Source organism: Anomalospiza imberbis, chromosome 1 (genome assembly GCF_031753505.1).
Source record: "Anomalospiza imberbis isolate Cuckoo-Finch-1a 21T00152 chromosome 1, ASM3175350v1, whole genome shotgun sequence".
Classification (NCBI taxonomy): domain Eukaryota; kingdom Metazoa; phylum Chordata; class Aves; order Passeriformes; family Viduidae; genus Anomalospiza; species Anomalospiza imberbis.
Window position 1 is genome coordinate 43,594,963 of NC_089681.1, and position 288,358 is coordinate 43,883,320.

A 288,358-nucleotide genomic window follows, 5' to 3' on the forward strand; every position below is an offset into this window, starting at 1 on the left:
ATCATGAGACTGTTATGATGTGACGAGATGTCATTTCCCAGGAATACGTGTTGGGCTCCACTTCAGTGATTGTAAACCCAGGCCTGAGTAGGTACACAAGATATTCTACTGGGGGGCAGCCATCACTGAGGTAGCATTGCATAACTCATGGTGGTGGACAAGTGTCTCTTGATAAATGCTCTGTGGAAATACGTGGGGCATCTGGGTGGTGAGGGGAAACCTTCAGCGGGTAGGTGGGTAAGGAGGGAGTAATAAAACAAGAAAAATTGTCACTTTGAACCTTTCCACAGGACCATGCATTACATCCTCCACTCCAAAGTTGTGCCAAGATTTTTGGTGTATTCACTTACATGAGCTTCTTGGACCTGCATCGGCAGCTCAGCTCCACAGAGTCATTCCCATGGGGAAGGCAGCAGGGGAGCACAACAGACTGTGCATAGGTTTTCTGTGCACTTCATGGGGAAGATCGTGTCAGGTTTTTGATACAGGAATATCAGTTTTTAAGGTGAGAGTGCAGAATTTATCTACCTTATTTAAACACTGTTGATCCAAGTAGACAGTATTATTCAAATGAAATCCAAATGGGTGCTTGCAGCTTTGAAAATGTATGGATAAAATTTATTCATGTAAGCAGCCAAATCTATATGTTGCTGAAAACCCAACAGAACATTCTCCCATAGGAGGAATTTCACCTGCAGAAACAGACAGGTCTATACTCAGAACTTGCATCCAAGTAACTTTACAGCAGTTTATTTCAGGAGGGAGCTGAGCATACCAGCTATTCCTGATGTTATGTTTGCCTGACCTGTTGTGTCAGCACGAATTTAAGTGTCTTATTTCAGATGCTCACATATGAAAATTTTAGCTCACTAAAACAACTAAACCAAGGAACTCCCTGACCTCTGGAAAATCCTGGCTGGTGTTAAAAAACCTGTCTGAATGTATAAAATAATAACTCTTGACATTTGAATGAAAAAAAAAAATGTTAAGAAGTATCTTCGCAATGAGAAATACCGTTATTGACATGAACTATCATTCTCTGTGTTGTGAATGGTCTTTGATCTGCTCAGATAACTCTTTCTTGGTGCTTATGTTATCCTTAGTCTCAGTAGAAGTATGGATTGTATCCTAGATGAACTCAGCAGCTCGGTGCCCATCCTACTTGTGATGGCTTGAATGAAGTTGCCATAAAGCTGGCATGGGAAGGAAGAGGTGGTGAGGTTTCCAGCTGAGATGATGATGCTCTCAGTGGTGTAGCTGGACCAGAGCTGTATCAGTTATATTCCCTCAAAGGTGACTTTGAGGCACAGTGCTTCATCATAAGACTTTCTGCTTCTGGTAACTGCTGTTGGATGGTCCCAGCCTTCCCTCAATGAGTTGAGCTCAGACTCAAGGCTGGCATTGGTACGTTACTCGAAAAAACATTTTGCATGTTATTTCCTTGAATTTGAGGTGACAGAATGCAGTTTGGCCAGGAATACTAACAGGGGTATTTTCATCTATGTTGATCATTCTCTTAACTTTCTTTCCATTATCTTTTGAGAAAATACCAGTGGATGAATATCTGATGCCTTTAAAGCCAGTGCACAACTACCACCACGATCACCAAGGCTAGAATTTCATACTTGTTGTGGTCAGTCTTTCCCCACAGTTATTAAATAACAAACAATTGGAGAGAACAATTCACAGAGGAATTGTAGTGTTTATTTATATAACCTCCTTGGTGAGAAATAACAAGTAATAAATGTGTAGTCTTTCTGCAAATGATGTATGAAATACAGAAGGGTTAACAGTATCTGATATTTTGTTCTCAGGCAATAATTGGACCAGCTGTGGTCTGCCCAGCATTTTGCTGATACGGTTGGGAATGAAATGAATATTGTGCCTCTGCATGAATATTGTGCCTCTGCCATGAGCAAATCATGATCTCCTAAATTAGTCTGTAGGTGCCTTCTGTATTGGAAAGAGACATCTCTCATTGCACTGCCCTCTTCAGAGCTGTAGAAATAACCAGTTTTCAAGAAGCTGTAGTTGAATATTATGTTGTCAATATGATAGGCTGTTAATATTTTGGAAGGTCATTATTGAATCCATATGTCCTCTGATAATGACATCTTTGTTCTGGAAACACTCTCTTCTCTTGCATCATCTGCACATGTCATTAGAGATGCTGATCATGACTTCTTGGTGTGTACTGAGTCTTGAAGGGGCTATGCTCAAGCTGTGCAGCAGTTGAGGAAGAGATTTCTTGGCTTTCCTTGCAGTACTTCCTGTATCTCAAGCAGCTGACTGCTTCAGAGTAGTGTGTTCTTTTGTTGTGGTTTGGTTTTGGGGATTTTTGGTTGGTTTGGGATTGGGTTGTGGTTTTTTTGTGGTTTTTTTTTTTTTGGGTGTTTTTTTTTTTGTTTGTTTGTTTGGTTTGTTTTTTTTTTTTTTTTTGAGTAGGGGAATTGAGTAGAATTTCTGGAAGGAGTTTTTAGCAGAGCCCGGGAATGGGTATAGCCTTATCACAGATTTCAGATGTCCTGGGACTCGAGCTCATTTTCCTTCTGCCTTCCAGTTTTCCCTTCTTCCCTGGTAGTTAGTGTTGAAGCGACAATAGAGAGGGGAAGGTGTAAGGAGGAGGAGGAACTGATGACCCTTTGATTAATTTATGGAGAACAACCAGATGCTGTTTCCTAAATGTGCAATAATTGGCAGAAACTAAGCAAAACTGGATAAGACAAGGAGCACATATTGTTGCTTGTTAGGTGCATGAGGTGTATCATGGAGGTGCCTTTGAAAGCATCATTGCATCTGGTTGACCTCACAAGCTTCATAGTTGAGAGTGTTTAATTTCATGAGCATTTGGCTATAACCTGTAGTCTCTGATTTTGACAGTAGGTCCCAGAACATTGTCTGGTACTTTTTGATAGATGAGCTTTGGCATATGTGAGGAATTTCTTCTTGGGATGTCTGTCCTGATATGCAGTGCTGCTGTGTCTTCCATCTCATCTGTATCTGAAGAACAGCTGAGTGTCGCCTCCTGCACAATGCCACTGATGTTTGCGTAGTGAAGTATTTCTTAGCGAACACCACTGCAGTCTTGGACTCCACTGCCTTCCAGATCATTCTCAAGTATAAATCTTCCATTTGGTTTTGACCTAGACAGCTTTGCATGTTACATATCTGTACCTGAGAAATTTCCTCCCACCTTACCAAGCATCTCCTACTTACCATACATCAAATGCATTGGAAGGAGGCTGGTGGGAGTGCTGTCTTCAGCAGGGCTGTTTGCACTTGCTTGTGCTCTTGGTGCAGGAAAGCATGGGCATCCTGAGCTTTGGGAAGTGTGTGTGAGGGGCAGGGACTTAGGAGAGGTGGTTTCTGTCCACTCCAGCTACTCTATTTGTATCTTCTGTCTCACATATTTCTCTGGCACCTATCACCTTGGCATGTTTCTCAGATGACCATGGCTTTTTTTATCTTCTCCTCTTTTTAATAGTGTTTTTGCCTTCTTTTTAAATCAGTCTTTAATAAAGTTAAGATTTTTTTGCACAGGGTTTTATAAACATGTGTTATTAAATTTTAAATCAGTTTTGAAAGTGCCTCTATCCTACTCCCTCCTAGTAAAGTGACCTTTTTAAATGGAGGGAAGTGGGTTTAGATGACAGTCATGATAAATGCGGTCATGTTCACTCAATAAAATAAGGCCCAGTGCATTTGAGGATAAATCAGTGAAATGTACAGCCCCACCTGTCTGTCTCCATCATTCATTTCCACTGTCACTTTCACAGTGGCTGATGGATCACAGTTGCTGTAAAATTAGACAGCCTTTAATCTCATTTCATCCTGATTAGCTTCTCCTTACCCTTTCCCTCTAACTCACTGACTGACACGCTAAAAACTCATGCAGGGCTGTGTTTGAGCGTGGCGTACAAACTTCTCTTCAAATACCCTTTTTGTGGGGCAGGCAGGTGTTCCAATGAGTTGAGATAAAAAAATGAGAAGATAGGATTTTCACACTATTAAAACCAAACAGCAGACAAAGACTCATGTAAAATTAATAAAAGCAGCAGTCTGGCCAGACTGTGTGATGGGCCAAATTCTTCCAGTTACACCCTGGCAAGCCCAGTGAGTTTGAGAAGATTGCTTCTCCCAGATACTGAATTTAGCATGCTCATTGCCATGTAATTTTGACTGTTGTCTATGAAAAGCTAGGTCCTATCTGGCTGTATGTTCACAAGAATCATGGTTTTTAGTCCAAGTTTTCTGTGCTCTCAAGGGATATTTTATAACAGGAAAAAAAAAAGTTCATTCACATAGTTCTGATTTCTGTGTATAACTCCCAATTCTGAGGGGTCAAGGAGAAAGACTGAGTTGGTTGATTTCTCAGTTAGAGTCTCTTCCCTCTTAGATGTTCACAGTGTTGCTCCATCCTCCCTGTTTTTTCCAGCTCCCTTCAGTCCCATGGGTAGATTCATGAGACTAAGAACAGTTTTCCCCAAAGCTCTGAGAGAAACAAAGGTCACAATAAAGGTCTGCAGTGTTTTATTGCAGTCACCTTTCCTTCTGAAGGCCAAACACTACCCTCCTTTCTGAGGCAAGCTTCCTTTTAGCTTTCCCATGAGTTATGGACAGTAGTTTGGGTCATTTGGGCCCAATCCTGTATCAGTGGGAATGTTGCCATTAATTTCAGTCGGAGCCAGGATTAAGCCATTCGTTTTCAAGGTTTAATTATCATAATAATTACGGGAGTCTTACTGCATACCTTATATGCACGGTAACAGCAGAAAAGCTTAAAGCAGAATTTCTTCCTCTACTGACCCTGTTTGTGTCAATATGCTGGGTAAATAAACACAAATTTCTGCAAAAGTGAAAACACAATGTGAAAAATATGCATGTGTGCTGCCTGCAGACAGTTTTTTCTGTAAATGCTGGAGTTCTCAGACTGACTAATATAAGAGGTTGAACATGCAACCAGCAGCTTGGACCTAATTGGAAACCGTAACAGAGCATTGTATTACTTAAAATTTGAAGCCCTTATAGACTGATCCTGGGCAGTCTCTTCTTGAGAGGAAGGGTGTCAAAAAGCATCTAAGGAAGACAGCAAATTTCTTGAGAGACCAAATGCTTTATTTACTGCAAGCATCCATAAAATCAAGAAAAGTTCTATGGTTTTGAGACAGAAGGTTTTAAAATAAGAAAATATCTAAGACTAAAGAGTGAGATAATGATGATATGTTGTCTCAAAAGATAGCAAAAACAGACTTCATCCTTTCATCCTACTGTAGGAATCTCTTGGTAGTATGAAATCTTTTGCATTGTCTAGTATAAGATTAGTTCCCAGTTAATATAAATTGAATCAGTAACAAATAACCTTAATTAATGAACTTTCACTGTACCTGGCTGCCTAATTTAAGAACTGCTTCACTTACATGACTTGTAAGAGCACAGACTATGAAAAAGATATTCGACCTTTATTAGAAACTAAAAACATACCTTATTTATTCATCATTGCCTAGGCAAAAACTTCAGTAAGAAGCTTAAATGAGCCCACTTGATCTTTAAGAAAATGTATCCTAAATAGCAAAGCGGTGCGTATTTCTTCGTATTATTATTTGCATATGCTATACTGCACAACTGCATTCTGAGAAAAATAAAAGATAATAAAACAAATTAAATGAGAGATATATCACCCAAAATAATCCAAGTGTGAGATAGGCTGCCTCTTTTTTTTTTTTTGGCATTGGCAAAAGAGCACAAAGTAAGAGCTGGCCCTGAGTCATATTGATTTCCCACTGCACTGGTTTCCTAAGTGCTCTGTTGATCCGTGTCAAGCAATAAGTTCCCTGCCTGTACATGCACATCACCTCCCCATTTGTCCTCACCTAGATTTAAGGTGCCCATATGATGAGCTGAACAAGGACATAATTTTTCCTACTGGTGTCACTGGGCCAAAACTACTTTATGTGGTATAGTAACTAATGCTGTATAAGTTTACATTTTCCATATGATATCATTAAAGTGGGTATGGCATACTGCAGTAATATGTGTGTATTATGTACATGTAATCCTTGTTTTTGCATTTTACCATTTGCAGTGGAAAAAGTAAATATTAAGAAATAGACGTTTGCATCTGTAGCTGATCCATAGTAATCATGATACCTCCCCCCATAAAAAAGGGATATTGCAAACCTAATGCCACAGTTTTGATCTTTGTTAACAAAGGGCTTCCTGATTAGATGAATAGAAGATGTGTGATCGTGCTGCTAATGACATTGTACAGGAAATTAAGCGTATACATTTGGAAAAGGCATTAAATCAGCAGGACCTTAATTTAAAAACTTAAAACTGTATGGAAATGCAGCTTGTTCATTGCTGTGTAATAGAAAGCTACTGAACATACTGACTCTTCTTGTGGAAACATTACCAGAAGAACAAAGCATAGCTGAGGTTTTTTTAATGTTTTCTAGCATACTGGGATTCCTAGCATCTGCTTATTTTCAGGGAAATATCATGCAACTTCACCCCTTTTTACAAGTTCTTTTTAGATCAGCATGTACAGTATTTGGGCAGGTGAGGGGGCAGTGAGGGACCAGAATTCCTGATTTTTTCCTTAATTATTTGCAAAATTGAATTGCATAAGTTTACTAATAAGTGGCTTTTTCTGCTGCTAAGTCAGTGTTCATACATGCCTGGGGTGACTCATATTATTTCATACAGACGGTAAAGAGGAAATATTTGATAAAATCAGTGTCCTGAGCTGACAAAGAATTCTTGCTTTGTTTGCAGTTATGCCATACAACAGTGCCCATCACTGCGTCGTGGAAGTGGAAAACTTCTTGTTCGTGCTGGGAGGAGAAGACCAGTGGAACCCTAATGGTATGTGTAGAATACTAAAAGGCAAAGGGAGCATCTGCCTTCCTGTGCCTTCCTGTCTGTGAGGTCAGCTGATGTAGTGATTAGCAATGGATTTTGAGGACTTTCAGCCTAATTGTTGAACCTAGTAGAGGCTACTCTTCAGTATTGATGTAATAAATATTTGGTACTTTAGCATTAGCATCTCTGTCATTCATCAGTTCCCACATCCCTTGAGAAATGCCACAGGCAGCAGAACAGACTCTTTCAAGTGCATGCACCAGGCAGCAGCTGTTAAGAATTTAACCTTCATTTCCAGGCTCCTTCCAGTCATAATATAATAATGCAATTGCAGTAGATGAATGCTTATTTTCTATTGTCAAACAAGATACTTGCAGCTCAAATTGTTAATGGGTTAATTATCTATACTTTGGGATTCTTAAACTGATCCTTTTTTCAGTCTTGTGCAAGAGCTTCTCATATAGATTATCTGCTGCTACCTTCTTTCATTTGATTACTTCATAAATTTACTGCAAAGAGAAATTAAACAATTTAACAGGCTTCTGAGCAAAGCAAAAGGAGAATACCATGCCTTGCAAAATTCACAGAATTGTCAAGACATTGTTAAAAAGCTTGCACACGAAGAAAGAGTTGCAATTGTAGCAGTCTGTGTAACAGAGATAATTATGACTGAGAAACCATAAAACAGCTTGCAGGTACACATTTTTACTTTAAAACACCAGAGGATCCAGCTGAAATTACATATACTGCATATATTTTATTGTGAATGCCCCATTTCAGCATCTGCACTAAACCAAATTATAGAAAATTGTTACATCTGTTCACTCCCTAAAACCTGAGACAAACAATCCAGGCCACCCTATAAGCATGTTTCTGGTGTAGTTAAGAATATCACTATATGTCTTAGGAGAAGGGCCCCTTAGTTCTATTGTTGAATATTGTTGAGTGTCTTTTATTTGGAACAGGAGACAATGCAATATCACTAATGACAATTTCTTTTAGGATCGTTGGCCACATCCATGCAGTGAGGGCTCCTGTTGTTGGTGGTAGGCATATGGACAGCCAGACCTTGTTCCAGACAGTTTATAATTAAATGGCCATGTCACATGAAGGGTAAAAGAAAAGAAGTATAATTACCCACACTTTAAAGATGTGGAAAATGACTTGCAAGATGATGGAGAGATGGTAGAAGGGGTACACATCTTGCATCTGAGATACGAGTCAAACACAGTTGTTTGTGAGATGAATAGTACCTAAGGCCTGGGATTGCCTAGATCTGGGTCAACCTCTGGGCTGAGGATGTTGCTGAAGACATTAACCAATTTCCCTGGCCTGTGAATACCAGTGCTGGGATTTTTTCCATAGAGAAGATAGCAATAAAAAAGGTATGAGCATTGCTATATTGATCACTTTATCAAATGGATCTTACTTGTCATTGAAAGTGGACCTGAAATCATAAACTACATCCTGTGCTGGGCATATTCTTTCTTGAAACCACTTTGCTCTAAATGTGCAGCTACATGGGGGCAGCTCACACATGCCCACTTGAATTTATGTAAAGGCCCTTGACTTCTATCCTCAGAGCAGAGGAGGGACTTCAGATGGAACCATCTTGCTAAGGCTTTACAGAGCTTCTGCTTCAAATGAGGATGTTCCAGATGTTTTTCCCAATGTAAAGAATTATCTTAGAGGTGGTGGCAATGGTAAGACGTTGCTTTAGTCATCAGACTGTCTAGTTCTTGAGAAACTGCATGGAGTGCTCATGCCTCCTTCATGCTCCACTGACTTCCTGACAACCCAGAAAGTATGGGAGACATTTTTTCTCACTTTTTTACATCCTCCAGTAGCTATGCCTTTCCAGTCACAAGGGCTTCTTGCATGAGTAAACACTGATGAAAGCAGGGTGCACAACATAGGCATGAATTTAAGATCAACCTTCATAACCTTCAGAGCCCATCACCTTCTAGCATGGCTGCAGAGCAGAGAACAGTACCTGCCTCCTTTTGTGCCATCATCCTCATTTGCTAATCCTGATTTTTGTTCACTTGTCCCAAGTTTTGTGTTATGAGTGAACAGATGCATCCTAACATGTGCAATCTCCTGGCTGATGAGCAAAGCAAAACATAGGTAGAGTTCTCTTTCAGACTGAACTCCTGACTTAAACTGCAGTCAAACCAGTTACACCAGGTAGATTAAGTAGGTCACCAAGTCCTTTTCCTGCAGTCACAGGCATCATATAATCCCATTTTGTAAATTTTCTAAGCTACATTTGAAAAGCAGTTGGATTTCCAGCCCCCACTACTCCTCTTGGAAAGCTGTTACAGAATCCAATTGCTCTAAATGACTAGGAGCCTTATTCTGATAGCAAATAAAAAGTATTCTTTGACTGTCTGAATCACCTTGTTCTCATGCCAAGGCTGGCCTTTATTTTAACAGTTTTTCCCCTGTTGGAGATTTGTTCCTCTAAAGTATTACAGACCTTACTGCCTATCCCCTTTCAGCTTTTGTATTTCTAGGTGCAACAGGCCAAGTTCTTTGTTTCCTGCCATAAGGTAAACTTTCTGTTCTTCCTGTTGCCACAATAGCTCTTCTCTGTGACTTTTCTAGTTTGATTTCATCTCCCTTCCTGTGAAGGACCCAGATTTGTATGCTGCACTCCCAGTCTAGGCTTACTAAACCCTTTTTCTACCCTGCACTTTACAATCTTCTACGTACATGGTGTTTGTATTATGTGTATGACGTGTTAGGCAGCCAAATTATAGATTTGTATGACAACAATGTATAACTAATGAGCACTGAAGTTCCAGTAACTCTGAAAGATGTAGTGAATACAGCAGCATTAAAACCTAGAAAAAAAAATAGAAGCTTAAACTTAGGATCAATATTTATATTCTTTTGAATTCTTGTTTTTTGAAATGCAAATAGATTAGTAAATGTCTTAGACAGTGAAACCTAGAACCTGTTCGAGCTTGCTATTACTATTTTGCTGCTTATTGAATCTATAGCTCTCGATGCCTCTTTTTCCAAATTGTCTTTGTAGACTAAAGGAATCCAAATAAGGACCAAAAGCAAAGGCTCACTTCACTAAGCCCAGTGGCAGAATGACCAGTTGCCCTTACAGTATGGGAATCTCACCCTGTGTCTTGAGGCTGTGCTGAGATGGTCATGTCTTTGAGTGGCACTCAGCGTGGTCCTCATTAGGCACCATGCTAGATTTGAAGGGAAATGCTGCATTATTCATCAGTCTTCTGCTTTACCCTCCTCATATAGAACATGCTTATAACATGGCGAGGAAATCAGTTTACTTCCAAAGCGGTCAGTGTGGTTTCTTTCTCTGTTTTCTTGTAGAACATGAACTTAAATTATTACGAATATAAATTCTAGCTGTATTGTTATTCTTCTCTACTGTCTTGATGGTCTATTTACCCATGCTGAAGTAAGTGTGGAATGAAGCAGGCAAAGTGAGCCAATCCTGCAGAGGCTTGTCTGATGCAAAAATATTCACCTTGTAGAATGCCCAGTGACCATTTATAGAACTGTGACATACACAGTTAGGTTATTCTGCTGGCCTGTGAAGCCTCTAATTCAATTTTTTAGTCACACATACATAAACAAAGGTTTCTGTTTTCAAAATGCTCATCTATTGAAGTCTCAGGTGTTACAGGAAATTGCCATGCACTCTCTTGCTTCAGTTTTCTTGCTTTGGTGTCAATCTGCATGTAAAATAAGGTGAAATCTTAATATCGTGAAGACATGAACACAGTTCTTGGGCTTGACAGCAGGGAGAAGCTAGTTAGCTGGTGTATGTTGCTCATGCTTCATATTTTAGCTAACAGAGTTAGAATAAAACTCTTAAGAGTGTATTCCCCCTTCGATGCACATCTGTAATTCCTTCTAACTTACACTGAAAGTACATGGTAAAATAAACTATCTAGTGCAAACACTGCATACCCCATGCTGATGGCTTATGCAGCTCCTGGTTATTTGCACAACGGGTTTTTGCCATGTTCCACACAGAGAGAATGTAAGGAGAAAGAAAAGAACATGTTCTCCCTTTAATTTTTCTACCTGACAAAATTCTAGTCATAAAAATACCATGGGGATGCCCTCTTTGGGTAGTAATTTTGTTTAGTGTGATTTATTATGGCTGTAAAAATACCACAGCTCGTATAAGTAAATTTAAATACACGTTTTCAAGATCTTATTACAAAGACCAACAATAATCGCTATCTGCTTTTACTACTAGTGACTGCTAATTCAAGCCTTGCAGTGCCCCATTTGTTGAATTATTACTGTACACACAGTGTAATCATACATTGTTGTAAAAGGGGGAACCCTTCATAAAAGGTATCAACTTGTGAAGTATATGTAATATATATTACAATCATGATGTTAAATACATGAAACAAACAGCTGAGTGTCAAAATAATCTATCTTTACAGGGAAACACAGTACAAACTTTGTTAGCCGATACGATCCCAGGTTTAACAGCTGGATACAACTTCCACCCATGCAAGAGAGGTAAAAACTTGCTATGTGTTTTACAATTTCTGTTTTCTCATTTAGGAGCAGCTGAGTTTTGGCTTAGTTCTGGGAGTAAGAAGGCCTATAGAAACGTTGAAAACACAGATAAAACTGCAGCATGCAGTTGTGTCCCATTTGCTTCTTAATTTTTAAAACTTTCCAAATTTGGAACTCCAGATGCCAAGTCCTGCAGTGCTAACTCATGCAAAATAGCCATGGACTTTATGCAATTACTGGTTGCCTCAGTATGGTCTGAAGGATTTTCCTGAAGTCTCCATAGTGTCCTGTCATGTTCCCTGACTGAAGTGTCATGATGAGCTTGCAGTAAACAAGCCGTAATTATAGTCAGATATCTTAGAGGGAACTGAAACCTTCACATGTTGACTCCATCCTGTTTCACCACACCAGCTATGAAAAGCTCTCCTGAACATGTCTCCACTTGTCAGAGAACTCTTAATCCTAGGTGGTCTTTGAGTGAAGTTGCTGTCAGTAAATGCATATTAGAGTAGCTCGTGATTTAATCTTGCTGTGTACCAAAGAGCAAAGGTGGATGTGGACTTGAGCAATGACTCGTAAAGATGACGTAAACTTAACTGTGGATCCCAAATCCTACCCTCACATGAAAAAATCCCGTAAACCTGAACAGAACTGTGCATGTTTTGTAAGAAGAATCTCAAAGGCAGAAGATCCAAAGTTACAATGTTATTTGAAGAAAATATTCAGTGTCCTTCCTTCAGTTAAACACCCATCTTCTCATGGATCCCATTTACAAAAGATCTCACAGTGTCTCCCTCAAGGCTTTCTCCCTCAAATGCTTTCTTTATTCCATGCCAGTATTACAGTTCTTTTTTTCTTGACTGCCTACAATATTCAGGTGTCTGGCAGTCATAAATATATTGAATTCAGTGCACTGTTGTGATTCAAGGTGTGTCTCATGAGCTGCTTGGAAATATGGCTGTTTTTTAAAATTTCCAGGGGTAGAATGTCAGTCTGAAGGACCTTTGTTCAAGATGCAGTTTGATTGACCTAAGTCCCTGCTTTGGCAGCACCTAGCCTTCTCCCTTTTTCCCACCAGCACTGTGGGATACCCTTCCCAGCTGTGATTGTTTACTTTAAAACAGAGGGACACCTTCCCCTCTGGTTCAGCTTCCTAGAGTGAGTCACCACCAGTTTAGGTGTTGACATGGGGGAGACAGGAGGTGAGCATCAGAGTGGGCATCCTTGCTGAACTGGGAGACTGGCTAGGAGACCAACTGATATTTGTATGGAGCCTGGAGCTCTTCTGTGGAGCCTAATATGAGTTCTAATTAGGCTCTCTGGGTATCTCCAAGCCAAATTCCCGAGGGGTGTTGGCAGCTGGCTGAGCAGTTGGGTTTATTTGGCTGACAAACTACAGAAAGCAGAAGGAGGCAGCTGAGGGCTGGAGAAAGGAGGCTGTAGGAATTTTCTCACCTCCACACTGGCCAGTTGTGTTGCCCTGGGACACCGTACGGCAGGTGACTGGCCCTGTGCTCTGGTGCTGCCTTCAGCCAAGAGGCCGAAACTCAGCTGTGCCCCGCGCCCCTGCCCGTAATAAACTGTAATGTGTGAACACCACAGCTCCTTTCAGAGGGACTGAAATACAATGATCCACTCATACATAGTTCCTTCTGCAAGAGGCTTTGCTATGACAACTTTAATTGTCACCTTTTTTGTTCAGGACACATAGCTCATGGGCTTGCCTGTTGTTTTTCTTTAAAGGCTCCTAAGCATTAGGGCTATTGTTGGAAAACCTAGATTTTACACTCACTTTCTAAAATGTTTTTGATGGTTTGTTTGCTCAGTCTTAATGACTTCCTCAGAGTTATTGCAGCTTGCAGAGGTATGGACTGGCCTTGTTTGTAGAAGATCTCGCAAATAAGAGAGAGCTTTTATGCAGTTTTCCTTCCAACCTCCTTTAGTGAGATAAAGTTCCCATTAAAGTCAACAGGCTATTTTCCCCTTGCTAGGAGTACAGGGTCATGCCCTGTCTCTGCTGCCATAATGCAGCACCATTGACAAGACAGACTGTTAAGTGGGTTTTTCTGAGTCATTATGGTCCATCAAGTCAAAACCTATTTAGGAATTTTAGTCTCAGAATAATTGGCTGGATAGACTATAATAGCTCCTTTGAAATGACTGCCAGGTAAATGTGTGACTCATTCATAGGCAGTATATTCTCAAGCCAAAAATCTGTATTAAATATTTTATAAGTAAACTTTTATCTCACATGCCAAAATCCATATCTGATTGATTTTACTGTGTGAGCTATAAAGAAAAGTCTAATCCCATTATGGATTCAGTGTCACCAGTGTATTTTCTTTAAAGCTAAGTTTGGTTTCTTTTCCCTTGAAGAACATCTCAAATATAAATGCTTTTGAAAAATATGTGCTATTTTCAGGAGTTTGTTGTTTAGAGAACCAGCAAGTGACTCATAAGCTTTGGAAATGCACATCTACCTGATGATGCCATAACAACAGGAAGGTTTTTGAAGAACAGTTCAGTTAGGCTATGACGGCTACTGAAGGAGCAGTCTTTGTAGCAGTTGTATCTGAACTTGAGGTGCAAGCCTCGGCTGGACACTTCAGTCAGAACTATTGCACCTTGCCAGCTCAACACAGAGCTTTAAAAGGTGTGTGGAGCAAAACAACATTTAAGACAACTTGTTTTTTCCTATATTCTGAATTAAATTTTTTTTTGTTTGAAGACCAGCAAAAAGCATGGCATTGTACCAGGTTCTGAAGAAGCACAAGTGGAAAGTGAGCAGGCTTGTGTACACTCAGGCTGAGTGAACTAAGAAAAGGCACAGAAAAAGAGATTTAAAAAATTCACACTTTATTTTTGTCTTTGACTTTAATAATAGTAATGCCAACCCCTATTAAGATAATTTATTTTTTAAAAAGCAAAGCATGCACTCTATAAGTGACTCTGAAATCAGGTCCAGATATGTCCAGTAAGAGCACTGGTAAATTTAAACCTCACACTGGTAGCTCTATTTGGTGTTTCAGGACATAAATTCATTGTGTGTGAAAATCATGAGGAAAATCTTCCCTTTTATATGTGTATACTTGAAAGAAGAGATGGTTGGGTGAAGGGGTGTGAAGAAGAAGCATTTAGGAGACCAGTGAACATTGAGTACTTCCAAGTCCTGAAAAAAATCACAAAATAATTGTCTTATTGTCCATACCCAGATCCTGAGGTACATTCTAGTTACCTGGTTAGAATGGATAGTGTCTTCTCAGTATGGAGGGGAACGTTGTCATGCAAAGATTGCTGTATTACAGTTTAATCTGAATCATATTTTACAGCATTTTAAAAGTCATCACTTGACAGCATGCCTTTGCATGCTGTAACAGCATGCCTTTACACACTGTATCATTGAAAACTAAAAAAACCCAAAAAGCTTAAAATATTTGTGACAGAAGCTACTGAGTGGATGTTCACATCCAAGCAGAAGAGTGAAGTATGCTGATGTTTTCATTTTTGCTCCTTATAGTGACACTGTGTGGATGAAACCAGGAGTACACGTACAGAATATCGTCAGTGAAACCCTAGTTAAGAGAACAATGCATGCAAGTTGTGTCTACCTCTGTTTATTAAACCTGAACTAAAAAAAAAAAAAACAAAACAAAAAAAAACCCACCAAAAAAAACCAAACAAACCTGCCGCGAGCAGTTTGCTAATGGGTTCACCAGAGAAGGTGCACAAGGAGAGACGAGTGGATGTGGGAGCACTGATAACAGGCACACTCTGGTTTTGTGCCTTGTGGTTGCTAGACAGAGGAGGGTTGAAAAATGTGTACCTTCCTATGCAGGCTCTTTCATATCTAATAGGAGGTGACCTCTGCAGCTTTTCCTACTTTTGGGGCAACTGTGGGCTGGGTTGCCTCAGGCCCATCACATATTCTCAGAAAGCTTATAGACACTTGATTGCCTGCAACACCTATAGCCTCTGTCAAATTAGATTGAAATCAGTCAGCAGGGTTTTTTTTAAGAGACAACAGTAGGCAGACATGGGTACATGTACAGTGTAATCGAATTAGCTTTGTTTCCATAGAATATCAGGCTAAAAACATAGATGCACAATTTGCTGCCCGACCACACGGAGCAAAACATGCCATCAGCTTCTATCTGCCCACTGACAGATAAATTAAATGGTCTTTTTTAATTCATCAGTCGATCTGGAGACACTTGCCAGTATTCCTGTCTTCCTATTTCCACTTTTTTTTTCAGAAGTCTTCCCTGTGGTGGAACTTTCAGCCACATTCAGAAAGGTATTCTGTCGCACACCATCCAAGCTGTCCATGTGCAGGCAGGGTGAAAGCAAAGAAGTGAACAGGAGGTGTTCAGTGACCCTGGTTGGTGAGGAGCCATGTCAGGTGTGCACCAAATCCAAAAAGTAAGGTCAGAAACTGGCAGTGATCTGTTCCCTGGATGCCCAGCAAGCCCTGCTGTTTCCATGGCTGTATCCCTTGGTGTCTGCCTGACTTCTCTTCCAGCTTATAAACCACCAGCCAGTCTCAGGCACTCGTAACTAAGAGGGAAATTTCTCCAAAATGTTAAAGGATGCTGCAAATTTTGTGATAAAAAGGTAGCTGAGCAAAGAGCAAGATCTTATTCCTGCCTTCACTGAAGGAAATGCTCCTGAACATGCCTGGCTGGATGTCAAGTTAGGGACAGGGCACACCAGGCTTTGGTAGCTCACCTGGTCACGGGATGGCTCTCGGGAAGCCCGAGAAGGAGTTGGACGCGCCGAAGCTGTTCACTGAGGATGCTGTGCTCTGTGGGTACCACTGCTCATCCAAGTGCTTTGCAGTCATCTGTAGGTTCAAGTCCTTGATGGTGCAGCTGACCATCCAGGCCTCAAGATTTAGTGCATGATTCAGGAGTGAAATATGCAGCTACTCCCAGATTCAAATTAAGGCATCTGGGCAGGAACCAGAATGCACTGAATCAGCCACAGAGCAGGGTTTGGCAAGCTACAGCCACACTCCAGAGTGCCTGCTTTGCAGGAGCTGTCAGACCTATCTTTGCTGTACCTGGCCTGCCTGCTCATTTCTGGTCTCCCATGTCATCCTGGTTTCACCCAGGAGAAAATTTTATGTTGGGCACTGATGACTCTTATAATTCAATATTTTGTTCAGCTCTTCATCCTAGCCCAGCTGTGCTCTTTTGCAATTTTCTTTCTCATGTTATTGCAGCTTGAAATTAAAGGTCTCTACTCTAGTAAACCTTCCTGTTGCTGAATGATCCAGGGAGATTTCCCTGGAGTGGATTACACCAACCAAGGACTCCCAAAATCATCTACTGCTCAATTTTTACTTAAGCAACAAACACTCAGCATTGATTTTGGAGGCACGAGGAAGACAAACTAATATTTGCCCAACAGTCCTGGCCAGAAAACTTAATTGTTTTCCTACACACCTGAGTTGCATGTAAAAGCAGACAGGTAGCTAAAACTTTTCTCAGGGTTAGTTGGATGGATACAGACCTCATTTGAGTTAAAGGGTGGAAATGTAGTGTTGTGGCTAGCATAAGGAAAGTTGTTCTTTTTGCAGTGCTGCAGAAGGAAAAAAAATTATAATTGAAGAAAAATTTTGATGATGTGGTTCTCTTCGTAAATTGGGAACAATGACCCTTGAAGGACCATAAAGAAAGTGAATGTCAAGATAATTTATTATTGTTACATTATCTACCTCATTTTTCACTTTGTCTTACTGAGTTGTTATATCCCTTACAAGGTAATGCCCCATACATTAATGAGCACCTTTTTATCGTTCAGAGTGTGAAAAAGAAACAAACAGATTTGAAAAGGGGCTATTTCTGGCAGTTTTATGTGTGCCTAATTGTTTTGACACAAAAAAATGAAGTATTTTTTCATGTGGAGTATTGTGTATTTGATCAGCAAAGCAGCCACAGTCTCTATGATAGCTGTAAGCATGTGAAGCTTCCTGGAAGCTACTTCTCTCTGATGTAGCATTTGAAGGAGCAGCTCTTTTAGTTCAGGGAGTCAGCTGGAGAGGGAAAAGAAATGTTTGACATGGCTAATTGGTTTGTTGTTGGCTTGTTTGTTCTGCCCTGCCCTGTCCTCCAGGAGAGCCAGTTTCTACGCCTGTCGCCTTGACAAGAACTTGTATGTTATCGGTGGAAGAAACGAAACTGGCTACTTGTCCAGCGTTGAGTGCTACAACCTGGAGACAAACGAGTGGCGTTACGTGTCTTCGCTACCACAACCCCTGGCAGCCCATGCAGGAGCCGTTCACAATGGCAAGATCTATATTTCAGGCCAGTGTCTTGAATAATTCCTGCTGTATGACAAGAAAACCAACCCAAAACCACCATAAAAATAAATAAACCGCAGAACCCCAAAACCAGAGAGCTAAATTCCTGCTGCAGCACAATGTCTTTATTTATTTGAATGAACTGATGTGCATTTACTTTGCAGGAGGTGTTCACAATGGAGAATATGTCCCCTGGCTGTACTGCTATGACCCTGTGATGGACGTCTGGGCCCGAAAACAGGACATGAACACCAAACGAGCAATCCACACTCTGGCTGTAATGAATGATCGACTGTATGCAATTGGAGGAAACCATTTGAAAGGTCACATTTTTAATAGCGAAAAAGTATCTCAGTGTCCCACATCTCTGATAAAAAATATTTTTGTTAGACAGTCACTGTTAAATACATTGAAAGCCAAGCAACACAATTTAACAGGACACTTGAGCCAGCAATTTTAAAAACATTTTATGCAAATTATTTAAAAATTATAACAGTACATTAAATATATGAGTAATGAATGCTTTAGATAATAAAAATGGGAGCTTCCATTACTCAAAAGCATGGACAATTTGTCATTAACAAGAATTCAATGAAACAAACAGATTATTCTTTGACCTGAAAGTACCAGCAATATTTTCCTCTGTAAATCATTTTCCAAAATGTGCTGTTAAAGAGAGCTTTATTCAGAGCAACACACAAAAAACAAGCTTCTGATTTAATGAAGAGAAAAAATAAGCAAACTTCCAGCCATTAAATATTAGGACTAAGCTCTTTAATTCCCTTTTTAGTATTAAATACAGCTTGTTTATTATAATTCCTTTTTAGAGGTCTCTTGTTTTCATCTTTTGAAAAGGTCTCATATTAAAATAACTGTTGCTTAGGCATCTGGTACTTTTATCTTAATACCTGTATGTCATTGCTGTTAAAGATGCTTCTTAATCCAGCCACTTAGACAAAAAGCACACCTCCTGCTCCTTTCTCCTGTGATAATATTTGATAGTTTATATGCACTTTTTTCTTCTTTCTCCTTTAATGTTTAAAACTAAAAAAAAAAAAAAAAAAAAGACTCCCAACAACAAAAGACAAAATCATACTATAGAAGAAAAAGTAAAATAATGTGTTAACTGCCAGTAAGACCAGGTCATGTCTGACTCCAGTCCCCAGGTCCTCATGACACTGTAAAGCCACATGATGCTTTTGGAGATCTGAGTGTCTGTGGAGCATGCAAGGGACAAAGTCCCAGATGTAATTTTTCCCTGGTAAATAGTACTGGTGCATAAACCCCTGCAGGCAGGTTCTGTGCTGCTGTGCCTCCACTCCCCACCCCCAGCTGGGATGGGTGTTTATGGACTGGACCTTATAAGATGAAGAGGGCAAAAGCTGCTTGCACATGAATAACTACCAGGTTTCAGTGCTTTGCAGTGTTGGCTTTTCCTCCTACAAAAGTAAAACGTGTCAGAGCTCTCCTCAAGCTAAAGCACATACTTTGATTTGCAGAGGCTTGAATTGGTTCTATTCTGCCACCTTCTTTTTATTTTTCCACACAGTTTCACCTACGTCTAATAAGCCTTGCATTTTTGCCTCTACAACTTTTGTCCTGGGCTCCTTTGATATGCTTGAACTGCTCCAGGCTTCTGGAAAGATGTGGCTGACTGGTAAAAGGACTTTTTAGAAAAAAAAAATGGTTTCTCCTATACAGAGAAACAAAAGGAAGAACTGCAAGGACAGGGAGGAGGGAGGGGACTGAAGTGTGGATGAAATGCTACAAATTCTCCACTGTCAGGGAATAGCAGGGCTCCATGGCAAAGCCCTCCTTTGTGAAGCTGAACTGTGTAGTGTTAGCTGTGCATTTACCACATCACAGCTAATCATGTGCATACTGCAGTTTGTTACAGAGCTTTTGACAGGTTCTGGGTGCACAGCAGTGGCCTTTTTATGATGCCTTGAAAACCTTAAAGCAGCAAATAATTATTTCATATCATCATGAATTATTTCATATTATTTCATACTCATTCCAGACATAAATAATATTTGAGCAAGCAGCTCTCTTGTGAAGTGCCAACATCACCAAATACCCTTTTAACAGAAAATCTTACTTCTCTTTGCTATCATATCTTGAAGAGAAAACCGAAGGGTTAAGAAAAGCACTTCAGCATATTAAGACAGCCATACTTTTACTGCAGTGCTCTGATAAAGAAGGTAGTTTGAAATAGGGAATTGCCTAAATATTAGAGCAGGAACCAGTACTCCTGTGTTCAGTGTCTGTGTTCGGCTCACTTAATTCATATTAACTGATACAGCTTGAGAATCTTGAGCTGAGACCCCTCTGCCCTTTGGTGATCGAACAGCAGCAGTCGCTGGGAGCAATTTTTGGCCTACCAGGGAAAGATGGGACCACCATTTTTGTGGTTACATTTTGTTGTTGCCTTAAAGACTTTACCTTCAGAGTATACCTTAAATCAGCTGGAAATTGAAACTGGTCCTGCACATCATGTCCATCATGCTAAGCACTTCGTCCCTCTAGAACCAAGTGACTTCAGTTGTCTAAGCTCTCTCTGGACTTGTTAGGCATTGATTTCTGAGCAAAATTCAATCTGTTAAATTTTGAATAGATTGAATCTGCTGAATTTTGGGAAAGACTGCCAGGACAATATTTTCCTACATGTTCAAACTTGTATTACCACTGATAGACAAGGAAGAATTTAGTTTGAATCTGTTTGTGTCACTAATAAGTTATTACTGAGTGTTTCCTGATGTGGTCAGGTTTTATACAGACTTGTGATTTGTAGAAGATTGTAGAACTAATGGTAAGAACCTTCAACAGATTTATTTGAACTGAAATAATGAAGCATTAATGTTTTCCAAAAAAACATTTAACAATTATGTTATAATTGTAATAATATAATTGTAACTGTAATAAATGTAACAGTAAAATAAGTAATAAAACAGAATGTCATAACACATGATCTCTTTTCTTAATGCCCTCATCCAGGTTTCTCCCATCTCGACGTAATGCTTGTGGAATGCTACGATCCAAAAGGTGACCAGTGGAATATCCTCCAGACTCCTATTCTGGAGGGTCGCAGTGGCCCTGGCTGCGCAGTCCTTGATGACAGTATTTACCTTGTAGGAGGCTACAGCTGGAGTATGGTGTGTACCTGCTTTCTACAATCACCTTTCTATTCCTTCTGTGTTCTTGTGGCCAGTCCATATGGTATGCAGATGGGATGGAGAGGAGAGGGGAATTAGCTACTGGGGCAGGTTCAGATTGGTTTTTAGCTTATAAAGAACATGGAGTGTTTTTTCACCTTTGTGCTTCTCTATATGTTATTATTACACTCTATTCACCTATACAGAGTAATTTAAAAACCAGAAGGAATTTTGAAAAAGTGATTGATGGGACTATATGCTTACAGCTCTGCTTATGAGGTGCTTGTAAAGGAGACTGATTTTCAGAGGCTGGGTGCTGAAAAAACTAAAACCTCTTGAAGAGCTTCTAAGTTAGAGTGACCCTGAGTCACTTTCAAACACTGTTAGAGCTGATGTGTGACTTGGATTTTACCAAAGCCACATTTAATGTGACATTTTGTTCTACTACCAGGGAGCCTACAAATCTTCTACTATTTGCTACAGTCCTGAGAAAGGGACTTGGACAGAACTGGAAGGTGACGTTGCGGAGCCCCTAGCAGGACCTGCCTGTTCGACTGTGGTATTGCCGGCCTGCGTTCCGTACAACAAGTGATGGGCCAGGAGCACTGACATGAACACTGAGTGCATTTGGGAAAATAATGACGGGTGACGTAAATATTTTATTAGAACAGAATTCCTGTTAAAACAGAGCTATCATAATTGACCCCTCATTCCATGTTTATGCTTTAGGAGCAAACTAAAAGACAAGAGAAACCAAGCATTGTCCCATCTCAGATAGGTACCGGTGTCTTATGAAGCAAGAAGCTAAAACACACCGAACATTACATGCTGACAGACTGCCATTTCAGACTGATTTAAACTTTTCCTGCTGCAGAGACATTCCTCACATCAAATTTAACTTAAAGAAAAAAAAAAAAAAAGATGGCTAACTGTTCAAATAGAGCCTGAAGAGACAAGATCAGTATTGTGCATTGTATCTACCTGCATGTAATCTGTGTTGAAGTCATGAGGATGTTGTTTTCATGAATGTTTCAGAATTCAGATAGTGAAAAGCTCACACTGCATTGCAGAATTGTCTCCTCCTCTGTAATCCTAACCTACAACTACTTCATATGCTCTGCAAGCAACACAGCATCAGAAGATTATAAAAGGTAAAGAAACATCATTCAGTTTTTGCACAGCTTGGCAACTAATACACTCTGCCTTCAAAGTCCCCATGTGCAAGTGCAGCAGAAAGCAGACTACAATGAAAGCTATGCTTTACAGAGCACTTCTTGCAATAACAGCTTAGGGATTAGGATCAAATTCTTCTAATCACACTTGTGTTAAGTCAGAACCATTTCACTGAAATCACATGGAATGACTGGTTCTACATTAGTAAAACAGAATTTGGATCCTACAGCTTAAAATCTGGCTTTGTAAAGTAAGTTATTTCTATGACCACTTAGCAAAGCACCAGAAACCTTACTTCCTTTTCACTAACCTGTTAGATATCATCATCTGTGCAAGTTCTATCCAAAGACAAGCAAACTGCATTTAATCATAAATTTATTGCTTTGGACTCTGAAATGCTTATGCACATTTTTGGAGAGACACTGGTAAGTAGTTAAAGTAGTCCTGTGTGGTTGATCTTAAGATGCACTCTAAGAGAGTTTTACTGTTGATCCAAAGTAATGCAAGGCTAGACTTTCCACTGCCTTATAGCCTGTGTAATTATTTACACATTGCAAAGCGAGTTCAGAATGCTCCCACACGGGATCAGCAGCATTTAGGACTTGCTTCATGAAGACATAGCTGCTTGCACAAATCAGACTGTCTGTGTGTTAAGCTTATGTCTTTCTGTCCTGGCTTTGCAAAAGCAGTGACAAAATCTGAGCCTGATTCTTCACCACCCTGCACCTCACTAAAGTATGTGCATAATTCTTCCACTGTGGTTTCCTAGTGCTGCATCCATTACTCTCAGGACCATCCTCTTTACTAGTGTAAAGTGACATTGTGCCATCGAAGCCAATGGATGTACTTTATGTCAGCTAAATATCTGACCTTTAATTTGCCTAGTTGTAGCTGGCTGCACCAGATAAAAGGCAAAGGACACTCTGATCCTGCATTTTCAGCCCTGCACATATCTTTCACGACAGCACTTAATGCTAGTGCATTAAGCAAGGAGTGGGCAGCTACTGGAGGTTGGTTTCAGCTGCAGAGGCAATAAATGGGAAAAAGACTTCATTATTTGCTTTGCAAAATAGAAAAAGGGTGAATGTACACAGAAATTACACTATATATTGATGCTTGAGAGCAAATATCATGGGACTGTTTCTCTCTGACATCAGTCCAGTTTTATTGCAACTCCCTTGCCTGCATCAGAATTACACAACTTGTAAAATTGGAGTAATGCAGTAAGGACTGGTACCACACAAATGCAATAATCCAATTGATGAGGTAGCTGCATTCCTAGAAAAAATGTTTAAACAAAATAATTATCTGAAGATGCTAATATTTGAATATGCCCTTGGGGAGTTTTCCAGTGAGCATCACTAAGGAACTCATAAAGGTGAAGTGTATATCCTGAAATCTCAATCCATTTCTCCTACATAGTGCAATCTTAGTTGGTTTTGTATTTATTTATATTATTCAGATCCAAGGGATCCCTTGTAAAATATATTTGGTGCAATCATGACTTTTTTTTCCTTTCCTGTTGAAAGTATATAAATATAAATATATATAAAAAAGGAAACTGTTAAGATACTAAATGAGGAAACCTTGTATGACATTTAAAAGGTCTGCCACTGAACATTGACTGTCACCTGTCTCTACTAAAATGTACCATTTTTAAAGGATACTTCTTGTCCTTTTAAATGGTTCCTTTTTTTTACCAAAATAATTTAAAAATTTATGAGGACTGTATCTAAATCTTTCTATCGATCAGGAAGGCATGACCAAGGAAACAATGCTAACTAAATAAGTCACACAAAGAATGTAAATTTTGTACAGTATTAGACTGTGTAAATGAAGCTTGCTGTAGGGGGGAAACTTTAAATAAAACTTTATGTACTAATTCAACTGTCTGCCATATTCCTACTTATAAAGTGTATGTATAAATAATATCTACATTAAATTCTTTGGAACTTTTTTTATCATGTAGATGTGTGAACTTCGTTTATTTTCTGGTGTTACATAACAGCCTCATTGTTTTCCAAGTGTCATTACTCAGTGCTTGTCAGTGCTGTGACCGCTGTAAAACGTGGGTCTGTAGTGAGTTAGTCTTCCCCAGAGCATAGCACTTTTTTCCAGCAGGGAAAGCTCCACCCCTGTGCCTGGTCTTACTGGCGAAGCCACTGCATGCCTGTGAAATGCCTCTGCCTTGCACTGCTCCCTCTGTTCCTCTGTCCCACAGTAAGTGAAAAGGATCCTGCTTTGTTAAGCCCAGTCTTGCTTTGGGGAATTTAGTGCTTGTTGTGGCAACTTCATACCTCTTCAAAATGTTCCTCCCGTGGCAACTGACCATTCTAACTATGGGTATTTCAGTTCTTGGAGGGCATGGGAATGGTTATGCTGTAGAGGAGTTGGGACAATAGGTATTGCCAGGCTGAGAAGGTAAAAGCAGGAGGTTCTACCAGGAAGCGGAAGCATCATCAGTGACAGTTACTATTCATGCATTGTTCATTCGTGCCTACAAACCTGTGTCAGGGACCAGAATCTGCCTATGCAAACCAGAGAGGTGCACTGAGCAAAGTGGCCCCCGTATTTAAAGCAGGTGTGGGCTGTACTGGATAGCACTAAGATAGCACAATGAATAGAATTTTTTCTGTTTCATTAATGAGTTTATTGCAGCAGAGGAAGGAAGGGAGATTTATGCATCTTTTTTAAAGTAATGTGGAAGAAGAATGAAGAGGAAAAACTGGAAGCAATGGGCAGAGATATGATTTAGAAAGGAAGAGGACAAAGAAAATGAAAGGAAAGAACCAAAAATGAGACTGTAAGAGGAGAAGGTGGGAAGTTTTTGAGGATCAAGAGCACAGAAAAAATCAGGATTGATGAGGAAAGCAAAGATGGCTTTTTAGAAGCACATATCAGAGCAAAGCTGGAAAAAAAATTAGAGGAAAGGCAATACAAAGGGCAGAAGAAAAACATAAGAAAATTCAGTAGAAGACAACAGGAGATAAACATGAAATTAACTAAAAAAAGCCCTTGGGTGATAGTATTCCGCTAATCATTTTCAGTGGTCTAGCTAACATGCAGAAGGGCTTAGGTGTTGCAGTGCTCAAGCTTTAATGCACAGACTTCAGCACAACAAAACCTATCAGAGATGCCCAGTGACACCTCTCTGCCTGGACTGGGCTGTGGCAAGCACCCAACCACAGCCAGCACCTGTGACAAGGGAGGGGAGCTGATGCTGGTGGAGGGAAGCACAAGAAGAGCAGATGAGCTACAATTCCTGGTCCCAGCTGCATTGGAGGGAAGAGCTCTTTCCATTTCTGATTCTCGGATAAGAGTCATCTTTGGGAGCTGGACACTTGGACTGTTCCATAGTTCTCTTTCTCTGCTGTCCTTCCTTCCAAACCTTAATCTTCTCCATTTCATCCTCAGCACGACAAATTTGTCTAGGTACTTTTGCAGAGTGGGACCTGGAAAACAACAGATTGGTGACTGAAGGTATTTCCCTATCTTGAGCTATGGTCCCATCCACTGGCCGAGAAGTGTGAGAAGATTGATTTGCTGGTGACTTGCAACCTGTACCCATGCCTTTAAGAATGACAAAGAGGGCATTTGAAAAATATGCTTTTCAGTAATTACAGTGCTGTCTTTGAAGGTACTCTGCACCCACCTCCCAAAAGCTGGCATTGCTTTCCCTCATGTTTTTGTCCCCCTTTCTGCTTTTAATACAATGATTTCCTATGCTAGCTGCATCTGTGAGCCAATTTCTGAGAAAAAAATCCATGCCAAACCTCATTATATATACTGGTTTCTATTGTATTATAATCACTCATCAATAAAGTACTCTGCTTCCCTTGCTTTTAAGGGAGAGGACGTATTTCAATTTAAATTGAGCTTTCAGGTACAGACAAAGGAGAAAGAAATCCCAAGCAGTGCTAAAAGGCCCAAGGTAAGTGCCAATGCACACACTCCAGGGCAGTTTTAAGATACACATTTAATTTCTGTTATTAGTGCAGTAGTGGAAAGGAGTCAGTGTTTTAGCCTCTCGGGTCCAGTCCAAGGAAGCAGTGACGGCAGCACTGGAGGTCAGAGTGGTTTGCAGGAAGGGAAAGCACACTAATGAATTCTGGAGGGCTTGTAATGCCATAAAAGATTCAGTTAATCTGCAGCATAGATGTTGATCAGCAAAACTGAACCTAACTCTCTGGACCTTGTCAGATGTATTCTATGCATGTCAGTGTTCCACACCAATTACAGATTTTAGAAGATGCTCTCATGCAAAACTATGTGCCCTAATATATAAGCCAGCTCAGATGTAACTAAAATTAAAATCTGGCTGTGGCAAATCTCTGTGATCCTGATATATGAAAATCCAAATAAATGATTTGTTCCCAGAAATGAAAAATAACTTCAGCAGGAAATTTCAAAATTACTTATGCAGGATTAATCCAGTTCAATGAATGCATCTTGCGTTGATTAATAAAGCAATCCTGAATTGCAAACTAAAACGAAAGGAGACTTCTGGTGCTGATATATTTGTGTATTTCTGAAGCTGGAGAGAAATGCGCACTTGCGAGAGATGTGGTCAACCAGTGTAAACAGAGATTGAATACAAATAGTGATTTTTAATTGTCTGTCTTCTCCCTGCAGCAGAAAACTACCTTTTTGTCATTGATCTTTTCTTGAAGAACATAGGTACTGTGTTACTTGCCACATGTTGAATGAGAACAGGGCATCTAACATGATTGTACAATGACTCCAATTAGTATCTAAATGACAACTGCAGTTTTATATGGCAAAGAAAAAAAAAGAAAAAAAAACTTGAGCTAATTTCTGCTGATTTTCTTGCCACATTGAGTAGAATTTTTGGTCTAGTAGCATTAGCTTTTGTGATCTGCTGCCCTTGAATTTAATTGGGCTTAGAGGTGAACAGATACAGGCAACCTATTTGCAAAGTGAAAACAAGGGAAGAAGATTTAAATGAATGTAACATTTTCCCAAATTTTTCATCAGCATCTACACAGACAAAAAACAATTGTTTTATTTATTTAAAGGGGTCTCATCATTAAATCTAAAAACCTGTTCTTCAGTTTGGAGAACTACCTTCAATCATTTCAGTGTTTTAAAAAGGAGTAGTTACAAATGGTTGAGGTCTTTTGCAAAATATCATAAAAATCCTTTTGGTTTTATCTTTTTAAAAATGGTTTCTCATGTCACCCTTAAACATCTTCCAGAAAAATCACACTTGCAGGATTTGTAAAGATTTGTAGAGCTTCCTTAATGTCTTGGTATATTGTGTGGTATTCAGTTCATGAACTTTGAAAACTGATTTCTATTTTTGTTTCCATTTGTGCAAAATAATTCAGTTTTCAAAAAACTTTGACTGACCAAAACTGTTTTCTATGAATGGAGGCTGAACTTAAAATGTACTTCACTGTGAATAGTGAATACCAAGACTGATGATCCTTTTCATAAACACTAACAGAAAAAAAAATTGTTGCTTCCTGTGTATGTAGGGGTTTTGCAAAATGTATACAAATATAAGTGTACACCCAAAAAATGACAAGTTCATAGGCCATAGCAAGGACTGCTGTGACATTGTTTTTGCTAAAACTGTTAACTCAGTAACAGCACTGAAACTTGGATGTTTTTCTTTAAAAACCACCTCTTTAACTGCGAAGATGCCATTAGTCACAGCAGGGAGCATAACCAGAAGGAGGATGTCTGTAACCATAGCAAGAGAGCACATTAAACTGTAGGTCAAAATCACGACTGACTGATTACCTTCAGGGTGAAAGTAAATCTTCAGACTTGCCAGAGTGAGAGGGAACAGGACTGGCTGGGGCTTGCCAAGGTCATCCCCAGCCTCCCCCACAGCACAGCGGGCCGGCGATGTCCGGCGCGCTCCCAGCAGACATTTGCTGACTCGCCTAACCTTCGTAGCCATGTGTGACGGGATGGAGTCACCGTCATCATCAGAAAATGCCTCCTAATGTCTAGCTTAAATGTCTCATTAGTTTAAAGAGGTGATTCCTGGAAAAACCTAAAATAGAAAACAAATATTTTCCAAAAGTGTTAGTCCATAGTTAAATAATCTAAAACATAACACAATGGAGAGAATCTTTAAAGCTGCTTTTTCTTCTCCTGCTTTCAGTGGAATAAACAGGAGAACTGTTTATTCCCACTTTGCAACAGCTTTTCTCGCAAACCCAAAGATTACCAATCTTCACTTTTCTCTAAGCCTGTGATGCAATCTCTCCTTGACTATGGAATTTATATCCAAGAGCAGTTTTGGCTTTCCCTTTTTAGCTGATCACCCGTCCCACATCTTCACCTGCACAGTGACCAGGAGGTTTCTGTCTAGCTTATAGTAATGCAGCCCAGGATCGCAATGGACTGAAGTTTTGCAATGAGGTCTTTCCATCCCTAGGAAACCTTGCCCAGGTCCCAGCAGATCAGACTGATATTTTGGCACAAGACAAAACATCCCACTCTTACTAGTGCTTCCACTGAAGATAAGGATGAAAGCTGTCATCTGACTGTGCAAGATTCAGGTAGGGAATCCAATAAACTTTAGTGAATGGAGTGTACATACAGGACTGGGATTAATTAACCTGCTGTTAGAAAGTGCGGCGCTTAATCAGTGGGCATTCAGAACAAAATTACTGGTGTCTTTTAAATGCTTTTGCCTCTTCTAGTGGAATAAAATGAAAGATATTGGTGAAGAATTATGTCTGGCATATCATCACCTCTTGTGAATTATTCTGCAAGCATTTACTTTTGCCATGATATATTCTAGTGTTTTCAAGAGCTGCTGAGCACTTCCAGTACCTAAACTGAAAAGATATATTTCTCCAACAATGGTCTATTTTGACTAGCACAAGGGTCTTGTGCTCTGGATAGCCTGCTCTTGTTTTTAGGCAGTTGGTCAGGGCAATTAGTTTCATAGACAGATGTATTTATGCTTCTGAAAAACACCAGCTCTCCTGCTTGTCCTGTAAAAAATGTCATTGGACATTAACTTTAGTTGATTCCAATGTGGATACTTACTCCATCCCTGGCCCTGTAGTTCAGAGTTTAATCAAAAAAGCTTTTGCTGCAATCCTTAGTGATACTGGATCTAGTAACTAAGTCTTTGCATTCAGGGTTGCAGTAACACTGGCCATTCCTCTTACAGTGGAGGAAAAAAACCCCAAAGAGCTGTAGCCTTGGTCTGCAAAGTGAGCTGTGTATTCAACTCCATGACTAGTCCAACCCAAAACATCAATGCATGAAGCCTTGGAGTAGCCCACACCCCAGTCACTACAAACACCACATTTCCATGCCAGCCCATCGGGCAGGCCACAGGCTGTGTGGCTTCACTCCCTCCTCTCTCCTCCATTCCCCAGAGATAAGCGACAGCTCTTCCAAATGCTCCCTCCCTGCTGTCACTCCTGGTATTCCCCAGGCTGTGCCCAGCCCTGGCCTTCCCCAGGGCCCACTGTCACTCATGGATGGGCAGCAGGGCTGGCATTGGCCATGTGTCAGGGTCTGCCACTGTACCCTGACCATGTCCCTGTTTCAGATGAAGTAATTAAACTATGTTGCTCTGGGGAATTAACTGTGCAAACATTTTAGGACCCAGCTGCAGAACAGAATTGACACTCTCATATTTTACCAGAGGGCACATATTGGTAGCTATGGAGAGAACTCAAAAAGTAATTTTTAAGACCTGAACAACACTTAACAGATGAGAAAAAGAGTTGTCATTCTGTACTTATTGGTTCCAATTAGAGGATGAACTGTCCTCTATTTTCCAAAGCATGTTTAATTTTGAATAGGTTTCTCATGAGCAGTGGGCTACCATAGGCAAATCTCATTTTGACAAGTACTAATTATGGACAACGCAGTGGCAGACTGTAATCTCTGTCATGAGAGCTATCAATAGGGATGCAGCGAAGGCTTTAACAGTGGGTGGCAGTACTCTGGGTCAAATTAATCACCACCATAATGACAATGAAATCAGTAGAGCTTTGGGATGTAAAGTTTGATAAAAGAAGCCATTCTGTTCTCTGTCTGGCTATTTACATTAAAGCCTGGCCTCAGCTTGAGCTAATCCTTTGTCACAGTGTTCAGGGCTGGATTTTTTTGGCATGGGGGAGAGAGAACAAAGAGCAGTCCTCCTTGCAGAAGAAATGTTTTCATGTCCAGGTCTGAGTGGCTGAAAATGGATTACCTAAGTGTGAAGGAGACAGCCCCACAGGCTGCTGTTTTGAGGCACGTGAAAGGACTCAAAAATATAAGTGGGATTTTTGGGGGCACTGCATTGGAAGTGTTGATGTGCTTGAAGTCAGCACCATTTGGCTTTGGATTCTTGTGAACGAGCTTTAGGAGGGTCTGTTTTCCTCCTTTGCCTCCCTTTGCCACAGCCACAGGTTGAGGTCTGAACAAGTACCCCCCCAGAGCAAGATGTAGGCAAATGTCAGACAAAGAGAGATGCAGTGAGTGCAGACACAGATGAAAAAAAAAAGAAAAAAAAAAGAAAAAAAAAAAAAGAAAAAAAAAGAAGAATCTAGGAATAACCAGGTGAGACAATTCTGCATGTAATGATGCTACACTAAACTCTGTCAAATCTGAACCCAAGTCAGCCTTGCCCTACAGCTATGGACTTGCTCACCACGAGTGCTTCATAGTGCTTAATTCTGCTTTAGATACATGTTTCATGCTCTGCTGCTAATGGCAGTTTCTATAATACCGAGCCTTGGAACATTCCCTAGCTACATTCCATGTACCAATGTGTACCAATGCACAGGCTCCCTCCAGACCCACAGGAAGGGCATGTGCAGAGGTTGGACAGGAGCTGCTGCCTTCCCTGACAGCTCTTAAGGCTTCACATCCCAGGCAGTGGGGCCCAAAGCGCTGTTCAGTGCATACCAGCAGGTCCATGTGGACACAGGCACAGCAATGGGCTGTGCTGCTTGTGTTCTGCTGTGGCACAAACATGGAACACCTCCTGGTTTAGCCACACAGGAATCCCCAATCCCCTGTCCTGCCCCCCTCAGGGTTATTGTTCCATGTTCTCTGCATCTTCTGGCAACTTAACAAATACTGCTTTGATGACGGTGTGGTAGCCCAGCATTTTCTTTGGGGCTACAACAGAGAATTTTCATTCCAACATCCACAGTCTCATAAAAATGGCAGAATCAAATGTAAAACAGTGTCTTTCCATTCATCTATTTAGTACCAGACTGGTTACAAAAATATATAAGTACCCTAAAACCCAAATAAACTGCCAACCATCCGTTTTGGATCCATTTTGTAACTGTGCAGAATAATCTGTTCTTTTATTAGAGTGGTTAAAGGAGATTTAGAGGGAGGAAAGAGCATGGTGACTTCCAAGGGAAGAGTGAGTGATTCAGTGCAAAAAAGGGTAAATTTCATCTGCACATTCTTAACTGCGAGGACATTCTGCACATCTCAGGAGTGCACTAAGTGGTGCAGTAAACCAGTAAATTAGAAGAATGTAAATTCTTTAGTAGGAATTGCACACAAGGGAAAAATGCTTCCTCATGCTCATATTTGTTTTCATGAAAATAATGTACACTCTTCCTAAAATCATACTGGTACAGAGCTGAGTAAGACATCAAAACCAGTAATAGATATTACACTGGACTAAGAAATGGCAATGACATAATTATCTTCTATGTTTCTGATGATCACTATGATAAAGCCAGGAGCTGGAGTACTTAGAGCCAGCTCGCAGCATTGTAGCTCCCTTTCCCTCTCACTCTGTCTGTCTTATTTATCTCTCATTAAACTAAATTGTATTCTTATTGGCTGACTGACCTCTGATACTGTTATTAATTGATTTATATAGTGCCTTTTGCAAGCCTCAAGGCACTTCAGAGACTTGAAAATATATATAAGGATCACTTCACCAATCATCTCAGTGCAGCCACCTCTGGGCAGGAAACTGGTGGCCACTGCAGTGGCACTGGGAAGAGTTTAGATTAGAAAAGAAGGCAGGGTTGTGGAACCAACACTTCTAACAGTCCTACTGCCAAGCTGCTGCCTTGCTATCAGACTGAAAGAGTCAAAAAACTTTAAGAAAAATGACTATTTCTGGCCAATAATGAGTCAACAGAATATGCTCAAAAGCAAGCCTGAGGCAAAATATTGTCATGGTGAATTCAGCGCCCAAGGGCTGTGGCAAGGCCTGTGTTCTGGGCATCATTCTGTCAGAACTTCTGCCCAGCATCAGCCTCCTTGCAGCACTGACCAACTTCCCCACTGGCTCCCATGTGCACGTGCAGCATGTCCCCACAAGCCTCATGGTGCCCAAAGGGTGGGTAGGTGCTGCCATGAATAAATGCCATGGACAGGCTGGATCACTGAACAGCTACTGGGAGCCAGGACTGGTGCTTCCTCCTCTCACCATGTCAGGCACTTGGGAAGCTGACAGGGATTTCAGAGCAGAAACTGGAGTTTCCTGGCTCTCTGAGCCCTGTTTAGCTCAGGACCTAAAGCATCCCACACAGTGTGGGATGGCTTCTAGCACCACTGCTACACTTCCTCGATGCCTGCAGGGTTATGAGTAATGAAGAAAAAAAAGTAAAAATAGGCAAACACACATAGTGGGTGGCTGTCGGGGTTGGGTTGGCAAGACAACAGTGTGAAAGTCCTTTCTCCCTAGCCCGGCAGCCAAAGAAAAGGTCTGGAAGGTGTGAAGCTGAGTTTTCAAGGTTGTTTATTTCTTCTTATCTAAAATATTTTCTCTCTGACCTGCTGAGGTCCACCTAGTACAGAATCCATGGCAGTCTGCCCCGAGCCCTGGGCGTCTCCCACATTATACACTCAAAATTACATGTACCATGTTTACAGTTCCCATACCAATACCTAAAATCTATGTTGGACAGTGTGTCCTTATCCTAGACCAATAGAAAAGTGTCACTATCACACTGAGACATGGAGGACAAGAAGAAGGAAAAAAAGGCTAGGGCACACTCAGATTCCTCCATATTGTATCCCTGAATTACATTCTAAAAAAACCCAAAATTCTGCTTTTTCACCCTGTGTCAATTCCCTTATTACACTACTCGAGCCCTCTTGGCTTGTAATTCCTCATATAAGATTGGCAGCCTCTCCCATGGGCTAAAATCAAAGCCACAGGTGTTTTTGACTTGTTGCCAAGGTCCCTGAGCCCCCTGCCAGGGTCTCAAGACATGCAGAGCAGCCAAAGGGATGTTCTGGACTCCAACATGTGGCCACCCTGACAGGAAGGGATTGCACACACAAAAAAAGGATGCAGATCTTCTCCACTGAAGGGCACCCCAGCCCTCTTTCCCTTATCCTCAGTGGTGACTTCCAACACCACAGCAGAACTACACCTGCAGTCCCTGTCAGCATTGATGCCAGCTTCTCAAATGTGGCAAGGCTGTAGTTTTTCTGTATAATAGCTTGAGTATTCACAATAAACATTTTTTTCTATTTTCCCATCAATCACAGATGAGAGGGCCTTATGTTTTTTTCAGAATATTATAGTTTTGTCTTCATTTGAAACATCTGAATGCCTTTAATAAAAAAAAATTAAAAAGAATAAAGAAATCTTTCTGAAGGTGTAAACATAGCAGAGAATATCAGAAATCTCCTTGATTATGTTTGGTCATTAAAGCCACTTAGCAAAATACTTTATATAGATCTGAAGGTTTTGAACCCTTCCCCATTAAAATGAACCCTGAACATGAAAATGTGCACCCCTTTCCAGAGCAGAATTAATTTCACTAACTCCATTAACAAGCAGGTCTGCTCTCATCTTATCTTTCAAGAATTCTCTACCTGATTGCATTTATGTTCTCATTTAGCATCTCAAAATGGGCACTTTCTCTCAAGAAGGGTTAGTGCATGACTCACCCGCTTAGTTAATCTGACTAATTAGCATACAGTCACCCATTAACAGCATTAAAACAACAACTGTAGCTCTCACTACCTCACTGTCTGGAAAACAGACCTCTTTTAGTTTGCAAGGACATTGGTTGCTCCCTGTCTTTTGACAAGTGTGGGGTTATTTATCACACCAGCACAGGATTTGCAGATAGCTCTGGAAGGGGTAATATAATTCTTAATATCCTGCAAAACCCCTCAGCCCATAATCTTTCCTAGCAACTTATTGAAAATTATTCTAAAATTAAGTCCTTAAGCCTGCAAAAACCTCTCTGACATCCAAGCTGCTCCCATGCACCTCTTCCAACTTCATTGAAAGAAATCAATGGTGGAAATTAAATAAGTTTTTCTGATGTGCGATAAGTCACAATAAATGTATCAATATTAAAATATTTCATACTTCAACCATTCACACTGGTCTTGGACTTATTTCCCACACCTATTCTAGATGTATCAAGACAGAAGTAAGATTTATCAGTGCTTACAAGAGTAATTTTCTTGGAAGCATGCCTTGCAAACCAGGAACATTTTTATTCATGGAGGTGATGCTGGGAACAGCAGGTTAAAAGACTGAACTAGGGAGGCAAAGCCAACAACTGCCAGAGCTCCTTAAGACAACTGCAGAGTGCCCAAAGTACTCAAGGAGATTTACACACCCAATTTCAGCCTGCCCCAAATAGTCTGAAAAGCTGTAGGCTCCTGATAGGTGTGAATTTCTATTATTTATTTCAAAGGGTTGTTCACTGGAAGCCTAATTTTGGTCACTTAAATGCCAGGACAGTTAATCTTTCCACTGCTGCTCACCACACCAGAAATCCCTATAATATAACAGACTTTCCCTGTGCCACCAGCACACAAGTGAAACCCACCAATGCCCTCACATCTTCACACCCAAGGAATAAACCTGCAGCATGACTGTGCCTGCCTGCACAGTCCTCAGATGGTCCTCAAAGCACGAGGGGAACTATTTAAAGTCCCTTGCTGTTAGCATGAAGCTGTTGGATGCTTGTGTTTGCCCAGGTTTTTGAAGTGAGGCTGCCTTTGCTGGGTGCCTTAGAGCCAGTTCTGGTGCCTGCAAGACCTTGAGGTTTTGTAACCTCTGTACCTCACCTCCTCCTTAGCCAGCAGTGAGAAGCAGCAGACATAATAGTTGAAAACATGGGTATTCAACACAGCATCACAAACTTTAGAAATCTGAAATGCTTAGTGGACCTGCAGGTTTTACCTGATGGCAATGTCACTGTTCACTGTCAAGAGCAAATCCAATCTTTGGGCAGGCTCAGGCTGGTCAGTGCCAGAAGTCGTGCTGAGTGAAGTTTCTAGCCGAAAAATCTGATTTGATCTGATTTTCTATCTTTTGAGCAAAAGCTGAGCCACAGATCCCCTGACCTAAGATCCCTCACAGGAGATGATGCTGCTTGTACCCCCCTCCTGCTGCGCAGCCGTGCCGTGCCACTCGTAATGACTGTGCCTCCACAGCTGGGACTGAAGAGCAAAGGCTCCTAGCACAGATGGGACAACACCAATGCCCCAGGAATCTGAGTCAAATTCTGGTTTCAAAGTGCCCCTGATGGCACCAACAACGATTTTGTCCAACTCACATTAGCAGTTAAACTAGTTTCAGGACCAGTGGAGGGCAATATTGCTTTGGCTTCCTTGAATAAAGGGACTGAGGCACTAGCTAGGGCACAGACCTGCTGTTTGCAAGGCAAAGCCATTACTTTGGGCACAGGATGACACTTTTTTGCTCCAAAAGAACCAGCCCCCAGTGTGTACAGCCTCTGGAGTACCAGCACCGCCTTGTGGAACGCCTCACTCACTGAACACCAGCTTGCTGTAGAAATTGATGCTTTTGAATAGACACCATTTCCCCAGATTTAAACACAGGGAAAAACAGAGGGGGAAGCAGCTCCAGGGTGAAAGATATTCTCTGTACATATCAGTTCTCTTACGGCTTCTGTTGTTTTCCTCATTAGGATCTTGACTTGGCATTCAAAAATTTCACAGTTCTGCATTTACCACAAATTCATGTCTAAGTAAATATATGAAGGAAGTCAAAAAACAGTACTTAGGCTGTATTTTGTGGAAATGCAGGACATTAAGTACTTCTGGATTTGAGCAAAGCATTCAGAAGTTGAAGTCAGCAAGTCTGCAAAAGTAGCATGTGACTTAAAATATTTGACCTTTTTAAAAGTCCCTTAGACCCCTTTCATAATTTCAGATTGCTTATTTTAACTTTAAGAGGGAATGTCTATATTTTGTGTTGCTTCTCTTAGCACTTCTGAATCAATCTTGCAGTTGTATGGCTTGTTCTGCTATAATTTCACTCTCTGGAAAGCAATGCTTTGTACTTGAACTCAGTGAAGAGCTGTGGCATTCCTCCTTTTCCATCTTTGGTGTCTGTGGCAAGTGATGGCTGCTTGTTGGCAATGATGAAGCAGGTGGCTGCTGGATGGCTGCTGGATGACTGCTGCTGCTGGGGTGGTGAGTGGTCTTTCTGGAAAGATGCGACAAGAGCAAGAGGGCAGAAGCCTGGTTGGATAGAGATGGCAGGACATTGTCCAAATAAGGGACAAAGCTGGGACACCTGAGGGGTTTTCAGGGATAGATACATGGTTTTAGGGACAAGTATGAGGTTTTTCCTTCTATCTCATCATTCACTGGCTGCTGCCACATCCCTGCCTTGTTCTGCTTCCACTGTATTGGGAGGACCACAGTCCCCATTAAGGGTTCCACAGCAGATGCCAGCACAGTCCCAGCATAGACCACCAGCAAGCACTGACAAGTTCTGCTGCCCAGGCTGCAGTGGGGAAATCTGTCAGAAGAAATTATATTCTTGGTTACTTGGTTGTAAAACCACAGAAAAGCTTCCTAGCTTTTTTTACCTGCTGAGAAATTTGTGCCTGAAAATGTGTTTCTTCCCAGCTATATCAGTTGCTCCAAGAAAAAAAAAAAAGTGTAATTTCTTAATGCAATCTGTATCTGTTATATCTGTAGATATGTATCACAGCTACATCACAATTCGGAATTTAGCACATGCCATTCAGTGTGAGCTGCAGATTCGTGCCTGCTGAAATGCTGTCCAAGAGACACAAGTGCACGTTAAACCGTTTTTTAATTGCAACCTGTATATGTTCAGCCTGACCTTTACAGACACCAGAATTTATTTACACAGCATGGAAAGTGGTAGAAGATTGGAACTGAAGCCTGGAGTGTCTTAACGTGCTATTGGGATTCCTTTTTGCATGAGAGAAGCACCTATATTTTTTACATATAACTATTACATATAACATATAACTAATGAGAGGATAGCAGCAAAGATAAGTGACTTAGTGGAGGCTAGGTACTTCAAAAGCCATGGATTGACAGAAAATATCTGTATTTCACCTTTAACATGTGACTGCAAAGAACAGGTCAGCAATACACAAATCGTTCCTCTCACTGATGTTATATATCCATGTTTCTGAGAGAGTTTTGATGTTAAAACTATTTCAAAAGCTTTAGTGAAGACCTGAAATAATCACCAAATAGATTCTTCAAAAACTTTAAATCAGTTTGGGGTTTGAACTTGTGTCTGTCTTGTGATTCCATCAGGGATACAGTGGAACCACAAAGGTTCAGCTGTTTTTTTCTTCCTTGTTGTGGTACTACATATTATTGTATTATATGTAGAGTGTTTCTGGCTCCAGAAGACAGGAAAGAAACCAGTTGATAAGCCTCTACTTTTAATGACAATAGGCGCTCAATGTTCAGTGGTCTTAGACTTCAAGAAAGAAATACACTGTATGTATGAAGACTTGCACCATTGCCTATATGCAACTCTGATCATAATGAGAGAATCCAAAGAGACTGTGCAGTTAAAAGAGTGCTGGCACATCACATGGCACAGGAATGTATTGGTTTTACTCTACTGATACCGTTTAGTGCCTCTTGTAAATCCGTGCTTGTCCATCCCCTTTAATTTGCATACTTGCCAACAGCCTTGCTGATGTCAAGCAAAGCACGCAGGCAGGGTTAGTCTAACTCACCTGTGAAAACTTGAGAAAGAAAATATTCTTTTATTCTATTGCATTTAGTGTTCCATTACCAAAAATATTGAATTAGACCTTTACTTAATTAGAATTAGTAATTGTCACGCGTGTCTTTAGCTCATTTGTGCATACAGTTATCTTCAATTCACAATCCTGTTGGCTTTTAACACATGATCACAGGGAAGGACACCATACATCTTCAGGCTGTCCTTTGACATGTCTGTATTCCTCAGACAAAGGTGATTCCAACAAAAGAATCACTAAACTTTTGGCAGCTGAGAAATTCACAGAGAAAAAAGAATTTATCATTTATCAGGAACGTCATCTCTCTCTTCTGCAAAACTGGCAAAATCTTCTCAAAGAAGTAAGCTTTAGATCAAAAAAGCCTTGTTCCCTTAATCTTGTTTAGAGGAAAATAAAGAAAATTTCCAGATCCACCTTACTTCCATCACCTTCATCTTTCTTTAAGTACTAAAAGTGTTCAAAACTGGACATCATTCTCCAGCTGAACACCACACCTGCACTGAGCAGAGGAAGAAAACTTCATCTACATTGCAGACAAAGGGCATTTTTAAATATACATTTCAGTACAATATTTGCCTTTTTGCCATATCATTAACTCAGATTCACGGTAACTTCCAGATCTTCCCCATGGCTTTTATGGCATTGCAGCTATTTCCAGGTTTGTGGGGTTTGAAATGCAGGTTCTCATTTCTGAGTGTAGGGTTTTTCTTTGTGAACTCACCCAGTGTTTTTTTCTTATCTCCTTCTCCAAGACACCAAGAATAATCTAGATCCTAGCTCTGTCCTGAAAACTGTGTGCAGCTCTCTCAGCTTGGTGTTTTCTGCAAATTTAATAAATGTGCTATTTACTTCATCAGCCAGGTTTCACTGAAATTTACTCTGAATGAATATTCAACACTAATACCAGGTCCATGACAGATCTCTGGGACATTCTCTTTTGAAACATGCTTCAGTGTGACAGTGATCTACTAATTATTCCCCTTAGTTTTTGAAGTAGCTTAGGACTGATGCACCCAGAGTGTATTTTTCTTGTGTGCTTATGAGAATTCTATGTGTAGCCATGAAAAAAATCTCCCTGAAGTTGTGATTTACAGACTCTTATTCCTTCTTCCCTAATCCACAAGGCCTGTTATCCTGTCACAGAAAGAAATTAGGCTAGTTTAATACAATTTGTACTTGACAAATCCCATTTGTCCTTGAGGCATGTTTGATTATTTGTTCCTTTAGTCTCTGGCTCTTCCTTTCCCTGCTTTCTAAAGATAAGCTTTACATTTATCATTTTCCAGGTTTATCCTGTGTAACTTATCTGGCACACATTTCATTACTTGTTTTCATCTCCAGGTTCCTCTGAAGGTGAGATTTGGTCAACTTCACCGGTCATCAAGCAGCACTCTTTTAAGCTGACACACTCCTGTGCACTTTGTAATGTGCATGATCAATGGCTCCAGAAGAGCTTTGGAGCACTCCCTCAGTGCTAACTATCCTTATTTCACAGAAGGTATCAGTGCTCACGCTTGTGGATAAACTACAGCCACAGCTGTCTTAGTCTCCACAACCACAGCACCACTTGTCTGCTCTCCTTTGCTTAGCCACAGCCTGCAGTAGCCTATGGTAATTTTGTTCCTCCACCTTAAAAACCACAAACTCCAAATTTCAAAGTCATCTTTGAGGCAGGTCACTTCTTAGATTTTGATTTAATTTAAGAAACACATGCCACCAGTATAGCCAGAAGGGTCAGGTTTCACAATCTGCTTCAATCTTCTAACAACTCACCAGACCCTGTCTCTTCCATCCTGGCTCCTCTCACCCTTTTGGTCTTTCCATTTCACCAGGCGTCACCTATGCCTTGTAAAGCACAATGTTGGAGAAATATGCAAGGTGGAAAACCCAGGAGGGTGTGGAAGATGATAGATGAGGCAGCTGTGAAAAGAGAAGGGTTGTATGCAACATCTGTGGTGGTGCATTCAACCCACAGCCCACCTCCACCTGCCCCCCATCCTCCCTATTCAATTTCTGTTGCAGCATGAAGCAGAATTTAGGAAGTTATAGTTGATTTGAAAAAATGACAGACTGTCTCCAGAACCATTGTTTTCATCAGTTCAAAAATAAGACGGGAGATGATGACTTTCTATGGATTATTGGTGCTTAAATACCAACACAACCCCACTAAAAGCTACAGTACCCAATGCCGCAAACCCAGCAGCCACACTACAAGTAGCCACACATCCATGGATGCCAGCACTGGATAGAAAAAATATGGTATTTGTGGTCTCCTTACAGGAAGACAATAAAGAGAAATTTGCTTTTACTTGGGAAGGTGCCCGATGTACCTTTAGCAGACTCCCATGGGGGTACAAACATTCACCCACGACTGCTCATGCTGTGCTTGCTGAACTTGCTGAACTTTTACAGACAGTCTCACTTCCTCAAATGCAAAATTATGTTAATATAGATGATATTGTAATTTCAGGAGATTCGCCTGAAAAGATGGGGAAGCATCAGTAACAGTGCAAGCACTGCATAAAGAAGGTGAGACCTCACCAGAAACATATGTCAAGGGCCAAGGGAAGAAGAAAAGAATCTGGGTACTTGGTGGATAGCAGGCAGTAAGATAGATGGCAGTAAGAAAACACCTTAAGAAAAACAAAACAGCTGCAGTCATCCCAATCTAGGAAAGAGTTACAAAAGTTAATGAGAACTCTAGGATAGGGGAGAAAACAAGTATCTGGATTTTCTACCACCGCTTGCACATTATATTCGCTTTTATGAATGGAGATGGAATTTGGAACATGAAGAGGCAGCCAAAACCTTAATACAGGAATTAAAACCATCAATCACTGGGACCAGTATACCCCCGTGACCCTGTCATAACAGAGTGGGGATTTGCTGAACAGGGTACTTTCACTAACCTATTTCAAAGTGTTTCGATGATGCTTCAGCAAAAAGATAAATGGTAAATGGCAATTTAAGGCTGCTGCACTAAACATTAACACTGGCAAAAAAATAATAGAAGAAGGTGAAGGTAGTACACAAGTAGGAAAATTAAGGGCAGTTATTTTGGAAGCACAAAATGGAGGAAAAATTATATATGTGGAGTCTATGCTGTGTAGATAGGCACCACACAATCATTCAGTCAATGGAACTATCTGAACTGGGAAGTAGGCAGATCTTCAGTTTGGAGAACTCAAGACTGGAAATTACTTCTTGATACAGACAGGAAAACATCATTCAAAATGGGACGGGTGAAAGCTCATGCCAAGGCTAAGAAGCCAGGCACAAACTGTTATGCAAAGGTAGATGAATTGACTAAAATTAGGGAGATAAAAATAGGGAACTCTTTAAATCCTGAGTGGTATCAATTGTGAGAATAGTCACATCAGAAATTAGGTCACAATGGCAAATCAGCACATCATTTTGCTGCACAAAGCAAAGGTTGGAAAACTTGTCGAGCTACTCTTCTAGAATGTCATCAATGCAGCTTAAAATACAACCAGATCACCCTGCTAAAGCATCAATCAGGGGAAAACTTTATGGTCTACATGGCAAATTGATTGGATCAGGCCATTCAAATCCTCTGTAGGTTTCCAACCTGTCCTCACAGAGTGTAGCAATAGTCTTCCAGCTTGCCTACAGTGACTAAGTGCTGAAAGGCTGATGGATAAAAGTGCAGGGGTTATGATCTTGGTTCTTGAGTCTACTTACCTCCCATAATGTGATGCTGGCTCACACTTCTCATGTACAAAGGTGGAATGATGGGCCAAACAAGAAGAAGTGCAATGGGTATTACACACTCCAAATTCCCCCAAATAAAATGAGATGGTAGAAAGACCTAAGGGATTATTGTAAGGAACCTTAAGACACACAATGTTCAGTGGGATACTTGACTTTCCAAAGTGCTTCATCAATTGAATAACTGGCAATCTGTGAGTCAAGCATTCTCTGGAAAAGCTGAACTTGATGCTTTACCTTCCAATGAAAGAAAATATCAGATAGCATTACCAGAACAACCCAATATGGTAAATTGACCACAAATGGGAACTGTGCCTATGACTCTGACTAAACCCTATGGCTTACTTGCTTAGGAAGCTACTGATAGGAGTGTTGAAAAATACAGAATCAATGCACAGTGGATTTATCCTGCATCACAAAAGGGATAACCAATTCCACTTTCCCCATCTAAACTTTTCATTTATTTTCTTTTACAGCAGAAAAAAGAATCTATATTGATAGCAAGGAAAACAGCTGTATAGCCCTAACACAGTCTTGGTTTTCCTCTTGATTGAGAAAATATAATCCCTCCAGATCAAACACAAAAGCCTTGGGATCATGCACTGCATTGTACTGGAACATTGGGGGATCCTGCCAAAAGGTAAGGCAAGTTTAAGCCTTGCTACTTTGTTTATACATTGAAATGAGGTATATCTAGAAGATAAGTGAAGAAGGAAGACGTTTCATGGGAAAATAATTAGAATAATATTAATAATTTTAATATTAGGATAGGAGATAAAAAATAAAAAAGGGTACTGGGCAATCGACTGCTCTATCCCAGAAAGTCCCATCAAGATTAATAAACACTACACTGATTTTTTCAAACCAAGAAATAATAAGAAATCTTTCTATAAATTGTCAGAACCAGACCATTGGTTCAATTTTACTTTTATATGACTCATACTCACATTTTGCCTCTGGATAAACATAGTGTAGAACTATTATTTGATTTCATTATTGTTAAGCACAAAATGTGAAATTTGTGTACAAGAGGGTGTCTATGGGTTGATGCATATGTAATTCTAAATGTAGCTACGCCTGATCTAAATATATCAGCAGTAGCACTACACAATAACATCTCCTTTTGTAGGCAGGAATGGATTCACACAGATGAAAATGATAACCAACAAATTCCATCTTTAAATGGACGTAAAGGAGACATCATTTTGACAATACTTTGGGATACACCATAAAGCTAATTATTGTGATGGGATTAAATCGGCATGAAACTGTATCTGATAGAACATAGACTATGGGGCCAACAAAACAGACACAAAGCTGTTGCTGTTGGTGCATGTGTTGTTCAGAAACAACAGGGATTTATTTGTGAAAGTAATACCCTTAGGACCCAAGACATTTGTTTGACACTGAACCAATTGTTTTTCATTTTGAAATGTATCCTGATGAAACCCCAAAATTGTATGTGTCGGAATTGGATTTCAGGTATTTTGAGAACTCTTTGTGATTCTGTACTTACAGATGACACCACTGTAGAGACAAGCAATGAGTCAAATATCTGTGTCTGTAATTTTACCAAATTGGGATGCAATTTTGACCACTCAGCTCCTGTCACAACCCACCAGTTGTTGTAAATTAACTGCATCTCACATCAAGATTTACCACCTACTCCCACTGGCATGAATTTTACCTTGGCGAAGAAACTACTAGAAAATGATGACCTGAGTCAAAACCCACAACATACATGTCTAAAAACATGGTCATAGAGCTCTAAGCACTGTTCATTAAGATATTAATATAGAAGATATACACCCTGTCCTAGAAAGAGCAAGGACAGAGAGCATCACTAGTGGGATACTTTATTTGAGTGGTTCTCATCACCAACAGGAGCTCTAAATTGAATCTCATTGTAATTTTATTTATGTCATATTATGCTTGTTATTTAACAGTGTGGAAAATAGCTAGATGGGTGGCACAGTTACAAAGTCTTCCTTACATATGTAATACCAATCAATCATGTTTAATAAAACCTAAATAATTATGTAACAACCAAAAATTTCCCACAAATTAGTACTGGAATATTAATCTGTTTGTATGCTCAGAGGCACAAGGTGACCCCATCACCACTCTGTGGAGCAAGACAAATCGACTTTAAGTCATGGGGTGGGTTGTGGTGGTGCATTTCCCACACCCTCAGGGTCCCCTTGGACCTGCTCTGTGACTTCAGCAATTCCCATTAAGCCTTGACCATACCAGTTGGGCAGTGAAGTGTCCCCTGACTGTATGAGTTGGGCAACGAAGCATTCCTTGACCATACCAGGAACTCCTGAATTGCTCAGCTGGGAGCGGCACTGTTCATACACAGTACATCTATTTCCTGACCAAGGTGGAGAACAAGGGACAATCAATTATGCCCTGACAGCCTTGGAACATTACTTAGCTGAATTGTAGCTAAAGTGGAATGGCACCATTGTTGTCAGACTTTTCAAAAACTTCAGCAGTTACCGACTTGGGTTGTGGCCAGGATTATGGCCGTATTGATTAAAGTCAGTCATTTTGTGACCCTATGAACAGGGGACCTAAGTGAGGTCCTTTGAACTCTGATGGACTATGGTGACAGTACCTCTCTCTGAGGGGCATGTCTCTCAGAGCCCACAAACTCTCAAGTTTGTGATACTTGAAGGACCATCACCAAAAGCTGATGGGGCATGGGCTGATACCCTCCACTCTTCCGATGCTCAGCTCTCACCCTTTGAGAAGTGCATAGACATTCAACAGGAGTATTTCACTGAACTCAAGGGGATTTTTAACAAGTACCTATATACATACATATATATTTTTAAATATATTCACACCTCTGCATCTGTGTGTATGCATTTGTGAATTGATCCAAATGCCCACTAACATGCATAGTATGAATGTTGCTATCCTCAATCTACAATTTAGTTGTTGTGAGTGTAGTAAATCCTGTTGGATCACTTTACAAATACTAATTAATAATTATGTGTCGCTAAGCCCTTTAGAATTGTTGGTCAAATATGGGACTCAGACTGGACTTAGCTACATCTAGGATCGCTCAGGAGTTTAAAAAGCAAAGGGGTCCTCTTTGAACTTTGTGACTTAACAGAAGGGTCTCCCTTATCCTATTGCTCTCTTACCCTTTTGCATCCTTAGTCTCAGTGTAAATTCTTCTAAATTGATTCTAAACTGACTACTTTTCTGTAGTGAGTAACAGAGTGAACCTTACCATTGAACTCTATTACGCCACACTTTTGCAAATCAATACTAAAACCTGCTTTTGCTAATATCTTTGGTGAGGATTTTTTTTAAGTGGCCTAAACTACCCATTTTCAAGAGTAGCGTATGGGGAAAATGCGCTGTGTGTAGCACACTGGGCACAACATCACCTTCCTCAGCCATGCTCCTTTAAAAAGTCCTAGCAGTGACTTCAAAAAATTTGGTGTACAAATAACCACAGAAGGTTAGCAATAATAATAATAATATTGAGCAGAATGGTGCTGCCCAAGAAAGCACCAATTTCACTGGATTGTTCTGCATCAATATTAAAGGTTTCCAGGCAAACCTGGTAATATTACAGAAGCACAAAACTGATAATGTGCTTTCTGTTGGAATGGAAGAGAGCTCAAGAGCTTGCCTTGCTGGTCTACAACCTGCATGTCTCACTGCAAGAGTCCCACTGCAAGTTTTGCTAAACGAGGCACATGTGGCCTTTCTCGGCAGTTTTTTACTCTCTCTCCAAGTAACTCTGTCTTTCAAATGTTTGATCAATATTTCAAATTATGTGCACAATCACTCCTTCAGATTTGTGTGTGTGTGGGGACCTGGATGAAAGTTTGGGGGTTTTTAAACTCTAAATCAAATAAAATGTTCTTGATTTAAACATCGCTTTTACTTAAGGGAGGCATGCCTTTAAGGTTAGACTGAGTTAGAAGTGAGCATTATTTCATACCTTTGTGGCAAAACTGCTGCACCTTATGTTTTTTTCTCTCTTCAATGGGTATTAAGCATTCATGTTTCATATAGCTTCCCTCCCTTGCATACCACCCTCAAGGCATTTTTAATATTTTTTAGACAAGGGGAAGGGGAAGATACCATCCCTGTTGCTTAGGAAGCTGTAGAGACCAAAAGGCAATTTATTTATTCTTTCTTGTTTTACAGTTATTGTTCTAACAATTCATCAGAGGGTGTGATTACATTAATTACATTTTACTTTCACCAAGTGTTTTATCAAAGAACAGCACAAGAATGCTAATCCCCAAAGTAAGGCTTGTGCAGCAATGTCATCAAAAAATAAAACACGAGATAAATCATCTAATTTTCTCAGATATCTTCTACCCTAAAGGTGCATTTCACCCTGCTTCCAGAATCCCAAGGAGCAGTGCCAATTACAAACTGATACTGGGTATCAGTGGTCAGCCTGTCAGCACTGCTGGCTAGACCTCTTGTGCAAAGTCTCCTCGGCTCATACTAAACATTTTTAACTGTATCCAAATTTTCTTGGAAAAACAACCAAAATGTAAATGTTTTATATGGCTTCATGTAGGCAAAAATACTTTTTTTCACTAGGACAACATGGAAGCCATCTACTCCAGCAACAAGGAACTGCAACTGCATAAGTGGCAGCAAGCAGAAAAGGTGGTGTGGCCATAGCGAGCCTCTGAGCCTTTAAAGGAGCACCATAGGGCTCATCAGTCTGTGACCAGATCTGGGCCCCAAAGCCTTGGATCCTGACAAAAGTTCCAAGCATAAGGAAACCCACTACACTTGTGTTCCTCACTTGAGATAATACATTACTATGAAAGATACAGAAAGCTACATTAATTTTTTTAAACTCTCAACATATTTAAGATACTGTTAAGAACTTGTAACATTAAGTTGCACCATAAATTAAAAAAAAATCTAAGGCAATAGTTTAATATTTTGAAGTTATCATTAAACAGTTTACAATTTTCAAACACTGCAATTTACTGAATAGTTTTATCTGCTTTCAAAATATAACTAATGTTTCCCTGACAAATACTTATGACTCAAAGTTGTTTCAGTCAAAATATATAAAAAATAAATAGGCTGCATTTGTTAATAGTAAGAAAACATTGTATCAGAAACACTATTCATCCAAATGGTGCAGGCAGTGATACCAGGGAAAAGGAGACCTTCCAACAGTCAGACTACAAGGGAAACTAGACAGAAAGAAAGACAATAGTGAAATCAACAAGTTGAGAAAGAGATAAGGAATTAAATATGCCCCACAAAAATCCTCTGTTTCAAAGGCTGAGGTTCTCATATTTAGAATCACTGCTTCAAAGCTGTGAGGAACAAGTGAGGCATATAAGAGGGGGCTGCAGCAGTTAGTTTCTGTCTGTCTAGCATATTATAATTTCATTTTTACAGAACTGTCAGGTTCCTCAGCTTCTTTTGTGTTGACCAAATATACTTCCCTTCAGCTGAATCATGCAGTACAATCCCAATATGTCTTCTTTCCAAGGCTGTTTTCTTCAGCCAGTACTTTTATGGGACTTAGATGAGGTTTTGGTGATTCATAGTACTTAAAATACTCAAGAGCACTTTTTCAATTGGAAAATTCACTTGAAGTAAATGCATCATCAGCATGATTGTTCATGCATGAAAGAACTACAAGTGAAACAATGAGCACCATTTTTTAAAACCTACACTTAAGCCAAGAAAAGCAGTTATCATGAAAGATATTAAAAGACCTAATTTTTCAGTTTCCATGAATCTCTCATTGAAAACATGGATTATCCTTGTCTCTGCACCTCCTATTCTGAGAATCCCAAACTGCAAATGAAAAACAAATATAATGTGCACATTGGTTTAGAGTCATTAACGTGATACATAGCAACATAAATTAAATTATCTACAACAGATTAGGGTACTACTAATTTAGCCTTATTCTTCTACCAGACTTTTCCAGGGAAAAAAAAAGCCTATAGGATCTGGACAACAAATAATCTTATTATTCCTAACTTTGCTTTCAGAAGGCTAAATATAAATAAAAAGCAATTTAAATCATTTTACGATTAGTGGAAGATGCTGTGGTATCTGCCAAGTACTGCGGATTTGAAGAGTATGTCAGATACTTAAATGAAAATGGATGCCTGAATTTTTGACATTTATCCCAAGGAAAACATATTCTCTGGGCGTTATGTATATGCATGTGCCTATGTGGCATTTTCACAGATGATTTGATAGTGGTACTTCCAAAATATTTCTACTCCCAATAGCATCAACGCAATCTTTCACTCTTATTCCATTCTGGAACTGTTTATTTATTTATTCACTTAAATAGATTTATATGATAAATAAAAAGGTCTATCTGCAACTCTGCATGCTTTTGATATATAGGAAGATATAGTCAGACTAGTGACAACAAGTATAAACGCGGCAACCTCCATTAAATCAGAAAACAGTCACTGAAAAATAAATTTAAAACCATTGCCTGCTCCAGACAGTCATTCAGAAAACCTCCACTAACCAAAACCATGAGGCCAACTGGAGAGGGTGCCTTCAAATCTTAAGAGCCTTTAAAAAATGCCAAGCTCTGAGTACACCAGTCCTGGCTTTTTGCTCCATCAGATCTGAAGGTCAAAGGAATTAGGCGATTTCAAAGGGGAATGGTGCCGTCCAGATGACAGAGCTCCTCACCAGGATGAAAAGGAGAGGATACCAGTTAAAGCTGCCCTTTGTGTATAGTTTTGGGATAGATGAGTGCTTTTGGACATGTATGGAGACTCCTGCCATAGAAAGTTGAATTGTCTAGAGAGCTGCCAGCTACCTTACAGTTTGCTAATCAAGGTTCAAAGGATTAAACACCACCATGAGCAACTACCAACACGTCTTCTCCAAAAACACTGCTCCACCAAAGGCAGCAGGGCTGCGGCCTCAACTGTCTGTGATGGGCTGACAGACACTTCCTAGATGGAATAGCAAGTCTGGACAAAGAAGAGGAGCATGTGGCATGGGAGTTAGCAGGACCAGCTGTGGCCCATCACATGGAGACAAGAGCAAGCCAGTGAGTGACAGCCGGGGAAATGAGCTAATGTCTACAGCACAGATGAAGCATTTTCACTGGTTTACTCCTCCAGCAACTTCGCTTGGTGAACTTGAACTGAAATATGGATATTTCTACTGAAGGTGATACAGATGGAGCCTGTGTATTCTCAGGCTCATCTATAAGCAGTCTGATTGCATGGTCTCCCATTTGTTTCCATTACTGGGTAAAAAAATAATCGGAAGAGTATGTCAAAGCTTACCTTCAAAGATGACTGTCACAGCTGCTTGGCCTTTAGTTTGTGACCTCTTTAAGCCACATACTCCATTTAGATCCTCTAAAACTGCTGTAGGAAATAATTCCCATAAATTGTACCTAAAGGCCCCTGCAAGGATGAATTCAGTCCTTCACCTCTACATCTGCTTTAATTTTCTACTCTCCATCCCTCTGATTTGGAGATCAATCATCTCCCTCAGTCCACACTGCTCCTGACATTACAGGTGCTAAGAAAAATCAGAATAAGCACATGTACTAAGAGTCTTCCTCCTATATCTTGATCATAACATTTCTTTTCACTCCTCTTCCTGTGACAGGGCTCTTTTTGTGATGCTTCTTAAGTTTTTTTTTTTTGTTTGTTTTTGTTTTTGTTTTGTTTTGTTTTTTTTTTTCAAATAATAGATTCCTGTGGTTCTGTTTACCAAGATATCTTCTATATTGTTTTTGTAAAGCCAGGTTTTTGTAGGTGGGGCGAGCCACATGGGTGGCTTCTGTAAGAAGCTGCTAAAAGCTTCTCCCATATCCAACAGAGTCAATGCCAGCTTGTTCCAAAATGGACCTGCAGCTGGCAAAAGCTGAGCCCATCAGCAATGGTGGTAGCACACCTGGGACAACAGCGTTAATCACAGAACCACAGAATGGTTTGTGTTGGAAGGGGCCTTAAGGATCATCTTGTTCCAAGCCCTGCCCTGGCAGGGCTGCAATTCATTGGACCAGGTTGCTCCTGGCAATAATCCAACCTGGTCCTGAACACTTTCAGACATGGGCCATCCACATCTTCTCTGGACAACCTGTTTCAATGCTTCACTATTCTCTTTTTTTTTCGTAACATCTAAACTAAACCAGCCTTCTATCAGTTTAAAACCATTGCCCCTTGTCCTATCACTATCTGCCCATACGAAAAGTCCCTGTCTCTCCTTTTTATGAAGCCTCTTGAGGTACTGGATGGTCTACTGGAAGCCTTCTTTTCTCCTGACTGAACAATCACAATTCTCCCAAATTTGTCCAGGTCAAGAAGGCAGGGGGACAGAGGGAGCAACCACAGCCAGAGAGAGAAGTGAGAATATGTGAGAGCAACAACTCTGTAGACACCAAGGTCAGTGCAGAAGAAGGGGGAGAAGGTGCTCCAGGCACCAGAGAGAGATTCCCCTGCAGCCCGTGGTTCAGATCATGGTGAGGCAGCTGTGTCCCTGCAGCCCATGGAGATCCATGGTAGAGCAGAAACACACCTACAGCCTGTGGAGGAAGCCACGATGGAGCAGGTGGATGCCTGAAGGAGGCCGTGACCCTGCGGGAAGCCTGCTCTGGAGCAATCTTCTGGCAGGACTTGTGACCCTACTTCTTTCTCTGTGATGTATCAGAATCCTTCTTACTTGTCTTTGTAACTAAAATATTTCTCTTAGCCTCAATTACCTCTCCCTCTGATTACAGAAATCCTCACATCTTTCATTTATTCTCCTTGCTGCTCTTGAATCAGCTGAAATTGCTTGTTACTGTGACCACTGCACTGCCTCTTTCAAATATATTGAGAAACATGGCTTTGAATCCAGAGATATCAAGGGATACACGAACTGAAGATAATAAGCCAAGGCAGAATGTAGTGACGAATTCTGCCATTGAATAAAGAAAAATTAAAACCTATTGCAAATCCCAAGTGGATAATGAGCTGCTACAAAAAATGGGTAACTCATCGCAATCACTTTTCAGCAGTTTTTATCAATAACCACACATTTGAGTCATTCTGATGTGTAGAGAGAGATGTCCTCTTCTCTGATGAAATCTTAAAAATTATATACTGGTTTGACAGAGAATCCTGCCTCTTAAATAACTAAAATACTTTACAGCTGGTCCAGAAATTTCATTTAAGGATTAGTGAACCCTGTTTTGCCCATCATGAGTAATTTACCTCAATTTTGTCCACTCAGAAGTGGTTTTATCTTAACAGAAATAAAAGAAAAAAGTTCCACTTTGGTCACTTAAGAGAATCTATTCAGTGAGTAATCTTGACATGAGCAGTAACTTAGTACTGAGCAGTTTAAATCCAAATTAAGCCTCATTCTTTCTTCTCATTATCATTTTTTGCTTATATTTCCAGCTCAGGAAAACATTCATGAATATGCTGCTAATATTTGTAATTGCATTAGTATTCTAATATTCCATAAAAATAATTTCAGATGGAATACATTGAACCACTTTGCAATATTTTGTAAGCTTTACTTCATTAAGGAGGAAACTTCATTTATTAAGGAGGCTGTGGCATCTGTAACAATACCATTATGTTTCAAAAGAATGTTTCATCATCTTTGGTTCATATTTATGTTCTTCTCCTTAACTTTTTTTTTTTTTTTAATGATGGTTGCTTGCAAGTAAGTGCAAAGCAGGCTTAGTGACAAGATTATGCTGCATGGTTTGCATGAAATATTTTGCTGAAGAATATTGCTGGTTTCTTCCTGCATTCAGAGCACTTGGCAGTACTTTCTGGAACTGCAGTGAGGAATTGGCCCACTTTTGTGGGGGTTTGGCTCTATGAAAAAATGGCTTCTTTATCAACTTATCAGGAGAGATTGGGGCCATATGCCACACTAATGAAAACTAGGAGGTGTGAGCAGTTTGAAAATTTAAAATTATGGCATTATCTGCTTTGCCCAAAGTATTCTATACTCAGAGTAAATTAAGCAGTTATTTCTAAACCAAAGGTTTCAGGTAAGAAGTAAAAATGTAAGAATCACATCTATGAGACCAACTGGAACATTTACAAATATTGAAAAAAAATGAATGTGATGTTTTCATAATCTAAAGGTTTATAACATTATATTATAATAAATCTAGTAATTTTTCTGTATGAAAATTCAAAGATGTCCCACTAAAACCCCTTTTAAAATTATGTCTTTATTACTAGTACTATTAATCATGTTTTTGGATGGAGTCAAGAAATGTAAGTGAACAATCAAAAAAGCTGAATGAGAAGAGAAGAAAATACATTCTTTTCCAAAGATATCTCAATAAGCATAATGGAAACTTCATTTTGTGCTTTGCACTGATTATTTTGTAGCCACAGTCATTATTTTCAAGTCATTAGCTTCATTAAACTAACTTCGCTTACGATTAGCCCTGTAAGTACAGTAATATCATATATACAAAGTTCTGGAACTTTTTTCTAAAGCATGAAACATGTATTTTAAAAAAATACATTTCATTCACTGAATAGTAGTTTTTCAATGAGCTAACTTTTAAATTATTTTAGTCGGTGGTAAGAGATGGAAAGACTGTCCCCTTGTGGATAGGAATATGAGGAAAAGTGATACTGTAACTCACTAGAGAGCAGCAGTAACCCCGGGTATTTGGAGACTCATTAGGAATTTGGCTAGAATCCTGCCTTGTGCATGGCTCATAAATCAACACTCGAATGTACAAAATGCTATGGAGAGCCTTTTTATTTAATTTGGTTGGCCTGACAGACAGCAGAGGGTAAAGACTGAGTTAATGTAGCATCCTTGTTAACACCATCAGTCTAACTAAAACGTAAATCTAACTGCTGCAGGCAGCTGCAGCATTGCCTACATTTGAAGAAAGCTATTTTGAGAAGGACAGCCTCAGAGCAGACAGTTGAGAAGGCTCCACGGTAAAGACAAACCCCTATGATGTATCTGTAAGGCAGTGCGCTGCCCACATGCATGCATCTGTCCAACACCTGCTACAGCACCCACCACAGGACACAGCACCATTGTCCTCGCTCCAGCAGCCTCACTGACAGTGGGACCAGAGCAGGACTGACGCACAGCTGGCTGCAGGCATTCGTCTGTGCCTGCTGATGTTACATTATCTGTGTTGGACTTCCCCCATGGATGTCATCGCCTCTGACCCATGAGAAATAGCAGAAGATGCCAGCACCCCATCTTCCCTCAGATTCGGGATAAACAATGGTAACTTCAAATTTCCGCATGGGGAAGCAGAACTTCATGGGGCTGCTGAGACAGCAGGGGATCTTTCTCACAGCAAGTGATCTGGTTTATGAAATCCAGTCCTTCCCTACTGCAGGCAGTTACAGTCCCCCTAACACATTCTTCTCGTTTTGCCTTTATGAAGAATTTTCTCCCAGTTACCTCAACTGCAAGAATTTTTTGAAATATCATTAGAACCCTCACAAATTTTGGTTTAGCCACATTCATGGTCAATGTATATCTATCTATTCACTATATTATTCTTTATTTTATGCAGCTTTTTTTGCCTCTTTTTAGTTGAATCCCTGGCAAAGAGTAACCACATTCCCTCCCCACCTTTATTTTGTTGAACTAAGAAAGCCACATGCCTGCTGCTTTATTGTACAAGTCAGGCTTCCAAAACACCTTCATAATGTGATGTGTCACCTGAAAGTGTCCTGTGGGCTCAACGCATTCCACCAACAGTCGCTCAAGAATGTATTCAGACTCATCAATACACAACCTTACTCTGTCCCTAATGGAAACACTTTAACTGATGCCTTCTTTTCTAGCCTTGGGTTTTTTACACAGTCACATCTCAAGAGATCGCTCCTAAAAAGCCCACCAAACTCAGTAGTTGATTTCATCTATTGTTTCCTACTCCTTATACCTCAGCTTGTAGCAGAAATTCCTATTTTTCCATCAATGCAGGAAATTGCACTGACTGAGAAACAGGTTGATTACATCTTTTGGAGATTTTCTACCACAAAGTCCTAAAGGTCACCAAGTCCGACACTGGCAAGCTGAGGTGCAGGTTGGAGTAAGGGGTGAGGGGGACATAAGCCTGAAATAATACTTGACTTTTGATAAGAGGACATTTGTGGAGTCAGCATTCATGGAGGTATTTTAAGAAGCATCTGGATCTGGTGCTGGGGATACAGTTTAGTGGTTTAGGGGTTACAGTGGCAGTGCTGGGTTGATTACAGGACTAGATGATCCCAGAGGGCTCTTCCAACCTTGATGGTCCTGATTCTGTAATTCTGAACCATGCTAGGTGGAGCTCACCAAGTCTTAAATTGTTCTCCACATCTACAGCTCTGATACATAAACTCATCAAGCTGTTGCTTGAAGGATTGAAGGTGACAATGTGAAATCCCATGGGAAGTCATTGCAGGCCTAGATAAACACAAATATTCACAAAAGTACATTAGCACTTTTCATTCAAATATATCCTGTTCCTAAATTTATGATACTGGATGAGTTCTGTGTGCATGCTGGGTAATGGCCATGGGCTTTATAATCTGGACAATGTGGGATTCTGGTAAAAAAACATCCAGACACACATGCAACAAGCCTACACTATAGATACAGGGTTTTTTTGTTGGTTTGTTTTGGGTTTTTTTTTTTGTTGTTGTTTGGTTGGTTTTTTGGGTTTTTTTTTTTCTGTCTGTGTGTTACAGGTTACTTTGACTGTCAGATGACAACAAATCAAAAGTGAGAAAGAGGAAATTCTGAAAAGCTCTTTCTTCTGCCTCTGACTTAACGCTAAAAAGCAACGTGAAACCAGGCTCTCTATTTCTGTACTTCACGGAGGAAGCGTCATGGCGGTTGTGAAAGTTCCCCGCTTCCTCCCTGGTGATGAAACTTCTTAAAAAAAAAAAAAAAAAAAAAGTGTATCTTTACATAATTTCATAACTCGGGCAGCGGCCGCCGCTGAGGAGGCTCCGGGCCCGCTCCCGCCCCGCCCCGGCGCGGCCCGGCCAGGCCGGCACTCGGCGCCCGCCATGGCGGGGCTGGGGTCGGGCGGCACGGCGGAGCCGCGGCCGCTGCTGGTGAAAATCGTCATGGCCGGAGAGTCCTGCGTGGGGAAGACCTCCATCGTGCGCAGGTACATGGAGCCGGGCTCGCCTCCTGCCGGCTCTCCCGCCACTTCGTACATGGCCACGATCGGTGAGTGCCCGCCGGCTCCGTGCGCCTCCGCCCGCCTCGCTGCCGCCCCTCGCCCTCCCCTCCGCGGTGCCCGCGGCTCACACGCGGCCAGACCGGCGCTGTCAGCGCGGCACCGCCGGTGTCGAACCTCCCTGCGCTCAGCTGTGCGGGTGTGCAGCCGCGTCCAGCAGCTTAAACCTTTGCCGTGGTGTCAGGACGTGTCACACTGGCTCCAGAGCCACTGGAAAGTGCTGGCTTGTTACACTGTCCTTGCTCTCGTCTGGGCATTAGGAACCTGCTCCTGCTGTAAACTTGTGAAGACTTGTTTCTCTCGGTTTCTTACTGCCCACTGAGGCCCTGCTGCTGTACATCGGTGCAGGTGCAGAGAAAAAAACACAGAACCCCAGATCAGCTAGGTTGGAAATGACCTGTGAGATGATCGAGTCCACCCTGTGACCAAACACTGCCGTGTCAAACTGACCATTCATCATTCACTGAGTGCCTTGCACCTGCTGGGTGACTCCACCACCTCCCTGGGCAGCCTATGCCAATGTCTAATCACGCTTGCTGTGAAGAAATTCTTTCTAATGTCCAACCTAAAGCTTCCCTGGCACAGCGTGAGGCTAATTTTTCTTGTCCTGTCACTTGTTGCCTGAGAGAAGAGGCCGATCCCCACCTGGCTACAGCCTCCTTTCAGGTACCAACCTCGGGGAGTTGTCAGATGTCAGTAAAAAGCCCAGTTCATCAATATTTCAGGCTAGAAAGGGCTTTATGTTTATAACTTTAATAGTATAAAGAGGTCTTCTTCTACTGTAGTTAGCAGTGTGCATGATGATTAAAGCAGAGCTGTTGCTATGATGGAAACAGTTAACCCTGCCAGACCATGTCAGTTCTGCGCTGGCACCACATGCTGCAGCTGGCAGGTGATGGGGAGCTCCCCACTGCCTTGGCACTCCCAGGTCCACAGTGCCATGGGGAATGGCAGGATGACTATCCACATGCTGAAAACCTTGTCTCCAGCATGAAGATGTGTTATGTGAGCACAGTGGTTTGATTTGCTGTGGACATTTTCCCAAATCCTCATCAGGAAATTTTAATTTTTAAGAGTTTGTGTGTAAGAATATTTTTTCTTTGATTTAATTTGATTTTGAAGAGAAAACTAAATTATGCCAGGAAATTGTGTATTCCTGCATTTGGAATTTGCATGGTTCATTTACACATCTTTCAATTGGGGAGGAGTTGGCATAGTGGAATTCAATACCAGACAGTAGCTGTGGCAGTAGCTGGTCCAGGGAATACTTAAAGTACACGAGACGATTTGACCTGCCCACATAAGAATGGCTGAACTTTAACCACTTCTTATTTTCTTGCCCTTTCTTACAAATCATTTTCTGAAACCAGCACAGACGAAGAGGGAAGAACACAACTAACAGTAAAGTCAGGAAATTGATCCTAATAATAGGCAACCTGTTGCCAGGCTTAGCAAGAAAGCCCAAAGAATGACTATAAAAATAACAGCTTTGTTGTGCTTTACATTGAGATGTGCTTTACACTGAGATTCCTGACCATCAGGTTATTATTTTGAGACATCATTTCTTTTACTCCTGACTCAGTCCACTGCAGACTGAAAAAACTTTTATATGGTAATGATATTTTGAATATATTTCCCTACTTGTGACTTGAACTATTTCAAGGGATGATGAAGATAATAGTTTTTGTGACAGTTTATGGACTAAGATTAATCTCTTTAGTTTCATTAGTGACATATATTATTGGGATATTTAAGAACTTTCTTTTTTAAATGTTTATCTGGAATATAAATGAATAATCCAAACATGGTGTTTGTTACCTGAATGTGTTTTTAAAGTTATTTCTGAAATACTGTGTTCCATTTAATTCCATTTTACCATGTGTTTTAGAGTTTGGACTTTGAAAAAAAAAATGGGATTATGAGCGATGTCTTCCAAAAGAGTAATGTTGGAAGTGGAAGGTTCCTTTTTCATTGAGACAGCTGCAATGGAGAGGATGCCCTAGAGATTGTGACTCCTAGTGGTGTAAAGGAAAACACATAGTTTTTTCTCAGTTTTTGATGTCTTCTTCCTCACTGTTGATACCATCAGAACAAATAACTGGTTTTATCTGGATGCCTGTTTCATAGAAGTTCAGTCAAATGATCCCTTTCTGTTGTACAGCCTATTAAATGCTCATCTGCTGTCAGTTGTTTTTTCACTTTATCTAATTGAAATGGTGATTTGAGTAGAGGGAACATTATCCCAACTATGCAGTCTTGCACCTTCCTCAGTTCCCTGACAAAATCATACACCATCACCTTCCTTGGTGGCAGAGGGTCATAGGCATGGAAGTTAAAAGGTAGTTGAAAGTCTCATTTCTATGTCATCATGAATCACAGATCTGTGTTACTAGGAAAATTCCTAGTGTTATTGCTGGGGAAAAAGACAGATAAGCATTTTGTAGTAGGCTCCGGTTGTAGTGAACTTTTCTAAAATTATGTATTTTATGAGAAAATGCAAAAAAATACATCCACAGTAAATTTTCCTTGAAAGCTTTTAATGCAGCACTTAAACACTCAAGGCTGGGTGCCCTTCCTTCTCTTCAGTTACATAGTTTGGATAAATTATCAGCAGTTATAATTTTCTAATTAAACTTACACACATCATAAGTTGGATGCATTGTATTATGAATAGATTATAAAGAATAAATATTTTTGTATATACAATGGTACTGGGTATAAAGTCATAGAGGTTTATGAACAGAACCTCCTTGCATACCAGTGAACAGAATTGTGATCTTACAGGCTGTGAGGTTATTTTGCTGTATTACAGTCACTGTGGTCTTTCAGCGCATGTGTTTTCTGTGAGAAACATTTCTGCAGAGCTGTGAGTCCTCCCAAATCTGTCATAGTTTAAAGTGGTACTTCAGCATTAGGATTAAAAAGTCTGTGTAGATTCCCTGATATTTACCTTAGAAGGGAATAAAGTAATCAACAAAAATGTACCATATTGAAAGTAAGTGTGTCCTATGTTAAGAACACCAGTAGCAATCCACATCTTAATTTTTTTTTTTTAACAAAACTGGATATTTTTGTCACTCTTGTTTTTCTAACAACCATCTTATCCATGAGTTAGTTTTCTCAGCAAACCAGGAATTATCAGTACTTGTGACTGCTCAGACACCTCTCTGCTTCAGACATTTCTTGATATGTTCAGAAAATAATGTGATGCAAGTAATGCACCAGCGATTAGGAGGGGTTAGGTATGGGTGGAAACTCAACCTACCACATCTCACTGGGCACTTGCCCAGTTTGGGCACAGGAGCTGCTAGGAACTGCTTCCCTGTTCCTGAAGTTGAAGATGCTGTATGACAGGCAGTGGGCTGGGTAGAGCCTGCACAGTGGTATTCTCCACCCTCTGTCCCTGCTTTCACTGTTGTGTCCTGATAAGCTACTCAAACTTGAATTTTCTCTGGATAGACATAGGTTTTTTAGCATTTTTTATCAGGAACCCACCAGCTCTGTTTGGGTGAAAAGTGTGCTGTAATTTTCCAGGCCAGCTGCAAAAGACCTCTTTGGAAAGGACTTCTGCAATTGGCCAAAGGGAGGGAAGAGAGGGGCATTTCACAGCTGAATTAGCCTGTGGCTGACTGTTTTATGCTTTTTATACTTAATTGTCTTTAAGGTGTCTCAGTCCTAATATGGGTATTTTTTACTCTTTGAAATACAAAGAAAATAAATTTTTATGGCTATAAAAGTTGGAAATACCAACCAGAATTAGAGCTTGCACCCAGCATCCCCCTTCTTGGTTTTATTTGACAGCCTAAAAGAAGCAAGTACATGCTGTTGCATTCCAATAACATTTATCTCAAGAGCTGTAATCAATGCTTGCTTTGTTATGTTGATCATGTTGTATACCAGGTGGGCCTTAAAAGCATCTGAAATCTGTGAGCTGTCTTTGGCATTGTGTATCTCATTTTTCTTTTCTGTCTTTCCAATTTGCTAAGTTTGCTGGAAATTTCATATAAAGACATGAACAATTCATGCATGCAGAACATATTGACTTCTGGTTTTCACTAACATTCATTGACCTTTTAGGTCAATAAATTTTGAAGTTGACTTAAGAAGTCAATATGCCTGATTTTAATTTAGATTAAGTTTTAGTCTGATTCAGCACTCTGCTTCCATTTTTTACAATTTTTTTAAAAGCTTATAGCAATTTATTATTAAAATGTATGTCAACGAAGAACTTTTCCCTATAGTTCTGGGAATCCATGTCTGGACTATAATTTTTTGCTGTGTTCCCAATGCACCATTCATAAATGACACTCCAGCCTCCCAGTGTATACTCTGTCCCTCTCAACTGCTTCAACATCAATTGTAGAAAATGATACAGACAATTAAACAAAACCATGTGAATTTCAGGAGCAAATGTTTTCCATCACGTTGGAATTTCACCTTACATGAGCAAATTTTACTTAAATCACATTTCCTTCTCACAATATTAATTCCATCAAGGAAGCTTTGTGTAATATTAATTACAGATACCAATTATATTATTTCGTCTTTCCTTTTCATTGAAGCTTCAATGAAAATTCATCAAGTGAAGGACATGATTTTCATAATAATTTTTGCAATCCACCTCACTTCCCTTACCACATACACACAAAAAATTGGTAATAGCATTGAAAGTGCATGTGAGTGCTTGCATGTGAGAGTGTACTTGTCAAAATTTTGTGCACAAGACATCTGTCCCAAAGAAAGGGAGCATTTCCTTTGCACTTTTGGTTTGCTGCCATGGGTGCTTTCCTTTGATAAAGAAATTGGCTTGCACATTTTTACGAAAATACAGTGGTATTAACTTGAATTTTTTGTGATTTTTCAATCTGTCTGGTTCCTTCAAATGACATTACTACTAGTGAAAAGACACTGTCATTTTAAGTAGCTATAGTTTGATCTTATGGAATTTTGCCCATATTTTGCCAGTATGGTCAGCTGTCACAATGTTACCTTAACTTCATTTACTATAATTGACAAAAAGAGTCTTACTGTTTTTCAGTGGGGGAAAAAAAAATCATAGAAATTATCAAATGGTATTTCAAACTTCAGCAATTAAGTAATAGGGGAAACAATGCTTTACTCTGCAAAAATACATCATCCTAAGATAGCAGCTGATAGCTGGCAGATTCTAATTTTAGAACAGGAGCTTCAACAGCTCATAAATGTAGGTATTATCTAACACATCTGGAGTAGTAATTTGACAATTCAATAAAGGAAAACAGTATAAATAATAACGAAGATATATTTGAGGAAGGATCTGTAGTGTATGTAGAAACAACATTCTGCATTGATGTTAAGTGTTAATACTTGCTTTTAGCATTGCCTTTCTGGATCTGATTGAGGCTGTAGAGCCAATCCTCTTCATTTTGAATTAAATCCCATGTATGTTTGTCTTTGCAGTTAATGCGTACAGGCAAGTCCTATTTCTGCTCATGTAACCCTGGATTTTTTTGTTTTTTGGGATTTGGAAGTAAGGACAGAAAAATTGTATTGCACATGTGACAGCTGCTTTGTAAGCATTTTTACCTTCCCACTCATAGCTGCCATGCTCTTGAAAATCACCGCTATATTTGCACAATGTACTGTTGTGCATTGGCCATGAAACTGCTGTCACATCCCTTGCCAATCCATGGTAATACTTAATTGTAGTTTTAGAGTATCTTCACCTTTGCTTTGACTTACCCCTTCTTTGCTTGGTATTGGCATTCTTTTGTATCGTATTTGTGCAATGTATTGGCACTCAGCAGGGAATAATTTCCTTTAAAGCTTCCATTTTGAATGTAGATGGTTGGTTAGTTATTCTTTCTGTGGAATTGTTCCTTTTCACTTTCTGTTTGAAATTGCGTGATAACTAGAGCTGAGAAACAATCTTCAAAGGGAATCCATGTTATTATGAGAAATGTTACAGATTTTTCTTTTTTTTTCTAGGCATTGATTTTAAAGTAAAGCCAGTAATTTTTAATGATAGAAGAGTGAAACTTCAAATATGGTAAGTTTTAATTAGTATCACAAAAGAAAGCCAACTAAATTGCATTATGACATGAAAAATCTGATTTACTTTTAATTGTGTGTCTTCGTAATGTGCAGGTGCTCCTACTAGATAATTTTAAAATTTGAATTTAGACTGGGAGAGTATATTTTTTTTGCAACAGCTAATGGAAGTTAAAAAGAGTCTTGTCACTGGGTTGCATGAGCAATAAAACTTGCAGCATACAAACAAGTGCAGATCTATGATCCGTATGAAGTGTATTTAATTGCATGGGAAGACTGAGGAAAGTGACAAAGCAAGAAGATGTTACATTTCATTACCCATCAAATGTATGTTCAAAAGGGTCACCAAGAGAAATTACTTCTCATAAGATGAATCTTTGGGAATGTACACTATTTTTGGTTTTGAAATTTTTCTAAAGATTATGTAGGGCTTCTGACATCTGGCATCTAATACTGAAGATTATCTCTATATACCAGTATTTAACTTGTCAAGGAGTAAATCTGCATATGAATTACCTGACTGGTATTGGATCTGCACCTATTCCATCTCAGGCTTTAATGCAAAAATAATAGAGGCTTGGTTATAGTTTTCTTAAGGCATAATTAATAGAATCATAGAATATGCTGAGTTGGAAGGGACCCATCAGGATCATTGAGTCTGACTTCTGGCCTTGCACAGGACACCAAGAATCACACCATGTGCCTGAGAACATTGTCCAAATGCTTCTTGAACTTTTGTCAGGGTCAATGCTGTGACCACTTCCCTGGGGAGCCTGTTCCAGTGCCCAACCACCCTCTGGGTGAAAAACCTTTTCCTGACAGCCAGCCTACCTGTCCCTGAATCAGCTTCTGGCCATGTCCTCAAGTCCTGTCACTAGTCACACAGAGTGAAGATATTGGTACCTGCCCCTCTATTTCCCCTTGAGAGGAAGTTATAGACTGCAGTAAGGTCTTCCTTCAGTCTCATCCAGGCTGAACAAACTAGGTGACCTCGGACACTCCTTGTATGGCTTCCCCTATTCTCATGCCCCTCCTTTGGATGCTCTCTAAGAGCTTAATGCCTTTTTTATATTGTGGTATCCAAAACTGCCCCCAGCTCTCAAGGTGAGGCTGTTCCAGTGCACAGCAGAGTGGGACAGTCCCCTCCCTTGCCTGGCTGGGGATGCTGTGCCTGATATACATGTTTGGTCCTCCTGGCTGCCAGGGCACTGCTGGCTCATGTTCAAATTGCCGGTGGCCAGGATCCCCAGGTCCCTTTCTGCAGCCCTGCCTTCCAGTAAGTCATTCCCCAGTCTGTACACACCACTGGGATTATCCTGTCCCAGGTGCAGAGTCCGGCACTTGCCCTTGTTAAACTTCATGCAGTTGGTGATTGCCCAGTCCTCTCATTTGTCGAGGTCTCTCTGTATGGCCTCTCTGCTTTAGAGGGAGTCAACAGCTTCTCCCAATTTAGTATCTTTGGCAAACTTACTTAGTGTTCCTTTAAGTCCTGTATCCCAGTAGTTAATGAAGATGTTGAAGAGAACTGGGCTAAGGATGGGGCCCTGCAGAACCCCATTGGTGACCTGACCCCAGCCTGATGTCACCCCATTCACTGTAACCCTTTGTGCCTGACCTGTGAGCCAGCTGCTCACACATCACTCAACATGGTTATCCAGCTGTGTGCTGGACATATGGTCTGGAAGGTACTGTGGGAGACAGTACCAAAAGTTTTGCTGAAGTTCAATGAGACCATATCTACTGGCTTTCCTAGATCCACTAGGTGGATTACCATTTTATAGAAGGGAAGTCAGGTTCAGCAAGCTGGACTTTGGCCTGCTGTGCTGTCTGTGACCAATGACTGTGTTGTCATCCAGGTGTATCTCCCAGAATAATATTTTTCATTATTTTTCTGGGCACCAAAGTGACAGTGTTAGGCCTTTAGTTTCCAGGGTCTTGCCCTTCTTGAAAACTGTGACAGCTTTACCCAGCTTCCAGTCAGCTGGGACCTCTCCAGACTCTCAAGACTGCTTAAAAATCAAAAGAGGCTTTGTGATGACATCAGCCAGCTTTTTGAGAATTCTCAGATGAATCCCATCAGGCCTCATGGATTTGTTGGGATCCAGCTGGAGAAGCAGATCCCACATGGTTTCTGGCTTGACTAGGAGTTGATCATTCACAGTCATGGTCCTCCAGCTCAGGGCACTGAGACTCCCTTGGTCTGTCATCTGTGTTGAAGACAAAGAATGCATTAAACACCTGTACTTGTCCATGTCCCTCTAGGTGAGGTGACCATCCTCATCTTGTAATAAGCTGATGTTATTTCTACACTACCTTTTGCCATTCATATATTTGAAAAAACTTTTTATTGTCTCCCATGTTTTTGTCAGCTTCGACTCCAGTGTAGCTTTGACCACACAATTTTTCTCCCTGCAGTGGCAAAAAGAATCTCTATTCTTTCCATGTCACCTGACTTTGCTTCCACAGGGCATGCACCTTCCTTATTCATTTAATTCCTATGAGGTTTCACTCATGCTAGTGATGTCATGTCTCTGGGACTGCGACAAAGCTTGGAGCTTGTCTCATTTGTTCCTCTTGATTGGTGTAGTAGTGTAGAAACATTTCAGGTTTGGCTGCTTTGTAGCCAACATCTCCTGAAGCAGATTGAGGGGATCCCATTTTTGTTTGTTTCCTCGGGTTTTGGCATTATGTATAAGAATCACTGTGTCCATATATTTTATGGCTTTTTCCCTAAACCTCTCCTCCATCTAAACCAGGTTGTTGTTTGCATAACAGTTTACAAAGGTCTTGTCAAAATATGGGGATGTCATCTGACATCTGATCTTTTTATCACTTGAATTACATAAAGAAGGAATGGTGGGCTTGACATTAATCTCAGGTTTCAGCCACTGGCTTGGATCCCCTAGTAGGGCTGTATTATTCAGAATAAAATTCCAGTGTATTTCTTTTATTGCTATATCTGGCATCCAGATTTTCTGTCATCTGTATTTTTTCTTGTTCTTTTCATGTTAGAGTACATAATTTAAAATTTGGGAAATACTCCTTAAAGTAAAGTAATCTTTCTTGGGGATTCTGCAGTTTGATCGTCTCTTTTTTGTTTATTTCTTTGTATGTGTGTGATTTGTTACCATTTCCTTCAGGGATACTGCTGGCCAGGAAAGGTTCCATACACTTAGTACCAGCTATTTCCGTGGTGCACAAGGCTTTGTTCTCGTCTATGACATCACAAATCTGAAGAGTTTTCAAAGTATAACAATGTGGATGAATGACATATATGAGGTAAATATATCTGTCAGCGATTGATTGCTATATGAAAGTAATTAATGTGTCATTTTAAACAACTGCATGACATGTATTCTTGTTCCTGTATGTTTCTAACCAGAATTTCTTGCGTTTAACTCAGCACAAAGTAAGATAGTAGAATTACTGTCATCTGAAACTGAAACATGGTTTATATTTAGGCAAGCCCATGTTGATGGAGGAATGTTTTCTGAAGTACTTCTAAAATACAGCTTCCAATCCCTCTTTGTGCATGCTGCATTATGGTGCTCTTGTCACTGGTGTGGCTATGCATAGATCAGTCTGCATGAGCTCATCCTGGGATTTTAATTAGATTCCATATCAAAATTCCGTATCACGGCCAGTGATTTCCCTTTCCTAATTTCATTACTTCAGTGTAGTTACTTCATCCCAAGATCAAAGGAATTAAATATCCTCTTTGTCCTTGCTGCATATTCCTGGAGAGGATGGTTTCAAGAGGGAGGAAGTGGGGTGGGAGCTGTTTGGTTAGCTCAGCTGCTCGTGGTGCTGCAGCCAGAAATGCGTGCTTTCATGTGACACAGGAAGTGATTCAACAGCACATGGCTGCCAGACAGAGTATGTGTTCCTGCTGGAGCTTGTCAGAGCCCTCTGTGCTTCACTCTGACTTCCTAATGTGGTAGAAAACTAACACAGCAAAAGAAGTTGAGTGGTTTTTCTGCTCTATTAGTGAGCTTGAGAGGCTCATAGAAAGGTTTGACACTTACTGGAGCTGTAGTAAGGTAAACAGGTAGGAGTAGGAAGGTCAGAAGAAGAATGTCTGAAAACAATGTGAAGGGAGGGAGGAGTGAGCAAGCCCTTAGACATGACATCATTCAGCTGACTCTAACCCTGTATTCCAAGTCTTTTTTGGCAGTTCTCTCTTGATGTGTTCTTTATTAGATAGAGACAAGGCAGTTTTAGAATAGAATAGAATAGTTCAGCTGTAAGGGACCTTCAGTGATCACCCAGTCCAGCTGCCTGACCACTTAAGCGCTGACTAAAAGTTAAATTATGTCATTTCTTAATAACATTGTCCAGATGCCTCTTAATTTGGCTTAGGGAATTGACTGTCTCCCTAGGAAGCCTGTTCCAGTGTTTGACTACCAGCTCAGTAAAGAAATGCTTCCCAATGTCCAGTCTGAATATCCCTGGCACAACTTTGAGCCATTTCCATGTGTCCTGTGTCTTGATACCAGGGAAAAAAGGTCAGTATCTTTCAGATCTACTTTCCTTCCTGAGGAGGGTGTAGGGAGCAGTGATTGCCCCTCAGCAGTAGCACAGCAGTTTGTAGTTAGTATGCTTGTGGAAGTTAGTGTAAGAATACAGGCAAGGTAGTGCTCTCCATTGATCAAAATCAAGTAAAGTTTAAGGCAGGTTTTTAAATACTCTTGTGATTTGGTGGGGATGCATGGGAAAGGGGGCTTTTCATCTTGGGAAAGGGGGATTGAAATAAAATCATCAAATGCATTATTTTCTCTCTTTGCAGCTTCAGTATACAGCTGAATTAATGAACTACACATGATCATATATCCAAAAATATATGCATGGGATATCTAATACTCTTAGGAAAACATTACATTCATATTATGTCACTTTTAAAAACATTACTCTGGTGACATAGTAAATCATTGTTCTTGACCTTAGAGCCATATTAAAAATCTTAGTGGCAACAGAGCCTAACTTCAGTAATGTGTTACAAAGGAGATTCGATGGCACAATATTCTTACTGGCTTGTCTGCACACACTTTAAACTAACACATCTGTTTTATTATTTTGTTAAGTAAAGCATTTGCCTTTCTTCTGTTAGCCAAACAAAAGTCACAGCTAGATATGCCACTGCTTGTACAGTTTCATGGTTAACAAAGATTTAGCTCAGCAAACAGTATGATAGCAGGTTTACTGTTACCTGAAACTGAAAATGTAGATTATCTGCATCCGTCTGTCTATCTATCTATCTATCTATCTATCTATCATCTTTCAACATAAAATATTGTTCTGGCTACAACTGGCTCCAAAGGGGTCATATTGTCCTGTCATCTCCAATTAGATCAACAGGGTGATTGATTCAGTGGGCTACAGTGCACAGCCATAAACAGCAAGCAGGTATCAGGGATGTATGGCTGGGGTGGAGGGAAGGATGACACTAGCTCCTCTGGCTACCATGCAGGTTTAGATCCAATTTAGTCAATCAGGAAATGACACCTGCACAAGCATGCTTTCCTTTGTGACATTTTAAAAGCTTTCATGTAGATGTACTCAAGGTATTAGTACATAGACTGTTTAATCTTAACCCTTGAAGTTACTTCTGTTAGTTTAAAGTTTAAAAATGGAAAAATACTCAATCTAAAACAATTTCTAGGAATGTAAATTGCATGATTGATTGTACCAATCTCAAAACTAGCAATTAGTGTTGTAATAGAGCTAGATAGTAATAAAAAATTTAATTTAGTCCTAGTGGGATATCAATTTCTGAAGTGTCTTGGTTAAAATATATGGGGCTGTTCATTGCAAAAGAAATGTTTTTAAGCAATAACTGTTAAAAGACAGGGCATTTCATGAAAATTAATTACTTCCTGGAGGTCGGTGACATTCCTTGCACTTGCTTTCGTCTGTGAATGCAAACGAGTTTTTAATTCCCTACAAATGCCCAGAATCAAAGTGACTGTTGCTACAGCACCATTTAAAATATGCAAGTGTAGAAAAAATAAATAAGTTTTTAAAAGGGAAACAGAGAAAATACAGACTTCACTAAATACCAGACTAATAATTGTAAAGCTTGCACCTGAACCAGTCAAACAAGAATTTTTGAGGCAATTCAGTTATTATATTATGCTCTCATTTTTTGGTTCTTTGCACATAAAGATTTTAAACAGAAAGTTTTTCAAAAAATCTGTTCATGTGCTAAGCCATTTTTGCAACAGTTGAAAATAACAATCCAAGCAATTTAGTATTCTTAAAAACTCCCATTGATTTTATAAAAACTGGCCAGTCAGTGCAATTACAATCAGATTACCAGTAATGTTCTCATTATATTTCGGTTAGTTTAAGTGTGGAATAAAGCAGCTTCACTATTAAAAATGAATTATTGTCCAAGGGAGTACAAGACACAAATACGCTTCCATATCTGTATTGCTGTAAAATTTGAATTCAGAACTAGAGGAAATTAAGTAACATAACTGTACTTTTTAAAAGCTTGCTAGAAAAATTTACTCATGCATAGATTAATATTTTAGGACATTACTCGCAAGTCCAATATAGGGATATTCGATTTGTAATGCATTCATTAGGAGCATGATAATTGCAGGAAAATAACTTTAGAACCTGAAACCATTCTTTATTTGTAGTATTGCAGGTTGTGTTCAATTTATTAAAGTGTTCCTCCTGCTGACATGGCTTTTAGCTACTGTATACCCCTGTTCTAAAAGGCTGATGCTGCTTGGCCTTTGAAAATTAAATAAATACAAGCAGCTGTGTACCAAATCATTTTGCAGAAAACAATTTCTTCCAGGATGTTTTGAACATGATTCCAACTAACACTGGCAGAAGGTTCCTCACAACAGAGTGGTTCAAATGCTCAAATAGGTGCCGAGAAAGGATCACTTAAAGGAGGCACTTAAAACTCCATTCAACAAGGCCTTGAGCAACCTGACCTGATTTTGAAGTTGGCCCATCTTTGAGTGGAGGACTAGACCAGCTGACTTCTAGAAGTCCTTGCGAACCTAAATCACTCCATTATTCACACTTGGCGTCTGGGTCTCCAAAAATGGTTGACATAGATGGTAGGTCTTAATTTACTAATTCTTAATACCTTGAATTGGTTTTAATTGTGCTAGTCTCCTGATGTGGCCATGAAGGTGGCGATACCAGCTCCTAACAATTATCTCTGTGCTGGAAATTTTCTGCCATCACAGAATTTTGTGCTAGTCTCCTGATGTGGCCATGAAGGTGGCGATACCAGCTCCTAACAATTATCTCTGTGCTGGAAATTGTCTGCCATCACAGAATTTTCTGCATGGAGAAGATAATTTTATTTTCTTGTGAAAGTCTTGGTGACAGTAGTTTAGTGTTTTTTAAAACATTAACTTTCTATTTGTCCTACCTGAAGATATGAACCAGGATATGAACGGTATGAATTGTTGAGTTGCTGCCATTTCTGTATAGTACCCTTTTTTGGTTTGGTTCCTCTGGTGCCTTTGGGAGACTACACTGTCTTTCAGCATCATACTTAAATAAAAGCAGCACATCAAACTGCTTTACAAATGTAAATTAGTTTGACATGAAACTCTTATCAGTTTTTCTCCCTCAGATGGGAAAGCTTGATGTCAAAACATCAAATTGTCCCAGATCATAGATAGGTTTGTCATTATGGCTCTGATAAGAACTTCAAATTCTTGCTCTTGTCATTTTATTAAATTGGTTTCTCTATAGTCCTAGGTTGGCTTTGGGATAAATTGGTTTATATCTACTGCATTCTAAATTTGCTAGTAGACAAATAAATTTGATCATTCATTTATTTCCACTGAAGTCCTGGAAACCAGGCATTTGTAATTGAGGTCATAAGGTGGCACTTAGGAAAATATGTGGAAAGAGACATGTTTGGCAATCCTAATTTGAACGCTGCCCATGTGATGCTTTCAAAGAGTCTCTGAGGACAACCTATTTCTAACAAATTGTTCTTCAGTACTACAAAGGGTAGGTTTCTAGTATCATTGTCTAATGAGTAAGAAGAAGAAGAAGTTTACCAGTTTTATTGCCTTCTCCAGCTCTGCCTTCATCTTGATGTTTGACCATGTACATCTTCTTCAAATGTAAAAAGCTACATTTCTTCCTCAAATACAGACTATTTAAGAATTCCCGTAGTTTATTTATCAGGTATGGGTTCTCAGTGTCACTGTTTGGACCTGCAAACAAACTTCTGTCGCCTTTTCAAACTGTATTAATGAGTAATCAATATCATGCAGCCCTTTACAATTACACCCTGGAGATATGGTGAAGGGACAAGGTGGTGTTCTGGAAGATGTATCCCTGGATAGATAGCTTTATACAAGGAGTCTCAGTGAACTCATAATCATCATGGGGAGTTTGCTGCAGGGGAGGTTGGGATCGTTCTTCGTAGTCTGTGTTCACCATTTAAGAAGTGAAGGGTTAGTTTCTTCAATAGTCTGTAAGTACGGATATTGTGTAGTTTTCTCATAGAAAAGGTGTCTGCTACTTTTCATACTCACATAAATTCACAGCACTTCTGGGAAATAAAAACTGTAGGGAAAAAAGACCTAACATTTGAAAAACCCCCAACCAAATCCCCAGACAAATTACATACAAAAGGAATGAGCAAGATATTTTTGCTTTTGCATCTTTGGTTTCTGTTAATAGCCTCATAGTCAGGTTGTGTATTTCCCTGGCTGGGTGGACATTAAGCAGTGGGGTGAAGGGCACAGGTGGGTGGCCCCTATCAGTAGTGTGCTACAGAGACTGTGGTACTGTGATGTGAGTGTCCAGTGTTCCGAGTCTAGGATGTGGCTCCGCTCATTTTGAGGCTCTGCTGTTGCTCCCTCCCGTGGCCACTGCTCAGAGCAGCCTCGCTCCTGCTGCTGCCTGATCCAGCTGCCTGAGAACCCAGTGGAAGAAAAACCCTTCTACCAAAACCTGGTGGCTCCAAGCTGTGCCAAACATTTGAGAAGACTTGGTCAGTCTCAGTAAATCTCTTGGCTCCATTTTTTTCAGAAAAATACAATGATGATGTTTTCCTTTTCAAAATAAAGTAGTGTAGGTATTCTCCAGGTTCAGAGGATATTTATTTTAACCTTCAGTAAAATGTGAACTTTGAAATGTTAAAACACCAAGAAAAACTGAGAGAGTGAACCAAAAATTGGCATTTTTGAGATACCAGAGTAAAACTTTATCTGGAAAAAAAAAATATTTCTGCCTTGATGAAATTGATGATTTTTAATAGTACTTCATAAATGGGGGGAAAATATTTCCTGAGTCTATAAGCTTACTCAGTGCTGACTTGCATAATAGGATTTTAACAACTGTAAAATAACCCTCATCTTTTTAGCTATAGATTTTGCATTTGGAAAGCTTATTCCTGAGCTATAAATAACAGAGCATGAAAATATAGAGCAAGCTTTTGGAAGCACTGAAAAGCCATATTTTTTGCTAGTGTACCTGTGCAGTTTTTATGCCAGCTGAGCACATGGTCAAACTATTGCCTAGTTGTATTGACTTAATTTTTTAAGATGTCATACATAATCAATTTTCAGAATTTAAAATGGACATCATTTTGACTAACAATCTTCAGTTTTCTAAATGCAAGAAACTGCAAGATGCCATCTTTAAATAAGGAGAACTGTAAGTACTTTGGTGGAGGATCCAGACAAAGTGAAAATACATTAATACGTTATACCGATCTAGAAATAGTAGTTATTTGCAGAAGTAAATATTTCATAGTATTAATAGTAGTACTATTAATAGTAGTACTAATAAATACTTGATAAAAGGACTGGTACTTCAAACCTTGTTTAAATTTTGTTATTTTTTGAAGTTGTTTAGAAAGAACATTCCTACTGCAAAAATTTGTGCTGTTTATACAGAAATTAAGTTATAGAATTACTTCAGTGCGATTGTGCATGCAGTATGCAAGTATTTCCCTCTAGACTTTAACTTCCCAGTGAAGTCAAATGTCACTCGTAAAACCTTTATCAACCTTCAGTATTCTTCCAAATTAAAGGTTGATTACATAATGAGATTTAATTGTCTATTTGCCCTCTTTTGGGACTGATGTATGTGGTTTTATGTAGAGAGCCACTGATCTAAATGAGTGAAGCTTCAATGCATTCTGAAACAGCCAATGTTTTGGTCTATTAATCCAGGTTAGAATAATTCATTATTTTAGGCCTCTGCTTTGTACTTTTATGAAGTTTACTTAATTTTAATAAACTGTAGGTATGAAAGAAGTCTAGATGACTCTAAGGAGTATGGATTAAGAAAAAAGAAATAGTGTTCCTTAATATTAAATTGTGCCTACTAATGAAGTCTTCAAATTGTTATAAAAGTAGAAACAGATTAAAAATAGTGTTCTCCCATGATAATGAATAGAGGTTTTTCTCTGTGTGGTTGTGATGGATTTTGTCTTATGGCAAAGTTGCAAAACTTAAGCATTTGACAGAGATCAGAGATTTCATCAAAATCCCTATAGCGAGATCTGCAGCCTGAGACCAGGCTTTTTGAGTCATCAGGGAAGCTGTGGGAGCATGTACCTCCAGAATAAAAACCATGGCATCAGACTATAGTAGCTTCAATTGTTTGTAGATTTAGACCCTCAGTATCCTCCATTTAAGCACCAGAAGTGGTTTTAAATATTATGGTTGTCACAACGAATGTCAATTATCAAATTCCACATGCTGTTGCAGAATTATTCCCTTTCCTTGTCATTATTCGAGTCACGTATAGTTACAATGACTTATCTTAAAATAACACTGATGTGAGAAACCCAGTGCATTTCACAGTCATCATGCAGGCAAGTGGATTAGAGGAACAGAGAAGGAGACAAGGTCAAAAAGGTAGATTTTTCTTCCTTTTGAAATCAATGAGGTTTTTAAATTTTACTTCATTAAAATCTATTGCCTTCTTCCTAGTGTCTTGGAATAATCAGACTTTTATGTTGAGTTTGAACACTTTGAAAGTAATTTTACTGTCTGTGTGCAAAAGTGAAGCACAGAGAGGTGCTCTTTCAGGTGCAGCAAATTCCTTCCCTTTTACTTGTGAGTGCTGGATGTAGATCAGAGTCATATGCTAATCCATGAATCTATTACTTTTAGTAGGGCAGTGTCTGTGAATTCAGGGCATTTCCAGTCACTTTAAAGCCTCAAGCTGGAGCATTCATCAGAAGATGGTGCCCATGCACCATATACTTTATATCTTACAAAAGAGGCTGGAAATTATATGTGGCACTTCCAAGTAGCTTTTTTCTGCTCTTTGTATTCTTGCTGTTTTCCTCCAAATCCCAGTAACTGGTGGAAAATATTTGCACATATGAAGGTCATGAGAGAATTTAGCTTTACTTTCAAGGAAATGGAGTGCTGAAGGTTAGTGCGAGATGAAAGTGAAGGGCTTTTGTTGTTTGCTTTTTGCTTACTTGACATTTATTAATGCTGGTTCTCTTTTAGAAAGCAGGTGATGAAGTGGACGTAATACTGTTGGGCAACAAGTGTGATAAGGAGTCAGAACGGGTAGTTCCAAAACAGAAAGGAGAAAAGGTATCTTTAGTACTTTCTTTGGGTCCTCCCGAGTTTCTTAGTATGTAACTGAGCTGTTAAACTAAAAATGGTAAAAAGCTCCTGAATTCTGAAAGTTCTATTAGGACTTGGCTCTAGAAGAACAGTTGAGAAGTTCTAGAGTGCTAGAAATACCTTAAGTAATCCCTTGCTGATCTCTTCAGAATACTGATTTTTCTTTTAAAGATTAAAATGTACTTTAAAAGTTTTAGGTGTTACAACAGAAATCTTATATAGACTGCATTTTCAGAGTACTGTTGTAATGTAGAATATTAAAATGAAATACATTCTGCATAATTTTTCTGATACCACCCATCAGTGGTATTTTTGCTACAGTCTGACTATAAAGAAATAATCTGTCAGTCTGTGCAAAGTGATTTGCATTGTCTCTTGAATAGCCTTAAATAAGACTGAACAAATACTGAACATCCAGCTCCCCAAAACTGTTTACATGACATATAGTTGAGACTACAGTAGAGTTTCTAGCTGCTGATCATGGGTGGGGAAGAACTTACTAAGTGGGGCGTGCTGTTCTAAAGGGAATGGCAAAAGTCTCTCACTGAGGGCCAGTGAGGAAATTCAGAAGCCATGCTATGACAGAAGAAATTGGGATAATAAATATTGCAGGACAGTGTGTCCTATATACCAGTAAATTTTGCTGCTGGAAACTGTATGCATCTGTTCTCTGGAAGTTGGAATTAGCCCTCCTGTTATGCTTTCAGGCCTGGTGAGTCAAGCAGGATGTCTTATATTTAAAGAAAACCACACTGATAGCTTCTTGCCAATTATATAATCCCAGATTAGGAAACTTTGAAAAAATAGCATCAACCTTTGGACAACATTACACTCCTGAGAGTTCATAGTTCCCATGCAAGATGCTTTCAGTGTTAAATGTACCATATCTGTGTACAGGGAATAAGGTTGCTGAAAAATACATGTTGTAGTCTCACACAAAGGATGCACTGGCAGAAAACTAGAGACTCACTGGATGCATGTGCACCAGAGGGCAGTAATAGGGTTTTGCTTAGTATATTAACCATGACATTTTCTGATTTCTGGGTTCTTAACCATGCAACCAAAATTCCTCTTAATGTAGTATTTTTTTTTTCAGAAAGAAATCATTATCTCCTCCCCAGTGAGTCTGCTTTCTAGATTTCTGCCTGTGCTTTGAGTCAATGCAACTCTTCTGTTATACTGTTTCTTCTTTTAATATGATTTACAAGTGCTAAAGGATCTGACTGAATGTGCTGGAGAAAGTTCCGTTAGCAGAGAGAGAGAGACAGTAATTGTCCTCTCACCCTAAAGAAAAAAAATATCCTAATTAAGAGGGAAAAACAGTTTGGTTCTAACTTTGACAAATAATAATTTGTAGTTACATACTTCATATTATCCTGACAGTATGAGCTTTAAGTGCTGTTCTATTCAGCCTCTTGCATGGAAGAAGTCTAGGTTCCCTGGGAATCTCATCATCTATATTGGCATTTCTGTAAAAATCTGTTATAACTGAGTGGCTGTCATATATAATTTCATTTCAGTTTAATGCTGAGAATTTTTTTTGTTGTTTATTTTTGCACAAATCATGTAATAATTCATTTTGTACAAACTTATATAATTGTGATCACTCAGAAATTGAGATAGTTAAATTTACCACTATGAAGTATAATTTTCCTGTATAAATTGCTTCTTATTCATTTAGATAAAAGTTCTAACTCAGCCTTCTTGGGTTCTCTGTTCACCCCCCAATATGATTATCTTTTTCATTGAAAGATAAAAATTGAAGGTTATATGACTTGGTAGAATGTGGCTGGTTTTCTCCTATCAAATCTTTCTAACAGAAAAAGCCAAGTAAAATAGTTTTCCTTTTTTTTGCTTTTGCTGTCTTCATAGCTGCACGTGATTTATAGTTTCAAAGCCGATTTTTCACATGTAATAGAACTCTGCACCATTTCGGAGTATTTCAGACATATCTCTCTGATTCAGCACTAAGAAATCATACCAGCACTTTGCTTGGAAGTAGTATTAGCATTACTTATTTTATAGTTGTTGTTAAGATACAAGCTTATTTCACACAAGTTCTCCAAACTGTTATCAAGGATATTATAAAATATCATTTCTCAGTAACATAGTTCCCACAGGTTTGAAAACGTATTTAGGTTTTTTATTTATAAATCTATTCAAGATGCTCCCAAATTAAAAAAAAAAAAAAGTAGTTATTTGAATACACCTTTCTATTGTGTTTTGGAGAGGGAGTAGCCACATACATATTCATACTTTCAACTGCTTTACCACTGGACCAGTGGGGGTTTTTCCACTGAGCTATATTTTTGGAGGACTTGCTTGCCACAGAGTTTAGCAGTATGCAGGGTAAAGTGAAAAAATGCATACATTAATCTTCTGTGACCAATATTGTGCACATATAGAGAAAATGGGGGTGCATTGATAGATGTAGTAGGCAATGTAGTAACATGATACAGAGAAGTCTCAGGCACTCCAGGTTTTTTTGTTTGAAATGATTTGATTTTTCTTTTCTTTGGTCTTCACAAATAGAGCTTGCTCCCAGGCCTCTGCAGGTACTGGGAAGGAGCAGGTCAGCCAGCAGTGGGAAAGCTTTGGATTAGAAATTGCTTAGGAAAGTTGGATGCACCCATAGACATGAAGTTCTCCCAGTTGTGCTGAAAGAGCTGATCATTGTCATTTGACCCCCTGACAGTCAACTCCAAAAAATCATGGTGGTTGGGAGAGATCCCTTTTCACTAGAAAGATGCCATGACATGTCTTTTAAAAAAGGCAAGGAAGAAGGTTCAGGAAACTATAGGCAGTCAGCCTTGACTCAGTCACATTGTTTGGCATCTTCATTGATAATTTGGCTGATGATAGAAGGAGATTTGCATGTGACATGAGATTAAGGGGTGTGACTGGCACACCACATGGGAGAACACCAATTCTGTGGGACCTTGATAAACTTGGGAACTGGGCCAGCGGAAACATCATGAAGTTCATGAAGTGCAAAGATTTGCACCTGTGATGGAATAATCCAAGGCATGAGTCACTGCCCTGCCACTGCCACTGCCACTGCCCTGCCCTGCCTGAAAGAGTGATGAGTTACAATGAACACCAGCTTGAATATAAGTCAGCAGTGTTCCCTCATGACTTTTAAGGTGTTGGGCTACATTAGAAGGATAATGGATAGCAGATCTGGGGAAATTATTACCCCCCTTACTTAGTGCTGACAAGGCCACATGGAATATTGTGTCCAGCTTTGGCTCTCCCATTTCAAGAAGGGTATTGAGAAACTGCACCTGGTCCAGCAGACAGGTATGAAGGTGATTGGGGTCTAGTACTGGTATTCCATGAGGAGAGGGAGCTGGGTAAACAGCAGGCTAAGGAGCATTTACTGGTCTACAGCAAATGAAGTGGCACTAAAGGAATGACAGAAATAAACTCTTCTCAGTAGAGACAGACAATAAACAGATGGGTAGCAGACACAAGTCCTGGCTTGGGAGGTTCAGGTTGGAGTTGAGGAGAACCAGTTGCACTAGAACGTTGATGTAGCCATGGAAGAGGGTCCCATAAAGGCTACAGAATCTCCATCATTGGTGGATTTCAAGACTTCTGTAGGCAAAGCCACGGCTGACCCAATATTGCATGAGCAGTAGCCTCATTTCAAGTGGGGTTGTCTTTCAAAATTATTTCTGCGATTCCACGATATAAAGGGTTGGTTTGTGTTCATCAAAGTTTGTACATAGGGAACTTCTAGGAACCTGTTAAATGATACAAGGAAGGAAAAGGGCATTTAATAGTAGTTTCTGTGTACTTTATAATCAGCAAGCCAGTAGCTCTCTCTACTTTATTAGCCCAGTATTCTTGTATTGCTTGTCTATTTCTTTATGAAGCCTTATGCATCATTGTTTTGTACTGGCAATAATTGAATGATCTTAACAAGTTGCTGCAGTACTGAAAACAGTTCACAGCAGTCCGCCGAGTTTCAGAATCCCTTATGAAGTTATGAAGTGATCTCTGTTTAATGAATCAGTTAGATCTCATCTTTATTTTCAGAACTACAATTTCTTGTAGCATTTTGGAAAGGAAACCATTTTACTTACTTTTTTTTTTTTACCTTAAGTGTAATCTTTATTATATTTTGACTAAAAAACTCTGATGACTGATTACTGTGTATATATATTGTGTTGGGTTTTTTTTTTTTCATGCCAACATAACTCAAAGCTATCTGTAATGAAAATACACTGGAAATAAGATAACAGGAGTAAATGAAAGAAAACCAACCAATGTAAAGTCTATGCTGCCCCTCTAAGTATTTTCATTCTTTGCCTTTTACCATAATATCATTTTGCGTGCATATGTTTTCTTTCCTTGCCTGTTGTCTCTGTGCTTCTCTTTGTCTAGCATAAAGGAACATCTCTTTTTTATATTTCATTCTGCCACTTTTTTTTCAACAGTTCTTGTCATATTTTTATCTGCAGGCACTCCATTAGTTTCCTCTAAATAATTGCTTAGGAGACAGTTCATTTTCCAAATAGCTCAAAACACTGAGAACAGACCCACTGGATTTTATTCTTGTCATTTGCAAGTAAAGATTGGTTAAAAAAGCTGTTTTGAAAACACCAAAATTTAAGAAGAATGTTTTAAAAGGTACTTGAAATTTATAAATTGAGGATTAATATAGAGTACTTTACTGAGCAGTCATGTACTTAATTAGTGTTTTTATAGTGTGTTAGCAGTCAGAACACCTTCATATTGCTTGCTGCTAGTATTAGGAACTGTTTTTTTTTGTTTTTTTTTTTTTCCTGAGGAATGTTCATCCTATTTCCTACATTTGTTTTTCAGCTTGCTTGGGAATTTGGAATGCCATTTTTTGAGACCAGTGCTAAAGAAAACGTGAACATTGAGCATGCATTCTCAGTCTTGACTAAGGAAATCCTGGAAAAGGTAGGCTTCTTTTCCAAGGAGAAAGAAGATGGGAGATTTTTCTTGACAGATTGGGTAAACAAGGTTGTAACTACAGAATAGTTTAAGCAAAGCATAGCTGATGCTGTATTTGCATTATGGAGTTAGTATTTTGGGAGGATCCTGTAGCTGCAGGCATACAGAGGAGGAACATGGGGGAGAAGAGAAAAAAAGAAGAGGCGAGCAGGTACAATACAGTTCAGAGAGAAAGTGAAAATTCAGGAAGACTACATTTGTGGCTTTATTTCCCATACTTTCCTTTAAGGGAATGGTTAACAGCTCCCGAGTAGTTCCACTTCTGTGCCAGGAAGATTCCTTTTTCCTCTAGGTTTCTGCAGAGTGTGCACACAGTGAAGATGCTGCATGATGATGGAATCAGTGGAGCTTTTATGTTCAGCAATCAAATGTTTTATCCAAGGTTCATAGCTGTTTGTTTGGCTGATTTACACTAGTGCTTTTGAAGTTATCAGGGCCTAAAGATTTGAGTTAATTAGTGGTAGAATCAATATTGTAGCTGTCAGAGTCAGCATCTCTCCAACTTGAGTGTGTTGGCTTAAAGGTCCTTACAAAGTTGCAAGTCTTTTGTAGGACTGAATTATTGTTCATTAGCTCTGAAAATGTTTTGCATTGCAATTTATTTTTAAGGAGCAGAATATTATTTTAGACATGAATAGATGTTCTTCATGCAATGTATTATCACTACCATTCATCACCAATATTAGTTGTACAAAACTAACCTTCCACTCCAAATACTCTTCAAGTCATAATAAAGATAAATGAGCAAAATTACTGACAAAGTCACAAGTAGTAGTGTTGTGATTAAGTAGCCATAGGGGATGGTCAGAATAACAGCTCAGGGTTGGACTGCTTCTAAATCGAGGTCCTGTCATACTACATAGTAACACAAGTTGTAAATGGTTATTTTGGGGGAGGAAAAAAAAAAGCAAAAAAATCTTTTGGTTACTTTGATATGAAAGTGAAGCTCAGCAACTGAATAGTCAAATATTGTTTAGAACAGGAGGATAATGGCAGACCTTTGAGTTACTGAGCTTGTTGGAAAAAAGTCTCAAGTAAAATAACTCTGATTTTGTTGTAAATGAAAAAGATACTGTCTACTGTAAATAGAGAATATATTTTTAGTATGAAGCATGAAAACTACAAAACAATAGCTATGATCATAACTGCTGCAAAGACAAATATGTGTGAAGTGAGCATTTCTGCAGACTGCATTTGGATGATATCTAAGAGAATTCTCTGCACATGCAGAAATGATGTTTGGGTATTTTTCACATTAAGATTGGCTACACTTACTTTACAGTAAGTGAAAATTCAGTATTCCTACTCACCTTCATGAAAATTCATGGGGTTTGTAGTATGGACATGGCAAAAAAATTCAGACAATGTTGAACATGCTATATACTACTGCTTGGTTTTAATTAGAACTGCTTTGAACAGTTGTATGCTCTGCATGTATGTGTGTTTGGAAAATGTGCCCATGAGAATTTTTCATATTTGTCTGTAGTAATGTTTCACCTTAGCTAAAAATATTTGGAATCCTGATGAGGCATCATGTACCGTTACTTTGAAGTATAATTTGCCATTTTTAGTAAAATGCATTTGTTGATTTAAACAAGGACCCCTTTAGCCCAATTGGTTTTAACACTGGCCTGATAAGAGTTTGCTGGAAAAAAAAATCTACTATACAGTTTCATCATGGTTTTCAGGTTGGACAAAATAATTTGCCTGTTCACAAAACTGTGAAATCTGAATGTAGTACTTGAATTTTAACTTCCTCTAACTGATGAAATTTTGGAGAATGGAAAATGCAGTAGCAAGTGTGACTAGTAGCTGTGAAAAATGACATGATAGATGCCAGTCTGAGATAATTTCAGTCATACATCTATTTGGTAGTGGTGAAATACGTATTTGCTGATTGTAAAAAGGAGATACAGCTTTGCACAGTGTTTTGGCCCAAGGCAGCTATGCCTGGGGATGTCAGGCCTCCCTGCCCTCTGCAGTGGATGAGATGAGAGACTGATGAGATGCATCCTCTGCAATGGATGAGATGATGAGACTGATGAGATGCTTCAGTGGAAGCACATCATTGCTTTCCCAGTCCCACAGAAGAAAGGAACTCCCTAGGACAGTCTATTATGGCCACACTTTTGGGAAGTGCATGAAGCTTACTCAGAGAGAAGATGAATTAGCAGGGTAGGCTGGCAGGCAGTAGACCATTCTCAGATGCATTGCAATAGACTGTATTAATCTGAGGAAATCTAGGATTTTTTATTTACATTCTTGCTTGCCATCTACAGTGAACATGTCCTTAGTAACTTCATTTATACAAAGCACTCCGATAGGTGGGGAAGATTGATGTCCAGAGTTATAGAGCTCTTACAAAAGTACTAAACTTCTTGATTCTTTCAAAATTTAGAACAGGTTGGGGGAAAAACATATTAAAAAGTTTCATATTAAAGACATTTAAACAACACAAAACAAAAAAAGCGCAAGTATTTCAGTGTATTGTTACGATTTTGTACTGCATTTTCTGATCTCTTTTTGCAGTTTGTGTTCTAGTGAGATTAAGGGAGAGAGTAGACTTCTGTATCCCAGTGATCTGGATAACCTAAAGTGCTGCTTGACTTTTCAGATACATTTCATCTCAGCCATTCTATGCTGGGTCTTGGTCCTGCAGCTCTACTTTACATGGGCAGTCTCATTAAAACCATCAGATGTTTTCCTAAGATTTTTTTTTGCTTACATTGGTAACAGCTAAGGAGTCATGCCATGTTTCTGAGAACTCACAATTTTCAAACCAATCAGTTAATAATAACTGAATGCAGTACTTGAGTTTTAACTTCCTCTGACAGACGAGTTTTTGGAGAAGGGCAATAATAACCAATTTGATTGTATTTGAAAGGCTGCAGTGGAAATAAATGTTAATGACATAGATTATTCCAGGAATTTGCTTGGACATGGTGACAAAAAACAGTATTTTATTTATTCACAAGTCTCATGAATCTCAGATATGCCTAAACCTGTTCATTAATAGATGACAGCTGCTGTTTGACAATGCTTCTGGTTGCCAGTGAACTATTTGGACTTGTGAGTCAGTCCTCTAAAAACAACCAAAACCAAAAAACTACCACCCAGAATGCAGTTAGCATTTGCTCTTTTGTGGTCTTTGGTTTCCTGCCTGGCAAGCAGTGGTGTTCTCAAGTAGGTTTTAAAAAAATATTACAAGCCTTTGTATATGTCCTTTTGGGTGTGATTGTTGGTATTTTTCTAAACTAGGATCGGGAGAGAACTCCATTAAAAAAAAAAAAAAAAGAAGAATGAAATTACCACCTTTTTCTGAAAACTAACCCAAACTTCTATTCTGCCTACCTCCCAAGAGTGATTGACTATTAAGACTATTTTAATCATACTAAATAAACATATATCTGCTGAGTAGAGAGCAGTGAAAATCCATTTAAGACCTTGCCCTGTGCTGTTGAGAGTAACATTTAATGTTTAACAGCTGGATGTCATTTGAGATGAACATTCAGAAGTAGCAGGCCTCAATTTTGCTCTTTTTTAATTTCTTTACACTTCTTTCCTATGGCAACAAGATTGTTGAGATTATACTGTGTTTTCTATTTCTTTGCTCTTAAAGTACCTTTGGAAGTGTTAGCTGATTTTAAACAAATTTGTCAGATCAAACTAAAAGATGAATTAAGTTCCTGAGTAATTCCTTGAAAATAAAGTGAGAAGCAGAGTACTCTGCAGAAGGAAAGTCTCCAGCATTAGTTCACAGAATATTAGAGACCACTACACAGAGAGACTGAAAAATGCTCCAACCAGCTACTCCAGCTGGAGCTTGCATCACAGATATCAAATTTAATTCACTTCAAGACCTAAATCCATAGGAAATCGGATTTCATTATTGCTGAGGTTCATGGAGTTGTTAGTTTGTCTGAAAGTTCTCTGCCAGTCTTTGTCAAGTGTGATATGTTTAACAGTGATATGTTAAATATAAACAAAATTATTGCAGTAATTAAGTAGGTTCATTTTTAGTAAGAGTAAAAATCCTCAAAATTTAAAGAAGTTATAAATAATAGTAAACTCAGTTCCAGTCTCTTCTGTTTGTTTCTCCAAAGCTTCTAATTTTTCAGTAAGCACTCCAGGTCTCACTTTGACTGGGAACATGATATGGATAAAGCAAAATCCTGTCACTCTTCCAAACCCACAGTGAGCCCCACCTTCAAAATAACTTAACCAGTATCAAAATACCAAAAACTGGTGCTAGAGAAGGTGGATCCACCATTAACCTGAGTAGGTTTTCAGCAAGGAATGCATAGCTGAGCTTAATGAAGATTTATATATTTACTCTATTAGAAACCTTTCAAAGAGGTTGTTGGGTTTTTTTCATTACATTTTCCTTTGTATTCTACCCTAGCTTTCTTGCCTTGATTATAAAAAAAAGAAGAAAAAAAGGAAACTGAGCCATCTTATCACAATTCCTATGTCTAGGTATCTGTTGCATGGCAGTGATACAAATTCTGCTTAGAAGTGGGCAGGAGAGACAGCCAGAAGGGGAGTTTTAAGCAGGAAGTTAAAACTGGCTTGCAGAGATGCCTGCTAGTTAGGTGAGACATGTCTGCTGTGCTATTTAACAGGAAAAACTAGTATTTAATAGCAGGAAGTTTCAACATCTTACTGAAATCACTGCAGGGTAAAGAGGCATCTGTGTCTGTGGCGGTATTTTCAAAACCTCACTTTGCCCAAGATACAGGAGTGGAGACTCCAGCTTCTTGGTACCATTTTGGTTACTCTCACTTTTTCAGAGTTTTTTGCTGTTTGTTGGCTTACTTGTTGGGCAGTGAGTTACAAGCAGCTGACTTGAAATGTGAGCTGGAAGTGTTAGTGTTCATGGAGCCCTGGAGGAGGAATGCTGCCTGCCTTGTTCTCACAGGTGGGAGAGATTTGCATACCTCCCTGCTGCAATTTCGGGAGAGGGGGTGCCCCACCTCTCCCAAGGCTTGGCTGAGGCTGAGCACTACGTGGGATTGCCCAAATCTGATCGTTGCTTCAGTGCTTTATGCAGGACTCTTTAGATTATGAATGTGCACTTTTTAAATGTGTGTGCAGCACATTTGCTTAAATGGATCCCAGACCCTTATTTGCTTCACAAAGACCCTATATGGAACAGTCTTACAAATTGAAGTGATTAATAGTCCTCAGCTTTTAAATTAATTTTAAAATGGCTGTTCTTTATCTGTAGAGTGGTGGTTCTTGTCTGTCTGTCCTGGCTAGTTTGTAGATGAACTAACAAATAATGATTGTAGAGATTATAAGAACTGTTGCATTATCAAATATGTTTCATCATTCTTAATCACTTAAACAGTACTGAGGATCCTTGCTAAGGGTATATGAAGAGCTTACTTACTATCTCAAAGTAATATTGAGTAGTAAAATGATAACAATGCAAATAAGTACCCTTAGTGTTTAAGAAAACGGTTCTCCCCTTTGACTGGAAGCACGAAGTTTGGTCTTGAAGTATAATCTGCAACATCTTCAAATTACCTGTTTCCTCTAAGTAAGTGAAACTTGAATTCTGAAACAGTTCAAACAGGGATTTTTCCAGAGCTCTTTTACTACCTAAACTGATTGTTTTCTCCAGAAAAAGCATGGGTGAAACAAAGCCTATTTAGTTGATGTTCACTACAATCAATGCTCAGTGTTATTTCTTGGTCTCGATTGAGTGAAATTAAATTTCTTACTGTACCATTATCTTCCAAAGCTTTTATTTTCCCTTCAGAATCTTATCTTTAAACCAGAGTGGTATCTTGTTTCTTGAGATGACAAGGTTTTGTTTGTGCAGTTTTGATTCTGCGTTGCTCCCTTTTTTAAAAAGGTCTTCATACTTTTAATTTACTGTCTATGCTTGCAGACTACCAAATACTGTCTCTGTCTAGCAGAAATCATAATACCTAATGCATGTACCTCCCACAGCTGTGTAAAAAGTTAAAACTAATCAGAAGCTATAAAGCTGCATGTTGGTGTTTGTGGGAATTATCAAGGGTAATAAAAATGCTATGTCTTTTGGTCTTTCCCACTCAAAAAAAATAAAAAGAAAACCAAAAAAACCCAAACCGAACAAACAAGCCCAAGTAAAAGTGCACCTGCTGTATTTCTTCATAGTGTGGAGAATTCATTATGACAAGAAATTTCTAAAATCAGTAAGCAACAGTCTTTGGATATTCTAGTCAGATGGTATTTGCTAATAGTTTTACGGATGACAGCTTCAGCATCCATTCTGGGGTTTAGACGCTACAATACATTTCCTGCCCTCTGCTCCTTCCTCTATCCATCACTTTTGATCCCTTCCCAGATGTTTCATGTTCACCCCCCAGCACTATGCACTGTGGAAGCCTCGCTGGGTCCCTGCAGCCTCAGGGAGGAGTGAGCTCAGCCACTCTCTTTGTGGGGATGGCTCTAGCACAGGGTAGCCAGCATTCTGGAAGAGCTGGAATTATGGCTACAGAAGGAAAAAGGAAACAAATTCCATGCATCTTCTCCAGAATTTTAAGTGATGAATATTCTCAGCCAAAGAGGGATAAAGCTTATTTGTAGCACAGGGGAGACTTTATATTTTGCCCTCATTCTGATGCAGCCAAGTAATTTTAGGTGAATCTTTCTGGATGTAGTCAATGTTCAACTACCCTGTGAATTTCTATGTGTAAGTTTTCAATTCTGAATCATTATTAGTATTGTACTTCATGATGCCTTTTTTTCCCCTTCTTCCTTTCTTTTTATCCTGTGCTTTGGATTTCATTCATTCCAGTTTAGATAGCTGTTGTCTCTGGAAGCTTCTCTTTATTGTCAAACATGTTTTTTTTTATGGCTGTTAGGTTTGGGTTGAGAGAGGAATGAGGTTTGGGTTGCACTTATTTCTCTGAGCTTGGTTGGTAAACCTGCCAAGGCACAGGCAGCAGAGTGGCAGGTAGAGAAGTTGGGGCTTTCATTTTCCTGGGCATGTGACAATATTCTCTGTGTCTTTGTGCCCTAGTTCAGGGTTCAGTGTTCATAGTTTCAGAGAACAAGATTGCGACATGTTCTGCATTGCACAACTGGGTTTGATTGTTTCTCTGGTCAACATTAATTATCTAGTTGAGTTCATTGCTGAAAGGAAGAGTCCTGGTTTTGATGATTTTCATTTTTGTTACAATCTGCTTTTGCAATCAGTACATAAATGTTTTACAAGGGTGGAGTGCTATTTTTATAGTTTATCATGATAAAGACTGAACTGTTTCCATTTGGGGGTATTCCTGGTTATTAAATAGAGGCAAGAAAACAGAATTTTAGTGAATTTCACAAAACAAGTTAACATCCTGTATTACAGTTAATAGCCTGTACCTGTTCCTTTCAAGTGGACTTTTCCAACCCATGCTCAGTACTTCAAAGATAAGGGTATTTAACTGAAAATTAGCTAAAATTGGTGTTGTCAACAGAAGAACCTGTACTTATAGAACAGTTCATGTGAATAAAGATTTACAGGATTGGCACGTATGGTTTGTAGTGACTCTTCAAAAGACACTTTCTCTCACCTTCTGATTTAGGAGAGATGTTTGAGGCAGCTAAAGAATGTAAAGATGCCAAATGGGACTTGCGTAGGCATCAGTTTCAATCTAATTTATTAGAAAACTTCAATAATTTAATTAAATATTCAAAGGAAAAACATATCCAGTGACTGCACCAAATATTTTATATTAAAGTATGTGAAAAAGCAAACTTTTCAACCGTTGTGTTCTAGTTATCTTAATGAAATGTTTGCTTTTGTTTGTTTTTCAGAAATCCGGTGTATTACATGACTTAGACATTGTGTCTCTAAATGAAACTAAGAAGAGAACCTGCTGTGCATTCTAAAATACTGTTTCTTATTCAGTTTTCTCTTCAGGAAATATCAAGTGTTACAAAGGAACATATAAGATTTTAAAAGTGAGCCTGTAATCCAAAAATACAGTGTTTAGGCATCCTTTGTATTACACAGACATTGTTGCCAAATTTTTTATATGTTTATATGATATTTTCATATTTTTAATGTGAAGATAAAACAGTTATCTGATTTAAGAATTATTAGGTGCTTCACAGGGCGACAGTGCTTGAATGTAAATGTTTGTAGAAATGAAGTCTAAGTGTACTAATTTTCTGTTATTAAAAAAACACCATTCACTTTTTTTGTGTGTTATTTATACCAGATTTGTAATACAGTGAACATTGACATCATCACACAAGCAACCTTCTGATATATGAAATCATATAACATCTCTTTTAGTATCTGATATTTACTGCAATCCCTTAAGACAAGTCTCAGAGAATTTTTGGCTTGGTTTCTTTCATACCTATTTCAGACACATACATGCTACCTCAGTACCCTTGAACAGGGACTCTGCAAAGGTGATGTCTGAGAGAAAGGGGTAAACCATATTAAGATTGGTGTCATAGAATGGTTTGGGTTGGAAGAGAGCTTGAAGGTCATCTAGTTCCAACCTCCCTAATATGGGCAGGGATGTTGCTAGATCTTCCTAAGAATTCTGAAAGCATGGAACAACAGAATACATCCAGTATCCAGTAACAATAATAATAATGTTTCTGTTATTTAAATTTCATAATTCCTTAAAATAATTTACGCAGGTGTTAGCAGCATACCTGCACTTTCAAATGTTTTTTTGTCAAATGATCACAATAAAAGGCTTTCTTTGATATTGTGATATATTTATGTTGTTTTCTCAAAGTGTAAATAGAGGAGGTATCTGGTTCTGCTCATATAGATTTGTTTTACTTTATACAGACTCTTTAAAATCCATGGAGAATGTCTTATTTAATTTTAAACAGGGGCAGAATCAGGATGCTGGTTACTTTTTCTTTAATCAAAAGCAAAGCAAGCACAACTCAAACCTGCAAGATAAGCAAAAAGCAAACACAGGTTGAGAAATCTGAAGAACTGTGGTGACTATACTGTCTTTTTTTTTTCCTTGCATAGGAGATGTGGTTGTTTTATCACCATTTTTGAATGACTAATGCTGTTGTGCAGAATTGTGTTTTGATCCACCACAGTACATCCAAAATAACTAACCCCACTGGCTTACTGTTCTGAAATGCCACTAACCTTCTGAAATACGCTTGCTTCTTTTTTGAGGGCTGTTTGCAGATTGTCATAATATCAAAATATTACTAAATTTAGTATTGAGAAAGGGAGCTCAACTGGAGCACATGGGACCAAATATGCCTGAGCATAGTGCCAGGTTTATGTGCCCCTAGCCTGGTTAGTGTGCCTGCAGAAATGTTGCAAAAGGATGGGCTGGGCTCTGTATTTAAGCTGCTCCTGACTACTCATCATGGCCAGTCCCTGAAGGTAGTGCTTTTCACAAAATCTGAAAACAAGGAACAAAGGATAATCCCTGCCTTCGTTAAAACCATAGCAGAGGAAGGAAATAGTGCTGGAAGGGATTTTGAGAGTCTGTCTAGGTTCTCATCATATCTCAACCTCTGATCAGCTGCCCCTGATGTAATGCAAGAAGCTGGTCAGAGACCTGCAGTGGTAGAGATTTCAGAGTGTCTCTGAGTGGCAACAGTCCTTACTTAACTGGTCTGGTAAGCAGGAAATTTCCCAATACCTGACCTAACTGGTACACATGGAAAGTAGCCTGTCCTTTTCCTCTTGATGCAGGTAAACTCTCTCCTCTCCTCTCCTCTCCTCTCCTCTCCTCTCCTCTCCTCTCCTCTCCTCTCCTCTCCTCTCCTCTCCTCTCCTCTCCTCTCCTCTCCTCTCCTCTCCTCTCCTCTCCTCTCCTCTCCTCTCCTCTCCTCTCCTCTCCTCTCCTCTCCTCTCCTCTCCTCTCCTCTCCTCTCCTCTCCTCTCCTCTCCTCTCCTCTCCTCTCCTCTCCTCTCCTCTCCTCTCCTCTCCTCTCCTCTCCTCCTTCCCTGGTAGTCTGGATTTTCAGAATCTTTTGCCCTTTTTGTCTCCCTCCTCTTAAGGTTCTTGAGTTAGTTCTCAGCTATCCTGGACTGTAGACCTGAGCAGACTATTCCAGTTTAAATAAAAAACAGCTGGATAGATTTAAATTATAATTTCATTTTCTTATTTATGATACTCCTTTATGCATTCCAGCATCAGTATAATGCAAGGTAGCCTAACACCATTTCTGATCTGCAGAACTGTGTTTTTTATCCTGCTACATACTTGTGCAGTTGATTATTCCTTTGGATGTGTAAAACCTTCTGTCTCTCCTTGTTTGGTGGCATTTCAGTTGCTCCAGTCTGCCAAGACTGAATTGTAATGTTGTGCTCCAACATAGTTGGAGTCTCTTCCTATAAATACAGTCTCCAAATATAAGTGTACTCCATTCAGTTATCAATGATGTTGATGAAGGTCCTGGATAGTTCTGGATCCAAGATGGATCAAAGTGAAACCCTGTTCAATGTATGATTTCAGCTTTGGAGTACTAATTATTTTCAAATACTTTTGTATTTATATTGCCTAGACTGTTTGTTTGGAGTTTTTTTGTTAAGGGCACATTATAAGAAACTCTTATAATCCTGTCTTTCTCTCCTATCCACAAAGCCTGTTAAAACCTCTTGATTTAGTAGAAATTCACTTGATCAGTTTGTATATTATATCAGTTTGGTATTTCCTTCCCTCCTTTGAGAGAGATGCAATCCCTTTTGGGTTTTATGGAACCTCATTTTATTGATTCTTGGAAATAATCAGTAGCGATTTTAACATAGTTTGAACCATAAGGGAGCTTCACCAGGTCCATTCTGTCCAAAAATCTTTAATTTGTCAATTTCAAGTTACTTTCCAGTTTATTTGTTCCTTTTTCTAGCCGTAGACTTTTGATGGTGGTGGTAGAGTGAAATCACATTTGCCTTCTAAAATTCTGAAGGCTGAGTTTGAAAGTATCAGCATCACCAGTGATGATTAAATAGAGTTTCCCCTCTGTGGAATAACAGACCAATTTTTTCCTCAGTATTCTTACTATGCATCTTATCAACAGGCTTGCTATATTTAAAATCCAATTTTCTAACTTTTTGGGAGCTTATCTTTCAGGTTTTGTCCATACATAGTCTATATATTTATTAACAATTTAGTAATTTGACCTACTTTCTATTTTATTTCAGGTCATTGAAGATCTCATGATTCATCCAACTTAATCTTTATCTCACTTCCTTCCCCACCTCTGTATAGATCAAATTCTGCAGTTTTGCCTTTCAACAATAGTTCTGTGATGAACTTTCAGCTGTCCTGAACTCACAGTTCTTCTACTAGTTCTCTAGGTTTAAGCCTCCGTGTAATTCCTCCTTGTTTTTGTAACAATGAAAATAGATTAAAAAGGGTCAGATTAATTTGTAATTTTGATTTCTTTATAGCTAATGAGAATTTCAAGTAAGGAATTTCTTCTATGCATTTTTCTTTTGTGCAGAGATTCCTGCTATTTGTGCTTATGATCCAGTCCCACCCGAGTGAGATGCAGCTATTCAGGTTCCCATGGCAGTTTTTGTAGGATGCTAACTCCTGCTAGCTGATGCTTCGCCTAACATTCCATGAGCACCATGAGTGCTCTCCTTTTCACATCTCCTGGAGCAAAACAACTGCATTTTTCCAAACATACTCATTGTAGATGATAGGAGTGTGCCAGTGGGGAATAAACACCACTCTCACTAGAAAGGGCCAACAAAGGTTCAGGTTGGAGATCAGGAAAATTTTCATCATGGAAAGGGTTGTTAAGCATTGGAACAGGCTGTCCAGGGAGGGGGTAGAAACACCATCCCTGGAAGTGTTCCAAGAAGGATGTGGCATTTAGTGCTGTGGTTTAGTTGACAAGGTGGTTTGGTCAAAGGCTGCGCTCAGTGATCTTGGTGATCTGTTCCAACTTAAATAATTTTGTAGTTCTGAGATTCAGAGAAATTTAGGATCTGATTCTGAAGTTATCACTGCATCTTCTGATATATCCTGCTGGATTTGTAAATATTAAGAAAATTGGGCCTTTGGTATAAAAAAAATCATATAGGAACAAGGAGTGCAAATTATTGGGGCATTTTTAAAAGAAATACCAAATATTATGGTTTCCCATGAAACTTACTGTATAAAACTCAAATTTATGTGATGTATGCACACAACACTGTAAAGCATGTTACCAGACTCATACCAAAATGAATTTGTTGTAAACAGTTCCTTTTCAGATGTTAGCACATATATGAACTGAGAATGATCTGACATGTTTTAAGAATAATGTTATTGCCAATGGAATACATACATACTACAGATTTTACAGACTACAGCAGAAATGTGTTGTGAAATCAATGTGCAAGTCAATTGAAAATGCATTTAAGAATAATTTCAGGAATTATTCTGACTCCTTTTGCCACTGCTTTTGGTTTTATGGCAAGAATTTTCTGTTGATTCATAAGGACTGTCCCTGAACACCACCTGAAAGGCACATAGACAAAAACTAAGACAGTGTGAAACTGAGGCCCTGGCCCTAAGGTGGATTTACTCTTCAGGTCTGGTGGCTTCATTAGCATTTTACACCAGTAGGAGACTGGTAAGCGATCACACTAAGGCATTGCTAGACATCAGGAAAATTATCTCTAAATTGTTAATTATACACAAGGTGCAGTTAAAACAAGAAATGTCTGTTATGTGCTAGTGATTTGAATGCCATTAATGTTCTATTAGAATATATTTCAAGGAGGTGGAGCTGGAATACAGTTAGGACACATAACAAAGTGACTCCAAGAGCAAGAGCAAAACATTTAAATAGTAGTGAGCATTGTTAACTCTCTGCCTGGAGACAACTGAATGAAATTTAGATATTATCTAGAAGTTAGATTTTTTTTTAATTTTAATGCACACTGTTCAGTAAAATGGTTAAAAATGGGCTGGGTTTTCACTGGTTGGAGAGAAGACAAACACAGTCATAGGAAGGCAGATTTAAAGGCCATAGGACCCCTAGCACGAAAGAATGAAAAAATGTTTCAAGAAAAATGAACAGTAACTATTTCTGTGTGAGAGATGCTTTTCTTCCCAGACAGCAGAAGTGCATGATGTCTGAGAGAGACAGATGCTGTGAGATGGTATCTCTCCTGGAATTAATGGTAGCCAAGATAGTGTTTAAGAACAATTCCTGACAGACTAGTGCTTCAAGTCCTGGTGAATCTCAGTCTGATCTGATCTGCTTCGCTTTACATACTGCACCTGGAAACCTCATCAAGCCTGAATGAGCTAAACCCATGCGTTCCGTATTTCAGCAATAATGCTCTTAGCAACAGTGCTCACATTCACTGGTGACACAAAGCTGTGAGGAGTGGCTGATACCTGCTGACCTGCTGGGAAGCAGCTCTGTGGAGAAGGACCTGATGGTCCTGGTGGACAAGGAGCTGTCCATGAGCCAGCAGGGAGCCCTGGTGGCCAGGAAGGCCAATGGTGTCCTGGGGTGCATTAGGAACAGCATTGCCAGCTGATCCAGGGAGGTGATCTTGCCCCTCTACTCTGCCCTGGTGAGGCCACATCTGGAGTGCTGTGTCCAGTTCTCAATACAAGAGAGATAGGGAGCTCCTGGAGTGGGTCCAGTGGAGGGCAACAAAGATGATTAAGGGGCTGGAGCACCTCTTTTATGACAAAAGGCTGAGGGAGCCAGGCCTGTTCAGGCTTGAGAAGAGATAAGAGATGACTGAGGGGTCTTTAAAATGTTTGTAAGTACCTGAAGGGAGGGTCTCAAGAGGATGGAGCAAGGCTCTTCTTGGTGATGCCAAGCAATAGGACAAGATGCAACAGGCTGAAACTGAGGCACAAGAAGTTCCACCTGAGTGTGAGGAAGAACTTCTTTACTGTGCAGGTGAGCATGGACTGGAACAGATTTCCCAGAGGAGTTTTGGAACCTCCCTCAATGGAGATATTCTAGAACTATCTAGATGCAATCCTGTGCCATGTCCTCTGGGATGACCATGTTTGAGCACGGAGGTTGGACCAGATGACCCAATGTGGTCCCTCCCAACCTGAGCCAGTATGTGATATTACTTTTGCACTTCAATAGCTTAATTCACCAATATTGTTGAAAAGCATTTGGTGAAGGTGGTAAAAGGAAAACTACTTCGAAAAGAAGTGTCTTTTCAAGGTAAATTTTAAAAGAATTTTAAAGCTAACTATTCTGGTAGATAGGATCTAACAGCAGAAAAACCTTCTTTGTAAAGAACAAAGGTTTTTCCACAGTGTAGGGAAAATCCAGTGCCACACCGTATAGCTAAAGCATGGATGCACAGCAGGATGAGCTTCAAGCCAACCTTGATCGACTTAAAGCAAGATCACTTGGGTTTTCTGTAATCTTTTATGTCGACTAGTTTCCACAATCTTTGTTTCTTCTTGGAGACCATGGATAAAGTCCCAGTCTCTGCAGCAGAGCAGAACAAGAGCATGTCTGTCTCAGCCCTCCCTGTGCTGGCCATGCTGTGCCACCAGCAGTGACAAAGGCACGCAGCAGTGTCTGGCCCTTTACCCAGGCCATGAGGAAGGGTGAGCAGCAGGAGCTCTCTTGGTACCACAGCTCTTTCCCGAGCTCTGCCATCCCTGGTAGTCTCAAGGATAGATAGAGAAGCTGGAGCCTGGAGAGAGATGTTGGCTGTGGATGTTGTCAGTCGTTTTGCTAATTACTGCAAGGCACTTTTATGACTCTAGTCAACAGTAAAGGCTTAAATGTAGCCAAGTTTGCTGCAATAAAATAAACAGTTTTGACACAGAAAGGGAACAAAATAAACTTGAGCACAATACAGTTTAAACCACCCACTAGTTTTTCTGGTTTAATTTCCCAGAGTTTCTGCAGTCTGGCAGCCTGGAGATCAAAATGCATAAAATAAAGGATATCATTAAATAAAATATCTTACGAAGATCATAAAAGATTTCATCACAGAAGCCACTTTGAAGAACGAATGTCTACAAACGTTCCCATGGTGTGAAGACCTTTGAATACGCAATATATGTAATACCTGCGTGTGCAGTAACAGTGCACAGCCTGTATACATGAACTCACACGTATATACATGACTCACAGGTGAAAACTAAAATAACAGATACGTAGCCCAAGTGCGGGCTGCACGTCGGACGAGCGGTCGGAGGGTGGAGTGAGAGGGACGGGCTGGGCGGCTCGGCTCGGCTCGGCTCTGGCTCTGGCTCTCCGCGCCGGGCGGGCGGGCGGGCAGCCCGGCACTTTCCTTTTCGGCGCGGGGAGGAGCGGCAGCTGCGCAGGCGTTGCTCGCACCCTGTTGATTAGTCAGTGCTGGGATGGCGCTTCCTGGGGCCAGGCGCGGCGGCGGCGGCGGCGGGCGCCCCAGCCGGTCCCGGGGGGGCGGCGGGAGCAGCAGCAGCCGCAGAGGCAGCAGCCGCCGCAGCAGCAGCAGCAGCAGCAGCAGCAGCAGCAGCGGGCGCCCGGCGGGCCTCCCTGTCTGCCTAACCCCGCGCGTCCCGGGCGCTGGCGCGGAGCGAGCCGCGCTCCCTCCCCTCTGTCCCTCCCGCCGCCCCCCTCCGCCGCCCCGCCCCGCCGGCAGCCGCCCCGCCGGGTGAGCACCCCCGCCGGCGCTGCCTGTCTGGCTGCTCCCTCCCCTCCCGGGCCGGGAAGATGGACCCCGGCCCGCCGCTGGGCTTGCAACCTCAAGGACGTGAAGTGGAGCGCGGTGGCCGTGCCCCTGGACCTGCTCGTCAGCACCTATCGGCTGCCCCAGATCGCCCCGGCTGGACAGCGGGTGCGTGGGGCGGGGGAGCGGGGCCGGGCGGGCGCCGGGCTGCGGGCGGGCTGCCGGACACCGTCCCGGGAGCGCCCCGTGCCTCCCGCGGCTCCTGGGAGCGCTCTCCCGGCGGTCCTCGAACTGGCATCTGCTGCTGCCGGGGGCTCGGTGCAAGGCTCCCACTCGCCGCGGAGTCCGCGCCTTGCTTTGCACCAAAATATCTGGGCAGTGTGCCCCTGTGCCCCCTCCGCGTGTGCGGAGGGCGGCTTGGTGGAGCCTGTTTGCTGTCAGCAGCCTGTCCCACTGAGAGGTCCTCGCAGTCCCAAATTAAGCGTGGAAGGGCATTTTCAGCACTGGAGACTCGGTGTTTTGATGAAGTGATGCCAACAAGGCCAAATGAGAAGGGATAACAAAATAGCCAAGGGGGCTAAATCCCTTGTGTTAAAATCCCTAAGAAGGCCACGGACCTGTAAAAAAAAAATGAGCACCATAAGAAGGCTTTGCAGTCTGCAGTCTCCAGATAACTTTTTATTACAGTTCACTTGGGTGCTCACCTGCCGTTCCCAAGTGTGCAGCTTTTTGTTTACTCCAGGAAATATGAATCAGGTCTGACAGAGCAGCTATGACAGCGCCGTTTATTACCGTTCCTAGATCCGTGTCCTTGGAAAGTAATGTGTCGGCACAGAGAACTAGGGAAATTTACGAATTTTTTTTGTAAAGGCTCGACAGCTGCTTTGTAATAATGTGTATGTGCATTGCATGGTAGCTCCATGAAAACTGTCCAGCTCTCTAAAGGAATGCAGAAGATTACTCACGAATTGGATAAAAATTCTAGGCTTTTTAATTCATTAGTTTATAAAGTCATCATGTACTTCTACGATGTAATAGAGCAGTTCTTGATTTATCAAGTTTTGTATTGATTTTGAAAAGTTAAAACTGAGCACAGGCATCATCCTCTGTTACTTCCCAGTGTACAGGTCAAGACCAAGACTGTTTTATTACTTAACTGCAGTTTTCATAATCAATGCATTGATGATTTTTGACTTTGCCCTTGCATTATGCAGTATTTTTCTTTTAACTCATAGTACTTCCTCAGAGCTGGCACTCAGGACTAGGTTAAAGAAAGGGCGTTTTTTTGCTTTTTTTACTGCATCTGCCTGTTCATCATACTGTCAAATATATGTTGTCCTGTGAGAATGGCAAAGCTGGTACATTAAGGAGTTCCTCGTGGCGATACCTTCTGTCACTAGGAACAGCTAAGATGGCCTCCAGTCACTGCACTTAAGGCTGTTAATTTACTTGAAGCTCCTGGCACTGATTCAGGCTTTAACAGGATGTATATATTGATGACTTATTAATTTTCCTCTCTGTGTGTTGCACCTCCAAATCTCCCCACTCCTCTTGTCTTTCTTCATTGGAAGGAACCTGAAAAAGCTTTGTGGTAGAGAAAGTTTATGGGTTTTGAAGCAAGCGGCTGTTGGGGTTTTTCTTGGGGGGGTCCTTGTGTTGGAGCTGTTGATGGGAATATCCCATAATTGTTGGGGAGACAAAGATGTTGTGGCTTTTGTGCAAAGGCTTCTTTGTCCCATGTGCCACATTTAAGAGCATATGCACAGGCAAGTGGATGTAAACAGACCTGAGCTCTTCTGCCCATGCCTGAGATGGCCAGACAGGAGGCAGCTGTTGGTGTAGGTGTCCTGCAGTAGTGGTTCAACCCTGCACTGCCAGGAGGCAGGCTCAGGTGGGGCTCTGTGTGAAGGGTTTCGGGTTGGAGCTGATTTAGGTCTGCCCGGTTCAGTGGCTCGTGGATCTGGTTTTTACCTACTCAAATGCATGTACTTTTAACTTCGGGCACTACAGACAGCAGACAAATCAATATTTTATAAAGAATGCAGATGCCATGGTCTTGGGGGATAGGAAGAGAGTGCTTTTCCTTTTTCCAGAGAAGCTTGTCTTGCAATAAGAGAAAGCAACCATGAATCAGTGCATAGCCTTCTAAAGGAGGAAAGTTGGGAATGTGCAGTGCTTGTGGAATTGACTGGAGCACGGGCTGTTGTGGAGTGGTTGCTCTGCATCCCAGTTCTTGTCTTGCAAGGTTAACAAGTGAAGCTCTGTCGGAAAATTTCTTGATGTAATGCTGAAGAAAATAAATGCAGAGTCCAATCCAAATGTGTGCCATCCAGTGCTTAGGAAGTTTAAGGCTACCTCTGTTAGCAAGGTAGTGTCATGTGCCAGTTTTATCAGGGTGTGGCTCTTATCTTTAGGTCAGGGTTTGTTTGCACAGAAATGCCCTCATGTCTTCTTCAGGTGCTGAATTCCTCTCTAGGTCAGTGGAAGCTGCATATGTTTCATGCTGTTGGAAATTGAACCACCTGTAGATGTCTATCTTCAGTCACCTTTTGATTCTGTGGTTGGCCTCTGTCTGTAGCAGCAAGTTGTTTCTTGGCTGTTGTTTCATTTTTCATGAAGTTTTGTGAAAGCCAGAATTTGTTTCTTCCGGCAGACCAGGATGTAGGAGAGGATTGTAAAGCTGGAGTTGTATTCTCTTCAGAAGATGTCAGTCTTACTGTGTTGTTTCTACATTTCGCAATGGAGTTGAGCACTTGGTGGATAATGTTCTTAGATGACACCCACACAAGATGTCCAGTTCTGCACTGTTGCTTCACCTTCTGGCCTTTCAGTATGAAGCAGAAGAATGGATATGATCAGTTCAGTTTTATTCTTTGAGCTTGGATGTGCAGCTCCTGGAAAATTGCCCTTAAGTAATTCAGTTTGATTTCTTGACAGGATGAAGTTATGAAATATTTATGTGCACTAAATTTGGTCCTCTGCTGAGAAGGGAGGGTTTTTCTTGATGGTATGGGAGGAAGTAGTCTTTTGTTACATCAAGATATAGTTGGAAGTAGGAAGTAGTTAGGCATTCATGCCTACCTTATCCATCTAGAAATTATAAATATGTCAACTTCTGGGGTTTTTTTTTCAGAGTTTGAAAACCTGAAAAACTTTTCAGTTTTGTTTTTTTTTTTTTTTTTTTAAATTTTAAGACTGGTTGTGTTTCAGGTTATGCTTTTGGACACTGTTAAGTCATAAAATCAAATTTTGTTTGTTTCAATGTTTTTATGTGTTTTATTGTTTTCCTGGTGAACATTGTTATATTAATTGAACAAATAGACTGAAAAAACCCAAACCTGTCACTCTTGAAGGGAGCAAATGGGTTTTTGTATGTTTTTTTTTTCCCAACCTCCTTAACAACTTAAATATTTCTAGATCATAACTCAAATAACTGCTAAAAAAGTGCTGAACACCCTACCAGAGAAAATGCACTGACTTGATCTCACACTGTGGAATTCACTGAGTGGGCTCTTTCAGATGAAAAGAAGCAAGACTTGAAGAACAAGAGAGGAACGAGCTTTGTGCTGAGTTTTTCCTGTCCTCCCCCCATTTCTGCCCCCTAGTCCCTATTTTCATTGTCACAGCTGAATACCACCCCAGTGAGAGACTTGTGGGTGGGTGCAGTGGGGGAAAGATTTTGCTCTGGGAACCCGCTGCAGAAAGAGATCTTATCGCAGTGTGGTTTTTGCAGCAGGGCAAAAGGTGAGCGTGGCTGGCCTGTGAGAGCCAGGGCTGCACGTGAGCCTGGCCTTGGCTCTCCTCAGAGCATCAGGAGAAAAAGCTGATGGCAAAGCTGTGACTGTGCCTTGGTGCTAGTGCGGAAATGATGTTGTGCGTGGTGATCTCAGGGCTTTACGTTTCTGGTAATTATTTTTCTGTGGGTAATTTTGGAGGGTAAAAGAGAAATGCTGTCAAGGTTAAGATCTAGAAAATATTGCTCTGCATAGAGCTGAGCTTTAGGTCAAGATTTTTTTTTTTTTTTTTTTGTAAGCTTACGCTCCCTTCAGACTCCTAAGAGCCTGTCATTCTTTCTCGTAGTGGAACTCCCTTTTTCCCAGACAGTCTTGATGTGTTTTCACAAGTAACGATCAGCCTTTGCTTGTAGGTATTTTTTACCCATATATTGGATATGAACTGGAAGAGTTTACAGAAATTCCCAGTTTGTGTACAAAGACTGAGGTGTATGTGATTAAAAGGCCCTGTGGTCCTTTTATTTTTTTTAAATTTTTTTCCTAAGTGATGTCTAGGAAAAAAAAAAATATGTGGTGGTGCTGTTGGGATCAAATATAGTGGCACTTGACCTCAACTCACAGAAAAGTGATTCCCTACTGTGCATGGCAGGGAAAACATGCCGAACTTTCCTGTGGAGGAGGTGACGGATCTCAAAGAGCCACCAAGGCAGTGAAGGAAATTCTTCCTTATGCAATGTAAATGTGCTGTAAGATGAAATGTCAGAATTGGTGGCTGTGAAGAAGGGAGAAATCTGTAAACGGGTAACAGATTTAAAAGGTGATTTTCTTCTTTCTTACCCTTAGATGAACTCCTGTGCATATCAGTAGTGGGTGAATAATGGGTTTTTGTACTGCTGTTGCTCCTGGGGACAAAGGGATTTTATTTAGTTTTATTTCAGGTTCTCTTTTTCTCTTCAATTTCAAAACTTTCTCGTGGTGACATCTGCCTCAGTTGTGTTCAGGGGACTATTGTTCTATTCAGCACATTGCTGTAGAGCTGATTCCAGTTCTGGAAACTAAGCACCGTCACATCTTATCAAAGAAGATCATACTCAATAGAACAGCGTGGTCATGTACATAATGAAAATTTTGCATTGCATCAGTCCACAAATGCGGGTTATCTGTGCAGCTGAGCAATACTTTGAAACTACAAAGAGGCTTATTCTTTAAAGGTCTGAATGCTGCTATCCGTGCTTTAATTGTCTTGAGTGACCTCCTCCTTTTGAGAAGCTAGTGCAGCATGTCTCAGTAGTCTGCTATTGAATAAATCTTTAAAAGGCATCGTGTGGGAGTAGGGCAAAGCTTTTGAACAGACCAAGAAAGAGGTTTCTGATATGCTCAGACCCTGGGTAATGGCTGTGATCTAATTGCCAACTGTAGGTGTGGCTGCCTTGTCCAGTGAGGTGTGGTAGGTGATAGTTCTTATGTATGGGGCAGACAAGACAAGTGTTTGATTTGACAGCAAATATCTTCAAGATCCGTTGTGTCCACATGGCTTGATTTCTTCCTTAGGTACTGAACAGCTTTGAAACTCCGACTGTTTGTACTGTGTGTTCTGCCATTAAAGAATAATTCCAGTAGTATCTCCTGCTTGCTTCCTCTTCTTTCTACCTTCACTGTGTGGTCTGCTGTTTCCATCAAGACAGTTGAATGAAAAAAAACAGTTGACAGGTTGCCACTAACCACTGCTCCTGGGTTTTTGTTCTGGTTGGATTGTTTTTTTTCCTTTTCCCTTGCTGGCAGAGATGTGTTCCATAAACATTTTAGTGAAAAAGCTTTTAATTAATTTAAAACCTGCAGCTACCTAATAGTGTCTGTGAAGACTGTTGTGCCTTTCTGGAGATGGAGGCCAGTACCTTGGCAAAACCTGTTCCTAGGAGTACCCTGGACTTCCAGTGAGATAGATAGAGTTCAGCATCATACCCATTTTAATAGTGTGTATTGTGTGTTCTTAACCAGACATTTGAACCCTTGGTAGTGTGTTAGAGCTGCTAGGATGGAAAACAGTTATATTGCTCTTACTTCTTCTTCTTACTTCTTTGGGAAGCCTACGAAGCCTTACATAATTGGATAAACACTTCCTGGATAATTATGTAGTTCAGGTATTGGAAGGTGAAATACCATTAGTCTTTTCTTAACTGGAATTCAAGTGCTATAACTTTAAGTTCTCCTCCAACCCCCCCCACCCCCCATTTAAATTACGTCTAGCTTTAAAATAAAGCATGAGATACACATAAAATCTAAGGTATTAAGGTGCCTCAAACAGTTAGTCAAACCCCTAAGCTTAAAACAAATGTGGTGTGATGAATCATATGCTGCTGTTGCAAGGAACGGTGTAAGTCTAGCATAGGAAAGAAGGGCTTCGTTGTTTTCTGCTTTGTCTCTAAGTGCTGTTCTGGAACTAGGTGTTCCTGGCTTCGGTGATTACGTGAACTGGCACTCCCTGTAATGCCCCAGCAAAGGCAGCTATGCCAAGATGAAATGCTGGAGGATATTGGACAGCATGGTCTGGTGCAACAGGATTTGATGGAAGTTGTGGGAAGAGTTGCAGTGTGTTCCAGTCATTCCAGTGGTGGTTTGTCAGAAGCAAAGGGCATGGGTGTTGCTGTATTTCCTTTTGGCATTAGGAGTAACAAGTTGGTTGGATTAGGGCAGTTTAAGTCTCTCCCCTATAGGAAAATATTCATCATCTTAATGTGGATTGCATATGACTCAAAACCAACCTTCATAAAACTCAGTGAGCCAATATTTCAAGTCTGAAATTTTTTGCTTTTAATGGTGCTTCTCTTTGGAAAGAGTTTTACGTAGCATTTGTGGTCTGTGATTTTCATACCATTTGCAGTATGAAAAACTTGTGCCTCCACCTGTAAGCCACATCTGCTCATCTAAAGGGCTTAGCACAGAAATGTAAAATTGAGGTGTATAAGTAGATTGAAGAGTGTCTTTGCTGAGGATTAGAGCCACATCTGCACTGCAGTCTCTGAGGCGGTGTGCAAGTCGGCATAAAACTAATAAATCACAGCTTTGTCAGGGCACCTGCATGCTTGGCTGAGGCTTTGCACCAGCAAGAATAGCTGCTGTGTCTCAGTATCTCCTGTACCACTGCTATGTGATGTATTGCCCTGCCAGGCTTGGTGCTGCATGGTGGTGGGGGGCTTGGTGCTGCATGCTCCTGGGGCTGGGGAGGCTGTGGAGTCCAGCCTCCTCATCCTTCAGGTTGCCTGTTATGTGGAGGGAGATGCTCCTGAGACTGCAGGGTGCACACTGAGTGGATCAAGCCAGGATGAAGATGTGAAATGCCAAGCAATAACTGCCAGAGCTGTGTTTTTGGGGGTGTGGGGAGCCCTGTGCCAGAGATTGCAGCTCTGCACACCCAGGCAAGAGCTGATGTGCTCTCAGCAGAGGAGTGGATGGTGATTTTCCCAGGAAAAGCAGCAAATCTTTTTGCTGTGGGGAAGGTCACTTGGACCTTCCTGGAAGTGCAAATGTTCAAGAAATGCAAAATTACTTGAAAAGTCCTTTTTGGTTTTGAGGTTTCTCTTTCAGGATGTTATAATCTTGTAATCACAGAGAACTTGGATGTGTGTGGATTTCCTTGGTGTGTGAGAATGTCACTGGGCTTCTAAGAGAACCAAGAATAAAGATTTAAACATGGTCTCAGAGGCTGGAAGATGCCCAAGAGCTCAACCTGATGAAGTTGATACTGAAGTTGCTTCATACCAGGGCTGAACCCTAGTGACTCAAATGTTATATAAAACACAACATGCTGCAATTCTGTTTGTGAAATGAGCAGGGAAAACATTGTGGTGGCGACAAGGAAGTTGGGGCATTTCTCCTTACAGTCAGAGCTGGGGGAGTGGGAAGAAAAGCTGAGTGAAGAAGTAAAAGCCCTTTTTGATGGGCCATTTTGTGCAGTGTGCTGCTTTGCTTTCTGTCTTGGTGCTATCATGGCAAAACATCTGCCTGGCATGGGTAAGGATGTGGCTCCGTGGGTGACAGGTTTCCAGGGACAGGCTAGGGGACTGCAGCCACTGGCTGGGATACAGTGTTGGGGTGTGCACCCTCCAAAGGCGATGTGATGGACGAGAGGCGGTGTAGGGACACTGTTCTGCTCTGCAAGGAGGATGTGGGCTAGTTCCAAAGAGTACATAGATTAACCACCCTGAACAGAGTGCATAAGGCTTCACTCTGTCCTGAAGGAACAGGCTGTGTGCCCAAGGCTGACCCAAGGGCACAAGTGGAGGAAGGTCCCTGCATGCAACATAAGCAGTCATTTCAGAACTGCCCTCGACTCGGTGTTGTGCTGCCAGGGCTGCTGCTCAGCACTGTGTGAGCTGGGCAGCCGGACTGAAGCAGAGCATGTTTGCCTTGCAGCTGGGTTTGTAAGAGCTATGCAGTATAAATACTCAAGTTACTACCTTCCAGGAGCTATTTCCAAGTAGTCCACAAATGCTTGGATACCCCCTCTCCTGTGTTTGTTTTTTCAGTTTGCAGCTTTTCTGTTGTTGTGGTTCCAACTGGCAGTTTTGCTTATTTGCCCCGCTGAAAGCTATTCTTGTTGCTTCCTGGCACCTCACCATTTTGGAGATGGAGGAAAGATTGGGGTGGGAAAATTAAGGAAACTTTTTCTTTGAGGAGGAGGAGGAAAACGGCATTTGTGCACAGATCTCTTCTTGCCCAGCTTTCCTGTTGCATCTTTCAGAGTATCCCTTTAGAGCATGGTGGGTTCAAGGAACCCTTGGCTCCAGTCTGTGTCATTTTTCCATGCTCTGTCCTGCACTTTTGGGCTTCCAGGAGGTGTTGCAAGGTTATCTGCAAGGTTGCTTGTCAGGTAAAACTCCCAGCACTGTCCAGCAGTGGCAGAATGGAGCAGCGCAAGGAGCTGCTTCTTGTATCCTTTCTTGTCTTCACATAGGATAGTCCTTCCTTTCACCCCTTCCTTCTGTTGTGCTGTCCTCTTCCTGTGCAAACTCTGCTTCTCCATCCCTCCATACTTCCATCTTTTTGCTCTGCCCTCTTCTTTTTTCCTCAGTGTGGAGGAAGTCAGGGTCTTTGTTGGACCAGAGAACAGTGTGGTGTTTTGCTGTGTGTGTTCCAGGAGGGATAGCTGCCTATGTACTACCAGATGTGAGAAAGCAAGCAGGCAAAGTAATTTTAGGCATTTCTAGAGACTTCAGTGTTTCTGGTCACTGGGAGCAGAAGCTGGAATTGCTCTCAGAAGGGGAGCTGTCAGAAGGAGCTGCAATACCTTCCCCGCTGCAGAGGGGCGGCTGCTATCAGCGCAGAAAGCAAGGGATCTCCCCCTGTGGAATCCTACGTTGTGCTGCTGACGTGGTGTTTTGTTTAACTTTGGTGAAGGGAGTTTTGCTGGCAGGACTTAAATGTGAATTGATAGGCTTTGCATATAATGCTTCCTTTTCTTAGCCCACATTGATTGATGGCTTGACCTAGAGAATGAGAGTGGGCATGCTGTGTATTTGTAAGAATAATAGTAATCCTTGTCAATTTGTGATATCATGTGATGAGACAAAAGGAGAATCTTAGGTGTGTATCCTTGCTGAAAAACTGGCTTCCAAAACAATTATTCCTGCTTCCTTTTTAACAGTTTTTGTTTAGGCTTCTATGTATTCAAAGGACAAACTGCCCTGTTTCCTCTTTGAAGGGGCCACAGGCACACACATAGAGTTAAATCTGAGATCTTACCCGAGTTGCCCGCACGTAATTTCATTATGGTCAAACTTTTTTTTTCCTGTCTTAATCTGTGAATGTAAAGCAGAAAACTCGTAGCAGGAACATATAAAAAGCATCTGCACGTGTGACTCAGAGAGGTGAGACAGCTCAAAATACAAAATGTAGTAACACAATGCAGCACAATGTGTTGCTGCAACCCCTGGACTCAGGATGTGGCTGCAGACCAGCAGCAAAGCTGTAACAGCACTGCAGCTGAATGTAGGATGAGCTGGAGGAGAAGAGTTTTCTGTTGCATGTCTTCTGGGTTGCAATGTCAAATATCATTTGGATTCCTGTCAGTATATAGCAAAATATCTTAAGACCAAATTGCCTGTGGGCAAAGATAAATGTGCCCTCAAGGGGAGAGTGAGGCATGATGGGCTTTTTTTATTCACTGTGTTCTGCATGCTGCTTAGCAAAAGTAAAAGCTTTCCTTTCCATAGGAGGGTGGGTTGTTTTTGTTTTTTTGGTTTTTTTTTGTGTGTACCTTCTTAAGTTGATAGAAATATTAATAGAGAACTGTTAAGAGCTGTTATTCACTTGTCTCTTACGTTTTATTAAAAGCAAATCCATTCTTATGTTTTACAGCTGAAGTATAGATTTCTTTGAAACAATGGAAATAAACTGCATTCAGGATTAAGAGTGTTCTTGATCAGAAAAGATGTAGAGCTGCTTAAAATGTGTTCCTCCTGTTAGTATTCCTGAATTACTCAAATACTGTTCTGGGTGGTAAGCAGACCAAAGAGGTGCCTCATTAGAACTGAACATCCATACATCAGTCTCTGTATGCAGTCAGCCTACGTTTGAAGAGGTATTACCTGCCTGTTAGTGATACTTGAATTCTTCCAGGTTGAGCAGAAGGGGTAGGGTGGATGTAGCTAAAATGCAGAGGCAATGGCAGCTCCAACAATCAGGTGCCATGTGTGCACAACCCATTAGTGCCTGCTCAGTCTGTGAGGGCACAGGGAGGTGGCCCAGGCCACTGGGCAAGCAGCCAGGTGGCAACCCCCACTTCACAGCAGAGCTGAACTTTTGTTCACTTCCAGCTGTTTTTGTTTCATCCTTAACCCAGGCTGCAAGAAAGATGAGAGTCAAATTAAATTGTAATGATGAGTTCTCTGAAAGCCAAAGAAAACTATGCTTGAGCAGCTCCTGTATTTGGGCTACTTATTTTTAATTGGGAGCTTGTCCAAGATGTCCTAAGTTCAAGCAGGGATCACTGCTGTGCAACACAAAGTGCTATGGTGTCCCTTTAGGACTTGGGATAGATAATGAGAGGATAGAGCATGTTTACTTGGATGCTATTTTAAAATATCATCTAATTATAAATAACTGTCAATGAGGGCTCCCCAGCTCTCATGCTGTGCCCAGGAAAAGTCTGAATGAATAGACTGTTTCTCTGTCTGCCAGGGCAATCTGGAATCAAATTCTAGCTCTTAAATCCATGAGGTTGGAAGGGTTAATATTTTCTTCATTGGCATCCCAACTCTGGGGAGCATTACCCAGCCTTCCCTGACCTCACTGCCCAAGACCTGTGCAGCAGCAAAGGTGTGCAGCTGCCTCTGGCTTGATCAGCTGAAGCAACCACTCTGTAGCTGTGCTTGGACATAAATGGGAAGTCAGTGACAGTGTGTTAAGTGTAATGCTAAATGCTGACCTCCCACCTCTTAAGTATTCAGCTTCCCCAGCTGAGCACCTGATGCTAAACAGGCACTTGGAAGTGTGTCCTCCAGTGGACCTCACAGTATTTATAGGCACATCTGAGCAGGAGCTCTCTAGAATGAGGAATGCCTGCCTGTGGTGAGAGAACCTCAGTTCTCTGAATGAAATATTTAAAGGAGCTTATTTGTATAGCAGCAAACTGGTCAGAGGTCTCATTACTGCTGTTTTTTTCCTTTGGTCAGGTAATGCTGTTATTCTCTTTACCTATCAGACTGCTTATGAAAACTACTCTTTGCATTCTTCATTTCCAGGCCTGGTGCCTTCATTGCAGAGGGCAGATAAACATTTTAACTTTTTTTACCCCTTTGATTTTGGCCATGAGAATTCAAAATGGAAAATTAACTGCCTGTGGGATCACCATGATTCCTTTCTCTCTCTCCCTAAGGTAACAATAAACTAGGCTGGAACATCTCTTGTATGCAATGAAAAGTTATTTAGCCTTCTCCTCGATATTTCTAACCTGTGACCATTTTAAGTGCAGTTAAACTTGTCATTCCTTGCTGTTTTTCTTAGCATTTCAGATTTGTGGTCTTAGGTGACTTCAAAACTGGAGAGGTCTCTTCTGTAAGAATCTCATTTTTTTAAGGAATTGAGTGGTTGTATGATTTTTTCCTTCTTTTTTTTTTTCACAATGACAAATAGTTGCCACTAATAGTTGGCAGATATTCAACATGTTGCAGAGTATCAGAATAGTTTAAAGAATTGCTGATATTTTCTAGGCTGTTGTAAGTAACCATGGTGTTTGACTGTTTTGTTTGATCAATCATAGAATTAAATCTGTCATGAGGATACAGCAAATCTGCAGTTACATCTGATGATGCTCAATATTAATAAGAAGAGTAATTATGGTAGCAACAGAAAGTTACTCTGTTTTGGAACGTGAATGTTACGATGTTGTTGTACTGAGTGGTTTTTTCCCCCTGTGTGGGAGTGAAGAGCAGTCTGTGTTGAAAGATGTGTTTTGGCTTGTTTGGCTTGAATGCATAAAAAGTAAGGTTTCTCATTCTGGGATGTTAGTTCTGAAGGCTTGAAATAAACACAAACAAAGCTCAATGAAATCTGTGTTGTTACTACTCCTTTTTTTTTTTTTTTCACTAGTTTTCTTATGAACACAAAGAAAGCAAGATGCCAAGGTTCAAACTGTGAGATTGCTGAAGTCAGCAGAGAGTTTACCATCAGTGGCAGTGGCACCAAAATTCCACTTACTGCTTATTTAAAATATTTGTCCTTCTCTTCCCTGCAGTAAGTCAAACAGGTTGTTTTTTTTTTTTTTTTGTTTTTTTTTTTTTTTTTTTTGTTTTTTTTTTTTTTTGAAGGCTCACTGAGATGCAGTCTCTGTGTATTTGCAGCTAGGGAAAAGCTTGCCTTGGAACAAACTGGATTTTTCAGTGGATTAATCTGTCCCATAGCTTTGTAATGAGATTATGGTTTATGCTGCTTTGTTGCGACAGTACTAGTATATCCAGTCATTCCAATAGCAAAATGCTAATCCTAGAGAAATAAATCTGTCTTCTTGCTGGCAGGCATGAAAAGAAGAGGTGGTTGGGAGTCTCTGCTCTCTTGTTAGGTATTAGTGGGTGATAGCTTAAGTTCAGCATCAGTTGGATTGAAGCAATTTGATTTTATCAGGCTTTTGCAGAGGGATTGGAAATTGCAGAAATAAAGCTTTATCTCCTTTCTCTTGATTGTGAAATATTTAATGGTTGCCCAGAGCAAAGTCTGATCACAGTACTGTGAGGCTGAAGGATTACATCAATGCACAAAGTACCCCAGGTAGTAATATAAGGCACTCTGAGGGTGATGCTGTCCTTGCTTCTTCCTCGCTGAGCAGTTAGGGTCAGTGAAGCAAGCTGGATTCCCTGTTCAGACAACTGAAAATTGTTGCAGTGCAGCCAACAGCAGTTGTGTTTCAGCCAAGGTGTACAGTGGCAAGAGGCTTCATCTGGGACAAACTATTTCTTGGGTAGATGCATCTTGCCCAGCTCTCCCTGAAGCTGCAGGAAGATACTGTCCCTCCCTCCACCATCTAAGGTGGAGGCAAGTGTAATTGCTGGTGGCAGACCTTGCTGCAGATGAGCAGCTTTTGGGCAACATTGGATGAGGTTGGACAAATCTCATGGACATTTCCTATTGTCTCAACAGTGAATTAATGAAGAGATGATGTGAAATTGTTGTTAAGTTTGTGAGGCACAACCTGAGCTGGCTCTGATGCCTAGCTCTCAAATAAAAACATTTTTAAAACATCTTTTTTTAAACTCTTTTGTAATTAAAAAGCATTTCTGAACATCAGTAGGTTGAGTCTTAATCTGACAGACAGCACAGAAGAATTTTGAATAATTTTGCCTAAACGTCCATGCTTACAACTTTTCCCCACTTCTTGTTTTTAGCAAAAGAAGGAAGAATATAAGTCATCTTAAAATCAAATTAAGTATGAATCCTTATGCTGTCAAAGGAAACTTTTCACTCACTGGAAGATGTGAAGTCTGTGCTGCTGATGGAAGGTCAAGTCAGTATTACTTGGGGTTTATTTTTTTTTTTGAGAGAGGAGTGTTAAGTTCAGTTTGAATCATGACAGAAATGTTCATTGATCCAGATAATGGGAAGCAGCACAACTGGATGTGCTGCAGGAATGGAAGTGTTAAATGGAAGCATATATTGAAAACTACTTGGGAATTTGTTTGAGAAGGAAGAAAGGAAACTGAAAAGTGAGGCTGGTTATCAATAGCCCTAGATATAACTGGAATATTATTCTAGATCTTTGTGTTGAAAGCTCAAAAGATTGTATAGCTGGGTAGAGAGCCTTCTGTTTTCATCTTTTCTACTATGCTCAGACATGGAAAGTCAGTTGAGACCTCTGTCAGGCTTGCCTAATGAATCTGCCCACTTTAAATTAAAAATTCAGTACACTACATTATATAGCCCTGAGATGTTTAAATTTTAATGTGGTTTGTTTTGGTTGAGTTGTTGTTTTATTTTTTCATCTTACTCCTGGAAACTACAATATTTTCTCCTAGAAATTATAATATTTACCCTTTTAACTTACTGGCAGTCTGTATTTAGACTTTGCATGATATACTCCCACTCAAGTTGCTATACTTTCTTTTAAATGAGGAAGTTTCTCTGATCAACTTGATTATGATTTTTTAATAAACCTTTTTTGTGTCTGTATGAAATCAGAAAGTCAGACTGATAACATGAAGTGGCTTTCTGAGAAGGTTTTTCTTCAGTACTAGTAGTGTCTTCTACAATTGCATGCTCTTTCTACTTCTCTGCCATTAGGCATTTAATGCAAGAGTAGCTCTTTTGAGCATCTGTTCAGTCATAGTGACATTAAAAAAATTCAATTTTTGTAGGTGTAATGTTGCTACAAGTGGGCTTCATCATGTAGCAAAATATTTCTGGGGTTTTCTTCCCCTTCCTTTAAGGAACATTACAATGATGTGTATTTTTTCCCTACAAATTTCCTTTGCTACTTCAGACTGAAAAATTCAGATGCTGTTCTCTACCTAATGAACTTTTTCTGCTGACCTACATCACAGACCAGTGCTTTTGTCGAAGAAATAGCACTGACAGGCTGAACGGCTCAATGGAGATTTGACTCAGTAACAGAGGACAGTGCCAAAGCTTAAGCAAGCAAACCACCCTAATTTAATATTTATTAGTCTTTGACATTCATTGAGGTGCATCTCCATAGATAAAACCCCAGCAGATAGTCTGCAGTATGATGCAGTGGGCAGAAAACAAAAGGTTTGACTTTCTCCCTTCACCCCCCTTCAGAGTTCAGATGGAGCTCTCATAAGGAGAGGTGGCATAGCCTGCTAGATAATAATAAAATAATTTGTCCTAATTTAAATATTCAGACTTAGCAAAAAACTTTTGTTTCTTCACTCAAAACGTAAATCCCAAACTCATCATTATAAAAGAAGAAAGCTCTAGGTATCAGTGAAATTATCTGTAGAAGAGGCAGCTGTTGTGCCAGTGAAATGCTGTGGCAGTAATACAGCTGAGTGCTGGAGGTGGTGAAGGATCATGTGTTGACAGCGCTGCGCAAGTCGGATGGAAGCTGTCCCGTGCACTGTTGCAAGGAACTTGGAGTTCTCTTTCAATAGCTTGTTGCCTATGCTAACACTCTGAGGCTTTTTTTTTATGCTTTTTCAGAGACCTTGTATTCTTAATACCATGAAAGCAACAAACTCAGTGCAGTGCTGCTTGAGCTCTACTGGTGCTTCTGCATGTCCCTGAAACAAATGAGTTTCAAATTGAAATTAACAGTGAATGCTCTTTGTGATGCAGCCTGATGTACATCTTTTAGTTTTGGCTTACTTGGCTTGTGTGGGAAAAGAAGTTGCCATCTGCTGTTTTTTTGTGGATGTTATGCCTTGTTTTTTTGTTGTTGTATTTTAAAAAATCAGAAGCCCAAACAAGCAACTGGCTAAACAAGAGCTAAAGTGCTGAGACCTCTTTGAAGATTATGTAAAGGATTAGCCCACCAGTGAGAGGAAACAAAGACTCTTAGATAAGAATGGCTCTTGAGTTATGATTGATCTTTTCTTTCTTATTTTCTTTAAAGATAAAAGAATGTTGTGGTACCCAGCCTTGTTTTAACACCCGGTGGTACTGCAAAGCATACCTTGGAAAGGCTTGCAGGTACCTGTGATGCTCCCAGACCCTTGTTGCCAAGGAGACTGAAGTGTGTACATGCCTGCAGTTCACAGCTGCTCACAGGTCCTGGGTGTTTCTGACCTGTGTGTGGTCTCTTCAGGTGCGCTGTCTCATCACTGCTCAGCCTTGAGCTTCCCATTTTTAGATGGGGTGTCCCCCATCTTTGTGCTGAGAAGAGGCCTTCATCTGTTACCTTCTGTGGATCTCCCAATAAGATGAAAAGAAATTGAATTAATCTTAAGGTGTTACCTTGTGTGGGAGCTATGTGACTAGCTGTATCTGTTGAAACACAAATTTGCCTTTCTAGAAACAAGACAGCCTTTATTAGTTTGCTAGTGCCAGATTTTGAAGGTCCCTTCTTTTGCCATGAAAAAGCAGCACTGGCATTTATATTTTTGCTAGCAGTGTGACCTCCCTCTGACCCAGAACATCTCTTTGCACAGAGCCACGCAAGTCTGTAATACTTTTTTTTTTTTTTAAACAAAAATAGATTATAACCTCATTTCATACTGTATGGGGCTGTCCTTTTGTTTTCCTGATGGGGTAAGGTGATGTTAAGGTTTATCTTAATGCATGGCTTGTTTGGTCCTCAGCTTGGGAAGGTCCAGGGAAGCTGCATGCCCAATGAAGCACATAGTGTGTGACTAGGGCTCCTCAGTGCAAGGGGTACATGATGAATAAGTAAGAACCTGACTTCTTTCTTTTTTCTGGCTTCTGATAGTTTTGCTTTCTCTTAGCTTTCAGTTGTTACCAGATAAACCTCTTTCCCCTGTAACACTAGACACATGCTGACAGTTCTGCCGAATTATTTCACAGCATAGGTGCTTACCTGACCAGCCAGCCACCTCTTTTTCCAGTTAACATGTCATTCCTAGCAAATGTTAGTGCAAACTCAAGGGGGAATAAGGTGGATGTTATTCTTTTGTGTGGTTTGGTAGGTACCGGGCTGAGCACCCAGTCATGATTTTTAATATTGCTGAGATTTTTCTATGTAATGATATGTAATGTGATTATGGAACATTAGATGGAATAATTAAACTCACCACCTACTTAACTGACCAAGACAGTCCGGGTGATGCACTTAATTGTATGGCATCTGTTACCATGCATGCAGATGGTGTTCAGGCTTAATGAAAACACATGGCCCTAAGTCTTGCTGAGTTTTTTCCCTGGGGTGTTCACAGGCATCTTTTTCATCAGTTATTTCACCAAAGCCATCTTAAGTTTCTTGTGTGCTCCTGGCTCTTTTCTGTAAGCCGCTTCATTCCAGAAAGAGCAAAATCAGCATGCTTGAGCTGATATGCAAGGGACAGCACTAAGCTCACTTTGCAGTCTTCTGTGATGAATGAGATGAGTGGAATGTGTCCATAACCATCTTCCTGGCAGGAGGAAATGGTATCTTGCTCATCTGGTGTGTGTAAATGGAATCTCTTGCGTTACTGGAACCTTGCATGCGACGACTTCTCTTTCTCTGAATTACCTTGTTACCTACTATTTTAATGTCTCCAGATGCAAAGCTTGTGCTTTAAGGCAGTGATGCAAACTCTTAGCCACAATGACAAAGTATGTGGCATTATAAAGCATTTATATTCCTGTACATCACTGCCTATTTTTAGCTGTGTAGTTTCTGTGAGTGAGTAAGTGAGTCATATTGGTCTGAACATTTTGCAGTGACTTGAATGTTAGTTTTTCCAATATTAGGAGGAGAACCGTAAAAGTTTTGTTGTTGGACTGTTGGTTGGTTCGTTGGTTGGTTCTTTTCATTTGTTTAATGAATTTTCTTTAGTGGATGGTGTTGAAAAGTCATTGTTGTCTTTGGCAAGCAGAGTACATGGGACCTGTGTGGGTTTTCTTTTGTGGACTGTAATGGGACATTAGGAAAAGGCTCTTCTCTGAGAGAGTGGTCAGTCACTGGAATGGGTTTTCCATGGAAGTGGTCAGGGCACCAAACCTGTCAGAGTTCAAGGAGCATCTTGGTGATACTTACCCATATGGTTTAATTTTAGGCAGTCCTGTGAGAAATTAGCAGTTGGGCTTGATGATCCTTACAGGTCCCTTCCAACTTGAGATATTCTGTGATCCAGGAGGAAGCAAAGAGGAGACAGGAGTGCTCAGACCCTTCAAAACTGAAGTGGTCTTCAGTTCTTCTCCCAAGGCTTTGAGGGAATTCATAGACATTTTGGAATTGTGAAATGCTAAATTAAATAAAAATGTGTGTGTCTTTAAAAAGTAAGCAGTGGCAACAACTTGCAGAAATGTCTCTTTTCAAAAGAAATTACTTTCTTTCTGTGTTGTAGCATAGACATATATAAACTCAGTTCCTGCATGTAATTGACTTCTGTTTTCTCACCTGGTTCTCAAAAAGTACAGGTGAAGACATAATTTCATCTCTGAATTTATAGGTGAAGGTATCCTGTTCCTCCTTCATCAGTCTTGCTACAGTTGTTAGCTGTTAAATTGAAATTGGAATGTTTACAATGACAGAGTCAAGATTTGCCAAATGTGGATGATCCAGTTTTGGAACCGGAAAGAAATATTAAATTAGTATTGGTAGTTAATGTAGATAGTATTTAATAAGCATGGGACTCTTGATTAAGCAATTACCATTTTGTAATGACTGTATCAACATGTGAATGATTTTCCTTTCCTGATCAGTGTTTCCCCTGCAACTACCCTTCAACAAGCGTGATGTTGGCAGTATTAGAGGGTTTTAGGAATTGTACAGGAATGGGTCATCATGCAATTAAAAATGATAGTGAATCTTATTTGCAATGAACACCTGAAGACCTATTGCTGTGCTGCTTTGGTGGTGCTAAGTGAAGTACTCAAATACTGATTGTGGTCAGAGTGCTTGTGGGAGATCAGCTTGTGTTGGAACATACTGTCTAAGTTTTTAGTTTAGAGGTGTGAGGCTTTTAATCTCAGGCAAGGATGGGTGTTGACACTTGATATAAGGTTTAGGAACTGCTAGCAAATCATAGGTGTCTTAATCTCAGGCATTATTATGAATAAACTTGACTCATATTTTGGAAGGAGGTAGGCAACTTGGGGAAAGGTGGGGAATTGCATGTGGTAGTTCATTGCTTCTCTTGACTTTTATTTGGGGGAGTAAAAGACCAGCACAAGTATTTGCCTGTAGATTCTTTGTAGTGGTTTAATTATATTGCAGGCATGTGGGGCAGGGAGGAGAGAGTGAAAACATAGAGCACCTAATCCACACTGGATCATAAGAGACAAAACTGTTACTAAAGGTGAGTGGCCTGTGTTCTCTGTTTTCTCATAGCATCTTATTTTTATGTAAGCAGCAGCCTAGGAGTGTGTTGAATAGGAGAGAACCGAGTTGTGAGGCTGGTGAGTGTGAGGGCTGCCGAGTTCTCTCCCACACAGCTAAAATGTGATTAATGAAAGGTTTGCACAACTTATGCCACTGCGGCAGGGGGAAATCAGATTGAATGTGTGTGGCTGTTTTGCAAGGTATGGTTGGCTGAGAAAGGTGTAAAAGGATAACTGAGCCTAGGCTGGGTTGGGCTGGGACAGGAGTCATGTAGCAAGGGTTAGAGGGGTCTCCAGGCTGGAAGGTCCTCCCCTCCAGAAAGAAAGCACTTTAAAATCACAGAGCAATTCTTATGGGGAAGACAGAGTAGAAGAAAAGGGAAGAAAGAAGTGAGTTGCTTTGTTGTCCTCAGTTACGTTTTCCTTGCATAGCTTGGAGACCATGGTTAGCCAGGTGTTTTTGAGAGTCCTTTAATCCCTTGGTGACAAGGAGCCTCTTCCTATAAAGCAAACTCCAGGAATCTGTCTCACCAATGGTTAGGAAAGATCAGGGCTTGGTAAGGACAGACCTGCCCTTTGTTAAGGAGCCAAGGGGAGTGTCAACTCCCTGTCACATCTGCTTCACCTTGTCTCCTCCAGTCTCCTGTGGCAAAGCACAAAATTCATTTCCGATGTAATCAGTTGCAGCAAATAATTGGTGTAATGAGAATTGTGGTTTCCAAGGTTCTGTTTAAAAAAATACAGCTACTTCCAGCTGCAGACTCAATTACGTAGTCACTCTTGGGCCTGCCTTACTAATCTCTCTTTACACTCACCTGTCCCACCCAGTTTTAGTGGAGCAACCACTTAAACAGATCGCAGCATGTGAGCCATGGCTGGAAGCACCTTTTCATAATGGGTGTCTTTATTTTCCTAAGAATATCTTCCTCAGATTCTTCGAGGGTGACCCATACTATAATTATTTCCCTGCAATCCTGGATGTTGAGTCCAGCTTCCCTTTAGGTAATATTCTGAAATTATACCTACAGATTGCAAGGCAGAGAAAATGTATACCAGAAATGCTTTGTGTTTTATTCCAAATTTGTTCACCACTGTCAGTGAAATTAGTAAAATACTAGGTCTTCCCTTAGGTGTCATTGGTTGGATTTTGCTGTGGGACAGAAAAATTACTTGTTGCCACGGATTATAGGAAGCACGAGTGTAGCTCTCAAAACTGAAACATGAGTTTCAAATAACACCATTTATTATTATTACTGTTATTGTTGTTATTATTATTGTGCTTTCCCTCAAAATCATGAAGCTTTGCAGCAAGCTGAAGGTAGTTTTTATACATATTAGAGGTTGCCCTGTGAGCAGAAAACAGGAGATACTCAAGGTCTGATAATCTGCTAAAACTTTGCAGATGCATAATTCCTTTAGCAAATCTATCTGAATTTCTTTCAAGATATGGATGGGAAAAGAGTTCCCTCGTGCTGCGTGGTAATTTTGCCACTCTTCCGTAGGCTTTACGATATCACTTATTCCAGTGTGCTGTGGGTGGAGGGGTGGTGTTTCCCAGGGTTCAGGAACTGGTGTTAAGCAGCCTGCTTGTCTGGGCTGCCAAGGAATGTGGTCCAAGGAACACCTGAAAGCCAGTTCATGAAATGGCCTGTTTACCTGGAAGCTACTTTCTGTGGAAAAGAAGGAAACCTAGAAATGTACTTTCATTGGAGCAAGAATAACTGGTACTAAGGAGATTTGTATACCTTCCGACTTCTCGATTTTTTTTTTTTTTTGTTTCTCCTCTACACCCCCATCATAGTAGTTTACCCATGGTTATAAGTTAAAGACACAAATGGGCAGAGCAGGAATTTTTTAAGGTTTAACAGGCCATGGAACAGCAGACCCATGGAAGTTTGGCCATGTCTCTCCCTTGTTTAGCCAGATCCGACTTTCTGGAGGAAACAAGCAGAGTCCTGTGGCCAAAGGGTGTCAGAGCAGATGGTCGTAATGGTTTCTTCTGATTTAAAATCTTAACAATTCTCACACACACCAGTTGCTCTGTTTAAAATTGTGTAGGAGGGTGCTTTCTGATAGAATGGGAGCATGAAATCAGGCAGGAATGGACTATGTAGAAGCTGTTGCCTACGGTGGAAGAGTGCCTGTTTTGGGCAGAAAAAAAGCTCAGTGGGAAGTAGCTCTCCTCTGCAGAGATTGAACGGAGGAAATGTCTGCTGCCCCGGGCTGAGGAAATCCTCATTCTTCCACTGAATTTTAGGAATATCAGGACAATGTGAAGAAAGTTCAGTTTGTTGTAGTAGCTGAAGGGGATGGGTTTTGTCCAAACTTGATTCCAGGGCTAAACTATTTGCATTATTTTTGGCTGTAACTGCAGAAGGCTGGTGGGAGAGAAGGAAAATGAAATTTCAAGTTTGATTATTTTTGGACTGTGTTTAGTGTCTACTGAGTGCTCTTGAGAGTCCAAGTGACTGCTTCAAAGACACCTGGAGAAAGGCTGGGTTTTGTGTGCTTAATGCAGAAGTGTACTGAGCAGGACTGCAGGTGTGTCAGAGCAGTTCTGTGATGATGCACAGAACAGTTTCCTGCTCTGTGAAATTTTGTTCATATATCATGCTTGAGATGTGTAGCTGGCACTTTAAGAGGTCTGTCTAATATGGCTCTTGCAGTTGCTGGAAAACCTAGCAAAGCACTCTAGAGCTGATCCCACACTGCAAACTGTAGAAACAGGGTAGGATACTCTGCAGGATTGCAAAGTTGTGAGGTGCAAGGGAAGAAAGGAGAGCTGGATCTTTGGCTGTGTTTAGGATGGGTTTGACAGACACCAGAGTACAAGGATACGAGAGAGTGCCCTAGAAAGGTGAGCAACACGTTGTCTGGGTTCAACCAGGCTTCTGGTTGAATTTCAGTCTGAGACAGGACTTAGATGTTTGTGAATTTTTTTCTTAATATTTATTTATTAATTTCTCTTCCTTAAGTGATAGGATTAAGTTTATAGACATCTGAATGGCTAATTAAGCAGTGGCTTGCAAAGAGATAGAATGACAAAGATGAAATCTCTGGATCTGAAAGTGTGATATCCAGTTACTACTGTATGCTAGTGTGATGCTTCTCTTTTAAAATATGAAAATGTGTTGGATGTTTTTTTCCCCTTTATTTAAAAACTAAAGGACCTCTCAAGTATTCGTATTGAGTCAGATAGGCAGACCAAAATAGAAATATGAAAAGTGTGTTTATGAAGAAAGTTGAAAAAGGAGCCCCAGAGCCACTGCTCAGTAATCTGGATTGCATCTCTGTGATATTGTATGCATGCACTGAGGTATTTTGCTTCATGTTTGTTTTCTGGAAGGTAAGGTGTTTAAGTTGTAAAAGTGAATACTGGACAGAGTTGAAATTTACTTAACTGAATTTTTAATTATCAAAAAGTCTGGGAAAAAATAAACACCAATAAGAATAAAATGCTTGTTGTGGTGCTTTCCTAATTCATCATGCAATAAGTGTGGTTTGTTTTATTTTTTAAAAAAACACTGCATCTGTTTTACAGGAGAAACTATAGAAGGTCTTCGGGAGAGCGATTATCTTCTGATTCATTCGTGTCGGCAGTGGACAACAATTACAGCTCACAGTCTGGAGGAGGGTCACTACGTCATAGGGCCAAAGATAGAAATCCCTGTACATTATGCAGGTAAAGCTAATGTTGACCTGAAATACAAATTGAAAAATAATGAATTGCCTACCACTTACACTGGTCATTATATTTGAGAGACTGAAGCTAAGCTTCTCATGCCATCGTCTGTGAGCTAACTTTTTAGTAATGTTACAAAGCAAGAGATACTGACTTGCTTGCAGGGCTGCTAAATAGACGTATTTCATCGAGCAACACATTGACAGAACCCGTAGCTGTGTAGAGGAATTGATTTCAATTTGAGCATAATGAGTTGCCAGCACTTCTCATGTGTGAATGTGGAGACACAAGTGTGAAAGTTTGAAATTGCCTTGAAATGTTTGGTCAAAGATGGAATAGATTTTATATTCAAGCTGGGGGGGGATTTTCTGATGTTTCCATGTTGAACACCAGGGACTTTTCATAAGAATACTGCAGTTTTAAGCTAATGCTCCTCAGTAGTGCCTTGTTTATGCCTTCTTGAGTGATAGAGTAATACTGTTGTTCCAAGTAGCTATGATCCAACTAATCCATATTTATTTTATGATTTCAAATTATTTTTACTTTGCTAGGAAATTATTTTTAATACTTCTTCCTGCTGTTTAATGTTCTTATTCACAAGCTGAACAGAACAATACAATGAGAGTGGGAAGTGCTTATCTTACAGGAGTAGATAGAAAACTTTTCAAAGCTGGAAAGTGTGAACTGAAAGAGCCATGGCTACAAAATAAAGATGCGGGCTTAGTGTTTTAATTAGTCTTTTGTATAAACAGTTATCAATTGAATAATGTGCTTGGCTCTGCTACAGTCTCCTTTAAAACATTGTGCACTGAGGGTGTGCTGAATTGGACAAGAGCTGGCTGAATTGCTTTGTGTCAGTCACACCAGTGCGACAGCTGCAGCAATGCACCCTATTCCAGTGATGAAAATTACACCACTTGCCTTCTTAAGTACTGTTTCTCCTTGGAGTTCACTGCTGGAATGTTACTTTTTCTAAGATAGGTTTAAAAGTTTTGGTCTGATGGCATATAGTGTCATAATGTATGTGGCTTTAAAACTCTCTGAAGTTGACTTTCTTAGGATAAACATTTTCCAGTGCTTATGCTTAGTAATGTTAATTTTTTTTTTTGACACCTCCTGGCTGCATAAGCTCCAGTGGTGTGGACAGATAAACACTTCACTTCCTTTGAACTCAATGCCATGTTTAAAATCCTTAACACTGATTCCTGGAAGGAGAACGGAAAATAAAATTGTTAATGGCATAAAAGATCTTAAGGGATTTACTGAAGGCTTGGTTTGGTTCTTTATTTTTAAAGTTAACAAAGATGTGCTAAGTAGTGTTTCCTGTTTCTTCATGTTTCCATTCATTCATATCTTAAATTTACACAGACATCAGAAAAATAAAAATCTATCCCCTGAGATACTGCAAAAGTGTCGATATGCTTTTCTTCCTGGCTTGTGTTAATGCAGGAAAAGAGGGTGTGTTTAGTTAGCAAAATACATTTTGCTGTCAAAGAAGGTTCCCTGCCACAAAACCCTTATTAATGAGATGAAAATACCTGAATGTTTAGAAGCTTCCGTCTGGTGAGGACACTTACTGAACACGAGATGAGCTCCAATGTTGCCAAAGGAACTTCACAAAAATGGTCTGTGCTAACTTGCAGAACCAGAGCATGTCTGATGGGCTTGCCTCCATGTAAGGAGAGATGAAACTGTGCATGTGAAGGGTTAGTTAGCAAAGCACTGCAGTTTGGCACTTGGATGCTAGCATCTAAGTGGAGTTAGAGGTGTCTTCCACACCCTAAAGATTAACTTGTGCTGCTGTGGAGTACCATACAGAGGTCTGTGAGCTAGCACTGAGTGTGCTGTCAGTGCTGCCCTGTGCAGTGCCTCATGTTCACTGCTCTTGGGATCCAGAACCCCCCGCTGGAGAGGCCAAGTTTAATGGAGCTATCTAAGCCAGTTTGCTGGGCTGCGTGCTGACCTGGATTATGGGACTGATTTTTGCATGGTTAAACTTTAAACTTCTGTCAGCTAAAATGTACTACCTACCAGAATGACCCTTAGAGATGGAATATAAGAGCTCATTGAAATTACTTTCAAGGTTTGTTTTGGCTTTAATAGAGTACCTTTTTTTTTGTTTTTAACCCTAGAAGAATTTCAATGTCACAAATTGCAGCATGATTTTCATTGTAACAGTTGAGCAGGAAGAGACACTGAAACTGATTTAATTTTCTGAGATTACAGTTTAAGTACCACAAAGTCATCACTCATGTATATATAACTATGAGCATAAAGTAAATCTTATTTTGTTACTTGCTAAATCAGGTTTTGATACACTTATTAAACAACACAATAAAACAAATACAACACAAATACAATAAAGCCTTACTAAAGAAGGGAAATGCTGTATTTTACATTTAAGTGGAATTTTATTACCAGAACCTGATTTGTGCAGTCTTGCTGGTGGTCCTTTCCCTACTATGAAAGTTCTACCCTGGTTGTTTCTTTTGATGGTGGCAGACATGATTAATTTTTGCTGTTAAAGATCATATATAACAGCTGTTAGTGTAACCATTCTCTCTTGAATATTCTCTCCAGTCTGTTTCTCTTTAGAGTAAAAATTAAAGTTAATGTAGCATCAAGTTAAATTTTAATGTAATTAAAACCAAATAACTGATGTGTTTCTGGCACTTAAAACAACAGAAGTCTTCACATGCATATGGAATGGAGAGCATATCAAAATTAATGTCCTGATAGTGCCCTATCTTTCCCTGAAAGAATGGGTTTCACTAGTGTCTGAGGTAAACCATCACCGCAGATGGACATTCCTTTGGTGCCGTTTGCTTTCTTCGGGTACACAATTCACACTTGATACTTATAGGAAGGTCTCATCAGCTCTCTGTCTGAACTAGTTATGTTTTGTTCCTGGTACTCTGATATCCTTAATTTCTACTCTAAAAGCAAGTGTATGTTACTGATCCCCTGCAGCTGATGTTAAATATTACTGTTACATTTTGCTTAGGCAGCACGGTAACCTTTACCTTGATAAATGTCTCCCCTGGTAGCCTCTGGAAAATACCGGTTTATGATCTCAATTTGGAAGATACAGGTTCTGTTGGTATCACACTTTACTGTGCTGAATTACATTTTGCTGTGCTGCTGCTTGCCAAGAAGGATATTTTTCATTCTTCTGCAGAAGCTCTGCATAGGAAGATGCGTCCCGGGACATGCTGGTGACCAATCTGTGACATAGTCTGTGATAACTAAAAGGCACTGAAGACACTCCCTCAGGGTTTTAACACTGTGGCCCTGAGATGTTGTCTTATTCTTCTTGCATTACTTTCTAGGACTGTACAGCTCAAAACTATCTTTCTGAGGATTCTGAGGTTTGTGTGTTTGTGTTTCTGAGGATTTATCAGCTCAAGCCACAGAGGTGTTCTGCTATGACTGTGAATGGCTTGGGTTCAGTCTGTTGTAAATGCCTCTGCTACATGGCCATAGTTGTTTGTGTGCAGGTTATTGATGTGAAAGTGGATGATCAAGTTGGACGTGGTTGCTTAAAACCTGCTGCACAGGAAAAGTGGCACAGAAGGCTGTGGAGTGTGTGCATACCCCCACCTACACAGTGCAGTCTTCTCTTTCAAAGGCCATGCTAGTGTTGGTGAGTGCATGCAATGAAAGAAAAAAGTACTTTGGGATGAATTGGCAGCATCCAGGTAATTTTGCTCCAAATACTCACTCCCATGTTTTATCAAATCATAACAGGACTTTTAATGTTGGGGTTTTTCAGGGCCTTATCTCTTGTTGCAACTGATGGTTCATTTTTTCAACTGTTTGGTTTTTTTCCATTCTGAAAGGAAAGCTGTTCCTTTGAGGTGATATTTTAAAAAAAAAGGAAGAACACAGAAATGTAAAAATCCTTTTCTTTATCTGTAGTCTTCTACTCAGTTTTGCCCAGAGTTTGGAGGGAATGCCTCTTAGTTCTCTGCTGCCATCTGTGTGCACACAGGAGTCAACTAATAACAAAAACATTTCTATAAAGATATTAGAAAGCAACACCCTATTCCAGGGTGTGCCACACTGTAACACATCCGGGATGTTGAAAATTCTCCTGTGAACTCACACCTCCCAGCCACGGTCTGAAGGTGTGCAGTTGCATATACAGAGTAATCACTGGTGCCCTGCTCTGGCTGCTTACCTAAGTGTGCTGATAGCTTTCTTAATGTCTTTTAAATGAGGAAATATAAAACCTTGTCATGTGAACCTTCCACAGGTGGGGTGCTGGATAGGAATGAGTCAGAAGGCCCTTCTCTGGTGTTGGAACTGGTGTACAACAAACACCCCACTGAAACCTGTTTCTGCGGGTTTGATTTGTTAATCACAGAGCAGTGCCTGATAGGCCTGCTCCTCCCCGTGTCCTGCGAACACGGAGAAAGACGCTCTCTGCAAGTCTTCTCAGGAGTGAACTTGCCTTGGCAACAGGAGGGCAGGACAGCTCCCTGAGATTTGGCAGCATGCAGCTGCAGAAATTCTCTCTCAGGTCCAAAGGTATGGCTGCCTCCAAGGCATGGTTTGGCCATTCCTGTGGGCTTATTGCTATCCACTCTGGAAGAGCCATCCCTTGGACACTGAGGGAGGAGAACATGGTGTGAGTTAGGTATCTCCCAGTTGTCTTGAAGTGATGACGGTGACAGTAGCTGCTGTTCCTCATTAGCCCCCCCTGAACCTGCTCCATCCTGGTTTAGGATGTCTGGAAGAGCTCAGATTTTTCCTTCAGTGATGCTGTGCTCTCTTGGATGTTTATAATGTGTTGGGTCTTCTGTAAGTTTGCTGTAGAGCTCTCTTCCTGGCCCTGGGGAGAAAAGTGAACATTAGACTGGCACGCATCCTTTGCTTGTCAGCATTATGGTATCTGCTGCCAGCTTGTGTTACTTTGGGGACAGAGCCTGCTTAAGTTCAGTTCAGACTCTCCACTCCCTCAGATGCAATTTAATGCTGTCTGCTGCTCAAGGAAAGTGGTGCTGGACAAAGAGCGCTTTGTCTGGTGCTTTGCCTCCCTTGGAAGAGCGGGTGGTGCCAGGGAAAGCTATGCCTCTTCTTCTGAGTGAGCTGAGCAGCACAGCTCCGATGGGGTAATTTTAAGTTCAAAGAGGTGGGTGAGATCTAAGGCAGGGAGGGACACTGCCTTAGAGAGAGAACTGAGTAAAGAACTTAGGTGAGTCCTTTCCAGCCAACAGGCACACCACTCCCTGATATGAAATGTTTTGCACTTTAATTTGTGTTATGCTTTGAACTTGACCTGGCAGCAAGCTATCGCACAGTTCTCCTGAGGCTTTTGTGCTCTGCAGCTGAATATCACTTTCTAGAGAGCAGGGCCCGAATGCAATGCTCCTGAGAGAGGCAGGCTGCCATGTGTATGTGGGCTGGTAAATTATTAATGAATGGATATCTTCTTCCTCAGAAGAAAACCAAGAAAACAACCTACCCACACATTTAATCCCCCCAGTACTCAAGTTTTGTTTAGTTTTTCCTTTTTTTTCTGAAGAGTTGTGCATCTGCAAAGCAATCAGAGATTTGAGAACTTTTCACAAATGCGTATAATAAAAGAAAGCATTGCCACCAGCATATAGCCTTCATGCTTTTAAAAGAGAAATATGACTTCTGTAGTTCTGAATACTTGATTGTGTGAAGTTTCTTGAGAACAACAACCTTCCTCTCCCCATAAACATGTAGAAGAAAGTGTATTGGGTATTCATTTAAAAGTCTGATTGTGGAGTAGTGCCTGAATATTACACAGAGAGAGGGCATTCATTTTATTGAACCGTTTCTGCCTCCTCAACTCTGAGATCAGTAATGTCCATAACACTTAAAATTGTCCATACAGCATCATTACATGCTTTTCTGGAAATATTTATGCTTTAAAATATATTTATTGACGTGATTTTATTTTGTTGCTACCTCATTTTCCCCACAAAGACTTATTTTTTTTATTCTAGGAAATCACAGCTTTGTAGTCTGGAAATTCTTCATATTCCTGACTTCTCAAACCTGTCACCTTGAAAAACTGGATGAACTCATCTTGTATACAAGCAAATATCCATATTCATCTTTCTTTTTTTTTTCCTCAGAGACTTACCTTCAAGTTGTCAGACTTTCCCGTGGTCCTGTCTGTTATTTCACTTTCTGTGACCATTTAAATTTTAGCAAACACTTCTCTGTTGATCTACAGTGCAATATCAAATTGCAGAATCAAAATGCAGTTGATGAGATTGCTGGCAAAAAATGCTTATTTCTTTTGCATCTCTGAGTGCACTTGTTCTTCCTGTTCTTTCATCTCCCCCTGTTAGCCAGTCTGGCACAGCAGCAGCTTTTTATCTAATTTTAATGAAATATTCCCCTTTTGTCAGATCACCTGTGTTGGAGAATCTTGTCTGCTTTGCATTTTTTTTTATAACTGCTAAGGAAAGTATACATATGTCTTCTCTTTTTTTTTTTTTCCTGTTTCTTTCTTTGTGTATATACAACCTTATGTCTATGAGAGATTCCTGGTATCCCCTACAGAACTTGTAGAATTTGATTGATGTCCAGTTTGATGGGTGGATATATCAAAGTTTGCATCCAGCTTTTTAATGATACCACATTCAACACTCTTTTAGTTCCAATTTACCTTTCAGACATTTCAGATGGGCCAGACAGCAAAACTGGAACTGCTATAAGAGTCTGCAGCCCTCAAAGACTGTTGCTCTTTGATGTAATGAAAAGAGTGGGATTAATTCACGGGGTAGTAATATTCCAAGCAATGGAGGAAAAGTCTGTGTCCCAGAAGTTCATGGAAGAAAATACATTTTCTCTCTTTCTTTCTAACCTGGAGTAAGAGTCTATGGTCTGTAGGTACCAGTTCTACCCTAAAATATGCTTGGTGCCTTAGCTTGGACCAAAAGCTTGTGATGACAGTGATATTTTTCAATCCTACTGCAGTGAGGTATACGTGGGAAGAGGTGTATACTTTTAGATACAGCTATCTTGCTCTCCTCTACCTTGACTTCAGCACAAGTATAATCTTGTCCTTGTTTTAAAAAGAAAAACCCTAAGTTTTTCCTTAGCATTGAACTTTGTGTTTTATTTGTGAGAAGGGAGGTAGGAAGAGAGAGGGAAAACTTGCAGCTTTTATGATTGATGACTCCAAATATCACATGTTCCTCTCAGACTTCCACAGTTCTTGGCTGTTACTCAAAGTCCGCAAACTTGAAACTTGCTGCAATTCAGCTGTGACCTTACAAGCATTTACTGTAAGGTGGTTGGTGGGGTTTTTGTTTCATTCTGTTTTCTTGTTTCAGATCTCCATGAGCAGCAAAAAAAGCCAATTGGAGTTGCATCAAATAGGAAAAAGTTCTAGAGGCTTGTACAAAAGAAATTAACTGGAGAGGATGACTTTTTGAAAGACTGCAATTGAGGGAAGGTAGAATAGCAGCCGGGAAACTGGTTTCCAGAAGACTGGGAGATGGCCTGAATCACACAGGATTTGTTTAGCATTGCTTGAATTACTTTGCCTTAGCTCTTGGCTGGTACAGTGGAGTGCTGGGCTCATTTGCATGATGCTGGAAAGACTTAAGTGCTTGGGAGAGGGTCTTAAAAGCTGCCTAACTTAACCACTGGGAAGCTGAGAGAAATAGGCTGATCCCCACTGGGAATCTGAGGTGTATTCAGTGCTGCACTCGAGGTTCTAATCTGATCCCACATTTCTATCGATTTGAAGATACCCTAAGCACCAGCTACAGGAAAATTGGAAATGTGGCTTCTGAGTTCCCAAGAGACAGCTGTTCTCCTCTTTCATGAGGTCTAACTTAACAAATCAGAAGGGAGGAATTGCATGAGCACTACAGCCTACCCAGCTGGTGAGCTCCTGCCAGCAAGGTTGGGGCAGGGAAACAGTTCCTGTTTCTAGGCACTGAGGAGGCATGAATAAAGTGAGAAACTGCTTCACCCCTTGCCTACCCCAACAGGCCTGTAGAAAACCATGCAGTTGAAAGTCTTTAAGGATAGTTAAGGAGCTCAAAAAGGGTTGCTTAGTTTATACTCTGTAATTACAATCTGGAACTTCACACCAGTTTTCCTAAAGTAGGAATTTTAAAGTTTTAACACCACACATCTGGCTTTGAAGTTATCCCTTAATGAGGTAAAGAATGAAAATAAGGGAGTTGTAAAGGCTATATGAAATCAGTTAAAAATGTGTTTCTCTTCTGTGCAAACTTGGGGGAATAATTTTTATTAAATTCTGAGAAATGGGATATTTTGAGTTGATGGTTCATATGGGCAGTGATGCCTTTTGTTAATCTCTTACATAAGGCTGCGTGAATTTTCATTTTTACAGAGTACCAGGTGCAGAAGAAAGCAAGCACATGTAACTGCTAGGAATGAAGCAGTCGCCAATGCAGCTATCCCATGACTCTTACCTGGATAACAGTTCATGCTAGTAGAGGATGAAGACTCTTGCAAAGAAGTAAAGCCCTTAATGCTTGGGGAATTTGGTTATGGACTACTGCACATTTCATTTCATTTGGTTGATTCTTCTGCTTTTGGTTTCACTTTGTTTCAACTTCATCCCCACTTTTTCCTTTACTGATGACTTGTTACATGGACTAAATCTGCATGGGAATTTGTGAGGGAAGAAATTGCCATGAGCTTTCTATAATTAGTCTATGAAATCTCTTTCAGACAGACTGTCCCTTTTCCTTCTGGGGGCCAGAGGGGGAACTGTTACAACTGAGCTAATATGGCAAATAAGCAAGGCAAAAATTATTGATGTCTTTCCCTTCTGTAAATACAGAACCCAGCTGGCAGGAATGTAGAGCAGGAATTTTGATAGGTCATGTGTGTTTAGGGAGGGAGCTGCAGAGAAGTCTTGTCTCACAGGGTGACGTCGTCCTGTGAATTTTTGGATTCCCAAACAGATGATTTTTTTTTCCCTGCTGGAGCCAGTATTTGCTGCTGAAAACAACTGATAGGAAGTGTTGTAGGAATTCTTCAGTCAGCATCCTCCCTATGGAAACCCGCACACTTCACGTCTGGGAACGAGAGCTGGTCACGTCAGTGCTGCCAATTAAAGCAGCTGACATCATTGATGTCCTAAGCTTTGACTGAACTACTGTGCCAATAGGAAAATAAACCCGTGCTATTTAAGTCATGTATAACTGTTTATATGGAGAATGTAATTTGTGTGATTAATTTAGCCTGTGATCCATGGCAGTGATTCTGCTGTGTCAGGGAAAGGCACTTCTGGGAGCCTTGAAATTTAAAGAAGTGGAAAAACTGGCGTTTTACTCTGTCGTGGGCTGTTGTGCAGAGATTTTCTGTTCTCAGCTGGCAGAGATGAACTTGTTTCAGTGGCAGGGAGGGGAGGGAAGCTATTAACACTAATAGCAAAGGTGACCACTATTACCTGCATAGGAGGAACATGGGTATTTAACTTCTTGCTCTGAAGGACCTGTGCAACAGAGAGAAACTGAAAGCCTGTACTTACCTTCTTGCAGCTTTATGTACAGATATGAAGCTCTGTCTTCCATTAATCCCCTTTACTGCAGGTGAGCCTCAACTCTTTTGTTGAGCCCAAGTGTGCAGTTTGACTCCAAATCTGGGTGGAGCAGAGGAAAAGAAGAAAATCCATTGTACCTGTAAGAGGGCTTTCATAAATGTCCTCAACTAGGAACACCAGGCTGCTGAGCCACCTGCCACAAAATCTACAACACTGACAGATGCTACTGTCATCTTGGATAGTTGAAAGCCTATGTAGAATTAAGAAAGACCTTTCAAATCAATGTGTTACGGTTATGTTTTTTAGGGGAGGCACCTTGACATCATGCTCTTTAAATATCTGTCACCAGTTCAACCTTTCCAGTTCATCTCACATAAATGCTATATTGCACTGGACTGGGAATAGCCAGCCAAGACTGGCCGGCTGCATTTGAGTTGCTGAAATAACTCAAACCAGCTGCATCTGTTCCCTGTTGCCTTGTTTCATGGCAATCACCTGATCCTTCTTTTGCTGTGTGTGGACCAGCTCCTCATGTGAAAGGTCCCATTTTTGTTATGATGGCTGCACATGTGCTCAAAAAGGAAGAGTGATGGGTGAGTAGCATGCAAGATCCCACCTGAGAGTTGTCATCAAAATGATGAAACGTGCATTTGTTGTGTTCTGCCAGAATAATTGGTTTGTGTATTTTATTTAGTTTGTTAAACAATTTATAACTTCTTGAGCATAGGCAAGTGTGTGTGTCTGTGGAGGAGAAAGCATTCAGAAAAAGTAAGGACTGGGAAAGCTGTCTCTGCTAAAATGCTGCATGGGCTTCTGCATTTCCAGACCCCAAAAGTAAAGTCTGTGTAGGCCAGGTGGGATCACTGTGAAGCTTGATGGGAAAAGTGAAGCAGGTGAGATGGATGGGCAGGCTGACTTGAATAATCCCGTTCTTTAGCTACTATGTCTCTGCTCAATTAATTACATGGGCTCAAAGTATGTGGGAGAACTAAGACATTGGCTACACAAATGGCATTGCCAAAAATAGAAGAAAAACAAAGTAGTGCTGCATTAGATTCGTGGATCTGAGTTGAGAGATTCTTGCAAATGTGGCTTAGAAACCCAGAACCAGCTGCTGGGAAGGATGTGTCCCTCAGAGTCAGTGTAGGAGAAGAGCTAAAGCATGTCCTGGGGTGTGGGATGAGAAATACTCTGAGTAGGCATGAAGTTGCTGTATGATACTAAATCAGCCTTAGGCTTCACTAGACATTGTGGAACTTTGGATGGGGGAAATGGTCAGTACTTGTAACTGTTCATGGTATCAGATTTTTTCTGTGCAGTGCTGTTGAGCCATCCAAGAGGAGAGTTGCTATAGAAACATAACACGTGAATTTAGACAAACTTTCTAAATAAAATCAACAGAAAACCTGAATTTGAGTTCAGACTGGTAGTGTCTTAAAACAGAATGTAAATAGAAGAGAGTAACATTTATAATTAGGTCTAGTATGCATATGTTCCTATCTGAAAAACTGCTTTCTCTGAGTCTAAAAAAAGGCTGAGATGGACTCAAAATTGAAAGGGTTGGGGTAGGTTGCTTGTTCTCCTTTTTTTGTCAATTTGATTGCTGCTGACTGACCACTGTCCTGCTTCAGGAAGTTTGTGGCTGCCTGTGGGCAGCCTGTTTGTCTACTGGTGTGTCAGTACAGCTGTTTGTCCAGTATCTATTTGTCTGCTGGTGTGTCAGTACACACACTATCAAAGACACACAAAAGTGTCAAAGGATCTGATGGATCTAGTGAATCCAAAGGTCTGCAAGAGCTGTTCTAGGCAGATGGCTGGGACCAGATGTGCTTGTGCTGACTTTTGTCACCCTCTGGCTGTGGGAGTGTTAGGGCAGTAGTAGGGAGGGAGAGGAGTGAGTGGGAAGTACTGGTGGAGGGGGAAGTAGGGGACGGTAGCAGCAGCACCATGGGTGGTGGTGGATGGCAGCAGGAGGAAGAGATGGAGGGACAAGGGCTCCCTACTGGGAGGTCAGGAAGCACCAGCCTTGCAAGGATGAGGCATTCTGCCAACCCTGCTTTGGGATCGGGGATCCCCTGTCAAACTGGTAACTTGCTCTGAGCACCGAGTGGCTCTCAGTGCTCTACTTCGGAAAATTTCTGGTGCCATTTTAGCAAAAAGTTGCTTTGCTAATCTACATTTCTGGTTAAAATTTTAATGACTAGAATTAGTCTGTCTAGAAGAAAGAGACATATGGCAAGCAAATGGCCTTTTTTAATGAGCCTCCCACTCAGCAGTTGGCTGCTCATCCAGTTTGTGTGTGGCACAGTCTTAGAGCAGCATCTTCTTGCCAGATTTAAAAAAAAAAGAATTAAAATCCTGCAACTTTTTGGTGAGTCTCCTTTCAGGAAGGGGGTTAGGAAACATCATCATGTAAGTATTAGAGAAAGACAAAACTTCACTGTAGCTTTTGCAACAATTTATTACCAAAGCTGTAAAAAAATATTCCAGAACCTGGTTTAGAAAACTGGAAAGCACAGAGTTCTTTACCTCTCAGTGGTGGTTGCTTAGCATATATATTTTTCTAGAGCATGTGAAATTTTCAATGATAAATAAAACAAAGTAACATAATATCTGACTTCTGAAAGTCACAGTAGTCTGAAAGGCTGTAATAAATTATTGCAGCTGGTCTATAAAATCCTATTAAAATTTATTTCAGTAAATACTTGTTGGAAGATACTGTATTTGATAGGCAGTAGTGAGTCTGGAGGATTGATGGGACCATTGTTTCTAAACCGGGGTGCCACCAGTATGGGAGCATAAAATTTATGATAATCAGTCTCTGCTGTTAGTAATGGGTCTGTGACTGATCTAAGAGAAATCCACTGCCAAGGTGTAGCTGTGTAAGGGTTCATGGAACTAAAAACTTACTTATTTACGCCCAACTTCCTCGTTCAGCCTTAAGACTTCAGATGAACTTGTGGCAAGTTCAGGCTGTCCTTCAACACTTAACCTTGCCTGCTGAAGAATATTATGTGCTGTGGCAATGACTTTTAATATTGGCTCTGATGTTTGTGTTTGTTCTCATGTTGGAATTAGTTTATGTGTAGCAAAGGAAGAATACCTCATGCTCCATCATCTTGCTGCTAACCCATTCTGAAGTTCTGCCTCACCTCTTGTGCAGTAGTGCTGCTTTTCCTTCTTTCTGTGATTTCTAACACTTTTCCTGACCACTCAGTGATTGCTTTTGAAAGTGTGAAGAACTTTGCTACCCTCTGTATGCATTTGTGGCTACCCAGCCCTCAGCTGAAGAGTGAGGGCTGCTTGTGCAGTCCTTTATCTTGAGCACTGCCACTACTTGGTGGGTTTGAGGGATCCTCTGTAGGAAAGAGGCTGGTTAAATACTTCTACAAGAAAAAAAGAGAGATGTTTCAGACCTGTTTCAGTAGGACTGCCTGAAAAAAAAATGGGAGGTACTGGAGTTCCCTGGGGTGGTAGCAGCAGCAGTGTTCACCTAACCCTTCACCTGGTGCTATTTACTTTGTCTTTAGTTGCCATTACTAAAATCCTTGTGGCTCTTTCAGAAGAGAAAAGGAAGCTATTAGCGGCAATGACTGTGTTCATCCGGCTCTTTTGATAACGTATGAACTCGTAATTGCAATTTAAAATAACTTTTCCCAGTCCATCCCTTGTCTGCACAGTTGTTATCTAAGCAGCCTGGAAACAGAGCTGTGCTGCTGGCCTCAGGCACTGCCCGGTCTGGTGTCTGCAGACTGGTTTAGAATCTGGGGATGAGCTTTTCAGCTGGCCAGCACAGTCTGGGTGTTGGAGGTCTTTTTGTAGACTGTTAATCTTCAGTCTTGCAGGCTTTCTTCCAACTGTGTGTGTCTAGCAGGGACTCTTGGGAAGCTCTCTCCCCCCAAGCCTTGCCGGGACATGTGCCAGCCGAGTGTGAATGTACAAACCTTTTCTATGTCACATTGCTGGGGACCAATTATAGCAGCACAATATAGAGGGGGGGAGAGTGGAGGCATTTGACCCTCTGTATTTGCCAAGTCATATTATCATAGCAAGGTGTGAGTAATAGCCTCTCTCTCTCTCGATATAGATATAGATACACACCACAGTAGCAAATCTTACTTTGATTTGATTTCCAAACTATCTGTATACCTGAAGGCAGACTACTCCCAGATACTCCTTCTTTATGTGTAAGCAGAAAAAAATCATTCAGTGTGAGTGGGCTGAACTTCTCAGTGGGGGGAAATGTAAATATATTTTAAGGAAGATATGCTCTACAGCAATGTAGCAAAATTGCCAACCTAATTTTACCAATGTAGCTAACCAAAACGGTGTTCTTTGCTGTTGGGATTTGCTTGTGGGGGATTGAATTTTTTTAAGCTAGATTTTCCATTGTAAAACATAAAAGGTGTTTACACTCCTATAACATGGTGAATTAGATAGGATCAATGAGGAGTTGGTAGGTCCTGCTGACTGTACAGTAAGTAGTTGACAGTTTTCTACCCGGGAGTAAACTCATACTGTATCTAGCTTATTTCCATTGTCTTAAATTCATCTGAAAAAGGGTAAAGAAAATTTAAGGCAACTCAAAATCAGGTTTTTGCTCTTTCTGTCTCTGGTTCTCCAAAAATAGCCAGAAGAATTCTTTCATATGCAGTTTTCAGCAATACCGTAGTACTTTAATATATTTCAGTATTTCATTTAGTTTCAGGTGTCTCATGTCACACATTTTAAGAGCACAGAATAAAGTTAACTGATCTGCTTGAGGGAGATGGTGAAAGAAGTATGTGGTGCTATGAAATTCCTCTATGACATGTTGCCACAACTTGAATACATCTGAGTGGGTGTGCAAGGAAGCTGGTGTTTCCATTAGAAAGTTCCTGCAAAAGAAGTTTGAAGTCCACACTTTCCATTTTGGAAAAAGCTCTTAAAGAAGTGGGGAAGGAAGGTTAAGTCCTAGAATTACAAACTCAGCAAGTGTTTAGGGGCTATGAAAATTAGATTTCTCTTCCCCAAGTTTTGAAAACCAAGCTACTATATGAATGCTTCGGAGAGGATTGCTCTGCCCAAATCACTAGCAGAATTATCTGCTGCCTTGCTTAATAGAAGGCTGCTTTTTCAGGGTAAGAACATTTTCAGCTTTAAATACCTGTTGTGCTCATAAGCTGCTCTGATGGATAGGAGTTGTACTGCATGTAAACAGAGACCCTCACTTCGAAGGGCCTGTGTCATAGGAGCCATATGTGTGATTTATGTGCATATTTCTAGTGTTTGCATTGTGTGTGGTGGTGATGGGTATCGATTGTTTTCCATACTTGCTGGTCCAGTCACAGTGATGCTGAGATGCATTTATAAAATAAAGTGGAGGAGAAAATAAGCATTGCTGCCTGGGGCCTCCCCTTGAGCACCAGTAAGCCCTGCACTTCCAAATCTGAATCAAAAGTTTCAGCTGTTGCATTTTGAAAGGCAGCACTTGAGTAATACTTGATCTTGTTCATAATTTAGTTGGATCAGTTTAAAACATACTCTCTTTGTAAAGGCTTAGTTGTTTATAAAGCTCAAAACCTTGTTTGGATAGCTATTTGGAAAACTAAAATGGGGGACCTGGTTGGTAAGCATTTGCCCAAGGCTTCAGTATCATTGACTTCAAAAGAAATCAACAATAGAAACAATTTGGGCTGGTTTTGGCAGATGGGGCTTTTTTTTTTTTTTTTGCTTTCCTCAGCTGGAGGGATGATCTTGGGAATAGAGACTGAATACTTTGACTAGCATTGTTAAAAATATCAGTCTCCCTTGCAGGAATTCTCTGTGCTAAACAAATAAACAAAACTGTTTTAAAAGTTTATTCTTACATGTGAGGAACCATTAATATGAATACAGACACCCTCTTACCTATGTCCTCAGACAGTTTCTCTGAAATAGATTTAAAAATTACATTGTGTGTTGTCTTTTTACATTTAGACTCCATGTTGTTGCATGCTGCAGCATGTCATATCATGGCTTCTTAGGCCAGATGAGTTTCACTACTTAATCATGCTTAAAATTAACAAATGCTGTAACTCTGAAATTTATCTTGAGTGATTGGTTTTGTTGTTCTAGGGCTTAGTAACCCTTGTCAGGTAGTTCTTCAGCAAGTATTGTCTTTATTTGAAATGCTCAGCAAGTTGTTTCCCTTGGTAATTCCTCACTGGAGGAAAAATTCTTTCTCTGCCATAAGAAGGAAGTGGCTATGGCACATGGATGATGTCAGAACTTTTGGGTAATGTTTGGAGTAAGTGAAAAAACAAACAGCATCAGGGAAGGATTAGATTAAACTCTTCACTGGCCTTTCATGAAAACTTTTGTGGATGTATGTAACATTTCCTTAGCTGAGCCATTGATTTTTTTTTTATCTTTTTTCAAGACAGTGATAAAAGTCACAATAATTTCAATGGGAGCTGAGCTGGATTACTAATAAGGGCTCTTGAGAAGAGAGATTAGTTGTCCCTGAGTATATGGAAATATTTGTGTTCTCTCTGGTGTTCTGCTCATACTACTATGGTTCAAAAAGGGAGAAATATAAGGGAAGCAATGTAGGTGGCTTTTGGTTATATGAACACAGTGCTTTTGATCTGTGGGTTCACCTCAGTTGAGAGATGGTGGAGGCTACAGATGGCAAAGTTTCCAAATCTTACTTAGGGACAACTAAGGTTCAAAAGCCTTTTGCCTTAAGCGTTGAAGCTTAATCCAGTGGCTATAAAAGAACATCCATCTATATACAGAAATAAATGATAGCAATATCAGTTTAATGCTTAGGGATGAATGGAGATAATGCAGATAGGAGGGTGCATATATTTGTTTAGCTGATTTTATATGAAATACAGATCATATATAATGGCAGCAACAACAAAAATGTGATTCCCCATTAAATATAGCTGATTTTCATAGCAGCAACAAAAAATGTGTCCTTACAAACTCAGAGCACATAAGTACAATTACTAATATTAAATGCACAGAATTAGTGACTCCCAACCACCCACAGCAATGAATTTATGTGTGCTGCATTTTGGGAGCACCTTTTAGGTTCCTTACTCTTGGCTTCTGTGGCTCAGAAACACTAAGGAGTGAACAGTATAAATGTGGTTTCCACTGAAAAGAGAAGGTGCAAGATCATATACAAAGGATTTGTATTATTTAATGAGAGCACCTCTTGAAGAGTTGAACTGCAGACTCTTTGAACCATATCCAATCAAACATTTGGAAACAGATGCCTTCAATGTTGTTTCTTCTCTCTTTCCTTCCAGTGGAAAAAATTGCAAACATTAAAACTAGCTGGTAGAGGTTAATACTGCATGATCACTTTTTAGTTTGAAAAAGAACAAGAAAAAAAAACAATCCTACACATCCAAACTGTAGTTGTCAAGTCTCCTTGTTTTTGTGGCCATGTACATTTGTAGGATTTTTCATTGTAAATGGAACATATACCATGCAGAAGTCAGTAACTCAGTAAATGTAAATCCCCACAGTACTGTTTTCATGGATGTCTTTCAGTCCAATGGTGACGCTTTCTTTCTTCCTTTTCTACATGGGAGTTATCACTTATGATTTGTGGAGACCTAATAACTTTGATGTTTGACTATTCCAGAAGGTCTGACTAATAGAGATGACAAAATTTTGTCTGTGAACAGTTACAGAAGAAAGAGTTCAGGCCAACATGGAAATCAAACTTTGTGTGGTGACACCAGTATTCTTCTAAATAGTGTAAACAACCAGACAGATTATTCTTAGCAATGATTTACAAACCCACTAGAGATTTGATTGCATCCAGATTATAATGCAACATTTCCCTCTGAGCTGCAAAGTCAGTTATTTTGTCAGTAGAGGTTGTTAGATTGCCACTATTTTTTTTTCCTGTTGTGCCCATGTGTGGTATCATCTCAATGTTTTTGGCTGCTTAACAGTCTCACAGTTACTAAAGCAAAATCAAAGTAAACATGTGAAGAATAGCTAAGAGATTGTTAAATTCATGTAAAGATTTGGTAAATCCCCCCAAACAAAATAAAGAAATTCCCCAAAACGAAAAAATTTCTTCTGTGCCTGGCAAATTCTTTTACTGGAATCTTTCCCCTTATGTTATCAGACTGCTTTAACTGTTTATTTATTTAATTATTTGCTTTTGTTTTTGTCTGCATATATACTGGCTCCAGGCATTGGCGACTAACCCGAGTTATATTTGTGGAGTTGATGTTTGTATTGTATTGATTGTGCTACTCCTAAATATAGCAAAGTCATTTTTAGACTGTTCTCTCCCTCTTGTTTTGCAGTCGTTCAGAGATACATGTTCATCTGTTAAGCACCACTGTCCTGCAAGTTCAATACCTTAGCATTTCAGTTTGAGTAAAAGCTTTGTCGTCTTGAGATTTGTGAAAAGCAGTAGTGGAAAAAATACCTTTATGTTGTACTTGACTATGAGAAATTTGTAATGATATTTTTGAATAGCTGTTAACTGTAAGAATAGATTTTAGGCCATTTAAAAAATCCCTAAACATTCCTTTATTTCATTGTGCAATTAACAAGACCAACATACTGCTTGAGAAAAGCCATTATTAATTTCCTAAAAAGTTACTGATATATTGTCTTAAAGGGTGCTTTGTGTCAGAATAAATCCTTCTCAGGTCCAGAATGGTGGCAGTAGGTTTTCTATGGTTTTAAAGTTCTGTAAATCTTCCAGTAAGAGGCTACTTATTGTTGTAGTCTTGTAAGGACAGGACAGTGGGGCTGCTCCTGTGGTTCTTTGTGAGATGAACTGCATTCTTGGCTATGAACATGCTATTTGTTCAAAGTCTTGTTCTGGAGGCATCTTAATGTTTAGGCCCAGCCAGGAGAAAAGGAGAACTTCCCACGTGAAACAGGAAGGTAGATGAGGCTGAACTTCCACAGGCTGTACACAGCAAGAAAGTTTTATAACCCATGTCTAGATAAACTGCTCCTTTTAGATTAGAGACTCTGTATTTTATTTACCAGATGCTACAGGCTGAGGTGATGGAAAATGAAGGGGAATTCCTGGCTCTGGGCTGAAGTATTTGTGTGGGCTTGTGTAATAGAGACCCAGAATTAAGAATAGTAACTGAACTAGCCTGATCCTGACCAGAGACCAGCTTTAAAAGTACTTGGTCTCTGGCTAGAAAGGAATATTTGTGAGAACAGTTGCAATTTGGCACTGAGTTGCAGTGTATTCATGAACACAGATGTAAAGCTAGAAGAGCATCATGTAATTCCAATGGAGAATGTCTGCCCAACCACTGACATTTCAGAAGCAGCAGCAGCTTTTGGTTACGTAGCGCTGGATTCTGAATCCGTTCACATGCCCCAGCTGTGCCTCATCTCTGGAGTTGTCCTCCATCAGCTCTGCAGAGGTGCCCCACTGCTGGTGTGTGGCCTGTGGTGGCCAAGTGGGACACTGCTGCAGCACAGTAAAGTGGAGCACCTGCTATACCAGCTCCTTGCATGCTACTTCTGTTTGGTAAACAGAATGTAAAGCGCTAGAGGAAGTAGTAAAGACAATAATTTATAATCTCTTAAATTCATGACGTAATCAGGACTCTTGCAAGGACAGATTTTGTAAGCATCTTTCCTGCTTTATTAGTATTATCTTGTGTTGCAAAACTCTTCCTATTGTCAGATCAGTTTGTAGGTATGTTTATTCTTAGGGGCTGGGACTTCTTTCATCCACAAACCGAACTGTTAATGTCTGGTGTATTTACGTTACACCCATTTGCCATCTTTGAGTTCTTGAAGGATTGCGATCTGCTGTTTAACATTTTTCACTGACCATGTAGTACTAGAACTTTCTTTAGACTGATTTATATGACCTTTCAAAGGAACAACCAGCCTCGTTCAGTTAGTTAGTGCATGGTGCTAATAACACCAGGGTTATGGATTTGATTCCTGTATGGGTTGTTCTCTTAAGAGTTGGCCTTGTCTCTTTCAACTCAGAATATCCTGTGATTTGTGAATCTGTACAGTATATTTCCTCTAAAAATGCTTAATTCCATAGCCTTTTCTAGTCCTTTCTTCATCCTGCTGAAACTAACTAGTAAAAATCTCTTCATATGGTCTTTATGTTGACTGCTTAGCCATAAATGTGGATTTAACAAAACAGTTTGTTGTTAGCCTGCTGTATGTCTAACATACTGACAAAGGTTTTAAGCAGGACTGAAATCAAGCTGACAAGGGCTTAAATCATACAGCTAAAGGATACGAATGCAAATTTGTCAACTGTTGTAGCCCTAATATCTAAGTAGTCCTCTAAAAAACATTTGCTGCTTTGTTGCCAAGATTTTCTTGAGGAGTTTTCTTTTGTTTATATTTCTTTAACAGAGGTGGAAAAGGTGCTTGGGCTGATTTTTTTCCCCTTGTCTTAGAAGGTAATACATCCAGAAATACAAATGTGTACTTCTAACAACTTGTTTTCAAAAATGCAGCATTTAAAAAAAAAAAAAAACTTTGTGCTGCAGAACATTGTAGGCATTCAGAAAAAAAATGCTACTGTAACTTCAGAAAGTTCTTGAACTAAGCTGTGACTGATCTTAAGCTTATTTAGTGGACACTTCAAAATTAAAATAGCACCTGCACAAGCTGGTCAGAACATGGAGCCATAAAACCATTTTTTTATTCCGCGCCTTGTTCTTGCATGCTGACACATAGCAAGAAATGTGTTTCCAGGTGTTTGTACATGTGTATATGCACACGGTAATACCCATGATCAATCACCATACTACAGCTCATTTTCTTACACCTAATTCTTTTCTGAAGAAAAGTGAGTATCTGTAGGACATGTTCAATTTCAAACTTGGTTTAACCAGTTAGAGAGCTTGACAGTCCTTTATTATTTCTCTCTTTAGAGCAGCTACAATACCTGAAGCACCATTCAGATACATAGGCAAGTAGTTCTTGTGGTGGGAAACTTTCTTTCTGCTAAAGGCAAGTTAACAGAGGGGAGGTGAAGAGAAGATGGCCACAGAGCATATACATTCAGGCATACAACTCTTTAGAGCTGCATGGATCTTCTTCAAATGGCTGTATGACCTTTTTTTGGTGGGTTTTTTTGGGGGGGTTTTTTTGGGGGAGGGTTTTTTTGTGGATTTTTTTGTTTGTTTGTTTTTTGTTTTTTTTTTTTTAATCTGGCAACCTCTTCCTCAACTGAGTGATGCTTCCTGTCTCCCTTTCTTGGTAGGGAGCCTGCGTGTTCTGCCAGAAAGCAGCTGTCACTTGACACAATCTGTTCTGTGCTCCGGCGTAGGCTGGCTGCTCAAAGGGGAGCTCTGTTGATTCTTACACATTAGGAGATTAGAGAGTGACTTCAACCTCCCTTGGTTATTAGGGCTTAAAGACCAGCTGCAGAGTAAAATATTTGGAGCCTGTTTCACTAGCTTTCTGCAGTGAAGCGTGTCAGGGTTATGTGTTGAAGGAGTGACGGGTGTGCTATTCTGACATCTATTCCGACATCGACAGATGCCTTAAGTGTATCGTGGTTGATGTGGAAAAGAGAAAATGGGGGGAAGGAAGGTGTGAGATTAAGGGTTTATGAAGTGAGATTTTGGTTTTGTTTTTTGCAGAGGTTTAATAGGTAAGGTCCATGTTTTAAAATTTATGTAAGGTCCATGTTTTAAAATTCATATGTATATATCTGTTGTCTACATACATATACTTATATGCTCATACATAACCAAATATACACACACACCTGTCTGTCTATCTATCTGTTTGAAACTGTGATAACTAATTACTACTGCCACCTTTTTTTAGTGCCTGTCAGCAATTCAGAGTTGCAATTCAGATGTTCTTCCTGAAGGTCAAGTTCTTGCTGCAAACAGTAGAATAATGGGGTAGTAATACTAAGCTTCCATAACAGCAGTAAGTGAAAGAAAAAAAAAAATATTTCTGCAAAATAATTAAGCCTGTTTGGAAGATAATGTGCTCTAGAATCACGTGCCAAGGCCTAGTTGCAAGGAGATTCTGAGTTACAAGAGACACTTGTATGTGAGCTTAATTCTCTAGAATAAGCTTTAATTAATAATTGGCAGTACAGGAAATTTTGCCATCTACTTAGTCATCTGAGAGTCCTGTCTAAAATGTCTCCTCAGGACAATTTGAAAGAGTCAGTAGTACCCTACATAAATATCTTACTAATGCTCTGTTTCTGTGATTACTCTCCAGACACTCTGATATGAAAGTTACACATTTTGGGGTATGTTAATTAAATTTAAATGAAAAGCAGTGTAGCTGAAGGATATAAGAAGAATTGATTATCCTTTGGCATTTTTCATAGTCTTAAATCTGAATGCAAAACCATTATTTTTTGTTTAATTGTAAGGCAACCTTACACTTGCAGTATTAAATTTAGGAGATTTTCTGCTAAAGACATCTTTTTTTTATTCTTAACATTTATGCTTCTATGCAAAGACAGCACAATTAAGGCCTATTAGCTAAACTAAAGTGGTTTGAGAAGGTAATGTTAAAAATCATACTTCAGTGTATATTTAGAGTTCTCCAGTGGTCTCACAGGAAAGCAGATTGTATACAATTTGACTCATTTATTTTACTAGAAAAGCAATTGTGGACAACATGGGAATGATTCCCATCTTGGAAAATGATGAAAAATATTTCAAAGAATGCAAATGAGTCAACAAGAAAAGTTGTGTGTTTAAATGTAGTCTCATATTTAAATGACAAACTGTGATTTTTCTTGGTTTCTTAAAGTGCTTATTTTCTCCTTCAGGTTGTGAAATTGAGATTTGTCATAATAATTCAAAAAATTCATGAGTTCCACAGACACTGTCCACAACTGTTTCAGCTGTTCAGCATTGTTAGAGATCATGAGATTGAGGCTCCTCACCGCTTTCCCACCCCTTCCCTCTCTTCTGTCTGTAAAGACTGTTTTGTTTGTGTAGTTCCTTGGAACAAAATCCACTGACAGCAGTCTGTGCAATAGATTTATTAAGCAAATACAGTAGCTCCTTCTGTAGCTTCCTTTCCTGTATCGTGCCTGTGACCCCTGGAGTTTTTCCAAGATAATGTCAGTCTTATGCTTCATAGTTGGATCCATTAATTATGCTTATGAGGAACTGAGCGTCTTAGAGTTCATTCATTCATTCATTGCTTCTCTTCACAAATCCTGCCAAGTTAACTGGTTCTTAGAGGTGTTGGGTTCCAGCAGAAGGCCTTTAGGTTATGCTCTGTGGGACCACCTACTAGCTGGTCATTGGTGAACTAGCAGAGTGTTGGTGACACCATGCTGCTCCTTGTTTCCAGCTTTTATCTAACAGTTGAAAGTTAAAAACCAGGACTGCCCTGGAAGCTGTTTTAGTACAGCAAATTCATGTGGGCTTGTGTAGTTGGAGATAGTCACTGTAACCTCACTGAAGAGGTTGGACCACTTATGTGCTGTTGAAGTTGTTCAGGGTTCTCTTTTTAATATTGCGTCTTTGACTCATTTGAATTTATTTTTTTTTCTGTAAAGATCCTGATATTTCTATAACCAGCATAAGCTGAATAACAACAACAACAGAAAAACTCCTTGCTTTTCACAATTGCATTAAGTGTAGTCAATAAAACATTAAAATTCACTGCTGCAGGGGTAACAAACTTGGAAATCTTCCTGTTCCCTCCAAAATCTCTTGTGTATGAACTGTGTGTACTCTTAACATAACTTCTCTAAGCCTGTGCAGGAAAATATAAGGCAAGTGGTAGAAAATCAAATGCAAAGCAAATATTAAGGGTCATGCCTCACTGATTAAACATACCTGAAAAAAATACCTTCTCTTTTAAGTAACATGATGATCATCGACTGTTTGTCAAGCCAAATAAAAGACAAATGTGTGGTGCTTCTCACCATGTTCTGCTGCTGTAGGTGTGAGCTGCTTGGTGCTGCACAGACATGGTAATTTTCTGCAAAGGTGTTCACTGGGTTCATTTTTACTTTAGCGGTGTATCGAAGTGAGAACCTGAATGAAAACAGAGTGGAAATAGTGGTGGAGCAAGCCTGGCAATACTGAATGATGACATCTTTCATGTGATGGTAGGAACAGGAAGCGCAGCAGAGTGGGGGAACAGAATGGAGCTTTGGTTACTAAATATGTTGATTGCTGTCAGTTCTCTGCTAATCTAATCCTTCCCTAGTGGATGAGTAGGATGTGCAGGGCTTGCTGCTCTGTAGGTTATTTTATACATAAAAACTGTATTTCCTATGCAGGCTGTGTGCTTACATCAATCAAAGGACAAGCTGGTCTGACTTAGATGATGAAACTTCTGTTTATGAGGACTCCTGATTGCGTATTGATTCAGTTATGCCTAGCTGATTGTGATGACACTGTACCTCGTTAAATTGAATTAATTTGCATACTACCTCTGGATTAATCAAGAATAACTATAACTACCAAGTGCTTGATTTTGTTCACATCATTACTCTGAAGCATAAACATTCAGTAGTGACAAGAATGGAGAAGAGTAGACTTCCTAGCGCAGTTTCCCTGGAAACTTGATTTGGAGTTTTTAATTAAGATGGTATTTGGGGCTAATGGATTTGCCCCATTATTTTAAAAGTAGTAAATGACAAATCAGAGTTTGTAGTGGATGTTGATTGCTACCAGTAAAAGAATTGTTGGGGGCCTGCCAAAACATTTGGTTATCTGGCTTTTTCCAGGTGTGTTTTTATTTGTGAATTCTCTTACTTTACTAAATGCTTCCTAAGGGCTTTCTTGGAGATTCAGATGTTGTCTGTAATCTTATAAGGCAGTTTATAAACACATTTAATTAAAATCTGTATAAGGACTTATGGTTTATGGGTAATTATGGCTGTCCGGCAGCAAATGAAAAAACTGCCTGACAATTTTGCATGGGCGAATAAATGTAAGACTGATGAAAGCTTCCAGTTGAAGCTTAAAGTCTCTGCTTGTCCTCTGTCTGAATTGAAACCAGAAGCTCATGACTTATATGTGATGAATCAGTTCACATTCAGAGGCTATAAATCCTGCACAAATGAGCCAAAACTGAGGAATACTGAATTTTTATTAACAAGAAAACTGGCTTTTGATGGGTGGCCACTCTGTCCTTGGGAGAGTTGAGGTGGTTTTGATCTTCTGTGATCAGAGCCCTAGGCACAGGTCTGAGATTTACAAATGGTGACAGATTACTAGTACTTGACCTAGTTGTAGATGGGGAGGGAGTTCAGGATTAAAATCATACTGGAGTGACTCTTGTTACGGCCTCAAGCAGCTGGAAAGCCTGGCTAGAGCTGCCCTTGCAGAGACCGTGGCTGCCACGTGGACGGACGCTCCAGGGCTATGGCGTTCACCTCCCTGCTAGTGCTGAGTGCTCCGACGTGGGTTTGCAGCTTTGGTAGCTTCACGCTGAGAGGAAACGAAGGGACGAGAGAGGCACACTTTGCCGGGGATGCTGAGAACTTTTATTTCCCACGTGGTCGCAGCGGTGGTCGGAGCGACTGTTCCCAGCGCGGTGCAAGGCAAAATGGCCCCGAACAAAAACTTGCATTAGATTAAATAGGGGGTGGGCAGACAGGGGTGGAAAACCCCCTCGCCCAATAGGGACAGACAACAGGGGAGTGACATGGAACATAACAACCTATGGGAACATAACAGAGGTGGGTACAGCGTTCTGGGACAAATAGCATTGCAAAGGTGGGGTGATTGACACAGAACTTTCAAGAAGAATCAGGGAGTGGCTACAAGATTGACATGTAAGAGCTCCCATGGTAGACAGCTTGGAGTAAACCATTATGAGGGAAAATAGGGGTACAGAGAACCAATCTAACTAACATTTATTAAAATCCCTAACTAAACCAACACAACGTACAACATCTTGTTTGGTAGCAGTGGTAGAAACCCTACTTGGAGCTACAGCTGCCAACCACCTCTTCCAAAGGGCACTACAGGGGCTTGAGAAGCCAACCTGGCTCTGCAGGGAGTGTGCTGTCTTTTCTGGGATGTGAATGGATTGTTTGGGAGAAGATGGAAGCCTACACTTTTATAATCTGGGTGCACAAACTTGAGCCACTCTTCTGCTAAGACTGTAGGAGAGCTACGTCAGAGTTATAGAAGGGACCTTAAAGATCCTCTAGTTCCAACCCTACTGCCATGGGCAGGGACATCTTCCACTAGACCAGAGCCCCATCCAGCCTAGCCTTTAACACTTCCAGCAATTCTCTGGGTAATCTGTTCTAGCATCTCACCACCCTCACAGGAACAAATTTCTTCCTAATATCTAATCTAAACCTTCTCTCTTTCAGTTTAAAGTCATTCCCACTTATCTGTCACTACACCTGCCCTGGTAAAAAGCCCCTCTCCAGCTCTATTGCAGACCCCCTTCAGGTACTGGAAGGCTGCTCTAAGGTCTTCTCTTCTCCAGGCTGAAGAACCCCAACTGTCTCAGCCTGTGCTCCAGCCCTCCGATCACCTTTGTGGCCTCCTCTGAACTTGCTCCAGCATAGCCTTCCTTTGCTACTTGCAGCAAGGCCAGTGCAAAATCCCTGTGGGTCCATAATGAGACAATCAGTGGTAGTTGATTTTACTGACAATTTTGGTGGACTGCAGAGCTCTTACTGTGATAGTCTGTGATTGATCAGAAACCTGAACTTAATGGCTGTGGAGACTTTCCAGTCCCACATTTCTGTGGATTTTACATCTTGCTATTGCCAAAATGTCATCTGATATTTGAGGTATCAGAGAGCAGAAGGCCTTTGGCAAGCAGTCTGACCAGTTTCTGGCTTTTCCCCCTAAATCAAATAACTGACAGCTTTTTGCGTAGCTGTCTAGTCTCTGATTTAAATCTTAGCTAAAGTTTTAAAACCCAGATACCCTGGAATGTCCTGTTTATTTTTCTATGGGAGAAGTGAAGAGGAAGGAAGGGAATATGCAAGCAGAGTGGGGCAGAAGCTGTAGTGTTTGTAGGTATGTTGTCTCACTGTGACAACAAGTTATATAGAGAGGCATAATATTTTTGTTAGACCAGCTGGAATTTCACAAGATACATTTGGAAAAGGTAGGCAGTCTTTTGGGCACATGGCTCTTAGGGTGGAACAGCTATTTTTGCACTGCATGGGAGGGATGAGAAACATGGAGTCCTTGGTGGGAAGAAAAAAATGGAGGATTTGAGTATTAAAGTAGGAGGGTGAAACAGTTTGACGTAGTGCAGAAAAAGTTCTCAGCCTCTAATCTCATCTTTACAGGGTGAGATTTTACACTTTCTTTTCTCTGTGACTAGGTATTGTTATAACTAGCAGATAGCAGTGTGGAAAGCACCCATTTTAGTCCTCTGTGGGCACCATGTTGTTTTTTATGCACAGAGTGGTTTGGTTTGGAAGGGACTTTAAAGCCCATCCAGTTGCAAGCCTCCTGCCATGGGCAGGGACATCTTCTACTAAACCAGATTGCTCAAAGCCTGCTCCAGCCTGGATGGAAAGTGGTGCCTTCAGCGAAGACTAGTTCCAATTCTTTGTTCTTGGGCATCTGTGAAATTTGTGTTCTGTGGGAAGGTGCAAGTGAGGAGAGGAGGCTTTCTTGTTACACAGGGAGAAGAAAAATAGATGTGTTGGAGACCTTCTCACAAGTAGCCAACAGTGCTTACCTGAACATGAGTCATCTCCATTTCAGTACCTGATCTAGCTGAGTGGAAAGACAGACTTCTTGTGTTGCAGATGACTGCCTGGTTTTTGAGGCATGAAAGAGATGCTGCCTATACACCCAAATCTAAGAAGTGAACCATGGTAAAAGATGTTGTAGTAGGAAAATCCAGTGAAGATTTCTTAGAAATAGCCATTATTTTTTGATTTATACAGTTAAAATAGATTTTTTTAAATGAAGGAATTCTAATAATATTTTTAAAAGCAAATAAAAAAGCCAAACAAACCCTGACTAATGTATGTCTGTGCTGTAATATATCAATAATTGTATTGCCTTCCTTCCCTCTAATCCCAACCAGTTCTTTAGAAGAGTGAAGATGGTTGCTTAATGTGTAGTTTTACACTTAATTGATTGAGACTGGATTGAAGGGGACTTCTGCAAGTCCTCCTCAAAAGCATTCATTTATCAGCTACCCATGTAAGAAGGGTCCAGAGAGTGATCTGGGTGAATGTTGTTTTATACTGCATGTGTTCACCATCTGTGATTAATCTGGATTAAAGAGGTCACACATGCAAGATTTTAATCTAGGCATTTTAACCATGTGAAAAAACCCTACTGATGTTTTCTAACGGGTCAGAATTCAGAGTTATTTTTAAGAAAATTTTGATTTTCTAAATAACATCCTAGCGCCATTTTACTTCACAACCTAAATATTACAGTCTCTATAAGCATTGTGTGGGAGGCATGTAACAGAAGATAAGTGTGTCTTACATGAATATAGAGTTCTAGATTTGTTTTGTTAGTTTTTATTGGGAGTAGTAGGCTTAGTAGTATTTAAGCAAAAAGCATCCTTAAAAGTCAGACAAGCCAAGGAGTTCTAAAAGATGCTTGTTGTTGATGGTTAGGGGGCAGAGAGATCTACTCACTTGATTTAAAAGAATATCCTCTGGACATCTAGAAATATTTCTAGAACTCAGAACACTTTCCTATGCTGCCTCCAGACAAGACTGTTGTGGAAATTTTGTATAGTGTTTATCTTGGTAAAAATAACACTGCTTCCATAAAGACTTCAAAATGTTGGCTGTGGTTTTGTCAGTTTCACCCTACAGCTGGAAATGGGTTCACATCAAGAAAACTGGAAAAGTTATGGTTTAACAGAAACCTGTTTAGTAAAATGTGAAAAATAAAGTTGTAGAAAAGCCTGAACTGTGTTCATTGACAGAAAGTGCAGTTCATAACTGTTGGTCTCATGTAAGTCGGTAGCATCTTTCATTATAAATGAGCGTGGTTTTAATAATATTTACTACAATTTAAAAGCACTTCCCTTTCCTGTCAGATTTGAGTGTTGCACAATGCTGTATTTGGACATTTTTGATATAATCTACCTTAAGTAGCAATTCAGAAATGAGCCAGGCAGAGCTGTTTCTTAAATGATGTTCCCTTTTAGAACCGGGAAGACTTGCACTGTGTAGCTGCTAATGCTTGAAAGCAGCTTTGAAATTCAAGTTGGTTTAAGGATGGCCTCTGCACTCCTGTACAAAGGAGAGGAGCTGGCTCACTTCAACTCCTTCATGCTACTCTGGTTTACAACAGTTGAAAGAAGAATCCAGGTATTTCTATTTCTTTATTGAAAGAAGGATATTGCTAGTCCTGTAGCAGCTTCTAGAACTTGTATGGGTATATGAGGCAAGGAAAATATTAATCATTACTTGCGAGGCACCATGGAGATGTCACATTTTGTAGCTTTTAATGTTATGGCTCATTTCTGCCTTTTATGGCATTACTTCAGTGGTAATTTCTGTAAAATCTTACGTATTCTTAATGCTTCTTGTGACTACTTTCCTTAGGAGGGAAAAAAAATAGAACATGTTTGCCTGATACATTTCAGAAGGAGAAACATTTCAACAGAAGCTTCTTTGGGTTTTTTTGTTTGTTTTTTGGACTAATTGTCTTTGAGGAATTCAAAGCCCATGTCAGAACTTTAGGAAGATCTTAACAACACCTTACTAGGTGATGAACAAAGACATACATTCAATTGCTTCAAGCAACAGACTATGTCTGTCACTATCTGTCTGTCCAACAGCATTTAGAAAAAAATAGGAATATTTTTTATCAAAATAAAGGCTACGAAGGAAGTTCCTTCATAGTGTTTTTTTATCTCTTTCATTAGGAACTATTGAGACTTAAGACATGCTTACATATGCATGCTATATCTCCTACCCATTGCTTCATGTATTGAAAATGCTTCTTTTGACTCTTCCTCAACTCACTGGCCATTTCACTGCTCTTGCACACCAGCATCCCTTTTGGAAAACTATTGTAATGTTTAATACAAACATCATATATTCTGTGTAGTTGCAACACAGTACAGTTTGTAGTGCATGTTATTTACACACATTTCTAAAACATGGGGAGTATATCTGAGATGACAACAGTTGTTACATGTAAGGAACACAAACTCTCTGAACTCATGAATGTTTTAGAGAGTTGTAGCCTGAGTGCTCCCTTGCTGGGTTTTTATAGTCTAATTTGATGTTACTACAAAGACAGAAATCTCTGTGTGCTACTGAACGCTTTGCTTGTTTACCTCAGTGATCATTGCTGGTGCCTCTTTTTTCTAGTTGTCGGTCAGTTCCCCGACATGTTCTGCCTTACTGAAGCTCTAAAGAAGAGCACAGATAAAGAATGTTTCTTTTGCTGTTCCATGTGACACTTGAGTTGTTTTTTAAGAATACTGTGTTTGCCATCAGTAGCTCTTTTACCATGTTCTTTCTTTGTTGTTTATTTTAATGATAGATTTCTTTCTCCTGAAGAAATAGCAGATATCATCCATGCAGACTTGGTATGTTGGAGGGTACTTGGGGGCAAACAAAATGAAATGCTCTTTCACCCATACAGACAATTTAGATTCAAGCAAGAAGTGTTTATGGTCTGCATTTAGTGCTCTGCTCTGCCTTTTTTTATTATTATTTTTTAAGAAAGTGGTCTTTTGGTATGTCTGAAAATCAACCATCCAAGCTCCTGATTGTTCCAGTTTTAGAATTCTTGACAGCTGAAATGGAATCTGCTTTAGAACAAGAGCATGAATAAAGGTTAAAGGCAGGCATCAAGCATATTGCTGGCAGCAGACATCAAAGATTTTATTTTCAGCTGGATATTTAGAGATGGAAAACAAATTTAGTAATAGTTTACTTCTGTTTATAAATCTGAACATGAGTCAACTGTGTCATGCTGTTGCCTCAAGGAAAGAGGAGGGGTGAAGCGTCTGAGATGGAAGTCAGTCCGTAGGATGATACGGTTCTGCTCTCCCAGCTGTTGGTAAGGCAGGAGCTGAGCAGCATGTTCACTTCTGACACCAAATATCAAGAAAAGTGCAGGCAACTGGAAATACAGATGACAGCAGCAAGAATAACCAAGAGCTGGAAAACACAACCTCTGAAGGGAAGAGTCCTAGCAAGGGAGATTTAAATGAGTTATTCCAAGTAACCCAAAAAACTTTTCTGTGTATGAGGATGCTACTCATTAACTTAAAGTGCCTTGACAGTTTAAGATGTCTCCTATGTTAGAAGCTTTAAAAACAGGTCAGATATTTGCCAGAATTGGTTTAGAGGTAACAAATTCTGCATTGGAAGTGAGAGAAGGGAGGGAAGAGAGAACCTTTGGACATCTGCTTTTTTCTCTTGTTTCCTGTGATTTAAACACTGAGCTATTATAAAGTTCCAATCATACCCATTCTTTCTCAAATGTGTGCATGGTTTTTAGCATTCTTATTAATGAATTGAATGTCTGGCAAACAAAAGATCAGGCATGGATAGAAAATTAATTTAGGTGAAATATTCTAGATTAAAACAGCATTTATTTCATTGTAGACAGATACAAAAATTATATGTGTAGGAACAAAGGCATCTAAGTTACATTTACAGGATCAAAACACACTGTGTTAAGAAGCATCATGAAGGTCTTGATTATCCACTGTGAGATTTTTTAAATCTAATTTCTGTGGTAAATGGGCCTCACAGTAACCAATGGGTTGAGAAAACAGAGGCATATACGAGTCTCTCTTTGGGACTGATGTGACTGCAGCCAGAATACAGTTTATGTCTAGTTTTCACAGTGGAGCAGATACTAGGAGAAAACAAGAATTCCTAGAAGAGGCACATGAACATGATGGGCTGGACAATAATATCACTTGTGAGCTCTGGAAGCTTGGAAGGAAAGTTAGTTTTATTCAGCTGTGGCCTTGAGGAGCTTTCCCTTACCAAAGCAGTGAAATTAAGCCATGTAATGTTAAAGCTAGAAGAGCCTGCCAGGCCAAGTCTCATCAGAGCAGGAATCAAAAGTAAACAAAATGGTAGCAATCAGGATGAGGACAGAAACATTAATTTGAGGGTAAAACTTCCTTCCCTGGAAACATTTCACTCAAGATTGATAGGAGAATTTTTTTCTTCTCTTTTGGAATAAGCAAAAACCCATAAGCCTTAACTCAAAAGAAATAATTCATTGCAATCCTCTGGCTTGTTCTATCAAAGAGATAAAGACTTAGATGATTACATTGGCTCCTTCTGGCTTCATAATTTTTTTTGCAAAATGAGGAAGAGGGGGAGGATTAAATGGGAGATTAGCAGCTCTGGTGGGAGTGGAAGGAGGGTTTTCCCATGACTGGCATTTTGTAATCTCTCTCTGAAAGTGGTGTTTTCAGTCTTCATGCCTGTTCTTTTTAGATCATTACTATTTCTCTCAATTTTCATATCAGAGAAGTATATTTTAGCTTTTATTCTTCTCATAGCAGGGAGGACATTGTTCACTTACCATCAAGGGAATTCCTCTCAATTCTTGATGTTTTGGTTTTTTTTCAGTAATTGTTTAATTTGTTATTTTGTTTGACACCATATTTTCTGGAGTCACATAATTGCAAGCAATCTTCTTTCATAGTAAAGAAACTGCTCTAAAAAGATGTCCTGAAAACTGTAAAATCTGACAAAAAGACAGAACCAAGTAGTTGATGGTGTGGATCTTGTACATGTTAAATATATAATGACTTTTGTGGGGGGAGTGGGGTAGAAAAGGCTTGGTTTACATTTCCAGTATTTAACCATTTATAGATAAAACTATGAAACTATACATCCTTCATGTTGAGGGAAATTGCAGTAACGTACTGTATAAAGGGAATGTCAGAGAAGGAAGTTTGCTAACTTCAGAATGATCTTACTGGTAAGATTAGTTAGCTGTGAAGAGCTCTCTGCGAATTTTTGTGTATCTGAAATTAGTGATCAGCAGGAAAAAGTCACTGAGATAGCTGGGGGCTGTAGCATGTGGTGTTATGAGAAAAACTGGAGGAAGTTAGGCTTGGAGCCTGGAGAAGATAAACATGGGGGGTGACAGTGTCCACCAGCTACAGGGAGTTTTGAGGCAAGACAAGTGAAACACTTCAAGGGGCGCAATGAAAGAGCAATGTATGCCATGTTCAACAGGGCAACTTAGGCTTGGATGTATGGAGAAGCTTTGTCACCATCATTGTGGTTAAAGCTGGGAAAGAATCACCCAGAGGTGACATGAAGTGTCCATCCTTGGACACCTTCCAACCCTGATGGAACTGGATGCTGGAATCCACCTTTCAAGTTAGTATTGCTTTGAGCAATTCATGACTTCCAGAGGTCCTTGCCTGATTAAGGACATTACAGATTTGTCTTGTAAGGACAGATATCCCTCTCCTTTATTTCCTGCTTATTGCTAAATGCTGAATCTGTACACTGAAACCTTACTTTAAAATGGACAATTTTATTCTGATGTTTGTCTTGTTTTATGAGATGCTCTTAAGAGTTGGACAGCAAGGAAAGGAAGAAAGGAACGAACATGTCTTTATCACCTGCAGTATACTGGTGGCGTTTCTTTCTGTGGGAAAGGAAGTTTGGTGGTGTACCACAAGGTGTAGTGGTAAGGGTTATAGCCATCTAGTTTCTCATCTTTCTCAGCCTTCTGAATTACTGCCCAAAAACTGAAGCTGATGTTGAGATTTGCTGTTTCCTCCCTTTCTGCTACGAGCTGGGGATGTGTGTGGGCGGCTTTTTGTCCCACTCCCTTTTCTTCTTGTATCTCTCCAAAATACTTCTTCGTAAACTTTACAAATGCTGGCAGGAGAAATTTTGGCATGTGCATAGCATTAACTGTTTTCCTATTCCTAATTGATGAGAATACACCTTAAAAATTACTAAGAATGTTTTGCTTTGGAGTTGGCTGTAAGGTTTATTTTGCATCTAATTTGTGACTAAGTGCCTGTAGCATTTATTTTAAAATAAGACACCTCCAAGGTTTTTTTTTTTTCCAGTTTTTTTGATTTAAAGGAATTTTTATGTTTAGCTGTTGGTGTTTTCTGGACACTTCTATAATTGTTTGAGCCTAGTAAGGGCAGGTCTTGAGTTCATAGCTGAAGTTCACTTAACAGATGGCCATCCTTGGCTAACTTGCTTGATCTCCTCCCCCTCTCTCCCCTTCTCTAGAGAGAGAAGGTCTCTCTGCTCATGGCTGTGAACTTGTGAAAACTGGATTCTACTGGTTTAAGCCCTTATGCATCCAAGCTGGGAATACTCATGTTCATCTGAGTAGTTTCTTTTTCAACCTCTTTGTTTTCCTGTTTCCACCCACAAAATCTTCCCCACCCTTCCAGGTTGCCTCAATGGCTACTCAAACATCCACAGTTTTTCACAAAGTGATTGGATGGTTTTCACAAAGCAGAAACTAAGCTCTGTATTTTAGGATTTAGGGCTTTTTAAGAATAAACAGCCTTTTACCTATTTTTCATATAATCTCCCATAAACTATCTGTACACTCAAACTTTCGTGCCATCAGACATAATGACCCCGAGGTATCCTTGAGCCTCACTGTTTCCTCTTTTATAAGTGTGGCACCAGATTTCCCTCTTAACTGTGGCATAAGTTAGTTCCTTGGAAAGCTCTTCTTTGTATTCTGGTGGGTTGGGGCTTCAGGCAGGGATGGAAGGAGAGGGCTTAGCAGTTCTCTAGGATGGATGCCAAATAGCTTCCTCTGAATCCTCACCTCAGCTCTCTTTTCCCCTCATTTCTCGGAAGAGAATAGATTCATTGTGCTAAATAGGGTAAAGTTTCCTTTTTGTAGCTGAAAGACCACGATTTCTAAGCTTCATAATTTTATCATTTTATGAGAATTTAGTTTCTTGCTAGATATAACTATTAATGTCACTGATCTTTGTTTTTCTTTTTCCTTTCCCATCTTCCACAATTTCTTTGTTGCAGTGCTGATAGTGACACTTGCCAAGAGTTGCTAATAAAAGACAAAATTAAATACCTCTCAGTGCAGAATTTAGTACAAGAGTGAATCCCATGTCTCATAGCTCAGCATAGGTATCCTTAAAAGGTAGGTTAGTCATACATTCTCCTCAGGGGCAAGTGCCTGAAGTGCCAGTACTGTGTTTGGGAGCATTTGGGTTCAGAGACCTGAAGCTGACAAGTATGACTTTAGGATAACAAATGAGTAAATGAAGCCTTAGTGTTCTGGAGGAGTTCACAGGACGTTCTTGCTTTAGCATGCTTGAACAACTCTGCTCTCTGTCACACCTGCTTCACACAGCAACGTCCAGCTTTGCACCAAATGGCAAAAATTTGACATCCTGAACTTCCTTACTGAGCAATAAATTCCATCCTGTTTAATGAAGTACGAACAGAGGTCTCCTGCTGATCATGTTCAGTTGGGTTTTTTCTTGAAATTAAGGGTGTCTTTCTGTTTATTTTACAATACCTGAGAGCAGTATTGTTTTAGGGAGCCAACTACTTTATCCTTTACCAGCCTGAAGTGCTCTGAAGCATTTAATAGTAACCAAACCATTTTACAAAAAGTGCTTTGTCAAAACAGATTCAAATGCAGCTTTACCTAGGGAAGCCATGGAAACACATTTATTTTTTTGTCTTTCATATGGAAACAAATGTTCTGTTCTTGTTCCATGTGAAACTGGAATAGATTTAGGTCAGGCAATGCATATTCATTCCTTGAGACTCCTTGACAGTTTTAACTACAGTCATTTCCGTCTTCAGCCCACTCCTTTCACTTCTAACTGTGAGAATAGGAATTCCTTAATCTTTTGGGAATTGTGCTTGCATGTCTCTATGCCTTTATGGATAAAAATCTGTTAATTTTTGTCTACATGGAACAGATTTAGTGTGTGAATTGTGTTCTGAGGTGTTGCGATATAAAAACATCAGCATTCACTAAAAATGGCTTTCAGTGGTAGATTTTTTTTCTGGATTACTGTAGGCCCTTTTGATACTTCTTTCAGTATTATGAATTTTTTTATGGGAAGTATTAATCTGGGTGAGTCATGGTAGATCAGCAGAGGTTCCTTGGCTGAGATCTGAGATGTCACTGATAAAGCCTAAAACCTTGTCCTTACATAAATGAATGGATCCACTAGTCTGCAGTGATGCCAGTTAATCATGTGCAAGCAGACATGTAATGCCTTTCCTCTCTGATCTTCACCAAACATCTGATGGGAAATCTATTCAGGACAATGGCAACTGTCTCTTTTCTTTGGAAAGTTGAGAAATACCCATAAGGAGTGTTTGTATGAACTACCAGGTGTGAAAAATGCTGGGATGTGACATTGCACCCAGAGGAGACTCAAATCAGTTATTTGCTTTATTCATTTCAAAGTTGTTCTTCTCTCGCCTGTTTTGAGGGTTCAAGTAGCAGCACTAGAAGTTGAGAAGGCTGTATTGTACTGAACAAAATGAGGGCTGTTCTCCAAAACCCTGTCCCCTGTAACACAGGGTCCATCTATACTGCAGGAAAAAAGAATAAGTAACAACAGATTAGTTGTGCAGGGAGCCACACAAAACACATTGCCTGTGTGGAAGATTCAAGCCTCTTCTGAACACTGAATTCATGTGCTGCTGAAAAGGTCTCCCCTCCCCCAGCTTCTGTGAACCAACACCTCTCCTCTCCTCTCCTCTCCTCTCCTCTCCTCTCCTCTCCTCTCCTCTCCTCTCCTCTCCTCTCCTCTCCTCTCCTCTCCTCTCCTCTCCTCTCCTCTCCTCTCCTCTCCTCTCCTCTCCTCTCCTCTCCTCTCCTCTCCTCTCCTCTCCTCTCCCTCGAACCTCAGTGTGCTGGAGGTCGTTGGATATTTTTCTCATTAAAATTTATGTTTTGAATAGTTACCAGGTCACCAAACTGGCTAAATACAAAGAAGGAGGATTTAGCTGAGTCTCAGCCAACCATTTACTAATAAATCTCTTGGAGTCTCTAAACACTGGTGAATCTCAACATAACTTTGATTTGAAGGCAGATTAAGGATTACAAATACTTTATAAATCTATTTTTAACTTTGCTGCCCTTACATGAAGGTGAAGCATTCAGTGCTACTTTTTCACCCTTTCTTACCTCTAGCAGCAGACTGGAATGATTTATTTTGATAGGCTGAAAATTGTTAAGTGTTTATACTCCATCTGTACCCAGTGCATGAAACAGTGGTAAGTGATGTGGCCAGAATGCATTGGTATAGAACTCAAGGAATTTTGGTATTACAAAATGGGGGAGCCATGGAAAAAAAAGGGTTGCCTGGTAAACTTCTCTTTCCCACAGACTGGATGTGGATGAATAGTGGATGAATATTTCAACTTTCATGGCTCTTTGTCTTAAGTCTGGATACTTGTGCCTGATTCCCACTGAGGAGCATAGTCTCTGTGGGATACTGCAACTCCTTGACACATCACTCTTGACTTGCTCTTGTGTCTGGCAGGGAAACGTCTCTTGCTGTGCTTTGCCATCATCCTCTTAGATACAGGGATTTCAAATAACGATAGAAATTGCCAGGTGAGTTCATGTAGGAATAACTAGGTGTTTGGATACAAGGAGATGGACATGCCTTCTTCAACCATACATGTGATATGCCTTTTACAAACTTCCAGGAGCCTATTCTGGCAATGTGAAACTGCAGGAATTCTGTGAAATTCTATCACAGAAAAGCCCTGTCCACAGGGCTGCACAATCAGCATCCTTTAGTTCCCCAGTGCATTACACCTTTTCCCCCATTCCCCTCTTTGTCATCTGTGCCAGTTGTTTGAACCATTTTGCTCTGCCGTGTAAATTCAATTCAATCCCAAAGCAGAGTCGGGAGGGGCTGGGAGAAGGCATGATGGCTCCTGTTTCTCTGAAACCTTCTTAATTTGGTGCTTTACACATCTTAGAAATAAAATCCTGAGATGATATGTAAATGTTAATGAGCCTTAGCTGGGCTAAAGGCGTTGAGATTTGCCTGCAAAAGCCATCTGGATATCTGTCAGCGCAATGTTTGTTCTTCGTATTATTCTTTCAACCTGCTGTAAACAATTTCAATGGCTTCTGGATTTCCCCTTGATACACAAATGACTCTTCAGTGCTGGTCCTCCCTTTGACTCTCTGTATCAGTTCTGATGCCAAGTGGAAACAAAACTCCCTTCTGTGTAATCCTGACCTGTGTGCTCCTGTGGGACTAGTCCTGACAGGGAAGGAAAGGCAGCCCCAGCCCTTTCTCTGCCACCAGCCTTCAGGAGAGTCAAGTCAGAAGAGTGCAGAAAGTCAAGGTGGAGACCTGATCCTTGAAACCTGTCTCCAAGGCATCAATTCTGGCACCCCTGGCAAAGAGAAGAACAGGGCAGAGGGTGAATTGCAGCTTGCCCCTTACACAGCTTTGTATAAAGCCTTTGAACCCTTGCCCTATGGGGAGCCACGGTGCCCCTGCAAAGCAGGGGTCTTCTAACAATGTGCCCCTTGTGCTGGCCGGTTTCTCCAAATGCTGCAGCATCTTGGATTATCTTGCTAATTGCTTCATCAGAAGGAACGCCCTCCTGATGTAAAAGCGATTTCCTACTCCTGTTGCTGGATGGAAGCTGAAATAAAGCAGTTCCATCTTTAGAAAACTATCAACCCTGAAAGAGCTGGACTATTATTTTAAGTAATGTAATGAGCAAACACTGCTTGGAAATCATTAAAAGAGCATATTCACAGCTCCAGACCCTGCTGTCCAATGTATATTGATTAAGCTTTTCCTGAACCAGGAGGATGCAGGTTAATTTTTTCTGCTAAATTGACAGCGGTGGGGGCAAGATATTTTGCTGCTGCTGTGTATTGCATTTCCATCACTGGAAATTTAAAGTCAAATACAGGCTATTAGTGTAAGTGTGGGTGAATGGTGCAAGTGAACATTCATAATGATTTCTTCATAGAGGTTTGAAATTAGAGTTGGCAGAATTAATTTTTAGCTATACCATTTTTTTTCATGGGAATGCTGAACTGTTCACACTTCTGTAGCATCCTGAGTTGGATCTGAAGGTAGGCATGTGTTTTGGTTTTGGGTTTTTTTTTCTTAATTGAAAAGCTTCTCATATTTGCAATGGAAATAGAAAATCATACCCTACAATAACTAGTGATTTAAAACTTTTGTGAATAACATATGAGACGTGTATATTCATGCATTTCCTGTCCTGCTGGATGCGGAGCAGTAACTTGAAATTTGCTTTCCATGTTCACAGTTCCTTGACCATAAAGATGTATAATCAGCTACCCTGCCCCAAGGATTGTATTTGGAGCAGTTATTTTCTTTTTTTTTTTATTCTTAGGTATATACAGTTCTGACTATGGCAGAAAGATTGAACTTGTACCGGGGATGTAATAAATTCAGGTTGATAGCTCAAATGAAACAGAAGAGGGGTAGATTGAACTCCAGCTGCCCACCAAGATGTAGGGTTTTCTAAGCGTAGAAGGTGGCACTGAGTGCATGCAGGCATCCCATGCAAGCTTCAAAGCACTGGGAAAGTATCTCAGAATAATTCTGTTGTGGAAAAAAAAGAAACAACTCTAAAACTTAAGATCAGTATGAGGGACAGAAAAGTTTAACCACGTTTCTGAATACAGAATTTGTCTGTACACTCAGTGAAATAAAGTTTTCAGAGGAGCTTCAAGATCCTTTGGAAAGAGGCTGCTGAAAAACATGGCAAGCAAATTGCTAGCATAAGGTAAAATACAGATGAAGTATGCAGGCTTGTGTTCTTCCTTCAGAAAAGCAGGGGGTTTTTTTGGGTTTTTTTGGTGTTACAACTGTAAAATAACACCTACAGCTGTTTTTTTTACTTAAATCACCACCTCCATGGTTGTCCTTTGTATAGATGTTGTTCAGCTGACAGGAGTTGACTGGAGTACTGAATATTTCTGGATCTTCATGATGGGCAGGTTTCTAAAGCTCACCATGCTTTGTGTTGCTCAGTAACAGCAGGGGACGGGTGATGAAGGTGACAGATGAGCTGATCCAGCAGAAGCACCGTGTCATTTCTTTGTCTGTACCTCGCACATGTGCAGTCTTTCTGCAAGGTTTTCTCAAGGAGAAAGCCAAAACCAGTGAGAGAGCACTACAGTGTGGGAGAAATTGTTTAATAATGGCTGAGATCCTAATTAGCTGTAGTCCTAAAGAAAGAAAATTAAAACTATTTTGGGTATATTTTTTGAGGGGAAAAAGAAATCTGATTATTCTTGCATTTCCCTATTGCCTTCTTCACCTGTGAAGAAAGAATTATTGTATTCTAGGATTTTTCATATTTAGAGATTGAACTCTCAGCTATAAGGCTAAATCAGATGACCTGACACTTGTTCTCTTTCACTCACTTCTTTCCAACAAAGATGAGCTGAGTTTGCTCCTTGAATTTGACCATGGAGGTGGAATCAGATTTCATAAGGGAAATGAAAATCTCATTTTCAGACAGATGTTGGATATTAAAACCAGACACATGTTAGGAAGCTTGATCTGAAGAGCTATGCATATGCTTTAATTTTTTCAGTAGAAAATGTAATTAAATTGTCTGGTGTTCCTGGATTAGCCCATAATGCTTCATGCTGTAATCTTGCATGAAAATCTAAAGTGTGTGGTTTTGATATTTCTGGTATATGTAAGCTTTTTTTATTGTGAAGGATTGGTATCTGGTGCAATTTATTTACTAATTAACCTTCCTTTTTCACTGATTGTCGGAGTTGGTGTGCTATGTGGTCATAGATAAACTTATCCTCTGTTGTTACTCTGGGAAGAATGCTTTTAAACTTTGATTTCTCTAAATATTAATACTAGCTGTGAAGCTTTTCCTAATGGTAGAAGAAAATAATCGTTTTGTGCAGCATAGATTTCTTCACTCTATGTTTTCATAAGTTTACTATGAAATTTGGGTCATACCAATTCCTGGGTATGCCACTTCCTAGAGGAGAATCACCGAAGATAATTTCAAACATACTCTTTTGCTTGTTTTTCCTTTTCTTCAAAGGGAAATAATTGTGGATGAGGGAAAAGGGGAGCAGGGGAGGCATTGGTGCACAGGATTTGTGTCAAGGAAAATGTGAATAAATAAAATAAAAAGGACCACGCCTTCAGCATGCATGAAGATATGAGCAGGCTTTGCAGATCAGCTGTCTGCAAGGGTTGAGACTTCCTCTAGAAACCCTGGAAGTGAAGCATGTAGGGTCTGCCCACATACCCCTGTGAATGTGTAAGAACATCTCCTTGCATGTTTAACAGCAGCGGGGACAGAGCAGCAGCCCGACACGTGATGGCAACCAGGGTCTGTGTGCTGGGAGTCCCTGCGAGGGAGGCATCCTGTGCTGCTGGGGGTGGAACGTGCTGCTGCCATGTCTGCCTTACTGCTGTCAGACGTGCTGGCTCAGGGGAGCAGGAGTGTGTACATCCACTTGTGTTTGGATGTACCACTTGTCTTCTCCACTGTGTAAAATGTAAATAGCCACCTTTTTCCCGTAGTGCAGATGTTTGTCACTTTATGGTGTTTGGCTACTGTAAGGCTCATTTAATGCGGATCAGATGGAAAGTGTGCAGAGTGGTTTTCTGACTCCTGTCCAAGGAACGCCTTGGGTCAGCTGGCATACAGCTTTCTGAGAGCTGGCTCAGCTGAGTCTTCCTAAAGCTGGCAAATGAGCTGCCTGTTCAGCCATGAGGAGCCTGCAGCAGGCAGGGATGCATCACTGGGACAGGGTAATACGTAGGGAAGACATCAAGTAACTGCTGTAGGTATTTGGGCTCCCAGCCACTTGGGCAATTCCAACTTGAAGAGTGGCTGGGGAGGCCAAAATAATACGTGCTCAAAGCATGGAGAGTGACTGCAAGGAGGAAAAGTGAATTGCCTGCTTTGATATCGCTCAAGAGAGCCCCCAGCAAACAAAAAGACAAAGATTGTAAACCAGGTTATATCTGGCTTTTCTTAGGTGGTCACAGTCTTTCTCATGATTTAACTAAATGTGTTTTGTACTGATTTATGTAGGCAGGCACTGAAGCTTTTTTTCTGTGAATCCTGTACCTATCGCTGGCCAAGCTGAGACCCTCACCTTCAGTGGCAGGGTTTTGGTGGCATGGACACTGTCCCCTCAAGGCAGCTTGGTGTGGTAGGAGGAGGTGGCAGAATTAAGGGGTAAAAGAAGTGTTGGTCTGCTTCCTTGGGGCAGGTGACCCTTTTCCAAGCGACCTTCTGCAGCACGGTGATGACTGTGCCACTGTGTGTCTGTCAAGGCCTTGCATGCTGTTGAGTTTTGCTTTGCTGGGTATGCAGGAGTGCCGTTGAAAAAAGGAAGGACTGGACTTTTTTGAGGAAAAATGTGCTTTGAAAGAGCATAATTTATGTCATTTCAGAAGCAGGAGTTTTTAAACATCTTTGCCTCTCTGTTTCCTATGTTTGGAAATCTCAACTGAAATAGTCGTTTTCCTGAAAAGAATATTAAGCTGTCGGGAAAACTTTGCAACAGCTCTAGCAGGCTGATCTTATTATGAGTTTTGGTTTTGAGTTACTTCTAGCTTGGGATGTCCCAATTCGTCTGGTCTCGAAGCACCATCTGCCTCCCTTTCTAAATATCTACAGTAACCAATTCTAATTGTCTGAAACTCTAATATGCCTTTTTCCCATCCATGGCATCTTTGCAACTTTAAATCTGTGTGCTAAGGCAAACGATCCAGTATTGATTTAGCTTATTTTTTCAAGGAATAACTTTTTTTTTTAATGAAAGTTTTAATATTTTTCCTAATCACAGAGGCAGAATTAAGATTACCTTGTTTTACAACCAAAGTTTTTTTGCAGAAATTTAAAGCACAGAATTTCCCTGGAACACTTGCAGCTGCTAATGTTAGATTTTATACTTAGAAATCAGTATGTAATAATATATCTCATGATAATCTAGCAGCTGGGAAGTCCATGAGCACTCAAAGACAAACAGGCGGCCAGCCACTGTGATAATTACCACTTCACAGCCTTCAGTGAAAGGCTATAAAGTGGGATTGGTGCAAAAATGCCTTTCAATGGGAGATGCCCAGTATTAGTGAGAAGTTTTCACTAGAAAGACATAGAGGGAAAATACTCACTAGTACAACTCTAACTCATGAATTATCATTTAGATGAAGAAAACAAAATCCCATAGGTGGTGGTCTGAAAACATTTTTTGGAATTAAACCACCCCATGTGTAGTCTGTAGCATTTTTTTCCATCAAGCTGTTTTAGGCTAGGCTGGCAGCCTCTAGTAACGGGATTCATTTGGCTCTCAGCAAGCTGGCAGGCATCTTACAAGAGGGAAAATTTGGCTGGGTATTCTGTTTCTTTATACCTTTTGGATTCAGCTGTGGTAAGTTGAACTGCCAGAGAGAGATTTAGATGGTACCCTCCTTATTTAAGGTGTGTGACGGAATGCGTTCAAGAGAACTGAGGCAGATGCATATCTTGCCTAGATCTGCATTTTAGATTTATCATCTTTGTTGCCTTCTTGAGTAGCATTGAAAATTAAATGAAGTGGCAGTGCTGAAGCAATGTGCTCTTACTCATCATCTCTATTCACCCACCTTTTCAGCTCATCTCTCTCTTTCCCTTTTTTCCTTTTTTTTTTTTTTTCCTGGTGACACTTTAGCACATGCTGTGAGCATATGCCAAAACGCTCATTCTTAAAAGCTGCCTTCATTCATCTTGAGCTGTTATCAAGAGCTTTGTCTGCTTCATGGGTAAATTGCACAGTGCTGAATCAATGTCCTCTTGTACTGGAAACCAGACAATTCTGACAAACTCTGTTGCATTCATAGGGAGCGAGTGAAGAGATGGCTTAGCTCATGCAGAATGCAGGGATCAGAACACCTTCTGCCTCTCAACTGAGGCAGTGACACAAATGTGACTGCTGATCCTAAACCAAAAAAAAATTAGAAATGTTTGCTTGCTGCAAGTTACTTTGTATGCTTGATAGATATTCCAGCATTACAGATGACAGTTTTTGGAGCATAAGCTCCTAGGTGTACTTCATCAAGGTGATTTTCAGATCATGTATTATTTTGGCTCTGCACTTGTTTTAAATTCTCCTTAATGTAATTTTAGCTGTAGCATGAATGTACTTAAAGCTGAATACTCTCCTTGACAGGAAACCTCAGATGAATAAACCAGACCTATTGTGTAATTAAAGAGTTTCTTTGGAAATTGGCTTCATTTCAGTTTTCAAAATGTTGTTTAATTTGTTCCAGAAGTAAAGTGAATTTGTTTTTTCAGAACTTGGTCATGATTGCTGGTGGTCGGAACTATAATAAATTGAATTCCTTCCTAATAAATTGAATTCCTTCCTAATTTAAACACATTATAAATATGTAAACTAAGGTATAGTCTGCATTGACAGGCATTGGCAATGCAAAGTGATAGTACCTTTCCAAAGAAAATTGTCTTTTTAATTACACAGAATAACAGAAACTGCTTCTTCCCATTGCAGATTCACAAATGTTGGACACTTGATTGAGTGACAGATTCTGCAGTAATTTGAGTACAATTCTTTAGTAGATTTATGTTGAGGGAGAGGGGAGAAGTGGAGGAAATACAGGCTCTGCTAGAAACTACATATATATTCAGCAAGCAAATGAGATACAAGCTTTGAAACAATAAGCTGCTCTATAATGCACAGACGGTCTTTCAGGATACCAAGCCTCAGTTCTGAAGTCTCTCTACACATTGATAAAAATGTCTAACTGAATGAAATAAGTTTATTCTGTCTCATGTTAAAGCCCTGTTAAGCTACTGAGAACTGACTGAGCTTCTGACTCAGTCATTGTTCCTTTTTTTTTACAACTCCTCCCATTCAGTTAATTAAAAAACCTGTTCCTGAGCAGGAAACAAAAGCACTTTTTATACAGAATTTGTCTATGGGCATTTAAAAGATTTCTGCTTCGTGAATACAGTTTTTCTTTAGCTTTGTTTACTGCAGCACAAGTGGCTGCCAGGAGCAGTGCTGTGATGTGACTGCTCTCCTTGCGTGGAGGACACACCGTCCTACACTTGGGCCAGGGTGTGTTGCCCACGGGATGGGGTCAGAAGCTGAAAGGCACAAAAGACTCTCAGTGAGCAAGAAGGCAATGAATGGTGCTCAGGTCAGGCCACAGAAATGGGGATACTCATGTGGGAGTGGCAGGAGGAAAAAGATCTGTCGGCAAAAGAGCAGAAAGCGTAAAGGATGGTCGGTTTGCAATTGAAGAAAGTGTCTTTGCACTGTGGCAGAACCATTAAGAGCTTGAGTTTTGGTGAGTGCTGGCTTTGAAGCTTTTGCCAAATCAATAAATAAAAGCTGTTACTCAGTAAGGCAAAGTTAATGATTACGCTCAGAGGTTGCTGCTGTTATCTTAGTGAAAGTTTTGACTTACCAAGAAATAGAAAAATGTGTATGAACTTGTTTGGGAGAGCTGCTTTCACTTCACAGATTTATTTTTTGAGAGATGGATACCAAATCCAAAAAGCTGTCTGGTGTAAATCCACAACTTGCTTGTGGTTAGGATCCCTGGAATCCATATTGTGGTAAAAATGCACTTCTGCACATCTTAAATCTCTCCCTATAATTGCAATCTCTCAATTTTTTAAATCAAAGTGCAATTATAGGATTCATAGCAGGCCTGACACAGAGGCTGGAACCTGCTTGTTTCTAATTTGCAGAAGTTGGCTCTCTTCCATGCAATCAAATTTTGGTCCCTTAAAATTATTAGCCTTGTTTTCAAATTCATCTGTTTGTCTAAGAATGAAGCCTCTTCTGTCACTATAACATTTTTCTGTTGCCACAGGTGAACAGTTTCTTTCTTGAATGCTGGCTGGTTTTTATCTTTCTGTCAGCGCAAAAATTAATTTTCATCTTTTTGGCACAAATTTAGGCACTGAAATTAAAAGAAACTGTTCCACTAGAACTGTTCCACTGAACTCAGGTCCTGAAATATTGCTGCTCTCAGAAAATACTCCAGTTTCTTTCATTGACACTTCATTTGCACAAGGAACTGAAGTTCATGGTTTAGCAACCAAAATGGCAAGTGTCAAAGGTGAATTTCCTGAGAGGAGGCACCTGCTGAGGCAAGGGAAGGATGTCATTGGGTTTCTGTACTCATTAGGTACTTGTAGTGCATAATCCCCATGCAGATTATGGACTGCAACTGCTGGTGTGGGCATCAACCTACAGGAACAGATTGTGTTACTGTGTTTTCTCCAAATTATTAATTATAAATTTGTTCTGAAATAAAAGGAAAAGGAATTTTCTCTGCCATCATTGAGGAGGAGAACTTACATATTCATAATTTCTTCTGAAATCAGTGTTAATGAGGTGTGTAATCTGTGGTATAAAGGCAACATATTTGGATGCAAAATCCCAGCATGCTTGGCTAACCTTTAACAGGTATTCTAACATAGTCTGTTTGAGCCTGCTTGAAACTAATAACATTAATTACAAGTGTTAACCAGGAGTTTGTTCTGTTACTCTCGTCTCAACTTTGTGCTGTGCTTTAATGAACTGTTAATCTGTTTTAGACAACCCTGTTTGTTTAATGTATGTGTGTCTTGGGATGGAGGTATACTGATGATTTGGGAGGAGATCTCCCAGCTAGGACTAGATCCAAAACGCAGATTAGGTCTATGTTGCTTCTTACTTTTAAAGGTATGTGATGTCTTTCACTCAAATAGAAAAATCTATGGGTACAACAGTGTGAGGTTCTGTTAAGGGTCTTATCTGCCACCCAGTGCAAGGTTTGGTGTTCATTTTGCATTGACATATCTAAGCTCGGTCTCCGCTCCTTAGGATTGATTTTTAGCCTTGAATCAGTGTTATTGTAAAAGTGAAAGCAATGCATTTACTTGGTAAGGCAAATGTTTCAAAGTATAGTAAGAACTGTAACCATATATGCTTTCACCCTTGATTCTGCCTCATTTTCTTTCCTGGTAGTTTTTGTTAGAGACTTCTAAGTGAGGGATTGAGTTGTCTTTGTCTTCTTATCAAGTCTTCCTCTCTGGCGGCAGGCAGTTCCATTGGATGTTCCCATAAGGATCCTGGATGCTGCTGCAGTAGGTTGGAGCCATAAGCTTTCAGTGACTACTAAAAATTGTCATAACTGAGATCTGCATGGATATTATCTACTCCGGTACCAAGGGAAAGATGCTCACACAAGAAAAGATTTTGCTATTGGGCAGCTGCTGTAAAATGTAGTCACCTCAATATTGTTTCATGCGAGCTCTGGGTTGGTTTACCTGCGCTTTCTGTAACTCTTTCTCTCAATCCCTTTTTGAGCTGTGATCAGGGTAAGTGCTGATACTCACCAGGAGAGCATCCCATCTTCATGTGTGTGTCTTTATATTCTTACTCTTCAACAGGAAACTTAGCACAGCTTTTGTTAAAAGTAATTAGGAAAGTCAGACAGTGTGGTAGTCACCAGAGTCCTCTGCATGGTCAACTGAGTGTGTGAACTAACACACTGCTTATGGAACATACTCTTCATGTCTGTTGGAAGTACATGGGAAAGGAAGAAAATTATGCTAATTACAGGTTAGATCAATGATAACCCAGTAAGTTAAATCTAGTTAACTTACAGTCCAGACACTGAAAACATGTGACCCTGTAAAATGGAACATTTCATTGTGGTAATCTTGTATTTGTGATGATAATAACTTATGAAACAAAGGTTGGAGGTTAGGCTTGTTTTCCCTGTCTGTCTTTTTACATGATCTGTAACCTAAAATTCCCTCTCTTGCAATATCTGTGAGTTAAATCTGCTTTAAGCTATCATCAGTCACCATTTGAACTGATTTTCCTTTGTTATGCTGCCAACAGAATCTTTCTCTTTTTTTTGTTATGCTACTTACGAATCATAAAAGTAAGATAAGACAAAAGAGAATGCTAGGCTGTACCATCCCCTTTGCTTTGCCAGCACAGGATTAGAGGGTTTGATTAGCAAGCATTGCGTTGCTGTGTGGGAAACTTGGTTGGATTCCCTTCCTTGATCTCTCAGATGGTGTCTGTGCATATGCACAGGTGATGTGTCAGTGGGCTGATGCTCTGCTTCAACATGTCTCACCAGGTTGTGGTGCCTGACTCATTCTCTCTTGGTTGATGGGGAATTTTGTGCCACAGACATGACACAATGAGGAATAAAGGCATTCAAGCCTTCAAAATCTTCATAATACTTCCAGGAAGTAAAACTGTTCTGAAGGGCTCCTTTGCCATGAAATGTTACACAATATCAGCTGACTGAATGTGCCTTTGTGCCTTGCCCTCTGCTTTGCAGTGCCATAAGTTTAGCTCCAGTACACTTGATGAATTCTACTGGTGTCATGTTTACTTAGATCTGTCTCTAGTTCATGTTCCATCTATTTTTTAATACATTCCCAAAATTTCCAGAAGACTGGGAATAAGTTGGGACACAGGAGGTCCTCTTCTTCACCTGTCTCCTCAAGAAAAAGTATTGACAGGCAGTTCTTAAAAAAACAGAAGGAATATTTTGGTTCCTTACAGCTGTTTCAAGGAGATTATGCCTTAAGAATCAATCATAGCATTTCTAGTTTGTGTCCCAGTTGTCATCCTTTGGAAGCTGTGCACCAAAGATATATTTGTGTATTTTCCTGTTGTATTCTCCACCCTTTTGTAGTTTCCTGTGTGCCTTCAGCAGGTTACAATATGAAAATAAACAAAGAAGTTCTCATTAATAACTCAAAAAAATATCTTCTCTGCTCCCAAGCCATTTTTCCATAGCTCTCAGAATCTATTGGTGTAGCAGACAAGGATGAATTTGTGACACTGGGTTATCTTACTCTATCTTTGACTGAGGGGTTGAACTTACCATGGCACTGCATCCATCTTAGTTTGCTGCCACATCCCAACCTGAGATGGAATCAGCAGCTCCTTCAATGGAGAGTTCAGAGATAACATAGCAGGTGATTCACTTTCCTGTCTTCTCTGTGAGCAGCGAGCCTGCCTACACTAGTCCATTTGTGGACTACTGTCTGCTCCTGCTATTAAAAACAGCATTCTGTAATTCCATTTACACTTGCAATTTCTCTCTTTGCAGTGAGGCTCTGCTGCTGAGTGTACCTGCACTCTTCTCTCCTCTGGAGAGCTGGGAACAAATGCACACTGTTGACAAGTTGGAAGATGACAAAAGTGAAGCAAGGCATTTATTTCCCACTCATCATGACTTCTGCTTGTCTGCCAAACCCTTTCATGTTGGCTTAGTGATAGGTCCCTGAAAGAGTTTCAGTATTAATTTTACACTGTGGTCCCAGTTAGCCACATGATAGCTCTGTCAAAGATTGTGATGGGCTTTTCTTCTTTTTCTCAGGTCTAGACAGCTACAGCCACTGCTAGGACAACACTTCTTGCAACAACAAAATGCTACATTTAGGTTCTATGCAAAGACATATTGGCAAATGTCAATTTAAATTAAAAGTTGACTATTTTTTTTTAATTGCAGTTGGGCTGCAGTGTTATGGTTATAGCTCAATCTATTTTTTTAGAGTCTTTATTTTGCCATGTTCTCTCTTGACTGGCTGCCTTATCTAAGGATTAGTTAGGGATGCAATAGCTCAACCGTATGATCTAGTTGATGGGCTGATGGGGAGACCACAAACTGAGATTCCTTCCATTGTCCCCCACTAAAATGAATTTATATCTTTATCAGACATTGAGGAGAGTTGTATACGCAATCAGATAAACACTGTACAGGCGCATCTAAGAACCAGCTCTCCTGAAGTGTACTTTTGGTTTATGCTCTTCAACTCTGCCCAGTTATATCAAAGAACATGATTTTGTGAAGAAAAAACAAGTAATTTACTTGTGATATGCACAGGAATGCTGAAAAATGTAGGCAAGAACTGTCTTTTTCCAAAATTATGTTATTTTGTCAGGTAGAGCCTTTCCTTTTTGAGTAGCTCTGTAGTTCTTTGCAATACTTAAATGCAGTCAGCAGTCAACAAGTAATATGAAACATAACCTCTGCAGTACTTTTGCTACCCTGCTGTGCTGTCTGCACGGTCTTGAGAAGCACTGGGCCTTGCACACAGTCTCATAGAGGGCTGTGAGACTTCCTAAATAATCAAAGAAAGACAATACAGCTCCTGCCTCCTTGGAGAAACATTTAGCAGCTAACGCAGCTGAGCAGATGTTTCAGTGACCTTCCATGTTTGCTATTGACGACATACATTTTTCTTTAACAGAGTTTGTTTTTCCAGCTTTTGGTGTATGAGCATAAATGTGCTCTCATGCTTTTGTATCAATGAAAACTTGACAGTTTGTCCAGCCAGTGAATGCCTGCCATAGATAAAGACTGCCTGGGTCTAGGTACAGTGCAGACACTGTACAGAATGTTTCTGTTTCAGGAACATTCTGGACTGTTGGAAACTGCTGGAGTATTTGAGGGTAAGGGGTAAGTCACTTTGAAAACCAGGAGATCTTACATCACAGAAATAACCTGTATAAGCTGGGTTGGAGTTAGGAATGTGTGTAAGCCTGCAAGAACCTAAGCATTGGAAGCAGCAGAAGTTGGGACAGAAAGGGCTGATTAATGCCCTTGCTCACAGCCATTCCAGGGCCAATCTGGCAAGGAGAAAGATGGACTGATCTTCCTGCTCCTAATGGGTTTTTATAAATGCCTTCATAAACTGGAGAATAAGCACTGGTTTAGGTCCTTCCTTGCTTTTTTAGCTCTCCAGACTCATTTCCACCAGTAGTAGATTTACTGTCTTTGCTGTAAGTACCTTCACAGAGAAATAAGAATTCATAATCTGCAGAGATAATATATACTAGAATGAAACTGCTCCAATACTGTGCCTGCCAGAGGCCAGACAGAAAGATAAAGAGATAAAAAGCTTGCAGTAGTTGTTCATTTCTCCCTTGTGTTTGGCTGCAGAGGAAGAGCCATACCTGCTCAGTGGACCATGCAGGTATTACAAATCTTTGATCTTTCTGAACCTTCACTGATTTACTACAGAAACATTTCATTTTTCTTTTTGTGCTAGTGAGAGAGGGATGAGCTTCTGTAACGGTATAGGTTTAGCTTTATATTTTCTTTCTTTTTTTGTTAAATTCCTAATTAACATAAAGTGAAATTGCCCTGTGGTTTGTTCAAGCTTGCTATCAATTTTGTCAAGTGTCCCAAGGAAATTGTGCCTCTTGCAAAGTGGAATAAATTTCCACTTCAACATGCAGTCAAGCCATATTTTTGTCCATTAAACTTTTGTTTCAGCCGTGCTGTCTTTGTTTTTTTATGGAGGCTTGAATAGAGACCAGGCAGAAACATAGTAAGAAATTGTCTGCTTCCTCCCCATTAGTTAGTTAGTTACTGACATCTGGTTCAAATGTGTATTATAGGCTCTTCAGCCCTTCTTTCTCTCCTTCCTATAAAAAAAAAGTCTGCTTTTTTCATGAGGAAATAAATTTTTAAAAACTGTCTACAGAAAATCTCAAATTATAAACCCATCTTTTTCAAGGAAGAGGCATTTTAATGTCTAGCCCTGACAGCTCTCATGCACAGCATACTTCTTGATTTCGTAACAGGCAGAGATTAATGCTGCCCTTCTCTTCTGTGCTTTGGGATCTGTGTGTACTCCTCTGTCGTCAACCTCCTCGTGAACTGCTGCTTATTAGCAGGGAGGGCACAGACGGCTTTGTGTTTGTGAGGCTCAGCTGAAGGACGGGGAGGATGGCACAGATAGCGACACAGACAGCTCTGAGCGTCGCTTTGTACCAGACCAAAGCTCCCAGTGATGATTTTCTTTTTTTCTTTTTTTTTTCTTCTTTTTTTTTTTTGCAGGAATGTGTAATTCTGCAGTAAAGAGCAAACTCTGCTCCCAGTTGCACACAGCCCAATGCGTTTGTTCTATGCTGAGGAATTTGGGACATTTTTGTAGAACTTTGGGTTGCAGGGAGTAACTGGCCTTGTCTTGCCACCAGATTCACTGTTGTTAAATATATAACAGTCCTAGAAAAATAGTATTATTATGCTTGCAAACAGAGTAACTGGAGAACCTAGAATTAAAGGCCACTGTCTCATTCAAAGGGCTGGATGAGTATTGTTCGTATCATGTATTACTAATCAGTATTTTGTTTTCCTTCTTCGTTCATGTGAATTCATGCTTTGTTACTGTGCCCAACTCAGTTCCCACTCTGAAGTGAGAATTCTCAATTTATTTCTGAACTAGTACAATTTTATTACTGCAGTGTACCACAGCTTCAAAAAACTATTTAGCTTCCGTGCAATATCATGTTCACCTCATTTCTGTGCATAAGCATGGAGTACCAAATCAGAAGTAACTCCACTGAGTTTATATCTGTCTGAGATGACCTAAACTTGCTGTAGTTTGAGTTAGGGGTTTTTTTGTCATTAAAAACTCTAATCACAGCTTACCTCAAATGGTAGCCACAGCCAGGAATCCTGCAAATCAGACCCCTAGCTCCCAAACTGGCCAATCAGTTAGGGCTGCATCCCAATGGCTGTGTCGGTAGTCAGAGAGGATAACAATTGAAAATAAACGCAGCCTCAGGTCAGCCCATGGTGAAGGAACACTGTGTGACATCTGTTAAATTTAAGAGCATCCTGCTCCTAGTGACTATCTGAAGTAAATTTACTGGCTCTGTTCTTTAGAGTAGTGTTTTTTCTTTGCTGTCAGATGCTCCCTGGTGCAGGTCATAGTCTCTGCTGCTACACAGTGTCCTGGCACATCCTGACTCCATGCACAAGGGCACCTGACTTCACTCAACTTCCCCACTCCTCAGTTTTTTTTACAGGAAAGTGAGGTGCCTGTGAGGGAAAGGACCTGTTCAGCCAAGGGATGCATCTTCCTCTTGGTTAGGCTGTGGCTGACAGGGAAATCCTGAAGACAGGATTTTCATGGTCTGTGGCAGACTAGGGATTAAAAAGCACAGTTCTCTCTTCATCTCTCCATGTGCATGCTTTGGCATCAGTCATAATGCACTTCCCAGCACCAGTTAACTGAGCAGCTTCCTGCTCATTTTTCAGATTCCCTAAGCCCAAAGGTGTTGGCTGCCTGGCCCCTGTATTGCTTTGCACCCAAAAGGGCTCAAAGTGGACAGGCTGAGTAATTCAGCTTTAGTATGCTGGCATGTTTCTGTTGAGTATGTGAAGCATTTTCCAAATGCTTGTCTGCTGTCAGGTTTCCTCTGGCTACCCATACTGTCTGCCAGGTATAGCTTTATCGCTCTTACAGTTTGTAGTCTTAATCCCAGCGGTACTTTAAAGTTTGTGGGAAAAGAGTTTACCAATATTTTTCTAGATAAGAGGGTATGTCTACATTGAAAGTTTTCTATACCGTCAGAAAGCAATTAAACAAATTTACAGGGGAGAAAACCTCTGAGACTGCTAAGCCCAAAACCTCTTCCCTGCACTGGGCATCCTTCAGCCATGAGTTCCTCTGAGAACTGGGAAGGAGATTCTGAGTAGTATTGCTAATTGTGCATTAAGTCCAACCTCCTTACGTGGCTGTTGCTTACTCCTGTCTAAGGTGGAATGGTGCATGAGGCAGACCTTTGCTCTGACCCAGAGAAGCCATTCCTGCTGTGGTACACTGTAGGAAGGGCTTCCTCAGGTCAGACCAAAAGTCCTGCGGCTTCTACCTCAGCGCTGGTCTCCAAAGTACATGAATTGCCTTGGTTGCGTGTCACATCATAGCATGTCCTGAAGCAGACGCAAAGTTGGGAAAACTCAACTGATTTTGGGAAGTGCGATGAAGGTTATTAAAACACTGGAAAAATAGTCCTGCAGTGAGAAATACCAGCATCTGTAGTTACCCTGCTGATAATACTTCAAAGGTACCATGATCACTTTAGAAAGACAAAACATGTGGAAGGGTATAAAAGGACGTCCTCTGCCTTGCAAGTTGATATTCAGGGTTGCAATCACAGAGCTCTTAACATAAAAGGGTGTGCCCCGGCAGCAGGTGCTGGGGATGGGCGGCAGCACTGAGCCTCTTGCTTTGGCACCTCTCCTAAAGGGTGGGTGGGTGCACGTGTGTGCACACACCTGGCAGGGGCAGGACAGCTCTCTCTCATGGGCGTCCAGGCTCACTGAGTTTGCATTGTCTTCTGCTGTTGTGTGGCCTGAAATAGTTCAGTGTGGGTGAATTCTCCAAATGTGTCACAGAAGTCTCAAGCCTGATGGGATGTAAAGGGGCAGCAGGATGCTGAGCTCTAGAATGCTGAAGGAGTGAGAAAATATTTCTGTAGGTGGCTGACATCCTCATGTACTGGATGTATTTTAATGAAGTTCAGCGCTATTTGGGAACAATAATCCAGTGCATGCATTGCAAATTTTATAATGTGATTTACAGGAGGTGCACCAACCATAGATTTTATTCAACCTTTTTCTCATTTTCTAAAGTTGTTTTTTACATCAAGTCTTGCTGAGACCAGCCTTTAACTTAGCAGTAGTTACCATTTCTAAATTTGGAAAGATCACTCCACTGATTTTAAGCTTAAGTCATACAAACAGTAAATTGTCTTAAGCTTTTCTTATATCTGTATTTATAAAATAAAGTTTTAAAACTTTGTGTTCATAGTGCACACAGGTGATTGATATGCCTGGCTGTCCCTGGCAGGTCTGCCTGGGGTGGCTCCCTCCATGTTAGTTCTTGTCTTTTACGAGAGATAGAAAATAGCTGAAGTTTCCTTGCTGGGGGGAGGTAAAGTTAACAAGAAACACTTCTTTCTCATGCTCTTCTGAAGGCAGACACCTTCAAAAGAGTTTTAAATGTGTGTGGTTTAATATCTTATGTTAGATAAAGTTCTCAAAGGGTTTAATTTATCATTAAGGAAAGTTAGATGCTGTTCCATTTTTAAGGAAGCCCAAGGGTGAAAGGGTTTAGGTTTAGCCTGCTGTTTGATGATGCTAAAAACAAACCCAGACTCCTTATGTTTATTGTTTTGGGGTTTTGTAGGTGTGGTTTCTTTCTGTAAAACTTTTAATATTAAAGGCCCAAAAATGCTATCTGTACAGATACTATGACACTGAATTAAGTACACAAATGCAAATGCCTCCATAATTATTTACTATTTCTAGAGAGCATGTGATAAACCAATCTTTTTTAATTTCACTTTGGCTGCCACATGTTCTTTTCATTCCAAGCCAGTGAAAATGGGTGTCTTTCATGGCAGGTTCAGGAGACTCTACAATCTTTCGTCTTCTTGTTTGGTTGCTAATAACTGGAAAAATTGACTGAGCAAAATGGTGAAGTTGAGCTAGCAGTTGCCACAGTGACAGTTGTCTAGTATAAATATCTTACAATTCTTCTGTTTATCATCTGTTTTCAGGGCAGTTTAAGCTGCTGGAACAAGACCGAGATATTAAGGAGCCAGTGCAGTATTTTAACAGTGTGGAGGAGGTGGCTAAAGCATTTCCTGAACGAGTTTACGTCATGGAGGAAATAACATTCAACGTTAAGGTAGTCCCTGAATAAATATTTGTCCCTGTCTCAATGATTAACTATTGCAACCTTTATATACATGGCAAGTGAGCAGCGGCACTGAGTGGGAAGTGTGATTTTTGAGAGAAACGAGCTTTAGTGTTCCACATTCGGTGATGGTGCTCTTTGGGATCATTTTTGCAGTCTTAAATCAACATGTCCTCTAAGGGCTCTCCTGCCCTATGGCACTTTGGGGAGCAATCCTGATGATCCATTCAATAATTCATCTAATTAGGATGCTCCTGCCAGATTTTAAACAAATGTTGTTTGTTGCCCCCTTTCTCCTCCCCCTCCAGCAGTCTGAATTTCATTCTCTGCTAAGCAGCAGCTGCTCAAATCCCTCTCCAGAAAACCTCTTTTCTCAGAGAGCACACAGGGTGAAATGATGGGGTTGCTTGTCTCAAAATTACTGCAGCTAAATACCACTGTGAATAAAATAATAATAATAAAAAAAACCCACACCAAAATAAAAAGACACAGTTGTTCTCTGTGTGCATGTGTGTGTTTGCTTGGGCTCATGAAAGGGTCACTGATCCCACGAGAGGGTTTGCTATCACCAAGCACACTGCAGTGTAGTGACAAGAAACAATGAAGTCACAACTTGTTCTTCTTTGTCCTACCTATATATGTGATACTGTACAAGGTAGGTCAGCTCTGCCATGAGAGCAGAGTGGTCTTCAGGCTTATCTGGTTGGTTTGAGCAGCAGCACCATCTCAGACTGGTGTAAGAGCATCCTAGAGCTGGTGTGCAATCGTGGAGATCCACATCGTGTACCCTGTGGGGAAGCCAGCTGATTTCTGCTGGTGCAAAACCAGCCTGGAATTTCCTGGTCCCATGTGTATCAGGTTGGGCTTTGTACAACAACCTTTTAATGACTTTTTCCTTTTTCTTGCGCTGCTACAGCTGGGAGACACCAGCTAGTTCACAATTTTTATAGGTGTTAGTGGAAGAGCTCGTCAGTTAATTTACTCAGTGACTAAGACACACACCTTGCAAGACACTAGGTTGTTTTCATTTGTGTTCTGCATTAACCTGAGCCTGTAAAACAGAGGCTTTCATGAATGAAGGCTACGTGAGAAAGTTGGAACACTTCTGTATTGTTAGGCAAAGGAACAAGAAAATTTTATCTCTGCTCAGAAAAAATCCTTGTGACTGCTAGCCTTATCCAGAGTTGTGCTGTTATTTCTCTTCTGATCAATGACCAAGAGAATGGCACAGTAGAATGTGCAGCTTTGATTTTCTAGTGCAAAAAATTATGTCTACAGGTTTGTTTAAATGCAAAATGCCATATCTTCAGTTTACCGTGAGTGGTTTTAAAACTCTTTTTCATATGTAGCAAACTGAGAAATAAGCATAGCTTTCTGTTAGATATCAAATCCATTTTTAAAAGGTTTTATAGTGATACTCCTTAATGTAAATAACAGTAGTAATAATCCAGGTTTAACCTAGTTACACAGTTATCTTGGCAGTATTCCTCTTGGCAGTTTTTCCAGTTTCATAGAAGTCTATTCCAAGGTTATCATCTTCCAAAAAATAAATGAACTTAGCAGGATTTATTAAAGTGTTTAATAACCCTTTACATGCAAGAGAATTATGTACGCTAAAATTTTAATATGGGAGAGATTTTGTCAAGCTGATTAGAGCAAAGGGAGGAATACTAAGTACAGTTGATTCCTGTCCAAGGTAGTGTGCCCGTTTAAATTCAGAAGAGAGTATCAGAAGGTAGCTAATCCGATATAAAAAGAAAAAAAAAAGTGTCCAAAATATCTGATGAAGCACTTAAGATGAGAAGGAGCTCTGAAGTCTGGGAATTCTTTCTTGTTCCAAACACTGAAGTCTTCAGTGGATAATTTTTGAAGAAGGAGACTGTAGAGTTCCAAGGTGACCAGACAGTCACTGCGTGCTTTTGTCTGTGCTGTTGAGGTGTGCCTGCATGTGCCAGTGCACCGCGGTTGTGATTCCACTTGGTGTGAGCCTTGCTCCTGAGTGTAAATCCTTGGCAGCTCTAGCAAGATTTCACAGCTGCCATTCTCCAAACTGCCTTCTCGCTGCAGTGGACTGCGAGATCCTTTCCAAGGGGCTTATTTACATTTGCTTCTCGTAATAGTTGTTAAACGGAAAACTCAGCCACCTTATCCTGGCGAGGCAGGGGGAGATGGTTCTCCCTTCCTTCCCTGTGGTTTTGCAGCTGGATAGGCTTTCTGGGCAGTGTCCTGAGGCAGGTGGTTGAGGAGCTGATGGGTGTTTGAGGAACAGCTGTAATACATGCAAGCAAGTGCCACTAGGAGGGGAAAGGTAGTATCTTTTTAGAGACTAGCAAACAAAATTTTTAGGTTAAATAAAACTTTTTAATGGCTGAAAGTACTTCGTAACTTTTTTATCCATACATACTGCACTGAGTACCCACTTGGTTGTTTCAAGTGGTGGCCAGCAGCATATACAGGCATAGTAATTTAGAGTGTTCTGGGGACAAGTGAATTTCACTCAGTCAATAGTTTAATCTCTTCCTGATCAAAAAATAGAGGCATTCTGTCCTTTCATCACTGACCAGATAGGTGAGAACCTTTTTTGTATTAATATTCAGTGCATAATTTAAGAAGATTTTGTTTATGTTACAGCATTATGCTACAAATACGAGAATTGTTTTATTTTCTATTGGTAGGATCAAAATACTAAGAATGTTGAGCTACCCCAGGACCCTATCTTTTGCTGAAACAACAGTAGTAGATTTCTGCTTTCAACTGCTCTGGTCTCATACATACATGGCAGTGTGTACAAACACCCAGGAAGTTATTTGCACCAGGTCTTAAAAACAAGACAAGGAACAAACACACCCCCACCCCCCCACCCAAATAATACTGAGGGCAATTCACAAAACGTTCCTTTAAAAAAGTAGCAGTGTTTTGTGATAGATTGAACATTGGACAAACTAGGAGTTCCTTCACTCTAAAAACCAGCTCACTTAGTGTTGCAGGACCCTTCAGATCTTCCAGAATAACATTTTTGTTCTGAAGACATCTTTGGTCTCCCTGGAGAGTCTGTGAAGCTGTTTGCAGACACTTTCTAGAATGGAGAAATGGGTTAGTGTTAGCCTTTTAATGATTCTTTTCTTACCTATCAAAGATATTGTATGACTGATGTGAACTTTTGATACCTGATTTGTTCCTCTTTTTTAATGAAATCCTCTTTTCACAGTGATTTAACCATGCTGGCCCATACAATGTGCATTTTGGCAGAAAGAAATCTGTAGTGAAAACTTCGCACTTTTTTTGATTTTTTTTTTTCTTTTTTTTTTTTTGGCAGATGGCAATGCAGTACAGTGGAGCAAAGTTGATTTCCTGGTTGTAATTCTAGTGCCTCTGATAAACTCACCCTGAGTTGCCAGAAAACACATATATAGTAGGCTGTAATTTACGGTGACATTCTTAAGTGCTGCAGTAGTGGCTTTCTTGAAATGAGGTGGTGTGTAGATTTTGGCTCCAGACTTTCAGGCAATTCATAATACTTCACCTCAAGAATTAGTGCTTTAGTGGCCTTGTGGCTTGATGCCAGCCTTACGAAGCAGCAGGAGTCAGTTCCAAGCAGTTTTGAGTTTTTTCTTCTTTTTCCCCTTTGCTCCCAGTGCACACAGGCTTGACACCTCGGTGTCTTGCGTTGGTATTGCAGTCCTGTGGCTGCCTCTCTCCCTTCTGGAAAAAGGTGGGTGGCTTGAGTAAGAGAAGCAGAGGAAGCAGAGCTGCTGCTGTTATGTGCCTATGTTGAAGTGCCTGTGGGAGGGGTCCTGCTCCAAAGGGAGCCTGGATGGCAAGTGCCACTGCCTCGGTGGCTCCTGACGTCCCACATAAAGAGACACTTCATGATACAGCTCTGCAGTGTTACCTGCTACATTTCGGGTCAGTTTTAGAACACTGATTTATTTGAGACATTCCTTAAAGAGCACTGAAGCCAGCTGTTAATGTAGCAATTAGGCAAAGTCCCTCATATCCCAGATGGAAATACAAGTATGCTAGCATGAAGACTTTTATTTGCTGATTCTGTCTTGGGAAACAGACATTTATAAAAGAAAAATGGGATACTGTCTCACTGAATTTAGCCAACTTCCTTGAAAATGTTTGCTCATTTTTTTTCTGTGAAGAGCTCTTCTGAAGACACTGTTTTACATTTTAAAAATCTTTTCCCATTTTTGTGACCTGTAAAAAAAATATATCTAATATATATGATCTATTAAATATATATATGTAGTGCTACAATTGATCCTAGTAAATTGGACCTAAGTAAATTAGTCCCTTGGCTCTAAGTAAAAACCATAGGCTGTAGGTATGAATCAGAGACTTCACTGTTACAAAAAGCTCTAACAAAAAAAAAAATCCTAATTGTATTTTTAAAGTGAAAGCAATACTTGCATTAATCGAATAAAATCTAGCAGCTATACCAACCTACATAAAGCCACAAATCATTTTTATAAAGGTGTTCTTATGTGTTCAATTAACGACTTCTGCTTTGAATTATAACAATTTAGAACAATTGGAGTCCAAGACAGCATATTGACTCAGGTGTTACCAATGTCTATTGTTGCTATTTAGCCTTTCCTTAAGCAAAAGGAAGATTATACCCGAGCTTTTCCAAAAAACAGTTTCCTGAATAATCATTCATTGCTTTTCTGATGCCTGTCTTCTGCAGGACTTTTCAGTGGCTTTTCAATGTTACTGAAATTGCATGAGTCTTAAAATATAAAATATTATAGTGACTTAAACCACTGCTGGTTTGCAGTGTTTTTGGTAAGGTGTCTGTATGCCTGTAAACTTCCTGGTCAGTATCCTAGCATCAACAGTGAACAGATAGTATTGATTAACAGCTGGCAGTCAGAAGGGAGAAGGCAAGTACAACAGGGAGGAAGTTCTGGATCATTGTTCAGCTTGAATATCTGCTACTGATTCCTACATGGCATTGGGAGTGTAGTGTGGCAAGCACTGCCTCTTTCACAAAGATGGGATCACTGGTTATTCTCACCTGTTACCAGTGAAAACTGGCTGAGAAGAGCAGAAGAGGGGCAAGTGCAAAGTAAAACTGCAGGAGTTTTTACAGTGCATGAAACATTATTGTTAAAATGTATAAAGCCCTCCTTGGATATGTGATGCAGCTGAGTGAAAGCCTCTTGGATGTTTTCTGCCTTCTGAGTGTTACCTCTTTTCCAGAATTATTATGAGACTTTAGGAGTTTACCGCAAAAATGTCTGATTTTTTCTGCACTAGTCTGTGATCTGGACCACGTAAACTCTGCCACTGTGCACTGCTGTCTTGTGTCCATCATATACCAGGGATATGCTGTGTCAATTTCACCAGCTGGGACCTGCCACTAGCAGGTCCAAGTGTCTGAAATAGTGTAGGGCTCTGCTACATCCCACAAGCAACTGCATAGCAGGAAGCAGAGGGGGCCCAGAGAATGCTCTCAGCAGAGTTGTGAAGATGCACATCCTGCTGGGTCGATGCTGAAAGCTTAGAGGGTAGAGGGAGATGGGTCTGGTGTGGGGCTACCCCTTCTTCCTTTTAGGAATAATTTTTGATATGCACTTTCATGTTGTCTGTAAGTGTACTATTTGGCATAGAACCATAGAATCATTTAGGTCAGAAGAGACCTTTGAGATCATCAAGTCCATCCATTAGCCCAGCACTGCCAAGTGCACCAGTAAACTATGTCCCCAAGTGCCACCTCCTCACATCTTATAAATGCTTCCAGGAATGGTGACACAACCACTTTCCTGGGAAGTCTGTTCCAGTGAATGACAACCCTTTTGGTAAAGAAAAAATTCCGGATATCCAATCTAAACCTCCCCTGGTGCAACTTGAGGCCGTTTCCTCCTGTCCCATCTGTTCTTAGGAAATGCTCTGCATGACTAATTCCTGGGCTTCTGGAGGCCCTGTGAAGCTCACCAAAGGCAGTGTAAAGCCAAGCTAAAGTCCATGGCTCTTTGTTGATTTTTCTGTAAAGTTTTGTGGCCGCTGATAAAGTGAAATGTTTGAACAAGACACAGCAAGTCTGATTTTCATATGTCATTGCTACAAGGACAAAGTAAGGATCATTTAGCGTAATGTAATCTTCAGAACAAAAACTGAGCAGTATATGTGCAATGTTACGTGTATTGAGAGAGAGATTTAGGATATGTATGGTATATCTTTGTTGCCAATATGCTGGAAACCATATTTACCTACCATTTACCTACCAGTTTTAAAGTACAAGCAGCCCAGTGGGATATGTCAGCAATCTTAACATCACCTAAATAGAATTTAGTAGATAAATTTCTGAGGTCTTAGACTTTTAATTTCATGTTTTTGATTTTTATTATAATTTTGAGCAGCAACTGATACCTTATACTTTTGTTTAGAAGAAAGAATGCAGAACAGTATTTTTCTCAGAGTGCTGAACTAGAACTATGGACTCATCTTTCTTTTCATAAAATATCATAGAATATACTAAGTTGGAAGGGATCCATGAGGAGCATGAAGTCCAGCTCCTTGCCTTGCACAGGACACCCCAAGAATCACACCATGTGCCTGAGAGCATTGTCCATTGCTTCTTGAATTTTTGTCAGGCTTGCTGCTGTGACCACTTCCCTGGGGAGCCTGTTCCAGTGCCCAAACACCCTCTGGGTGAAAATTTTTTTCCTGATATTGAACCTAAACCTCCCCTGCCACAACTTCAGGCCGTGAGTCCTATCACTGATCACACAAAGAAGAGATCAGTGTCTGCCCTTGCTCTTCCCCTCATGAGGAAGTTGTAACTGCAATGAGGTCTCCTCTTTTCCAGGCTGAACAGACCAAGTGACCTCAGCTGTTCCTCATACGGCTTCTCCTCAAAGCCCTTCACCATCCTCAAGGCCCTCCTTTGGATGCTTTCTAAGAGCTTAATGTCTTTTTTATATTGTGGCACCCAAAACTGCCCCCAGCACTCAAGGTCTGGAGGCCGCTCCAGAGCAAAGCAGGACAATCCCCTTCCTTGCCTGATGCTGACAATGCTGTGCCTGATGCACCCCAGGACACAGTTGTCTCTCCTGGCTGCCAGAGCACTGCTGACTGATGTTCAACTTGCCATCAACCAGGACTCCCTTTCTACCATGCTGCTCTCCAGTATCTGATTCCCCCACCTGTACATTGATTCATGGTTAAATTCAGCCTTATTTCACCTGCAATGATTCTGTGACTATATTTTTTTAACAATGAAAAAAATGTTTTCCAATGTTTTTAATTGAAAATAATTTAAATAGTTTAAAGACATGTCTTTAAACATGTTGGTTGACTCCAAAAGCCCATTTGCTATTTGGCTGGTTGAAGTGGATGACATCAATAAGTAGCTGCTCCACAAGACCTTCATTGTAAAGCTCAGCCGTTTAGTTACCTCTGTGGTTTCACATCTGACCCACCGTTTCCTCATACAGTGGCTAGTTTGTCTGTGAATCACCAGGGAACTGTAAGTTGGTCGAGGAGGAGCTCCCGCAGCTGTAGGATGTGACACCTCCTTTGCTCCGGACAGTGTCCCACAAGTCGTGAGGAAAAGCTGTGATCATGCAGCATTGAGTGAAGAGTCCAACAGTGTAGCTGGCATTGTCAAAGCAGCTATTTGCAGGGACTTGTTGATTTCTAGAAACCAACATTCTTGGAGAAAACACCCTCTCAGAAAGAAAAGGGGGAGATTGCATGGTACAGACACAGAGCCCTGTGTGTCCTTAGCCCTTATCAGCCCCTCGAAGGCAGGGCTCTGTGGCTGCAGCTCCAGTGCAGCGCTCTGTGGCAGTTTGAGGAGAAGCCAGCAATGGACATGACATGGGCCTTATCAGCAAAAGAGCCCCCAGTGCTTTCATTTCACCTTGTGGTGTTTCAAATGCTGCCAGGCCAGTGGTGCAAGCTGTGAATGAGTATTACATAACATAAACCCTAGTGGTTTCCTGGATTAGACCAATTAGTGTTTGTTTAGATAATTCAGGGTTTGAATGACTTCCTCTCCGGAAACCCCAAGCCTGAAGTGCTAAGGCGGCACACCTTGCCTGAGCTGCCTGTGCAATTACTCCTGTGCAACTGCAATTCTGGCTTGCAGAAGATAATCACAGTTCTGCAAATACAGGGAGATCGCAGGTCATGTCTTACAAGAGGAATACAAGAGGAAGAATTAATCACTGTGCTTGTTGGTTATTGACTAACTGGAATGTCAGCTTTGATTTCATGCAGTGGGTATTGTGTGATGATACCAGGGTTGGAAGCCTGGAGTTTGGACTTCACTCATGTCCATGAAGTCTTTAGGAGTTTTGGAGGAAGGGATATACAATTTTAACATATGTTTTAATTGGCAATTTCTTTAGTATGTTCAATTTCTCAAATAAAATGGTCTTTAACAGACCGATAGTGTTTATCTGGTGCACCTTCATTTATGGGTAGGAATCTGCTGCTACCAAAGAATTGGGTGGGTTCTGTTAGGTTCCTGAAAATGCTTTTCACGTTAAACCACTCAAATATGAGGCAGAGCAATCTTGTCTATAAAGAGTTATTTCAGTCATAAGGAAATAACTTCGGGAGCAAATGAGCCTTGGACATCTGTTTTGTTGGGGTTTTTTTCCTGGTACAATTTCCATACTAGAAAAGCTCACACATGGCTGTGCATATGTTGTTTAATCTCTTAAATTGCAATTATGATCAAAATGAGGAAGGAAGTCTATGACTAGGAGAGCAAAGCAGGGGGGGAGTTAGGCGTATGGGATAGACCAATAGTCTTGATTTCTCCTTCATGGAATAGATGTCATCTGTCATTCCCCCTAGCCTGGAAAAAATTATATCAAAGGGATATGCTTCATCTGTAATGATGAAATCACCTTTTCTGCTCATCAGGGAGCTGAAGATGGTGAAAGAAGTTTGTTTCCCTCAAGAGCCTGGCAAATAAGTTCTAACAAACAGCAAACACAAAGGTGGGAAAAGATACCCAAGGGAATCCAGACATGGTCTGTCATAGCTGTATGACACAAGCAGCTATTTGAACTACTATATGGGGATATAACTGGGATATGTGGATTTGCCCTTTCTTTAAAAAATGTTTATGTTTGTTCTCATGCCTTCTTTGGCAGTTTCAGGTGGCTCTTTCCTCTCAAGTAAGATGCAGGAATGTGCTGAACAATTTAAAAAGGTTATTTAGCTGAGCTTCAGCTTAAGCACCTCGCACTTGACCAGTCAGCTGTTCAAATACAGCTACTTTCATTTTTTCCAATACATAGTCTTGTAAGTTTAGTCTCAAGTGATACGATGTGATTTGAAGTATTGTCTTCATTGGGGGAAAATCCAATTTTTTATTATTATTTTGCAGGTAGCTTCAGGTGAATGCAATGAAGACACTGAAGTTTACAACATTACCCTTAGTACTGGGGATGAGCTCACTTTAATGGGGCAAGCAGAAATCCTTTATGCAAAATCTTCTAAGGAGAAGTCACGGCTCAACACCATCTTCAAAAAAATCGGGAAGCTTAATTCAATTAGTAAGCTAGGCAGAGGCAAGATGCCCTGCCTCATCTGCATGAACCACAGGACCAACGAGAGCATCAGTCTCCCTTTCCAGTGTAAGGGCAAGTTCAGCACCCGCAGCCCACTGGAGGTGCAGATGCAAGAAGGTGAGCACACAATTCGCAATATAGTAGAAAAAACCAGGCTGCCTGTTAATGTGACTGTGCCAAGTCCTACGCCAAGAAACCCTTATGACCTGCATTTTATCCGTGAGGGGCACAGGTACAAGTTTGTCAACATTCAGACCAAGACCGTGGTAGTTTGTTGCGTGCTTCGTGGAAACAAAATCATTCCCATGCATTTTCCCCTGCACTTGACGCTTCCGAAATTTATTCTACCTGATAGCGTGGTGAAGGGGGAGCTGTGGCACGAACCCCTCATCCAGCACTGGTTTAATATATGCCAGGAACAGTTTGACATAGATGAGTATTCCCGTGCCGTGCGAGATGTAAAGACTGACTGGAATGACGACTGCAAGAGCCCGAAGAAGAGCCGGTGCGCGGGGCACAGCCACGTGCCAAACTCCCTCAGCTACGCGCGGGACGAGCTCACGCAGTCCTTCCACCGGCTCTCCGTGTGTGTCTATGGGAACAACTTGCATGGGAACAGCGAGGTGAACCTCCATGGCTGCAGGGACTTGTGTAATGAGTGGGCCCTGTTCTCTCACGATGCTCTTCAGTACCAGGAGTCCGGGGACAGTAGCAGTGATTACCTTTTCCCTGAAGTTAGCGAAGAATCGATGTTTCTGCCTACGAAACCGGAACTTCCTTATGAAGAGCTCTGGTTGGACCAAGGATCTGGAAAGGGCGGTGATCAGCCTCTCTCGTGCTCGCTCGAGAAGAACAAGTGTGACAACTACAGAGGATCTTTCCGATCAAAGTGTGGTACTGCGTCTCTTCCTGTGCCTGCAACTGTCGGAACAAACACAAAGTCTTCAGATGTTTCCCTACCTCCACCTCCAGTGCCTCCCAAATCAGAAGCAGTAAGTCGGGGTTATTTGTGTTTGTTTTTTTTCTTTTTTTAGGTGGTGAAGAGTTTGCATGCAGATCGTTTTAGGGAATGTGGTGGAGAAGGGAGGGGCACATACAGGGCAAGGGAACAGTCAAACTTTGCAAGATGTGCCACTTTAGCTAGTTTCCTAACATGTGTAAGTCATGTCTTAAAAATCACAGGAGTGTGTTTAATATTATTGATCTAATAGCTTAATCCTGATGCTTTCAGGTGATATTTATTTTGGGTTTCTTGCTCACACAAACAAGAATTGCTGAGTCACTTCATTCTGTTGCTTTCCACATCATCTCTCCATGTGACCTCCATGTTTTCTCATATCTTCTGTGGCCAGAGTGTATGGGGCATGACCCACTTGGAAATGCCTCAGATTGCCTTAGTGTGTCTTCAATTAACAGTTCGTTAATGAGAGATTGTCTTCTCTATTATGACCCTAAAGCAGATTTTGAAGAATATTGCGTCATTGTCCTTTATCAAACTAGACCTGAACTAACCGCTCAGTACTGCTTATTGAAAGAAAATATGTTTAAATAGGAGGTCTGCAGAATTGATAAATGAGCCTTCTAGAGGACTAAGTTGTAAACAGAGCATGTTTACTAGCCTAAGGTTTTTAATGAAAACTCATGGGAGAAATCACTTCTCCAAACCTGAAATGTCATGGAGACTTAGGAAGGAAAAATGTAAATGTATTTTATCAACAGGAGCTTATGTGGACTGGCTGGAGAATCCACCCATTCTGTGGTCTCTTGACGTAGTACTAAGCCTTATTAAAAAAAAAAAAAAAAGAAAAGAAAGGAAGAAAGAAGATTCCCACAGGAAAGTGTGTCTAGGAATCTTTAGCAAAATGTCTACCATACATATATAGCATGAATCTTGGTGTATATCGTTATTTACCAAATTTGTTTTGCAGGAGTTTTTCTGGAATTAAAAAAAAATACCATTCTACTTGCAAGTCCTATGGTGGTTCCAAGAGCATGGCTGTACAGTAAATTAAGACTAAATTTGAGACAAAACTGCAGCAAACCATGATGATCCTATACCTTTCCTATTGCCATCTAACAGTCCAGTATTGTTGGCTGTAGCCTTGCCCTCATGAGTTTGGTCACAGCCTGGTTGAAAGCTAAGATGTGTTCGTTCATGCTGGGTCAGCCTGCAGTGGATTCCTGTGGGGATGCCCTTGGCCAGGTTCTGCGCTTCCTGGGGAGGTGCAGCAAGGAGAGGGGAGGAGGACACTTGCAGGCACAAAATGCCCAACTACAGCCCTTGGACTGTGCCACCAAAACTTCCCTGAAAAGCAAATGCAGCAGCTGGAGCAGCCAGGAAAGGCAAGACATTATGTCTTCTTAGCAAAGTGTTTACATGCAGTGTTAAGTGCAGGAGCCCAAGAGCACTTCCTTGCCTCTGAGGTCAGGTATGCACTGACACTTTGTCCAGACTCTTGGACAAGTGCCCAGCAGCACCATATGGAGATGAGGCTCCCTGGCAGCCTATGCTGACTTTAACTGGAATGGGTCTAGTCCCACCCTCTTCCACCTCCTCCTCCTCCTTTCCCAGACACATCGTCCTGGCTTCCCTTTTGTGCTGGCTCTGGCACTCCTGTGCCTGGGCAGGCAGCCAGGTCTGGATCTGGAAAATTATTTGTTTCCTGCTGATTTGCGTGAGCTGAACTGCTTCTGCGCAGGGTCAGAGGAGCGCTGGAGTGTTGGGAAGTGGGTGGTGGGGGAGGAAGGCTGCCCCCACAACAAGGTGAGGGCAGCCCTTGTGGCATGGGGGTGCCGATCGCCTGGGTCATGCCTGAGACATAAGGGTCTTACCCCTGAGGTGTGGGCACTGAAGTGCTGGGAGAGCTGTGGAGCACCTACACAGCCTCACTGTGGACCCTCATACCTGGGGAATCCCCATGAGTCCCTTTTGGGGACAGCCGGGTGACACTTGGGGTAGATGTGTATGTTGCCCTTTAGAGTTATTTTGGAGAGTGTGCAATTTTGTCATGTGTGTCTTAAATTACTGAGGTAATGTGTGAATGCTGTCAGCAATTTCAGTGTAGCTTTCTAGCCATTTTGGAGAAGTAACTTCTGCTAAAGATATTAGCTGGGATTTAGCGGTGGGCAGGGGGTGTAGCCCCATTAAAAATAAAACAAAACTAAAATCCTACATTTTTATAGATTATAATAATGTAGACTTGCTTTTATGGCTTCCTGGAACAGCTTTGGAGTGAGTATCAGTGACCTACAGAATTCATCTGTGGGCTGGGGCTGAGGAGGTGTTTGCATGGTTTCCATGTAGGTATTTATAGAGTAAGTAGATCTCAGGAGCTGCTGGTGAACATGCGGTTTAGTCATCACTCCCTCTAGAATGATATTCCATAGCATTTCTGTGTAAACGTTGGCCAGCAATTGTATTTTTGCACTAAATTTAAAATGTGTGTTCAGGAGCTGTTTGCAGGATGGGAAAGGACATCTGGGTATTTCAGAAGCTGTTCTGGTTTTCTTCTCTGCAGCAGGATGGAGCATTGTGATACATTATGTGTATTTTCTGAATGCCTTTCAGAAAATCAAAGTAGCATGAAGGCAGAAGGCCTGCAAATTAGTAATTTCTTCATTCCCCAAACACTAATTTACATAACATCAGAAGCTGTTTTCCTGATTGATACAAAGCACATCCCTAATGGAGTGCGCCGGAAGTTCAGGCTCCCATGGGCGAGGAGTGTGGAACTGCTCTGTGTTACGCTTGCAGTCAGGCTGGTGACTGGGCACATTTTATCCAGGCAGCCTTAGAGCTGGTCACTGCAATGGACACCCATGATGCCCAGATTCAGCAATAACCCAGGGCCCAGGTGGTGCTGGCAGGGCTTGGGCTGGCAGCAAGGAAAAGGAGCAGAGGTCTTAAAATCAATATAGCACCTCATGCCGTTGGAAACAGGTCACCATTCCTAGGTCACAGGAAGGAGGATTGGAGCATGAGAGAGCTCAATGTCGAATAGAAGTTTCAGGTTGTGCAGTGTAAGTGTATTATCTGTATCTGACAGCCATGTGACATCTAGGGCAAAGAGTATTTCCAGCTAAGAGCAGCAGCCATCAAGGTCATTGTCCTGTCACACCGTGGTTGTTCCACTCATCTTCTGCATTTATTTCATTGCCATTCTCTTGGACCTAGTGAGCATGGCTTTCCTGAAGTTTCCCCTTGCTGTTGTCAGTTTAATCTGCAAAAGCTCTCCTTTTTATTCCTCTGCTGGGTTTCCTGGGGGCTGTGTGTGGCGGCTGTAATTGTGGTTTTGTGACGGGACCAACTGGGACTGCAAACAGGTATTATTTATGGCTTCGGTCTGATCTGTAATCTGGGTCAAGCAAGGGAATTTGGCAGAGTTTGTTATGCCAGCACCTTTGAATTCCTCAGTCTTCCCTGGAAAAAAAGCTTTAAGCCTTTGACCATCTGCTGTGCTCCAAGAGCTCCCCTGAATAGTGTCTGTAACCCCATGGATATATATTAAATAGCATTCACTATTAACTTTACCTATTCTGACTTGTGGGGAGAAAAAGTCTTCAGGCATCCTTGGGGCACAATACTAAAATGGTTGAAGAATTTTATGCCTGAATTCAATAACAAACATGAATAAAATTGATTCATTTTTTCCCCTTTCCTTGAAAGACCAAATAAGATCCCTTAGAAAAAGATTTATTTCAGTGTTTTATGCTGACGGGCATTTCCTGTAATTTTGACTTGTTTTGAATTAGGGAAAAAAATGTACTACAATGGCCTAGTCCCCAGTTTTCCATTTCACAAAAGTACTAAATATGTTGTTGCATTTTGAAAGCATTGAAGTGGATTGCAAAAGGTTCTACATTTATTTTGTTTTTAAATAAATTACATCACTTTAATTGCTAATTATGTGTTGTAGAACTACTAAGATAACTTTTAGTTCTGCAGTGTTGTAAAATTTAAAAATAAACTTCAACTTTCAAACACAAAAAGAATTTCCTTTTTCTGATGCATCTAAGACTGTTTCAGACAAGGAGAACATAGAGGTCTCCTCCTGCCCAGGGGCAGGTGGTGAATCGTTAAAAATCCTGCCTGGCAGCCAAATTCTCAGCAGCCTTCTCACCTCTAGCCTTACTAAATAAAGTTGCTCTCCCAAATATGTCCTGATGAGATTAAGTCCTTAATTCTATCATATTTTTATGGGGATGGATCCTGACATTTTGCTCCTATGCAGGCACACCACACTAAATTTCAGGTGCTCTGTGTGTTTTAAGCTGTGAGGTTGTCTTGCTGCACAGAGCAGACCTGTTGGCTGGGAGTACACCTTTCCACTTGTACATTTTGGACAGTCTTTTCCTGCACCGCTTTGGCAGCAACAGAAGGACTGAAGCTCCTAGTTTGAATCCAGAAGCTGGTAAATATGAGATAAGTGTACTATTCCTGAGGGAGGAGGCTGGGAATCATCTTAAGTTGGATGACTGACTATCACTGGTGAAGTAAGTCAGGAAACATCTCAGAGTATATTGAGATCTTTTCATTACATAAGCTTGGTTTATTACATCTAAATAAACAACACTAATGAAGTTTAGGTGTAATGAATTGCTCCTTACAGAATGTATAATATGAGGAACAGTCTGTCTGATTTTCTGTCACTGTAATGTTCTTTTAAATAGTTTCATTGCTGCTACTTTTTAAATGAGTGGCTATCAAACTGCTGAAATGTGCCCTAAAGAAGATTGCTGGTCGTTCTACCAGTGGCAAAGCGTTCTTTTGGACTTCCTTGACAGCTACATAGTGTTGCAAATGTATATACTTTTTCATTCTCTCTTCTCCTCCCTTTTTAATTATTTCCTTTCAAAGAACAAGGCAGAACCAGATGTGCTTCATCTGGTTGAGGCTGCTGTTGCCCAGATTTTCTTGCTGCTTGCTTACATGTTCTTCTTTTGTACAGGTAAAAGAGGAATGCAGGCTCCTCAACGCTCCCCCAGTCCCACCACGGAGTTCAAAGCCGTCCTCCACCAGTCCTTCCATCCCTCCTCGCACAGTGAAGCCTGCTCGACAGCAGACCCGCTCTCCCAGCCCCACTCTGTCCTACTACTCTTCAGGACTGCACAACATGTATGTGTTTGAGCTGTGGGAGCACCGTGCTAGCACTTTCTGAGAAAGTTAAATTTAGCACTGTTCTTTTTGAAGGCACGTGTTTCTAAGGCACAGTGTGGTGTCAGACTTGCAGTAAAACCAGCTAACCTGTCAAGTTGTTGTGAAAGATTCAAAAGGAAGAAAAGATCCAGCAGAAACTATGTTTTACTAGATAGGACTTAGCAGTTTATATTAAACATCTGCATGCATTGCTAGAGGTAATATCACTCTTAGGTGACATAGGCTGTCTGGTTAAAAGATCATGTATAGTTCTCCATGTTTCTTGAAAGGCTTGAATCTTCAAACCAGACCACCTCACTGCTAGTTTTTGGGTGGGATTTCAGCGTTGCATGCAGTGCAGCTAGCTCTGATAATCAGGGACACAAAAAGAGTGTAGTAATCCAGATATGTGTTGTGCTAACTATATGGACACCTACGGGGTAGAGATGATGGAGGACAGAAAGACCAGCAGACACCACTGAGTGCTAAGCGAGGTATAGCAGAAGGGGGCCAGACAGCTTCCACATCAAACACACTTCAGCACAAACCCAACCCACAATCCGGAAAATCCACCCGGGCTAGCTGAAAGTTGACAGTAAATTCTGAATTATGTGGCTGCATAGCTTTTCTTAGTGGTACAGTGTCCTTCCTTTGGCTTCAGAAAGTATATGCACATTCTAAAGCCTCATCTCCTTTTTGCCTTGGATGTCTTCTTGCTATTATTTTTTGTACCCCTTCAATGACACAATGCTACCTGTGTGAATATTATAAATTCATCCAAAACATCACAGAATTAATTTTAGCCTGGATGCAGTTGGTATAACGACTTATGCTGAAATTGCCTTACTAAGTCATACTGCACATTTGAAGCTTAGTGTTGTGGATCTGGCAATGATCACTCTAGATCAAGGCTGCTTGCTTATTTTAGGAAAGCCTTTTGGGTAGTTCTGTCAAGGTCTACTCCACAGGAGGCTGAGCACAAGACCTCCCAGCTTTAGGGGCCCACCAAATGCTGCTTTCTCTCTTTGTAGCTAAGAATACATTCACCAAAAACTAGGGCAAAAACTAGGAAAACAGAAATGAAGTTTCTCAAGAATGCAGTGAGTTAAAGTAAGGTGAGGGTCAGTCTTTTCTCCCAACTAACAAGCAATAGAATGAGAAGAAAAAGCCTCAAGTTGCACTAGTGGAGGTTTAAATTGGATGTTAGAAAAAATTTCTTCATGGAAAGGGCTGTCAAGCATTAGAACAGGCTGCTCAGGGAAGTGTTGGAGTCACTATGCCTGGAACTGTTCAAAAAAAGTGTAGATGTGTCACTTGGGGACATGTTTTAGTATGGACTTGGCAGTGCTGGATTAATGGTTGGACTGATGATCTTAGAGGTCTTTTCCAACCTAAATAATTCTGTGATTCTATGATTTGCCTTGACTTTCACAGTAATTCATCTCCAGCTGGGTCCAGACCAGATGTCTCTATTTTGGTAGAGCTGAGCTGGTGTTGCAGAGGAATCTACTAGAAAACTGCCATTGTGCAGAATAACCAGATTGCTTTGTCATTTATATCAATAAACTTGTTTTCTGGACCATGAAGGGTTGGAGACAGTATTTTAAACAGAAACAAAATCAGTATGATTTGTCCTTACCTGCCTCTAAAAATGCCTGATACCTGACTTCAGCTGTATTTGAGGCTTGTCTTTCATCCTTTCACACTGAGTCCCAGGCAGTTCATTTTAGTGGAGGCCAAGTAAGGAAGCACTTCGAAAATGTTAAAATGTTACTTCATCAGTTTTCAGAAATTCCATTAATCTTTGAACTCAATAAATGTTCCAGTTCTAGTATGGAATTGGAGAACAGAAATGGGATCAATTTAATTGCTTTGCATGTTGTTTAAAACACCTCACTGACTGTTTTCTTAGCTTGATGGCTTGGTTTGTGAAAAATTATTTTCACTGTATGCAGTATGTCAGTTGGTCTTTAAGCAGCCAGAAATAACTAGTTGATGGGGTATCCCTGTTGAGGGGGCAAAACTCCATGTCTCATATCGAAAACATCCAGCTGCTTTACCTGTCAGACTTGTATTAGTGACATAAACAGGGGAAAAGTTTGGAAGGCACAGAATAAAGACTGAGAGATGGTTAGAAAGAGGGAAACGGCATTTGTTGGGACAGATATTTTCCAGTGATGTAGATTAAGGCTGTTTTTACACATCTGCACTTTGTATTTGATCTGGGGAAGTCCAGATTGGCCTCTCTGATCCACTGTAAGCACACGAGGAAGTAATTTTGTGTCATTCCATTGAAAACTGCTGGTTTTTTGATAGCTCCATTGATCTATTTTGATAGCTTGATCCATTCTCAAGCAGAGTTCACTGAGCTGTCATGGGGTGACTACTGAGTTTTTATTTGAGCAGTTAGTTTTCAGGAGAGAGAGGCAAGTCATTAAAACAATTTTTTTCAACTGTTGGTTTCTGTCTGTTGTGTTGAGTAAGGATTTTTAAGGATTTTATAAGTCTGCTAATTATTTTTCCAGTGTTCTGGTTTAGTTGGCCAAAATTCCAGAGATCAGCACAATCTTTCAGATTTTTTTTTTTTAGAAGGTGGCATAAAATCAGCAAACATTTGCTTTTGATAACAGGTTGTGTCCTTTTGTTGTCATCTCCGTCTCTTGGGAACACCTGGATATAAACCATCAGTTCCCTTGGACAGGCTGAGCTTAGTTCACCACCTAGAATTGGATCCAGGGTAACTTTCTTTAGGTGCCTTTGAAGAGCAAGTGTTTAACGTCAAAGCTTGTTAAAGATCCAGACACACCAAAAAGTTACTCTGGGTAAGCTTAAAGCACATCCAGCCAGGTCTGCTTTCCCTTCCAGCTAAAACTCTTCCTTTGGCAGTGAGCATTGACTCACTCCGTTGTCTCTGTACTCTGCACTGGTTCACATGGCCTAGGGCAGTGGTGACCTGCCCTCGTAGGAGCTTTTGCATACCATGACACATCTATGGTACATATATGTAGAAAAATGCTGGATTAGAATATCTATCTAGTGTATGTGACACTGTTTTTTATCCGTGGTGGTATCCCTCAGAAATTCAGCAATGAAAAACAGTATTTGTGAGATGACCCAGAACTGAATTGAGGAATCAACTTTTTTATGACCTTGAAAAAACAAGGCATGGGGCTTTTGGATATATCAGCATCTTGTCAGGCTTGTAGAAGGGGTGAAGGAACTCTCAATAGATTAATTCAAACATGTTAATTCAAATGTGAAAAGTTCTGCTGGAGGAAAGAAGATTCTTTCCTTGTGACGGTCACCTTCTATCAGATGATTTATGAGTTCATTGAAATGCCAATTTTTCTCTTACTAACATCCTTTCTGCTTTGTTCCTTAAGTAATGTCTCGGAGAGCGACAACACCAACCTGACTGAGAGCACACCTGTTTCCTGCTACCCATGTAACATGATGAAAACTGAATCCAAAGAGCCTGAGAGCACAATGCCCTTGGGAAGCCCCTCAGCTGAAGCTCTGCCTTCAAGGTTATCTTGGCCAAACCATTTTTCAGGAACTGCTGAAGGCCTGAATAGGAGTGATTTCCTGCTTGATCCAAGCAGGAGCTACAGTTATCCCAGACAGAAGACTCCAGGTACACCAAAGAGAAACTGTCCAGCACCTTTGACTTTTGACTTCGATGGATGTGAGCTCCCAACAGGGTACTCCCCACTGACTCCAGCAGAGTTCACAAACACCATCTCCAGCTGTCCAAAGTCAGCAAGTTACTCTCTAGACTGCACTGATGAGAAAACTCTGGGAGTCAGCAACACAAAGCAGAGCCATTCATGTCCTGCCTTACCTCCTCGGGCACCGAAGTCAAGTGAAGATAAGACAGTTACAGACATGTGTCCCTTGCCACTGAAAATAGATGGTGCCGAGGAGGAATTAAAAGCTGGCTCTCCAGTCGTCTTGGAAGATCAGTATCTGGCTAAAAAGGGCATGCAGGATGCATTCTCTGTGTCTTACCCCTTCTCATCTCCCCTCCACCTCCAGTTAGCACCAAGGTCTTGTGGGGATGGCTCTCCCTGGCAGCCACCCACAGACCTTTCTGGACTCTCTATAGAGGAAGTGTCTAAATCGTTGAGGTTTATTGGTCTGTCAGAAGATGTCATATCATTTTTTGTCACAGAGAAGATTGATGGCAATTTACTGGTTCAGCTTACAGAAGAAATCCTATCAGAAGACTTCAAGCTAAGCAAATTGCAGGTTAAGAAAATACTACAGTTCATTAATGGCTGGCGGCCCAAGATGTGATGCTGGCTAGTTTTTAGTGAAACTGTATACTTGATACATTTGAGCTAATATGTCACTTCCTGTTTTTTTGCACTAAAAATCCTTCTTGTAAATAGTAGTAGGAAAATTCTTACTATGCAGATAAACATTTTTCAGTGGTGAATGGACTTTTTTTTCTATGTCAATAATAAAGGTAGAGAATCTGCAGAGGTGTGCTTTTGTGCATCCCTGAACATTCAACAGCTGCTAAAAACAGGACACTAAGGGAACTTTGACTCCATAGTCTGTTAAGACTTAGTCGTATTTATTACTGAACAATTTGATGCTGAAAGACACACACCAATCCAGTTTACAGTTTTGTGTTAACTGCAAAAAAGGTATTTCTTACGGGATTATTTCTGTTCACATAATATTTGGCAACATGCTGTGACTTGCAGATAGACAAAAGCATTGGTTTTGACACTACATCTGAAAATGTTAAGAATTGCTGTGAAGTGCCACTAATACGCTATTCTTGCAGCGTCATTTTTATGAACTGTATCTTCCTGACTGTCTGTAACGTGGATGCATTTTCCATGTTACTTTGAGCAAAAAGAGTTAAATGTTTTTAAACCAAGAGTCATGCTTAGCTCGTTGCCCAGAGGGGAGGGAGAAGGGGGATTTTCTACTGAGCCACTCTGCCCTGTCCAATTAAAAGTTTATGACCTGTAGATTTCAAAAGTTGCTTTTGTAGTCGGGTGACTGGAGTAAATAGCATGACTTCTGTTCATGCAGCTTTCTCATGGGAAAAGCAGTTCAGTGCACAGGCTCTTTTCTCAGTAGATCCTGCCTGCTGCAGCAGCCTGCTAGCACAGCCCTTGCAGGAGCCATGCTGTGGTGAAAGGTAACAACTCCTTGTGTTTCTTCTGCTGCTGTTCTGATTGTCTGAAAATGCACTTGCTCTGCTCTCCTCTTCCTGCAGTCAGACCTGTGAAGGAAGGTGATAGTGCTCCTGTGTCATGCCTTTGAAATAAAGTGCTGGCAAGGTGGGAGGGATTGGAAACAGAGCATGGCATGCTGCTGAGAACGGGCTGAGGGAGGTTTTGGGCCATGCCACAGGAAATGCTTGTGATCTTTTCAGTTCACCTGTCTTGTTTGCAGTGGGCTAGGAGGATGTGGGTGTCAAAGTGGGAGGAGCTGTAGCATCAAAGGATGTGCTAATTCAGTTGCCCAGCTGCAAAAACTCACTGCAATAGATGTCACATGGAAGTAGCAGTTAAAAGGGAGTGCAGAGATGGTAAATGGGCATTAGTCTGCCCCTGGAGACCTCTTAAATTTAACTGCTCAAAAGGCTAGGAATAGCATTAACTTTTGATAGTCCTCTTGTAGTTGACAGAGCTCTCTGAAATGTGTCTAAATAACCCCAGGATCTTTATATACCTGCCTTTATATACTGGATTAGAGGATTTGTGGAGATCCTCAGGAAACAGTCTGTGTTATCCCTTCCTCTTCAGCAAGTGTGCATGCCCAGGATCCTCAGGTGAACAGGGCTAGGAATGCTAGAGCAACTTCATCTTCACTTACTGCTGAGCAGAGCCCTGGCCAGGAGAAAACCATCACCTGCCTTGCTTAACTTTTTGTTGTATTAAAAAATATCTCCATTGTAGGGCATGTAGTTGGGAGCATCAAGAAAAAATACAGAGCAGAGACAAAAATGCTAGATTTGCCTGTTTTCTCGACCATATTGACTCATTAAAAAGAATTTATTAGCAAATAGAGCTTTCTGTTGTTGGGACACATTTCATGTCATGTTGCCTTGCCAAAGCCAAGATGCATTATTTGTCTTCCAGTAATGCAAACCACCAGTTCCCAACTAGAAAGCAAATCCCAGTTGTTGTGGATACTATAGAGCCAACAAATATCCCAACAGAAAAACCCCCAAGAGTTTATAATCCTGTTTTTCGTAATGTATTGACTTTAAGCAACAGATCAATAGCTTTCTCCAAATGCTTTTTAATTAGCATTCTAAAATATTTTAGCTTTAAATAAGACTAGATCAAATTCAAATATTGTTCAGATGTGTATGTTTGTTGGTAGACCACATGCAAGTTGAAACCAATGGCCTTTTAAACCTCACTCTGTCAAATGAGTGTTCAAATATGAAAGGGCCTAATCTTTAATGTCAGGTACTTGCCATTGTTTTGCTCAGCTTGTTAATTCTAGATAAAAAACCCTAAAAAAGATGCAGTCTTGGTAATATTAACATTAAATATTGCTAACACCCCCCAGAATATTAACATCCCTGAGAAAGTAGTTTTCTTTGACTGTGGATTCATACCTATTTTATTATCTCTGCTTACCTGCTTGAAGTGGTTATTCTTGCAAGAGACTGGTGGAATTTGCATTCATGACCACGCTGCATTAACATCCCATGTGCTTAAACCAAAATAGAACTGGCCCACAGAAAGGCTTAGAAATGTGCATTGATTGCAGAAGCTGAGCCCGTGTGCCAAAGGACAGCTAAAATCTCTAACTGCAGACTTGCTATTGATGGCCTTCCAGCTGTCTCGTTCTGCTTGGCACTGCTTACTTACTTTTATGCATAATGTATTAGCATTAAACTTTTTCTTTTGCCCTTAGCCACTCATCACCTTCACTTTCCAAGCCATTTTTGGGGATTTAGGTGTTCCTAACATTTGTGTTCTGTGAATTATATGGCTTCGGTGTCAATCTGCCTGCTGTGGTACTCAAGCTGGAGTGAAGTGTCTGCTCTGGTGAAATCAGCAGAATGATGAGCAAACTGGGTGTGTGGAATGTTGTAGCTCAGCCTTTGGATCCTAGGTTATGGAAATGGGTACCTTTCAGTAGGTAGCCAGGCTATGGCAACTCCCAAGCACTGCACGGAGGTCAGCAGTGGGGAAAACCAATCTGGTTTTGGACAGTAGTGGAGTCCAGCCATGTTGATGGGAGTTCTGTTGATTGTCTTTGGGGCCTGAGAGCTGTAACCATTGAGCATTGTGCCAGAGTGGGCCTAAAATCACTTCTATTTTCAAGGCAGTCCTCTAAAATAGGCCAGTCCTAACCTTGGATTTCTTCCCTCAGATTAAATAAATGTAAGGCCTCTGGTGCTTACTTGGTTACCAGTTCCTGAGCTGTGTGATATCCTTGGGGTTTTAGTTTGTCTGGGGGTTTTGGTAGCAAAAAACATGTCATGTCATTCTGTATGGAGCTGTCTCTCTGCCCTGCACCAGGAAACACATCCTTTCTATGCAACTGTCATGTGTTGGCACAATGACTGATGCTGCCTTCAGCAGTAAAAGCTGGATTCTGGCATGGAGGCTTTCCTGGAGGTGGACACCAAATTGTGCAGGGAAGGGATGGAGAGGAAACTTGAGGGGAAATGCTAGTTTCTTTCAAATGCTCATTGTGCCTAGGATGATGTTTCTTTGTCTTGCTGCCTGCCTGGCTAACCAAAGCTGTGTTGACAGCAACTCAAAGTGCATATTTGCATTCTTATTCTTGCTGTATTGTAAAAATTGCCTATGGCTAGAAACTTAGACAGAAAGCATTTGGTTCATCCAAAATTAGAATGGAAATACATTTTGCACTGTTCTTTTCAGCTAGAAGCAAGGGTTAGAATTTGCTGTGTATTGCTGTGTATTTTCTAATAGAACAGGTTTACTTGCCACTTAAAAGAACTTTATTCCACAACAACAGCTTCAAGAGAAACAGCGTAAACAGGCAAAGCTGCCTGAAAAAGCTCTGTGTTTCAAACCTGTCTATAAATAATTGTTTTCTCTTATGTTTTCATCTTGAATCAACTTCTTGGTTGTCCCCCCACAAAACAAATTGTGCTGGCACCAGCTTCTTGTGTGCTTCCCAGCAGGTTGACTGCCTTTAACACAGGCAAGCCAAGTCCTGCCTGCAGGCCAGGCAGGAGGTCACACCATGGTACTTAACAGCCAAACACCAGCCCTGTGAGAGGATTACAGCTTAGCCCAGCTCTCCTGGCTCCTTTTTCTGATGCTTTGAAATAGCAGCATTCCTGTATGCAAACCAGAAGATATAGATTAAATCCTAATAAGCAAGAGGAATTGTCCTTTTTATTTATAGGGATGGCAGGGCAGTGGAGAAATGCAGGCCCCTTGTTGAGACCTAGCAATAAATGACTCTCCTTTTTGTTATGTCTTAAACTCCTGGTAGTCCAGGAGTTGTTCAGACTTCACAATTTTTGTGTGTAATAACCAAATTTTCAGTGTGAAAATCTGCAGAGTGATTCTCTTGACTTGGACAATCTTCTGAATTGTATTAAAAATATGTTTGTTCTTAGCTCTTTAGATTCACTTCGGGTATGTCAAAAAAATAACACTTGGGAAAAATAAAAAAAGAAAAAGCCCCAAAACTTTGGCTTAGTACATTTCCGTTATAAAACGAAGCATGGGTTTTGTGGAATTTGTGCTGTTTTGGGCTTTTGTGTAAAAGGCTGGAGGCAGATTGTTATTTAAACCAGGTGCAAATAAATATCCCTGTAATGTATATGAACAAATTTAAACTGCGTATTGTAAGTATATGAACTGTATATTAAAGACACTATTTTCATGATACTTCAAATGCGTACAGAATTTGTTGTACTAAATTGGTGGGGTTGCATGTGTTATATAAAAGGGTTGGTTTTCATTTAGTAATTTCACTGACTTATCCTCTTGCTCATCTCAGTATAATTTGGAAATAAGCACTTCTCAAACAGTGAATTTTGCAAAGATTGGATAATTGAGAGGAGTAATCAGGAGTTTGCATTTAACCTCTCAAGACATGTTACTTTTTCCTGTCTTATAATTTCACTTGCTCCCCTTCAGCAAGAGTATCGTGCTGTGTTTCCCCAAAGAATTTGTTGCCAGACAGCTTGCCAGTCTCTAGCAGATGTTCATCTAAAACATTATTTTCCCAAGCCCTATTATCTTTGCTTTGGAGGAGAGTGTTCCATTATAATTTGGATATGCTTTTAAGTGCAAGACCATGCACAAATATTCCTGCTTTGCAGAAAGTTTCTGAGGCATTTATTGGATGGGGAGGAAATCGGAGACAAAACAATGTTGTGCTGTAAGGTTGCACGTTGCCTGTTCTCACTTCCTTCCATACTGGCAGTGGAGGGAAATGTCAACTCTACAACCGTCAAGGTGTTATGCAGCTAAGTTTCTGCTGTGCCAGATTCCTTTGTGCTGAAGCTTCATTCGCTGATACCAGGCCAAGAGAAAGTTTACTACAGCGCAACAGTAGTTGTGGAAGGGTTTGTGGAAGGACTCATTAATACATGTTTATGAGACATAAAGCAGGGCAGAATCTGACACAGTAGTTGCCATTGGATTTGAGACGGTTGGGATTTCCTTGCCTCCAACCCTCACAACTGGGAGAGGGACGAAATGTGTCTGGAGGCAGGATGTGTATCACAGGGAGGTAAGGGGAGGGACAGAGAGATGCAGATTGCTTTCACAAGTTAAGAAAAATCTCATTCACCATGAGCAGGTCTGTCTAGGGCGCATCTCTGCTCCCTTCTCCTAAGAAGGGAAAGAAATATATTTAATTTTTTGAATGCTTCAGTCAGTTGGGTCCAGCCTGAGCAAAAATATCTGCAGGATACAGGATAGATTCACTGCATGCAGGGGGAGTGAAGGGCTGTAGCCCAAATCAAAATATGTCCATCTCCTGATAAGGAAAGTGCTGTTCTAAACAAGCAGGTATATTATTTATATATATATATTATGTATAGCAGTCACCAAGCCTGACATAAATCTCCTGATTAGTCACCATGACTACTTATAAATATGAATAAAGAATAGAGGCAGGGTTGGGACCTGAAACCGCAGCTCTCTTCTCTTTGGAAAGTGGAAACTTAATGCTCTTGGACATGATCCTCCTCTAGGTGCAATACAATCAACTAGATCTCTCCTGGTCTGTTAGAGGTGTATATCCCCTGTCCTCCCTCTCGCTAAGGCTCCTGTCCTTGAGCTGCTGTGGGACCTGGGGTGCTGACAGAGCCTGAAATCCTGTCTCGTGTCACCACTGATTAATCCCTGAAGTCCTTGGTTGCAGAGGACTGCGCAAGCTCAGGTCATCACTAGCTTGGGGCACTCACTCTACACCACGCTCTGCTGCCCAGGTATAAACACGTTTTATGTCACCAGATGCACACGTCACATGTAGCCACTTTCTCCTGTGCATTGAATGACTCAAAGCTGCAAACCTGGGCGAAGCTCCCATGTTCTCCCCTTTTTCTGTGCTGTGAGCGCATTATGGGATTTGCCATTGCAGAATGAACATAAAAACAGTCCTGCTTGGGCAGTTTGCCCTTGGTGATTTTTCTTAAGCCCTCAGTGCTGCTGTACCATTTCCCTAGCAGCCTCACTTCTATGGCAGCATTATTTTTAGGGATTCCCTTGGCATCCCTTACTGACCATACCTCTGCCTGTATGGGCGACTGTTGGAACAGAGCTCTGGTAGTTCTATAAAAACCCACTATTAATTGTATTCTGTATATAGAATTCTTTTTCCTGTGATTGTCGCACTCAATGAAGATCAATTTTTGTTGAAAGCTGGCAGGATTTATATTTTTATTCAGTTGCCTGGATCCAGCATTTCTCCTTTCCCCTCAGGATAAATCATTTTATATTCATTCTTACTTGGTATAATGGAGAGCTGACGTGAAGAGTGGCTTTGAGAACTAGGTGTCTTCTCACCATTCTCTCCATCAGATTCCAAAGATGGAAAGCTCAAGATGGGTAACCAGGCCACCACAATGGGACAACAGAAATATAACTCAAATATTTATTTATTGCTCAACGAGACCTCAAAATGCCCTTTACTCCTGGGCGGGACAAAAGGAATCTCTTGCCAAACACGCTTGGAATAAATGAAAACCACTCCTTACAGGGAATCTGGGGTAGGAGGAAAAAGAATAAAAGGAGAAAAAATGGAGGCATTTTTTTAGGACAAGGAGAAAACATTTCTAAGGTGCCAAGCCCAAGGAGCTGGCAGTGCAGTAGAGGGACGTGTCCCCTGGCTGTGTGTGGCAGCAGTTGCTGTAGTACTTGTACGTGCCACACAGTGTCAGACTGGCACACAGCCACTGAGAATGGAACCTGCTGGAGGGGCTGCAGTGGGTGATGGATGGGTTCAGGGACCTCATTAGGACTCTGCCAACCCCACAAGAGCTTTGTCATGAGAAGGAACAGTTTTTATAGTGCTGGTGCTGTTGCATTGTACAGAAACAAAAATTATTGTTAATGAACATGGGGCTCAGCAAGGCAGGTCTCCAGGGCTGGGTTTCCAGTGGATTAGTGCAAACAGAAAGCAGGAGGAAACTGTAGTAGGTCAGCAGTGTAAGACCCGGCAGAATGTCTGGCAGAGCCCTGAAAAACTGCATATATCTTAGTAATCTTATTTATTTAACTGCAGCTCTACAAAAAGGAGAAACATATGACAGCTAGAAACTATCCTAAGTGCTAGTCCTAGATAGCAGCCTCTGCCTCTGATGAATGAAGCCTTGGCCATCCTGGTAACTGGCCCTCCAGTTTCCTCCTGAAAAACATGGGTGTTTTTATCCCTCGAAAAAGACTGAAAAATTGCACTGGATTAGTATTTCATTGAATGATTGAATCACTTGGGTTGGAAGGGACCTTTAAAGATCATCTCATCCAAGCCCCTGCCTTCCACTAGACAAAGCTGGTCCAAGCCCCATCCAACCTGGCCTTGTGCACTTAAAGGGATCCACAGCTTCTCCAGGCAACTTGTTCCAGTGTCCCATCATAAGAACTTTCTTCCTTCTGTCCGAACTTAATCTACCCTCTTTCAGTTTAAAACCACTCCCTTTTGTCCTCTTGCTAGAGAACCTGATATAAAGCATCTCTCCATCTTTCCTGTGAGTCACTTTTATATGTTAAAAGGCAGCACTAAGGTTACCCTTGAAGCCTTCTCCAGGCTAAGCAACCAAAATCTTAGCCTGTCTTAATAGGAGAGGTGTTTGATTTTCATGGCTCTGAAATTTCTCCTTTCATAACAAATCAGTGAAACTCCAATAGAGATGGGCACAGTGCTCCCTCTGCATCTTTGTAGGTCTGCAGTTACTCCTGCCTTACTGTTGATTGCTGAAACATTTTTCTCTTCTGAGTCCTCTAATAAAAGGCAGTGATACTTAAAGTTTTATCTTACCTGTCAAGTAAGGCTTCCAATAACTCTTCCTTCCTGATTAAAAAGAAAAATAAATCCAATATTGTTTCTTCTTCTGATTCTTCTCTGCTACAGTTGATTTACTGAAAAAGGAAATGTAATTTTACAGATTCCACAATGTTCATTTTTATTTTATACAATTCAATCTGAGCTCCTTGTACAATGCTAAAAACTAGGAGTTGGAAACTGAGCCTCCAGAAGGAATGTGGCAGGCCAAGAATAAAAAGCATACAAATTTAAAAAGCAATAAAAGGTACAAATCTAGGTTTCCCAATTTCACCTACAAACCCAACCCAACATATCCTTTCATTTTGTCACCCTCTTTTGCTACCTTTTGGTCTTCAGAGCCTGACTGGGTGCCTCTTGCTATGGGTGATGGTGTGGTTGCAGGGGTGGGTGGCTGCCCAAATCTGTTCCCATGTGGACCCCTACTGCTATGTCCAGGCAAACTTCATCCTCTTCCTTATCTGCTGCTGCTATCTGCACCCCTCCTCCTCCTCTGAGATCTTTAATCCCTGAGCTTCCACTACAGTGAGGTTGGCTTCCAGCATGCCTGCAAATCCAGAATTAATCAATTACAGTGATATCCACATATAAAAGCAGGTAAGTAATGCTTATAAAATACCCCACTGCTGCTTAAAAAACAGAGAAAGGCAAAGCACAAGTGAAATCAGTTACATTTAGGCAGCAGGTTGTTAAGCTTGAAATTTTAGACCCGATCATGAACCTGCCCAGAGCCATGAATTTCCATATCCAAGATGCAGCTTTGAAATATTTTTCAAAGCCTTGCATTAGAACTGTGGAAAACCAGAGATGAGGAGCAGTTTCTAAAGGGGAGAGGAGAGGCCTCTCTGTCACACTGCACCTTTCATCTCCAAACACAAAGGACCAACATATAGGAAAAGAACAAATGTAATCGAGCCACAGCACCTCAGCCTGAGGTTGCAGCCTGGCATCACCTCCCTTGCAGCAGCCCCAAGCAAAGGGCATGGCAAAGGAATGGGAACAGGAAACACCAGAATGTTTTTTGGGACTGCTTTCCCCACCTCTAATGATTTACATCTCAGGGGCTTTCAGAGACAGTAGTGGTATTTTGTGTTTAAAAGTCACTGTCTTCATTAATGAGTTTTGAAGTCTCAAGCTAAAATGCAAATTTTTACCTGTGGCTTATGTTGGATTTTGTTCAGAAGCGCTAAGCAAAACTCTAGGTTATAGGAACAGATGCATTCAAATACCCCAGTGCCACCACTAAAACAGTGACAGTATGTTGTATTTGTAAACAATATGTGACTCTGCCTCTGGTATTTTTGTCCTTGGATGCTTTTCTAAGGTGTTACAACTTTCTGTTGATACTCACAGAACTTGACATTCATGCAATAATGTGTGGAGCACTTGGAATTAGGGGATGCTTGTTTCTGACTGGTTAAAAAAACCTTCCCAATTGACAAGGGATGCAGTTTGCACCAACCCATTCATGGGGATCTAAAGGATAAGTGCCAAATTCCAAGGAACAAAGAAAATGTTGCCTTGGACCCCAAATCTCAGCATTTTTCAAGTTCTGTATGAAACCAACTTTATTGCATGGTTTTCTTAATTTATTTCTAAGACAGAATTTACTTTGAAATGAAATTGTATTTTTAGAAGCCAGAGGGGATTCCAGCCAAGAAACTAAGGTAATGTTCATCAGCAAAAATTTGACCCAAGGCATTATCGAGCATCTTAAGCCTGTGTTATATATCAGAAAAATTCTTTCCAGAGAGCTGTTCCAAAACAGCAAATGCTTATTGCTCTCCCTTTTGCCATAAGCCAAGAAAATAAATGTATTTTTAATTGATGTAATGTGAGTCTTGGAGTTTTTTGGAGAAAAAAAGGAATTATAATTTCTTCAGTTAAGCTGAAATACTTGTGAGATCATTTTAAATAGGTGTCTCCTAGAAAGCTTTGCTATTTCTTCATTTTTAGTTCTTACCACAAGCTATTTCAGATGGGAGCTGTCAGAGCATAATAAAAAGTTGTTAAGTGCAGGCTAGCTTCCAGTGAGCTCAGGTTTTTGCTGAAGCTGTGTTATATGTTACTGAATGCAGATGTGTTTATGCACCTGTGTGTCTGTCCCTATATGCATGTAACTAACAAAAAATTCATGAATAAAAGACTCATCTGCTGCTTATTATACAGCTTAAGTGCTCCTGCAATACTGAAAACTCAAGTTTTTCTGGCATGTGAGAACAAGCAAGTGAACTTGCCTAACAGATAGGAAACAAAGTCTGCTCATGAAGACAGACTGACAGTTCAAGAGCAAGGCAGTGGGGAAAGGGTAATCCAGGATCCCTTTTAAGTTTGCTTAATAATAAGGTTCTCTCCTGTTCTAAGGAAATCAAAGATTACATTCAAAGAGGCAAAAGGCTTTTAATTTAATTGTTTTAACTGAGTTTCTTTATGCAATTTTCCATTTGATTTAATTCTATTTAGTATGATAAATGCTGCTTAATCTGAAATTCTTTTCCTTGTAGTTTTCATGTATGAAAACCAGAGATGAAAGATTAGCTTCTAGTGACCTGCATCAAAATATAATTTGGCTGGAAATTAAATGAATTTGGATTTAGCTGTATCTCTTGGGTAGTTGTGCTGCAACAACAAATCTTCATAAAGTTAAGCTGCCTCTGCTCAAGGAGTTGTTCAGGCTGTGAGAAGCTCCCGCAGTCTCTGCCCTGCCTATATGTGTCTGACTGGGAGTCAGTGCCATCAGATCCTCAAAATGTAAAGGAATTTAGGATTTTTAAGTAAGATTACTGCAGCAGCTTTTCATGGTTTAATTATTTTATATTAGAAGCTGCTGAATGATGCGTTCAGTGAGCTGATTGCTTTTCGGAGAGCATTAAAAGATTTACTTGCTTGCCGTTTCAAACATTTGGAAGTTTTTTGCAGTGGGATTGAAAGGAGCCGTGGAGCAAATCATGTCTCTCCTTGGGTGCTGGCATCTCGCTTCCTTGGTAGCTTGGACTGTGTGGAAGGAATTGTGACAAAATGTAATTATTTTGGATTTAAGCTTTGTTGTAACTTGGTCTGTGTTTTGTCTCTCAACTGTATAAAAGGCAATATGCACTGGTTGTTGGGTTTCCTTACCGAGAAAGTATTAATGGCAAGAATTAATACAGCGTTTACCCCTGCTCTGCTGGTAGCACTGATCTCGCTGGGTGCCCACTGCCTGGTCTGGTCCTGTGGCTGCAGTGGGGAGCTGCTGTCCCTCAGTGGAGAGCAGGCATGTCCAGGTAGATCTCTCTTCAAATCCTCATGTTCTTACATACCTTTAAGGCATTGGCTCAGCTCAGGTTGAAGCAGGCACTGGAACAAAAATATGGGCAACTTGTGAGCCATTGCATCCTCTTTTCCTCAACGTACCAATTTGTAGCTGCCAGAGTTGTCATCTATCCTCTTCCTCCTCAGTGGGGAAAAATCCAAATACCCTATGTCTCAAGATCAAATGGTCTGCTTACAATATTACAATATCCTGTGGAAGGTATTTACAGAAAAATCAATTTCTTTTGGCCAGTGCACAGGAGGAATAAGTGGTCATAAAACTGCATAGACGGGCATGGCAGCAGGAGAGGCTGCCATCAGCACTGGCTTGAGAGGAATTTGGTGCCCCATGGCAGGGACTGGCATTTACCAAGCAGTTAAAAATTTCTTCTCAGCATGTTTCCAATACTGAGAAAGGTCCCTCTGTTTCAGAGCCAGGGGCTAGCCTGGCCTGTGCTAGCCGCTGCAGGCCACTCCCTATAGCTGTTGGAGGTGACTGCCATGCTGCCACTGGAGGTGTCAGCAACCCTTTGCACTTAATGCCATCTCCTCTTTGACAAATTTCCTCCCATTACCCAGCCCTGGGCCCTCCCCAGTAACAACTTGATGCCCCTTGTTGTGTCCCTGCTCTTCCATGAGTCCTCTTTGCAGGGGCTGGTGTTGGAACTTCATTGAATCCTCTTGCAGTGTGGATTTCACTTGCCGAGCCATAATAAAATGGATAAACCTAATGATCTCTTTGAATTATTTTTTGTGTTGTGTAAAACAATGGTCCAGTGTTTATTTAATAGTTAATGCCATGACATTTCTCTGCATCTGCAAGAAAATACCCAGGACAATAACGCTTCCTAATAATATCAAACTGATGAGCAAAGAAATAGCACCCACATTCTCAACTGATGATGTGGCAAAGATCAAGAAATTCTGCAGAACTCAAACCAAAGTAAGATATAAATTGCATTAATACTGGCTAATGGATAATGAGATTGCATTTAATGTTGGTAATGTGCAATGTAAGTGTTTGCTGTTTCTTAAATAGGGTATCTTTGACCATTTAAGCAAGCCTTTAGCACCAAACGTTCATGGCCGTGAGTATATTAAAAAAGCCATTTTTTGTATGCTACTGCAGGGTAATGAGAATGTTCTCAACAATGGGGCATGCATTAAAGGAGACATCAATATCTTATTATTAGATAAGAGCTTGTAGAGTTAATAGTGCATTGATAAGTTATTTTATTATCCCCCCTCCTCATCATGCCAGCGTAGTTCTGTTATGCAATATTAGCAAGAAAATAAAAGCCAACCCAGTACAAAGACTCATTTTGCTTTATACAAGAATGTTTGTTAGTGTCTTAGGATCAATTTATTTTATCCTTGGGCACATTTTTACAATTATTTCTGTTTTGTCCCACACTTCCCTATTTACTTGACATCTGTTCTATGTTTCTAACTAGTGCTGGCATGATGTGCAATCGAGTCTAATCCTGCATTGCTCATTCGGGCGAGACACCCACTGATTTCACGAATGGGCTTCACTTTATCTCCAAAGTTGATGGAACTATTCTACTTCTGTCACTTGTAGTCACGGTAGCTGTTCAGTTGTGACTTCATTCCTAAAATGCTTTGTTTTCAGTACCCATAATTAAGTTACATTAGCTGCTGACTCTAACCTGCTCCAGAACCGCTCCTGGCAGAGATGTCAACTTCCTTACATAAATCAAGCTCTTTTTTTCTCTGCAGAATTTCAATCAAATATTTGATAACTTGCTTTAAAAAACAGAATAGACTAAAAAATAATCCATGCCAAATATTTTGGGTGTATAGTTTCTCTCCTCAAGAGGGCAACTTGAAAATCTTCCTCCACAGGACCCTGCTGCAGCATTTTAACCATGTCAGTACAGGTGGGATCTGTTGGCCAATAACCCCTTGTCCAAAGCACTTGCTCAGCACCTGCATTGCCTGGCTGGGTACCCAAATGTGGCATATGTAGAGCCATGGAAGTTCAAAGCAGGTGTCTAATGGCACTCAATGACATGCTAATGGATCTGCTGCACTTTGCAATCCAAAGGACTGTCTATTAAAGCTTTAATAAAACCACAAACTGCTCCCTTAATGAAATGCAAAGCTAGGTGGGACATAGGCAAGCTTCTTTGACATACAGAATGAGATCTTAAGTTTAAAATTTTAAATATTTATTTTTGGGAGGATTCTGAAGAAAGAACTCTAATGAAAGGAAAGTACATTTTGTGCATTTCTATCTCATTTATTGAAACTGTAGAATTTCTGAGGATGTCTTTAGTACCCACCTGTGTTGTACTATTGTCAAGAGGAGTGTTAGGTATGCAATAATACTGTTGTAATATCAACTTTTTTAATATCAACTTCTCCTTAAGAAAACAGATTTAGTTATTTTATATAATTTTTTTAACAGTCTTGACCTTAGAAATGCCAGCTTCTGTTTCTTTTCCTTCCAGCTTGAGACCGAAATGAAAATTGCAATCACAACACACCAATACTGTTGGTATAACCTTACATGTAATTAAGCAGTTTAGAAGCTAATTAGTGTCTCAAGATTTCCACGTTTTCAAGAACTCAAGAGCATTCTAGAGAGGAAATGCTGGGGAAAAAAAAAAAAAAGCAAATTAAAATTCTATAACCAGAACTTTTCAACTTTGGGAACTTCTTTAAGGCTTGAGCACATGTTTCTCTAATGCTTTGTCTTCTTCCCATTGCCTGGACCTGTGCTTTTGGAGATCCTGGTGAAGCACGGCAGGCTCCTGTACATGGAAAATCAAAAAATGTTGATTTGATTTGCTTATGATTTTCTCACGGTTTTCTCCCATTAAGCTGAAGCAGATGGGACATTTATGACATTTATATGAAAGGTGTGGTTTTGAATAATGAATGAAATAAAAGGAGTAATAAAAATGTAGTAAAGATGTTTCAAGGTATTTACAAGGTTTAAGTGAATGTTTTAAACTTTGTAAGTTTTGATCGTGAAAACAGGAAAAGCTTTGACACTTCCCAACATACTTGCAACACTGTCAAAGGCATCTTCTTCTTTTCACAGTGAAAGAGCTTAGAAAACACTGAATAAAAAGTATTTACCATGAAGATCAAGTGGCAGCACATAAAAGTTGGCTGTAAATGTCATTCAGGTGCCTGGAAAGCTGCACTTTTTAACACCACAGCCCCAGACTTCCTTGGATTTCGCAAGATCAGGGTTAGCATCCCCTGAGCCATCATGAGGGACTTCTAGTACTCCTGGTGCCGCCACCTTCATCCAGCTATTGAGGTCTGTCATCTAACAACTGTGGTGGGATTCTGGGGCCAAGAGGAAAGGAGTGTCTTGTCAGTGATTGTGGCTGTGGCAGAGCAGCACTGACTTAGATCCCAGGTTTGTTCCCCCTAAGTGGCGTTTCTCTGGTTGTGACTGCTGGACTAAACAACACCACTGGGGCAGCAAAATGTCAGACCAGCAAACAGGTGCTGGTGGGTTGCCTTTTCTCAATTTGATTCAACAGGAATTTATTCTATGCCCTTACTTAAGCCACCTAATAGTACTGATATAACTCTTTCCAATAAATGAGGAAACTGATTTCCCATTTCCCAGAAGTATTTGGGTAATTAATTGTAAAACTACTTTGTAAGTGCTTGAACATTCATCTCATTCAAGTTCATTCCTACCAGAGATTGGAAGTATCAAGATTCTGGTGTACTGGTGCAATTAGCCCAACATCATAAGTAAATATTTAGTGACTATCCCTAACATCCAGTTCAGAGACCTGGACCTGCATCCTCCAGTCCCTGGATCTGAAGAAGGTAACCACTGTTCTCCTCCTTCCCTTTCTTTTGCACATCCATGGAGAGGAGTCAGGACTGTGGCTGCTGGGATCCACATAACCCTTCCATAAAAGTTTTTATTTGTGTATCTGTATGGAGTTGCTGTGCTCTTAGGTATCACTGAAATCTGAGGTTTATTGACAAACAAGCCCTTCTACAGATGGGAAAAGATCTTTGGCAAGGTTAATCTGGCTAATGTGTGGCTCCATCTGAGATGATCCAGACCCTTGGGATCCAGTGCTCTGCTATGTCTTACACAGTGACCTTTGAGAGAGATGTCCAAAAAATATTTTTACTTCACCAGTAGCTACTGAAATTTCAAATGCTTTCAGCACCTCTTGTGACAAAACACAAAGTGGTGGATAAGGAGGGTTTCCTGCACTCCTGTTTAATAAACTAAGGGGAATCATGTACTCCTGCACCAGTTATTCAGCGCAGTTTAATCATTTGCATGTATGCTGAATAAAATGGTAGCAGAGAAAGGTCAGGATTTCTCTACTGCTTATTAGGCTATTTGGTTTTTCCCATTGCTCTAAAGTCAGTGTGCAAAAGGCTGGAAAATGGCAAAGTGCTCTGCTTTCCCCTTTAAGAGGTGATCTTTGTATTGCGAAATGTTCCCTAAACCACTTCCACCATCAGCAGGGGGTTGCCAGGAAGGCAGTTGACAGCAGCTGTAACTGCTGATTAAAAAACTGATGCTCAGCCTTGCATATCAAAGATATCAAACTTTCCATCTTCTGAGCTTTAAAACCCTCTCGTTGTGCAAGGGGCTGCACACTGTGCACCCACGTGAGCATCAGCCAGCACCCATTGTACCTGAGCTCCTGCACCCCAGCCCATGAAGGACTGGGTAACAGAGCCTCAAAACGGTTTTGATGACACCTAATAAGAAGTAGGAAAGTGTTTTCTCGTTCAAGAATATTTGTGGAATGGAAAAGAAAAAAAGTTATTTTAACCTAGTCTATTCTAGTCCTCCAGATCATTGAGGTGCTGTGGGAAATAAGTGAGAAAGCAAATACACAAGTGAGCCTGACCACAGCCAATCTGAGAGCAATCTGACACACCTGCAAAGTGGTTTGTGCAGTATGGGCATAAATCAAGACAGGTGGAAGCGCAGATGGCTTGCTTTTAGGAAAACAAGTAGCACAGCTGGATCTAGGCACCCAGGTATTATGGAATAAAGAAAAGCATTTTTTTATTACTTTCTTAGCACAAAGGGTGGAGTGGCTGTCTCATTTGAGTCTCCAGGGGGAAAAAAAAGTAAATAAATCTCTTTTTCTCCTTTTCCCACATTTCACTTCAGAAGTGTCTCAGAGGCTGCTGGGACTGCACTCAAAATGAATGCATCTGTGGCTATCTGTATTTCTCAGAAATTCAAATTTCTTCCAAAGCTCAAGATACACTTGTGATAGTGGTTGCCCAGCAGAGCTCTTCAGATCTTCCATGGACAGGCTGCTGCCAATGGGGGAGGTTTGTTGCTAATCAAACTGATTTGGAGTCATTCCCACCATGTGACTTTGTGGGGACCTGGCCAGGGAAGCCAGTGTGGGGCAGGGTGCTGGGAAGGGCTAGACTGGCTTCCTGGCAAGGGGTACTGGATGCAGAATGGTGACTTCCCTCCCAAGGGAGCAGGACATAATCCAGTCTTCAGTGTCTATGTGAAACTGAGATTCACTTTCCACCGGTTCCTCCAGCAAATCCTGCAAGGTAAGAACCACTTTTATTTATTGCTCCCAGCTGCAGCTTATGCAGGGATGAGCCCTCCACAGGGACACAGCAGAGCTGGCACAACAAGGTACTACCACTGGCTTTGTCTGTTTTTCCTCGGTCTTCCAGCTCCCAGTGGCTAAGTGTGTTTTGTGTGATGCTTATGCCAGCTCTGCATCTCCCTGGCTGTCAGCTTCCCAGACCTTCCCAAGGGAGAGAGCTGCCTAAAGAAGCTTTGCAGGCCTGGGATTTGGACAGCCGGAGGTCTCACTTCTGAGACTCATAGGCATTGCTGTAAGCTGATGGAAATAGTTTACAAAGGACACACGTATTGGCAATTGATCTTGCTGTGAGCTAGCAACCTGTGACAAGCAGAGCAAACGGGTGGGCTGCTGAGTAGGAGGAAATCTGCTTGGGAGACACGGCCTGGAGACAGACTATCATGCAGTGGCCCATAGCAGGTATTCACTATCTCAATTTAAGTTTCTTTCTTTTCCTTAGAGCTTTTTTCCCCTTAAGAAAATTCATACTATGTTATCCCAGCAGCTTTTCTTTTCCCAATCCTCCCAATCACACATGTTAAGGCTTAAGTATGGTCATTTTTCTTTTGGTCAAGGCAACCCTTTAATTTTCTTTTTCTCTCCTTACCTCCAGCTTACACTGACAAATCTTTTCTGGTGATGAAAGCATGACAGTAGCTGCCAGAATGAAACCTGACTTTTCTAAGGAGCAACAGAGACTCCTTCCACAGTTAATAAACAAATTTTATTAAACAACTTAATAGCTACCAAACTCAATAAACTAATAGCTTTCTTAACAAGCAAAACAGGACTTGCAATGATACTTTTATGTAGTTTATAATGTTCTGTTTTGAGCAAGGAAATATCATTTACATGAGTGAAAGCTGCCTGCAAAGCCAAGTGTTCACAACGTGATGTGAAGTATAGGAGAGTGTTGGGGGGAAGTAGAGATGAAGAGGGAGATATGCCTCTGGGAAATTTTGATCTGGGTTTTTGTAGCATAGACATTGTAGATTCAGATGGAGTTAAAATAAAAAATCAAGGGCAAGTGAACATACACAAAGCTCTAGCAGAAGAAGGTGACTTGTTCTAGTTACCTATTAGTAACTGTGAAGTAGAAAGGCTATCATTAAGAAGTTAATCAAAGTATTCCATCAAATGGTTTAGAGATAAGATTCAAATCTCATAAAGAGCACACAGGTCTTTTTTCCCATGAGTATTGCATTGGAAGAGTGACCATGTTTATGTATTGTAGGATTAAGCATTGCAACCTTGGGAAACAATGAGGTTTGGTTTTGCTCTTTTAAGTTCTTGACATTCCAGTTAAACTTCTTCGATGCTATTTTGTTTTCACAGTAGGTGAAGTCAAAGGCATAGATCAAGCATGGAACTTTTCATCTCCAGTAGAAGTTTAGGAATTTATGAGCAAAAGAACTCCAACGTAAACTTGCCTGCAGCCTTTATGATACCAGTTAGAGTGTATCTGGTGTAAGTAGTAATCAGTCTGAGTTGTTGTGGTCTTTGTTTTTTCACAGTTTTTTCTGTTGATGCTTAGAAGAGGGAAAAGACAAGGAGAGCAATCACAGGGAATCTCTCTGCTGCAAAATTTCATAATCTTCTTGCATGAAACAAATCCTTAAGTCTCAACTTTAGAGTTTTCTTTTGCAATAAATTAAAATATATGTCATTGAAAGAAGTGGGAAAATCACATCACCATATATTTCTTCATAATTTCATAACACAGAGCAAAATACAGGTGTTTTGACATTACTGTGTCAGTATTACAAAAGTCTCTAAGCAATAATTGTTTGTTATCTTCTCTTTTTGAGACATAACTGTCTGTACTACCAGCCCCAAAGACAGCTTGAAAATGCACTCCGAGAGGAGAATTAAGATCATATTTATCAGAGTCAAAGGTAGTTCAGCTGATGGCATCTATGTCTAGGAAAAGACCCTGAGCTCTAATATCAGTGGATAAAGAGACCTGTGGAGAAAATAAAAAAGAAAAAAGCTACTTCTCTGTTCTGAATTGCACCTAAAGAAAATGACAAGTCATGACTCCTGCCCTTCACCCTGGGACCGTGTCTGCCTAGCGTGGGTGGCACGAGACACCTGACACACTCAGCTGAAATAGGAGGGCTGGTGTCTAGAATCAGTCCCTTTTTTGCATGTAGACAATGCTGTGCCAGCCAGACTGAGACATTACAACTCAGTAATTTGCTACTTGTGCAAAAGCTAAACTGAGCAGAGCTACTCTGAGTGATGCAAATAGCAGTGAGTTGGTTTGCCTGTATCAGGAACAGGAGGCTTCATATGCTGTTTAGCATAGATAGTAGGTAGCAGGATTAAAAGTGCTGAGATTCTTGAAGAAAGACCAAGAAGAACCCAGAACGATGACCCATGTTTTGGTTTTTTTCTTTCTTTATTATTCCACACCTGAGCCACTGACTTAAATATTGGAGTTAGTTTATTTTTAAGCCCATGCTGTGACTCCTGACAGACTCAGCAATGGGGAATGAGTCATGCACACAGTTCTGGATACAATGTGCACATACTCTGCTGGGTCCAGCTCTACAGCAAATCTGGAACCCAGAAAAAGAGGAGCAGAGAAGAAAACATTCACTTAGGTCTGAGTCTTTGCTAGATGCTCTTGAATGAGGAACAGGAGCAGGGCAGGCAGCCCAAGGAGTCAATGTCCACAGCCCAAACCTCTGCACTGTATATTGTGGGAACACAGTAACAGGGTTTTCACACTAGTCCTGGTGTGTAGAGTGGAATGTGCCTGAGCAGGCATGCGGGCAGAGTAAATCCTTGTTGCAAATCAACCTGAATCACTACAGTGTGAGGACAGGAAAGATAAATGGATTGGTGCATATTTAACACTGGTGGTGTTTACCATCACATTAGTATCTCAGTGATTTTATAGAGAGACCTTTATAGTAAAGATTTTTAGTAAAACTTTCTGTGAACAAATTTGCTCCAGGAAAATAAATTAAGCACCCAGGCTGCAAGCCCATGTATAGCTCTCTGACCAGACAATGCAGTATCTGACCTGGGATAAGTATCCATAGTATCTGTAAATGTGTAAAATGTACCTCTCCAAAATTCCGATCGTTAAGTCATTTGTGCTAGAGCTTTTTAAGAAAAATGTATTTATTCAGGAACTTGAGCTAGTCGCATAACTTTTGTGACAAACAATAAAGTGTAATATTGAATGTCATTCTTCATTGTAAAATTGGAAAGAATTACTCCTCTTGAGTATTTTTAGGTCAGTTAAGGACATTAAAAAAACCTTTCTTTTGGCTCTACAGAAGTGAATTGTTCACACTCACTGACTGGGAGATTCAGTTTTAAAACATGCTCTTCATTCATTCCTGTTTGAAACGAATAAGCAGAAGCTTAAGATTTTTTCCCATGAAAGTTTAACATTTCAGGATATACCCTATGGAATTTGTCTTCCACAATGTATTGAAATTGTATTGTAATACTGCTCTGTGTTTTAAGCTCTCTTCTGATAAAAGTACAGGTAAGTATCTCATGTAATCTGGATTTTTAAGATATAAATGATCTCTACTGTCATAAATCTGGTACTTCACATTTGAAATTATCAAGTGCTTGCAGTTTATAATGTTAAGGATTGTAGCCAGGGTTGAATTTATGAACAGTCTCATTTGTGTCTTCTTAACTCCATGTAAATCTATGTGCATATCTTAATTGAAGGCACATTTGGAGGATTATTTGCATGAAAACTGCTGATGAAGACATGTGGAAATAGGAAAGTTATTTTAAGACAGCTATAGTAGGGTATTTTCCTATCCAGGATGTTTGTTAGCTCTGACAAATCTTTGTTAATTTTGTCTGGCTGTTTTCATGAATCTTTGGATTCCAACAAAAGCTAATAAATCCAGCTATGAATGCTTTAAATACAACTACATTTCAGAGAATATGAATCAGAGAAGGACTACATATATAGCGTTGATACAGAAGAATACACATTTGTTGCTTTGTGCTGTGCAGTAGCATTCAGAGGAATACTTGCTCCCTCATCAAATTTCCATACATTTGAACTGCTCTTGCCCAGAGTTAGGGCAAATTGCATGACAAATGTTAAAATCATTAACACCCATCCCGGGCAATCAAAGTAGCTGCTGACCTTTAAATGTGAACCCATTCACATACCAGTCTACCAACCATCTGGTGTGACCTGACATTTCCATTACAGGCACTCCTGTCTCTCACAGCCCCCCTGCAAAACACCACAAACGTGATGATTTGTGCCCATGGTGGCTGCCATCTCCCTCTGCTAAGAGTCCTCAGGGAGGGACGTTTTGCTTCCTCTGGCCCTTTTATTTCCATGCTTACTTATTTCTCTAAATCCTACTGAATTGTAGCTCTATTTGTCAGAGCTTCAAGGAAGCCACTGAATCTCCCAGACCCAGGATCCAGCTCCCCAGCCAACATGTCCAGCCAGGTGTGGTCCCAGGTGATCTCTGTATCCCACTCCTAAGTATTTGGCTGCTGCTCCCAGGTCAGGCTGGCAGCAAGGCTGTGTCCAAGACACTCTGACGCACACATACAGGGGTCCCTGAAGTGGCTGGTGGTTCAGGCTGCTGCACACACACACAGAGCAGCATGGGCTGCCCAACCCCTCTGTAATGCTACCCAAACTCAGAGAAGGGCACACAGCCCTGTCCTCTTCCTCCCCTCCAGGAAATCAGAATGCTGGTTCTCTGGTTAAAAAAACGTGTGCCCTCATTCTTCACATCCAGAAACACACTCAAACATGCACAGTCCCCTTAAGTGTTAGCATGGCCTCTAAACCTGTTAAATATCCATGTTTGGGAGTTCTGGCAATGGTATACAAGTCACTTTCTGCTTGCCAGATAGGGCAGTGTGATGTTTGAGTCCTCCAGATGTGGAAATATTTCCTCCAACTCATGAGCTAGTCCAGCTTGAAGTTTGCTAGTGAATTATGCACACACACACACACACACACACACACTCACACACAGACACAGACACACACAGAGGATTAAATTCACTGAAGGAATTTTAACACACAGATTTCTCCAGCTGCCAGCACTTAGACCTCTTACACACCAACACACAACCCGATCCCTCCAGCTGCTGCTGGCACCTGGACCTTTCAAGACACATACAAAAGACACATACCAGTCCCTCCAGTTGCTGGTCTTTAGATCCACAAGCCCTGTGGCCCACAGTCCCTCCTGTTCCTGGCACACAGACCCTTCCATGCAAGTCCCTCAATGTGCTAGTACCTAGATCCATGCGCCCTAAGACCTGTGGTCTCCTCTGGCCATTGGCATCTGGCTTTCTTTTGCAGGTGGGGCTCTCCAGTTTCTGACCTCATTTTCCCCCACTTTTCTTTAGATCTTTTGATCCTTCCTCTAAACACCCCATAATAATTTTTACATAAATCTACAAGCCGTTTCTGATAGCCTACATCTCAAGCAGTCTCAACTTTTCCACAACACTAATGTTAATCATATTTTCCCCTTCCTATAAGTTAATAATTGTTCAGGTTGACATTCTTGAGGGTTCTGCCTGAGTAGTTCCTCTAATGGACCATCAATCAGTGGCTGAAGCATTCTGGATCCTCATTATTATCTCTACTGTGACTTCCTCATTAATGTGTGTCTGTGAGATTCATTTATTACTTTCCTCATTACTTGTTATTTCTTTTATGGTGAGTAGATCACAACCAAATAACATAATGAACCAGATGCTCCCACACTTCACAAACTCTCACACTACTGACTGACAGCGGCTGCAGGACTGAGAACTGCTGGGTCCAGCTCCCCTTTATTATAGATAACTATGCACTGATAATATAGCAAACTTAGACTTTCCTGGGTTGACTGAAATTCAGGATGCCATTTTCATATTTTCTTCATGTTTAGGTAGACTTGAAGGACAAGGCAGCCATGTCACAAAATGTATTTCCATTTTTCTCCATTGAGTGACCATATACAGCACTGTCAGACACTCCACTGACTTTAGCACAGTATTTTATCCAGATGATGAATTATTTTCCAGACTTTACAAACTTTTATCATGATGGTTGAGATAAAAGGAACAGAAAGAATGATGACGTAGTTGTGGTTTTGCAGTGATGTTCATCTTGTGTCTTTGATGCTTGTTTGCATTATCTTCAGAAAGATGTTTTAGTCTAAGTGAGGAAAAAAAACAAACCCACATCTTAAAAGTGTATAGGGAAGGGAAATATGTGTATAATGTAAGACCATTACTTGCAAAGAAACCAAAGCTATTTATTGGACAGTCATAAAGTAGCAGTGTCAAGTATCTGACGCTGCACAGAGGTACTGCAACTCAGTGGGGTATCACACAAAGAGTATTAGTACAAAATTAAAAATGGAACTCTGCTTTCTGGAAGGATATTCCTCTTCAGTTTACAAAATTTCTACTGTACCCTGTGAGTCCCTCTAATCTATGTCACGATTGCAACAAGCCTCTTAAGTAAGCTCTTTAAGTAGACAAGCCTCTGCTTAGAGTCCATGTGTCTCAGATTGCATGAAATTTCCTGTGAAAACATACCCAAATGCTGCTTCTATCCAGTACATGGAATTTCTGATGCTGTCAACTAGACAGTTTTAACCTGATGTCTTCTTAACCTTTCCTTAAGTTAATATTTCCATGTCTACTTCATGCCTTGCATAAAAAATGGCCTTCAAAAGTGGAAAATTACTTTTTAGATTTGCTTTTTGTTTTGACATCCTGGGATGCATTTTTAGCACCATATCTAGAGGGGGATCTTTAGTAGAATAGGCAGTAATAGATGAAATACAAGTTTACTGAGCAGAAAATATGGTTTAATTACAAATTGAAAATGAACCCCTTTGTTCACACTACCCCACTCAATGTAGGCTGTCACTGGGGCAGAGTGGAGAGGGGTGGAAGAGGAGGACAGGTTTTTAATTAAGTGGGGTTTTGTTGTTTGATAAATTACTGTCATTTAAAGGAGCTCTTTAATTCTTAACCTGTAGCCTTTAGGCTTCAAAAAGGTGACAATTTATCATTTACTTCTTACTTAATTTGATTGTTTGCTTTTTAGTGAATGCTTTTATGTTTTTATTGCTTTTATGTGTGCATGTGTCTGTATATTTGTTGAAAGAGGCAAGATACTTACTTCTTCTAGAGTCACACTCTCCTTATTCTCCTTTCTTTGTTTGTATTTCTTTTTAAGGCACACTGCAGTTGTGATGGTGACAATTAGCATTACAACAAACACAGTTATGGTTGAAGAAACAGCAATTACAGTATTTTCTTGAGTTGAGCCCTTCCTTTCACACTTTTCTCCCATGTACCACCAGTTGTCACCTGCTGGACATCTAGAAAGCAAAAGAACAAACATGTACTATCACTTAAAGATTAAAAGTGTGAAAAGGTCTACTTCAGAAAAGTGACATCTGTGATGCAATTTCTATATCCTAAAGCATAATGAAGTTATCTTAAAATGGACTTCTATTTTAAAGTTGTCTTGAGTGGCCCGAGTGACCCACTGTCCTTACACGCCTAAATGTGTTTCTTTCAGCTTCCTGATGTTTCACAGGTTGTGCCTTCAGAGAGAGCCTTTGCCAGAAATCCTAAATGCCTTCTTGATCTTCTTGACCTCTTAATGCTTGGTTGCAGCTGATCTATGGAGCTTCTCTTTTTTTTTTTTAATTTTCAAATTTAAAGAACTTGTAAGAGCTGCCTTTGCCCACACCCAACAAGCAGGTAAGAAAAGAAATTCACAGCCCAGCAGCCATCCAGTTTTAGGACTGAAAACAACCTCCAGGCTTTGATTCCATCACCTTACCCAGCACCACAGTCAGCACACTCACCTCCATCTTTCTAACCTTGGTTACTCCTTATGTATTGATTTTCTAGCTCCTGTCTAAGCCATTTATTCAAGACTACCACAGCCCTGAAAACAAGTCTGTTTGCAGTGCACTGGGGAGACTCCAGGTGATTCAGCTTGAACAGATGTACATTCCCACCCATTTCCCAACAGAAAATTGGGGTGGAAACTGACTACTGGTCACACATTTCTGTAGGACAGAAAGTAGGTTGCAAAGGCACTAAAGCTTCAAAGAGTCCAGATAAATCAGAAAATAAATGTTCAATTTCCATAATTTTGAAATGAGGCATAACATTGAGCATATTTTTTATTTTTATCTTCTTGGAACAGCTTCTTGACATTTACTCATATTTGTGACCTGCTTCTGATGAGTTGCACAAGAATTATTTTTTAAAAGTTTTCTAAATGAGGATATATAACACTTAATGAGTCATCCTGACTCCTGTGGCTCTTGGTCTTTAGGTTTTCCTCACAGCACTCCCCCACTCTACCTGCCCTGGAACAGCATCTAAGGTTACTGTCTTCAGTCTCAGAGCTGATTTGAGAGCTGGAACAACGCTAATCAGGCAGGTAGGTTACGTAAATGAATCCACAGAGAATTAAATAAAAGTTGATATTAATCTTCTTGCAGGGCAAACAATCTTTCATTCCTCAGCTTTCACTGGTGGTTTCAAAAGCAAGTGACTACACTTTGGTAACTCATGGTCATAATTTGCACTGTATTATATGTCTGAATCAAATTTTAAAATAATGTCTACACTGCTTCCTACATGACAAGTATTGAAAATCTACTCTAACTATATAAATGCTCTTTTCTTTCAATTACATTTATTTAACTCTTCTACATTTTGCTATAGGGAATTATAAAGACTTGGAGTAATACATTACTGAAAATAATAAACACATTTAAAATATAATTTACAGGAAAGTCAAGCAGAGTTCTTCAAAATGATCAAATGCTAAGGTTAGGAGCTTTCTTCCCCAAATTGGCCACAAGTTCAGTCTCACAGGAGCAGTTGCAAATACTTGCCTTATTCAGATAGTCTGTCTTTCCTTTCATTGAGAACAAAGATTTATTTTGTTAGAAACTTTCATTACTCATCCTAAAACTGCATTTGAGAGTAACAAAGGCAGTTACCTGCACACAGGTGCTCTATTTACCATGACACAGACACCGTCGTTTTCACAGGGGTTGTCTGAGCAGAAAGCCGGAACCTCTGGATCTCCAGGCTGGGTGGTGCTGCCCGTTGTGGTGGTGGTGGTGGTGGATGCAGTGATGGTGGTCTCAGTGCCACTGGGGGGCTTGGTGGTGGCAGTAGGGCTAGCGCCAGGTTTGGTGGTGCTGGCACTTGTTGTCGTAACAAGAGGGAGTGGAGTGCTTGGCTGAGTTGACAGGAGATGCGATATATCTGCAAGGTGAACCCACAGACAATTAGGTCTTTGCTCCACATTTTTTTTTATTCTAATGAAAATTTCTAATAACAAAGAGCAGTAAGCCTCTCCAAAGGTATAATGGATAAACAGGTTTTTTTGCCTTTCAGGAGCATGATGTGTTTTGGAAATGTCCTCTAGAATTTTTTCAGAAACAGATCATTTTATTCAAATTAATATATTCAAAATAATTTGCACAGGATTAGCATTGTTTTATACACCTTCACATGAGATAAAGGAATTATATTATGTATGTACCTGTTCACAAATTTATTCAAACATACAATTTGACTTTAGACACAGGCATAATTCAAATACTGCTCAAGTGCAAAGTACATCGTGTATTTATAACTACAGCACTAGTGACTTGGTATCTGACACTGTTTGCTGCATTGTAAAGAGAATCAGCTGTGTTTACATACCTTCCATTGTTACAAGAATATAAACACCATCTTCTTTGATAAAGTTGCGGCTTCTAAGTCTCTCATGAGTTAAAAATGTGCTTGTTCCAACTCCTGGGCCTTTCATGTATTTAGTTCCATTGGGAAAAGTTGCTTCAGATCCTACTTTATCTGGCCTATCCCAAATATAGTTTGATGACGATTCTGGGGGGAAAAATAAGATAAAAAGAATGTGAATGTGAGACTGCTCTGGATTTGTGTCTCAGCAGAAGCCTCAATTGCCTGAGATTTCCCACTGATGGGAGGCACAAAGCAACGGAGATCTTCAATGATTTGGTTTAGCCTGAGGTACTGAGAAAATAACCTGCTGGAGGTGAGGTTATTGGAGAGATAGTTGAAAATCTGTTGTATTTTCTTTTTAGTTTGTTAAAGTGAGGTGGTCAAGAAGATAAGTAGCACATAAATAATCTATAATATGAGTTAATGCAGTGCTTCTCAAAAGAGAGCATCTCCTGCAGTAGATGTGGGGCACAAGATATTTGAGCAACCTAAATGATCACAGATCACTGATGCCTGCTCCATCAAACCCTGTTCTAAAGCTTGAAGCTGAGCCTGATTGTCCATTAAAGAATCGGACAGAGGGAGAAAGATCTGCCTGTTCCAACACCTCTCTGGTTAGATAAAAAGTGTGTGTTACAAGGCTTCCCTTGGGAATCATGGACTATTTGCAATATATGAATAAACAAGGGAGAAGGAGCAGAGAGCAAACAGATACTGGGTCAGAGAAGGAAAAGGACACTGTGGCTGAAACAGCAGAAAGCACAAGAAAAATGTGCTTTTACAAACATCTGTGGAGGACATGGTGTGGTGTGTCTTTCATTTGTAGAGAGGACATTAAGTCTTTCTTGATTACCCACTTTGTTTTCATGTAGAGCCAGTGTCACAGAAAATGCAATGTAAAACATACTGGTTTTAAAATAATAATATGAATTAGACGGTTTTGTGCCTTCCTTTCTTCCTTTCTAGTCTGAAAGTCCAGAAAACTTATTCAGTGGCAGAGACGATTTCTTTTGGCAAAAAGAAGAAGGTCATTATGGCTTAAATCCAAACTTTGTCCAATGCTGAATGTGGGTGTTTTATGTCTCTCTCTGTAGAGATTCCTATAATTTCTCAGAGTTACTTTTTACCTCAACTGCCACATTTCCAAATTATTGTGGGCAATAGCCCTTATCTTCTCACATCTTGAACAAATACAGATTACATAATATGAATCAGTACTTTGTCCATCTAGAGGCTTGTGTTGACATCACTGTACCTTTGACAAGGAGGGCTGGGATTTGTTTGATAGTTGCTTCACTTTTATCTGGTATAAACCACCTGTACTGTTAATTCAGTATTTTTATTTTCATGACTTCTGGAAAAGTTCTATTCTCATTAAAACAGAAATATATGTACCCTCGCAGAGTATATGAAAGAAACTTGAGGAATAGATCATCCACCTGCTTCTTATTCAACTATGAAATCCAGAGACCCAGCTTAACTTGCTTGTAGGTTTAATTTTTTTCTTGTCCATGGATCAATATTATTGTAGCTGCAAACATATGAAACATTCCAGAAGCTAAAAAATATGTGTTAATTTACACAAAGAGGAGATGTGACCCCTTGTCTTTTGGCTGTGTTTTACATGCTTGATTTTAACTAACCTGATAACTTCAGAGGGTCTGTTGTTACACTTCTTTGGTTTGACATCTGTTGACGAATATCAGGATGCTGGTCAAGCAGGATCATGGTACCTTGCTGCCATGGACAGGGCCATTTCAACTGATCATCATTTGCTCCAGAAATCAAGGACAAGTATATTCCTAAATTAAATGGGTTATCAGTGGTACCATTTACGTACAAGCTGACTTGGAAAGCATATCCTTCACTAGAGTAAAAAGGTGGGCTGTATATTATCCCATCTTTCCCTGCTGGACTTGAGTTGAGGAGCTGTGTGAAATTTCTGATATGCCAGACATGGTGGGGACACTGAGTTTCTGACAAGTTGATGTCATCAATAGAGAGGCCTCCATTTGACAAGCCACTTCCTCTCACACCTTGAAACACAATCCGGAATTTACTCGTGACATTCAAAGAAACATGATGGAGCTGCCAGTAGGTCTCAGGTGAACCTGAAAAACAAGGGTAGAGATTTCTGAGTCAGCAGCTCAGTGCAGTCAAACACTGCACATGTCTGTGAACCCTATACCAACACTGTGTAAGAATTTTTCAATTCCACTGGCACTGATGTGCTGGAATATTTCTTCTGTAGATGTTACTTTTTCAGTTCAAGATCATATTTGGTCAATACAATATTTTAACAGAATTAATATGCATAGTAGCACTTGTTGGTGGGTTTTAAAACTGCTTTTTCTTTTACATTTTTAAATAAAATTTCATTAAATTAGTCCAGGAGTTGTGATTATTAAATCCACAAAAAGAATTTCATCTGTATTGTTAAAAGGAAAAAAATCAGAAACAGGTATATTCAAATAACTGAACAACAACATGTCTCAACAAAGAATAATCCAGAGGATTCTGGGAACCTAGAACTACAAGACTAGTTCGTTCATTTGGTTTTGTATTTTTAAATGGCTTGTTGGAAGCTTGCCTATGCAGAAGCACTATTCACCCATCACATGATTAATGGTACTAAGGTCAAATTAAAGCCAGTCATTTGCAAAACCTACTTTGTGCAATAGAACATTACTGCAAGTTTGATGCTGCATCTAAAAGTGCCTGTACTAGCAAATTCCACTTGACTCCAAGAGTAGTGTACACAAAAGCAAAGACCTCTGCACAGGGGCCTTGTGAGGTTAATGAAAGTAGAACACCCTTTTTTAAAACTATGTGCACCAAAACAGTTTATTTTTGGCCTGGTTTTAGTTCATCTGCTCAGAAGACCAGCTGCATTTATTGAAAAAGCAGGTACAGAACTCATACATCACTCTCCTAACAACCCAAAGCACAAAACAATGGATCTCAAATATGTCTTAATTTCTTGACATTCTTCATTACTGTTATAATTAGGAGGGAAAAAATTAACCAAGAAACAAGAAGAAAAGCACCCCACTGTTTTTGCCTTCTGCATAAGCTAAAGGATTTTTACATGTAATATGTGCAGTTCAAAAGTCCCCAGCTGCCACAAACCAGTGGGAAGGGTTCAGGGATTGTCCCTAAGCCTCTCAAACATCGTAGTTCAGTGCAAACCCATGAGCAGCTCAGCCAGGGTGTCAGACCATGGATGGAAGGGGCTGTAGTGCCACTGTTACTTCCAGGTTATTGACTGCATTGGTGAGGGTAACTTCTCACTTGAGAGAAGTGAAACAGCTTGGGGGAAAAGTAGTCTTGAACCATTCCTAAAAGTTTTGCCACAGATTGTCAAAATGGGGTGCCTCTTTGGACACGCTAATGAGATCAGAGACTTCAAAGGAAATGATAGACTTGAGAAAGCAGGAATGGGAGATTGGGGCCTAATAGACACAAAAGAGTGTTTATGAGGAAGGCTGAAGTCTGGAGAAATTAATCTTGGCATCAAAGTAGGGTTTGAAAGAGTTTGGAGGGCTAAGACCGATGTGAATTCTACATCTGCCTTAGCAACTCTTACGTTAAGGATGCCTGTTAGCTCAAGGGCACAGAGGGTGAAACCATAGAGGTGAAGAAAAGAAAGAAAAACAGGCACTGTCAGCAGCTGAGTATAAAGGGACAAAAAGAGACAGAAATGATACCTATTTAGTAAAAGAACTTGCTCAGATCCTTCTGAACTTGGTGTAGGTGAAATGAAGACCACATAATAGTTAAGTATTTGAGTAAGTAATTTAATCACAAGGTGACTTTGGCAATTCTAGCTTAAAGAGCTCTTGTCCATTAGCTGATCTCAACTGATCATTCTGTAGGCCACAGGCCCCTAAAACCAAGAATTTAATCTTCTTCAAACTACAACTCAAATCATGATCTGTTGCTCATACATTCCAGTTAAGTAATTTAAATTTTATTTCTTTTTTTTTTAACTTAAATATTCCAGGGCACTTATGATTTCCATTTCTTTATTATACTTTCTTATTAATTGTAATTTACTCTAATATTCTGACTTCATCAGCTGCTATTGATACCAGCAATTTTAGAACAGTTAAAATGATTGCTCATGGAATTTTAGCTAGTTTGGTGAGAAAACTATCTTGATAATACAAGAGTTTGAAATTTGTCATAATTTATTATATTATAGGAAAGCAGCTGACTGAGGATCCATCAGGTATAATTTCAGCAGCAACGAATCAATTACATAGATAGAGAAGAAGCCAAAGAACAGCACTAGGAAATAAGTGACTCTGCCACAATAATTTTCCCCAGTACTTTGAAAAAGACTGAGAATAGATTAAAACAAAATGCAATTTTATTCCATACCTTTTATCTCCTTGATGAATCTTAGAGTGCCATTTGGATTGGCTGATGTGTACTCCCTGACCCAGACATTCAGCTGGTCGCTCTCGTTACCACTGTTATATAAATAGAATTGTAAGCACTGAAAACCTCTTTTGGGATACAGAATTCGGCTCTCCAGGACAGCTGTGCTACCTTCTCCTCCAGCACTGGTGTCAAAATGCATGAAGTAGCCAGAATCTGCCAAAAGTCAATGAGAAATGAGCGGTAGAGGGGAGAGAAAACAGAATTTTCCTGGCGTACTGGGTTTCTTAATGCTATACTGTAATAACTCCAAAAGATACAGTCAGGTCAGAGTTAGATAGATCCTGTACAAATCTCTGACTAAGGACTGTTAATTGTTCACCTTTTCCAAAGGTAGAACTATTATCTTTGCAGCTTTTGTTGTAATTTCATTATCTCTACCAAATTGTACCCAAACTGTGGGTTTTTACTCTTTACTCACAGCTGACACTCTGGAGGACTGATTTAAACTCCTGAACTCTTGGACCATTCTGATAGGATGAGATACATCTAGCTAGATTGTTAATTAATTTTTCACCTCAGCCTTGATAATACACATTTCAAAATCCTACTCCTGCCCAAGGACTTATTGTGCAATTATTCAGAAAAGCAGCAATCTATTTGGTGTGCCTGTATCACAGGTTCAATGCTTTATATAACTCTCATTACAGGATGTGACACTAAGACAAAAAAAAAAAACCTGATCAAAAGAGATAAGGACATTCGATCCTCTGAAATAAGCAGAAAATCAACATACCACATGATGTCCCTAGGTATGTAGATTTACGCCGCTTAGTTAAAAAATAAACTGTAGTTTGTAAAAAAATAAACAGATAACAAGGCCAAGCTTGAAGGAACCCTGCATGCCTCTGCAGAAAACACCTCCCAGAAAGATAAGAGTTTTTTCTCATACCTTTGCATTCTCCCATATTAGTGTGATCAGTATTTGGCCCAGCTGGAACCTGAGACAAACGCTGCCAGTCACTGTTATCATCTGAACTTTGAATCATGCCACATATATTTTCAAGTTCAAAACTGCATGTGTCCGTGAAACTTAGGGAAGAGGCTATGACATAAAAAAAAAAAAGTGAATCTCTATTACATAACACATTTTAATTCTGAAGGTCCAAAGCCATGAGCAGAGAAAGACTAAATGCAAACACCAAGTAATCAGTGGCATCAAATTTGATCAGCATTCATGCATACAATATTCAGGAACTCAAAACACTTGGTGATTAACACTGACATTAATAAGATGTCATCAGGAACATTCTGGGCCCTCAGCAAACACAGGAGGGCATCTGCTAATTATCATATCATGTCTTTTTTTTATTAAAGGAGTACTAATTTCAACCCAATCCACACACCTTCATATTATAGTCAAAAGATCCTGAGACTTCCCTGAACAAAGACCTCTTTGTTCTACTTGCTTTGGGCCAGTCCACACATGGCCACAGATTTTGACACAAACTCACTAATGTATCAGTTGGAGTGCTTATTTTGAAATATAGAAGAGCAGAAGCTATTTGACTGGAATAAACAAACCTTGATTGTCCAAACAATGAATTAAAAAAAAAAAAAACAAAACCAAAACAAAAACACAAAACAAAACCGAACAAATATAAACAAAAAACCAAAAAAATTTGGCAAAGGTATATTTGGGAGCAGTGGATATTTCTTGTCATGCAAATTTTACAATATCTTTCATGTAACAAGTGAAAAATTAGGTAAAGGAAGACTGCGGTTAAATATGAAAGGGAGAACACCATCTGAAATATTTTCTCTGTCTAAAGCAAACTCTGGACAGGTGAGAGATAGCACAGTCGAGGTTTATCCCGGTTCGTATTTTTGTTTCGCATCGTACCATGTCTGAGCTCATATGTAATACCAGCCATGATTTGAAAACAGCTAAGTTAATGAAACACTTTTCAAACTATGTATAAAATATTGTGGCTCAAAGGTTTAAAGGTTTCATTGCATAACAAAAAAGACCTTGAGTACCACAAAACTCAACCTCAATAACATACCAAATGCTTCACTTAAGCTGCAGCTCTGGGAAACACTTAAGTATGAACTGCTACCAAATCAGTTCTACTCCTGAGATATTTTGTGCTGTCCTCACAGAAAACTAAAAACCCTCTAGAGGCTGCAAGGTAGTCAAAACTGTATGGCAGATATTTTTTTAAGATACAGTTCAGTACAATGTTGTAAAAACTAAGAAAAGGCTTTCACAGCAAATGTTACGGTGACTGCTGGAGAAAGAAGGTAAGCAAAAATAGAGAATTATTAAGTGAAAGAACTCTTCAAAATCAAAATACAAAACAAAACATGAAACTGATTTGGCCAAACGGGAAGGAAGTAACCAAATGACCTTAAGTATAAAGTACTGGCTGGCATGGAGAGTTGACCTGAATGCCAGGAAGACAGAAAAGCAAGACTCAGTTGATTATGATGTATTTCTGAGATTCATTTCTGAAACAGGTGAAGGGACAATGAATGAGGCAGGTTGTGAATTCCATCTGCACCAAAAGCCAGATACTTGCTTGGTATATAGTTAAAGACTGGACTCAGAAGAAAATACAGGGGGGATGAGTGCCAAGTCCTAACTTCCAGAGGCTGAGGGAAACCTCATAGTCAGTTTTGTCAAGCAGTATGCTCCAAGGGGAAAGCAGACTAAAATCTACTGTTATCATATGGCCTGAAAGAAAGACAGCAATGAATTCCAGATTGGAGCAGCACTAAACTATCAGTCAGTATTTCTTATGCTGTGGAAAGAAGATATACATTTAATTTTATAGAAATTGAAAGACATACTTTCAATTTAGGAAAGAAGATATACATTTTTAATGCAATTTCCTGTCCACATGGGCCTCTAGCAGAAATTTAGCTTAAACATTTCCTTAAATCATGTTCAGCAAAATGAAGTAATCTTTTGTGTGGGTGAGGGCTGGGAGCTGCGAAGCACCATCCTCCCTGGCACAGGTGGGTAATCTGACAATATTCATGTCTCTGCAAATATCATCCACACTATACACATCACATGAAACCAAGAGATAGACTTGGGAGCAGGGCAGGTCCTGATTGCACTGAAGGTGGTGGAAGTTTTGTCACTGATTTCAGCAGGACTGGGGCTTTTTTCATTTGGGGAATGTGCCTATGGGTTAAGAATAAAGTTAAAATGGCATGAAGTATTTCCTTAATGCATGAGAATGATAGAAAATAGATAAGATTAATGGAGAGGAAGAAGGACCCCATCCCCTGTCAGAAGAAAATTTTCTTCTGAGTGCCAGGGCACATTGAATGCAGCAACAATTACAGAATTATATTCCAGTTTGATAATGGACTTATGTAGATTTCTCTATCTCTTACTTTCATTCAGCTTTGCAAAATAAACCCCACCTCAGCAAAATAAGTCTTTTGACCACTTTTGTAAGAGACCAGGTTTGAAGCTAAATATGAAAATTCAGAAAGCTTGCATTTTATTCAGAATGGCATCTGTTACCCTATTTGCATGAATAGGGTATATATGAATAGGCATGAATCTGTCTCACAGATTCCATGAAAGTGGAGTAGGTATGACAGCCACAGCAAAGATGCTCATTTCTGTGCAGCATCTGAGCATCAGCTGTGGAATAATATAGGGAAAAAACAAAAGGCTTTGTGCAGAAGCACACATTTTAAACAGCCACCCAAGGGATGAACAAAAGTCAGCTGCTGAGCAAAGCTGGTTTTTAACTAAAGGTTAGATAAAATTGCACAGAAACCTCTGCTACTCAGCAGTGTTTCTGCAGGAGGGATGTTATTTCTAGATGTACCATTATTTCTGGTGTTTTTAACACAATTTATTTCTCTAAATATGTTAGTATCTCTTTCCCTTGTGTCTGGATGGGTCCAGCATGTATATGTCACCCTCATTTCTTTCAAATTATTCTTTCAAATAATATAAAATAAACGGAGAAACTTACTGCAGTTGTACAGCCGGTTCAGTTTCTGGAGGTCGTACTCACTGAAATCCATTCGCTGTCCTATGACATCAATAAAGTCTGGTATGTTGGTGATGATGGTGGGCTCAGTTCCATTCCTGAATGCAGTCTTACTGTAGTGCATCACAGAATTGTAGTCATAGGGAACATTCAGGAAGTCTGATGTTTTATCATCGTATTTATTGAAATTATGTTCTCTACCTAAATGGTAAAATTGAAAGGAAAGATTGTCTGTGGCTCAAGGAAATCAAATTTTAATGTAACGATTTGCAATGACAGAGAATCTATCACATCTCAAAATATTTTTTGTAGTAATTTACTTGTCCTAACTCTGTAAAACAGTTTTATTTCCAGTCTAGGGCTATTTACTTTCTTCTTTCAGCCACTGATGACTTCTGCTGGATGAAGCAAAATTTTTGCTACCAGAAAACTATTTCCTGTGGAACTACTTATAAACTTTGATGGGCTTGTGATACCCAAGAGTGGAGAGAGGGTTTCAGTACTCAAACTACTGCAATTTGCAACTGTTTCTAATCTGTAGTATCTGATGTTCAATTGCTAGTCATTTTAGGTAACAAAAAAACAATTTAGAGTTGCCATCAGATAAACTTCCAGAATTTAGTTTTACAGATGTTTTCTGGAGTATGGACAAAAAAACAGTTGCTTACTACCCAATAGGGAGTCAAAATTTAAATCAGTCAAAATACTGTGACTATTCTGGTCAGTGTAAAAAAAATTGCAGCAGTTTCAAACGTCTCACAATAATGGAGCTTGTCACTAAAGAGTCATCAAAATACAATGGAAATCAAATAACAGAGTCTAAGTAATTTTCTGTAATATATAATTGCATATGCACCTGACTATTGATCACGACTAAATAAGAATGCATTAGATTTAATCATTATCCTGTTTTTCAGTCTTCAGTGTGTATCTGTGTTAGGAAAACATCATGTCTGCATATATAACATTGTTTTTGAACAGCCTGAAAGTCACAGAGGACGATGACTCCCTGTGGAAGCTAAAGAGGCAGAAACAGAACAAAGTCCTGAGGAATTCTGTGCCATCTCTCAGGATTGTGCCAAACATACCAACACTTACAATTCACAAGCTGCATTTCTAAAGTAACTGCTGGTGTGACACAGACCCTGAAAAGTCTCTCCTGCCTACCAGCCTTCTGCACACTCTGTTCTCTCAGCTCTGCTGCTGGCATCAGGTATAGCAGACAGGCAGAAAGAGAAGGACCGGCGTTCTCACTGGAGATTTTCTACTGGTTTTGGTCACACTGGATTTTTCAGACTAGGGGGTGGGGGTGGGGGGGGGAGTTGGTTATTTTTATTTCATTAAGGGCTTCTAGAGTAAGTGTGCTTTTAGAGGATTCATTTTTAAAAACTAAATTATCCTCTTCTGCTGCCTTGTGGTACAGCACATAGTATAACAGGATTCAGATTTCTAATTAGAGCTTCAGAAACTGTCATGGCACAAGCAATTACAACAGCAAAAACAAATGAGAATTTATGTTTCAAGTAGATGTCCCTTTATATCTAAAATAAATAATAATAATATAATAATATCATTTTTATTGATATACTGGCTTTGAAAAGTAAGTCCAGGCAAGAGAATAGCATGACCACTAAAAGATGGCTGGAAGAGATGTTCCACAGCTAAACTGCTAACCAGAGATTGAGAGGACAAGCAGAGGAGTGACTGACCAGACTGAATCCTGTCCCAGACGATGGTCACATAGTCATCCCGGTCAGACCGAGACTGCTCATGCCAGAATCCCAGGGCGTGCAGGAATTCATGCTGGATTGTCCCAATCCTGTCACAGCTGGCTCCAATGGAGAGTTGCTGCAAGCCCATTTGCCTGTTTCCCACTGAGGACCAGCAGCTGGCATTGACATAAAATGAGAGAGGGCTCTGTGAAATACACACCATCCCCATGCCATGCAAACCTCAAAACCAGTCTATTCAATAGGTACATTTTTAACCTGAGCATTGAAGTCACATTTTGTTAGAGAGAGCACTTTTCCATTGATCTATTCTTTATCATACCCCTTCCTCTCACACTTAGCTCTGTTTTGATGAACAAGAAGGTCCTCGTCTCTGGCTCTATTAGAAGAAAAATGTTGAGCTATTTGTGACAAAAGAAAACTGATGATGATTTCTTTAGTACTCTGGAACATCAAAGATTGTGGGCACATAATTTAGAGCAATTAAGTTACTGCAAATGAACAATTTTCAGCTAGACCACAATATGTGACTGTGAGCGCACTTCGAGCATGTCCCGCTCATAAGGAGAAGTGTGTTCATGAACAGTCTCTCCTCTGCCTGCTTTTCTCTGTACTGTTTTGGCCTTTTACTTTGCATGGGGCTGTGGCTGCTAGGCAAGGTGTGTTTCTGCATGCTGTGTTTACCTTCTGGCAGGTTGATGGTTTTGACAGTACTTTTCACAAGCTCTTTTCTTTCTGGCTGTCTGTGAGCTGCTGTGCTAGAGCACATGCTGCTCTCACATACTCCCAAGAGCAAAACTGCAGCTGTGCTGCAAGTTTTTATTAAAGGGTGAAAGAATTTAGTGAGTTATCTACACAGGCCAATAAAATGGCACCCCATGTCCACAAACTAGCAGGCACAGAGAGCTACATTTAAATTGATATTTTATGTAGCAAATAAATCAATACTTACCCAATGAAGTACATAAAATTAATCGGGCACAAAATATACCATAGGATTTGCAGTCCTATCACCCCAGAAATTTAAAAATACAAGCACACCATGTGCTTTCAAACTCCGTGACTTATTAGTGCAACATATTCCCCAGTATTTCATTTTCCACAGAGCAACGCAGGCCTTGCCTATTGATTACTCATTAAAATCACAACATGAGACCTGTTAAGGAGCACATGTAGCATCCATAATTACAAGGTCTTTCCTTGAACAAGGCCTCATAGTGATTCTTGTGTTGAGCAGAAGAAGTCCATCACAGGCCTGGGTCCACCTCCTACCAAAGCCACCTCTGGCTTCGCAGCTGCTGCACAGTGCACAGCAGGCTACAGCAGGTACATCCAAGACCCTTGGCAAAAGTAACATCCAAATGACAGTAGGTGCAGCTGCCCCTTGCCTTTGGTCTGTCAAATGCCTACAGTGCTGTCAGTCAACAGCCACAGAGGGAGCAAATACACAGTCTGTACCACCCTGCCCTGAGAATAAAGTTAGGCGAGTGGGACATGGCACTGCAGAGCAATGGGCACATAGAATCCTATGTCAGCAGTGTCTTCTGGAGGGGAGAAAAATCTCAGCTTTCCCCAGGTGTGTGAGAGCTGTACTGCCTGTGACTCAATGCTTCCTGTATTGCTATCAGAGGCTGGAGGAACAGGCAAGCGCTTGCTCTGACTAATCCCACCATCCCCCTTTTGGAGTTGTAAATAGACACACACCATCAGTTGCAGTGATGCCACTTATTTCAGGTACATATTTATACTAATGTCCTGCCACTAATTTTCTTCCCACAGTATCACAGATCACCAATATCAGCTCACAGACACTCTGACTTACCAGCACCAAGCTGGAGAGCCAGGGATCTGTGTCAATCTACTCCTGCGTGGATTCCCTTTGCCATGTGCAACAGTGGCAAAGAGCTGAAGCGGCCCCAGGGGTGCTCCATGAAAACCCCATTTTCCATGTGGAAATACTACAGATTATGTTCCTCATCCCTGGTCTGTTAATCATTTGATTCTACCACTCCATGTTAGTTTTCCTGCTGAATGAATCGTGCACTTCATGAGAACAGTAAGGTGAAATGGCACATCCATTGCAGGTTTCCAGACTCCTCTGTGAACTTTGCAGTCACATCTTGCCACATCTGATTACCCTGCATTTCTGTAATTCACAATTACATACCTCATGCGTTTTGCTCAGCACAAAGGCGGGAGTTAACATAATATTAATAATAGCCAAGGTTAATGATAGATGAAGAATGTGTACAGGGAGAGGGCTCTTTGTATAGGGCCTTGATACACTCTGTACATATGCCAGAGACTACAAATGTGTTTTTACACAGGGCAGTCAATACAACAAAAGACAGCTGGCTTCTTTTGTGGCTGGTTTCATTTGAATTCAAACGGGTAATCCAGATGAGGACTTTATGGCTTACTTCAAATCCTTTTGACAAAAAAGTTCCCCCCACATTCCTCTCTTTTATAGATGCAAGCCAAGATCAGAAAGGCAAAGATGTGATTTATCAACTTTACTTGAAGTGGTAAAATTTTATGTTGCCAGGAACTTTGTGTACTTCTCTGCACTGTACCCTCTGGGCTGAGGTCTCTAGTCAGCAGATAGAAGAGTCCTAATTGATTTTAAAAGCTCCAAAATATTAGGAACAACAGAGCAAAAATGGGTTGGTTTACCCGGCTTACATCCATTACACCAGAAGTAAGAAATGGCTTGAAATGAAAGCAGTTCATTCAGGGTCAGTCCTGATTTCTTTGTACAACCCAAGATGACTCAATGAAACTGGATGGACCTTTTCAAGAGACTGCACCATTTAGCTCCAATCTTTTAAAATGTTCTGCTGTGGATGTGTCAGCTAAGGTGATGGAAACACTTCAGGGCAAGCCACACACCAGGCAGTGAGGGCAAGATATGTTATCCAACTAGAAGGATTCATCTTCTTCATCACCATGACACATCTATTTTCAATAGACATATAAACGAAACATTGCACAGAGGCCTCCTACTTGCTGTAGGCTAAATATTGTGGTTCTTTTTCAGGTACAATTATTAGCAAATTCAATGCATACTTTAGGGGATGAAGGATTACAAAATTCAGCTACATGAGTTTTCCATTTAGCTCAAAAAGCTGGAGTCATTAGCACAGGGAAATGCATTGCTCCCCGAGTCTCCAATTATACATCTTTTAGAGCTGAATTTCAGTGTCATATGTACAGCATGAACAGCAGCAAACACAAAGAGCCAGACACCAAAGAAATTTTGAAACACTTATCTGATACAAATATCTCAGAACAAGCCAAAGGGAAAGAGAAACATTTTTATTATCAGAAAATCTTTTCCCATTTATGAATGCATTCTCATATCAGGAAATGAATTTCTGAAAGCAAATTTCCTCACCAGGCTATCAAGCTCTCCCTGTTCTCCTTTTCTATAAGATAAATGGTTCAGCACAGAATGAAAAATATATTTGTTCTTGTTGCACTGTTTTGACAGAGAATGTCTTAGAAGGGAAGAAGATGGGATAATTTTGATTTCTTTACTGGAGTCTTATTTTGCAAAATGTAAGATGAAATAGCATGGTTGTTCATCAAAAGAGGTAAATAAAGTAAAATATCAGCAAAATATCTCAGTGTTGTACAGAAATTTAAAATATAGCTTTTTTATCTGAATGCTCATGTGGCGTTGTTCAAGTGCAATTCCATTGTTACATTCAAAAAAATTCATTGCCCCACAGTGAGAACTATTATATTTCTCCTTGGTTTTTCTTTTCCCCTAGAAGCCAAGGTATACTAGGAATGACCAGCTGAAAGTGATACTCCATATATCCAAAGATCAGTCAAGAATATAATTGCTTTGTTTCTGATATCTTTTACCATGTCTAGTAAAATACCTCTTATAGGACTTGATTTCTTCTTATATTCAAGAATAAATATCAGTAGAAATTGTTCATTACTACTAGGGTAATACCTCTTTTGGAAACTGTGGTAGTTTTAAAAAGACTGGGAAAATGGAGACAACAAAAATGTAAAATTATGACCAGATATATGAGTTTTAGGCCATTAGAATAGTCTGAAAGCAAACATAACGCAAATTATTTTGAATTGCTTCTCTTACCCACTTCCTTTGAACACAGATATGTAATTCTTCTCCCCTTCCCAAGGTTTGAAGTCAATACAGGTTTTCAGTCGATACTGTTCAAATGCCTTGAGGATGACTCCCTTAGCATTCATTTCTGCAAAGCAAACAGTGTTCTTGTCAATATTGAACTGAAAGATTTCTACTGTTATCCTTATGGAGCAAGTCCCAAGGGTAGCTCTTGCTCCAGCAATCTTTGATCAAAATAAACAGATTGTTGCTGGATTAAGACCCAAGGGGGGACCTACAAAAACATAAATTAGGGTATTGCAACACTGTATCTTGCTCTTGTTTTGCTCCTCTGTAATTTTTCTTTGGTACTTATGTATCAAATATGACGAGTATATACAAGGATACTGTGTGGGGGTTTTAATTTTGTAGATTCTTTCTTTTTTTTTTTTTTTTTTTTTTGAGATTTATGTAAACAAGTATTAAATAGATAGGAAATGAAGACTTCATATTTTACCTAATACAGAATGCAGGCTACAGATCCCTCACTGAATTTCTCCAGCATTTGAATTTTTCAGATTATATCTGAAAAATTCAGATAATCTCTGTTATCTCCTCTAAGCAACTTGCATAGTTTCGACACAAAGATTTAAAGGATGGAGTCAAATTATGGTGTGTCTCTGACTCACATTAGGGGACTCGGCAATGTGCCATTGCAAACTCTCTGTCAGAATGCCATTTTGCCCTCACTGCTGTAAATTATAGAAATGGCCAGGTAAACTTCCTGTCCTTAAAAATATCTTCAGTGCCCTCTTTTCACCTCAGCTTTGTAGAGTTTCATGTCTCAGACACAAAACCAATAGGATCTGCTGGGCTGTAGCAGGGTAATAATTCAAGAAAGGAGGTGAGAGCTAGCTCTGATACCAAGATTATAAATCCCTTTTGTGCACACTCAGCCCCACTCCTGCTGTGGGAAATGGCCTGCTCTAGACTGAGGAAAGGACACCACAGGAGCTTTGTCAACCTGTGCTGAACAGTTCAATCAAGACAACATACAGACATGGTGAAGGGCAATACTGTACCCAGGCTGTCCTCAAGGACGTAAGGGATAACATGGGGCCATCGATAGTTGTCACCAATGATGGAGTTTCGTTCCTGTATCCAAGAAAGAAAACAAGTATGCAGTCTTCAGTAAAAAGGAATTTAGAATCAGGGACTACAATAGTGCTAAAGCAAACCTACAATTCCAAGTAAGACATAAAGGAAAACAATGAGCTCAAAAACCTTGAAAGATTAGTCAGAGGTCTGAGGTTTGGGTTTGAAATCCCTTCATGCCCTTCTACTGGTGTCTCCAACTTCTGCTGCATTTTATCTGTAGAAATTACCCAAGTTTTTATGCATGTGCACGAGAGCTTCTGCTCCTATGGGAAGCCTTAAGATCTAAAGTCCTGAAAACTGCACAAATATTAATAGTTTTGTAATTTTTTATAATGCAAAATTTGTTTCTGTGCCTTTAGCAAGTGCTGTCCTTGCTTCAAGAGGCATATTCGGCATATCTCCCAAAAAAGAGAGTAAAACACTATTTTCAGACTTCTTTCAGAGTGCAAGACACATTGGGGGTTTCCTGCTAGATATGTTTAAGATGTAAATGTATTTTTTTTTTCATTGATCAGATAAGGATGTTGGCGAGATGCCTTAAAATGTGGTATTAGAGATCTAAATTTTTCACTGGTTTTAGTCAATCTACTTACAAGAGGAAGGTTTTGCAGTGCTGCTCAGTAAATTTAACTGGCTCAGAATAAATATTGTGCAGATAAACAAAGAATTTTTTTTATACAAACCTGCCTGGATGATGATCAGTGCTGCCTAATCTCTTAAAAGTGACAACGTATAAAAGGAAACAAGAAGCTAATAATATTGATCTAATCACTGATGAGATCTCATGCTGGATAATGTTTCTGCATATGCTGTTGATTCCTTCAATGTTTATGACATTTTGTAGAATTCCATCCCCAGTCATCTTCAGTTTATTGTTACATAAACAGCATTTATTGTTTGTAAGAGCAGGATGCATCTATTATTTCCATGCCAGTGATACTTTACATTTAAGTCAATGACTCATTTTTGGCTTTGTATTTTTATTTGAACTCACCCCACGAAGTTTGATGTCTCCCTCAAAAAGGTCTAGTCCTAAAGCTAAAGGGAAGAGGAGATTAACATTCAGTTACTGTATTGATCTATGACTACTATAATGAAAATTATAGAAAAAAAATTGAGACTGAATTTTGAAAAACCTTCATTTATGTCGAAGATGTCCTGATCAATTCCTCCATCTACGTCTATTTCTGAAAAATAAAAAGACAAGTGAGGTAGGACATTAGCCCTTGCTGTTATCTTTATGAAGTGTGAAAATTAATGCAATAACAATAACAGTAATTATAAATCTGTGTCTGTCCTAGCGATGTTTATGAGCAGCTGGTTTTGTTGACTGCCTCCCGTGCATACAAATAGATCTCTAAACAGAACTCACCAGTTGTCTCTGGAGCAGGCTGGGGAGGGGAAAGAAAAAAGATATTATTAGAAAGGCAGATAATGAAATGCAGCTCGCGTTACTTTCTCAACAGTATTAGAGATGTGATTCAAGCTCAACTGACAGCACTTAGCACATGGCTTTGTGTTGGACTGACTGCACCCACTGCCTCCTCATTTGACTGGAAATCTGTATTTGCTCGTGTGGCAGCTTTGTGCCCTCCCCACCTCAGGGTGCCCAACAAGTAATTCAGCCAGAACTGCTTCTGTAGAGGTTTCACAGATACTTTTCTGTCACAATTCAGGTAGTACTAAGTTGTCCTTCACAAATGGGAAAAATACTTGATTCTAGTAATACTTGATTCTAGAATCAAGTATTGCTACTAGTGCAGAGCCTGTGGGAGCTATGATGAACTTCCCATCACAAATGTGAAGACTGGGGAAAGAATGAGTGGTCTGGTGTTACCCAGTGAGGCTTTGAAGGACTGGGTACACAGCCCAGGTCACTTCAGCCCCAGTTCAGTGCCCTACCTGGACTCCATTTACCTGAGTAATAACAACTCAAATGCTCCCTTTGCAACATGGAGAATCCACAGACCATAATGAGATAAAGTGACATATGATGAGATATACATAGAACAATTTCATTGCCATAACATGCCTAGAGAATCTTAATTATTTTATTTAACTGGACATTTCATTTTTGGACTGCCTTGGACATACTTGACATAACACTGCATAACTATTTCTCATATAGTGAGTAAAATAATGAACAGCCTTTCTAAGCAATTGATCCTGGGTGTCTTGTATTTGTATGTGAATAGAAGTTCACAAAGTGAAGATAAAAAACATCTTTATATTCTAAAATAAATGTAACAGCAATTCTGGAAAAAAGTGGGGGATTTTTACTTTTTTTTTTTTTTTTTTTTTTTGCCACAGTTTTCCCCTGTGCTTCTTTCTCCATATAAATAGTTTATTTTCTGTACATGCATCTTTGCATATAGGACTTCTTTTTCCAGTGTGATAAGCATCTGCAACTTCCATTAGAAGTAATGAACAACACAAAATCAGAATGCTGAAAACCAGCAAAAACCAAGTCCGTGCAGTCCCTAGGAAAATTAATTGTACTAATCTCTAATATCTGTACAATGTGTAAGACAACTCTATGGCCAGAATATTCAAGAGAGATTCAAATGTACATGTTCTTCTAGACCTAAGTTTCAACACATAATGATGGGAACAATTTTGAGGGAAACAACTGTGAGCCCTACAACTGACTCCATATAAAAATTTTAACCAAACACAGAGAAAGAAATCCTACTTCCCATGAAATGCCAAGGTTCAGAAAGAAAGCTTTAAAATTGTCAGAATGTCTCATTTTAGCTTCATAATGGAAGATTAATTTTTAATCTGAAATGACTGTCTTTTAAAAACTTCAGCAAATGGCAGAAAAAAATACTGTAAATACAAAGGCCATAAATCTCATTTTATGATTCACCTGAACTAAAATTCAAGGTGTTGCTTCACATGTTTTGTCAGATTTTGATCATTTAATCTCATTGTCTAATAGATGAAAACCATTTTTTGCCAAACCAAATGGAGACGATAATTTTTAAGAAACATAATTCCTAATCAGCTGGCACAGCAAACATTTAGTAGCTGTTATATAAACAGCCAAAGTTTTTAATGAGTTTCTCCTGCTTCCTTTTTCTATTTTAATCAAACTACCACTCACATATGTCTTTGTCCAGCCTAAACCTGACCCTGACCAAGGTCAGTCTAACTGATCTTGAAGAGTCAGTTACAGAAAACACGGAGTAGAATCTGTTTCCTGACTTAATTTGTCCTCAAACAGCCCTGCTTCAACACTTTGCATTTTCGGAAGTTTTTTAATTTGTCAGGTTTTAAGTGTGGTGGCTCTTAAAAACCCAGTATCACTGCAGAAAAGTGACTGACTCCATTTTCAGAGTTGGGCAGATGCAAATGCAGAAGGATTGATATTGATCTCACATTTCAAAATTAACTGGTATCATTCAGGTTTACATTGATACATGAGGAATAAGGATGGGGACTTTAGAAAGAAAACCCCACAACTGTATATACACACAGCTTAATAACTGCAGATATCTTGTTCAGACAAACCATCCATACATCTGAAATGTCAGTAGACTCCTCCTACATGTTGAAGTTTCATGCACATATATCGTACCATTACACTTTGTTATCACTGCATAAGACAATTCATTATCACTGTGCATAAAACACAACTTACATATTCAAGTTTTGAAATGAAGGTGCAGCTTGTAAAACAAGTTGCAATTACATGGGCAAAGTGTGCAATACACGTTTTAAAGGTTTCATTTGCTTTTAAACTCCCACTCACACAGATTTCTTGGATTAAAAGAAATTACCAGTAACGTTTGCAATATTAAAAAAATAAAATCAAATTATTGCATTTTATGTAAAAATTATTGATGGAGGAGAAGAATCACACCCATATAGCCTGAATCCCTTTATAACAATTAATGGTGAGTAAAAACTTTCTGCGGTTCCAATAACTATAAATTACAATGTACTCATATCTACTAATCAGAAAGTATAACTGTCCTAAAGGTACAAACTGGGTAACTCCTGGAAAAGCTCCTCTAGCAGCATCAAAAGCCCACAAACTGAGATCAGTAGCTGAGTACAGTGGTATTTTTGGTGCACAAATCAAAATGTGAGTCCATGACTGAAGAATACCAAATGCAGCAACTCAGTGAAATCCAGGCTGGTCCTCAGTGTCTGAAAACTGCCACTGAACGTTTTATACTGAAGGAATCCCTTCTTTCACATCTTTCCACTGTGTTCCAAAAAAAACTAGGTCTTTTGTCCTGTGAATCTCAACAGCAAAGTACTTTGTTTCAAAAGTTGTATCTCTGCATACAAGTATCACCCATTCACATGGCAGTGACTTTGGTCTCAATACAGCCTGACAAAACATATGATGCAATTTCTAGGCTGTGAAAGTATTGTAAACACACAACAAATACACAGTTCATAGTCTCGTGCAGAGGAAGGTTGTGTTAGCTGAAGTGTGCCAAAGAGGAATCTAATTTAGTCTAATCTACACATACACAAATTTCTGATAATTTTTAGTATCAGTCCCTAATTTTGGACATGGACAACATGCGAATTAAGACATTGTAATGGTTGATTAAACCACTTGTGAGAGCACATTTAACTGACAAAAACTTCATGTGCGTCTTGGACAAGTGGGAAACATCTCATCTATTATAATCATGTAAAAATCAGGTAAAGGGACTCACTCAGTAATCAATCAAGAAACAAATGGATAATTCTTATGTGCCAAGAATATCTATGGCACCACCATGATGCCCTGGCATCACTGTAAGATGATCTACCTCACCTAGCCTAGACATCTATTCAGATGGAATATACTCATCTAGTTTGGATGAGACATTTAACTTACCAGTGATTTTTCCAGACTATAATATTTTAGTATTGGCATCAAGAAATTTGAAATTAGCTCTTCCTGGCCATAGAACTGATGGAAATTAAATAATTAGCCCTGGTGGTCAGAAGCCCCTCTCTCACACAAGAGCTGGTTTTTAGGAATCGGTTTGATGTCAGGTAACTTCTGAATCTTCGTAACACCCTGTATCACCTACTATAGGCTTTAACAAAGCCTGCAGTGGAATCTAAAGACTGAGGCTTGAGTTTTCAAAAGACTAGGGCAGAGGCACAGGTAGTGTGAATAGTAGGGGAGGATGGGTCTGGAGTGATGGGGAATACAGGAGGACTATGGGAAAGTTTGGATTGTGAGGCTGAGAGCTTAATTTAGGGAAATGTATGAGCATGGGTCAGTGGAGAGGAAGAAGATAAGGCTGCCACAGGTATTTATGTTGCATAACTTCAATAATGTTATTGCATTTACGTAGTGTCATAAAAAGTAATGCCTTACTCTGTAGATTACCCTGAAGATATGAAGAGCTGAAACAAATTTTCACGAACCTTTCGATGTTTGTTACCTGAATTATATTGTGTATCACCAAAAGTTCCTGACCTCTACAACAAAGCCTCCCAACATGAGCAAAATGCTACATTTCACTAAAAAAGGCAGGTAATATCAAAATCTCAGCTGTTACTTTTTGACCTGAAATATTTCAGCTGGATTGGAGGAACAGGAAGCAGAAGTTTCCAAGTATATTCAGTAGCTAAAAAGGCATAAATTCCAATAGCAATTATATTGTGTTGTAGCAAAAAAACCCCAAAAAAAAACAAAAACAAAAAAAACCAACCAAAAAAAACCACAACCCCCACAATAAAATAAAACACAAAAAACAAACAGAAAAAAAAACCAAAAAACCCAACCCCCCCCCCCCCCCCCCAAAAAAAAAAAAAACCCAAAAAGCCAAAATATTCAGACATGGACAATTGAAATAAATTTCAGTTCTGGATTTTGACCTCAGACTTGTTCTGGTAACTTTGAATACTAATGGATATTTTTCTTAGTTGGGGAACACAAGGTAATCTCTTTCCATCTATAGCCAAATCTATGAAAAATAGCAACACTAAGACCCCAAGGAAACAGGAAACAGAAATCATTTATCTCTCCCATGCAGACAATAACAGAATTATATTGATTCTGGAAAATAATAATTAAGTATTTTCCTCTCAAGCTACTCTTAAGCTGCATTATTTTCTCACTCCGATAAAGAATATATATTCTTTGTTTTCTTACCAGACTCCAGACCACCTGAAAAAGAAGACAGGTTAGAAGCCCAGGCACAGAAAACAAGCCCATGTTCTTCTCCAGTCTACAGTTGTGTGGATAGAATTTTACACCAAGTTGGTATTTAAGATAGTAAATATCATAAATCAGAAACTTTGTCCTCTCAACAACAATTAACTCACCTTACCCATGTTTTTCTCGTCGAGTAAGCACATCATTGTCAAGTAAGTCCATTATTACTGTATTGCAATAACTAACAGAAGCATTTTAATTATTTTTAAGAACTGCTGTGAGAAAAAGTGTTGGAGAGAAATTGAAATACAGGATAAAATAGAAATAAGAAAAAGGAAATATAGGGGAAAGACACACTGAAACACAGGAAATTCCATCTAAATTCAAGAAAAAAAATCTTCTCATTGTGTTTTTAAGCACTGGGACAAGTTGCCTACAGAAGTTCTGGAGTCTCCTTGATGACAATCAAAACACAGCCAGACAGAGATCTGACTGATCTGCTGCAGGTAATCCTGCAGCACAACTGCAGGGGAATTGAACTAGATCTCCAGAGGTGTCTTCCCACCTTAGTCATTCTGTGATTCAGAGAATAAAGCTGACACTAAAACCTTTTGAACAACAGAAAACTAGCAAGACTCTTGGCAAGTCATTAATATATTAATAATTGTACTTTTTTTGACAGAAATTGAAAATGAGAAATGCATATACATAAAAAAATCTATCACTAACATAATTTGGGTATCCTGCTTTTGGAAAATGCAGAGCTATTTCTAGTGTTGATATATGTGAGGCACTGCATTTATCACTAGCGTAAAAAATGGCATCCTTCTCAATTACTTAAAGACTCCATTCAAATGATTTTTTTTAAATGTCAGTACCATTGTACTGTCACCACTGTCTGTGACTCTTGGGTATTTCTTTCAACTTTAACCATCTCTTCTACTTCCAAGCTGTCATTGAGTGCTGGGATTGCCACAGCTTCTTTTTATGCTTAAACTGTAGGTACTTGTGGTAATTGTATGGTCAGACTTTGCTAACCTTTTACTTTGCCAGACCAACTACTTGTATAGACTAACACAAAAATTAAGAACGGCAATTAGATTTTTTTATTGTAAATTCAGACTCACAAAATTATTATATCAAAATTAATAACATGTTGCATTCTATTTTAACTATCAGAGCTAATATGAAAGAAAGATCCTAAGTAATGAGGACAGCTAAGCCATTTGTAGCTGCTCAGATCCATACCTATTACATCATTGCTGATGCATTGAGAAGCAGCAGTTGTAGATATTATTGTTCTTATAATGGTATGGTCTTTTTCTATGAAAGCGACTAAATATTAAAATTCCCTACTCACCAATAATGATGGTGTCAACTGTTCTGAAATCAGTGTTGTTTGGTAGATCAAAAAGCTCTTTTGTCAAGATTTCTTCTGCAAGTTCATCAGCCCTTGAATTCTGCATGTTGTCATCTCCAGCTGCTGGGAGATGATTGGTACGGGTTCTGGAGGATGCCCGTGCACAAAAAAACCCTGAAACCCAACCGTGATTGCAAAGCAGGTTTGTTTTTATTAGACGCAGTACCAAATAATACATACCGACCCCTAGGTTTTTTGAAAAGACGCTGAGCAGGAGAAGGAGATGGAGCATGGTGCTCAGGTGGGAGGGGCAGGCAGGTGCTGCGCCTTCAGGAAGTCCCCTGGATCAAAATGGCATGCATCTTGTCCTCTTCAGCCCCTTCATCCCAGAACCACACCTCATATCTCCTCCTCTTGGAGTGGAATTTTTCCAGTTACGACATCATCTCACACTTGGCCAGAGTGTGAGATGAGGCCATAACAGCTCACGATACCACCTTCATTTTAACAACAGCTCCATTGTATATTGTTCTTCTTTCAGGTTAAGTTCCCAATACATTGTTTCTCTTAAGGGTCAAATTCCCACCGTTAAACAATAAGGATCTCTTCATTGCCTTTTCTTCATTATCTGGTCGACGTGCCCAGCAGCAGACCAAATATGGCAGGGCCTTAGACATGACTTTGGTCCCTGACACAGGTGACCATGTGATCCATGGTTGGAACACGTTGGCACTCCACCATACTAACAACAGTACAAGGCAGTATGCAATCTATTAAAAATCAGTTCAATGATACTAAACTAGAAATACAACAAATAATACATAGAAACCCAATACTTAAGGCACAAAGTAATACTAATCCCTTTTTCAACCAATTCCAACCCCATGTCCCTCCAGCAAACAGATTCCAACTGTTGTCTTCTACAAGTTGTTGAGTAAGTGTCCATAATTCCTGTAGTTGTGCATGATAGAGTTAGAATGGTCACTTAAGTTTATACAACATACCTAATCAAAATCTTCACACCATACTCATGTGTTAAAAGCTAAAAATCAATTGCTGCACAATTTTGTAGTGTAGCTTGTTTAATGCTGTCTGCATCAATTAACAAATCAGATATAGCTGTGCTGGTAGTATTGCTAAACTTTGCTAACCAACAACTAACTCCATCCAGGCTCATGAGGCCTTGTGCACTTGCAACCCCAAGAGCCAACAAAGAGGCAGTGATTGTCTTGACAGTGTTCTAGAATTTAGCTGTATCTATGTAGTCAGGAGTAAAAGCATGTGTGCTTTGAGTATGACAGTGGTGAGTTTGGTTTTGTTGGATCCATACTGAAGTAGTTATATTTGGAGATAAGAGGGTTAGCTTTCTTAAGGTGTATGGAAATTTAATTGCCATTGGCACTCTGGTCTAGGCTCAGTCCCCACAGATTGAGATGATACCTTGTGGGAGTTGCATACATGTACTAAAACTCAGGGTTAGTTGTGCTGTCATTGAATTATACCAGCATGAAGTATTTTAATACAATGGTGGCATTGACCCACCAAGTTATAGAGCTATTTTTTGTGCTAATAAATTTAAAGGTGGTATAACTATCTGCATTCTAGGTGATTAAAATCCACAAGTCGTCTGGGGATAAAGGGAGATTTCCCGAGGTGGGGTATTTGTTGCCAGAATCAGGTAGCTGGACAGACCACAGGTGTAGGGGTGCTCAGGGGTGCTGTTACATAAGTGCTGCAGCTCGTGGGCGGTGAGAGGGACATATCATATCATGGATCAGACACCTTGTGAATGGGTTCTGAGCCACAGCAGTGCTAAGGCACCATAAGGTCTGGTCACCTTCGCCAGAGTCACCCAGACGTTTTTCCCAAGGTGGGTATGAATCTGAGGTACCCTGCTAAAACATAAACAGAAGAAAAGTCACCTCCCCACCCCTTCTCCCACTCCCACCTGTTACTCCCACCGACAGAAGTGTTTAGCAGGTACTCAGCACCCTGGAATGTTCCCCTGGAATGGTAATAGTAACCTGCTTTGCTTCTGCTGCTATCACCTCAGCAGCCATAGAACCAGGTTCCATGGGGGGTTGATACTATACCTTTGCATCTCAAAAGTAAAATTGCACAGGACCTTGAATATATAGGGAGGGCATAATTCAAAAGAAAATTGACCCAATAGTTCCACTGGGGAGTATATGAGTAGAAGGAGTGGTGCTCCTAATGCCTGAAGTGAGTGGATGTTAATTTTCCTATTGTTTAAAACAGTGCAACTATAGAATAACTCCACTGAAACAAAGGTAAAATAAAATTAAAAAAAAACTATATACATCTGAAAATGTCTCTGCTATTCTCATTCTTCCTCTACACAAAGAGGCTTTTAATCAGGAGGATTTTAGTTTTATCCAAAGGCATTCAGCCCATATGCGCCAAAACCATCCCACAATGATAACCAAAGGACAGTCAGTAGGGACAATAGGGAGTGTTGTTTCAACATTGGCATACACTGTGAAGGAGAGGAAAGATAACTTCCAGAACAATAGTTTTATTCAACAATGGTGAGAAATATGAACTGAGTTTTGTTTTAAATCAATAATGAAGGCAGTTCAGTATAATATTAAAAATCATAAAAATAGAAGAAGTATGAAAATGGCAAAGTGATAATTATAAGTAAACTAATATTATGAAAATGTTAGCTCAAGCTATGGAAAATGGTTTTTAATTTTCTTGTGCTGCTCTAAGCCTTATTTTCCTTGTGGATAGGCTAATGATCAAGGCTATGGAAACAGAAAAAGTCATAATTTTCAGACCAGATGAAACTTGGTGATACACATTAGAAGCATTTACAACTCCAGAAAACTGCTGTAGGAGCTGGATATTTAGCTCTGTATCCCGCAATACCCCAGTATGACATCATATCTTTCAGTAGATGAACTACGTCACACCAGGACCTCAGTGGACAGGTTCACATTGTGCTTAGCTCCTTGAAAATCTTCCAGGTAGAGGTCACCTAGCTACCTTGCACTCCAGTTTTCCTTTGAAGGAAATCAGCTAGGTCTGATCACACCAAAGCTTGAGGGCAGCTCCTTGGATAACTCACTACCAACCCTTCCCAAAAGATAGCACGGATTAGCCTGCACTCTGTAGGCTCTGCTCAGTGTAGTTCTCCAACACTATTGCAAAAAAACTCACATTCTTTTCTGTCTTTCAGAACTTGCAGCACATACTTTAAGATTCATATAATGAAACATCCACTCCAAAAGACTGAAACACAAGTTACATGATACACTTTGATTGGCAAAACACATAAAAAATAGCAACTTGTAAGGCTGCTCTTGTGCTGTGTATATATAGAATTTGACACTACAAATCCACTTGCTACTAACGCAGGGTTGAAAGCAAAATATAAAAAACACTTGCTTGTAACAAATCATGAATAGTTGCTTGGATTTCTGCATCTCTTCCTGGAATCTTAATTCTAGCCTGTGGCCACTGCATGGTGTCAAAAGCCCAGTTGGCAAGTTTTTTCCTATTCCCAGCACTTCCCCAGGGGTTCCATTCCCCAAGATTACCTAGCTGCTGCATTTTTTCAATTATTTCATCCAGAGGATTTCCTGTTTCATTAATCAAAAGGGTCTTTATTGCATTTTATATGCTGGGGGAGCAGTCTTAATCAATCAATTTCTCATGGTAACAAATGGGGATCTCACATCAGAGCGTCAGTTCCGAAATAAAAATAATTTCTTTCATTCCTTCCTCCTTCATTCACTGTATATACCAGAGACACTCAGACCCTGGTTATGCACTTTCTGTGGGGTATTTAATACTACATCTCTGGGTAGCCGTGGCTAGCAAATTAGTATCCTGTGCATAAGTTTTAAATACATTCTCTTTAAAAGAAATTTGGGCTTAGCACCAAGAATTTCTTTCAATCTCCAGCATCCATTTTATGAACAAGAGTTAGAGATTGCTTAAAGAATCATCAGCAAGGGTATCAGCAAAAACTAGATTTAATATTAAGTGACAAAGTTTGTTGACAAGATTCACTCTACTACTTAAAGAACAGTTAAGGCACCCCAAGTTAAAACAAGCAACAGCAAACACAAATAAAAGCCAATCAAAACAGAATTGAACAAGGAACTCTCTCTGTTTGTGTGTGTGTGTGTGTAACAAAAGGACAGTGAGGCACAGATAAAAAGGAATATGCTTTAAAAGCTTAATATCATTCAACAGTACTTTAACTTACACTTTAAACTTAAAAATTTAACAAAGAAACAACACTTATGACTAATTTAACTTATAACTTAAGTTATACCTTAACTGTAACCATTTAACAGAAGAATTATGCTTAACAGCATTTGAACTAACTTATAATTTAAAACTTAACCTTACTTACAGGCCTAGTTTACTGAGATCTCAGATTGCAGCGCAGCAGCAGCAGCTACAAACACTTGCCTTTGCAACATTATATTGGCCCTCAGCAGTTGTATGCCCTTGTCTTGTTTGTCTGTTTTTCAAGCTCTGTATTCTTTTCAACTGCAACTTTGTATGCAAATAACAGACATTCAGCCATGCATCTAGCATGAAAAAGCCACTCTTTAGAGCGTTTTTGAGGAGTTTGCACAAACTTTCCCTAATATTTCAACACTACCATGGGATCTTTGATCCCATGGCTTGGGCTCAATACTTGTACAAATTTCTAGCTTGTCCACAATATGCTCCACAGTTCCGGTGTCCACCCCAGTGGCACCCCTGGTGGAGCCATGGCCCGAGACTCCTTTTTATGAAATATCTTTATCAATGCACTGGCATTAGGACACGATAATGACAACAGAAATAGTGAGGGCAATAACTCTGTTCTAGTGGTATCATCCAGAGACACCACAAATGCAAAGGACTAAGGGTTCTTCTGAGTGGAATCTGAAATGTACTCGAGCTATGTTTACAATACACCAGGCAACAAGTGTATGACAGTGATTACACTTTGGACACAGGAAAACATTACTAAGCTCCCATACACAGCTGGGTACTCAGACTAAGTCTTGACCTCCCACATGCTGCACGCACACATGGAACAGTGTCTCTCAGTACAGCTATGCGTTTCACTTTCTCGGTGCAACCATGCACCCCACTGCCCAAGCCCTGTCCTTTCTTTACATCAGTTTTTGTTCTCCGGCCATCCCATCCTCATCGCCATTAATGTTACGGGTTGTGGAGGATGCCCGTGCACAAAAAACCCTGAAACCCAACTGTGATTGCAAAGCAGGTTTGTTTTTATTAGACGCAGTACCAAATAATACATCTCAACCCCTGGGTTTTTTGAAAAGACGCTGAGCAGGAGAAGGAGATGGAGCATGGTGCTCAGGTGGGAGGGGCAGGCAGGTGCTGCACTTTCAAGAAGTCCTCTGGATCAAAATGGAGTGCATCCTATCCTCTTCAGCCCCTTCACCCCAGAACCACACCTCATATCTCCTCCTCTTGGAGTGGAACATTTCCAGTTACAACATCATCTCACACTTGGCCAGAGTGTGAGATGAGGCCATAACAGCTCACGATACCACCTTCATTTTAACAACAGCTCCATTGTATATTGTTCTTCTTTCACAGGTTATATTCCCATCAATTGACCCAATACATTGTTTCTCTTAAGGGTCAAGTTCCAACCAGTTGAACAATAAGGTTTACTTCATTGACTTTTCTTCATTGTCTTATCTTGTCAAAAATGATCAAAACTGAAAAACTGTATCCATTGTTTCTTGATTACAGTACCTTACAAGGGCTTTGTGTAGATGGTGAACTCAACAGAAATGGCACACTTTTGGTCTTACTACTTGACTTTGGAAGAAAGCCTAACAATCTGATTTTCTGGTCCCCTTTAAATGGAAATAATCACTAGAATTGCTCTTTGTTCCCCATTCCCACTTCTAAGATGTATTCAACCACTATTTGGAGCTCACACCAAATTCTTGTCAATAGTATATAGAGGGATGAAGGGTTATATGAACCTCTGTATCATGACCATTGCTGCTTTCAGGACGGGCTAAAAAGTGAGTTACCTAAAGAAAATTTTAGCAGGTGTGGGAATTGGCATATAGTGACACCAAAGAGAGGAGGCATGAAAGTTATATGCTAACACACACCACTGTTTCATTAAATAAACTCAGAGTTTTGACACCTCAACCGATCATCTGGTAGCATAAAACAAGATGCAATGGAAAAATACATACTATATTAATAACAGGACATCAGAACTTTTAAGATAGAAGCTCTTGGCAGAAAATTCAGTGTCACTCAGTAAGTAGCTAAAATAGGCTTTTGAGCCTATTTTATGTTGAGAAGAAAGTAATTCATATATGGGCAGTCTTCAGGAAGTTTTTTCTGCTTAACCACGGAAGATCTTTTCAACAGACCTTATCTGCTTTTGTGACCATGTTCTCTACAATGACAAACATCTTACCTTATTACTGACTTATTGTCTGTGTTCAGGCAATATACTTATTTTTCTTCAGGGTTTTCCTACAGGACTCCTTGCATTTTTCTTACCAGATGAATAAAACCATGTGATACCTCCAAGACTGAGGTCCATAATAAGAAATAACGTAGTATTACTTCTGATTAATTAATAAAGAGTAGTGCAACTTACTTGAATAGACAGTGTGCATTTTTGGAAGAACAAAAAGAATGGCAGTCTTAGATTAAGTCTTTGTTCCACAGCTACCAGGGCATATATGTTGAGGAATGCACTTGGTCAAGGTAGCTCAGGTTGCGAGCTGCAGATTGAGATGCCTGAGTCTTGTAAATGGTCAGGCTGAGAAATTTCCTTAATATATGACAGCAAAAAAAAAAAAGCATGTCCTTTCTTGGCACAGTCAGGGATCTGTGGAATTCAAGAATGCAAGTAGACCATCAGTATCCTGATTGCAAGGATTGCAAGGATCTTCAAACTGGAGTTTGAAGAAAAATAAAAACACTAAAAGCAAAGGAGAATGATCAGATCTTTAACTGGTCGATAGCTTTTTCCTTTCTTGCAATTCTTTGCCTTTAACATGTTTCACAACTTTTACGAGTGCTAAGCTATCTAATGAGCCCTGAGTAACTATAAGAGACACCTGCAAAATCTGAGCTTTTGCCAGTCAATTACATTTCTCTCCCCACAGACTCTCATGCTGCTGCAGGAAAATGAAAGACATCAGAGCTTGCTGCTGATCTATTGCAAGTGACTGCTTGGATCTCCTGCTGAGCTCACTTTGCGAGCACCAGAGAAGGAGAGCATCCCAGAGCAGACTGCATGTTCCCTGGGACAGGCACCCTGTCATCTTGCCTTCCTAGTGGCACTGTTGCCTGTGGACTCTTCCACAGCACAACAATAAACATACTGCAGTGCTTTTCCCCTGCCTTGCTGCAGAAGAAGGAACATTCATCAGGCATCATCCAATGCAGATGGGAAGCATCACCTGTTTTACTTTTCTTTGTAAACCTACTAAGCTTTGTAATAATCTAGGAAGAGACAGTAATGGGGGCAGAGAGATTGGGAAAAATGAGCGGAGGAGGGCAAGAATGCTCTTTTAAAAGCCAAAGGAACTTAATTGCAAAACTCAATTTCAGCTAACTACTGAGAACCATAAACCCAAGTAAAATTAGCTCCATATATATTGTGATTTTTTTAGAATTTTTGGTATGTAGTTTCATATTTGAATAGTTTTGTTAATCTTCTTTAAGACAGTAGGGATGCTTTGGTAATTTTGCCATCTGTATACTGCTCAGCAAACAATGGTGATTCATGACTGCTCGTTGACATTTGGTTGATACCTGTCTGATCGTAAGTTTCAGTGTCAGCTTCAAGTGATATGGATTCATTAACTAACATGAAAAGTGCTGGTTTGCAGAACATCACGTGTCCCACTCACAGCAGTGCTTATAGATCAAATGTGAAAAGAGCAGGAGGATACTTAGATGGTCTATTACTCTCAGATAGTGGATTGTCCCTTGCCCTGTCTCAAGCTTCCTGCATTATCTTGCACAAATTGGGCTCACTTTTTCGGTTAATCTCCCAAACAGAGATACTGTTGCAGTTTTATCTCCTTGGCTGATGAGGCAAAAGCATCAAGGAAGATAAGAGTTGTCAGGTAAACCTGCAAGATAAGGGACCCTTGATCAAATCCAGAATGCTACAAGTTCAACACCTAAATATTTGAAGTTAGGAAGCTCCAGTGTTTAAAAACCTAGCAAGCGTTATGTGGGATGTAATGAAAAAAAGTGAAAATTACACCAGATATCAAATACAAGTGTTACAACTGCTTGCAGAGAAGCAAACAAGGCAGGTTTGCTTTCATTAAGAGTTTATCAAGAAAATGAAGCAGATCTTCAGCTTCCTTGCACTGCTTAGCTGCAGGTAAATTAAAAAGCAAGGTTAAAAAGAAAATGGCAGAAACTTGGGTATAACATTGGACAGCTTCCTGCCCAGTGCCACTTCAGACCTACTTTAACCATCATTTTTTGTATGTGTAAGAAAACAGTCTTTCATAAATTAAATAACTACTCATACAGGATTACACCTCCCTCCCTCTCCCAGGGTGCTGAATCATGTCTGACATGTTTTTACACAAACACATTTCACGACAAATATGAATCAGATTGCCGTGTGAAACGAACTGTCACTGATCAGCAGCTACTCAAGTGGCTGTGGCTGGCCACTACCATGCCACTGCAGAAGCACAGTCCAGGGAGACTTCATTCTTTCTCAGATGAGGCAACATAAGCCTTAGCTGCTACAATTCCTCCCTTCATAACAGAGGGCTGTCCCAGCCCCAGACTATTGGGAATGCTAAGAAGGGATAACGCAGCATACCTGCACGGGGCACCTGGCAGACCTCACACCACCGCGGCGATGGAATTAGCGAGGGCGATAATAAGCGTGCAGTCTGACAAAGCCAGAAGTCAGGAATGAGCATTAGCCCCTTGTCACTGTCACAGAATGCATCAGTCCCCAGCTGCCCCCGTGTGCCTCCTGCCTGCACTACAGCGCCCGCGCTCGAGAGGACTTGGAGAACGCCCTTGGGCAAGGAGAGGTCCTGTAAGTATATGGCGCTTGCAAGAACGTGTCACATTTAATGTTCGCTGGTGGACAGGGAAGCACTTCATTCTTCTCAGAGTGGAGTCCAGGGAGCAACACTGCTTACTTGCCACAGATAATAAAGCAACATACATAAATCCGTAATTTTAAGATTTTAAAATAAGTTGCAAGTATTCTTTCTGTAGAATGGAATGACCCCAGCCAGTCTCTTAACCCCCCCCCCCCCCACACCAAATCCATAAAAGATTGATTGTATTTTATGAAACATCAGGAGAGAAATTCTGTATCTAATAGTGTTTTGGAGTACAACTACTTATTGAATTATCACCCTTAAATACTTATTTAGAGAGCACCCAAAAATACTCAGTGCCCTCTGGTGGTTTGAATTATGAAAGACAAAAAAAAAAAAAATCAAACTACTCAAGTTTGAGCAGTCTCACAACTAAGGCAGCACATGAATCTCACCTTCCATGGCAGTAGGGCCACAGCAGTTACCCTGGAGAAAAAACATCCCACACTCTTCAGTCCATACCTGCAAAACCAGAGAACCTAACACAAAGTTTTCTGGGCAAAAAGGGTGCTATTGCCATCAAAGAACTGGGCTTTGTGAAAAGTTTTTGATTTTCAACCTGATCCTAATCTCTCCAATCCTAAACCAGATCCTCCCCGTACAGAAAACAACAAAGTAAATGCCTTAAAATGTGCTCAAAAGCAATAAAGTCTATCTGCTAAGACTTTCCCATTCTTTCCAAGTGCAAACACATTTTGAGAAACATAAACTCCTCTAGCCATAGAAGTAAACATGTCTGGAGACCTCAGTATATTATTGGTGCTAAGCTTCTTAGTTACTGTATTTACCCCTGTGGCCCACATCAGCCCTATATTAAGGGCACAGCCAGAGGAGCTTATAAAACATACAGAATATGAAACAATAATTAGTAGCCAAGTAATATAATCGTAGCAATTTAATTGATGACTACTTTAAGAGAGAAAAGGGAGTGGGAAGGAAATGAGTAGTGTATATTTATGAGAACTGCTGTAGGGAAATGCACATAGAGGAAAACGGGTGGTGAAACACTGGAACAGGTCACCCAAAAACACTGTGGGTGCCCCAGCCCTGGAAGTGTTCAAGGCCAGGCTGGAGGGGGCTTTGAGCAACCTGGTCCGGTGGAAAATGTCCCTGCTTACGGCAGGGGGTTGGAATGAGATTATCTTTAAGGTTCATTCTAACCCAAGTCATTCAGCGAAAAAATGAGTGACAGAAATACAACAGTAGAGAAAGAATGTAAAGGAATAGTGAGAAGCACTTTTCTCAGTGACTACACATCCTCATAAGATTAAGCAATTTCATAAAAACAGTATTCTATCTCTAAGCCCTGGGAAATAACCTACAGCTTCACAGAGCTGAGGAATGTCTTTAAATGTATACAGAGTACTTTAAGGCACAGATTTGAAATATAATTAAATGCTACTCCACATAATGCATTCAGCAGTGCTGGCTCCTCCCTCCCTCCCTCCCTCGCCCTCAATTTCCTAACAGTGTGAGTCGTGTTGAGGCAGTAAATGTAAAATTCACTTTCTTAGCTCTTTCCTAAGTCCACATGTCCACAAAAAGTTACAGATAAAAAAGGCTGGTTAGAGCTCGAAAATGAAGAGGTGAAAACTGGTCCTTCCCAAAGCAGACCAAGTTTGACAAATATAAGAAACAGTACAGACCTACTCTACTCATGAGACAAAAAAAACCCCATGCTTTGACCCTAGTAAGTCTGGCAATTTCCAAAGAAGTAGAAGTTTTAGCATTATTGAAATGCCTCCTCATTGTAGACAACTTGAATTTTGTCTCCTTTTTTTTTTTTCCCAAATACAGCCACAACAGGAAACAAAAGAAACATGATTTCTGGAGCAAATGTACACTGTATGGAGAACAGACTATGTAGTTTTTGTACCCTTTGATTGGTTGTTTCTCCAATTCTAAAAGAAACCTGAAGATGTCTTCATCAAATATTCTTGTAGCTCTTCTGTCTTGCAATAAAGCAGCCTTGGATGCCAGGTTCTGCAGTCATTTCACAAATGTGTACTTTACCACATGTAGTAATCACTGTCCCATCCCCTAACACTGGTCATGAGTTGGTGTGCCTGTTTCTGCATAAAACAAAGGATACAAAAAATACGCCATTCACTCTTTTATAGCAGAGTCACAGACACTCGTTCAAATCTCACTAGACACAAAAGTCAAATATAAAAAAGAGGGACCCAGAAATGCTTCCCAAACACAGAAAATATTCAAGTCCCAACTACCTGTTAGAGAAGATGAACTGGGTCAACAAAAATCCCCCTCTCTCCCTGGGAACAAGGCCCTGGCCTAATGCTGGAGAACAACAGGCAGTTTTATAGAGCTCAAGTATCTTATAACCACAATACTGCCAATACACCACATGCATTCTAAGTAGTGAAATATGAGTTGCTTAATAAAAACAAATGAAATCTCTAACAAAGAGCTAATAAAGAGATTCAGAAGCTACAGTGATTAACTTAGAGATCAGAAAATTAGATTCTATGGGGAAAGAATAAATTAATAAAAAGGAAATTTACATAGTTTTGTTAAATTTCTGTCATTTAAAGTAACACGTTAAGTCAATTTTATTACTGTATCTGTGTGTCCTTAGAATGAGAAATCACAAGAAATAACCAAAGTTTTTTTCAGCACAAGAACAAAGGGCAGAAGGATAAATAAGCTAGCTGCCACTTAGCTGGTTAAAACTTGTAACCAGCCCAAATTTACTGGCAACTCTTTCTTCAGAAAAGTATTAAATCTTCTCAGAAAACCTACCTTTAAATAACAAGGTTTGTTCATGACCCCAAGTGTTACATAACATCTTTCCATCTCCTTTTAGGATGTTATTTCTCTATTAACATTACATGGAACACGTGAACAACAAACAAACATGGAAACAAGAAAATACACACAAAGCAGATTTGGGCCAACCTATAATCTTTTCTGCTTGCTGGAAATACCCAAGGTATGATATAAGGTGTCTTGTCTCAGCTCACAGATGCATCACCAGTCACATCTCAATATTCCAGCAGCATACACGCCGTTCCAGTAACTCAAAAGAGTGTAGACATACAACTGATCACATATTTAAGTTTTAGAAAGCATGTGAAAAGGAAGAAGTAGCACCAAGGGAATTGATCATCTTTATTATGCAACAAAAAGACAAATAGAAAATAAAATACTTTAATAGGAAAAAACCCAGAAGGTATAATTCAAACATAACACATTGAAACCATACATAATGCAACGTGAACATGAAAACATTGTTAAGAAGCAATCTTCTAGTAAAGATTTCAGGTTTTGGGCATCATCCATCACAAATGCACAGCTTTTTGCACATGTCTGAGTTTCAGTGAGAAAGATCATGACCAGCAGCAACATCTTCAAATAATTTAATTTTCATTAAACATTATCCTAGTGAAAGTATTGGATGCAATCTCTTAATATTAGAAGTACAAAATCTTAAGCAAGGCAGCACCTGCCAATACAGATTTTAAGTAAAGAGGATAAACATTTTGAAAGGGTTTTTTGTATTGCATTAATACACACTTGTTGCTTTAAAATGTGTATTCAAGTCTCTCAACATTTAAACATGACTAAAATGCTCAGCAACTATGCATCAAGTGACAGCTAATTATTGCTATAGAAAAAATTGTTTCCCAGAGTTTTAAAACAGATGTCATTTCACTCGCAATTCCCAAGATATATTCAAGTAATAGAAATAACTAGTCCCAGGGTCCATGAGGCATTCAGAATCTGTATTGGCTGTAGGCATTTATTGCCAGATTATATAAACATTTTGTTGAATCTAAAAAAGTTAACTAGACTTACATCTAACTGTTAAACTCCTTAGGAAATGTATGCAATAATAAATCACCATAGTAGGTAGTTTCATTTTTAAACGGTAAAACTTCATCATCAGGTACCTTGATGTTATTTTCTGTATAAGGGCACTGTTTAATAGACGGCTTTACTGAGCAAAAGTAAAAATCTACTTTTTTTTCTGTTGGCTCAGTGAACCACTCCAAATCAGTTTGTGGTTGCACAAGCACCAGAGCTGACAGACAAGTGAGAATACACAGACATATATGGGGGCAAATGGTGAAATTGGAATACAAGTTCCAAGTGTGGTCTGCTGTGAAAATACTGTAATGAGACAGTAACAAAATGCAAAAAACGTAGTTGTAAGAAAGTATATAAGCTCCAGACAAGGTTTTTGAAATAGACAGCTATTTTTGAAATAGACAACTGTCTCTGAATTTTAGCCAGCAATGCCTTCAGTAATGTTTTACACTCAAAAAAATTTAAGATAGAAAAGGTGACTTCCAACACTCAATAAATTAGAACTTTCAGTTCTTGAACACATTACATTGTAAAATGAGGCATTTCGACCTTACCAATTTTGGAATATGAAATATCTCAGCATTTAAAGAATAATCAAAACCTCTGTTTGGAAAGCAACAGGGAGACAGGCCACAAGAAGTAGACCGTACTTCGGCTGCACAAGTGATACTACAACATACAAATTTACAAATTGCCACCTAGACTAAAAAAAAAAAAAAAAAAAAAAAAAGAGGATGTTTTCCACCACATATGTAATGCTCATTCATAACAATAGCTTGACAATGGGTGATGGAAACACAGAATGCAGTCAGTCCTAACAGGTGTATGTTCAGAACACTCTCTGTTTAAAACTCAAAAATGTATGCTGTGCAGCCTTCTTTCCCCTTCTCCCTTTTAGTATTATATAAAACATCCTAAAGTTTTTACAAATGGATTTTCCATTTAAATTCAAAATTGCATTATTACTATTTTCTCCAATTTTAACAATGCTCTTGCTGGGAAGGTGGAAATCTAGAACAGGAACTCTTAAAATATGTTGGTCACTATTTTAGAGCAAGTTTTTTTCTTCTCAACAGTTTTTTGCAACCTTCAGATGCAGGAAATGTACAAGTTTTAAACAGCTTTACAAAAATAAAAAGTTTTTGTAGGTGTGAAGCCGGTTTAGTTATTTAGCTACACAGCCTTCCATGAAAGACAGGACAGACCAAAACTTCAATTCCAAATGCAAAACTATAAGTTCTTAAAAAGCTCCAGTAAGATCTGGTCACAGGCATACGCCAAAAAAGTATACCTTTTGCATGTCATCTTGAATTGTTCAGAAAATATGTAATCTTCCTTAGGAGTACAGAGAATACGCCTCATCATATTAGTAAGCAAGCATTCTATTTTAGTTATTCCCAAAGAGGAAAAAATAGATTCAGTTATTCCTAGGCAATGGCATCATTCTTTCTCAATGAAAGGTGAAAAAAGCCCTGCTCCACATTGTTGATCTACAGAAAAGAAATTTTTTAATATTTTAAGCTGTTGTTATTTTCGGTTACATAGCAATAGTAAAAAACAAATCACAACATCAAAATAAAATTAGTCCTTGGCAGGACAAATGCCCGTCCTTGGCAGGAAGAGGAAAAAAAATAAATTATCATCTCTTAAGATACCTTAGAAGACAGCTGAACTTGAGGAAACCCAATAGTGCAACATGCAATTATGATATTTGCATGTCTTTCTAAAGATACTTTCTTTCAAAGTTGATTTTGTTGAATTAAAACATCCTACATTAATCATAAGAACATGTAATTAACAGAGTAGTAAAAGTTAGAGAAAATCAAGACAAGAGTGAGAAGTTACAAAAATGTCCCTAATTCCACAGGGGCAGAACTCAGTCAAGATGTCAAGCCTGAGTTTCAGCAAAATCAGAAGTCCTTATGAGTGTGAAAAGAAGCTTAGCCCAAAAAGTGGGTACTGAACAACGTTTTTATTAATATACCTTTCGGATCGCCAACAGAATAATTTTCTCTCAGATAATCAGTATGAAGATGAAGGGGGCTCTACTTTAAAAGTTCACATGACAGGATTCTTGAACTGCATTTTGGTATTGGGCTTCTTCATCAAGCTGAAGATTCTAAACAAAATGAAAACATCATCAAAATGGACAAACACTCAAGATGCAGCACAGTCATTAGTTTAATCATTCATCTGCTATGTTTTTACACAGGAAATGGCACCTAGACAAGGACTCTATGTTACTAGATGATTGTTTATATTGCACAGAATCTTTTATTGTACCAAGTACCAAGAGACACATGAGACAGGAGAAGAATCAGAAGAGTGGGACATGGCTCATTAAGCAGAAGGGTCCATCGGCTCTCCCTGGCTCAACTGCATTACAGAACAGCCAGCTCAGGAAAGCTGACTGTGTCACACAATTCTTTATCAGGGCTTCTAACCAGCCATAACATCTTCCATTAATAAAACCAAAATGGGATCCCCAGACAACAGTAATCATAGATTGTTGAGAATACATTGCCTAACATGGGAAAGCAAACACAGAACACAAAAAGTCTGCTACTTTTTACAGGAATATCCTCCAGGTTCTTAATGTGCCAGAGTGATAAATCTTCTAAGTGCAATTCTGGCAGTTTCCCCAAGTCAGAATTCCTATCACCAGTTTTAGGTCATCTTACATGCACTCATGGTGAAGAGCCCAATTCCTCCTTTCAAACCCTAGCTCTTCAGGTCTTTATCACAGCTCACTCAACTCAAAGGACAAGATACATCATCTTTGCCATCCTGATCCAGTAAGACTGTCTGTGACTCAAATACTATACCTGCTGCACACCCCAAAGGCTGTCAAGCTCTGTAGAAAAAGCCACAAACCCTCCAGCTCTCTGATCCCGCACGAAGAACCCAAATGTTTAGCTTGACTTACAAATCAGCCACTGACTACATCTGTGTATGTAGTTCTTCATCTACTTAAGGTCATTTACTCAAAGAGAGACTGAAAAGAGGCAACCTAAACACTGATTAAGTGACACATCTCTTTTTCAGTCTCTCTCACCACATACAGGAAGAGCGGCTGTAGCAGCAATACCAGCTAGTCAAGCTGCACATTGAGTCCTGAGAATATAACTTCATAATTTCTGCTTTATAAGGTCAATAATGTCCATAAAAAGAGTAGCATCTATTTTTTTTTCCCTGGAAACAGCAGTAATAAACTGCTCTAATAAACAGAATAAAAGCAATAAATAGTTCAGACTGACAACACCAAGCCAAAGACTGAACTCATCAGCTTGGAGCAGTTTGACTGTTGACAACACCTATTCCCAGCAGCAGTACATGTTGATATGGAAGTTTAAGAGCAGACAGGTCTGCTTCTGAGTTCCATACAGGAACACAGCATGCCCAGAGCACATGTCAAGTACAAAATTTTTATTTGGCATTTTGATTTTTAGGAAAAAATTACCATTTATTCCTCCACATATCAAAGAAGAAAAAGCTTACCACAAATTCTCCGTAGTCAAACCGGTGTCTTAGATTTAGATGGCTAACAAGATTTCTAGTAACCTGGTTAGTATCTGCCCAAGGAAGAGATACACAAATAGGACAGATCTGAATTTGGAGGGGGAAGGGAAGAGACAGAATGAAAAAAAAAGTTATTGGCAATACAGAATGCATTAAAGACATGTTCTACAGGAATAACTAGTCTATTACTCAACCACTACCAAAATAATGTAAGACATTAACATCAAATCATACTGCTAAGTGTGCTTTTCCTCAGTTGTGTAAAATTCAAAAAGTACATTTCAACTTGGTCAATTTCTAAAGTGTTTCTCTTTGGAGTGAAAGATTATCATATCTGTCTGAGTTAATTTAGAAAAGAAAGTGACTACTGCTTCCTACTTATTGTTTGGGAGATTTTTCATACAGTTGAGCAGATCAAGTAAGACAAAAGAAAAAATAACATGCCCTATACAGGTGTAAATAATAGAAAACCAAAGAGATTTTTCTCTTGAAGACCCTTTGGTTACCTTGGATTACTTTTCAAGTAACTGTGGGTTTCACACAAAACAGTAGTTACGTTACAAAATGGGATTCTATAGAAACAGACCTGAACTACTAAATAAGAAGAGTTAGGCATTAGGCTCAAAAAACTGAGCCTGTTTCACACCAAGATAAATGAGACAACTAAGTCAGAAATGCCTCAGAACCAGCAGGCTGAACATGAAATGTTTTCACATCAAAGTCACTCCTCAATTTAAATGCACTGCATGAAGGACATTGTCTTTCTCATACCACAGTGATTGTTACAGATATGGAATAACGACTGCACAGTTTAAATTGTCCACATAATTACAATGAAAGTAGCTTAAGAAACATACATAAGCAGCTCTACTTACCACAGGAACGATCTGATAAAGATGTCTATTATTACAGTGATCCAGCAAGCGCTGTCTGGTAAAATTGGCTTCCTGACACAGGGGGCATTTGAAGGTTGGGTGTCCACTGTAAACAGAAATACAAGAGTATTAAAAAGAAAAGAAGAGTTTCAGAAGTAGTGTTAAGAAAGCACACAAATTAAGCTATCATTGTTTTCCTTTGCTTTGATAACAAAAAAAACCCCACATCCCCACTGACATACTAGCAGATCTAAAGGAATCCCAGTGCTACTACCACATTGCAGTTTGAAAGTACATTTACGATTAGTATGCCTAAATACACTCTTCTGAGACTTGGACTTCTTTTGTTCCCACTGCAGCTACACCCTGATTTTGCTTTCTTGTATCACCTTTTAGCGCAAATCCTTCAAGAAAGTACTAAAATACCCAAATTCTAACAAAGAGATACAAGTGTACAAGAAACTACAGGACTCTATAAAATACAGCTCCTGGTGTTTTTGTGTGGGTCTTTTGTGTTTTGGCTTTTGCATCAGCAGAAGTTTGCACTGTGACTATCAGAATCTATTCTAATAACAACTATAGACAAGTAAGCAACCTACCTTGTTTCTCCTTGACGTATTTGATTGTTAGCCATCTCACCAGTATCAGATATTGCATCACTCCTGCTACTTTAAATGAAGGAAACAAAAAACAATGAAACTTCAGATTATTTACTCAACTATCAACATTTTAAAAGTTTAACAGTAACAGAAGTGGGGGGGAATATGCATTAAGTCCCATGAATTCCAAGGCAACATACAACAGCACATATCCTGACCCTCACAAGTTTTCCTTTGGATCAAGGTATGTCTCAGTATTTACAGAATCACCAAGGCTGAAAGAAACCTTCAAGATCGTCTGTCCAAATGTCAACCTAGCACCACCATAATCACCACCAGATCATATCCCCAAGTGCCACATCCAGACACCTCTTGAACACCTCCACAGGCAGTGTGTCTCCATCACCATCACCCTGGGCAATTTATTGCAATGCCTGACCATGGTCTCAGTAAAAAAAAAAAAAAAAAAAAAAAAAGTTTCTACAATCTAATCTGAACTTCTCCATGTAAATGGTGAGGCCATTTTACCTCGTTCTTTCCCTTCAAGACATGGCAGAAGAAATTGACCCTCACCTCACTACAACCTCCTCTCAGGTAACTGCAGCAATGAGGTCCTCCCTGAGCCTCCTCTTCTCCAAGATAAACAACCCCAGCTCCCTCAGCTGCTCACCATAGGACTTACGCTCCAGACCCTTCACCAACTCCACTGCCCTTCTCTGAACTCACTCTATCACCTCAAAGTCCTTCCTGGATTCAGGAGCCCAGAACTGAACACAGGATTCAAGGCGTGGCCCGACTTGTGCCAAGTACCAGGGGACAATCACTGCCCTGATCCTGCTGGCCACACTGCTTCTGATACAGGCCAGGATACCACTGGTCTTCTCAGGCACCTGGGAACACTGCAGGATCACGGCTCAACCTCTGTCAACCAGCACCCTTGGTTCCTTTTCTATTGGGTCGATTTCCAGTCATTCTTCCCCCAGCCTGTGGCACTGCCTGAGGCTGCTGTGACATAACTGCAGGACCCAGCACCTGGCCTTATTTAACCTCACACCATCGGCCTCAGCCCATTGATCCAGCCTGTCCAGATCCCCATGCAGAGCCTTCCTGCCCTCCAGCAGATCAACATTCTCACTCAGCTTGCTGTCATCTGCAAATTCACTGAGGGAGCACTCAATCCCCTCATCCAAATCATCAATAAAGGTGTTAAACAGGAGTGGCCGCAAACTGAACCCTGGGGAACACCACTTGTGACCAGGGGCCAACTGGATGTAACTACATTTACCAACTCCCTCTGGGCCTGGCCATCCAGACATTTTTTTTCACCCAGAGCACACGTGTCCAAGCCATAGGCTGCCAGCTTCTCCAGAAGAATACAGTGGGATGGTGTCAAATGTGCTCCTGAAGTCTAGATAGACAGCATCCACAGTCACTCCCTTATCTACTATGCTGGTCACTTTGTCATAGAAGGAGATTAAGTTGGCAAACCAGCACCTGACTTTTGTAAACCCATGTTGGCTGGACCTGATTCCCAGGTAGTCCTGCACATGCCACATGATGGCACTCAGGATGATCTGCTCTATGACCTTACCACATATACGAAGGTCAGTCTGACAGATCTGTAGTTCCCTGGATCACCCTTCTGATCCTTCTCATAGATGGGCGTTACATTTGCTAATTTCCAGTCAACTGGGACCTCTCTGGATAATTTAATTACCATGGTGATGCTTGGTGGCATACTACACAACTTTACAGGAAAATGGTATATAATACAACAAACATTTAGTCAACAAGATTGGCAGTGCAGGTGACAGCCAAGTATTATGAAAGCATTATGAATTATAGGAATGTAAGACAGGTAGCACTTTCTAAGTTTTTTGACTTAGGAAGGTATAAAAGGCCTTTAACTGCCATGTAGTCACACAAATAATTTGCATATTTTAACTACAACAAGGTAAGTTTTCTTATGCTGAGCACAAAATAAACTTTTTTCCTAAAGGAAGAGTAAAGCAGAAGAATATTTTAGAAAGTAAATTTGACCATATATGCACCTCTTGCTAAGCCAGAAGAAAGTGTACAGACATGCTAAGAACATGAATATTTACAGTCAAATACAGTAATGGTAAATTTTTTTTATACTTCTGTGATATTATAATCACAGGTATTCTACTGTGGCAAACTGCATAAAGTGATACCAGAATATTCAGACACTTTGGTGAAACATTGCTGTAGCTAATTCCAGTAACAGCTTCAACTTTCAATAGACTGATGGGTTGAAAACCAAACAGAGAAGTTCAGACTGCTAAAAAGAGAAAATCTATGGCAAAAAAAAAGATATATATAATAAAGCTCTGTGAAATGGACATATAAAAAGCTTTCCGAAAATAACCAAAAATCCCCAACCCCTACCATCAATGAGACTATATGAAAAAAAAGGTTAGCTTTACTGCCTGAAAACAAATGGCAAGCGTCATTTGATTTTATGGTGTGCAACACACTGGAATTCCTTATATATTTCATAAGAGATCTGTTCAAAATAAATTCAATCAGAAAGCAAAAGCTTGCACAGTAATGTTTTGAAACAGGATACCCACTAAAATAAACTTCGGAAAGGGGAGGGGGAATAAAAATAGACAGGAACTTCTCCAGAGGTAAATATTATGAAATATGTTACAAAGTAAGCTGCTCAAATGCTGTCAAGGCAAGGAAAGCAAGCTACAAATATTAAATACTTTTTAGGAGACTCTCTAGAAGACATTTCAAAGCCATCATGCAGAAAGGTTTTCTTCTGTCTGCTAAGAGTAGAGAAAAAGACCTGGAAAAACTCTTATTTTGAAGCACAAAATATGGATAATAATAAATGCAAAAAGAAGAAATGCCCTGGAAAAAAATACTTTCCATGGGGGGAGGGGGGTGGCGAAAGAAGATGCACTGTTACACACAGAACACCCTGATTACCTGTTCCCTGTTGCATCTTGGGAAATCTGTAAGTTTGGCATAATTGAAGAAACACCATATTCATCCTGATACTTCTTACACGTTTTATAATGCTGTCTCATCCATGAAAATCTAACCTGAAAATAAAATGCCAAATTACTGAAATAATACTAAACAATCCAGGGATAGATAGAAGGAAGAGATAATTCTGCCAACAGAAAGCAACGCATGCAGGAATTATTTAGACCTCATGTGCAGCAGAAACCAGAACTTGTGTCTCCCTTTTCAGCATGAACACTTTCTTCACCAACAAGACATCTCCAATTCCTCTCTCCTCAGAGCCAGTGTCACTCCGTGAGACTGGAGAACATTGCCACTCAAACTGCTGGACATCTGAGAGCTCTCTCAGGGATGAAAGATGCAAGTAAACACCATTTAACTGAAACAAAGTCACTGGAACTACACCTCCCAGATCCAAGATAAATAGGTGATGAGCTATAACAGAGAGTGGCTATGAGGATGGGATAAGCACCACTGTTACTTCAGTCTTCTCTGGTCTGCTGTTACCTCATGCAAGAAACATTTCCTTTTTGTATTAGGTGTGTTTGCTTACTCATTGGCAGGGGGGGGAAACAAACAGGTGAATGATCACCAACTTAAGGCTGCCTATTGACCTTTAAATCAAAATAAGAAAATGAGTTGCTTAGATTTGACAGAAGACAGCTGAGTTGGACATGCCCATGAATTTCAGCTCCAACGGCACTCTCAGAAGGTGCTCACAGGTCTAGAGGCTGAACAAGATCGTATGTCACATGTCTGTGCCTAAATTCCATTGAAGTTATTCTGTTTGGTTCTTCTGTCAAGTTTACCAACTTGCTATCAGTTTCTTTTTCCCCACTTTTTATCTCAATGAATCATGTGAACAATTCAAGTAGCTGAGGGCTCCATTAGTGCTGATCTTCACATTGGCAGAAGTCCCAAGTGAAATGAAACCAACATAAAGACTACCTGGATTTGATGCATTTTGTTATAAACAAAAAGTGTGGCTGAAATCCTGCATCTGTTTATATCAAAAGAGACATAACTCTTGTATTCATTGGGGGTCAAGATTTCACCTAGTGTTCCAAAAATAATGATCCCTTTAGAAAGGAAATGAAAGGAATGTAAAAGGACTGATGAGGAAGGAAGAAATTACATATGATTGATCATGTGGGCACTGCAACTAATCAACTCATATATTTTATTTTTAAATTAAATTTCATAGCAGCTTGAAGAAGTTGCATTTCCATACTGAGAGTTTCTGAGATTGTCATGTTCAGCTCCTTAACCTTCCTTTTGCCAGTTTTATAACTGTATCAATTTTTTCCATCTTTTCAGGGAAAAACTGGCACTCCACTTAAAATGCCTTTATTGACAGTTCAAGATGCTCTTTCAGTTTACACCTGTTAGGTACAGCTAGCAGGCACTGCATGCCCAATATATACACAAGCCATACAAAGCTAAGTTCAAATTGCTATAGGCTCTTCAGCTCCAAGATGAGAATGACACACAGTAAAGGCGTGTCTGGACAAAAACATGAAAAATTTATTCAACTTTTTTTAAAGTTTTACTCTACCTGCTTCTCACAGCATCTACAGCCCCCAGAAGCTTTCTTCATACTGTTTTCAACATCTAGAGCCCTTTTGGGATACGTTCTTTCTTTTTTAGTCACGCTTCCTCGGCAGAGAGGACAATGTGTTCCACTTTCTCTTATAGCTGTCAAGAAGCACTTCCTGCAAAACCTAAATTGAAAAGTTACCACAAACACAGGTTAGCAAAATATACAGACTTAGATAATTTGTCCTTGAAGACAGCTGGACGATTGTTAGGGGAAAAAAAAATTATCAGAGTAATAGTTTACCGAATACAAAGGTTGACATTCAAAAGAAACATGAAATAATAGTGCTTATGATGAAGTATATGGAAATCAGGGGAGCTTGGCAATGCACTCTAAATAAAACTCTTTTTTATTTATTGACTGGTGTTACCGAGCTGCATACCAGATTGATCACTAATGAGATATTAAATGGTGCAGCAAGCACGTGATTTTGGACAATCTTATCAGCGTAACTCCCGTTTATTGTCCTTAAGCAGAGCCAAAACCACTGCAAAGCTTCATTCAGCACGCGTTTCCAGAGACCCCAGGTCACCAGCTTTTGCAGCTCTCCTTCCTTACGCACCAGCTGCCAAAGCTATTTTGCTTTTCTACAAAGTAGCACGTTGTAATCAAACGTTCCTCTGGAAAAAAAAATGCTGAATAGATGAACTGAAAAGAGAGAACAACTCACACTACCGTCCTTGTTCGAAAAGGAACGGGGAAAACCATGAAGTTAAAAACCGCGAGTTAGCTCAGACAGCACAGCAACACTCCCCCACCGCCAAGCAGACACCCGGGGAGGTAGGGGGGGCTCCTCCTAAATGACCGGTCCTCGTCGGCTACAAAAGAAAGAGGCGAGGGGAGGCTGGAGCCGCACCGGGCTCGCATCCTCACCGCCAGCGTCTCCAGGCCGAGGGTCCGTGCGCTGGGGGTGGGGGGAGCTGAGGAGCACAAGGCGGAGAGCCTGAGGAGGAGAGGAAAAGGCTTGGGCAGGGGCGGGGGGTCGGGATACCCACACGTGCTGGCAGTTGGCGGTCCTCACGGGCGTTTTGAACACCTCCTGGCACACCGGGCAGTAGAAATCATCCTCGCTGAAGCACGCCGGGGCCGCCGCGGCCCCCTCGGCCATGGCAACACGTAAGGGCCTCTCCGCCAGGATCCGGGACGATGAACAAGCCCCGCCCTGGCGGGCTGAGGAGAGCCCGGCCCCGCTTCGCTCCCGGGGGACGCTGCCGGGGGTGGGAGAATGGATGGCTGGGGGCACCGGAGCCGGGTGGGATCCAGGCCGGGCTGCGGCGGGGCAGCGGAACGAGCCCGGCCTGCGCTCCGCCCGCCGCCCCTCGCGGCTCCTCCCGCCCGGTCCGGGGCGGCCCCCGCCCCGCGCCCCGCGCTCTACCTGGCGCTGCCCGCGGAGGAGGGACCCGGCAGCACCGGCCGCGCTCCCGGCGGCACCCGGGGGGGCAGGGGCGGGGCCGGCGTTTCCATGGCGATCGCCTCCCGGCCCGGCGGGGCTGCTACGACACGGCCCCCGCTCCGCCCTGTCCGTGAGGCTTCCCCGCTCCGCCCACCGCGCTGCGCCCGCCCCGCCGCCCTTCCGCGCCGCAGCAGCGCTCACGGGTCTGCACGGCGGCGGCGCCCAGCCTCTGGGTTATTTCTCGATGGAATCGTCCAGTCCCCCTGTATTCGGCACCCATCGGGCCGCGCCTCGAATCCTGTGTTCAGTTCTGGGCCCCTCAGTCCAGGAAGGACATTGTGGTGCTGGAGCGAGTCCAGAGAAGGGCAGCAGAGCTGGTGAGGGGTCTGGAGCACCAGGAGGAGCGGCTGAGGAAGCTGGGGTTGTTTATCTTGGAGAAAAGGAGGCTCCTTTATCGCTCTCCATCTGAAAGGAGGGTGTAGCCAGGTGGGGATCGGCCTCTTCTCCCGATTAACAAGTGACAGGACTAGAGGAATTAGCCTCAAGCTATGCCAGAGGAGGTTTAGGTTGGACATCAGGAGGAATTTCTTCAGAGTGATTAAACACTGGAATGGGCTTCCCAGGGAGGTGATGGCATCAGCATTCCTGGCGGTGTTTAAGAAAAGATGGGACATGGCACTTAGTGCTGTGCTACTGCTGACTTGTGGTGTTCGGTCATAGGTTGGATTTGATGATCTCAGAGGTCTTCTCCAACCTAACTGATGCTGGAATTCTGTGACTGGCACTAGTGGTGATTTTTTATGGAGTAGTTCTAGTGGTATTACCGAGAGCTAGGGCAGGTTTTCAGCCTCCTGGATGATTCTGACAAAATAATAATAATAAATCATCATCATAATCATAATCACCATCATCATCTTAATTCAGTGGTATGACTGTGTTTTTCTTCCAGAATAAGAACTTTAAAGAATATCTATCTAGCTGTATACTGATGCCAACAGACTTCTCCAGGTAGAGAAGATTTTGGACCTATTAAGCACATCTAGCACTGAGCTCAGCTGAACATAACTCTTGGCATATAAACAAAACCTAAAATGTTGAAAATGCTTTAAAAAGAAACAGATTTGTAGAGAGTATATCAACTATATTAATTTGTGATGGTTGTAATCATAATAAATTTTAACATTCAGACTAGGCCTGCTCTGTTTTTGCTCAGAGATTATAGAATGGTTTGGGTTGGGACCTTAAAGATAATCTAGTTCCATCTGCTCTGCCCTGGGCAGGGGCACCTTTCACTAGTCCAGGTTGCTCAGAGCTCCATCCAAACCTGGACTTGAACACTTGCAGGAATGGAGCATCCACAGCTTCTCTGGGCAACCTGTTCCAGTGCCAGGACTGAGAGAAAATGGATCCTTCATCTTGGTTTCCCCTGTGTCCTTGACTGCAGCTGTCTGTACCATAGTGAGATGTTCAGAGGAGATCTCTAGGTGCAGAGATCCCCCTCCCTCTCTGGCCTGGTGTTAGACTTTCAGGAAAGAGAGTGCAAAACATTAAGAGCTGTGGTTCACATATGTTTTCAGACTCCAGCATTTCAAAACCGAATGAAAGCCTAAATGCTTTACACATCCATCAGAGCTGTTTCTTGTGGCTGCTAGTGATCAGCAGCAAGAGGCAATGCCCATGACACCATCTGGGCTCATGGTTTGGAGGGGAGAGGGACCTGCAGGGGTGAAGCTGAAGCTAAGGTCTCTCTTCAGATGAAGATGAGAGATGGACCATCCTGTGATTCTATGAAGGATGCTGGCTCTGTGTTCTTGTTCAGTATCTGTCACAATGACTGTTAGCTATTAATGTTAGTATCTTCCTAACAGAGAGCAGAGACAGCGCAACAAACGCCAATCACTGCCCTGGATACCTTCTTTTTAGACCACATGGAGACAAAATTTGCATGCCTCTAAGAACCAAGGGTTCTGGAACTCTCAAAGGAAGCACTTCCAAAGCCTTTGGCCCAAAGTGAAATAAGTTGCCTGGGCTGGGATATTTGCTGCCCATGCTTCAGGTTGGGAGAAAATCTGGTGGAAAAGGCAGAACTCCTTGGGCAGGTATCTCCCAGGGGAAGACAGGCCTGGGATTTGAGATACTATGTTAAGTTGTCCTCTGTTAATCATGGCTGTGCTAGCTCAGGACATTACTGCTATCCTGCTCTTGTCCCTGCTGCTAAGGGTTTTCTGGGCTGTTCATAGGCTGGCAAAACCTCCTACCATTTAAAGTGATTGACTACAGAATCACACACAGAATCACAGAATCACAAGGTTGGAAGAGACCTTCAAGATCGAGTCCGACCTGTTCCCTAACACCTCAAGTAAACCACGGCACCGAGTGCCACATCCAGTCTTTTTTTAAACACATCCAGGGATGGTGACTCCACCACCTCCCCAGGCAGACAATTCCAGTACTTTATCACCCTTTGCATGAAAAACTTTTTCCTAATATCTAACCTATATTTCCCTTGATGCAGCTTGAGACTGTGACCTCTTGTTCTCTCAGTTGCTGCCTGGTGAAAGTGACCAAACCCCACCTGACTACAACCACCCTTCCGGAAGTTGTATCATCTATGGAATGGAGCAGGAAGCCAGACCATTCAATCTGAGTGGGTGACTAGCAGCAGTTGGTGGCAGCAACCTCATCAGCACTGCAGAGACAGCCAGAAGAAGACACAGAGCTACACCTTAAGTGCTAAGTAGCCTGCAGAGTGCTTCTTGTACATGCTTGTGTCAGTGAGGATGATACCACAGCTGTATATCAGCTTCAGGGACACCCTAGCCAGGCTGTGACAGTACATGAAAAGGAGGAATTACAGAAGCCTCAGTTCTGATGCTACACAACTACCATTGGGGTACAGGCAGCGTGGCCTTCAGCCTCAGCACATGGGAGGCCAGCAGAGATGGGCTTCCAAGTCTTTTACTCTTCTTGTATGACTTCAGCAAAACTTGGCCTTATGCCTCAGTTTCTCAATCTTTAAAAAGGGAGCAGGTTTTAATCACCAAATAAGGCTGTTAGGAAGTTTAATTACTGCAGGTAAAGAAGGTTATGTCTTTTGAAAGCAGGTGCTAAACAAAAACAAAGATTTATTACTAAAGCAACGTGATAGATCCATTTGAACTTTCTTCAGGAGACCGCAGTATTTATTGATTAGTGGCTTTGGCAGGGGGAGAAATTGTGCAGGTGACTTCAGGGAAGTAAACTACAGGAAAGTGTCTGTGAAGGCATTCATGCTCTTGTTAACATTATTGTAAATCTTGATCCTTTAATAAAGCTATGACCTTGGAGCTGACAACTGGTGCACCATGGAGCAATACAGAGCATGGCACCAGCCTTGTAAATCTTACATAGTTTTTGCCATTCACATAAACAACATGTAAAGAGAAATCAGGCAGCTGAAGTTTATGAAACACATTTATTTGAAAGAGAGCATTTTAAATCAGACTTTTTAGATGAAATGAAACCAATGGCCCTTCCAACTTTTTATTCCTTGTGATAAAATGTGTTTGTGAAATGAAATCTCAACAGTGAAAACTTTTAGAACTGCTTGTAAACTACTGTTTGCAGGGGTAAACTGCCACTTAAAAAGCACATTTTAGATCACCTTTGCACAACTATTGTACAACTTTGTAGAAATACTTTCTGTACAACTATTATTCTGTTCCTTTCTTGACAATGCTGGTGCAAGAACAGCACATCTACTTGACAATATGAAAAATGCAGAGATTTGTTTGGTGGGAGCAGTCAAGATGGAGGTGAGCAGAAGGGGAAAGAGACAAAGCTGTGTAACTGCAGAGAGGTCAAAAGGTGCCATGTGCAAAGCCAAGGACGTCTTTTTTGCTCTTGCCAGGTGTATCTGCAAACACGGGCAGCCACAGACAAAACTAAGGACAACGCAGCTTATTTCATACATGTAAAAAGTCTTTTGGATGTCCAGGAAGCCAGAAATCAAATAACTTTTTCCCTATGTTTTAGGCTACTTTGCTCTGACAGACTAAATGTTTTTTTAGTTACACAGATCTTCCCACCATATCAAGCAACACTGCAACACCTTTGGAGCAACACTGTCCATCTTTCTGACTGAGGAGTTTTCTTTTGCAAGGGCAGTTCTCAAAGAAAAGGAAAGTAACTTTCCCAGGCACGTGACACATTGAACCTTTCTTTTCCTAAAAAGGAGCTACTTCCTGATTCCAAAACCTTAAGTGTAGAGGCCAGTTTCCTTGTTAATATGTTACCATGCGAGTAAAGCTGGTCTAATCACTGTATATGCTTCAGGAATGAACATGAATTTTAATTTTTTACAGATCAAGTGCATCTTTGAAAGATACTATATTTTACTGTACATGTAAAAAAATGGATGTGTGTTGTTATTGGTCACGAAATGAATACACAGAAGCTTGGTGAGTTTAAGAGAGAAAAAGAGAGAATTTTATTTCTGACCTCCCAATATATAGAATTCCAGAAGTGACAGTGGATTGGAGGACGAAATTGTAACCTCTCCAACCACACTGGTTAAACTAACAGTCTATCAATTCTCTCCTCCCAAAAGAAGAATGCAAAACAATCATTGTTTACATGAACAGTGCATGAGAACTCTAGTAGAAATATGTAAACATTATTAGAAGGTTAAAGAAGTTTTATGAGAACTTTAAAACTTTCAAAAGAACTATAAAGGAAACCTAACACTTAAAAATCAGGGCAACAGACATGCTTTTTTAAATTTACACAGTAAGAATAGAGGTTAGTTAAAAGATTCCATTCTTTTGAACAGGGTTCAATTTTTTCTTATTATAAATAGAATAGTCACTTCTTGCCATCCTTTCAAAACAGCTTTCATTTAATCAACTTTGCTTATTTTAAGTCTCATCTTGCACTATACATGGAAACTTATGTGCAGCCCTTGGCAGTAGGTAGTATACCCAATGCTGTTTTGAGGGAAGATTTGTTTCAATTTGTGTGGTCCTGTTGCATCTGAAATGCTGCTGTTTGTCATCTTCCTCCAGCATTGCATTATAATCCTCAATACACACAAGATTGGCCTGCTCCTGGAATGGAGCTGCAGACAAATAGGAGAGGCTGCTGTAAAAGCCAATGTGCCTGTATACTGTATCCTGTATACTGTATACATTAAAGCATTAATTCATATAAAGGTGCAGATTGTATAGACTCTGTGTGAATGTTTCCTTTAATTTACTTGGGGTTCTGTCTCTTATATGATCATGGTTAAAGTGGTGAAAACTAAGCTGCAGGGTTAAAGGCAGCAGAGTGTACTCCCCCCATCCCACCCACTGTGAGAAATGGGAGTGCTGGTTGATTTGTCTACAGGTCCTTGAATCTGTAACCTCTCTAAAACACCTCTTCTGTGAGATGTGAGAGTCAGAGTCTAAAATGCCATGGCAAATAATGATCAGAGGAGTAAATTACATTTATCAAGATCCAAGTCTACACCCTGTTGACCTCAAACCTACAAATGGAGTCAGTAAGACCTCACAGCCTCCCTCCATGGACTGTCAGAACGAAGCCATTTATAAAACTTAGAAAAAAAAAGTTAACCCTCCCACCATGACAGACTCCTATATAAGACCATATAAGCAGTTTTCAAATTATAACTTCAAAACCCAGACAAGAATACACAAGAAATGCTACACAAATCTGAGTTAGGGCAGTAGAAATAGCATATGCTGTATTTAAAATCAGTCAAGTCACTGAACAATGCTCTTTGACCTGGCTGTAAGTAACTGTTGTAACCATAATAAGACTTACTATACATTTTCAGGGGTCCAACGAGCACTCACAATGACAGGAGTGCTAAAATTTTAAATATTGTGTGCATACCTGCTTGTCTAAGAGAGATGGGGAGGGGGAAAAATATAGGTACATTTGTCCTCTGCTGTCAAAATCAATTAAACAATTAATATACTTTCTCTATTATTTCCTATCAGCAATGGTTGCTAGATTTAATCAGTTTAATGTGCAAATTCAGTAAAATAATATGCTTATGTACATTACTACCGCTGTCCCTTCTGATCTGTGGTGCATGAGACATGGCCCATTAGCTCACCCTCATTGACTTTGCATGGGCAATAAGGAAAAGAGTATCTGGGAATAAGAATATATTTTTCGTGGATGCTGAGTAAGTGATACATTTTTGTTACTACAAACTATAAAAGAAGTTTTGAGATTTCCTTGGCCAGACATTGTAAGGATCCTTCTTTTGCCATGCCAGACTGCAGCACGGGTGTGTAACAGGCACCTGATGTATGCTATGCTGGCAAGAGGTCAGCCTTGCTAATGGATGCTGCACAGGACTGTGCCAGCATGTCAGGATATCGATCCAGAAAAGCACTCAACTTATGTTATGGTTATCCATGACCTTAGAGAAGAACAGATTAAAATACTGATCACTACCACTCCAGGCATTTTCTAAATGCATAATTTAATTGCTGTGATATTCTTGGAGCAGGCGTGACCAAACTATCAATTCTCAGAAGTGTTCATTGAGTATTGACACCTCTTAGCAGAGGACTCCTACTCATTTTTCAGTACAGAGCATGGTCCTTTTGCATAGTGGAGACAAATATTTCAGGTCAGTGCAATTTTCAAATGTATGTGGACAAATGTTCATGTTTTTCTGAGCATCAGAACAGTAACTGAAAAGGAGAGAAGTCCATCTTCAACAACCTGAATAGCATGTCATTTAGGAATTTACACAGCAAAGATTATTGGGACTTTAAATTCATAAATAAAAGCATTTCAATAATGATATAAATATTGCTTCTTATCATTGATGAACAAAACTAAAGGCCATTGAATTTCAAGACCTGAGTAATTTTAGAATGGCTATGCACTTAATCAAATTCTCTAACATGTCCTGCTCTGAAAGAGAATGAAATGAACAAAGACTTTGAACTTTTGACATACAACACACATATATTTTTAAAACATATATATTTTTTCTGTATACTATATATTAATAAGAAGAGCTGCCAATCTTCATAATTCAAAACTATTTCTGAGGAACAAATTCTTAGGAGATGGTCAATTACATTCAGATTATGATCAGTCATATTCAACATTTTCAAGGAGTTTTATTTGAAAGTAAACATAATTCTCCCCCAAGAAAAACGGCAAAAACTGCTGACTTTTCAAAATATGGCTGTTTCTAGAAAGCAGGTCATGTGGAGCTAAAGTCTACCAAACTACTAAATGCCAGTAAAATGTATTGTTTTGTAGTCTTACACAAAAAATAGCATCCATCTTAAGTACTATTCCAGTATTATAATTTAAAAATGTTAATAAAGGATTCATATCGAATTACATGAAACAGAAACAAGTCCAACTAAAACAAAACAAAACAGAACAAAATCAACAAAGAATTCTACCAAATTGAATTCACTATATTGGGATAACAAATTTAAAAGTGCTTTTAAAAAGTCTTCAACGTTGAGGTCTACCTTATTACAGCAAGTCCAGGCTTCTGTATAGGTCTATATTTTCTATATATTTTTCCTAAGTTCTTAAATGAGGTCTTATTTTACTCAGACATATCTAAGCAGTGAGAAGCAGCAGCTTGTTATGGTTTATACCATGACTCATTTATGCTAAATCATTACTCAATATATTCTAGTTCAAAGCTTATTACAATGTTGTGGCTATACCTAGGGAAGAATCTCCTTTGACTACTGGCTCAGCTCCTCAAGCATTTTATTACTGGGTTAGTATTGCACTAATATGTTATATAATAATATTATTCAGCTTATAAAAGTAAAGTCCATTTGGGTGAAATAATTATTAGTTTGTTGTGAATTTATTTGTCCATTTTATTGGCTTTTCATATTTTTGAATTAAATCTGGAAGGCAAAAGGGAAAAAATTATTTTGGGGAGGGGGACTCTCCCAGATCACATCTAGCTTGTTTTTTGTGATGAAAATCTAGACTAACTGCACTAAAAGCAAAAAAATATTCCAGTGTGAGGCCTGATTCCGACCTCAATGTAGTCTTCAGCCAAACTGTCTTGCAGATTCATTAAGGATAATTGGGGTTTGATATTGCTGCTGCTACTGGCTGTCTGATTTCCATGAACTCAGAACCTCCACATAGCAGTGAAGTACTGTACTTCTGATGAAGCTCAATCATGAAGTATTTTTATTTCCTTTATCCAGTCAAAGCCAATGTAGTGGGTCAAGAAGATTCAGCTCCCGTAGGTTTAGGTCTGAGATTAAGTTTTTCAATGGCATTGGCAGATTGTTTTAGAGCTCTTTTAGATATCAGCTTGATGAATTCCAAAAACTTATTCTTCCATCGTTATGCTGGTGGAATTTTTGTTTATACCTGTCATTAAAAAGGGATCTTAATAGTGTTAGTTCTCATGCATGGATATCTCTGGAATCATTTAGCAGTTAGTGTTCAAGGCTGCAAACCCATATTTTGCATTCTGTTCAGTTTCAGTATGTACTTTCTGTCTTGGCCATATCAGTGGCTGGAATTCCTGCAGAAGGAAGATAAGTGCAGCAGTAAGGACACATCGATGCCATATTCTTTAAACCTGCAGAAATACAGAAATTACAGAATCTATTCATCGAAAGAAACAAAACCAAATGCTTTAAAATAGGCTTTCAATAAGGCAGGATGTATAAAAAAGAATAAACATTTTGCACCACATGATATCCCTGGTGTAACATGTAGGATATTTGTTCTTCTTAGAATATGTTGTTAAGATTGTGCTAATTGGTCCTGCAGCTCTGCTTGCATCAAGCAGAGCGCTGGAAACAGACAAGCTGAGCCTCCTGGTAGCACGAAAATGCGCAGTGAGTGTGAGGATTCACTGAGAGCAGAAGTGAGGAACTCATTCCCCATGGGCCAGGCAAAGCCTACACTCCGTGATTTTAAAACCTGACATCACAGCAAAGATTATTTCACTTTTGTAGTGTTGCTGCTGGACAATGTCACAAATATGCACGCACATTAACAGCTTACCTAAAGTTTTCCTGAGCCCAGAAACAGAATACTTCATAGTACTCCTATAAGAGACAACCATTTTGGGGACGTCCTGTGCAGGGCCAGGAGCTGGACTCCATGATCCTGTGGGTGCCTTTAAACTCAGGATATTCTATGATGCTATAAATTATCCAGGTTGTTGAGACAAGGCAATTTCTCCAGCCCATGATGAAGTCAGGAGATGGAGAGTTACGCTCGGGGTTTTAGGCAGCAGTTGAAGGGAAGCTTTGGGCTGTTGTGTGGCAAGTGGTTCCTTGATTTAGCCATCTCGGGGTCTGGCTTCGGTAAAGGCATACCTACCTCTGGGAGTATTTTAGCCACGTCTCTGGTTTTAGGAATAACTGCAGATTGAATTAGTGGTCACTGCAGCTGCTTTTGAAAGCTTTTTTCAGCTTTTGTCAAATTTGTCAGATATGACAGATAAGCTTTGGTGAATTTTCTTGCCAGATGTAGAAAAAACATTGCTGCCCTTTAAGTGTCTGAGCACTATTGAAAACTCCTGGTGCTAATGGGAGAGGAAAACGCCTTCCTTTACACTTGCTTACTGCTTTCTGTCATGTCGAGATAGGGATCTGAAGCTCAAAATAACAGCCTGGGACTGCATGGAAGGACAAAAGAAAGGATGCACACTGACTGATTCACTGCCAGCCTCTCTGGCTTTGGAGGAGCTAGAAGAAGCTGTTGTACCAGACTGCAACCTTCAGTGTATCACAGACTTTTTCTCACATACTTCTACTCAGGCCATTTTAGAGCGATTCCACCTGTTTTCCCTGTTGCTAAAATGCTAATCTTTACACCTGCACCTGCTAAGGCGGGAGTCCACCTTGCTCCCACCAGCTCTGCAATGTAGAAAGCAGCTCTGTCAGGGAGTAGGGTTGGATACTGAGACAAAACCTCAAACCACTGTAAAACAACGTGCTAAGCTTGCCAGAGCACTCTGCAACAGCATTTCTAATGTACTTAAGGGCCTGTGATCGATCTATAGGAGGATTTCATATGTAATCTCTTCTTTGGAAGCCACCATCATTTATAGCTCCACAGAGCCATATAAAATACAATCAAAGCCTAGGTCAGACACAAGGTGGTATTTTGCAGTTATTTCACAGAAGTATAAATGATTGCACAAGGTGCAAATAGGGTACAGCAGAGACCTGACATGCTCCCTGTCCAAGGATAAACTCTGAATTGTTACACACTGTTTGCCCGCAGGCAGGTTTTAACTTAGATCATTCCTGTACTTTAGACGGGGTTGAAAAGGTTTCTTTGTTTCCCTGAGGAACAGATGAATCTTCTATAAATAACCCTGTACAAGGTTCACAAATGCTGTCTGAGAGCTTTCCCCTTTTAATGTAACAGAATATAAAATCAGATTACCCTTTGCCAGTTTGTTCACCCTCCCTCTAAAACTGTCAGTAGCAGGAAAAAAGTTGATATAAAGGATAGAAGCATTGGTGAAGAGCAACTGCACTCATGCATTACATGTAAATGGTCTTATGCTGTTAGCCAGTGATTTCTTCACTTGACTATAAAAAATTTTGCAAAAAAATCAGGTTCGGCCACAAAACCCCCTCCATCCTTAACCCAATTTATCACTTTGTTTGCTCAGACTGCACCTAAACAAATAAAACAAACAAACAAAACAACACAGTGCAGATAGATTAAATAACGCCTAAGTATCTCAGGATATTGATTCTGAACACTGCTAAGGCCCTACAATTTTTCCCTTCCTGCCTAGCCTCCAATTGCCATGAGTCTCTAGCCAGAGGCTACCTAACACCTCCCAAATACAACCAGAAGCATTACATTAGTTCATCTAGGAGATACTGAGGCTGCTCCAAACAGCATTTTAGACATGCGTGCATATATTTGTGTGTCTCAGCTCAACAGCACCTAATTTTCCATAATCTGTCACCTGGCATAAATGGTGAAAACAAGCCCCGCTGGATGAATAGCAGAAAAGGCTCAACTGCTTAGCCAGATCACTGCTGGGAAGGAACTGCAAAGCTGACTTAGCCTCTGAGGCCAACGAGCGATCCTGGAAACATGGGAGCTCAGAAACATGCAAGGAAATCTTTCATCCTTTTTTCTCATTTTTCTCCTCCCAGAATTACTCCTAACACTCGCTTAAGTGACACTTCTGCCTGCCATGAGCAGCAGAAGGAGGCCTGTGCTAAGTGCCAGGCTGGGAAAGGGTACAACTGTTGAGCACAGATGTAACTGACAAGGCATTTAAAATAGTGGTAGGCAGAGGTAGGTTATCTCAAAGCTGATGATTCAGTCATCTATTACTTTTAAAAACACATTTCCATTAGCACTGGAGAGGCGTTTTCTCAGGTGTGGGCAGCTGTGGCCCACATTTCTTGTGCCAGCATGATGGACCATCATCTAGCTCTGTCAAAGAAAACAGGGAAAGACTTAATGGTTAAATGTAACAAACAATGGCAATAGATATCTCAGATAAATTAGTTTTGCTCTATTTGTAAAGGTTATAAAGGATTCTCATTTTTATGTGTTTTCAGCCTGTTATTTCTTTACCCAGAACTCTGATGATAGCTGTGATGGGGATGTCTGTGGCAAATGACAAGATAGGGCAACGGAAGATATGAGACATGTCCTTGTGTTGACTAACAGACACAAATGTAGATTAATTTTAGTAGGAAGTTAAGGTACTCAAGGAGTGCTGAGCTGTGGAAACAAAGCTGTGATTTTCCTTGTGATATTCTCTCATGTCGTTCATCCCTGTGCATAAAGCTTCTCTGCTTGACTAACAGACACAAATGTAGATTAATTTTAGTAGGAAGTTAAGGTACTCAAGGAGTGCTGAGCTGTGGAAACAAAGCTGTGATTTTCCTTGTGATATTCTCTCATGTCGTTCATCCCTGTGCATAAAGCTTCTCTGCCCACAGTGGAAATGAGTGCTGAAGCCAAGCGAAAATCATGGAAGGAGTTGAACATGTACAAACATAACACAGTGACCTTAATGCAGCTTTCAAAGCAATCTACCAAAGCAACTGGGTTGGTTTTGCCTGTGAGGAAGCAAAAAAAAAAAAAAAAAGGCAGATTCCTTCTAGGTGTCCTCAGGCATGTGAACACTCAAAAAACAAAGACAGTGTTCTACTTATTTCTGCAGGTACTGGAAAATATGTGATACATTCAATAATGCATATAAGTGTTTTGGGATCTGTCTAGGTTCTTCTCATTTGGCTAAAAGTTGCATCTGCCCTATTAAATACACTTGGAAAAGGTTGCGATATCTTTTGGGCAGTGTCTTTTTTATCATGACAGAATACTATTTTTTTAATTATTGAGAAAATCTGAATATTGAATCATCAAAAACTAATATCTAGCAATTCATGAATGTATTTTCCAGTATCCAATGTATTTTCCACAGCTTGATATTTTTACAGAAGCAAAGTCAAGTATGACCCACTTTTGAGTAAGAAATTAAATGGGAAATGCAGTAGACTTGGCACCTCCAAGATGAAAGCATCAACATGTTCAGTTATCTTTCAGTTTGCATCTGGCCTGCAGTAAAACTAGTAATCTCCTGTCAAAGTGATTTTCTTGGAAATTTCCATCACAGATTTGGTTTTGGAGAAGTTATCAGCATTTTCTGGGCCCAAACTCTGCAGTGATTATCATCTGATATAAACAGCCTTTACAGTCATGTTATTAACTTGCTAAATCAAACATGTCATGACACCAGGACAGAAATATTTCCTGTCCTTGCTATTTACTCCTATGCTATCCCCCTGATGAATAATAAAAGCAGATCTAAGAATTGTATGTCATCTTAGGTAAAACCCACAAAAACCAGGATAGCAGCATGCACTGTTGTAGAAACTGCAACAAAGTATGTTCCAGCACACATGCAATCTTGTCAGTCAGAATCAAGTCAATGAATTTCCCGTGACAGCTACTGGTTTCTTTTAGTATCCAATAAATCAGGAGGAAAATATCGTGCCACTGGCTGATTCTAATTTTGTCTATTAGTGCATTACAATTTGGTGTCACTTGGTTAAGATTTAGATCTGAATTACGCCCAAATTCAATTTCTTTGCATATGACTGCATTAATAATCTAATGTGATAAAAGGTCATTAGCCACTCTAAGATAATTAAGTGCTAAGATTATTAAAAAAATCAATCAGGGACTACATCTGTAGGGTTTTTCTTCTGGTAAATCACACATGCATTTAAAATCTGACTTAATGTAAGAATGAATAATATATGGAAAGCATTAAGTCAGGAAGGTTAGAAGTAAAGAGCTTTAAAAAAAAAAAAAAAGCAGACCAACAAACCAACATTAAAATACCCAGCAAATAAGCCCTTAAGTGCCTGTCAATAACATGTGAAAACAGAAATAGCATTGTCATTGTTGACGTGAAGAATGGAAGTCTCATGAAGACAATGGTAAACCTGCACTACAGATTTTAGAGATTACTGATGATATTTTTCCAGTACTCAAGAGATGGCACACACGGAAACCTGATTGTTGTGTGAAGGGCTGGAATGAGCACCAAGCTGGAAGGTTGTGGTGGCCTGAAGAGACACACAATGCTCACAACCAATTGCATCAAAAGAGGTCACACAGAGAACAGGTTCAGCCAAGCTATGTTACAATTGTGCGTGTTTACGGCTGAGTAGGCATTTACAGAAGTGCTTGCATTTAATGTGGATACACACATACAAATAAATTCTACGTATGCCTGATTTTAAGTTTCCTAGAAAAAAATTAGTTAAGAAATACAGAAAACTGAGAATGTATTAGATGAGAAAATTAATGAAAATTAGGATGTGTATCAGAAGGCTTCGTTACATGGTGTTGAGTAGTATTTTAAATATTAAAATGAACAATTTTATTTAAAACCTTTTCTGGAAAAGGAAGGAGAGACAATAGTTAGAAGTAGATAGCAAGCATAAATATGTCAATAAAAATTACCACACAAATCCAAAGAAAATTTAAGCCTATTAAAATGAGGGACAACAGAAGGATATCTAAAGTAGAAACAAGAGAAGGTAAAACTGCAGGTAAGATTTGGTGCTAGATCAATAGGAGAGTGCTAATGTTAGCTGCAGTGTTTGGTAAGGAGCAAAAGGATGTATTTATATCTGATTAGGGTAGTGGATAATTTGCTAGGCCAAAATGCAAATGTAAGTTTTAAACTGCATTAATAAAATTTCTTTTAAAAAATAAATATTCTAAAAGGAAAGAAGAGAAAACTTGCATACAGTAACCCGAGATGAACTGGTTGAAGGGTTTTCTGTCTTGCTGTTAATCATTGTTAATAATTCTGAGCATGCAATGAAAGTCCTTCAGTGCTGGACTCAAACAACCTGTTTGACTCCATCAGTTATAAAATGTAAAATATGAAGCACCATCAATAGGAATATATTGATGCTCACTAATTTGGTTTTAGAAACAGGACTTGGCAACCTCAATTCAGGTTGTACTCTGATGAACTTGAATTATAATTGAATTTTGTAACTGTGCTGATGTAATACACTTCTATAGGGTATTTAACTTAGTCTTTCATGGCCTTCAAACTAATATAAAATAACATTATATAATACAAATGAGATACTTGGGAAACAATACATGCTGTATGGCAGATCTTACAAAGTAGCATCAGAAAAATACATACTTGACCTTACCATAGGTAATATTTTTATGGCCACTGTGGAAACAAATACGCAACTACCAAGTGACTGTATTTGCAGATGCTGGAAGCAGAGATGAAGAGATAAATCATGATGGCAATGTAGATTGCATGGCACAATCTGCATTCCAGGATAAATTGGACCTGTTCAGAGAAAGCAGATCCTAAAATGTCAAGTGCAATCTCATATATCCAGGGGGAAAAAAAAGTGTTCTATATTTCTGGAAGATTAACTAGTGGCTGAACACAACCTCGCAACAGGGTGGAGAAGCAGCTTGCACTTCCCTGGTAGCTCTGTTATCAAAGAAGCCAATTGACTTCTGATGGGAAAAACAACAGTATAAACTGAAAAATAAGATATTTATTGCATTGTATTCACTGCTCTTAAATGCAGAGCAAGTGAAAGAAACTCTGCTAGTGCAACTTGACTCATTTTTTTTCTTATCCAAGGCATAGCATACATCAGATAACCTGTGCCCACAGATAATCTGCACAATGACAAGGGGATAAGAAACAGGGCAATGTTTCCCAAGCAGAGGATCTGGGATACCTTCTGGTGTAACCTGAGCATGTATATAATGAGCACTGCTGTTAAACCACAGGGCATTTTCCCACCCACACAGAAGCTGTGGTTTTAGGGCTGAGGATACATGTTGAAGTTGAGGATACATGTTGAAGGACAACAAGGGATGTTTGTTGATTGACCTGAAAAAAGCACACCAAGTTGCCTTTCCTCTTTGTTCCCCTGTCCTAGTTGAAAATGCTAAGATTGTAGAGGATTTCCTCATATGAATTTCCTGTCATTTATACAAGTCAGAAAGAGACAAGGATTTCCTACTCCCAAAAAGGAGGCATTATACCATGCACGTATGTCAGGCAGAAGTGCTGTTGCCTTGAAATGTGAGTTTTAATTTCAGTGAGCTTATTTACATCATGACCCTTCACCTATTTACCTGATTTTAATTACACTATTATATGAGAAAGTAATCTGTGAAGATTATATTATTTGGTGTAACTTTCTAAAACCTTAATGTCCTAACCTTTGTTAGAGTGAGTCATACAATTAAGTAATTGGGTAAGGTCAATTGAAGTAGACACATGGTGCCTGGTGAAAGCATGTGTTGACCTGAAGCTGGTTTTATAAAATCATGGTGTAATTTCTAGCTTCTGCTTGTACCTTGAGAAACTGTAGTTCCCCCAGGGAAAACCCTTGTGAATAAGAAAAGTTAGCTGAAACAATAAGCCATGTAAGTACTGATATCTTTAATGGCTAGGATTTTAAGAGAAGGTTTTAAATCCTTTTGTTAATTTATGAAATAATTTCTTTCATGGCAAAGTGGCAATACAGTGCCCAAAATTTATTTTTGGTATCAACATTTAAGAAAACTTTTGAAAATTCCTTGGGTTTTTTGATTTCCCTATTCCTCACATTTGCCTCAAGCTCTGATCCTATCTGTAGCTGTGGCTTCCAAACAGATTCATGACCACCCGACTTCAGTCATGAGGACCTTCCCTCCTGTCTGTCCTTCACTGACCCCCAGAATATTGCTGTCATCCTCATCTAACTGAGATTTGAGTCCACTGCTTTTTCCTTGCAGTATTGTCCTTCCAAGTCCAGCTTTCTTCATCCACATGTTTTTTTCTCCCACCCATGTTTCTTTGCAAGTTAGTAACCCATGTCTGCTGGCTTAGCTTTCTAGATTTGTCTCTTGTTTTGCCATTTGGTATTTATTGCCTGACCAGTGAGTGAAAGCACTAACTGCTTTCCTGATCAATTTGAAGTAGAAATTATTTGCAATGAGTAAATTATTTTCCTCCATGTGAGGATGCATGCTTGTCTGAATGTTCAATTTTTCTGTGTACGTTCCCTGCAATTTCCTCTGAAGAAACTTTTCCTGGGAAGGAACCAGCCTAGCTGAGGAATTCAGACAGTTTGATTGATCCACCAGGCTGGCCTTTTGGAAAGTGAACCAAGTGAGTGAAAAGAGGCCCTGGGAAATCATGAATAGAAGGGAAAGGGGAAGCAAGCTATCACAAAAAATGTCAATTTGCCTTTGCAGGGCATAATCAGCCACAGCGATCACACTCAGATTAGTGACATTACACCTCTTTGCCAGGCTCAGCTCAGGAGCATAAGATAACTTTAATGAAGTATAGTATGTGTAAAACTAACAGTTAACTCCTGTTCATCGATAAATGACCTCATTAATTTTTTTTTCCCTTAAACTGAAACAAGAGTTGAAATTTTGAAATCTCCTACCACCTGGCATTTTGGGGGTAGAAAAAGTCAGGAATGTGGAATACCTTTCTGAATTAAACATAAACACTAAATGCAAAAATTTAAGCAGGCTGTTTAGAAGTGATTGGAAAGTTTGGATTTTACCTTGCCATGTGTGGCAAGCACATTACTCTCTCTCTCAGGATTTTTATAAAGGTGCACAGAGAGAAGTGAAAGAGAAAACAATTTCTATTTCTGCTTCTTGTTTTTCTCTTGTGGAATGTGTTTGGAGAATTGTTTACCTAGAGCGAATGTCTGGTTGGAACACGGTGGATTGTTTGAGCCTGACTGCCAATCGGATCCACCTGTGTCTGGACTCTGGAGAACAGGGTCACGAGTTGTTAGTTAGATATGATAGAGAGAGTAGCATGTAGTTTTTAGTATCCTCTTTTATATAGTATATTAATGTATCATAGCATAATTAAAATAAAGAAATCATTCAGCCTTCTGAAATAAGTCAGACATCATCATTCTTCCCATTGGGTTCGCCAACATCTACAACAGCCATGTCTGGTACAGGACACAAGACACTGAAAAAAAGTGATTATATCCTCTGGTCAGGGCTATCTAATTTGGGAACCAGTATTGTCATGCTGAATCTATCACACTCCTTTCCTTCCTCCATTTCCCTTCCTTCCAAAACAGCAAAAAAATAGTTATCCATTCAATTCTATTCTCAGTAGGGAGGATGGTTCTCTCATGTGTTTGCATTATGCTGTCCTGAAGCTGCTGGAGTGGAGTGCTCTGATTTTTTTTATCCAATTTGACCCCCATCTCTTCCCAAGCTGAGGCCTATATCCTTACAAAAACATAGGAGCAGTCATGTCTTGCACACTAAATCCAGTGGCTTCTGATATAATTCAGATCAGAATTTATTCCATTGTGCTTCAAATTATAATGCATCAATTAAGATGTTGAATAATATCATAGACTAAAATACACATGATGGCTCCTAAGATAAATAGTATTTATTTTTAATGCTGATCTTATTCCACAAGCACTATGTTTGAAAGATATATTAAAATGAGAAAAACTTACAGATTTTAGAGGCTATTTGGACAGTTACATATTTCCCTAAACTCCTCAGGCACAGTGAATAAAAGGAATATGTAACTTTAACATTTTCCAAGAGCATTTTTGATAATGCCATTAGTAAAAAATAATAAATCTATTTAGTAGCATTTCTCATTTGCTACAGAGAGTCTAAACAAGGCACTTTCTAGGAATATAGCAAATTCTATTAACTAGAACCCAAATAGAAAACAAATTATTTGTTTGGAAACACTACTTCTCATGCCTTTAAGCAGACAATAAATAGAGTTTTAAAAAATTCGGTCTATTACATCCCTCTGTGATGGGATAGATTAATTACATCTACTTGACTACTGCAACTGGTAAACTCTGTCAAGCTCAAAACGGCCCTTCTATGCCTACCTAATGTTTCCAGTGCTTTGAAATACATTTTGCAGTGAAAATCTGAACTGCTGATTCAAAGATTAAATTTCTTTAAATTGTTTAAATTTCTTTAATTGTTTAAAAGGTTGTTTAGACTTTTTATTTGTTGATCTCTTAAACATAGTAAAAGAAGTATGTTTGTGGAAGGATACAGAGGTGATTCTAATCATAGGAAAGACAGGAAATATCAAATTGATTGTATCCCCTGGACTAATATCTGGTGAACAATGGAAAACTGATATTATCATCCCGCAGCATTTCATTATTATTTTTTGACTTTGCACTACATAGCACTGTATTTATGCATCCAAAAACCTCCTAAAAATAATCTTTGTGAACCAGGAAAATACTCATTTCTCGGTGAGAATCTACTGTTTGGTTCATTTTCATCTTCTGTCTCCAGGAGTAATTACTTAAATAAGTTTAACATAGAAGAGAAAATCTGGTTGGATACAACAATAATGTGCCATGACTGTCTTTTAAGGAAAAAAGATGAGAAAAATGTATTATTAAGATGCCTTGGTAAATTCCTCTACATAAAGCACATTGCCATTTGACTTAAAAAAAAAAAAAAAAAGGATTCACTTCAGATGAAGAGGTGTATTTTATTCATGAAATCACATATCCACCTGCATTCCCACATTCCCAGCTGTCATTTCTCTAATTATTACTCCAGTGATGGTTTTTTTTGCCTTTATCTCTATATTGTTTAAATTTAACATCACTCTGATAGCTAAGCTCAGTGAAAACAGAGTGGAATCTGAGGCACCAGATTCAATTAATCACTTTTAATTCATACTTTCAGTTATTTGTCTCTATTTCTGTGTATGCATACTGTAACTAGCACTTGCCTCCCATCCACTAAAATGTACCTGCTTGCTTTGGATCACCTACAAATCAAAGCTGCACACTATACACACATACTGATAAGTCATAAATACTGTAGTAGACACCTTGTTATAGGAACACATTACATGTAGGGCTTTTGCATGTGACTAGGACTGCAAAAATGGAACTACTTTGGAGAAATTAGTACAAATGTTGCCCTATAAATGAAGAACCAGTTTGTTAGTCCTTTGTTAGTTTAGTGACTCAGTTTCAGCAAGTGGTGGGCAACAACCCCAGGAATTTCCCTGACAAAGGGACCCCCAGAATCAGGAAGATTATTTGACTACAGTTAAAAAGAAATGAGCAGCAAGGATGACAAACTTTAGGTAGAAATCTCTGAGATAATTAGGAAAAAGGAAGTATGAGAGTGTGTGAGAGAATGAGTGTGAGAACTTCACTTTTTCTTACAAGGAGAGTGGCAATATTTGTATGTGTCCAAAGTTTTGTGGTGAATGGATCCAAGGACTGTGTTGCTGAGTTTTGATCCACTTGTTTTACTTAATTTCTTCTTTTTTTTCTACTTGTCTCTCTCTTTTGTTACTGGCAAAGTATAGAAGATTGCTGCAAATCCTGGGCTGAGTCAGGGGGGTGGTACACAGCTGGCTCTGGGGAACAAAAGAGAGGTTATGGAGAATGACTTCAGAATTCCCAGCCAGAGCAGGATCACCAGGAGCTACTCCTAGCTCTCTCTAAATACCAGGAGATGGTCACTGGAAGAGCTGTATTATGATGTCTGTAAGGAGAACTGCATGATCACCCATTCCCATCCCATGCCCATCAAGGGCATTGGGATCCTGGGTAGTCAGGGAGAGAGTGACACTGATTTAGGAAAGCAGGAGATTGATCTCTGCTACCACCTTGAAGCATGGCTGGGCAAACCTTTCCCATTAATCCTTGCAGCTTCAGATCTGACTTTCTGCTTCAGCCAGCAGACTCTGTCCAGAGGATCACCTGGACCATGTCCCAGCTACCCTGGCCTTGATACACACTTGAGGCCCCTGGAACAGTTCTTACTGCCTTGCTGTCTAAAATATTCCTTCAAAACTGGGTTTTTTCCTTGTCTTTTGGGAAAGGACAAGCTGTGTTGTTTCAGCTTAGGAAGAGTTCCTCTTTCTTCTGTGCACGTGTTGTTTTTCCTTTGTCTTGCAAGATGCAGAAGGGCATTTCATGAGCTTTTCCTGATTTGTGGAAGGCAGTGAAACTTAGAGGGCTACTGATGCATGGCAGACTGCAGAAACAGCTTTGCGCTGGCAGCAATTCGTCTTCCGTACCAGTGTCTGCTGACACAGATGACCACAATGTTCAGGTTTGTGAAGGTCATAAGCAAATCCAAAAGCTGAAAAATCAGGCTCCCAGATTAACCTTGAGGAGTTACCACACAACAGCTAACTGGTGGCAAATCTATGTTGGTATTTAACTTGAAATTATTTGTTTTGCTGTGGTTTATTAAAAAAAACCCTCAACCAACCAACTCCACCCCTCCAATAGATAGCTTCTTGTGTGATTTTAGCTAAATCTTAAATTTTTCATTTCAAATTATGCTGCAGAGGATTGCTGTGAAAAACATTAATTCTGTAACTCCGAAATTTGAATTGAGCATAAACTCAAATGTCCAGTTGAAGTTTGCAAGAGGCTGGGAATCCATGTTGTAAACTTTCAAGGACATAGTTTAACCTGTAACTACCACAGGGAAACAACTACATCCCATATTTAAATGACTGCAAATTAAAGTATTGGATTCAACCTGAAATTGCAGCTCTTACAATTCTATACTCTTTTTCCTCTGTTTTAAACCTACACAGTAATACAAATATTTTATTAACAGATGGGAAAACCCTTTCAAGTGAACTTCCTCAGCAGTATCTGAGTTCAGCAGAAAGATCTAGCTTGGTTATCTGCACAAAATAATTGCAAAACTTACAAGTTCAGGAAGCTTCCAGCCCAAAGAAGTACAAAAGCACAACTGGCAGCAGCAGAGAAACAGCAAAGGGTAGAGGCTAAGCAGTTTCAGCTCCAAATTTTACAGTCATGTTCTGGTTATTCTTACAACTGAAGCAGTGGACATGCTACAATCTATTCATGACACTTTCTTACTTTACTATTTGTTCTCTTTTTCTATTCCTTGATTAGGCCTTCCCACTACCTTTCCATCCTATACTCTCTGACTTCTGTTCAGATACCATTTCCTTTGATCCACTGCTTTCTCTGTAATAACCAGTATTTTCAGTTAAGTAATTCAGATGGTTAAAACATGGATTTGTGACATTGTATTATCCCTTTGTATTTCTGTCCACTGTAGTCCTTAGAAATGATCGATTATATTCCTTTTAATGAATTTTCTGCCTTGTAAATAAACATATTTTAATCCTAATTGACTGCCCCATTTTTTTGTAACAGGTCTGGGATACAACACCCTGAGCTGCTGTGTTTATTGAAGATGAGGTTGTTCATCCCTCCTCAATTCTCCAGGCAAGTCCGAGGCTGCATCAAAAGGTTCTCAGTCACCATCCCTGGAGGTGTTCAAGAAATGACTGGACACGGCACTTGGTGCTGTGCTTTAGTTGACAAGGTGGTGTTCTGTCAAAGACTGTACTCAATGATCTCAGGGGTCTTTTTCTACCTAATTGATTCTGTGAGTCTGTTACCTTGTTTTAGGAGAGCAGTCCATGAGATGGCAGAGCAGCATTAAACTAGCAAGACAAAACTGGTCTTGTAGACAGTGTCCTACTAGGAGAGATCATCCAAACAGAGAGATATTCTAAGCACAAAGTTTTTAATACTGGGTAAAAAGAAAATGTGTACAACATGTTTGCATTCACAGAGAATAAATTCTGAGCACACAGATATAAGTTTAGAGCTGCGATAATAAAAAAAGAACCTCCAACACAATTACAATTAAAATGATTTGTCATTCTGTAGTGGCTACTGAAGATTGATAATAGCCACAAGAAATTTGAATTTCTGCCAGAAATTTAAATTAAAAATTGAATCTCTGCCAGAAGAATGTGATGATGGTCAGAATTTTAAAATAATTTTTAACCCCAAGTCATGTGTGCACAGGATCGGGATCCACTTCCCTCTACTGTATATAACTCATGTAGTGTTCAAAAGTAATGGATCAAGAGGAATGGCAGACAAGCACCATTTTCCCAAAGCATCTGTGTGGAGATCCTAGTTTAAAGTATCTGTGAAAACATGATTTTGGAATAGCTCTGGGGAATTTCAAAATGTGGATAAGCCATAAATATTGTGGAAGATGGCCTTCCCCTTGTTCTAATAATCTATCAAAGCAAAAAAACATTCTTTCTGCAATATTTAGTAGCCTTTAGGTAACATTCTCAAGACCCAGTCCTGAACAACAGCAACTTGTATGGCCTATTCGATTTTTTTTTCTTACTGTCTATATTAAAAACTATTTTTTCATTCACAGAAGATCGGCTTTTATATGATGTTTACAAGCCCTTCCCAAGGACTGTCCCTGGCAGGGTGTTAAAAGTCAGCCCTACTACAACACTCCTTTTTTGTAAATAACATGTTCAAAATCACTCATTTCATCTTGGATAATCACTGTTGTCTTCCACATGACTTCCTTACTCGGTGACAAATGCAAAAGTACTTTGGGTGATAATCCTGCTTTAACGTGCAAATCTCAAAAAAAGAGAAAAGGAGCTATTTCATCCCATTTAAATTTCATGCATACACCTGAGCAGTGACAGGTCTGCCAGAGAACACCCAAGCAACTCCTTAATTTTTAACAGAGTCACGGAGTGGGTCAGGTTGCAAGGGACCACAGTGGCCTTCTGGTTCAGCATCCCTGCTCAAGCAGGGTCATCCTAGAGCACATGGCACAGGGTTGCATCCACAGTTCTTCAGTATCTCCAGTGAGGGAGAGTGCAATCCTCTCTAGAAAATCACACCAGATTCACCAGCACAGTAAAGAAGTTCTTCCTCATGTTCAAGTGGAGCCTCCTGTGCATAAGTTAACTGTTCTGGATTGTTTGGTGTGGTTTTTTGGTGGTTTTATTTGGGTTTTCTTGGGGGGTATTTGTTCTGCTTTTATTATTGTTGTTTTGTTGTGGTTGTTGTTGTGGAGATTTTGTTTCTTTCTTTCCTTTTTTTTTTTTTTTTTAATAAAACTGACAGAAATAAAACTTCTTTCCTTTGGGGGAGGTTTTGGGGCCAAATGCCAGCTCTTGTCCCACCACAAACCAGCTTCCTGGTGCCAGGGAATCCCCCAGGACAGCTGCCCACCATGGTGCAAAAGGATTTTGTTTAATATCACGCTTTAATGGGCAAGGCTTTAAAAATGAAGCTATTTTGCCCAGTTTGCATACAACTCTTGCATACAACTGAACACTGACAGATCTGCCAGGGAACACCCCAGCAACTCTTTACTTTTTAACAGAACTTCAGAATTGTTAGGGTTAGAAGGGGCCTCTGAAGATCATCTGCTCCAACCCCCCCTGCCAATGAAGGGTTACCCGGAGCAGGTGACACTGGAATGTGTCCAGGTGGGTGAATGTCTCCAGAGAGAGAAACGCCATGTCCTCCCTGGGCACCTGTCCCAGTGCTCTGCCACTCTCAGTGGAAAGAAGTTCTTGCTCATGTTGAAGCCTGTGAAAAACGCCAATCACTTGGTTTTTTTTTTTTTAATTTTAAAGTTTAATAATAA

At 40.2% G+C, this 288,358-nt stretch overlaps 4 protein-coding genes and 4 long non-coding RNA genes across 15 annotated transcripts in view; 5 read left to right on the top strand and 3 right to left on the bottom strand.

Moving 5' to 3' along the window:
- Window positions 1-22,733, top strand: part of KLHL14 (kelch like family member 14) — a 58,924-nt gene extending 36,191 nt beyond the window's left edge. Inside the window, exons 4-9 of the mRNA XM_068189764.1 lie at window positions 6,775-6,864; window positions 11,304-11,382; window positions 17,497-17,687; window positions 17,848-18,006; window positions 20,678-20,835; window positions 21,287-22,733. Coding sequence (XP_068045865.1) covers window positions 6,775-6,864; window positions 11,304-11,382; window positions 17,497-17,687; window positions 17,848-18,006; window positions 20,678-20,835; window positions 21,287-21,427 — 818 coding nt within the window. The 3' untranslated portion in view covers window positions 21,428-22,733. The remainder of the gene's footprint in view (window positions 1-6,774; window positions 6,865-11,303; window positions 11,383-17,496; window positions 17,688-17,847; window positions 18,007-20,677; window positions 20,836-21,286) is intronic.
- Window positions 22,734-25,096: 2,363 nt separating this feature from the next.
- Window positions 25,097-30,421, bottom strand: LOC137473796 (uncharacterized). The gene is made up of 3 exons (XR_010998995.1): window positions 28,489-30,421; window positions 27,775-28,023; window positions 25,097-25,460 (listed from the first exon to the last, which is right to left on the bottom strand). It is a non-coding gene; the product is annotated as an uncharacterized lncRNA (long non-coding RNA).
- Window positions 30,422-54,624: 24,203 nt separating this feature from the next.
- On the top strand, window positions 54,625-85,661 carry LOC137473800 (ras-related protein Rab-10-like). Of its 3 annotated transcripts, none has more exons than XM_068189800.1 (6): window positions 54,625-54,866; window positions 60,844-60,904; window positions 64,047-64,185; window positions 72,375-72,464; window positions 77,328-77,429; window positions 77,786-80,780. In XM_068189800.1, exons 1-6 carry the CDS (start codon window positions 54,701-54,703, stop codon window positions 77,897-77,899), a joined length of 672 nt encoding a protein of 223 aa, XP_068045901.1. In that variant the 5' UTR covers window positions 54,625-54,700; the 3' UTR covers window positions 77,900-80,780. The 3 variants fall into 3 exon arrangements, with proteins under 3 accessions (XP_068045901.1, XP_068045891.1, XP_068045884.1); XM_068189790.1 differs by having other exon boundaries at window positions 54,627-54,866; window positions 77,713-85,338; XM_068189783.1 differs by lacking the exon at window positions 77,786-80,780 and adding an exon at window positions 85,281-85,661 and having other exon boundaries at window positions 54,637-54,866.
- Window positions 85,662-93,086: 7,425 nt separating this feature from the next.
- GAREM1 (GRB2 associated regulator of MAPK1 subtype 1) lies at window positions 93,087-195,316 on the top strand. Its single transcript, XM_068189812.1, is given in 8 exon segments — window positions 93,087-93,125; window positions 93,127-93,213; window positions 108,286-108,298; window positions 115,762-115,899; window positions 170,644-170,774; window positions 180,139-181,314; window positions 186,271-186,437; window positions 189,842-195,316. Coding segments are annotated over 8 exon segments (2,649 nt in total). The 5' UTR covers window positions 93,087-93,101; the 3' UTR covers window positions 190,755-195,316.
- Window positions 195,317-213,814: 18,498 nt separating this feature from the next.
- LOC137473818 (E3 ubiquitin-protein ligase RNF138-like) lies at window positions 213,815-264,473 on the bottom strand. 6 transcript variants are annotated; one of them, XM_068189842.1, is made up of 21 exons: window positions 263,973-264,473; window positions 263,648-263,795; window positions 262,936-263,101; window positions 261,342-261,457; window positions 258,384-258,452; window positions 257,785-257,890; window positions 256,889-256,996; window positions 234,323-234,341; window positions 234,087-234,137; window positions 233,945-233,988; window positions 232,875-232,947; window positions 231,823-231,940; window positions 227,687-227,869; window positions 225,964-226,178; window positions 222,912-223,064; window positions 221,960-222,175; window positions 219,220-219,687; window positions 217,538-217,720; window positions 216,823-217,093; window positions 214,971-215,172; window positions 213,815-213,992 (listed from the first exon to the last, which is right to left on the bottom strand). In XM_068189842.1, exons 2-21 carry the CDS (start codon window positions 263,683-263,685, stop codon window positions 213,975-213,977), a joined length of 2,817 nt encoding a protein of 938 aa, XP_068045943.1. In that variant the 5' UTR covers window positions 263,686-263,795; window positions 263,973-264,473; the 3' UTR covers window positions 213,815-213,974. The 6 variants fall into 6 exon arrangements, with proteins under 6 accessions (XP_068045943.1, XP_068045935.1, XP_068045926.1 ...); XM_068189834.1 differs by lacking the exon at window positions 263,648-263,795 and having other exon boundaries at window positions 258,384-258,449; XM_068189825.1 differs by lacking the exon at window positions 263,648-263,795.
- LOC137473850 (uncharacterized) lies at window positions 247,978-251,068 on the bottom strand. The gene is made up of 2 exons (XR_010999020.1): window positions 249,958-251,068; window positions 247,978-248,805 (listed from the first exon to the last, which is right to left on the bottom strand). It is a non-coding gene; the product is annotated as an uncharacterized lncRNA (long non-coding RNA).
- LOC137473845 (uncharacterized) lies at window positions 255,109-255,397 on the top strand. Its single transcript, XR_010999019.1, has 2 exons — window positions 255,109-255,277; window positions 255,308-255,397. It is a non-coding gene; the product is annotated as an uncharacterized lncRNA (long non-coding RNA).
- Window positions 264,474-264,492: 19 nt separating the features above from the next.
- LOC137473841 (uncharacterized) lies at window positions 264,493-265,503 on the top strand. The gene is made up of 2 exons (XR_010999016.1): window positions 264,493-264,747; window positions 265,320-265,503. It is a non-coding gene; the product is annotated as an uncharacterized lncRNA (long non-coding RNA).
- Window positions 265,504-288,358: the final 22,855 nt, after the last annotated feature.

Excerpts from the sequence above, each read along its gene's own strand:
- LOC137473800 (XM_068189800.1), top strand. The coding sequence starts at position 54,701 with ATGGCGGGGCTGGGGTCGGGCGGCACGGCGGAGCCGCGGCCGCTGCTG. Across the intron at positions 54,867-60,843 it reads TTCGTACATGGCCACGATCG|GCATTGATTTTAAAGTAAAG; the intron begins GTGAGTGCCCGC and ends TTTTTTTTCTAG. Across the intron at positions 77,430-77,785 it reads CTAAGGAAATCCTGGAAAAG|AGTGTGCACACAGTGAAGAT; the intron begins GTAGGCTTCTTT and ends AGGTTTCTGCAG.
- LOC137473818 (XM_068189825.1), bottom strand. The coding sequence starts at position 264,085 with ATGGCCGAGGGGGCCGCGGCGGCCCCGGCGTGCTTCAGCGAGGATGAT. Across the intron at positions 232,948-233,944 it reads GAGACATCAAACTTCGTGGG|GAACGAAACTCCATCATTGG; the intron begins GTGAGTTCAAAT and ends TCTTGGATACAG. Across the intron at positions 217,721-219,219 it reads AGACCCTCTGAAGTTATCAG|AATCGTCATCAAACTATATT; the intron begins GTTAGTTAAAAT and ends TTTTCCCCCCAG.